We start from the raw sequence: 273,791 nt of genomic DNA, 5'->3' as shown, positions 1-273,791 counted from the left end.
ACAAAAACAAACCAAACTCTAAGCAGAGACTAAAACTCCAAAGCGATGCCATGTTCCGTTTTGAATTCCAATTCAGCTGTGAACGCTTATACCTAGCTGAATTCAAATTCCAAACATGGCGGAACATGGCGACTCTTTGTTATGCTAGTCTCTACCAAATTTAGGGTTTGACCCGGAGACTCCGGTTTTCGAGAGCAATCTCCGGGCCTCCGGGTTTTACATCAATTTCTCTGGGCTTGGTGGGAAGAAGCATAATTTCATTTTTGGAATTAACTGATTCTTTACAAAATATTTAAAAAGTCTAAGTTTACTATGACTCTGGTTCAGATTTATTTTTCCCGACTAACCCTTGGTTTCAAGGTGACGAAAATGAGTTCCCCAAATATTACTGATTTATTTCACAAAGCAATGAAAATGAAAAATAAATCAAATTTACTACAAATTAAGGAAAGTAATATTTCACTATATGTTACAATTGAAATGGCACCGCCGATTTCAGGTAAAAATCGTAATAAACTTATTTTGCTGCAATTTTACCAAATTACTTCACTGTTAGTGGTGCTTATCACCAACTGCCCCAAGGTATGGCAGATTTGTTCTAATCTAGCTGGCTAGATCAACATTAAACGAGTTCTTCCGGTGTTGTTGCTACTCCTGCAGCGACCCTTAACTGTTGGCCAGGGAGGTGAGTTTTGTTGCGCCCTCTGGTGATGAATAACCGACACCACAGAGTGCTTCCCATGTGATGCCACGCCCTGCCTCCTTCGCTCTCCTTTTCCTGATAGTTGTGGAGGAGAGCAATGCTCGTTCGACTTATACTCCACAGCGAGAGTAGCTGGTGCTTTTGTTTTCTTGGCACTTAGTCGGGGAAGTGAAATACTACACCAGATTAAACCGATAGAACCTCAAACGTGAAAAATTTACAGCTTTATTTTAACGTAGTAATAAAAAGCGATTATAGTGCTCTAAAATTCCGATCAATCGCTTTGATTCCAATTTCGGTCTAGTTCCACTCAAAATCCACCATCTCCCAGGTCAGTGAAAACCTCCGGGTCAAAGCTTCTCAAGAGGTGGCAACCCTAACCAAATTCCTTTGACTTGACAAAACATTACATCATCGTGCCAGCCAAAGGACTTGTACCTCGAGGTTCTTGCTTTAGATTGTTTAGCAAATGTATCACTGTATGAAGGAATGTTGACAAAAGCGGTCAATTAGTTTCTCTCCGCGGAAATTTGATTCGTTTTTTAAATTTGTTCATTTTTGTTTTCTAAAACAAATGAAACATGTAGCAGAAAAAGTAATTAGCTATTTACGCTTGTGTGCATTCCAACCAATACTGTCAACGGTGTCGAAGTGGCTGAAACAGCGAAATGATTGTTATGAGTTCTTTTTTATCTGTTTCCGGCATAATTTAATTCTATGATTTGAAATCATATGCAGAATAATATTTTCATGATTTCGTTAGTCTATAAAACAATATTAGTGTAATTTGCAATGCGTCGCCACAAATGAACTGAGTGTTCATTTTTGACAGTTCGCCTGTACCGTTGACATGCGCTTAGAAAAATTCGTCCACAAATATATCTAAGTCCATGTAAACAGTACAAGCGAACTGTCAAGAAAAGTAAGGTTAACTGTTTCAGTAAAGAACCTAATAGGACTGAACCGATCATTTGGCAGCACTGTGTTGCTCTGTCAGTTGGATCATTTCAGTGTTTACAGGTAACCAAACAGTGCGCGTCGCGATTTATAAATAATACCATGTTTATCTAAAAATATCCACGGCCATCAACTAGCAAAATGATTTAAAAAGAATTCCGTGTGTAGTAGACAATGTGGTAAGTGGTCTCAGAGCTGCATCGAAAACGACTGTTTTCTACAGAACATCCGCGAGTCACTCCACTAATAGTCGAGAAAAATTGTGTTCAAGAGCTACTCAAAGAATTAAAGTGGTTGAAACTTTTAGCATCCGCATCTTCTACTTGTGAATTTGAATTTTGACTGTAATTCGAATGCTCAATCAACCGGATTATGGAGTCCATCCGGTAAAACAAATGTCTACACGTCACACACGGTACGAGCTTATTTGCGCTCAGGTACTATGTGTCCCAGCGGGCAGTTTTGGAAATGATGTGAAATGCGACGAAAGTAGTTCTCTGCAATAACGGAGAAATTCAACAATGGATGCAAAATCCGTTTTCGGAAGAAGACGAATCTCAACAGAAAATGATATTCGAATGATAGTATCACCCGAGCACACCAAGCCAGATATAACAGTAGGCTTTGCAGTGCAAAAATTGCAGTGACAGTTGCACTTCATCAGTACATCAACACGGAGAAATCCGGGAAAAGGGAGTTTGGCAAACGGTTCGTACTTCTACGGTAATAACTACGTTCTTTGTGAATTTGATATTATAATGAGAATATTAGCTATATGCAATGATTCGAACGAGAATTATGGACTTATAACGACTATAATTGAGATTCCACCATTGGAACCTGGGCAATTTGTCTATCTAACGCTGGGCTGCAATTGCGCAGGGCGTGGAAAATGCAGTGCTCACAACAAAAAAAGTCAATTTAACGCTGAACAATTCTGATGACCAATGAAGATAGTGCATATTCATGATTTTATTAAAGATAATGTGCCAGTGAAAATACGTAAATCACTCAATGTTATTAAATCGATCGGCCGCTAGAAAAAAAATACGAAAAGGTGTGTTTAAATTATGAACTTGAATATATAAAACACGAAAATTAATTATTTCAGAGTTTGTGACTATGACCACTACATGAAATGGTTATTGCTCACGCAGGCGTCTCATTTTGTGAACTGTTGTGGATTACTGTGTCCATGCAATGAAAACATGAAATCTATGGAAACCACGGTCTGGCTTCCCGTATAAATAAATACCATTCCAGAAATCTTTGGATCCATTTCCAAACTATTCATATAATACTAACCGTATTACGAGTACTACTGATATATTCCACCATTATAATTCAACTATTATACTACCATACTCATTTTAGTTACTATTTCCAATACCGTAAAACGGGGTATCTTTGACCACCGGGGTAAGTTTGATCAAATGAGACTTTTTTCAGTAACGTACGATAAGATGATTCCGTCTACCAAAATAATCGAAACAAAATACAAACCAAATTCTAAACATGGGTGTCTGTATCTAAATATGGGTACCAGTACTTATATTAAAAATGCCAACAGTTACATCAACCTGAGTTGAAGAAAGTTATTCGAAAAACTGTAGAAAAATTGATCAATGTTCCCCCGTTTTACGGTACGGTTGAGATCGGTCGCATGAAACGCCACTGGTGGGCCAACGGAGCGCCAGCGAGCTGGAAGCTACGCTCCATCCGGAATCATCATACCGATCTAGACACCTACTGGTTGACCGGTTGAGTAGGATAGGTCTACGGCCGAGAAAAGTTATCCGAGTAGGGCGTGGATGAAAAAGGTGTCATCACAAACAATATGCCTGCATATTTACTTACTATGACATATTTGGAATAACTGTTGGACGTTTGTTATTCTTGATTCAACGAACTTAGTTTTGAAGACATGCGATAGATTTTAACAAATAATCTAAACCGATTTAGTTTTGAAGACATTCTATAGATTTGGCTCTAGCAAATGCGTTCAATAGCTAGGTGACGCAAACTGTTATTCGGATGCACAATCCAGTTTATGAAGACAAAATAGATTTACAGAAGCCTTCGAATACATCCTAATCCTAAAGAAACAGAACACGCACATCTTTCCTGAATAATCGTAGCTTTTAGATGGAGTTAAGCACCGTTTCAACAATGCGCTACTATAGTATCCAATAACTTCAAACCAACTTTTTTCTTGGTACTACTCATACCTATTAAGGATGTGATGTCCCGTATGAAAACCTTCACGCGCTATTTCAGACAATATCCAATCATATCTGCTTTGTCCAGTAAGATGAACTTAAAATGTAATAAATGACTTTTATGCATTCTTTGCATCAATAAATAAGTAGCGTAGCAAATGTTGGGATACACTTGTATAACCAAAGTAAAACTAGTTTTTTAGATTTTTGATTATCTTTATTTCGCAAAATAATTTGATCGGAAAAAGAAGTTTCATGGCAAAATGTGGTGATTGCATACATTTTGGCGATTTTATCACACAGTTTCGGGACATCCCGAAATAAAGTAAAATTGCATGGTAAAGGTACAAAAGATTTTCATCGCATTTTTTCAGCAAAATAATGTTAGAATAAATATTCAAGTAAAACGAATGTAGTGTTATCTCGCGTGTCTGTTCAGTGTTAAACAAAATAGGTATGATCTCCTCTATCTCTAAAATGGTCCAGATGATTTTGATATATCCAGCCGAATAAAAATTTGACGCATTACTATCATTTCTTTTATTTTGTAGACATTAGACCATTACATAGAGTGGAAAAAATCGATTTGAATTTTAGAGCGTTCGCACCAATCTACATTGTTGTTTCATTTCCAGATAATTGTACAGATTTTGTTTAAAGACGTCAGAAAATAGTGCACTGAAATCGCCTGTAATTATGTTATTAACATGTTACGGAACGTTATTGTGCTCGTAAAGCTGCTAGCAGAGAGAATTAAAAATACATCGATTCACAAAAATACTATATTCTGATTAAAAAGGAATTAAACAGCTTGAAATTATTGTTATCACAGATTTTAGGATGCTTCACCAAAATAATTGAGTACCCGTAAGGGACCATTCATAAATTATGTAACCGCTTTAATGGGGAGAAGGTACAACAGATTGGGACATATGGGGAAAAGGGAAACGCTAGAACGTTACGTAACATCTTTCACCGAAAAAACATAAAATTTCAATAAATTGGTGCTTAACAGGGGAGTGGGAAATAGAAAAAATGGTGTCAATTTGTTGCATGGGGGGTCAATTTATGCGTTACGTAATTTATTAATGGTCCCTAATTGCAGAACAATATATCCATATCAACATTTGAATAGGGCTAATAAGATTTGTAAACAAACTATTGTTTTGCTGATTTCTCCTAATTTGTTATCATTTCAACACAGAAAACATTTGAAATTGATTCTACCAAGGATAAAGATGTTGATTCATGTGTATTTTTCATGAAACTCAACTCGGTAGCGGAATAATGAGCAAAATAAGTTTGTTTACAAAAGTCTCATTAGCCCTTTTGAAGAATTACTATTGATATTAAATTAAATCCGTAACAAATGTGGGCAATAATAGTTCATTTACCCATTCTTTATTAAAAAATGTTGATTGCATAATTTTAGGCGATTTCAATACACAACATTGGATAATCATCTTAGCTTAGAGACAAGAGGCCAGGTCAGTTTTTGTAGTTTTTTTTTCCAAAATGACGTATTTTGGCCTAAAACCGCCGAATCTCCGCTCTCGCATACTACTTATTCAATCCAAAATACATGATTTTGAGAATAAACCATATTAAGCTGGCCTCTCTCCCTCTCTAAACAAGAATTGCTCTACATTGTGCAGTTGCGAACAAAACAAAATTTTCCAGTAAACTACGACTTTTGATGTATTTCATCAACAAAGTAACGTCGAAATAGTATTTATTAAAATAAATTACTTTTGATCAATGTGGTTCCGATTATTAAAGTTACCCCGTTTTACGGTATATGTACAGGAGAAGGTCAAAGTGGATAAATGACCTAGTTTTGAAGACATGTTATAAATTTTCGCAAATAATCTAAAACGACCTAGTTTTGAAGACATGCAATAGATTTCAGCAAATAATCTAAAACGACCTAGTTTTGAAGACATGTTATAAATTTTGTAGTGTCGTCGAAACCAAATTTATTTTAAGTTAAAAACTGTCAGGTTCTACTATCCAGTTTTAAATAGAACCTATAAATTTAGCAAAGAAAACAAGCTATATACATTTAGCATACTAGAGATTTTCATGCAGGTAAACATCCTAATTGCACTTCACGAACTGGATTAATTTGCACATCTCCATAGTAGTCAAAACCTATCTGTTGTGAACTAAAATTATTTACATTTACATATGTCGTAGCAGATCAATCTGACCAAAAAACAACTTTTCTCGTGGGATAGCTCACCTCCGTCAAAAATGTGATGTCCCGTTGGTGAAAGAAATACGAACCAGCTATGCACGAAAGCAGGGGTGGCATTACGCATCTCGATTCGATGAAAATTCTATCGACTCGACCTTGTTTCGCATTATATATTTCGAACCGAGCTCGAAAGCAAATTTTCGTTCGAGTTAGCTCGAAGAAGTACTAGATTATCGAGAATTGTTGGCATTATGGAACCATAACAATCGAACTCGAGTCGAACGTATTTGCTCGATAGTTTTATTGCTGTCGACTGTCGTTCGAAATTATGATTTGTGTTTTTATTTCGGAATACTTAGAGGATATAAAATTACCAAAAGGTGTAAAAAGCTCCCACGTACTTTGAGTTACTTTATGTTATATCTATTTTCACCATCAGGAACATACTTTTTTTGGAAAAAGTAATACTAAATATTGATAATAAATTATCTTACACCAAGTAATAATAAAAAGTGTTGAAACAAATCGATGGAACAAAGTGAAGACACCTTGACTTGTCTAATCGCTATTTAATAGATGTATAGAATCACAATTATTCTTGATTTCAAAGTGGTGATTTAAACAATTTTATATTCTAAATGATGCGTTTGTTCCCGACTATACCTCAATTTTTTTCAATATCACAATATAGCCTTGAATTCAATGCCATAATGTACGTTTTATACACCGACAGAATTAGGTGTTATATCGTCATTTGCATTAAATGCATAAAAATACAGAATATTATCTTATATAGCAAAGAAATTTAATCAAATTGAATTACTAACAAATTTGGATGCATCAACCGATTGAAAATTATGCCATCTACAATTTCTGGAAACACTTCATTTTGATTGTGTTCTCCCTATCTCTAGTTGTGTGCTATAACAGAATAATTAACTAACAAGTACACGGACAACCCCGCAAACACGAAAACGCATTTTTGTCTTGACTACAATCGTGATTCGCTGGTTGGGCCACACCTCTGTCCAACTAACGAATTTTATTCGTTAGTTGGACCGACCGACAGATGCCAAAAACTCTCCAAAGGAGACGTTAGAGGTCTAAATGCATCAATTCACATCTCTAATAATTGTCAGATTAATTGTCAAAGTAAATTTGACATAAGATTTTGACATTCAGATGCTTTTTAGTTGGACAATGGTCCAACGAGCGGAGGTCCAATTAAAAAGCGGTCCAGTTAAAAAATGTCCAACCAGCGAATCACGACTGTATTTCAACTAAAAATGGCTATTTTACGAACTAGCTTTTAAATTTTTGCGTCATCAATTGCTGAAAAAATGTTGCTTTTGGAAGCTATCAGTTTCCTGAAAAAACCCTGAAAACCAAAATTTCAATGCAAAATTAGGCATTTTTATTGAAAAGGGCAGTGCTCGCTATGATTATTTTCCAAAAGATTTGAGAAAAACGGTTTCGAAGTTGTGTTGTTTCAAACAATTATTTAGATATTAAATATGTTATTTAATCTAAGAATAATTCTGAATAACTCATTCTGCAGCTAGGCATTTTGATGTTTCGGTGCATCAACTTAAACAGCGAGATATATTAAAATTTTGTGGTAAGAAGTTCAAGAATACAGTTATATCAAACTAAAATAATGCCCAAGCATTGAAAAAGGTGGTGAGGGAGAGTGACGTGAACAAATTATGAACATGCTTGGGTCAATTTATTTACCACTATCACTATTTATATTCTGTGAATTTGACGCTCATCAAAAAAAACAAAACAAACTGCAATTTTGTTTACACTGAAAAAAATTCTTAGGCGGAATTAAAATTATACGATGAATAAAATCATTGCGCGTTTTCTGCAACGAAGCATTTTCGTGCATTGTAAATAGTTCGTTTCGTCTAATGGCATCTTGATGAACGAAAAGTTGAGTAGTTTTACATATTTAATGTACGGGTTATTCCATGTCAAATTTACAACCACAATTTTAATTCCTACCAAAAAAATTTCTTGTATTCTTAGCACAAAATAATTTACATCTATTTTTTGTTTTGGCTGAATTCGATAGATTTTTTTCAAGTTATGAGTTTTTGAATTTTATGAATTGGACCATTTTTCAACCACTGATAACTCGGAAACTCTTAGTTGTACGAAAAATTTATTAATAATAAATGCGTTTTCGATAGAACTCACCAATATAAATCTGATAGTTTTTTTTTGTTATTTATGTTATGAATTCTGCAAATGATGGAAACATATCGAAAAAACAAGCTCGGACTAATAAGTTTTTTATTCAATGAAAATATTTATAATTATATTGAGAACTTTATTACTTTACGACATATTTCAATTAAAACTGGCCCATAACATAGCGTTTAATGTAAAATTGCCCTTCTTAATGTTATAATTATAATATCTTGCAAAACATTTTGAGATCCACTGCAAAATTTTTACACAATATTTTTAACATGATTTTTATTATTTGAAGAAAAAATAAGCAAACAAATTGATCCAACCTTAAAAAAATCACAATTTTTGCGGCAGGCTCATGCGAAAATGCAACTTATTAAATTTAATATTTTGCCATGCATCGAATACTTTCCGAGCTATAAGCGATTGAAAAATATTCAAGTTTTCTAACTTCAAAAGTTTAAAGCTCATACCTTGAAGTAAACATTATATTCAGCCATAACAAAAATACCTGTCAAATATTTTTAGCTAAAGAATGCAAAAAAAAGGAATGAACTAAAATTTTATTTGTAAATCTGACGTTGATTGGCCCGTACGGTGCATAAAAGTTATAATCGATGTCTATACTATTTTTCGTGAATGAAACAAAATAATTCGTTCTTTTATCAATTGTTTTATATAGTATAAATATTTTTGGAAAGGATAAATTTATTTTTCGTACATGAAAGGAAAAAAAATCGTATTTCTATATTACACGGTGTCTTTGTCAAACAACTTTATTAAAAAAAAATCGGCATCTGTGAAACTTCGGGATATGAAAGAATGGACTTTTCCCTTTCATTTGCAAGTAAAATTAAAATATTCTGTCGGGGGGTCTATAACAACTTTTTTTTTTAATTTTTTCATTGAAAATTTAAGCTTTTCAATTAAATTAATTCGCATTTTTCTGCTAATTGGTACTATAGACATTCAAAAAATACTAAAAGCGAGAATATGATGAACAATCCCATTGTCTACAACTTCGTAGAATGCTATAAATCGATATAAAATCATCCGAGAAAGTTATTAAAATTTTATCAGTTTTAAGGTGTGCGCGGGGCCTATGGAGTTAGAAGTCGATTAACAATGACTTACAAAAAATGTTGGGTTTAAATGAAGAGAAAATTCAGATAAATTTCAATGTATACAAAGTCCCATTCTCAGCAACAAAATATATTTTCAGATTTCATCGGGTCCTGGGCGAAAATGACACTTTATGAACAAACAAGTGTGGAAAGGTCTTAACCAAATTTATTCGATAATCTTATACCTTTGCAAGATGTTGATTAATGTAATAACGGATTTTATCATGCCTTTTTCATTTCTTTTCTCGCTCTAGGGGATAGCTAATGTAAATTAGAATGACCCTTCTTCCTGATCCTATCCTGCCTGGTAAAATACAATTGGCTTAAATTCAAAGCTTTTTATTTGAATGAACTAAGTAGACAGTTCGAGTCCTTGTAATAAACAACGGATTTTGTTGCAATTTTGGGTTGAGAATCCTGTTTGTCTTCATCAACATTAAAAGAAAGATGATTGTAAATCAAAAAAAAAGCTCTCGAGTTTTGGATCCATGTTTGTTATCTTTTGGGCTAGATTCATTTCATCAGAATTTATAGATGCAGATTTTTGCTAGTCCTGAAATTTTATTTCCAAATCGAGCACACGTCACATAATCTTATAAAAAAGAACAAAACCATGTTTCATAATTTCCTTTAAGAAGAAATTCCGGAGTCGTTATTCGTTGTATACGGATCACAACAAAAAACGAACAAGAAAATATCAGGCTGGACCATACACTCAGTAAATTCTCAAAGTAATACAAGTCTGTTTATTGAAGATTTCCCTCATAATATGGGATAAGAGTAAAGACAACATATCAAGAAGACAGAGTTGCCGGTTCAGTTCAGAATCTGAAGGCATTAATAACAACACGTCTTTCGGGTAAAGGTGGTACTTTCTATATCTACTTTTATATTGAGATCGCTATCTTCGTACAATAGACAAAACCTTTATTTCTCATTTACTATTGTTTTCTATCCTTCATGAAACTGTCAATCAGGATTCTCAATCGAAATCAAATCAAATGACTGAATATCTAATCGAGTGTGATCAAATATAAAGTTGAAATTTAGGCCAAATATATCCCACAAGATGCTAACGAGCAAAAAAGTTGATTTAAGATTACATCAAGCGTACTCCAGAATGAGTGAAGAAAAAAAAGAAGAAAAAAATATATCTGTGGCAGAAAAAAACTGTTTCATTTTGCTGCATTGCCCAGCATCTTTCAACAGAGTCTTAATTTCGTTCAAATTTTATCTACTCTTCTCTATATCTCCATGCTTCTAAAATATCATTGGTGCGAAAAAACGGCGGAATCTGGAATTATGTTTTACGCTTAAAGGTGGGACTTTGCTAGCATTCAGGTTCTTCTGAGCACAGTGTTAAAATAAGGCAATCCATTTTTTTACAAATAAAAATGTTTTTGGAATAAAGCTTTCTAACCAATAGGCCCCTTGCGAATCTAGAAACTTACTTTGGTAAAAATTTAATAGCTTTCTCTGGCGATTTTAGATCGCGATGTAGTTTTCTACAAAGTTGTTCTACCAAACACACCGTGATTACATCGGACCTTTTTGGATCGATGTTTGACAACATCGATTTTATTTCAAAGTGCTCACCCCTATTGTGTACTAGAAAAAAATGTTATATTTGCAAAACTTATCCATATATATTTCGATAACAATCAACTATAAACTAAATAAATTATAACAATTTCTATATTTTACCAAAGTTGGTTTTTATGAAACTTATTCGTAGCAGAATTAAAAATATTTTTTCTCAGTGTATACTCCTATTTGGCAGTTTGCGCTCGAACAGGCAGTCGAAATCTAGTACCGCAATCTAACAAGCTCGAACGCTTGGTCGAATGCGATACGTAATGCCGCAATTTAGTCGAAACTTCAAAACGTTTCGATTCGAGTCAGTCGAATCGAGATGCGGAATGTCACCCCAGTGTTTCAAATAAACCACACATTTCACACCAAGGAGCCTGTTTCCAAAGGAGCGGTGGAAACCAATCATTGTTATGCATGTTTCTGGGAGTGAGTAAAAAATCAAAGCAATCCAAGTTGGTTTTGACTCTTATGCTGATTTCATTTTTAGATCAGAGTTGCTCTAGGTTCGCTCTGAGCTGTCACTTTTGTATGGAAACTGTAAACATTAGAGCGAACCTAGGGCGACTCGAATCTAAACCGAAAACAGCATTAGGTTTTCACTCCTGATTTTGGCTCCTCTTGTCCATTCTAGTTTGTGATTCTTGCTCTGGCGCCGCTTATAGACCGAATTTGATTTCAAACTTTGCTAGTAGGGCTTCAAGATTTGTATGTTTAATTTCTCAATTATCCCAGCAGATTGTACAGGGTGCTCCAGCTGGATGTATCCTTTTTCAACATTGAACAACTCCGCCATTTTTAGCCGTTTTCACAAGTAAACAAGTTTTTTAGGATATTTTATCCCATTTATTATAAACCAGGTTTAGAATACAACGACGATTAAATGACCACCCCCATTTGACACACAAAAAGCAGCTCTTTTGCGGGCATTTTGCATGACATTGGACAGCGTTTCGGGCTCAATCGCCGCAATTTCATATTAGCTTTGAGTTCGTCAAGATACTTTGGTTAGCTAGAATACACTTTACTTTTCAAATAACCTAAGCCAGAACGTTACGCAATGCTTCGCCGAAAAAAAATGCAATGAATTTGTTACAAAATAGGGGAGTGGGGAATAGAAAAAATTGTGAAAATTTGTTACCTGGGGGTGAGGGAGAAGTCAATTTTGGGCGTTACGTAATTTATGAATGGTTCCTAATTGCAGATCAATGTATAAAAATTTTATCTGTTCTTCTAAACAAATGTGGGCAAGTATATCATTTAACCTTATCAAATAAAAAATCGGTCTGAAGATAACGTCGATTACGTAATTTTAGACGATTTCAATGCACCAGATGGGATCATTGTCTAGCATGACTAGTGGAAGAGGCCATGTCAGTTTTTGTAGTCGATAAATGACCTAGTTTTGAAGACATTTTCGCAAATAATCTAAAACGACCTAGATTTGAAGACATGCAATAGATTTAAGCAAATAATCGAAACTATCATTATTTAAAGAGAAACTAAAAATTTAGCAAAGAAGACAAGCTATATATATTTAGCACACTACATTTCCCTGCAGGAAATCATCCTATTTCACTCCGTGAACTGGATTAATTTAATTCAGCGGGCACACATATCCATATTATTCAAACCTAGCTGCTACGATCTAGAATTATTTCCATTTCCATCCATTCTATCGTAGCGGCATCCATCCGACTATGAAACAACTTTTTTCTTAGGATAGCTCACCTCTATCAAGAATGTGATGTCCCGTTGGTGAAAAAAATACGAAGCAGCTACGCACGAAAGCAGATTCAAACCATTTGAAATAGATCGTCGAGTTTTCGTCACACATCAAGCAGTAAATGAAATTTTCAAAATTTTGATGGGGAAATAGTGCAGTTAAAAAACTGGCTACCAGGTTATGTACATATTTTCAAAGACTAATTTCAAATAAACAAATTAATAATGAATTCAATATTAATTCGTCAAAAGGGCGAAAGTGTTTTTTGTAAACAAACTTGTTTCGCTCATTAGTCTGCTGCAGAGTGGAATTTCATGCAAAATATGAGTTAAAATAAATTTTTACCCTTCGTAGAAGTAATTTCAATTGTTTTCTGCTTCGAAATTATAGCAAATTAAGAGAAACCATCAAAATCAAAGTTTGTTTACAAATCTTATTCGTCCTTTTGCAAATTTAATATGGAATTAAATTGTTATATTTGTTGTTATGAAATGAATTTCACCAAATATGAAATAACAAGAAACCCATAATGGTAGGCTTCTCGTTTTTTCATATTTGGTGAAATTTATTTCATAAGAAAACAAATTATAACAATATAATTCATTATTAATTTGTTTATTTGAAATTAGTCTTTGAAAAAATGCGCACAACCTCGTAGCCAGTTTTCTAAACGCAGTATTTTCTCGTTAAGATTTCGAAAATTTCATTCCGAGAATTCTCAGAACATATTCATGATTCACCTGGTACTATCAATTATCAGTAAGCTATCAATTACACCTTCACACTACTACATTTTGCCAGTAACCAGTACTGTACAGCTTTCAATTCAAATACCAACCGTGCGTTCCAACAGCCAACCAAGTTAATCGAAGTAACCAGAGGTGACTATGGTAAACCGATTAGTTTCATGCTCAAACAAAAACATCCCCGAATCCGTTGCAGACATGTCTTCCACTGGCGGTAGCCTGTCACCACATACACCGACTAGCATATTTCACGAAGTCGCACCTGTACTAAAAAACCGATCGCTTATCTTATCTGACCGCAAATCGGCCCAATTGCAGTAGAACAGTAGTACGCCCGGAATATCTGCAGGTTCGAGTAGTCAGTCTACGATCAGACAACGCCCCGACCGGACCGAATTGAAACGGAACTCCGCCGCTCCGATGGCCGGAATATTAGTGATAAGATAAGCAAATTTTTGGTGATTTAGAAGAAAAAGATTTGGAAATATAAGCCCCAGATTAAGTGAAAAACCAGAAAAGTACAAGTGTAAAACCATGCGCTGGAAACTACTCCTGCTGCTGGCATGTTCCGTAGCCGTGCTGGAAAGGACGGTTCCGGTGAAAGCGGACGATGACGGTGACGTCATCGTTGAAGATAGTAGTGACATAGTTCTCTCGGGCGAGGGTGAAAATGTTGTGACTGAAGCAGAAACCGCGCTTCCTGAGAGTGCTGACAATGAAGATACGGAAGATGTGAGTAATGACGATGAGGACACCAAGGTGGACGAAGATGCCGTTGAGGTTGATCCGGCAGGTTCCGAGAAGCCGGAGGGAAGGAAAGGAAAATACTACAACTATGATGATTTCCTGTCTAACTTGGATAACTACGATTCGACGTATGACTGGAGCGGTAAGAATTTTATTTGGCGATAGTTGAAATAACTGCAATTGCGATTCGCAAGCAAGCTAGCCTCTGATTCAACGACACGTTAGGTGTTATCTTATCGAGAAAAAAAAATATATGAGCATAAGATACGTTCCCACTTTGCCCTGAATATTCACCTGTCGCCATCGAGCATGGTTGGTTGGTTTATTTCGTATATAGGTGTAGTGATAAGATTACGTGTTGGAGGGAACCGGGTGAGGCTTGCTTTATTTGTATCGTGATATCATGCCGAATGAGTAGGAACTGATATGTTTACCCCGAAGTGTTTGGCAATGTTTGATAAGTGATACCGTACAGATACAGACGAGTGAATAGTGTTCAAATATGGTATGGTGGTCGATTGATAAACGAGTCATGCGAACTACCGACGAGTCAATATTTAATATGGCGCAATTTATTTAACCATAGCTTTGGAAAATCTGCGGGAATTGACCAATCAGATTATACATATTCATTCGAATTTTAGAAGAAACCCTTTTATTTTTTGTTCACTTTCAACCTCTATCAAATTTATTCAATGGAACTTCTATTCAGATCAGGTCATTGCGTGTCCCTATTGTTGACGAATTCGTACTAAAGATAATATATTTTCATAGAGCGTATAATTCTATGAGACAAGGTATAAATCACAAAAAAAGCTAAAAGTATAAAAATATCATTCTTATATAATCTTTTTGTATCCCCTTCAAAAAATATATTTACTATAGCGAAAAAAGCATACATTCAAACAAATATTAAGAGACAAATTATAATGAATAATTATTCACGCGAAAACGGTAAAGTGTTCAACAATGATGCCTCCTGAGATATTTTAGTATGAACGAAGATTTTCATTTTGGTAGTATAGCTGTAGTAAATAATCACCTTTGAAGTGAGATATTTGCAACACCTTATTTGTATTTTTTTTTGCGAACATCTTAACTGGAAACAAAAAATCTTTGATTGTAATACTCCCGGAGTTATAAGCGATTGTTTTTGAATGGCTTCTTAAATACATTTTATAAAAAAAATCCTAAATCTGATAGATAAAGCACAGACTAACAGACATAACACTCAAAAACAAAGCTTCGCCCGCTTTAACGGTCAATTTAAATATATTTGTAGTTGGGACTGTGGCCACATTTGAAATTATGGCGCCACTGACATGAACAAGCATATGGGGGATAGACCACTAGTGAAAAATTGTTCCCAAACCTGAGGGGAAACCCACCAGTAATTGAGTGTTTGGGACCGTGAATAAAAGGTGGACCTAGTGTTCTGCGAAAATTGTAGAATCGATGTTTTTTGAGGAAATTCCCTCATAGTGTTATGTCTGTTAGTCTGTGGATAAAGGTTCAGTATATTCTCTGAAGTTCTTCGCCTTGCCAAGCTACATATCATTCCAGAGAAGATCGTCGATGCATCTCTTGTGACTTTAAAGTGTTTGTGTATCTTTTATAAAAGTTCGGAAGTTTCATTAGTAGTAACGGACAAAAACGGGCTGCCAAATCTAGTTTGAATGAGCAGCGCATTTTATTTCATCGCGCATTACAACAAAAAAACTGCACCCTCTCCATTTAAAGATGCATGTGTGTAGCACAGGCATTGCATTTATCGCTCATATGAGTAAATGCGCCCGGATAGTTTGCTACCGCTACAATAAAAACTCACATTTTCACACGAAAAGTTATTGGCACTCACATAACCTCTCCGGATAAATACAACGTGTTATTTCTCCGGATAAATAAAACAGCCGGAGAATGAGTGAATGAGTTTAACACGGTATCCTTTTTTCGCTCGCTGCTTTCCTGCCGTTATTCCAAAACACGAAAAAACAAGTCTATCATACAGTACACTGTAGCATTATGCCTATTGTTTGATTTTGACATTTGCTCATCAGCTGTAAAAATGGCATCGAAGCAAGAGGAGCAACGGAGCAAAATTTTGCTCGTGCATCACGAAAATCCAAACTACTCGCACACCTAAAACTAGCTTCGGTACGGGAGGGGTTGATTTCGAAATATTGTAAAGCAGTCAGTGTCCAATTAAGGCTCAGGGGGGAAGGTAGGTGGAAGCAATGCGAATGTCTTTGCCATTAATTCTAATTTGACAAGCGACAACTTTTATACCTGGGTTTCGAGGAGAGGTCGATTCGATTGAAAGAATTTTGATCCCCAAAAGTATTCCTCCGTAAAACTCATCTCGGTACAAACGAATGATAATGAAATTGTGAAAGTTGAGATCTATTTCTGATGTAAGCCATGTTTCGTATAAGACAAATGCAGCGCTTTTCAAGTTATTTAGTATCATTTTAAAAGAATCGATTTCCGGGATAATGCTTCTCCAATTCCACTGTATAGCAGTGATGAAATCCGTGACCTCGTTCGATGTACTAGCCATCGAAGGAAACAATCGTTGAAAGGAGGGGCCATTTTGCAGTCATTTGCATCTAGAATGTTTTTATTGTGGGGAGAAAGCATTTCTGGATGTTTTTAAGAGGATCAGTTAAAGCTTTAAAAACACTGTCAACAATATCAAAGAATTTTATTAAGCCAGCGCTGGTTCCTTTCTCTGGCTAAAATATGGGAACACTTGGGGTTTTTGATGTCCCAGGAAATGCTAGGAACCCCTTTTCTGAGCTCAGTTTTCCGAGAGGTTAGAGCATTTCTAAAAAGAACGCTTCAGTTTCTTCTCGCGCTATTTGTACACGGAGGATGTCGGGAGATCATGTGAATTTACCCACAGTAGAGACACTTTACAATAGCCCTTCCACAGGAATCATCCACATGATTTCCGGCGCATTTCCCACAATGAACCTTATTGCTACAATGGGAGGCTGAGTATCCCAATTGTTTGTAATTATTACAGTTCATGACCCGTGGCACAAAAAGGCGAATAAATAGACGAACCTTTTCAAAGTAGAGGTAGTTGGGTAGAGCATATCCGGCAAAAGTCACCCGTTATGAGTCCGAATAACATACGTTCCTTTCCCGTCAGCTGCAACTGATGCTAAATACAAACGTTTAGCAGTTCAGTATCTTCACTAGTTGAAGCAGGGGGTCCTTAAAACAATCAACCCAGTGTGACAACCCCGTAAATTTCAACCCGACTAGCTGGTACATACACTCTGTACTCCTTTGTAAAATACCCGTTGCCAGCAGTTTCACTTGCCTGCTTCAAACTATTTATCACCACCCTAAGCTTATCAGGGCAATTTTTTGATATTTTATTTTGAATGTCGCTCCGACAGAACTCGAGAAATGTTCTATAAATTCAAAAAAAAATTGTCATTGGTCCGTAAAAAGATCACAAAGGGTTTAGTTGAGGAGCATGGATTTCTACATCCATCTTACCTTGAGGATAACCATCTTCAGTGGAAGATGGATCTATTTTTATTCCGAGAGAACGTTTAATCTGACCCATGTCCGACCTCTCGAACTCCCCGGATAAAGTCTTATTAATCTCCAGGGCAATGTTGTACGAAAAACTCACCACTACAACATCGTCAACATACAGTACCAGTATCACTTGTTTCTTTTCTGTTCCTCTAACGTACTGGCCAAGATTGTTTGAATTGAGTTTGAAAGCAAATCTTCCTCTTCTTCTAGTAAAAGTCTGGACAGAAGAATTGGCTGGTTGGAGATGTTTCTGAAAGAGGGACTACATATACCAAACATTTTTTTACCTAGCCAATAAATATAGTATATGAAAAATTACATTACACACTACATTGTTTTATCGACACACACCCCTAATAAGGTGTGCCATCTATTGGCTGTAAAATTTCAGCTTCTGACTTCTGAATTCACCGAAGACTGCTCTATTATTGACTTTCCAGCAAAGATATGAAGAGCGAGGAAGAGCTACTGAAAATGCCTATTCTACAACTTCTTCAGCAAATTTGTGAAAATTGAATGTTTTTTGCAGATTTACGAAGTTTTTAATAGGTACTAGTAAAATACACAAAACAAATTTGATAACAATACTTCACTAACAATTGTTTGAATCGATTGGTGTTCGAATCATGAAAATGCATTAACAATTAACAAAACGACAGCGAGAACATTTTGTGTATTCATACATTTTCACAATGTTTTTACAATAATACGGTTTTTAAAGAGTGTACAGTTGAAATATCAAATTGATGTTGCAATCAAGTTGGAAGTTGGACATTTCTGAACTGTTATGCCGCATTCTCGTAATGCGGATACAAATTTCCAATTTTAGTTTTACATATAACCCCACCTCCATATAATCGAGCAAAGCATTTTCAATACTTAAAGAATTCGACTACCAACAAAAAATTCCAAAAATTCGACTACTAACCTACCAAACGTTCCGACCAGATTCCTCCCTTGGGAGAGAATAAAGTGACTACTGACCCACCACCATGTACTGTTAGGTTCTGTGGCCTGCACGACGTCGCTACGAAACCGTCTGCTATAGCATTTTCCCGGAGCATCAAACAAGACTTAGTGACTTAAGCGCCACCTCTTACTTATCACGTTCCAGGTTTCCCGATCAGAAACCCAGAAACCTAACCCCAGTGCGGGGCGTATAACATTGGCGTATGGAAAACACCATCTAACTTTAAACATTTTATTTCATAAAACTAATAAAATTAACTGATAATTCCCCACATTGCTACACCATTTTAGGGCTATAAGATTCGCGAGTCAAGACAACTATTACTTGCTATAATTTTCTAAGATTTGGTTCGAACTTTTGTTTACCTTGCGCAGGGAATTTAGGCGTTTACTTACTCGACCATTTCATGCACGCTGCTGCTTCTTTCGATGCTCACTCACACCATCAAACATCAACGGCAGCCGGTGTCGCGCGGCGCCTCTTCAACGAAATGCGATTGCTGCTATTCACAGGGCTGCCATTATGCCAGATTTATCTGGCACAGCCAGAGTTTTTTGCAGCTTCCAAACAAAAAGACAAACCTCTCATTCTGTCAGATTTTTGAATTATAGAAGTGTTTTGGAAATTTGGACATATTTTCCCAAATTAATTGAAAATCTTTTGATAAATTGTGATGACTTTGAGGTCGCTGTTAAGATTTTACCAGACATTTTTAGTTGATCGGCCAGATATTCTTTGAAAAATAGTGGCAACCCTGGCTATTCAGGAAAAATCTTGAGCGTTTTTTCAAAACGTCATATCTGCAATGAGTTACTCTCTGTTTATACTTTCTCTTTCGATTTTTACGGCGTCACTATAACACTTTTCACTTATTTTACAGTACAGATCGAAAGACGGTGGTTTTAACTAGCATATTATGCAAAGAGCTGAGGGATAAATTTTAAAGTGACCGAATTATTAACAGAAGAGAAAGTAAACAAAGAGAGTAACTCATTGCAGATATGACGTTTTGAAAAAACGCTCAAGAAATGTTGACAGGTCTGTGTTTTCGTTTAGTTTAGGTGCCTGAAACCACCGTGTAGGGGTGTCGCCACCATAGACTACCGTCCACTAATTGACTAATCCATGTGCAGTTGTGTTAGTGCGAGATTGAGGTTAAATCGTGTGGAATTTTTGCCAAATGAGTTACCTTTTTTGAGCATGTGTTAGAATTGAACGCTGGATAGTATGGGTAGGAAAAATTGTGTTCAGATTTTAAATCTTTTCAAAACTCTAAAAGAAGAATATCAGCCGATTTATTAGATCACCACGATTCAAATCATACAATATAGCTGCTGTAAAAACTATCGGCTTAGCTAAATGGTGCTTTTGAAAAAGTGGATGTGAATGTCACACTACCACACCGTGCTAGGGTACGCAACACAACTGCGCAATGAAAAAACCACAGCCACTTTTTCAAAATCACCTTTCAGCTAAGCCGATGGTTTTTCCAGCAGGTGTGTTACATGCATTGAATCGTGATGATCTAATAAACCAGCTGATATTCTTCTTTTAGAGTTTTGAATAGGTTTAAATAGACAATCTGATGGCAAAGCAGATCTCAACATTGCCTACGCATACTACCAAGCGTTCAATTCTAACACATGCTCAAAAAAGGTAACTTGAGCCTCAGATGCCGAATTGCAAACATCACGTTATACGTATGTTGTCTATACACATTACAACTGTGTTGGTGTCCTAAACGTCAAATAAGCCAATTGTCATGCGCTACATTACTATGCGAAAAAATAATTTTGTGACGTCTTTTACGAGCTTTGATTCTTTACATTCGGACGAGATAGTCAAGATTATCATTTCAAAACAGCGTAATAATTTGATCTGAACACAATCAAGTTAATTCGTCATTGAAGTTTCTTCATAAAATGCTTAAAAATAGCTCCGAATGTAAAACACAAAACGCATGCGTTGATTTGAGTTCACTTCTGGTGTGATCCATTTCTTCTCCAGTCGCCCTTGGAACATAGTGTGACAAATTTCGCATATAACAATTCTCGAGTACTTTTACAAATGGACGTAAGTAACATTGAGAGCCTCTCTTTGTTTACTTTCTCTTTCGTTTATTACGACGTCATTACAACACTTTGTACTAATTTTCCAGTACATATCGAAAGCCGACGGTTTTTGCTACAATATTATGCAAAGAGTAGAGTAGTAAATGTTGAAATGGCCGAGTAATGAACAGAAGAGAAAGACCTCAAAGAGAATCTCTCATTGTTACTTACGTCCATTTGAAAAAGTACTCGAGAATTCTCGAAAATTTGTTGTGAAGCACATGGTAAGAGTCAGGTTAATCCTAGGGGCAGATCCCTTGTGATGCATTTTTAAAAATCAGCGAAATTTAATGCATTTATTAACATCAAAATAGAACTTCATAATGTATTTTGCGTTGCGTGCTATGTTGTTTGCGTCGCGTGTAAGACGTCAAAACCCTACAGAAAAACTAGCCCTACATTTAACAAAACGTCGAATGTATGAACTGACAGCGGTTGGGGTTAGAACCTGACTCAGTTTCAGGTTCAAGCGCCATTAGAGTGATCTACCCCTAGGGTTAATCCTTAAATTCATTTAGCTTAATGATTGTCATTTTTACTTAGCATTTACAAATGCGGGATTGGAGTCGTTTCTTTATTTCTGACAGCATATCATCGAACTGATAGACACTGACATTTGCGGTGCAAACCACGAATTTCCTGCAGTGATAACAGTTCGTTTTTTATCGGAGAGGGAGAAAGTTTAGTTACATAGTGTGCTTTGTTTACATTACAATACAAATATTACTACCATAGGTTTGCGCACCACTTGTTTGCATGGCAATGATTTCAAAAATTTAATGGGATTCATTATTTGTATAACAACAATCTTTAAAAATCGCTCGTAAGCGGGGTAGCAGGAGTTGAGATGAACTCTGCTGGCGGTGCACAGCGGTCCCAAAGTGCAAAAAGGGGATTTTTGATGGCCGCAACACTATTGATTTTTGCAAATGTCATGTCTTCTGTCTATCGCATTGGATCGATGATTAATCCCCTTAACCCTTTCATGCCCAACTTTTTTCTAGTGCATGTAGGGTTTCAAAACTATTTTTCCTTGAAAACGGTGGGGTCAAGAAACACGAAAAGCCTAATTTTATAAAGATGGGTGCTTCTATGGCAGTGCTAGAAGCTGGTCAATTTTTACCTTGTAATGCTCAATACAATTCTCCTAGAATAATTACAATAGTCCAATTACGTGGAAAACGTAGCCAACGACGGTCTAAATTGATAAGTTTTATCAGTTTTCAATAATATTGCACCATAACGAAGATATATGAAAAAATCATTTTCGGTCGTCAACCTAAACTGTCCCTGGCAGTGCTCCATCGGAATGCAATCAGACTAATTGCAATAACTTCAGTTCTAGAGCTGATCCTTGTGACTTTTAATACTCAAATTAAAGACAATAATCACATTAATGAGCCTTACTTGTTTTTGTGAGCAAATCTCGCCTCAATCAAAAGTTATAGCTGTTTAAAAACGTTGTTGTCCACAAACAACATGGGCATGAATGGGTTAATAATGAGTTACAAAATTTATTTTCTTCAATAATTCAGATAGAAAAATATACACTTCAACAAAGTTGTAAAGCAATTTACACAAATATTTATTTCAAAAGCACTAACATTGTAGCTGTTACGGTTTTCGAGATATAGAGAGTTATTTGCGAAAGATCCCTTAAAACAGCTTTTTTATCATAAGTTATTTTATGATGCTTTGAACACTTTCTGATGTTCTAGAATCTTTTGTAGACTACTGAAATAGACAACTTTGACTTACTAGCACTTGTATTTATAGAGCTGATTTTCGATTGAAAATAGCTCATTTTCCAAGGTCAACAACTCTAAAACGAACCAAAACGGGCGGTGAAGTGGTAGTTTCGCCAGGTGCCAATTCTGAAATTAAGAGCCGTCGTACAACCATCGACCGTAAAGGGTGTTTTTCATGTTTTTAAATGAATAACACAAACAATCGTTTACAACAATTGTTTTTGTTCATTTTTGTAGCGTATGGCAATTTAATGTTTTAAAATAATTTACGTTTTGCAAAACCCATTCCATTGGTCTAATTTTATGAATAACGCACTCAATGTTGGCCTCTAGCTCATCAGTTGTTTGCTGCACAGTCTATAGAGAACAGTTGCGCAAAGAGTGCAGTCAAAATAGCCTACCTATCGAGCACAATTGGATCCATCTCTGATACCTCTGCTCCAAAGTTGGATTCTAATTTTGCTCGATTGGTAGGCTTTTTTCGGCTTCACTTTCTGTGTACCTTTATACTAAGGCCTTTGGTTTGCAGGTTTGCGTTGTAGACGATAGACTTGACGTACCACCATAAAACAATTCCAAACACAACTCATCACGCAAGAATGAGGTAGCCAACAGATATTACCGTTATTCGATAGTACTCAATCCCAAGAAAATTGTTTCGAATCCTTCTCGAACGAGGGCCATAGACATGTCACGTGCTCGATTGGAATGACACTGACAGATAAATGGTAAACAAACGATAGAGATGGTGAGTCTTTATCCAGAGGTATCGAGCGTCGTAAATACCCATTCAACCAATCATGGGTCACGTCTGAAAATATAATGCTTTGGAAGCTACCTGGGCAAAGTTTGCTTGATCGAACGGTCATGTTTGATTATAAATTCCAAAATTTGGAAACGTTGTTCATGCATATATTTTTGCATGATGAAATTGCCACGAAAACTGAAGTAATTTAAAAAAGAATTAGGTATGTCAACTCAGTTGTCAGAAAATCTTACTTTTAAAATATGTTCAAAGACACCCTTTATATGTCCAAGCCTAAAAATGTCATAACTATTTTAAAGTAAATTTCTATGAAAATGTTAATTTCTTCCTTGACAATGAATTTATCATTTTTGACAGTTCACCTAGTAAAAGGATAGGGGTCACGTGATTGAATGATATATGTGACACAATTTACTACTAAATTTACGTACCAAAAAACGGAACAAAAGTTCGACTCCGCATCTTTAGCGTCAGCTGCTTCGGAAAAGACCGAAACAGTATATGAACAATTATGAACGCTGGGCATGGAAAACGCGGTAATTTCAAAAACCCTGCAAATAAAACACATAAAAACCCACATCATAAAACCGTGTAAAATCCAGAAGATAACGTCGTTTGTCTTTAAACGAATTACGGAATAAACGCGTTTTCTTACGCATTGTACATCTTATGTGGTTTTTGTTTGAAGCGAAACTGAGTCAGTTTCTAACCCCAACTACTGTCAAAATGTACGTGCTTCAAAAGGGATCTCCTACTGAACTTTCAATAGACGGGTGCGGTTAGTTAAAGAGAACAATTTGCACAAAGCATATTTTTATAGTCTCATGTTTTTGAACTCCAGCAATCTGAACTGTAACATTAAAAAAGATACATGTCTTACGTTACAAGGTGTTCAACAAAAAAAAATGTATGAACTGACAGCGGTTGGGGTTAGAACCTGACTCAGTTTCAGGTTCAAGCGAAATTGTCATTAGTGTAGTCAGTTCATGCAGCCTTCCACTTAAAAGATACAAACGCCTTTTCCACTGCTTTGAGTCATCTGCGATGCCAACATACACATGTAGGATCTATTTATGATAGTTCCGTTTGATTGCACACCAAATCTTCGTATCGCATCTACGAACGCTCAAGTAAAATAATAGCCTCTGCTAGTGACACGTAACGACATAAATTAATTCATCTACTAACCATGTACAGCTCACAAATGTTTCCTTCTCGGTTTTGTACAGCTCTCCGGGGAGGTGCTCCGATCGCTCCAAACAGCTCAATACGAATGATAATATAGACACCAATCTGTAAAGAACCTATATTTGAAACTTTTCATCATCTAAGTGTTCGGTTGGTGCACCATATTGACGGCTCGAACCGAGAAGAGCTGGAAATTTTCATCTTTTCCCATTGGGGGTCCGAACCCTTCCCGAAAATTTTCAACTTGTTGAGAAATTTTAAATAAGTTTTTATTTTATATTAGTTTCAAACTCAAAATCTTTTCAAACCAAATTTGACCACCAATACTGATTTTCATACAATGAACATTGTACAATATGTAATACAATACGTATTACAAATTGTACAATGTTCATTTTAAAATCGAAATTTCGAACCCCTCCCGAATTTCGATTTTGGATCCGCACCAGCCTTTTCCGTATAGTTTTCGAAATCTATGTATGTATATGATTTATGGACTCATAAGCGGCTTAACCGATTGCCGTCAAATTTCATAAATAGTTGTCATTTGTTATGGAGCGTGTTTGTGCGCAATTGGTTGGAGATTATCTGCCAACCAGATGGCGCTTCGGAACAAATTGTGTATTTCGTTGAAACTCGCAGCAACTAGTATTTTATAAAACACAAAATTTAATACAACATAGCTAAACATATTTTCAACAAAATGGCGAAGAAATTGTTTAATTTCAAGCAGTACAACAAAAGATATAAACGTTCCAAACCATACATGACATTTCTTCCGAAAGTTTGAAATGAGACACCTGTATTGAAAGACAAGTCGTTAGTCGCAAAAAGCGCATCAATTCATCTAAATTCGGATGTCTCACCAGATATTCTGACGCTTGATTTTGACCCATCCAGCGTCTTACGACTCAGCTTAATCAGTTTAATCGTAAAACCATTATCAACAACAGTTCGTTTCGTTTTGCTAAATCGTACGCTGTCTTTAAATCCACAGACAGATCCTGAGCTCGCGAGTTGTATTCCCGAAATGAATCTTGAATTTGTCGCTTGAAAAACATTTGATCCCTCGTTTATCATCCTTTTTGTAACACGATCTAGCATTCACCGACAAAGGATTCAGCCTACGGACGCAGTATGCTAAACGGACCACGGGAGAGAACCCTATAGGCGCTATTGAGCATCGTTATGCTGCGATAGTTACTACACTGTAGTTTATGAACCTTCTTGTATACATGGCATATGAGGTCATTCAATCAATTTGGAGACACTTCTTCTTCCATCCAGATCTTCCTGATCACGAAGTTGATGGCTTCGGTCACTCCCGACTATTAAAAATTCGGTTGATATTCTGTTCTTTACAACAACCTTACCGTTCTTCAGCTATCGTTCACAGCTTGTCCATCATTTTCGAAACTAATTCTATTTGTGCTTTCTCTACCTGATGATCCGGTTTAATAATAACTCTTCATGTTATTGGTCGTTTTGTAAAACATTCGCACATCGTTCCTAGTGAAGCTTCCGCCTACAAGACTTGAGTCAATTTTTGTCAAACTTCCTCCACGAAACCTTGGTAGTTTAAGCGGAAAGGAGGAAAGATTTTTTTTGTTAATAGACTGGCACTATCGATTTAATTACGTCGAAGCCGGGACACAAATCTGCAACAATTTGTTGACTTCATCTTTTCCGCCTTTCCCCTACATGTAATACTCAAATTGCGCCATGTGATTGCCTGTGAGTATCGTTATTCTGAGAAACACTTGAATCACATAGATGATTCACACCGTTTATCGCTGCTGATAAGCTTCTATGAATGCATCCAGTACATTCAACATTATATATTCATCGTAATTTCCTCTTTAACCAGATCCCCAGAACCGCGTCCAACCGAAGGATCCACCCAACTTCCAGACCGATGGATCCGCGTATACGATCACCGCCGCCCGTCTTGCCGAAATTCGCCGACAATTCCTCTACCCATTCTACGACCGGGGCGGTCCGGAAAATCTTGGCGATTGGCAGAGTGACATCCACGCATCGATGCCCCAGGTGCACAAAAACTTCAACTTCCAGCTTCCGTTCTATGGTTTCCGCTTCAACTACACCCGCATATCGATGAACGGTTTCCTGGAATTTTCCGACCCACCGCCACACTACACCTACCCGCTGTCGTTTCCGATCAAGGATTGGCCCCGCCGTAACGATCCGTCCTTCATTGGTATCTTCTTCTCCAAGTGTCGAATCGGTTTGATCTACGATACGGACGTTGATCAGCGTTCACCGGGAGTCTACTTCCGTATGGAGCGTGATCTACAGACCAGAACCGATCGGCCCGGAGTGGAGATGCGGGAACGTGTAATGTGGGATATCCGTGAGGGTGTGGTTGGTTCGGATACGTTCATTCCGAAGCATGTGATTATAACGACGTGGAAGAATATGAGTTTCGCCGGTGGTATCGATAACTCGCTTTACAAGGTTTGTTCAAGTTTGTTGATGTCTGGTGAAAGTTAAAAATATTTTATTACGTTTACAGACGAATAGTTTTCAAATGGTTCTGGCTACTGACGAGGTCTACACCTACGCTATTTTCAATTACGCGATCATCAATTGGTCATCACATACCGAAGCAGGCGGTGATACAACTGGTGGAGAAGGAGGTGTTCCAGCTTTTGTAAGTGCTTCAAAGATTTGTTACCTAGTTTGACACTAATATTTCGTCTACAACAGATCGGATTCAATGCAGGAAACGGAACTCAGGCCTACGAGTACAAACCGTACAGTCAAGCTTCGGTACTGCGCGATTTGACTGGTCGAGGTTGGGCGAACGGTTTCCCTGGACGGCACATATTCCGTCTTGACGAACGGATTATGCTTGGGACGTGTAACAAGGATATAGACGCTGCCCATCTACCACTTGTGTTTGCTCCGGAGTCCGGTAATATGCTTGGCGGAACGGTTGTTAACATTACCGGACCATGCTTTATGCCGAATGATCGTGTTGCCTGCCGTTTCGATACGGATGAAGTCATCGGGAAAGTGATAGACACAAATCGGGCAATCTGTGTGCAACCATTCCTGAAGGCTCAAGGTTACATTCGTTTCGAAATATCGGTTGGTACGGATCGGTTCAAGTGGAGAGGACGTTACTTCGTGGAAACTCCGGCTACCGCGACAGACAGGATTTTCTTCGAATCGGATGATGTTCATCGAAGGAGCCCTTCCGAGATTCGGATTTCCTGGAATCGATTCAATTTGACAACTAACTTGAATGCAAACGTGCAAATTTCTCTTTGGGGGTACCGGGAGGCGACTATTCGGTAAGTAGTTGAAGGTTAATTGCTCGAAATTGTTTGATGCAATCTTTATCCTCAGTCCGGAGCTAGAATACATCGACATGATTGAACCGCAGTTAACCAACACGGGAGCATACACAATTTCGCCAGCTAACTATCGACTTCGGGACAACCCTCGGCAGGTAGACATGCAGTTTGGATTTATTCAGATCAATCTCACCAATCCGGAACAGTTCAACGGACTCGCCATTTCACCGTGAGTTAATCCGTCAAAACGTACGAATCATCTACTAAATATATCTTATTCAACCGCAGAATACTTTGGTCGAAACCAATTCCTCTCGGTTGGTACTTCGGTGCACAGTGGGAGCGCATCCATGGAAGAAACTGGCCAAGGGCCCTATGCGATAACTGGCTTATGACAGATCGGTTCCTGCGAAATTTTGCTCACGAGCTTCCTATTTGTCCATGTACGCTGGAGCATGCAATGTACGACAAGGGACGCTATCTTCCAGATCAGGATTGTGACCGCGACACCAATCCAACGTGTCTCCATCATCGAGGAGGAATCCATTGCGTACGATCAGGTCAACCCTCGCCTCAAGGTTCCGAACAACAGTGCTGCTATGATCGTAACGGCTACCTGATGCTTTCGTACGATCAGATGTGGGGATCACGGCCACGTCGCAATCACAACATCGGTCAGATGCCGTGGAACGAAGCGAACAAAGTTCCCACACTCTCAACCTGGTTCCACGACGTGCGGCCATACTATTCCTGTTGTATGTGGCAGGATGAACAGGCCGTTGGTTGTGAAACTTTCCGTTTCGAGCGTCGTCCTTCGCAGGACTGTATCGCTTACCAGTCGCCAGCGGTGGGTGCCATCTTTGGAGATCCTCACGTTGTGACCTTCGACGGTCTACAGTACACTTTCAACGGTATGGGTGAGTTCGTTCTACTGCGCGGTAACAACGGTCGTGAACGCGTTGACGTTCAGGGTCGTTTCGAGCAAGTAGCTCGCAACATCCACGGACCGGTTATGGCCACCCAGCTGACATCGGTAGCTGCCCGCGGTAATACCTCCACGATAATTGAAGTTCGTCTACGACCCCGGGAAGCTCAGTGGAGATATCGTTTGGACGTGTTCGCTGATCAGCGTAGAATCTACTTCGATCGGCAGAGTTTGAAGTATCAGCATTTCCATGGCGTTACCGTCTATACTCCGACGTATATTTTGAACCAATCGGAGGTCGTCATCATGTTCTCATCCGGTGTGGGGGTTGAGGTGGTTGAAAATAATGGCTTTATGACGGCAAGAGTTTACACACCGTGGAGTTTCATAGTAAGTCAATTCATCTCTGTTTCTTCATGAACGAGTAATATTCTGGAATTAATTTTCAGAACAAAACACGTGGTCTTTTCGGCAACTGGAGTTGGAACATGGCAGACGATTTAACCCGACCCGATGGTACCGTTATAGCACCCAATTTGAACCATTTCGGAGATATTCACAATAACTTCGCGATGCACTGTAAGTTAGGGAAACTTCAACAACTTCCGTAGATAACAGAGTAACATTCTATCAATCTTTTACAGGGATGCTATCCGATCGCGAGGTAGAAGGCGTTGGCCAAGCTCTGTTCACACGCGAATTCGGACGAACGTCCAGTTACTATGCGAACGCCTCATTCCTTCCGGAGTTCCGTCGGGAGCCGAGAGACTTCCTACCGCCGAACCGAACACACGATATAGAACGAGCTACGGAACTTTGCGGCGAGAGCTATCAGTGTCGATATGACTACGGAATGACGTTGAATCGGGAAATGGCTCACTTTACCAAAAATTACCATGCTAGTGCCATAAACATACAGACTATTAATAATGAGTGAGTTGAGAACTGATTTCTTCTCCAATTTTGAAGTGAATGCAAACATATTTTTCACAGGCGGACAATATCATGCGGTATCCTGGAAACTCCTCGATTCGGGCGAAAATCAAACTTCATGTTCACGCCAGGTGCCCGCGTCTCGTTCGAGTGCAACGAAGGATTCTTCCTGATAGGGGACGCCCGACGCGTCTGTCGCGAAAACGGCCAATGGGATGTTCCGGAGTACGGTTTTACCGAATGTCTCCGTAAGTATTCACTATCCTAGGATTGATGGTAGGGCCTGCCCATCTAACATGAGGTTTCTTCGCCCATCTAGGCAAAGTATTCTATACCCGCCGTACTGCTTGGATCACAATGGGCATTGTTCTAGCTGTAATGTTACCGTTGATTATGTGTATCATTTGTGGAGTATATTGCTTCCGCAAACGTAAGCTCAAGGACGATCCGGACTGGCGTATGCCACTTCCATCTAGATCGGGTTCGCGAGCTACCTTGCGCAATCTGAACAGCGACGGCAGTGAGTACGATGACAACACGATCAAGAAGGTGCGCCGGTACGATGCTACGTACAACACACACGAACCGCTACCCGGCAAACCGGACATTCAATTTGAACCGAAGAAGATGGACCTGGATGAAGAAGACATCACATCCTCGGAAGGAGGTGAATATAGAGATAAAGTTGTAAATGAATTCCAATATTTGAACATGGCTGATCAAAAACAACTAGGTCGTCGGAGACTGACAACCGGCAATGAGAACGGAACTGCAGCCGGACCGTCAATGTTCAGCGAGGATGAAGAAAACAACTATCCGCCACCACCGACCGAGTCTCCTACGCAAGCCTACGGTGCCTACAGTCCAACGTTCAGTGGAATCGATCGGAACAGCAGTTTCGCTACTGAGGAAGCTTCTCCGATCAATCAGAGACGACCGGGAGCGTTCCCGGTAACGACACAACCCAATACCAGCACATTCTACGGCGGAGAACACAGTGGTCAACCGCTGGTTCAAAACGTGGGACTGCCGGTCAGGTTGGACAGTCGATCAACCGAAGTCTAAAGTAATCATTTCCTTGACAAAAACTAACCTATTTCACAACCTCCGAGAACAGTCAGGTATTTTATGACATCACAAATTCCGTCGTCGTCGTCGTCGTATTATTTTTACAGTTAGTGTGGTACTCCTACGAAGAGCTCAAGTAGATAACAGGCATTTTTTCTAATGATAAGGTTAAATGTGTACTTAGCGATAAGCAAAATAAAAATGAAATCAATAAAGCTAACACTATGTTTTAGACACTTTACTAACACACGGTTGAGGTTACAAGGTCTCATTTTCAGCATGGACAATGCCCGTTGGCCAGGCGCAAAGAAAATGAAATAATTGTATCATTGTAACGCATTTCTTTCCCTTTCTATAAACTTTTTTTTTTTTCAATAATACATAGGTGAGCAGGAGTACACAGCTCGTACGGCAGGTGTGGCGATAACGTTTACCGTCGTGCTGATAATTCCGCTGGCATTGCTCGGCCTGCTTATCTGTCGCGGGTTGCTGAAAAACAAAATGGAACAGGAAAACAACTTGAACGCCGCCTCGGATCAATATTGAGTAATGTGATAGTTCACGGTTGTCATAGTAGGTAGCTCATAATGCTGTAAATAAACACAAGCGTTTAAATTTTTAGGAACTTTATTTTTTAATATTTTGTTTTATTTTATTCACTGCTTTGTAGCAGACGAATTTCGTACTAAATCGTATCCAGAGTTGTCAGCACCCTCTCAGAATTTTATGAAACTTTTTGTACATGAAGATTTTGTCACAAAAAGTATACTTTGTTTTTTCCAAAAATGATCTAGACTGTCTTTTGGAAAGGGTCAAACTTTTTTATACCATTTTTTAAATGGCTATAGTCCAAAAATGACAAATCCTACAAAAACATGTTGTAGGAGTGATTTTTACAAAATTAGTAAAATTTTTGAATAAAAATATTGAAAAATTCTTCTTCGACTCCTACACTTAAAAAAATCGATTTTAAAAATTTAAAGTAACAAATAAAAACATCTTAGATTTGTATGAAATTTTGTTGCAAGATAGTACATTAGGATAGGTGGGGAACAACCTACCGTCAAAAAATCTAGGTGGGCATATTCAAGAAAAAAAGTTATTTGAAAAAAACTTCTCTTTCTCCAAACTGATTTTTTTCAGTGCATTTTTATTCATGGTCTATAGCCCAGAGACCAGAACCCAGAATCCCGAGGAGAGAGCCCAGACTCCAGATTCCAGTCCCGAGAAGAAAGACCAGAGTCGCGAGTGCTTAACCCAAAATACTTAGGCGAGTCTAGAGTCCAGAATCCAGAGTTCAGTGTCGAGAACGCAATGTCCAGAGTCCTTAGCGCAGCGATCGGAATCCAGAGTTCAAAAGACAGAGCTCAGAGTCCAGAATCCAGAGTTTCGAGTGCAGAATTCAAAGTCCAGAGCGCTGAGTTCAGAGACCAAAATTCAGAATTCAGATGCCAGAGTCCAAAACCTAGATTCCAGAGCTCAGAAACCAAAAAACCAGAGTCCAGAGTCCGCAGACCAGAGTCCTCAACCCAAAACACTGAGCCCAGTGTCACGAGTTCAGAGTCCAGAGCACAGAGCCCAGAATCCAGAGTCCAGAGCCCAGAGTCCTCAACCCAAAATACTGAGCCCAGTGTCCTGAGTTCACAGCCCAGAGCCAAGAGTCCAGAGCACTGAGCCCAGAGACCAGAATCCTGAGTCCCGAGGAGAGAGCCCACAGTCCAGAATCCAGAGAGCCGAGCGCAGAGCCTAAAGTTCAGTCTCTGACTCTGGAGTTCAGATTCCCGAGTGAAGGAACAAGACCCCAGATACCAGAGCCCATGGTTCAGAGTCCAGAGTGCATAGTACATACATTCGAGGCCAGCGCCAAGAGTCAACCATCTAGCGATGAGAGTGAAGAGTCCAGAATCTAAAGTTCAGTGTCCATAGTCTAGAACCCAGAGGGGAGAGCAAAGAGTCCAGAATCCAGAGTCCCGAATACAGATTCCAGAGTTCAAAGTCCAGGCTTCAGAGTCTAGAGTCTAGAGTTCGGATTCCAGAGTCCAGAATCAAGACCTCAGAAACCATAGTTCACAGTCCACAGTCTATAGCACAGAATATTGAGGCCTGGTGTCCAGAACCCAGCGTGAAGAATACAGAATCCAAAGTTCACAGCCTAGAATCCAGGCTGACTGGGTATTTTCGGAATGGTCTTGACGAGTACACACTTAATTTTTTCTGCCGAATATCAAGAAACAGTACCGCTGGCGTTTTTCGTAACAATGCCGAGGAAACTGGAGCCGAGAAACTGCCTGCGTCCGGTATATTGGTGGAACGAATGGCTCACCGTGCTGCCTGCCAAAAATCCAGAAGACGTGTTCAGAGAGCAAGATATGAGGCAATATCACATCATCATCGGGAAGTCGGCTTTGCAGATGACGTTTTACTAACGATAACCGGCTTGACTCTCGAGGTAGTGGAGATGTTGACGGCAGAGACAATGGGTATCGTGCAGATCTGGAAATGCAGCTAGCTCACCACAAGACAGAAGTAAGGTCAACAACACTCAATTCCATCGATGCGTGCGCTGAGACATGTGTCTTATCCTCAATACTAAGGTATGGCGTTTCAGCATGGGCTGCTCTAGTGAACTTAAAGCGGAACCGGACGAAGCTGACGAGCAGGTTTCGCCTAATGGCTGTTCGTGTCACGAGTGCGTACAGAACGATATTGTCGGAGGCGGTATGCGTAATTGCCGAGTTGATGCCCATCTGCATCACTCTCGTTGAGGACATGGAATGCTACCAGCGGAGAAATGCACGAAATGCAAGGAGACTGGTCAGAGCGGACTAGTTGGCTAGGTGGTAGCAGGACTTGGACAACGCGAAGAAAGGAAGGTGGACCCATCGACTCGGCTTGGGTGCATGGGAAGCATGGAGAGAAACTTCTATTTGACACAGTTTTTGTCCGGGAACGGATGCTTCTGGAAGTACCTGTTCCGGTTTGGACCTACTTCGCCACCTCTTTGTCCGGAGTGTGTGAGTGTGCAAGAGCCATCGGAACACGTGGTCATCGAATGCCCTAGGCTCGAAGGGATATATCCGTCGTAGTAATCGACAATACAGTTGAAGAGCAGTTCTAAGACGAACATACCTGGGAAGCTGTCAAGAGAGTAATGACACGTTTACTCTCCGTGCCGGAGAGGAACTGGCGAATAGACCAAGAAAGTAGCGCCGATAGCTTGTAAGCCTCCGTGAAGCAAAAAATCAAACTTTCCGTCGGAGTAGATCAAACGCTGGTGACCAGTTGAGTTGCACGCGACGTAGCATAGGGCACGGATCATCTGACTCCACCGGAACGACCTTAGTACTCTGCCGGTCCACAAAGACTGAAAAAGAATCAGAGAGCAGAAGAATCGGTTTCTAGAGAACATAAACCGCCAAGGAACTCTCCATTGGTGCAATCTAGATTCATCACCGCAGACTAGATGAGTGGTATGAGACGAAGTACTAGTTTCGTTTGTTTGGGGGAGGGGCAGCGTACCGGAAGTCATGCTCCACTCAGAATCGCCGTACCGACCTCTTCATCATACCGGTTTGCTCGCAGAAGAAGGGATATCTAGGATATCAGCTAACATCGTGCTACAGTAGTTACTTCTCTGAAGTCAATGGCGAGACTACCCTCGATACATTTCCTTTAACGTTCTTTTTATTTTCACAGTCGTTGGAATTGCTTCGGTCTTCATAGGAGTATACTATACGACCGCCGGAAACCAGTTGTGTAATACACGATGTAGCACCAGGTTCGGTTCATCGGGGCACCAGCGAATCGGATGCCAAGCTATATCGGAATCGCCGGACTAAATTCTGTACCCCACCGATTGACCCGCAGATTGGAGAGTAGCAGAAGAATCGGTTTTGGGACGACTTCCGCCACCGGGGAACTTTTCGTCGGTGTAATCTAAGTCCGTCACTGGCGACTAGATGAATGGTGTTAGACGAACTATTGGTTTCGGATTTTAGGGTCGTGTCTGAAGTCACGCTCCACCCGGAATCATCGGACCGACCTCGACATCCTACCGGTTTGCCTACGAAAGAGGGGGTAGCCAGGGTAACAACTGACGTGCTACAAGGACAAATGCGCTGGAGTAGTAGCAGGGACGAATAGAGCGGCCGGCCTCAAGTGGCGCAATGAGATGCCGTCAGGATACTGTCCCCATCGAAGCGAGTACAGTGAACGAACGGCAATCGCTGTAGACCAGCATGGGCCCAGCACAGTTACGAGCGAGAAAGAAATCAGTGAACTAGCAGCGACAGTAAGAGGCTGAGAGTTGTCACGTCTGCTTCAGGAAGTATCTTTATCGGTTCGGTCACGAACCTTCACCCGTACTGCCTGGAGTGATATAGTATGTAAGAAAAACCAAGTATCTTCGACTGCTCCAGATTAGAGGAGGTGTGAAAAGAGTTGCCTGCTCTAAACGCAGAGAATGTTGTAAAGAAGAAAGGACGTGGAATACCGTCAGTAGAGCTGATGCGTAGATACTAGCGGTACTGCAGAGAAAATGGAATAGAGTTAACGAACTAATGACGAGAGCTAACAGTTCGAATAATGGCACCTTATCGGGCGCCGTGGAGTATGCTAGATAGACCGTCGGGAACTAGAGCGGGGTAGGTCGCGCCGAACAGCCAGCGGGTCGTTGAGGCGACGGTGAACTGGAAGCCACGCTTGACCTGGAATCGCCGGACAGACCTAGGCACGTATCGGATAGCCCGTTGAGATTTTTAGCATCTTTTGCCGAAATCTCGACAGCTGAGATTCAGTAAACATTATTTTTCGCTGAGATCTCAGTAAAGGTGACGTTTGAGTGTTGAGACTCGGAAAACATTTCATCGAAAATCAGCAAACTAATCTCACTTTACTGAGATTTCAGTTTCTAAATTTGACTGACTACACAGCTGTTGGGAAATTACCGAACCGAATTGAGTGTGTAGGTGCCAGAAATTTATGTCTGACGCCATGTTGAAATCCAAGATGGCGACTTCCGGACGTAAATTATTACGATTAAACTTCGGATTGTTTATCTTTGCACAGCATTTGATGCTGTTTAACTTTGATTTATACAATTGATCCATAATGATAATTTTACTAGAACTCTTCACAACTGTTGTTACTAGATTGCTTTAAAGCCTTAGTTTTGTAGTACTGTTATTTAAAATGAGTATTGATGCAGATAAGGTACTGATAACCATGGTAATATGCCAAACAAATGCCATATTCGATACTAATACTTTTTACATATGTCAGGCAACCAGCAGTTGGGAAATTGGATTCTGAGATGATCATGATGAAATTCATGGTTTTGTTTTCGATAAAAATTGACTAAAAATAAAAATTCAGTTTGGACAAGGAAAAGTTTTCTTCTAATAACTTTTTTTCCTTGAAAGTGCCCAACTTAAATTTTTGACGGTAGGTAGGGAACATGATTTCCGATCTTGGAACAAAATTTCATTAAAATCAAACATAGGGTTTTTTTGTAAATCGATTTTAAATTTTTAAAATCTATTTTTTCCAGTGTAGGAGTCGCTGAAGAATTTTTTCAATATTTTTATCCAAAAATTTGACTAATTTTGTGAAAATCACACCTACAGCATTTTTTGTAAGATTTGTCATTTTTAGACTAAAACTATATTAAAACAATTGGTAGAAAAAGTTTGACCCTTTTCAAAAGACAGTGTAAATCATTTTTGGAAAAACAAAATATGCAAAGTGGCTTTTTGTGACAAAGCCCTCATGTACAGAAAGTTTAATTAAAATCTGAGAAGGTACTGCCAACATTTGTTCGAGTTGGCGCGAAATTCGTCAGCAACAATGCGTGATAAAAGCTCGACTATCTATTTCAAGGGGCTCGGATCTGCTCCAGTACGTAGCTGCTTCGTATTCGTTTTTTCTAACGAGACATCACATTCTTGACGGTGGTGAGCTATCCCTAAAGAAAAGTTGTTTTATAATCAGTTGGATGTTGTTATCACGTCCTATATAAATAATATAAATAATTGTAGCTCGCACCAGGTGGTTCTTGGATTGAAAGCTTTACAGAGAGCAATTGGATATTTACCTACATGGAAACCCCTAGCCGGTTAATGTTTGCCTTCTTTTCTAAATCTATGATTTCTCATTAAAACTGGATAGTCGAAACAGATATAGTCTTTAACTTTTAATAAATTTCTTTTCGATAATATTTCACAAAATGTATAACATGTCTTCAAAACTAGGTCGTTTTAGATTATTTACGAAAATCTATTACATGTCTTCAAAACAAGGGTATTTATCCACCTTGACTTTTTCCTACATATCGTAAAACCTTTAATCATCGGGATAACTTCGCTCAAATGTAATTCATTTTAGTTAATATACTATTTCGACGATACTTTCATGAAGAAATGCACCGAAATTCGTGTATTTTACGAGTCAACTTTGTTTTCATTCGCAACTGCACAATGTTGAGTAATTCTGGTTTAATTTTAATTTTATTTATTTCGTCAATCGATGTAGACTACAGTTTTTCCTTAATTACTAATGTATATATTCCGTAAATTTAATATAAATGAAGCAATTTGGCTTTAACGGAATCATCCTCTTATGCGTTAGAATTTCTTTTTTTGTATAAAATATTATTTTAGTTTCAGTTTAGACATTGTAAAATCAGTTGAGTCGCTATAGTGATTATAAATAAACATCATTCGATCTATGGGGCTATATTTTGCATAGTTTGTGCGAAATGTTATTGACAATATACTTCGATTTCGTAGCTGTCGTGAGGGCGCATAACGGTTCAATTTGGATAAAATTTCAGCTGAATCGATATTATTAATGAACGAAAGCATTGCAAATTCGCGACGCTCCTTTAATGTTTGTATATTGATAAGCAAGCATCGTGCTTCATAAGATGGCAGAGGGAATGCTGTCCATCCTAGCTAACGAAGGGCAAATAATTCGTTCTTCATGTCTGCTTGAAAAAGGGCACCAAATAATACTGCAATATTCCAATATCGACCTAACATATGCAATATATATAATGTTTTTATTGTATAAAGATCTTCAAAATGATAGCTAAAGCGGTTTATAAAACTGAGCCTGTTGGTAGCTTTGTGTATAATTGTGTTATATGGTATTTTGTCAACACGAAGCGAAAAGAAACTGGACTTCCATCAAGGATGCTTTACGACGGCGAAGAAGCTACGACAACTGTGGCGAAATGTACGCTGTTTGCAAGATTCTTCTCGAGTGTTTTTTCAACTGACTCACCAACCGCAAACGAACTCGAAAATGCCTCTCGCGACGTTCCTGCTTGTGCAGTTGATTTGGATGTGTTTACTGTCTCTGAACAAATGGTTATATCTGCGATTCGGAAAACCAAGTCATCTTATGCACCCGGCCTCAGTGCTATACCTTCAACTGTATTGAAAAAATGTTCGGACTTACTTGTAACACCACTTGCATATATTTTTAACCTATCGCTTCAGCAGCAAACGTTTCCTGAGGATTGGAAGTTATGTTCCCGGTATTCAAGAAAGGTGACAAACGCAACATAGCGAACTATCGCGGAATCACTTCGCTAGAATTCGAACCTAAAGTTTTTGAATCAATTATCAACGGGGTGACCATCGACAGAGCCAATCGTTTGCTGGAATTTATTTTCAAAATATCCAACGAATTTCGCGATCCTCTATGCTTCAAGGCTCTTTATTGCTCATTGGTGCGCCCGCAGTTGGAATTTGCAAACGTCGTTTGGTGCCCGTATCGAGCTACGTGGAGCCTTAGGATCGAAGCAGTCCACGTAAATTCATACGATATGCGTTACGTGAATTGCCGTGGAACGATCCATTAAACCTGCCACCGACCACCGTACGAGGACCGTTGTCGTCTTTTAGGACTTAATACTTTAACACGCCGGAGACATGCAGCGCAAGCTACCTTCGTGTCAAAGATTCTGCTGGCTGAATATGATTATCCGGAGTTACTAGCGCAAATCAACCTCTACGCGCCTACCCGTTCTCTTCGCACTCGAGCCCTGCTGCATTCTGAAATGCGCAGCACTAACTACGCTACCAATAGTCCAATTTTAGCAATGAGTCGTCGCTTCAACGAGTTTGCTGAAATTTTTGACTTCGTCATGAACTCTTCGCAGTTTCGTCGTCGTGTATTGTCACTATTTTAATTATGTTTAGTTTACCTTAGTTTAGTATAGTTCATTAAGACAAATTGTCAGTTGGACTTTTTTTATACAAATACAAATACAAATAATGATCAATAAAATTTAACTTAAAATCTAATATAACTCCTAAATCCCTAATTCTTTCACATTTTACTACAATCTGATTTCCTAAGGTAATCTCACCATTCGGTGTTGGTCGTTTTCGACAAAAGTTTATTGAATAGGGGAGACTGAGGAGGATCCCCTTTTTTAGCCCTCCGTGGAATGATACAAAAACTATGTATTTTTTGTAGTTTTATATTGCTTCTAGGGTTGACTGATAATTATAAAAAAATTACACGGAAATATTATACTGGACATGAGCTATGAGCATTTTTGGAAAACAACAAAAAACTGGAAAATTCTTTGACTAGTGGAGACTCGATCCCTTATTTGGGGACACTTGATTATTTTTTGAAAACGTGTTTAAAAGAGCATGTAGAGTAAAAGCCTATTTTTACCCTATTTTCTATTATCATCCGACCCATCTGAAGCCTTTGGTTAGAGCAGCGTCTGCCATCTTTGCTCAACGCAATGGCTCAAATGGTGTTGCGATGATTGGGGTACTCGATTAGAGTTTTTGCTGCGCTCAAACAGAAGATTTTCACCATTCTCAAGACAATTTTGTTATTATATTGGCTCTTAATAAGAGGCGAATGACCTTAAGGCTAAAACCTCTATAATCGAAATAAAAAATGGTTCCTAATAACAAAGTAAAGAAACTGAAATGATAAAGTTAATAATGAAATAATGTGGTACCCTCCCCAATAGGACAAAAATAGGTACCTAACCCCATTCAATGTTATAAATGTATTGTGGTATTGATTCAATTGTTGTGATTACATATTACTATTTTGTTACTACATATTACGCATCTCTCCCAAGATTTTTTTTACGAATTCTCCAAATCTCTGTGCAATTATTTGAAAGCTGTCGTTATTATGATTGAGGAACGTCAAATATGGGATGCATGGTTGCTACGTATACTGTAGTAAACAATTGCAGTTAAGTTTCTGTACGATGAAGCGTTCATTTTTGACAGTATTTTTTGTTATTATATGGCAACAATGACTTCAATTGTTCTGGTGTGAATTTGGTTATTTTCAGTGGTGTGTATGAAGCATGGCGAAGGGGATCAAATCTCCACAAATTTGAAGGGATCAAGTGAACCCATAGCATCTATTTCAGCAAACTTTAGTACAAGTATAGTTGAACAAAAAATCAGCTCAATCATAACGTATTTATATGAATGTCAATTATATCCTGTAATTCTGTGCGCAAAAGTATAGTATGTAGTGGGTGACTTTATCAATTGTATAAAAGTTTGAAAATTTAGAACATAAATCTTCTTCGGTTCTTCTGAGATTTTTTTCATTGAATCGGTAAAAATTCGGTAACACATGTCCAATTTATTTTTTTGTGTTAAAGAAACTTATGTTTAGATAAAACTGCGCAACTTTCTAGTATATTCGATTAATGTATTCTGATCCGCCTTTGAGTTACAATGATGGGATCAAGTCTCCCCGGGGATCAAGTCTCCTCAGTCTCCCCTAACATTTTTTCACATTCAGTTGTAAGAGGCTTTTTTGACACCACGTGTGGAAAATTTGTATTTCAATTCTTTGGACAAGATTTGATCTGTTGTTCCGTTTTTGAGTTATAATCCGCAAGTGCAGAATGTATGGCCATTTTTAGTTCATGAGAGAGGTCAATTTTTAGTGTGGTTTATTCTCAAAATCATGTTGGGGAATTGAGCAGTTCTTGTCGTTTCTACTCACCTAATATGATAGGATGCGCTTTTCCATATTTTGAACATCTTGCGGCAATATACATGAAACAAGAGCTGCTTCTTTATGACGACACATGGGTGTCCACACCATAAAATAACCTCATCCCGGCAAATCACAGCCGGAATGAGATTGGGAATGTGAACTGATTTATAATGGAATTCCAACCGGCTGCAACAACCCATTTTGAACTGAGCGGTTTTCGAATCAGTTGTTACATTTTCGCTGAAATTCTAAGGAAAAATATTCCGATTGCGATGAGTGGGGAATGTGCTGTCAATACGAGTGAAACAGAGAGTTGTGAGAGAAAGAGTTTCAACTTTTCTCTTGGTGGAAACTAATGGGTAGAATGTATGGGCACAATCAGTTTTTGACTTCATTTGAAATATTTTAAATAAGTGTCTAAATAAACTTCTACAAACTTCCCATATTTTTTCTACATCAAATATTAAATCTATTTCACAACTACAATATTGTAGTTCCTCCCAAAAATCCTAAGTTTTAATATCTTTCTCATTCATTTTAATTCACGTCAGCCATCACCGAAGCAGCGCCATCTTTTAAATATTTTCATGAAAGTATTACCTAATTGGTGGTAAAATGAATACGTTGAGAAGGATCATTATTCTATTACTAGGGTTACTGTGCTTTAATTCATCTTAGCTCCTATATTCATCCCACCCATTTAAATACATTAGTTAGAGCAGTATCTGCTATCTCTATTCAACGCATTAGGTCAAATGGTAGGATGAATAAGGGTGCGTTGTACTCGAGTTTTTGTTCCGCTCAAACGCGAGTATTTTACATTTTTCAAACCAGATTTGCTACGGCTTCTTAAAACCGAAGTAAGGCTGCTGATACCTATTTTAGCGCAATCCAATCACTGCAAGCCCAATTACAATCAAAATAGTGTGACATCCTGACTGATGAGATGAATAAGGGCTCGTCTATCCTAATTAGTAATTGACATGCTGCAATCAGCTTCTTTGCTTCTTTTTAGATATGTTTTGTGCATAATTGGTTGTAATACTTCGACATAAACACATGTTTTGAAACATTATTATTGACTTCAAAACATGTCCAAAAATGTTTTGTTGCTTTGCATTTTGCGAACAATGCTGATTCCCAGCGGGACATGAGCATTGCATATACACAGGGCATTTTGTGATAAAAAAAAACTTGTCACGGAAAAATAAATTTTCTTGTAATATTAACCGATTTGTAATCTAGTGGTATAAAACACATCCACAAGCTTGGGGTTATCCTTTTTAGGATCTATTGGATAACAGTGAAGATAGAGCAACTTGAAGTTAGCATCCAATTCTTAGGCTTGGTAGTTGGAGTGTTGATATTCATCATATTGTTCCCACTACAAGCTGTTCATTTTTCTCTATAAGACATTTTATTTTAACCCATTATAACCCAGGGGTTTCAAAAAGTGAGCCAAATGCAGTGATATCTTCAATTCCACCAAAAATTATATCAAGGATTATGGGAAAAATAAAATCACCGCTTAAAATGCTTTTGAGAATGAAAATATCTCGTGCAAAAAAAATCGTACGCTTAAATAAAAACAACAAATTTTAAGTTGTTTGACATATTTCTTCGGATTTTCTGATAGACAACACTTCTTTTACACCTGTAGGAACGTTTTGTCACATAATGGAATTATTAGCACGTATTCCAACAATAAAATTCAATTAAATGTATTGCTTACTTTTCAGCCGTCATTTGCCCCAACTATACATGGTTCTTGTTTCACAATGAAAAATGAGGTGCAATGATCCCATTAGTGCAATAATAAAGCAGTTAGATGCCAAAATTCTGTAGTAAATACGCGTAAAACGATGGATAGTTCTGCGTATGAAATTTCATACGCTAGGATATAATGGGTTAAAACAGCCGTGCCGGTTGAGCCATTTTGTCATGACGCCTACTTATTGCGGTGAAATATCTGCAATGGGTTCAATGACTATGCTGTAACACCATTTTCAGAATAAAATTAAAATTTCACCTCAAAACACCTTATATTCCACATGCCGTATTTTTTTATTCATTTCGTTTATTTGATAGGCACAAATGCGTTAGCTTAGCGGTGCCAAATTCTTTTGTTTTTACATTTTCGATATCTTAAAACTAGGAGGTTACAATGGTGAAATATTTTTTTACAAAAGAAAACAAAGTTTACAGCTATCTTAAGACTAGAAGTAAAATTCAACATACAAAAGAGAGCTAAATGATTTTTTTACGAAATATTTTAAAACAAGGGATTCAGTTTGATATACAAGAGGTGGAGTAATATCCCAGATATCTTAAAACTAGAGATACAATTCTATTTACAAGATGGAGGACCAGAGTTTCAATAAAGAGTAAAAATTACAGCTATCTTAAAAGTAGGAATACAGAATACAAATTTGATTTTTTTAACGAAGATATTCAGAGGGTGGCTTATATCCACATCACTGTAGCAACAGTTGTATCAAGGGCAGGGGAGAGAAGGCGTATGGTGACAGGGAAAGAAGAGCAAAACTTGCAACTTTCGCTCAAACGGGAGATCAGTGAAACAAATTTGCGCCTCGGTCTAGTAAGTCGTCGAGTACCAGATTGGCGGATCTTCGGACCCGCGGGGAATCCTTCAAAAGTCATCGGACATCGAGTCGCTCTCGCTTCAGTTTCCTTCTGTGCAGGCGTAGTGGTAAGGGCGACGCACAGTGGCGGTTCTTCAAACAAAAGTCGGACAAAACCTCAAATATTATCTAATTTGGCTGAAAATCACAATTTAAGCTAATTTTGAGGTGCTGAGCTCATTTTTGATGTCAAAAGTCGTAAAATATTAAATGCGTTTTTCCATACAGTGTCATTGAACCTTTCTTATAACTATGATCCCGTTTTCATGATAGATTTTCCGCTACTGTTCACCAATGTCAGCAATATCATAAAAAATGAAGAACACTACTTTAAATCCATTGTATAACGAGTTGGTTTACTGTAGATTGTCTAACTATTTTACACAAAACACCATGCGCCTCCATATCACCAACAAAGCTTCAAAATCTCCTTAAAAATGTTGCGCACCTAGGCGCAGAACGAGACCATGATATTCGAAAAGTAGAGGTTATTTCCCATAGAATGTATACTATGTGACCATTCCGAAATGATTCCGAAATTTGTGCAGAATAGTGAAAAAAGTATTTTTGATCTGACCCCCTCAAACATATTTAAACTAAAAAGTCATAGTTCCAAGTAAATTTACCAAATGTATTTTATTCACTAACCAAGTTTTTTTGCTCGCCTACACAATGAAACTAGTTGTGCTAAAATCGGACCAAAATCAAAAGAGCAACACGCATTTTAAGTGAACAGAGCAATGGTGGTTTCGGAAATGAAAATCATTAAAAATTCCGGACTTTGCTACGTTTAAACTCATGTTAAAAATCGTGTTCTTATCCGATGATCATAAAATTTTGAATATACATCATTCAATACATGAGAATTTAGGAAAAATATAAAATATCAATATTTCAAAAATAAATGTTTGAGGTTTTGGCCAGCCTCCAGCCACTGTGCGAAGGCGGTTACATAGTGGCACTCTGGAGCTGATCGGTTCCACAAGGCAGGAGGAAACTTCTAAAAACGAGAAATAAAAGAGAGGGGCTAAATTGGGATATTTATCGTTTTTATGAATGTATAAATAAGGGATATATGGGGGAAATCACGAGTTGCCAGCATATCTCGGACATTGGGTGGTTAACCTCGGGCCCGAAGGGAATTCTTTAACTGAGACCTGGCGTCCAAATACCCGGCGCATACCCAGACAACGTGCTCGATGTCGTGGTATCCCTCGTCACAAGCGCACAAACAACTCTCCGCAAGCCCAATACGCCGCAAATGCGCATCCAAGGTGTAGTGATTGGACATAAGTCGGGACATTACTCGAACAAAATCCCGACCCACATCCATCCCCCTGAACCAAGGCTTACACATGCTGTATTTAACATCAGCAACAAACATGAATGCCGAGTTTAATTTTTACTATATTTATATCATATTCGACAGTTTTTTATCAAAATAAATGGCTTCAATATCCTTTGAATTCTTGACAGGTCATGCATCTGTGAAGTTTGTTCAAACTTGATTTGACTACATGGTTCATTTTACCATCCCTGTTCATTTTATCCACAATTTCACTACATTTTGGCCTGAATAAGCAGAATGCGAGAGCGGAAATTCCGCTTATTTAGACCATAATGTATCTTTATGGAAAAAAAAACGCCCAAAGCATTGACCTGACCTCTCACTAGTCTCTAAGATTTTCCAATGTTATGTATTGCAATCGCCTAAGATTATGCAATTAACGTTTTCTTCGGAACGAAATTATTGTTTTTTAGCAAGCTAGCTAAACGCGCGTTGCTGTGACTTGTAGTGAAATTGAGATATCTGACGTTTGTATTTTGTATTTGCAAAAATTTATTAAAAAAATTATTCATGATAGTTGGTGACGGAAGAGTAGGCTTTGACCAACGACACGACAAGCAACTACATGAAATTTTGTGAAGAAAAAGTGTCCGGGTAATTTGCGGCCAGTCACTCGCACATTGACTAACCCCTCGGTACTGATTAAAAGTTTATTTCTCGAGCAACACTGGTTTGTTTCCTTCGATACCATTGTACAAACATAAACAAACAAATGGAAAAAATTGCAGAGGCTGTTCTTCGAAACGACTGAGCTGAATAATTCGTACAATTTCTTATTGCGCTAGCTATTTTTTCCACTGCTAGTAATTCTATTGATGATCGCGATTTTTTCATTACTGTCATTTCGCTGGTCGAGTTCACTGAGTGCTACGTAGGATCCGGTATACAGTATTCAATTCCGGTATTTCTGGTGCGACGAGCAAGACGAACCTGCAGCAGCATGATCGGTTCATAAACAAAACTCGCCGACCGTTCATGTGAAATCTTTTACTGGACCGTGACTTATCTGGTGCTGGTGATAATCGTTGCTTTGACCAAAGGTGGTCACGATTTCTTAATCTGTCACGTTTGTATGTATGTAGGTAGCCACCATCCTAGCTTGAGTCTTGCTCTGCATGCGGCTCCACTTAAACAGTACGCTTAAAGTTCGTTACCATTCTGAATTCAGCATATATATGAAGGGCCAAAAGGGAGGTGGCGGACCCGTAGGCAATTACACCTACTCAGTATCCGCGGGAATCAAAGAGTCTCCTTCCAACAATATGATCCAACAGATTGAATAACGAAATTCGCGATACTTGTCAAGCTTTCCACGGGATGGTTTGTTTGAAGAAGAACGCGTCAAATTGTTTACAACTGTTGGAGAGAACTGTGGCCGTCGCGTGCGACAACCACCTTTCCTCCTTGACTCCGATTGGCTGCCACTTCATTGTCCAGTTGTAACTTCAATGATGTCCTGATGCACCCTCCTCGTCCCGTAAATGATATACATATATAATACCAAAATTATATGGATAAATTAAATAAACAGTTCAATAAATAATTAGTAATCATTAAACAAATAATAATTATATGAATCAATAAATAAATAAATGAAAAATAGAGAAAACAATAAAAAAGAAAAAAAAATGAATAAATAAATAAATAGTTGAATTAATAATTAAATTATTCAATAATTAAATAGCTAATCAACGAATTGTTATAAGGATAATTAGCAAAATTCAAGATGTCTTACAGGAATAGGGAATTCGGAATTTAGTTGCTGTTCTGATGTCCTGATGTACCCTCCTCACCCTGTAAACGATACACATATGATGTCAATATTATAATATTATATGGATAGATTAAATAAACTATTATATGAGTAAATAGTAGGGTAAGGTGGGGCAAATCCGAACTAGTAAATGGTTTTGGCTGTAAAATGTTCATTTTACATCGGATCAAGTCATTTTATATACCAAATTAAAGGTTAGACTTCTAAGCAACTTTCTATGTATAGTTTTTTATTTGCATCCAGAGAAAACTTTGAGATTCAAGCGTTTTACGAAAACGTTCATTTTTGCTGTTTTCAAAAATGGTGGGGAAAACCCGACCGCCTATATTTTTGGTTGATTTAGAGCAGATATTATCCAAATTTTATGATTTTTCAATCATAAAACAATGAATGTTATGTTATTGAATTGTAACATGAAAATGGAATTCAGTGTCAATTTTTGAATGTTAAAATCCTGAGCAGTAGCACGTAAAGATATTCCCATTGGCATCGGAGCAATTGCTCGACAAATACTATATTCATCACGTCTTTGTGTCTTTCATTTGTAATTATGAACCACGGTCGGATTTGCCCCACCTTACCCTATTGAAACTAATAAATAATTAGATAATTCAAAAATTATGTGAATAAATATATAAATAAATACATGAATAATAACGAAAAAAATACATAGGTGGATTGAAAAATAAATACATAAATAGTAAAATAAATAAATGTCTGAATAAATAAATAATTAAATGATTAAATAAATAAATAATTAACGGATTGTTAAGATATCACAACGGGCATACAGGAATATGGAATTCGGAATTTATTTGCTTTTATGATGTCCTCATGTACCCTCCTCATCCTGTAAATGATATACATATGATATCAATATTATAATATTATATGGATATATTATATAAACTATTAAATAAGTAAATAATATAATAAACTAACAAATGATTAAATAGTTAAATAAATATGTGAATAAAAAATAGATAACTATATGAATAATTAAAAAATACATAGAAAGATTGAAAAATAAACAAATGATAAACAGTTAGATGAATAAATGACTAAATAAATGAATAATTAAGTAATTAAATACATGAATAATCACCTAATTGTTATATGGATAATTCACAGATATCAATACGGTCATACTCGAATAGATAATTCAAAATTTAATTACTTTTATGATGTCCTGATGCACCCTCCTCATTATCTTATTGGGTTAAGCCAATAATTAACTAAATAAGCGATAAATGAATAAATAATGAAATAAATATATAATTGATGTGATGTGATATGAAGCCACCGTCAGCTCAAGGTTTTTCCCGTGAATGCGGGTAGACTTACGGTAGCTCCGAAATAGTTTATCATGAAACCTTCATATTATTACTGTTACTGAATGGAAGTCGAAAGGTTTTGCGAGCCCGTAAGCAGAGACACTTACGCGCATCCCGTGGGGAAAAAGAATCCCTTCCAGCAATAACATCCACTCAAAGGATAAAAGATTTCGCTATACTTGCTTTACCCACCTGATGGTTTGTTTTGAGATGGGTGCGTCAAACTCATATAAGACCTTTTGAAGGAAACAAGTTTCCTTCGAATGACTCGGGCTGGCTACCCACGTTCCTTCGTCCAGTCCTAAATTCATATTATACCCAAGTGCTCCCATCCCCTCCCAGTTTTCAATCGTTTTACATATAGTGTATTTAGTGCATTCCATTTAGCAGATGTAATATAATATGGTATATTGAACAATCTTATATAGAATACCCATTGTGTATAATGGTCTGCAACCTAAAAGGAATTATTTTAACTAATTATGTAATGTAACCGATGAAATTCCACGTGCCTGCAGTTGATATCAGCAATATTACGAAAATCACGTCGATAAGACTAGTTTGCTCACAAAATTAAAAAAGACTGCTTGGCATGATGAATAAATGTAAATAATATATTGAGTTCAATATACACACTAGAATTGATGAATAGACGCACCTACTGAAATAAATATCGAGTAAAAAGATTGTACGAAATGCGATAAATGAATTGTGATATAATAGGATAATATGATTTTATGAAAAAATGATGTGACACTGTAAATTTATCTTTTGCTATGGTAATATGTAAATATTATTTGATAATACAATAATACTATAATATGATGGATACAATAGTACCATAATATGATAGTCTTATACAATGATACAAGGATATGATAGTATTATAGTGCAATGTATGATAAAAGATATGATACTATTATATGCTAATGCAATATGGTAGTACGACACGATAATATTATTAAATACGTTATTTGACATTATATTATACTATGATTTTGACATGATACGGTAGAAAAATAATTGGGTAATATGGTACGGTCGTGATTCTCTGGTTGGGCCACAGCCTCTGCCCAGCTAACGAATTTGATTCGCTAGTTGAACCGACTTACAAATGTCAAAAACTCTCCAAATAAGACAGATTGGTAGATAGATTATCAAAGTAAATTTGACATGAGATTTTGGTGTTCAGATGCTTTTTAGTTGGACAATGGTCCAACTAGCAGAAGTCCAACTAAAAAGCGGCCCAGTTAAAGAGTGTCCAACCAGCGAATCACGACTGTATACGACAATCTTATATAGTATATTTATTGCATCCAATCTGGCGTCATATCAAAAAAATTAACGAATTAATTAATAAACTTAATATAATGTATACAATCATATTATACAGGTACAACAACCATGGTGTGCACGATGTAAACCGACGATCAATATGAAACTAACAAACATAACATTAACCACAGGGAACAAAACCAAAACAACCTCTACAATCAATGAATAAAAATGTAATAATTACTGTGAATTCATTGATATATTGGATTAAACACCGTTACGAAAATATAACACATCTACACCGCAATACCTTCCTGGAACATTCCATGTTGATGACATCAGAGAGCACAAAATTACTACTCTGCAAGTCTGCCTACAAGATTTCAACGCGAGTCGTGCCAAACCGAAATTGTGTGCGCCAAAAACTCTTAATATATGTATTGTTATATATACCTGTTATATATTATTCTAGCATGCTTAAAAACGAAAACTGCCTCTGTGCACGTATGCGTAACAGTTTCTTCAGCGTTTGGTATCGTCTACGTCATCAATACCACGTTTTATAGGTCTTCTGCTCACCATCACTAACTATCTGGACGCAAGCTAGGACCGTGCTAAGAGAGACTTTGTTCCGAACCCATCTAAAGAAGCTCTCCGATCTGTCAACAAATTGAAACTAAACACCTTCATATAATGCTCCATCATGTGCCGTGAAAGACAAGGCAACACACACAATCACAAAGACTATACCAGGATGTATTGATGCAAGCGTGATCCTGGTACAGTCTCCATGACTGTGCATGTATTGCCTTGTCTTTCAACATTCAACATTCGTGCGGGATTTGCTGGCTGATGTTCAATCTAATAGAGTTATAGAAAATGTTTGTTAGCATTATTCAAGAAGATGAAGCAACCATCCAACACCATCAATTCAAAATTCTTCTGTTCTTTCTCACGCAACACACTGTGTACTCCAAAGTGAACAGCAGAACACAACTTGAATTCCAATAAGAATATATACAATAATCTAATCGGGCAAATAATATTGAAGGCGAAGTGGTGTGCGTGACACGGAGAGATGTGTTCGAAAGCTAGATAGGAGGCGTGCGTTTTATTACAGAAAACCCCATCACCTGCCCGGCCGTGGCCTTATATTATGTGTATAAATAATGAATAAAGAATAATTAGAACTCTCTCACCCATTTTGTCAGAATCCATTTGAAGTCATCATTCAATCAAGGTCGTATAATCCATATTCACTCTACGACAGTCCTATACAATTGCACAAATTTTCATGTGTAGATTTTTAAAACTCCCCACACTACCGATTCACAACTACCATCACGTATTGTTTCATTCTCGCCATGTTCGTTTCTTCTCATTTTAATCATCGATTAATGACGAGGCACACCCCCACACATAAACAAGAGTGGCTTTTTTCAGGCATCACAAACCTTCTCCGACAGTCCACTATCGGATACTTAATGCAACCATCATTCATAACGAACTACATGTGCAATGAACAATATCACTAGAAAATCACATAACTGAGCGAAACCCTTAGAACGACTCCTGCACGCTGTCGAAGAGCGATTGCAAATGTTTACGCGGTTTTAATCAAGTGGCGAAAAAACAGTTTTTACTTAAATTTTTCTTCACTAAGGAGAAATATTGCAGAGTATAAACAGAGCATCTCCTAAAAAATATTTTAGTGATTGATCCTTCTACAAATAATTACGGAACATGTATGCTTCAAACAAATATAGTTTGACTTGGTGCCTTCAGCAAAGTTATTGGTAGTTATGAACAACGTTGGTGTAAAATATGAGAGTTACCCGGTCAACGTGCTTGAAGCTTGTAAGGAATTTTACGTCATTTTACATCGGGAGCTTACATTTTCGCTACTAGGTGGCACTGTATTCATAATTTTAGAACTACGAGTGCCTACAACTTTGTCTAAGGCTACAAACTAATCCAACTTTGTTAGGAGAAGGTACTAAACTTTTAACAAAGTGATGTGTGAATCAGTTTTGCATGGGGCCTAACAACGCGTGATGGTGTATCCGTATTCGATTCCCACGAGCTTCGTTTTGGCGGGAATAATGGTTGGGTTTAGCTGAACAGTATGTTTAGATTGATTTTGCTGCATAATATCAGTCATGCTTTGTACTGAACTTTTACTTCCACCTTTCTCCGCATAGAGGGCGCCAAAACTAACTCTGCAACGGAGAAAGATAAAGCTTAAGTATCTTCTAGAAAGTTATACGACATGTATTTCCTCTGAACATATCCACAGTCTATCTATCTTTTTTACAAAGTTAGCGTTGGCGCCATCTATTCGGTGAAGTATGAAACTAAAACATTGAACCCAAACGATGACTCATGTTATTTTTATTTTGAGTTGTCCTACTGGAGCTATAGATCTGGGTTTTCGAAATGGCTCTCTGTCAGAATCACTCGCTACAATAGCAGACGAGACGAGAAATATGACCCATTAAAAACCTGCCTGAGGCCAATTGCAGGCGGGTCGTTATTCTAATTGTGAAATTGCGAGTACGGCTGAGATGTGCGGGCGTAGGAGCTTTACGATGAGAGTGAGAATAAGAGTTTGTTTGCCTTTGAGACCGTGTGAATCGGATTATAAGTGCTATAACGTCCAATAAATGATAGGGGCGGTATATGACTGACCTGGTTGGACGTAGTTGTGCGTGGATGATAGCGATTGCATGTTCGTCTTAGTGTATCATCGCGAAAGGTTTGAGTGTTTGTATATTAACGTGTTCGATCGCGTGTGCGTTTGTACGTCGCGTGTGCAAGCGTATGCGTAACTTCGCGTGCATAAATTCAATTTTGAATGGTCGCGCGGACCGTGAATCTGATACATAATTTTCAGTCTACTGTTCAAATGCTAGAAGAAAGTGAGTTCACATCACTCCCGCTCGTGTCGTCCTGAAACCTGTTGTCTGCTGTATATGACCAAGTTTTTTAGAATAGTCCTATTGAAAGCATGGATTTAGGCTGCTAGCACCGAATTTAGGGACTTCTGGATGTTACAGATTCATGATTGCGTCGCGTTTGTATACTCGTACTTGAGATCGCGTTTATAAATTCGTAGGTGTTAAAAAGTTGATCTAATCACAGGAGCGTTTTCATGTTTGCGAGATCACGGGTGTTAGTTTGTTTGGATGATCGCAATTGCATGTTCGCGTTTGTAACCAATTTTGTAATATCGCATCGAGCTCGAGCGATTGTATGTAAACGAGTTAGATCGCGTGGGGGCGTGTGTTGCATGCATATAAGTTCGCCTGTACAAATTCGTTTGTATAACCGTGGGATTAGTGAAGATGTTTGCAATACAGTAAATCTAATCAGCATAGGAGCAGTTATCAAACTTTTAACAAAGCGGTTTTTGAGTCAGTTTGACATGGTACCTAACAGCGTATGATGGCCAATTAGTATTCGACTTCCAAGAACTTACCATTTTTGGCAAAAAATGGGTGAGATCAGCATATTTGGTTATAAAATTGTAGTTCCACGTTTTCCGCATATAGGACGCCAGCTAGACTTGTCCGATTCGCTTCAAACTTGGAAAAAGTACTCCTGGTGAGACTAGGAATCGAATCAAGGGTGGGCCGATAGGGGTCATTTTTTCCTGTCACTCTACTACCCAGGCTTGTGTGTAACTATCAAAGGTACAAAGAGTGGCTTGTCTAGCAATCACAGGGGTAATGACATCTTTGATCTTCCATTCGCGGTTGTACTACCTGACTGGACTGAATGTATGAGCGGGGGCCCTCTGGAGTGCGCTCTACAATACTATACTGATGACTCAATGAGACCGGCCTATAGTGTATTGGTACTGCGTGGGACTCACGACACACTTTCGTGCCTACCCACTAAAAACACTCCTTACTCTTTTTTTCGCACTTCTATCTCACAGAACTACATCAAGATATTATATCATGGGGGGGGGGCTCGTTGTGCTTTCGTCGCACCTCTTTCTTCTGCTTTATCTTGCAGCCTCACTTGGTCCATGAAATGGCTCAACATCTGAGCTTTAATTTAACTCTCGACTCTTGCTTCGTGTCTCCATCTTTTAGGTCTCCATTTAGCTCTCATCCCAATGAGCCATTTAGATGCTGATTCCACGATCCATAGCTCCTGTTTCTGTGAGTCGTTCAACTCCCAACCTTATCACTATCATCCATTCGGTTAGACCCCTGGCGTTGCACTCACCCTACTCCGACTGAGAATTCCCCGACGAAAGAATTTCTCCCGACACAGATAAGCGCTTCATTGAGCCATTTAGCTCCCAAGTTTATCGGGATCTACTCGGATATTATCCGGCGGTGAACTACCCTACCCCGACTGAGAGTTCCCTGGCAGCGGAATTTCTCTCGATACCGATGTCTGTTTCTGTTTTGGGATATCTACCCTACTATGAATTCCTCGACGGTAGATTTCTCCCGATACCGACGTTCTTTTCTGTAAGCCGTTTAGCTCCCCTCGTTGTCCCGATCTACACGATCAAGTCCCCGGTGCTGGACCTAGCTTACTCAACGGGCCAACCAGTAGGTGCCGAAGTTTGTCAAGTGATTCCGAGTGGAACGTAGCTTCCGGTTCACTGGCGCCCCAACTACTAGCTATTCGATACGCTCTACTCGCTCCAATCCCTGGCGGTGGATCTAGCCCACTCACGAGCTACCCCGATAGGGTTTCGAGGTCGGTCTGGTGATTCCGGTGGAGTCTGATTCACTGGCGTCCCGACAACGCAAGCAGGCGTCTGTAGTCCTTACCGTCAGTCTTCCAAGCGGAGGTATACGCAATTGAGACCCGTACCAGAAAGTGTCTGCTTAGACGTGACCTTTGTCTGGTAGCCAGGTTGGGTTATGAACTCAAGCTTCATATAACATCGAGTCCAAACTCGTTAACAGCTGTCGGCATATTCAGATGGACCTGGCAACCTTTAATCTGTCACGTTTTTTCACAAAAAAAGTTCTTGGTGCTGCAATTTTTGGCTTTTTTTTTTCTCGCAAGGAAATTCGAAAAGTGCGATATTTTCTAGCCCATTCGAATCTGTTGTGCACAATAATATACTCAGCTTAGTGAAAACGTCAGCATCGGTATCGGTCTGTTAGTGGTTTGCAGTTAGACCAGCCACCCGAATCATCATCGATGCCTTCTTCGTCAACTACATCTCAGATTTTTTATGAATGCGGTAACTAATCGAAGCGGAATGCTCGAAGAAAGTAAAAAAACGTTTGTTTCTGAAGCCTATACCTAATGCGAACCAGCCAAGTAAATTTGGTGAGATCAATCTAATTTATAATTAATTTTTATTATCCATTTAGTTGAATTTTATATAAATCATTCCAAACCCACATCCCGTTTTCCTTCCCTACTAACCAATTCGAACATCCGTGATACCTATGGAGATTGCGTGGGTTCCCCGCATCTTCTTAAGTAGCTATTCAGCTAACATATCCTTCCGTTTGGTGATCGTAAGAACATGGCCAGGTATGTACTATTGCATAAAAAGATTCCAATGTATCAGCCATCCATGATGAGTGCGGTCGTTTTTGCTATGCTATGCTATGTATTTGTAAAAAAAAAATTCATCTAACATTTGATGTCTTAATGAAATTTCCTAAAATTAGTGTGATTGAATTCGTCTTCGAAATCCTTATGCGGTGAGATTAAAATCAAATAGTTCGGAGAACTCGTTGAACCTCGGAACCATTGCGATGACAGGACTGTTGGCAACATAGTCAGTTGGTCTCATTTCAGGAACAAGCATAACTTTTTGGCGAATGGAGGTTTCTTTGTGCTAGTATCTCAGGAACATCGTATTTACCCAGCAGTATTTTGACCACAAAAACTGCATGCGATGTCATTCTCCTTTCAGCAAGGGTGTGTAAGCCTAACAAACCACAGCGGTCTTCATACGGCGGCAGGTTTTGCGGATCCGTGGCCAGAAACGTAGTGCGTACCTGACAAACCGGCTCTGAACGCTTTTGATCCTATTGATCCAAACAGCATGGTAAGCATTTCAAACGACATTGCCAAATTCTAGCATCGAACGCACTAATGAACAGTAATTCTATTCTATTCTATTCTATTCTAACCCTTACACAGCCAGTATTGAAAAGCATCCTGGAAAACACTGTAGTTAGTCTGTAGTGTTTTTCTTGTCAATATTAATATTTGAAACATATTTTCATATATCACCAATGTTAAAACGGCCAGGCCTACTGTGCAGAGTTGGGTTTTGAAGTTGTTTCAAAATTAGACGGCAATTAAATTATTCATTTAATGAATAATTTAATTGACGAATTATTTTGAATCTTAAAGGAGGAAGAAACGAGGACAACCGTACCGACCGTTTCAGTTTAAAGGGGATATAATAAATCGTTGGGAGTGACTTGGCTAAGAAGGTTAATGTCACTCCGTTGGTCTGTTGGGATGGGACAGAGGTATTTACACCTTGCCCTGGCTAATAATCCTAGGTCCTTGCCCTGGCTAATAAGCCTAGGACACGGCACGATAAGTTTGAGAGCGAGTAAGCCTAGCGCCTTTACTCGCTCTCAAACTTATCGTGCCGTGTCAGATAATAATATTAACAATAACTTCAAAATTCCGAAGAACTAGGAAGCAAGTGCAGATATTATTTTCTTTGGACTAGAGACAGGCGATCCACGAAGCTTATATATACTTAGATATACTTCAGATAATGAAAATAAAAAGCAATGAAATACTTAGAAGGAATAAATCACCAGCCACTATACTGCCCATGACCGCAAATCAGTCCCATAAAGATAGGAAATCTCATAGAAAACGGAACAACTATGCGATCATGAGCAGCATAGAAAAAATGACAACAATTTGAAAGTAGAAACAATATAATCAGAAGGATCTCACCGGTAATTGCAGATACATCACACTGCGTTGTGGCCCTGTCGTAATAGATTCGGACGTCGGCAGTCTTTGTTTTGCTGCTGGAACTTGCTAGCCGCAAAGTATAGTGCAGCCACAGCTGGGGTCTCCATCCGTACCACGCACCAGCACGCTCAATCTGCTCAAAAGCCTTTCTAGTCTCCTGTACGAAGACCGCTGAGGTCACTTCTGAACACAGCCAGCAGCAGTAGACCGGCGAACGTTCCGCTCACAAGAGTAGCACAATGACGCCAAAATCGTTCCGGGAACTCTGAACTAGCTATTAACTGTATAGTACTCCGTGTTCCCCAACCGAGAATTCGTCTGAATTCGTCATATTCCGCACACACCAGTCGTTGAGAGTATCCATCACGGCTTGCAGTACCAGGCAGTCGGACTGATTACGAATTACGTAACATATTTTGACATCGTCAGTGAAAAATAGTTTCTCACCAGGATTCAAAATACAAGCAATGTCATTAATAAATAGCGAAAATAGCAGCGGTTCAAGTGTACTACCTTGAGGAACTCCAGAGCTGTTTGAAAAGCAATCAGACCGAGCAGTGCCAATACAAGCAGCAGCTTGACGACAACCAAGTTTTTTTTCAGTTTGGCAATCAGGATATCCTGATTCATTTTTTCCAGTGTCGTAGCCAGGGTCGGGGGTTAAACTCCCCCAAACCAAAATTAATTGGATTGAAAAAATCTCACTACATTGAGAACCGTCTTGAAAGCGTCATGAGGACTTTTGGAAAATTGTGGGAAGGGGATCTAGTAACTTATCTCTTAGCCGAAATCCCATAGAATTGCGCTGTCGTAAAATAGGCTGACGAGGGAGTTTTACTCGTCCAATAGTGACATCATTGCAGTAGACTCAATTGTTCTTGCTACTGTTTCCGCATATTTCTTACAGTCGATATTACGTGTAAGATCAAACGAGATATCTACTGGCTCCACTGGACTAGGTCCATTGGTATTAAAAACGCACAGGTCGGAGGTGAAAGGGGCCCGATTGTCGTTGTAAGACTCACCCCAAGTGAGACCGTGTGAGATGAAGTCCCCTAAGATCAAGCTGGCCGCAGAGACCCTCAGCTATACATTTGAGCTGCTTGAACTTTAACGGAGCTCTTGGTGGGATATAAACTTATGCAACGCATAGGTCTCTTCCTTTGTTCTGTATTTTCCCAAAAGTACTCCTCCATAATGATCGTCTCTGTCTAGTCTAACAATATTAAAGTCACGAAAACTCAAAGTATGATCGGACCGAAGCCATGTTTCAGAAATTGCGAAAATGTCACAATGCCTGCAATGATGCAGAAGTTGTTTGAATGTGTCTAATTTTGACATGAGGCTCATACTGTTCCACTGTATAATGACGGTATCCTTAATACTGTTCGACGTATTAGCCATCGAAACTGATTAGTGAAGATAGGAGGGGCCATTCAGCGACTAGTTGCTTAGCTAATTCGCCAATAATTGGGATCCATGCAGAGATAATACTCTTAAATTGCGCCAGAACAGAAACATTGAAAATCTATTCCACAATCAGTTTTAAAGAAGATCAGAACTGTTCTAGCCTTGTTCTTCTGCTGTGGTCCAGTGCTGCGGTCTTTCTTTTGAATTGGGAGACAGGGACAGTCCTTGCCTTGAATTTGAAAACTAGGGCCTACTAGTTTCTTAGTCGATGGTTTCTTTAAGGTAGATGACTTGGTCAGTACCGTCCCTTTTACGTGGAAGTTTCTGGGACGAGGCAGCACTTCCTTTCCTTTTGGCTCCAAGAGTAAGTACATAATCAGTGTCCCCTTCCGAGCTACTACCATCATCTTCAGAGAAACCTGAAAAAGTGGTTTTCAAAGGTATGTGATTCGGATTCGATGCTTTCAGGATTTCCGCAAAAGTGCGTTTGGATCGCTCCTACGTGGAACGCTTAAGCTTATCTGATCGCAGTTTGTATGTCGGATATTCACGTGCAGGGTGAGGATCACCTCCACAAAGAATGCATTTTTCAGCATCCGTTGTACATGTGTCATCGTTGTGTGCTTCTCCGCACTTTGAACACTTCACCTTATTGCAGCAGTAGGCACTTGTGTGTCCTTGCTGTGTGCACTTAGTGTAGCTCATGATTTTTGGGACGTACATGCGGACCGGGAATGGAAGCTTGTCCAAAAGTACGTAGTTCGATAGGGCAGAACCTTCGAATGTCAATCGAAGTGATTTGGAAAGGGTAAAAATCACCTGTGTCTGATACTGAGTTCAGCTGTTTGAGCTCCGAAAGAGCGGGAAAAACACTACTACTACACCATAGAGCACTCTAGTTAGAGTGTGGCCAAGAGGCCATGACGTATCCAAACGAACATGAAATTTGACGTATTTCTATTGTGTATACGTCAAATTCCATGTTCGTTTGGATACGTCATGGCCTCTTGGCCACACTCTAACTAGAGTGCTCTACTACACCACGTCGCCATCCAAGTCGCACTCGACGTTCGATGACCGCTACAAACACTGCTGGGCGCGAGCCCTCGTTACCGCCTTCCGCACACTCGCCTGAGCGGCGAGCTAAACGAATCACCAGCACACGAAAGCACGAAAAAAAAAATTAAAGGGTTGTGTACAGGACACGACCACGGTGACATTAAAAATATAGCTTTTTTATCTATCACACATATCGACACACGTTCTTGTTCACTCGCCTGTTTTCATATGTTACAATTTGCTATATACCCTCCTCATTAAAACATAATTTATTGAAGGTCTTTTAACGGTAATCTATTAATTAATCAAGTATCTCACTAGGTGATTGGCATTATTTGGCTGATCCATCTAGTAAATAGGCTGGTCTGTCCAGAAAATATATTCAAAAGAAAAGTTCCATATTGAGAGCTGTGATGAGGAAACCCACGCCCGCCAACGGAAATATACAGATTCTCCATAAAATATGAAATTTCATTTTCCATTTAAATTTTCAATAATGTACTAATGAACTTAAGTAAACAATCTTAAGTGTAAGTATTTCTTGATCGATTAGTGGTGGAAAAATGAAATTATTTGATAAATTACATTGTTATGCAACGTTCGCACTACCAGTTAAAACGGGTTTTTATGCTATCTTGGTGACATTTTTCTTGTTGCTAATTATTAAAACGTGTTATAACTCTGTAGTGTAAACATTGTATTATTAAACCAATTCTGCAGCGTTTTATGTTATATAGGTGTTTTATGTGGTAATAGGACTGACATAATTATATCTTCAGTACAGCGGTTTGTTTCATAATTTAAAACAGATTTATTTTAAAATTTAAATTAGTATACCCAACCGTATTTGTTGTATACCTTGAAACGCAATTAGAACTGTGTTTTAAATACATAGGGTAGGACAGATATTCTGACTGGTTAAACTGGGAAAACAATTTTAAGTCCAGTAACGCTTAAGACATGGCTTGAATTTGAATCGAAAAAGAACACCCGCTTCAACTGCTGCTGGGACGGTAAGTTCTGTTTTAAAATTTTCCGTTGTGTGCAGTACGAAATAAAAGTGTTTGAAATTAGAAAACAAAAAGTTCTGCTAGGAATGTGATTGTTTCCGATGCAATTACACTCAGATTTTTCACGCAGGGGATACAGGCCGTGTAAATGAAAACCGCGTAAATTAAAAAAAAACGCGTTAATGAAAACCGCGTAAATTTCAAAATCCGCGTAAAAAACCTGAGTGTACTCTCCTATATAAAATACTACGCTGCTGAACAGTGCAATAACTACAGAAGCACGTTGTCAGATGCCTTACTGATAAAAAACATATAACCGAAATATGAAACATGAAAACCAATTGGCTCTTTACCCTACGCAGCTACAAAGCGCCGTAAACATGGATTAACAAGTTACAACGCACACGCATGCACAAAAATAAATATATTTTTTTCAAACGCAACACTCTTAAGGCTCAAGTTACCTCAAGGCTTGGTAGTATGCGTAAGAAAAATTGTGTTCAGCTTTGCCACCAGATTATCCATTTAAACCTGTTCAAAACTCTAAAAGAAGAATATCAGTCGATTTATTAGGTCATCACGATTCAATTCATGCAAAATACCTGCTGGAAAAACCATCGGCTTAGCTGGATGGTGCTTTTGAAAAGTGGCTGTGATTTTTTTTCACTCTACCACATCGAGCTGGGGTACGCAACACAACTGCGCAATGAAAAAACCACAGCCACTTTTTCAAAAGCACCATTTAGCTAAGCCGATGGTTTTTCCAGCAGGTATTTTGCATGAATTGAATCGTGATGATCTAATAAATCGACTGATATTCTTCTTTTAGAGTTTTAAAAAGGTTTAAATGGATAATCCGGTGGGAAAGCTGAACACAAATTTTCCTACGCACACTACCAAGCGTTCAATTCTAACACATGCTTAAAAAATGTAACTTGAACCTTAAGGTTCAAGTTACCTTTTTTAAGCATGTGTTAGAATTGAACGCTTGGTAGTGTGCGTAGGAAAATTTGTGTTCAGCTTTCCCACCGGATTATCCATTTAAACCTTTTTAAAACTCTAAAAGAAGAATATCAGTCGATTTATTAGATCATCACGATTCAATTCATGCAAAATACCTGCTGGAAAAACCATCGGCTTAGCTAAATGGTGCTTTTGAAAAAGTGGCTGTGGTTTTTTCATTGCGCAGTTGTGTTGCGTACCCCAGCTCGATGTGGTAGAGTGAAAAAAAATCACAGCCACTTTTCAAAAGCACCATCCAGCTAAGCCGATGGTTTTTCCAGCAGGTATTTTGCATGAATTGAATCGTGATGACCTAATAAATCGACTGATATTCTTCTTTTAGAGTTTTGAACAGGTTTAAATGGATAATCTGGTGGCAAAGCTGAACACAATTTTTCTTACGCATACTACCAAGCCTTGAGGTAACTTGAGCCTTAAGCAGCACACACCGTATTGAATTAAATCCAAACCACCCCGCCCACCCACTTTGCAAATCATTCTGTGACACCATGCTGGTACCCGACAAATCCGCACACGGCCACCGCTGCCGAAAATGCATAGCGTCTACCGCTTATTATAGTGCCCAGACGCTGCAGCCATGATCTTACCCGTTCGACATAAGAACAAAAACTGATTCAAACGGGTACGCGTCACCTCTATTTATAAACTAACCGTATATGGTTAGTCACTTAGGTGCGAGTGTGTGCAAATGCCAACGTTACCGAAAATCGATAGCGCTTATTGCATCACCCGGAGACGACGTTGCTCGTGTGGGATAAGAGCAACAACTGATTTAAACGGACATGCGTTGCTTCTATTTATGACTTTTCGTGTTTCATTGAGCAACTAAGCTGCCCTCTTTTGACGGCTGTGTCTGAGAAATCTGCCTCACGAATGGTATTTTTCCCGTTTTTTGTGAACTTTTTAATTTTACCAATTTCCAAAAGTCTACTTTTATTGGGGAGATATTCAATTATTACCAATATTTAAGTTAGGTGTTTCTGAATCGGTTGGTGTATGAATGATTAAAATCCATCTAGTAATATCGGAGTTATAAGCGTGCAAACCTTACATAGTTTCGTTACATGGGAGATAGTTTAGATTTTAGAATGACACCTAGCCCCAGATAGTGGAGTAAGACATTTTAATGTAGAATACATTTAAGGTTTCAATATAGGGGTCCCGTTTCAAAATATCGGCTGCGGCGCCGCGTCAGATTTTGAACGTTAATAACTTTTATCATACTTAACAGAATGATTTGATTTTTAGACCAATTTGTTGCAAATATGTTCCTCTATGCTGTATTAAAATTTGAAGTATGTATATCATGTACTAATAACAAAAAAAATGTGTTTTGAAAAATCTTTCGAAAACGACTCGGAAAAGTGAAAATTTTCAGCCCATCCCGCACAGAGCCGTCGTTATGGTAGACCTACCGAACAATAAAATAATGAAAAGTTTATATATAGGTCCATTACATGTTTGTTCGTATGGTTATTCGCATTGGGTTGCTTGACGAGAGCACTTGGTGGGGGAAAGACGGCATATTCCTTTGGTTAGGCCATTAGAAGCCGGACGGAAAGGAAAGGCTCATGCACGGCACGAGAACGAGCGAGAAAGCGATAGTAGTGCATATTAGCGCGATTATATAAATATCTGTCGGTCGGTTTTTCTCATCATTCGTATTCGTTCAAGCACTAGCAAGCAGCCAGTCCACCGAAGAAAAGCAGTCGGCGATGACGACGGCGGAAAAAGTGCCCCAGCTACTGGTGACTCATCGCAACCCGATCAGGAACTGTCGCCCTGCAAGAATTTCGCCCCAACTAAAGGGCAACAGAGTAGGCTATCGTTCCAGCGTCTGGGTCGTGAGATTGTGCAGGACTGCAAAGTCGAGCTACGCTTACAAAGCTCAGTCGTAATGATGCCCCGAGAAGCCAACGATGCCTACTTGGTCGGTTTGTTCGAGAATGCAAAATAGTGCTTTCTAGCTCACCGTGTCCGCGGGGAGTGCGTCTGAATTATGCTCCCGCAATAAAACAATAAACGGTTCTTTACAGGACCAATTAATTGTGTTCTAATAAGAGTTAAACTGAAATTTACATTTTATGGTGTATAACAAATAATTTTCAGAAAGCAATATAAGAAATACGATGTGTGGAAAGAAAGAAAGAGAATTTAAATTATCTTCTCTCGCTCGTTTTCGTGCACTGCTTTTCCATTCCTTTCTGCTGCTACTACCATCATAACTAAAACGAATGTGCGTGTTCCCCCACCATCTCATGGCCAGTGTTGCCACAATTGCATGTCGCTATAACAATTTGAATTATTTTATTGATCCTCTCTAGTATTGATAAAATATAGAACATGCAAAGTACACTAGTCGCATGCTTTTATTCGAACTTTTTGGCAGCCTCCGTTGATTAACTGCATAAATCGATTTGTTTGTGCAGCTCCTTGCTAGTAGCAAACTAAATAGCCTTTATCAGCGCTAACAAATAAAACAAAAGAATTTAAATTTGTGAAAATCTTCTCTTTCCTTCTTTTCAAATCTGCAACATTCTTTGAAAATATTGTTGGAATGTTGTTATTGAAAAACTGAACATGCAAGTTTGCTAGCACTGGCCACTAGATTGAAGGCGATGGAAAGACAGAATATTCGTTTTGGCTATGCTAGTATTGGTAGCCGAACGGAAAGGAAAGGCACAGGAATGGCACGAAAACGAGCGGGAGAGCGATAGTAGTGCTTTCTTGTGTTTTCATATATGAATATTGGTCGGTCGGTTTTTCTCATCATTCGTATTCGTTCAAGCACTAGCAAGCAGCCAGTCCACCGGAGGAAAGCAGTTGGCGATGATGACGGTCCGCAAAAGTGCCCCAGCTACTGGTGGCCCATCGCAACCAACTACCGATCAGGAACTGTCGCCATGCTAGTATTTCGCCCCAACTAAAGGGCAACGGAGCAACTAATCCGCTGGCTAACATTCCAGCGTCTGGTTCGTAAGGTTGTGTATTACTTCAAAGTCGAGCTACGCTTACAAAACTCAGCCATAATGAAGCCACTGATGCCTACTTGGTCGGTTTGTGGGAGTGGGCGTAAATTACAATAAAAGCAACGGTTCTTTTCAGGACCAATCAATTGTGTTCTAGTGAGAGTTAAACTGAAACTTTTATTTTAAGGTGTGTAGCAAATTTTCAACAAGCAACATAATACGTTGGGTGGAAAGAAGTAGCTTGCACACGGAACAAAAATTTAAATTATCCTCTCGCTCGTTTCGTGCACTGCTTTTCCATTCCTTTCTACTGTTATTATCAGTATTACCAAAACGAATGTGTTGTTGCATGTGTTTAAGAGAAACGTTGAAGTCGCATGCTTCTATTCAAGCTTTTTGGCAGCCCCCGTGAACTAACTGCATTAAATGATTTTTTGTGCAGCTCCGTGCTAGTAGCAAACAAAATGGCCCTACCAGTGTCTGATTCGTGAGATTGTGCAGGATTTCAAAGTCGAGCTAAGCTTATAAAGTTCAGCCGTAATGGTACCCGAAGAAGCCAGTCTTGTCGTTTTGTTCGAGGCTACAAAACAGTTCGCCAGGCACGTAACTATCATGCCAAAAATATCCAACGATCCAGCGCATCACCATCAACACCAACGCCGATACCAAAGGTTCTTTTCAGAACCACCATTATTACCATAGAGAATTATTTGAAAATTTCCCATTCAAACGTGATTCTGTTGAATATTATTAGATTTAAATTAACGTCTCGAATTGAAATCACGACGCTCCGGTTATGTGACAGACATTACCCACCCATCTTTTTTTATTGTGACCACGACACCCCATTTCAATATTTCTGAATGAACAGAAGGTCGAGTTTGGAAAGTTTGTAACTTTCATTGTATTTAACCAAATTACACAATGTTCGCACTAATGATTCAGAAATATGATCAGGAATCTTCTGTTAGATTTGTAAGTATGTATAATTTACATGAATAAAGAAAAATTGATTTTCAGGAATCAATTATTATCTGTTCTTCCATTGGCCAGTACTACGCGACTTCCTCATGCTAACAATTAATTTCATCGTTAGCCATCTCCCTCACCAAGGCCAACAACGCCAACAAAACCGGTCCTTTTCAGGACCACCATCATTTTTGTAAAGAATAATTTGAAATATTCCTCGCCCAAATCACCTTTTGTCCGAAAATTCCAATGAGTATCAACATATTTGAAGAACGTGTTCCTTATGTATTCTACATCTCTCCGGTTATGTCGCAGACATTACCCACCCATCTTTTTTTATTGTGACCACGACACCCCATTTCAATATTTCTGAATGAACAGAAGGTCGAGTTTGGAAAGTTTGTAACTTTCATTGTATTTAACCAAATTACACAATGTTCGCACTAATGATTCAGAAATATGATCAGGAATCTTCTGTTAGATTTGTAAGTATGTATAATTTACATGAATAAAGAAAAATTGATTTTCAGGAATCAATTATTATCTGTTCTTCCATTGGCCAGTACTACGCGACTTCCTCATGCTAACAATTAATTTCATCGTTAGCCATCTCCCTCACCAAGGCCAACAACGCCAACAAAACCGGTCCTTTTCAGGACCACCATCATTTTTGTAAAGAATAATTTGAAATATTCCTCGCCCAAATCACCTTTTGTCCGAAAATTCCAATGAGTATCAACATATTTGAAGAACGTGTTCCTTATGTATTCTACATCTCTCCGGTTATGTCGCAGACATTACCCACCCATCTTTTTTTTAATGTCAAAAACCACCACCACTGGAACCGTTCCAACAGCGCGTAGATAAAAAAACAGCAGAGCTTGCCTTGTGTTTGACGATGTTTGCTTCATCTGAACTTGTTCGAAAATTGAAAAAAGGCGAACAAGGCACGAAGCTCGCATTTGCCGAAGCAAGATGAGTTTACCCCTAAATGTTCGCTGAAATTGGGTCAAACTGGTCAAACTCATCGCTTGAATGTGGTATATTTGAGAATGTATCTCGTGAAGCTTTGATCAGTAATCCATTCATGTTGCGAACTTTTCCCCTCCAGGGCCGAATAACAAGTACCTCGGCGAAATTCGAAATCTCTATCATATCTACTATACATTTCAATTCCAAAGCCTCCTAGATCCATTACCAAAACCGGACCGTGCCTAAATGGACTATTCCAAAATCGTATTCATTTTGGTCATTTTATGGATTTGATCGTTTTTTTTATTTTGTTGCAAATTTCTTCTTTCTTTGTTTTATTCATTTTTGTAGTTATTTGTTCATTTCTCAGTTATTTAATTCTATTCATGTTGTTCACCTTGTTAATTTTATTTAATTATTTAATTTCATTCATTTTATTGAATTTGTATAATCGATTAATGTTAGTGGTTTTTTTCGTGGTTTTATTCATGCAGTCGCGTGTTGCCGGTATATGTCGCATGAATTCAAATGAATTAGCAAATCGTTATATGTATAAGAAATGCAAGGTGGAATTAACCGATTTTTATTTACATTTCACAATAATGGATTGCCATGGTAGCAACAACGTTTTCCAATCCTGTTTCACTGGAAGGCAGACTTGACTACTTGCTCGGCTTCTTTTGCGTGCCATGTGCTCACTCCAACGGCAATTGTTGCTCCTTCATAACGCCCCCTATAATTGATCTGCGGAATAAAGTATATTATTTGTTTGAACTGCGTTTCTTAACATGATTCGAATATCTTACCCTCTTCCCGCACATATTTTCAAACCTTGGATGAACAAAGTTCCACGCTCCCATATTGCGGTGTTCTTCCTGGCTCCAAATGAACTCTCGAGCATTGCTGTATTTTGCTAGTTCATCTTGGATTCCCAGCACTGGAAAGGGGCAGAGTGATTCCAATCGTACAATCGCCACTTCTTTGTTCTTGGTCGCCAACCGTTCGTTGTAAAGATTGTAGTAGTGTTTGCCACTGCAGAGGATAACTCGTTTCACTTTTTTAGGATCCGACACCAGATAATCCCCAATCACGGGTTGGAAGTATGTCCCGGGAGCAATATCTGCATGAGTGGAGACACACTCCGACAGACGAAGCAATGTTTTCGGTGCTACCACTACCAGTGGTTTTCGGAAGTTGCGAATCATTTGACGGCGCAATGCGTGGAAATACTGAGCAGGTGTTGATGGGTTAATGACCTGAAAATTAACGTCATCCCCATCCGGGACACATTCTTTGGAATCAGTCATCTGAAGAAATCGTTCCATACGACAGGAACTGTGCTCGGATGCAGCACCATCGAAGCCATGAGGTAATAGCATCACTAATCCGTTACAGACCATCCATTTCGCTGTCGAAAATAAAAAAAACCCGGTTTAAAATATTCCAAATTTATCAAATTAGAAAGGCACTTACTTTCACCACTCACCAAGTACGTATCGATTATAATTTGAGCTCCATTGAAGAAATCACCGAATTGGGATTCCCATATGATCAAATTGTTCGGATTATCGATAGCCATTCCATACTCGAACCCCAGTACCGCCTCTTCGGACAGTATGCTATTGGCAAGTTCAAGTTTTCCTCCCGATCCGCCCTCCAGATCATTCAACGGAACGTAAATTTCGTTTGTGCTTTGATCCACAAACATTGCGTGCCGCTGAGAAAACGTACCCCTACCGATATCTTCGCCACTAATGCGCACATTAAAGCCCTGATACATAAGACTTCCGATGGCCATAGCTTCTGCGGTAGCCCAATCGATACGCGTTCCTTCCGAAATCCTTTTCAATCGAGCTTCTACGTGATGCTTCCGGAGATGCGGATGTAATGCAAAACCCGCCGGACATGTTACACTGGTTCTTCCAATCAGGCTGAGCAAACTGTAGTCTACACCAGTATCCCAGGTAGTGATCTCGTTACTTGCCTGCTGTATTTCTTTCCATTGTTGCTCGAAATAATTCTTTTCCGGCTGATACTCGCTCAAACTTTGTAACTCTGCGTTCAGATATTCCATGTGATTTTTAACGACACTTTCAACATCACTCTGACTCATTTCTCCCGATTCCAACAATTTACGAGCGTACAGGTCCGGTACTGAGCTTCGATTGTGGATAACGTTGTACAGGAGCGGGTTGGTAAACGTTGGATCATCCAGCTCGTTATGACCCCACCGTCGATAGCAGTTCAAATCGATGAAAATATCTTTACCGAACTTTTGCTGATAACCGAAAGCCAACTGGGTAACTTTGGACAATGCTTCCGGATCATCCCCGTTAACGTGAAGTACAGGCGCCATGATGCTTTTTGCAAGGTCCGAAGCGTAACGCGTACCCCGTCCTCGATCACCTGGAGTCGTGAAGCCGACCTGGTTGTTCACGATCATATGGATTGAACCACCGACATCGAAGTGTGGCACGGCTGCCATCATCAAACATTCCTGGTTGATGCCCTGACCAACGAAGGCGGCATCCCCGTGCAGTTGGATGTTTAATACCGTGGAGGTAGTAGGCGTTTCCTGGTCGTTATATGGACCATCTCGCAAAGCAAGCTGTTTTGCTCGCGTTTTTCCCATCGACACTGGGTTGACAGCTTCTAGGTGGGATGGGTTTTGAAGCACGTTGAGGTGTATCATTTTATCGCGGATCTGCAGGTTTGTTGCAACTTCTAAAATGGACAATTATTGAGTGAAAATCTTCCATGACATATTAGCAAAACTTACGAAAGTGGCTTGCGATATCACACATCGCTTTTGCATCTGGTGGAAACTCCGGAAGGCCCTTGAATTTCCGAAATATCTTCGCAGGACGCGTCTGAAACAGTAAGGTTAACGCGTTCAACTTTCCTCGGTGTGGCATGCCAACGACGATGTTCTTCAGATCGGATTCTGCTGCACAGATGAACAACTGTCGATAGAAGGCCATTATGGATTCCGCTCCTTCACCGCCGTATCGTTTAACCGAGGGAAACTTGGTCGCTAGAAAGTTATCGAAGGCTTGCGATTTGAGAAGCAGTTCGGCAATTTCTTTTCTATCCGAAGTTTCCAAGCTTGAGTGAAACAATCGTTCGTAATTTTCAATCAACCATTCTCGTTCGTGTTCGTCTTCAATGAATGCCAATTCGATGCTGGACGTTCCGCAGTAAATCTCTTTCAGCCAGTCTTCTAATCGATCCATGGTAATCGCTGAAGAACCATTCGAATGGACAATACCGAACGGGTCAATTTGATCGCTGGCAAATAGACCATAGCGGGCAGGATTGAGTATGGAAATATCGGTTTCAACCGGTTGGCGGAATCGCACCGGATCGATAAATGCTGTCCGGTGGCCATGGTTGCGGTAGGCCTCTACCCAGCGGAACACATTACTATTTTTCACCCGAGCGTCAACAATTTGCTTGTCCACTGGAATATTGAGATACATGTTAAAATTAAGGATCACTTTATGATCGATCAGTTCAAAAATAAACGCGAAATGCTAGACGATATCATCTGCTCGAAGATAAGAAACGAACGTACTTAACAAATAAGACTCTACAAACAAGCTACTTTATTTGCGTGAACATGTGAGCAACGTAGTCTGTACTTACGCTGAAATTCTTTTTGTGGTTTTGGTTTAAATCCAAATATTCCTTTTGTGCTATGGTACTTCCTGCTGATCGTTCTATACATGGTTAATCATATGAGTCCCGTTGCTCCGAATCTTCCGTCGTTCTTTGGAATCGCAGTTCCACGTAGCACGTTCGGTACCAATTGAGACAAACTTTTACCGGTCGTCAAGTGGCAAGAGATAAAAATATGATTGTTTTGAATCTTGCTTTTCTTGCCTATCTCTCTGCCTTCACGGTGCGATAGATGCGGCCGTGCAGAACGGCTCGAGAGTCAAAATGAAACTGAGAGTGATATGGAATGTTGTTGATCCCTTGTTTTAAAATGAGCTTCATTAATGTGTGTTTGCTTATTCTGTCTCATATGCGTCTGATATTCGCGCACCGAATCGGCCTATGATCAAACATACGCGTGTTTGTGTTTCCGAATTTATATGAGCTGGGAAATTGATCGACATGGACACTCGAACCCAACACCTCAACGCTGCAAAACGTGTGATGAGACCAACTCAGCCCCCTGTCAAGAATGGCGTCTCTGTACAGCCAGCATCACTGCCATGAAAATCAAAACAATAATTTTGGATCGAATCATTAAAAGCTGTATTTGGTTACTAAGTGCCAATTTTCTGAATGATATGGTATCTAATCATCCCGAAAGATGCAAAACGTCGTGTGGAATGCTTCAATATTGCGCATAGCGCCGAACAAAATTCTTTGTTTGGGGCTTTATAGCTATAACGCCCCATATATGTAGGTCGCTGTCAAACTCCATATGTTGGTATAGGGTTGCCAGGGGGCTGGACCAACTGAATACTGATTCTTTCTTTGATAGCGCACACACCCTCATTCAAACATTATCTTTGCAGTTCTGCCTTTCGATTGAGAACAACGATGAGTAGCACAATGTTTGTGCTTTTACTGATAACTTTCAGCAAGTGCGCGCGAGAGGTTGTGTTTGTCACGTTTTGACCTCTGTGTGGGGGCTCGATTTAGCAGAGTGCTTAACCGGTTTGTTATTTCAAGAGTTTGGTTTTGAGTTTTTTTAAACTGATTTCTTGGTAGGCTTAAATTAATTATGGAGATGCGTTTCTAGTTCCTCTCATCAGCATCCGACATTAACTATAGGACTAAGCTAGCGCCGGATTGAAGCAATCAACAAAAATGGAGACACTATACTTCAATATTAATTCTTCAAAATGGCTAAAGAGGTTTTTGCAAACAAACTTTTTTCGCACATTATTCCGCTACTGAGGGGAATTTCATGAAAATTACACATTGATCCACTATTTACCCTTCGTAGAAGCAATTTCAGGTTTTTTCTGTGTCGAAATTATAGCAAACTAAGAGAAATCACCAAAACAAAAGTTTGTTTACGAATCTTATAACCTCCGTTTAAGGACATTATACAAGCGAGCCACAACATAGCTCCTACGCCGCACACACCCTTCTCCCCTGCCTAACTATGTATCTGACATGACAAACATAAAAATACGTTTTTCAATACACTAACCATGCCGGTGTACCACGAAACTGGTACTTGAGGAAGCTAGAACATTTTCCTATACACTCAATCCGAGTTTTTGACGAAATTCCATTTGTAGCTCTTATTTTGTGCGCTAATATCACCTCTCTTCACTTGGGGTTTCTTTTCGAAACACTCTTTTTTTCTTCATCTCATTTTCAGTGCACTTTTTCAAATACACTTTAATCGCACACCACTGCAAAAAACACCCGCGAAACTTTAATCGTTTACTAACAAAGCTTCAAATTTTTTGCCAATGTGCAGATGACCGAAGGAAAATGTACGAAAACTCTCATTTGTGCGTTTGAATTTTCACTTCGAATTCCATTTTTTCTCAATGTAAACAAGCGCGTTGGTGCCTAGCAACAAGCGCGCCTTGCTGGCTTCCACATATCTTCACCTTAAAATTAATATAGACGTGTCTAGGAAATCCCGCCAACTTCAAAGTGAATGAGAGCGGGAGGCTTTGTACTTGAATCTTGGTTGCCGTAGATTAAACTGAAAGTAGGCATTGAAAATGAAAATTCGCATTACTGCTTTAATCACACAAACCAAGAGCTTGTGTTCGACGTAAATTACGCATACATTTACGAAAAATCAAAGAAGCGAACAAGAAGCTTTACTATTGTCCTCACCGAAGAGCATTTTGAAGTAACGCCTAAATATCCGCAATCACGATGTATACGATTGTGATGCGAAGCTTGTTTACAGGTGGTCTCCGAATAGGTGTCCACTAGCTTTACTATAGACTTATCCAGCTGCGTTGGTATTGTGCCGTTTTGACGTTTGAATTGGGAGGAAAACAAATCGATTGCACGGTGAATTGAGAGGAAAACAAACCGCTTCTGGGCTTGAGGGGAGGGCGGTAGTATAAAAATGTAAGATATCAGTGTGAGTATTTTAAACGTCAGATATCTCAATATATTCAGAGTTAGGCGGACACAAAAGCTGGAAAACTACACACCAAAAAATATGAATTTTATCATTGACGTAATTGCAAACATGACACAATTTTACAACCCGAAATTCACAAAATGACGAAACATTACCGTGTTCCGTTTAATTTTACATGAAACATAGGGTAACGAGGGTATTTTGGACCAGTACTATATTTTGGACCAACTGACGGTGATTTGTACATTTTTCCATTTAAAGCTCATAACAAATTGAATTATTGCTAATGTAACACTTAAATTATCATGTTAAAAAGCACCTCCCGTTATATTCTGAGTGAAATGGTTTAATTGGAAGCAATGAATTGAAAATTTTTAATCGTGTTTTCACATTTCAGCTCAACTGGTACAAAAGCAGGAGGAGGTAGCATTGTTGTAACCAACATCGAAGAGTTATTATTTCTAAAGTGTAAACATTTCATTCATGCAAATATCGTTATTATGCTTATAAAATTCATAAGAAATTGATTTTAGGTTGAAAAAAGCAATAAGATGTATGGAAATTGTTATTTTGGGTATGTCCAAAATATGTTAGCTATTTCCAAACGATAACATATTATCGGCATGCTCCCAATCAACTCTAACAGCTCTTTGCATATCTACTCTGCATTTAAAAAAAAGTTCACTTTTTGTTCTTAGAAAAGCACTTCTTAGTCAATCATGTACAAATTCATCATACAAAGTAAGATATGCGAACATTTAGATGGTCCAAAATCTGCTGGTGTCATTTTTTGGATTTAGTGTCATTTTTTATTGTTGCGGTATCCCATCTAAGTGGAATGCTCGGGAAAAGTGCCATAACGGTGGTTTCGGAAGCCTGCACCTGTTACAGACCAGCCAAGTGAATTTGGTGAGATAAATCTAATTTATAATTAATTTTTACTATCCATATAGTTGAATGTTATATAAATCACTCCAAACCCACATCTCAATTCCCTTCCCTACTAACCAATTCTAACATCCGTAATGCCTATGGTGATTGTGTGAGTTTCCCACATCGTCTTAAAGCAGGTATTCAATTAACATTTCCTTCCCTTTGGCGATCGTAAGGACATGGCCAAGTGTGTAGTGAACTATACTATTGTATACAAAGATGTCACTGTACCAGCCACCCATGATGATTGCGGTCGTTTTTGTTATGCTATGTTATTTAGATGGTCCAAAATCTGTTTCGAGATTTATCCAAAATATGTTGGCAGCAATGACACAAAGGATTATCGATGGTCCAAAATATGCTTTGTTTACGGTTCAAAATAAAGTTGAGTGGTCCAAAATAAGAAAAATGCGCGTTAACGATTTTTCATTTTTCCCAAGTATTTACGTTTATTTCACTATTTAGAACACTACTTATCCAAAAAATGATAAGCCCGTACATATTAGCCCTGTTAAATGATCCAAATTACGTAGCCAAACCGTATTTATTCAGATTTTTTTCTCATGACTTCCTAAAGCGGTCCAAAATACCCCTGTTACCCTATACTTCAATGCGCAATGACATAAAATTACACTTACTGAACATTCAAAACAAACGCCATATATGGAGTAAAATTACATGATTTAAATCTAAGTCATTTTTGATGCTCGTGTAGGTCAGGGTCAGGAGACGTAAATTTAAACGATTTTTTCAAGGTGTGTAGCAGCTCTTATTTCAGTAAGAAAACACTGGCATTCCATGCAAATATTCAAGCTCTAGCTTAATACTTTCATTGTCGTCGTGAGTAAGAACTTTACATGTACGAATAGAAAAACCAATTCGAAGATATGGTGATATGATTTCATACTTGTGCGAATATCCCTTGGTGTTACAGAAAAAAAGTTCTTTTCGTTTCTCTGCACTCGACAAAACAAAGAAAGAGTAAAATAATTATGACCATACACACCTAGAAAAAATAGTGTAAATTTACGTCTCCTGACCCTGACATATACGAGCGTCAAAAATGACTTAGTTTTACGTTTGATTTTAATTTTACATGACGTTTAATTTCGTAAATCATGTAATTTTACTCCACATACAGCGTTTGTTCTGAATGGTAGGAAGTGTAATTTTATGTTATTGCGCATGTAAAGTATATGTTTCATGTAAAATTGAACGGAACGCGGCAATGCTCCGTCATTTCGTAAATTACGGTTTGTTGAATTGTGTCATATTTGCAATTAAGTCAACGATAAAATTCAGATTTGTTTGGTGTGTAGTCACAATACCTTTTCCATATACATCCAAAAAGAACATGTTATGTGACGTCATGCTCGATAGGCTTCAGCACGAGGGGCAAGCACTAGCAGGTTTGAGTGCGTCGTGTTGAAAATACCAACGTATTTTGAATATAATTAAAGTAAATAATGAAAGTACTTTAAATTACTTCTGTTGAACACAATAATGTACTTAATGTAATTAATGTTGATGTGTACGTACTTAAAGTACCCAGTATCAATAAGCATGCAGAATGCGTCTAAACGGCTACCTGATAAACATTTAAGTCGTTTTAAATGCTATTTAAAAGTCGCTTTTGGCAAAATATACGGCTGCATTACAGCTGTGCCATAAAAATGCTACTTAACTGCTGTTGTGCATTCAGAATGCTGCTTACTGGCAAGAAGTTTTTAAGCAGTTTTTCGAATGCTGATTAACAACAACTATGCATAAACAATGCTAATATACTGAAAGTAGCATCTGAAATGCAAATTATATGCTATTTTACTGCATACATTAATGCTTGTTGGTTACCTGGGTAGTTAAAGTACATCTTGACAGTAATTAAAATATTTTACGTATTTAAAGTACTACGGCGCTGTAACTAAAATAGTTTCAGTAATTAAATTTCAATGAATATAACGCGTACTTCATTAAATCTTTGCGGTACTTAATGTACTTTATGGTATTTAATGGTACTTGAAGTAACTAATTATGTAAGACGCGGCGCTGCGTCGTATTGAAGATTTAGTGCTTTCCCCTCGCTTCGGCATTTGATATGTTCAATTGGCTCCGCTCAGTGTCTCCCCGAACAGAAAGCAATATCGAAATTGATCGTAGAAACGTTGAATTTACAACAGTTTTATTTGTTAACAACAACTTTTCTTGGAATGCCAATGTACTTATGATGCAATCCTTCATGCTTCCAAAATCTACAACGAAAAAACAATTTTCTTTATTAGGGCCCCTTTTTCCATGTAAAAATCGGGTTTACAATAAAATTGGATGTAGAAACAACAAATGTGATTATATTTCCATTCTAAATTTTCCAAAATAACATTGTTTTTAGTTGTAATGTAACAATAAAAAATGCTGTAATACTGTCGTGCATTTCTATTCGGGTCCGCCTAAATGTAGTTATAGAGGCCTGGAAAATTAGAAGGGAGGCGCAAAAAGTGCATTTCGGAATGTGTTCGTTCATGTGGTTTGGCGATTGGGGTGTACACGACTCGTTCAGTAGAGCTACTGATGTTAGTGGCAAAACTCGTAGCTCGACGACGCTGAATCCCTCTGGATAAAGACTCGCCATCTCTTTCGTTTGTTTGCCATTTATCTGCCAGTGTCGTTCCAGTTGAGCACAATAATTGTCAAAAGCACTCAATCCGAAGAAAATCGCTTCGAATCCTCCTCGAATGAGGGCCATTGACAGGTCACGTAGTCGATTGGGATGACACTGACAGATAAATGGTTAACAAACGATAGAGATAGCGATTCTTTATCCAGAGGGATTCAGCCTCTTTACCGTAACTTTGCGGAATCACACATCAAAATTAATTGGAACCAGAGAGGAGTTTTCATGTGCAAGTGCCGTGCGGTAGCTGAAATTTTGTGATTTGTTAGAAAGCGGATAGACAGACACGAGACAGCGAAGCACAGAGTCGTGCGAAAGTGACAAGATGAAGATGGCAACCCAGTAGCAAGCTGGAGGATCTTCCGAAAGAGATATTCTCGAGCACAGAAGAGATGAGAGTTCGGAGTGTGGGTTCTCAGCCTGGAAATAATGGCACAAGAAATATCGTCTGACACAAATGAGACTCTTGCACACGTTGCTTCAAATGCCCGACGAAGAAGGCTTGGACGAACCTGTAGTAGGGGCCTCGAATGAACTTAAAAGTACCAGAAGGGATAAGTTAAGAAAAAGGCTGGATGAAAACCTCGAAGCATTGGATGAGTTTTTGTGATGGTAAACAATGATGTTTTAAATAAACTCATTGACTCATCAAGATTGACACGTTAAAGGCGCTATAATGGTTGTGCCGAATCAACAACTGCAAAATCGATCATAGACATCAAAGGCATTTTCACCGATGCTGAAGCCGTGGAAGATAAGAAGGTAGAGACGAAAAATGGTGCCTTGGTCTTCAAAGTTTAAGCCAAACAAAGGTTACCCGATGCTCCGGTTGCAACGAAACTGTGCATTTTAAGAGCTAATGGCCGCCGAAGAAAAAGATTAACGCGATGGAAAAGAAGGAATTCTCGAAGCATCAACGAAAATCCAGATAAACCTTTGCGATGATGACCAAAGCTGATCGCGGCAAGAGACTCGGCTGCAAACGGCAAGAAGCTGCCGGAAGACGTTCAAGAATTGAAAAGCCCAATCACTCGACGGCGAACGCAGGCCATAATCTACGCTCTGCGAAGGTTGAAAAATGCGATAAAAAGTGTGGTAGGTAACAATGCAATAAATTATGCCGATGATCGAGAACACTAGGATCACCGACCTACCGGCAACTTACACGCCTCCGAGGTAAGAGAAGAAGTCAGAGGGAATATAATAACACCGGAAAAGTGAAATTAAAATTAATGTACGGAGCAGCAAGAACTGCTCTCTACGAAGCAATCAAGCTAAGTAAGAAAGTCTGCATTAAAGAGCTTTACCACAAAGCCGCTTGAAGAGACATTCTGGCGAAGATTGAAGGCCCGATTATAGTATTTGAAACGCACCCAAAGAAAGATGATGGTCTTCATCAAGGGGCTTTTCCTCACAGGCAGAGAAACAGAATCCGGAACATGGTTCTGAAAATAGCGATGTGGAAAAACCCGGATACGTTCAGGATTGCGTTGCAGAAATGCAGTGGGTAGTTTCCCCAATAACTGGAATTGACTGGAGCTGGTGCTACTGGCGAATCCTGACACACCTCATGGAGATCCTCCAGCACATAGGGCAGTATGTCTATTGGGTTCGGTCGGAAAACTGAGAAAGAGCGAGTCATCTTGAACAGGCTTATCAAATACACGGAGAACGAGATCGTCCTGTCCAATATGTTGTGCGGTTTTCATCTACAGTGGATGCCATCCGAATGGTTGTGGAAGCTTAGGAGGCAGCACATAAAAACAGAGAAGGGATATCACTATGGTGCCGTCACAGAGAACAGACGTCCATCTTCAGCATTCAACTTGTGTAAAATCTCTAACGGTTTCGAAGGCAGTTGGGATATCCAAACCAGGTGCGCTACTGTCGTCATGTTTTTTGTGGCTGAGTTCGACAGAATTGACAGCGGTTATTCCTCTGCCCAGTCAAACTAGTCCGGAACCGGTTCGGAGTTCCAGCATGAATTCCAGCTCAAAGGCATCATAGAGTCGGAATCGGTTGTTTTCTGTGAGCAAGATTCCATACTGAATCCATTCAAGATTTCGAACCGGTTCCGGAATGGATTTGACGGATAGTTGGGATAGGTTGGTGTGGCGGCGCTAGTGTTTATCGTATATTAATTCAAATGTTTACACACGTTTTTTAAATATTTTTGTTCGATCATGGATGTCTGTTCTCTGTGGTGCCGTGGTCAGCTTAGACGTAAAGAATGCTTTCAACAGAACGCCATGTAGCATTAAAGCTGAACCTTTCCAGGGGCATGCCGATTGTCGTTTTCGCGGATGATGTAGTGCTCTAAGTAGTCATGGAATCACTAGAAGAGTTTTGCGGTACTCGCTACGGAGGCGATAGATATAGTGAACGACTGGATGTGGAAGTAAAAACTGACGATAGCCCATCATAAAAGGAGGTTATAGAATACTCAAATCGGACGTGCGAAGACGTCTCTGTCCGGAGAGCGCTGACATCGAAGAATACCAGCACAGATATCATCTTCCATGAAATGTATCGCGATGAAAATACGTGGGTCGCCTTCAACGGAGCCATTGTAAAAAAATGGATTTGTAGCGAAAATAACAGCATGATCCAGCGAGTAATTTAATGGAACAGTAATAACCCTGCGGAGTAGACCAGATGCACCGCCGAGGACTAGTTCGAGTAGTACGTGTCGATGCACCGGAAGCGGGTTGTCGAGTCTGCAATGTATCGCACGCCACGCTCAAGTCACAGTCACCGGGCAGACCTCAGTTCTACCGCCGGGGACTAGATCACATGAAGCGCAAGTGGTGAATCGTCGTGGCACCAGCGAACCGGAATCTATACTCCATCCGGAATCACCTGATCGATTTCGACAGCTAATGATTGGCCCCTTGTGTAGAATAGGTTGGCTGACTCAGGTTTATAGAAGCTGATAAACCACTACTACGGAAATTCATTGCATTGTCGCAGCATATATTATCAGGTTTGTCACGGCGAGAGACGAATCTCTGAACAGGAGGACGATCGTGCTCAGATTCATCACATCCTCCAAGGACAGTGCTTTGGTAACAAGACAGACGACCACTGCAACGTAAACTTTACGTTTGAACTCGGCGGTTTCCGAACTTGATATACGTTAATCCATCAAAATCTATTGTCGCGTTTTCAAAAACCAAGATGTTCGTGGTACGATCACCCGGAAGCGGCATGCGACTTCTAGTTATAATCTCTTTTGTCGGGAAATATCTCGACTACCTAGTGGACAGAATGGCTGATGGATTGTGGACAGCAAAAGTTGAGAACCTCCATGAATAGTCTTGAGATGTCCTGACCTGATGATTAGCTTCGTTAGGTGGTCTTTCTCAGCCAATACTAAGGGATGTCTGGCGTCGATTGCAATCTTGCCATGTTGGAAATGACCACCGACGCACATGGGACCGTCAACATGTCTTGGTTTCAGAAATCGTAGTCTCGATTGTCTAGAAACAGGTTTCTTGCGAATTCCGGTGAGAAGTGTGCCTTTCGTACACGACGCACTAGTGTGATAAGTGCCTCTTATTTGTCTTTGAGTTTTCAAGGTCCTCATGGACGTTGAATTGACGTAATACGATAGTTGAAAGCAAATCTCAATCCACAGGCAGAAAAAATAATAGACCACTAAATCTCGAAAGTCTGGAGACAGGATCAATAGCCTTCTGAACTGCAATTGTCGGGAAAGCAACTGATTTTCGAGCATCGAATTCCGGGGAGAGAAACTTCGTTGGCCACGACCCGTCAGTGTTAATTAACCAAAGCGGAGCATTCCATCAAAGCACTCACATGCATGCCGCGAAAAACGAAATGTATCTTCGCTGGGCATTTGATTCCAAGATGCGTGCGGTATCAATTGGGTCATTAAGCTATGTATAGTTTTCCGTTCCATTCGATAAATTTTAGGTCCAATATACATAATATAAAATTATTTTTAAAAAATCGTTATAATACTTAAAAACGATTTTTTTTATTTAAAAAAAACTTATGTAAACTTGGCAACCATGCATAGAAAAACTGCGATTGTTTACATCTGGCCAATTGGGTTTTACATCAACCAACCTAACCTCAAAAAATGAACCGAATGAACTTCATTTGACAATTCTCGGTGGTTTGTTTACATGGGAGTTACGTGAGCTCGAATGTAACAGATGAGCACTCGTTGCATTCGCACTCACGCAACTGACAAAGTAAACAAACCACCGAAAATTGTCAAACATGAACTTAATTCATCATTAGTTCATTCGTGTCGTCATCTTGTAGAACTCAATCTAGATAACACCCAAAATGAAAAAAACTATATGCTTTGGTTGGTGTTTATGTCAAATAAAAATAACCCTGCGGTAAAACCGGAAAAACGACAAATGATGCCCTGTCGGAAAAAATGAATAATCATTTTTTCTGACAGGGCATCATTTGTCGTGAAATTCGATATGTCAAATGCTTCTGATAGTGTCAAATCCAGACTGTCAACATATTTCTTTATATTAAATTTAAATTTTATTTTCACGTTTCCTGAGGTGGGAAAAACATTGTTGCAATCACGAAAATCAGCTTTATCGATGTATGTAATAAAACAAGATTTTTTTTCTAATTCAATCACCCAATTGTTGAATATCTGGAAGTCGATTGTCCATAAATGTTTTCCAGATTAATGGAGTGCTTGCGAGCCAGCTCAGTACTACTAAAGAATCTGTTCAATTAGATTTAGTTCCAATGCTTTTGGTGGTCTTTTCCAGAAGATGTGCAAACAGAAGAGCATAGTGATAACGCGGGATGGATTTAGCATTGAGTGGAGCAACGCGACTTCGAATTTAATAGACAAATTGTGCAATATCCATTGGACGTATTGGATCAAAAATATAACATTCAATCGCCTGCTTCTGACGCATCACTAAAACTGTACAAATTTATTTGTCAAGAAATAACAACACATTCTGTTCTGAACTATTTGCATTTTTTTGGCGAACACTTCTATAATACATTCAACGATTGAGTAGACCGAATATATTCAATGTTTAAAATTTTCAGCAGAACAAAAGAGAGGCACATAAAGAACTATATTATCGAAGACTAATACAGAACATTTCCTTCACTAAACAGGTACACACATACGCTATGTATGGTCTTATAAATACATTTAATTCCAAGTTTGATTAAAAAATATCAAACATTACTAATGAAATTATTTCCCGACGCGTGCCATTTACCCTATAAAAACGCCCGCTTTTACGACAACAAATTTGAGTTATTGGGAATGAGCGTGCATAGATCTGGTTAATAATTTTCATATTTTTATACATAATTGTGTAACTTCAACTAAGACTGTAGCTGTCATGAATGTCAACAACATCAACAAATAATATCTCCAGTTTTCATTGATAACGTTAGCAATTTCTAAAAAAGGGCGTTTTGAACTGTTAATTTTAAACATATTGCCTTGCTTATCCTGTTCGCGGTGATGCGTGTAACAGCCTTCCCAGGCGATCAGCAGCACGAACAGAACCGTAGCAGCAGTGTCTTCTCCCGTGGTAACTCACTGGTCATGGCACCGGCCAAGCTGAACTATCGTATATCTGTGTCGACGTTTTTCGCCAAATCACACCCCAGCGATGAGTGCTGCGGTAGCAATGGACTTCCGTTGACACCGAATTCGATTGGAATCTACGGCCGGGCGCAGCTGTTGAAAGGGGAAACGCTCAAGCACGAGAATTTGTGTGAATATTTGGATGTTGTCCGGGGAAAACACGAGAGGACTATTATTGTGCAGGAATACGCGGGTAGTCCTCTGACGGAGACGTTCATCGGGGAGAATAATAAACCGGAAACTTTGATGCGAATTGGGTACCAGATTCTGAGGGCAGTTGCCCACCTGAATGAGAGGAATATTATGTGTCGGAATTTGGAGCCGGTTAATGTGCTCATTAGCAGAGATTTCAGTGTCAAACTGTACAATTATGGACTGTATTATATGACTGATAGTGGGAAATATGTCTCATTTCCGATTGGTAATTTGAAATATCATGCACCAGAAGTCTTGCTAGGTTCCAAAGGAAACTTTAAAAGCGATGTCTGGGCACTTGGAATGATTTTAGCAGAGTTGGCTCTTGGTTGCAAACTATGGGACATACTCAAATTGTCACAGATTGTGCGAAAAATACTCAGCCTGACTGCGGTTTCAAACGTTTTTGAAAAGTTAGCTCGCGAGCACGGTCAGCTCGAATTGTATCAAATGTTAGATCCGGCCCTGCGGCGTATCATCGAGGAATGCCTAACTGTATCAGTTCGGAAACGTCCTCAGGCTCAGGAACTTGTAGAAGATGAAGCTTTCGATTTTCTGCGAGGCGAAACATTCTGCTCGCTTGATCCAGCGGGATTAACCTTACTAGAGAAACATTGTGGCAATTTATCTGAAATATACTATCTCTGGCAGCTGGCCGGTGGAGATGTGCAGCAAGAACTGAAGAAAGAGGGACTGGTCAGAAGCGAAGCTCCTATACTGTCCATTCCAAAGTAGGTCCATTCTCTTCAAACTTATAGTCAAACTTTATTTGTTTCCATACGTGAAAACAATCTGTTTATATTTCAGCTTGGTACTTCTGAACGGAAAATCGATTTCTCCACCCAAAAGCCAGAGCTTCCTCCATGACTGCCGCATAATATATCTTAACTTCAACATTCTACTGGAACGACTATCAAAAATCCCCGAGGAGGACTACCTACCATTGATTTACACCACCAACGCCTATCTGGAGTCTCCAATCTTCAAAACCGATCTACCGTTGGTGATCCGTGAGCGTGATACCGTTTACCAGTTTTATCGTATCATGTTGCTGAAAACGCTACTCCAAGGATACCCGTACACTCAGGATCTACTGAAGAGTTTTGCCAGCAAGGACATTCCTCCTCCGTTCCGTGGTCACGTATGGGCCTGTCTGCTTGGAGTAGTGGAAAATGGTCTCTACGAACAGTTGGACAAGTGTACCCCCACCCATACGGATCGGCAAATTGAAGTTGATATTCCTCGTTGTCATCAGTACAACGAGTTACTTTCGTCTCAGGAGGGACACACGAAGCTGAAAAGGCTTCTCAAGGCTTGGGTTACCGCCCATCCGCAGTATGTCTACTGGCAGGGTTTGGACTCACTAACGGCTCCGTTTCTGTATCTGAACTTCAACAATGAAGAGCGAGCGTTTCTCAGTCTTTACAAGTTTATTCCAAAGTATCTGCACTTGTTTTTCTTGAAGGACAACTCTTCGATTATCAAGGAGTATTTGGTGAAATTTTTCCAGTTGATATTTTTCCACGAACCTGTTTTGGCGAAGCACCTTCATGGGATCAATTTTATTCCGGAGCTGTACGCTATTCCATGGTTTCTAACCATGTTCAGTCGTAAGGTTTAATAGTTAGTTTAGGCGATATCTATGATAATTTTCGTTTGTATTATTTCAGATGTTTTCCCGCTTCATAAGATTTTTCATCTTTGGGATAAGCTTATACTAGGAGACAATTCGTACCCGTTGTTTATCGGTATCGCAATCCTAAAGCAACTTAAAAACACGCTCCTAAAATCAGGGTTTAACGAATGCATACTACTGTTCAGCGATTTACCAGATATCGTAATGGAAACGTGCGTGAATGATTCGGAATCTATGTATCAATTTACACCTAGAAGCATAACGTACCGCAAATTTGCAATGCACGAAGAGGAACCAACGGAATTTGTAAACTGCGCCTGCTTCATCAACTTTATTTGATAATTTCATGCTCTTTTTACTTTAGGATCTCAAATACTCGGATGAAGACCACGGTGAGGTACAAACTGAGCTTTACCCCCGCATCAGCGTTTACGATTTGATTAGATTGCTGAGAGATCGTCCGAGCAACGTGGCAGTTTTGGATCTGCGAAGCAACCTGGAACATAAGAAGGTGGCAATCGAAAACAGTGTAAACATTCCGTTCAGTTCGGTTGCGCTAAAAGAAACACGGCTAGAAGTGTTGAATGTGCCGAAACTGGAACAATATCTACGGAACAAGATTCCCGTCATCTTGAGTACGTCGCACGAAAGTGCAATATTGTTTGCTAAATTTTTGGTCGATTGTCATGTTCCGTATGTGTGCATTCTGCATCGAGGCTTTGAGGCAATATATCGAATAGACGATAAATTGATTCTCCAAACATTTGACTACATTAATACACTAGCTAAAAGTGTACCGAGCATCTCTAATTTTGTTGAATCTTAATGTTGATTATCGCAATGCTAGCATTTTTAGGAGTATATTAAATATTATTTATTCGGCATTTGCATTTTATTCAGTTCAAAACCACTTTCGAAATAGTTCGATACAATGCCCGGTCAACCATTCGGACATCGGCTTGGAGTCCTGAATGATGGACGAAACGTTTTCTGTCAGAACTACAACTCCGGCTCACATGCATCATCCGATTCCAGATACACAACCCCCGTGAGCCTAATTACAGGCGGAACTCAGGCATCACGACGAAATCACATTGCGATCCTACTACAATCCGGTAGCTGGTGGTAGTATACAGCCAGGGTTCATTTTCATTCCAGTCGGAAGCTTCCGACTTATCGTTTTCGACTTAGCCGACTCAAGTGCGAAGGATGCGGAAGGCTGAAAATTGGATGATTGGAGTACTAAAATCAATCTGAATTGAACAATGTGACCAAGTTTCAGCTGAGCTGGGTTTAGACGACACTCAACCAAAATCGGTTAACCAGAATTCTATTTCAAATGATGCCAGAAAATGTTTCCCTATCCCTCCCCAAACAACTCGATCAAGCTGCAACAGAACAGAATTCCGAATGGACAAAACATTTTCTTCAGAAGTTCGAATTAAACTAAATTGATTGATCAAAAAATGTATTTTACCCTAAATCAGTTGCGCCTAAATGCAGGCAATTCTAGATAGATGATTTACTCGAGTTTCAGCTAGACTCCTGCAGGTGGTGCGAGTGTTGAAGCAGCCCTCTAAGAACGGTTGGTTTCAAAATCGTCCAATGAAGGACATTCGTTGGACCAATTTTGACATCGTCCAAATAACCGTTCAACGAACGTCCATCGTTGGACCCGTGTTGAACGATTTTGAAACAATTTTTTGGACGTCTCAGTGGGAGTGCTCCCTAGCTATGAGGGATGCCAGATGTGAAGATGTGATTTCTTTTTGAAAACAGGTCAAAAAGAACGCGTCCAACATCCAACCAGTAAAATTCAGCCGGAAATGAGTCGGAATTCCGGCTGGTTCCAGTTAGTGTTCCGGCTTCTGTGACACAACAGATTCTATCTGGAATCGGTTGTGTCACTACCCTCTAAGAACGGTTGGTTTCAAAATCGTCCAATGAAGGACGTTCGTTGGACCAATTTGGACAACGTCCAAATAACCGTTCAACGAACGTCCATCGTTGGACCCGTGTTGAACGATTTTGAAACAATTTTTTGGACGTCTCAGTGGGTAGAGCTGGAATCAGGGTGGCCAGATAGAATTCCTTAATATCGGTAGGGTCACTAAAAGTTTATCGGTAGTTATCGGTATGCCAGGTTGTCCCAAAAACGTAGTATTGACATAGAATTGTAAAATGCTGACAACAAAGATCTCAGACCAAATCCAACCCAAAAAATGAATGTTGAGTAGGATGTGTCCAAAATCAATAAAAATCGGTAGTTTTCGGTAGGAATAACAAAATATCGGTAGTTTTGCCTTGGTCGTCTGTGAATCGGTAGGGAAGACCAAAATCGGTAGGACTACCGATAAATCGGTAGGTCTGGCCACCCAGGCTGGAATACCAACTGAAATCAGCTTGAATTCCGGCTCATTTCCGACTGCACTTTACTGAGCAATAGCGCCGTTCGGTAGTTCTACATTATTTCCCTCTAAGAACGGTTGGTTTCAAAATCGTCCAATGAAGGACGTTCGTTGGACCAATTTGGACATCGTCCAAATAACCGTTCAACGAACGTCCATCGTTGGACCCGTGTTGAACGATTTTGAAACAATTTTTTGGACTTCTCAGTGGGTTATATATACAGTAGTGACACTTTTTAACTGGACCGCTTTTTAGTTGGACCTCCGCTAGTTGGACCCTGGGACGGGACCTGCGGATTCGTGTTTTCTTATTCTTTATTTTTGTTTATTATATCTTACTTCTTCGATTCACACACTACTACTTGGTGTAGTTCAAGAAATAACATGGCTTTTTTTTAAACAAACATTGTTGATTTTCGATGAGTGCAAGGTAAAAAATTGCGGTCGTAGAAAAGCGAAAAATCCGGAGATAACTTTTAATCATTTTCCGGTGAATACCGATTTGAAAGAACAGTGGGCGAAGTTCACAAGAATTGACGATCTCGAAATTAATGAAAGCACGAGAATTTGTAGCGTATGTATTTTAAAAGCATTGATATAAGTATTTATTAAATTGTCTGAATAGATCTTTAGGCTCATTTTACGGATGAAGATTAATGCATAGATCCGTCAATATACTCGTGCTTAGATCTTGATTCAGATGATGACGAACTGTATGGAGACAAATTGCGTAGATCTTCCGTTGTACTCGTCGCCAGTCTTGAAGGAACATAATTACGCTAATCTGATTCCTCGTGATTCAAATCGTTCGATCCTCCAGACAGCGAAGACGATTGCAACTCGGTGTTTGATCCACTAACTTCACCTCCAATTTACGAAACAGAGCAGAAATTCCAGCCGCCGAAACGCATCAAAAGTCACAGTAGATGTTTCAGGTAGATACAATATTTGAATCATTAATTTCATTATACTTTATTAATGTAACGTTATTAAAGAATGTGGAAACAGAAGGCAAGGCAATGGAAAAAGGAAACTTTGTCGTGGAAATATAAGTACCTGGAAAGAGAAAACAAAGCCCCAATATCTAATTCCCTGGAGAAGCTGTTTCGTAAAGATCAACTTGACGTACCAACGGGACGCGTCAAGACGGTCCAATGGTCCAATGAAACATTCATTGAAGGACTGAAAATACGCTTTGCTAGTGGTAATGGGTACGACGCTGTTAGACAACTGCCTTACGTTGCTCTTCCTAGCTATCGAACACTGCTGGAGAAATTAATGTACTGCATTTCGATACAGGTATGTCCTTTCAGTGTAATGACGGTTACATCTTATTTTTTGGATTGAATTTTGTTCAAATAACAAATATTTTGGTTACATAACGCTACCTCCTAGCAATGAACTTGCCACCCATGGGCTGGTATTCATGCTGGTTGGAATTGCAGTGCGCTGGAAACAGGTGATAGCTTATGAATTTTACGGTAACTCGATTCCCAAAGGTTGCCAAATCACAAGAGTTAACGAAATCATTGGTATCAAGGTATCGGTTTACAAGTACATTTTGTAACCTGCGATTGTGGCCCCTGCAGTAAGACTATGGTGCATGACTACGGTATTAGTACCAAAAAAGAAAATATCCACGAGAATCATGCAGTTGTGCACCCGTTCGATCCAGATCGGTATTTGGAATTCATACCAGATCCGATACATGTTTTTAAAAGCTGTGTCAACGGTTGGTTTGCTAATTGTGTCATAACTGTACCAGAATGGTATAAACAACGGCAAGGATTGAAATCATCATTGGTAGATAGGGATCATCTGACGCTTCTTGTAGCTACAGAGGACAATCAAGATCTTAAGTTAGCACATCGTTTGCGGCCTGCTGATGTAGATTTTGAGAATCTTAAGACGTCGAATGTCGATAAGATGAAGGTCAGCAATTCTACGAAGTACTGCAGCTATCACGTTGACACTGCGCTCTATGTTCTGGCCGATCAAACAAATAATCATACATTGAACACCACTGTTGCTTTTATTAATGATCTGTCGAAATGGTATGAGCTCATGACGATAAAATCCACAGAAACCCCTCTCAAACAATCGAGTACAGATGCATTACAATATCTTGAAATAATGATCAAACTATTTGGGGACATCAAAGTATGTTCGAAACTGTACTGATTATATTTACCATATTTAATATTATTGTTGATTGTAATTTCTACAGGTTGGAAAAGATGGAAACCATGGCAAGCCTCACTTGTCATGTCCATCAGTGCTGTCATTTGACTGCAGAATTCATTGTTTAGCAATTACCCAGTAAAGTTCAGCCGGAAATGAACTGGAATTCTGGCTGGTTCCAGTTCGCATTTCGGCTCCAGTGACACAACCGATTCTAACTAGAATCGGTTGTGTCACTGGAGCCGGAATACGAACTGGAACCAGCCGGAATTCCGATTCATTTCTGGCTGAGCTTAACTGGGTATGATTTTACAGAGCTGTATATTGTCTCGAAAACTTATTTTCTATTATGCGTATGAAACTGCGAAGACCTACACCAATTCAGTTTCGGGGCCACTTACGAACAATAACTGTTGCACAATGTATGCAAACAATCAAAGGGAGTTCATACGATAAGGATGTGGCGTCTTTCTGACCGCATTCATTGAGCAAATTGACGAAAAAACCATAGAAGACCGTAAACATCGAGCTGCTCAGCAACAAGAGTTCAGCGTAAAGAGTTCTATCGTTGTTGATATCTCAGAACGCGCCGATCAACTGCTCTTGATGGATAAGTCTGAAGCAAACGCATTGTTTCACATTTTCGGATACATCATAGGCAGCACACAGAGAACAAACATCCATGATCGAACAAAAATATTTAAAAAAAAGTGTGTAAACATTTGAATTAATATACGATAAACAATAGCGCCGCCAAACTAACTTATCCCAACTATCCGTCAAATCCATTCCGGAACCGGTTCGAAATCCTGAATGGATTCAGTATGGAATCTTGCTCAAAGAAAACAACCGATTCCGACTCTTTCGATTCATGCATTTGAGCTGGAATTCATACTGGAAGTCCGAACCGGTTCCGGACTAGTTTGACTGGGTAGAGGAATAACCGCTGTCAATTCAGTCGAACTCAGCCACGAAAAAAAAACATAACGACAGTAGCGCACCTGGTTTGGATATCCCAACTACCTTCGAAACCGTTAGATTTTTACACCAGTTGAATGCTGAAGACGGACGTCTGAGATGCAAATAATCGATTATCCGTTAATCGAATAATTTTGGCCCAGTGAGCAAATTTTCTGGCAGAGGCCGCTCTGCTAGATTTCTGTAAGTCTTGGTTTGGCAGCCCTGTCAGATTTCTGCGCGTATCCTGTCGGGTTAGTTGAGCTAGGGTGAACTCGATTTCGCTTGCGTTTTCTGGCAAATTTTGACAGGAACCGAGCAAAACCCTGGCATTACTCTGACATAAACTGTGCCGATGTGAAGATCCTGGCAATTCCTACCTGGTACAATTTAGCACGAATCGAGCAAAACATCTGACAAAGATGTGACAGGAACCGTACAGAGATCTTGGCCATACATTCCTGGCTGGATACGGGATAAAACTGAGCAGCATCGGTTGGTTTAACCGCTTCTGTCAGAAACGGTGGTTGCATTTGAGCGAATTCGTTGCCAGAATTATCGCACAAATCGCGCAAAATGCTCGCAGAAACTCAGCCAGCATCAATTTCGCTATGTTCAACTTTTGCTAACATTCTGCTTGCCACGCTGACCGGGAAGCGGTTAAACCAACCGATCCCGGTCAGCGTGGCAAGCAGAAAGTTAGCAAAAGTTGAGCAAAGCGAAATTAATGTTGGCTGAGTTTCTGTGAGCATTTTGCGCGATTTGTGCGATAATTCTGGCAACGAATTCGCTCAAATGCAACCACCGTTTCTGACAGAAGCAGTTAAACCAACCGATGCTGCTCACTTTTATCCAGAATCCAGTCAGAAATGTACGGCCAAGATCTCTGCACGCTTCCTGCCACATCTTTGCCAGATGTTTTGCTCGATTCGTGCTAAATTGTACCAGGTAGGAATTGCCAGGATCTTTGCACAGTTTATGTCCGAGTTATGCCAGGGTTTTGCTCGGTTCATGTCAAAATTTGTCAGAAAACGCGAGCGAAACCGAGTTCGACCTAGCTCAACTAACCCAACAGGAAACGCGCAGAAATCTGACAGGGCTGCCAAACCAAGACTGACAGAAATCTAGCAGAGCGGTCTCTGCCAGAAAATTTGGTGAAAAGTGAATAAGTTCGCCTCCCACTAAGAAAAGTTGGTTTCAAAATCGTCCAATAAAGGACATTCGTTGGACCAACCTTGAAAGACGTCCAAATAACCGTTCAATAGAAGTTGAACCCGTGTTGAACGATTTTGAAACACTTTTTTGGGATTCTCAACTCAATAGAGATTTCAAACTGGCCGGCATAATTATACCCTCCTGGTTCGAGTTAGTATTCCGGCTCCCCTCTAAGAACGGTTGGTTTCAAAATCGTCCAATGAAGGATGTTCGTTGGACCAATTTGGACAACGTCCAAATAACCGTTCAACGAACGTCCATCGTTGGACCCGTGTTGAACGATTTTGAAACAATTTTTTGGACGTCTCATTGGGTCGTATGATATAACAGATTCTAATTGCTAACTACAAGCAGCCAGAATTCCGACTAATTTTCCGGCTGAACTTTACTGGCTCTACCCAGTCAAACCATTCCGGAACCAGTTCAGAAATCTGAATGGATCCAGTATGGCTGAGTCACCGTGCCCTGGCAGAAAGTTAGCAGCAGTTGAGTATAAAGCGAAACTGATACTGACAGAATATCTGCTAGCCTTTTGCGCGATTTGTGTGAGAATTCTGGCAGAAAATTCGCTTAAATGCAACAACGGCTGCTTTTACTCAGAATCCAGCCAGAAATGTACGGTCATTTCTGTACGCTTCCTGTCATAACTTCGTCTGATGGATTGCTCGATTCGTGCTGAAATTCGAACAGGTAGGAATTGCCAGGATCTTTGCACGGTTTATTTCCGAGTTGTGCAAGGGTTTTGCTCGGTTCCTGTCAGAATTTTCCAGAAAACGCGAGCGAAACCGAGTTCGCCCTAGTTCAGCAAACCCGACAGGATGCGCGCAGAAATCTGACAAGGCTGCTAAGCCAAGCCTTACAAAAATCTGGCAGAACGTTCTCTGCCAAAAAAATTGGTGACTGGGTAGCCCCCTAAGAACGGTTGGTTTCAAAATCGTCAAATAAAGGACGTTCGTTGGACCACGGCTTACATATACTAAGCTAGCTCGTTAGAGTGTAAACATTTGACGAGAGCGCGTCATAGAAATCGTCGGCGAAAACAATTACATGAAATTCATATATTGTTTGCTGCTAACGAATGATCGGCACCTGGTAAATCACAAGGAAGCTATGCGGATGTCCAAAACCTTTGCTATGATCAGAAAATTACGGTGGGATATGTTTTCTATGGCATGCATCCAAATTCCCGATTTACGCTAATAATCACATAGATGCACTGATTATCCACTGTGTCTAGTGTAATTATGGCGTAATTTACGTCAAAAATCCATTGCACACTATTTTTCCCACCGTAAGAGCTCAAATATTGTCAATTAACAACTTTCGAGAAATCCGTTTGTTTATTTAAACGATTTCTCTGACGTCACCGAAAACTGTCAATTCGCGGAATAACAAGCCTCCTTTCTTTGAGCCGTGCGTTGGACGACGTCCGAATAACCGTTCAACAGACGTCCATCGTTGGATCCGTATTGAACGATTTTGAAACAATTTTTTGGACCGATTTCATCAATCGATTTCAAAACGGATTAAGTCGGAATTACAGACACTTTATACACAGACTAGCGAAGTGTCAAAAATTGCAGCCAAACGGACTGGCAAAAAGTGCAGCCAAACGAGCATGAGGGTTTTGAGAGGGGAAGTACAAGAGGAAAGCCAATGCAAACCCACTGAGACGTCCAAAAAATTGTTTCAAAATCGTTCAACACGGGTCCAACGATGGGCGTTTGTTGAACGGTTATTTGGACGTTGTCCAAATTGGTCCAACGAATGTCCTTCATTGGACGATTTTGAAACCAACCGTTCTTAGAGGGCGGAATCGATCGATTGCATTTGAGCTGTATTCTATTCGGAATCGAACCGGTTCTGGATTGGTTTTTACCTGCGGGACGGGACGTGCAAAGTGAAAAACGTAACTGTCACCGCGAACCAGCAATGGCCTGTCATTGCGAACTAGACCTTTCTTAACAATATTCATTTTATTGAAATGGGGTGGGTAGTATCGTAATATCCTGTAACATGTTGCCACAGAGAACAGACATCCATGATCGAACAAAAATATTTAAAAAACGTGTGTAAACATTTGAATTAATATACGATAAACACTAGCGCCGCCACACCAACCTATCCCAACTATCTGTCAAATCGATTCCGGAACCGGTTCGAAATCCTGGATGGATTCAGCATGGAATCTAGCTCAAAGAAAACAACCGATTCCGACTCTATCGGTTGACGCATTTGAGCTGGAATTCATGCTGGAAGTCCGAATCGGTTCCGGATTAGTTTGACTGGGTAGAGGAATAACCGCTGTCAATTCTGTCGCACTCAGCCACGAAAAAAATCCAAACTACCTTCGAAACCGTTAGAGATTTTACACAAGTTGAATGCTGAAGATGGACGTCTGTTCTCTGTGATTTTAGAGTGATTTTTTTCTAGGTTTTAAATACAGGTTCAGACCATATCTTTCCGATGCTTACAATACCATTTGTTTTGATTTATTTGCATGCACCAAGGCCTGCGTTGATGTTTTTCTTTTTCTCAGACACTCTCAAAAGGAACTTCAAACTGGAGCGCCATCAAGCGGTGAGTGTGGTCAAATCTGAAGGGACCGGAATCAAATTGTAAAATGAGCCACAATTTTTTAAAACTTTCTTCATACGATTTACGTCTTTATTATTTGTCTTTGGTAGTACTACCCATACTACCCACGCTATCCGCCGGCCCTGAGAAGTGGGCATAGATGCTATTGGAGGCTTTCTTACAAGTACACCTGCCCGCTGCCCGTACCGGTTCTCCCGAGCGTTACGCTTTTCACACGAGCAAATTGCATACCAAATCTTCTATTTTTGGCAAACTTTGACATCCCCTATTTTATAACTTCGTCAAGCGCGTCGAATTTACGACGAGCAATGAAAAAAGACGCCCAGAGAAAGCTGCCGGAGTTCTGCATTCACACGAGTCTCATTATCCATGATAGGACAATTGAAATTTGCCAAGCCCAATGAGATGTGCTGGGTGCTAAACCAAGAACTGACAGAAACCTGGTAAAACGGCTTCTACCAGAGGGTTCGGTAACTGGGTAGTGTTTTGCCAGCTTTTGCAAACAATCTACAGCTGTGTGCAGATCGAAGATGGAAAAAGGAGCCGGCGTATGAACCATAAATTGCTTAAGGGGACTTTCTCCTGGATTCGGCAGAAAATCAAGCAATATTTGACAATTTTTTGTGGAAAAACGAAGACATACGAATTTCTGCTTCTGATTTTTTATTCATTATTTGTCAATAATCAGATAATGATAAATTTGTTGATGCTCTACGAGTTCAATAGTTGGAAGCCACGATCATACTGCAAAAGTTCAAGGTGTTATGGCTTCATAAAATGTAAAAGAATCTTGCAAAAGTGATCGATCAATTAATGCAAGAAATTTCGTTTCTGGGTTCCGACTCGATTGCTAAATGGCAGCGCATTTCACTAAAATACAAAAATGATGCAGGCTCGATACCAGTGCATTGGTGATTTGTTCTCTACATTTAATCTCATAGTCATTTTCAATCTATTTTGCGTCGAACAAAATACTTGTAATCAGAGAAAAACGACTAGAGCTTAAAAATTAAAAGAGCTTGCCAATCTACACAAAACTCTGTCGTAGCACAACAATGTCCACTGTTCCATTTCATTTCTGCTAAGGAATATATAAGTTCATGTTTTAAACTCCAACAGGAAAAGGGTCATTTTTTGAACCGCCTTCAACCTTCAGCATGACCCTGCACTAGCTCATCAACAGCTTGTTCAAGTGCTTAGATCTACTACTATATTGAATGTGACTGACCCACGTGGATGAATCTCGAGTTACACCATTCTATTTAGCAGCTACCATCGTTGGAATTTGTTTCCACTGTTTCGCTCCAGTTTTCGGATTTAGTCGGTTTAGCTATTGATTTTCGAAACCATTTCACGTAACTAACTGAAAGTCTAAGCTTAACAATGCGAACAACGGACCGTGCAAAAATGTATTAATTGTTAACATGTCGGAATTGATGATTTGAATAAAAGAGCTCACTACTCTAGAATATGTTATGTCACAAGCTTAGTTTATCGTGGTTTAGTTTATCATTCGCTACGCACGCATTAGATATGAGCTATAAACCAGAAGTGCTCTAATACTTTACGCTGCTCGACACCCGACTGCGCATTTCTTGTACATGCATCGTCTTCTATTAATTAATTACCGGATCATATAGGTCAAAACTAATTTATTTACAACTTTTCTTCCAATTTATATCCATACTGAATCGCAAATTGGGCGCATGTGTGGAATGGCGATATGGTCTATGTTCTGCTTCTGTAGTTCTGTATAACTACACTCTGAACAGACAGATCGAATTACACAAGCCGTACAACTATAGTGTAAGGAAAAAAAGAAGTCCCGACACTACGCAACTTGTTGGACTTCCGTCGGAGAAAAATTTTAATCCAGACACACCACAACCAATCCATTCGGGAATCGACCGACAGCGTATGTACCTACCGTAATTTGTACCATCATCTGCACAAAACCTGACGACACGATGAGAACTGCCATACACAACATATGCGATACGACGCACGACGGGGAGACCTCAGTCCACCGTAAGACAGTGCGACAGAAAAATGTCCACCAAAGCGAGTCTGTCAACAACGGTCTGAACGGAATGTACATAGGGGAGATAATTAGATTAGAGGCCCTTCTGCTACCTAGACCAGGCACCGTTCGCCCCAAACTGGAGCAGCTTATTTGATGGTCATTGCTGGAAATCCAACTTATTAGTCCGCCGAGTGTCGATCCGTGCGGTAACGGTTCTCGAGGATCTGGCGTTCCTTCCTGTGGTGGTGGTGGTGGTGTCCGAAACTCCTGTTGAGAGTTTTTTTTAAAGTGGCGTGAGTCGTGCCGGTTGCGCAATCAGTGCGCGGTGAATGTGCGAAAGTGCAAAACTTAGTCCCCCTGATCAGTGATATTTGGTGGTTGTGTGGCAGGTGAAAGGAAGACTACCCCGGAAGTGATCCGGTGCGTTTCATCAAGGACGCTCAAGCGTAAAACGCGATCAAAATGACACGGGTTTGTTGATTACTATTGGTGTTCTAGTTCATCGTATTGAGACCAGTGAATAGCTGCAAGGATTTTTTTCGGATAAGTAAAATATCTATCATTGATTTGTGTGTAAAAGTATGTATTGTAACGCACGAAACATGTAGAATTATCGATGTCAGCTGATGTAATTCAATTATGGCATGCTAATTAAATTGTAACTTCATTGAATGGGGTTCCCTTCATGTTATAAGGATTGCGTAATTTATGAATTGGGTTGCTCAGAGGAATCGACACAAATTCTTATATACGCCTTTTTAAACAATTTGAAAGTGAATCTTGATACCATTTTAGTCTAGAACCTACTTTTATCGAATCAAATTTCTCTAACAATCACTATTACCTCACAAAACGAAATAAGTCTTTTACTGACAATAAATAATGACACCACATTGCCGACTTCCTCTAATAAATTTTCATATGAGATACTTTTTAAGCTGATCTTTGAGAAAAATCTGATTCGCATGTAGTTTCAAGTTCTGTCATAACCTTGAACAAGTTACTAAATTACGCATCAATTATAAACTCATTATTGATTCTATACTGCGCGGAGTGGGCGTTCACTTGTGGCCGCACATCAGCTCTCAATAGATTACCCAGCTCGGCGAACTTCTCCGGCTGCGGCTCTTGAGACTGGTCTACTAAAATGTACGCTTCCAGTAACCTCCTATGGATGAAGAGCAATTATAAATTGGACAGGGGTGAGCTTGAATAATTGTCAATGATGAACTCGTTAAACTGTTTTTTTCTTCTTCTGAGTCAACGACGATATACTTGATTTTTTAACATTTGTTTAAAGCATTGAAAACTTTACTATTCTGTCTATGACTGGGTGTCATTTTGAACTTCTGAAGTGTATCAGCCACACGAAATTGTAGGATGTATTTAAACGAGTTCCGGTCAAAGTATTTGAAATTTGTAATTCTGAATAATTTCTTTTTGAGTTCCAGCTCAGACGCAACAATTGATTTTGATGTGGTCGGTGTTAAGTCAGACCGGACTAAGTCGCAAAACATCAAAAAATGAGATAATAATAGCACTGGATAAAAAATATCGTCAGCTACATTCGACTTTTGCCAGATTTGAAATATGTAACAATAAACAAGAATTATGGCAAAAATTAATTTACAATCAAAATGTAAAAGATGCTGTGATTCAAACTTTAAACTCGTTTTTCTCGAAATCAATATTTTGTTACTTAGTCCGGTCTGACAACACCGACCATGTGTTGTCTTTTCTGTAGTTCTGTTCACCAGTTTTCCATTTTTTTTATTTTCGAGCAGAAGTGAAAGAAACTGCCCCCTAAAAACTGTTGGTTTCAGAATCGTCCAATGACGGACGTTCGTTGAGCCTGCGTTGGACGACGTCCAAATAACTGTTAAACAGATGTCCATCGTTGAACCCGTTGTTGAACGAGTTTGCAACAATTGTGTGGTCTTCCCCAGTTAAACTCATTCCGGAACCGGTTTCGATTTCTGAATGGAGTCACCCACTGAGACGTCCAAAAAATTGTTTCAAAATCGTTCAAAACGGGTCGGGTCCAAGGCATCTGTTCTAAATTTTGTTTATTTGTTTTTTTTTATTGTTTGTCACTTATGTTACACATATTGTTTTTTCTGCTGTCAGTCGTCACACATACTAATGAAAAAATCTCGATCGATCTGTTTTAGTCGGTGATGTAAAATAGAACAGCCCCCCAGTTACGCTCAGCCAGAAATGAACCGGATTTCTGGCTAGTTCCAGTTCGTATTCCGGCTCCAGTGACACAACCGATTCAAGTTAGAATCGGTTGTGTCACTGGAGCCGGATTACGAACTGGAACCAGCCAGAATTCCAGTTCATTTCCGGCTGAACTTTACTGGGCCATACAGAATACATCGGCGTTGCGAACACCCGGTCAGCGTGGCAAGCAGAAAATTTCGCAAAAGTTGAGCAAAGCGAAATTGATGCTGGCAAAGTTTCTGCGAGCATTTTGCGCGATTTGTGCAAGAATTCTGGCAACGAATTCGCTCAAATGCAACAACCGTTTCTGACAGAAGCGGTTAAACCAACCGATGCTGCTCATTATTATCCAGAATCGAGCCAGAAATGTAAGGCCAAGATCTCTGCACGCTTCCTGCCACATCTTTGTCAGATGTTTTGCTCGATTCGTGCTAAATTCTACCATGTAGGAATTGCCAGGATCTTTGCACAGTTTATGTCCGAGTTATGCCAGGGTTTAGCTCGGTTCCTATCAAAATTTGCCAGAAAACGCCAGCGAAACCGAGTTCGCCCTAGCTCAACTAACCGAACAGGATACGCGCAGAAATCTGACAGGGCTGCCAAACCAAGACTTACAGAAATCTAGCAGAGCGGTCTCTGCCAGAAAATTTGCTCACTGGGCAGCCTCAGTGGACATTCAGAAATTCGAACCGGTTCCGGAATGGGTTTAACAGGGTGGCTTCAGGAATTAGGCGTTGACGTTTCTGAGACGTTTCTGATCAGCTGATTATTTCTTGTTTACTTATTCTGACGTTACTCCGAGGGGTGCGACGTCCGACAATATCGTTGATTCGATCCAACATCAAACGCATCGGACTAACGAAAGTTGTTTGTCGGACGAGTTTTTCTGTTCGCAGGAGTAGACTTGTTGACAGAACCCACCGCTGAATTGTCAAACAAACGTCTCATGGATTGCCTAATTCCTGAAGCATACACCCTGTTAAACCCATTCCGGAACCGGTTCGAATTTCTGAATGTCCACTGAGGCTGCCCAGTGAGCAAATTTTCTGGCAGAGACCGCTCTGCTAGATTTCTGTAAGTCTTGGTTTGGCAGCCCTGTCAGATTTCTGCGCGCATGCTGTTTCTGGCAAATATTGACGCGTTTTCTGGAAAATATTGAGAGGGACCGAACAAAACCCCGGCATAACTCGGAAATAAATCGTGCAAAGATCCTGGCAATTTCTACCTGGTAGAATTTAGCACGAATCGAGCAAAACATCTGACAAAGATGTGACAGGAAGCGTACAGAGATCTTGACCGTACACCCAGTGAGCAAATTTTCTGGCAGAAACCACTCTGCTAGATTTCTGTAAGTCTTGGTTTGGCAGCCCTGTCAGATTTCTGCGCGTATCCTGTCGGGTTAGTTGAGCTAGCCCACTGAGACGTCCAAAAAATTGTTTCAAAATCGTTCAACACGGGTCCAATGATGGACGTTCGTTGAACGGTTTTTTGGACGTTGTCCAAATTGGTCCAACGAATCGAGCAAAACATCTGACAAAGATGTGGCCGTACATTTCTTGCTCGATTCTGGATAAAAGTCAGCAGCATCGGTTAAGATGGATGTCTGTTCTCTGTGGTTAAAGGCACGGGAATGTTCTGGCATCACTGGCCCACAGAGAACAGACGTCCATCTTAAGCATTCAACTTGTGTAAAATCTCTAACGGTTTCGAAGGTAGTTAGGATATCCAAACCAGGTGCGCTACTGTCGTCATGTTTTTTTTTTGTGGCTGAGTTTGACAGAATTAACAGCGATTATTCCTCTACCCAGTCAAACTAGTCCGGAACCGGTTCGGACTTCCAGCTTGAATTCCAGCTCATATGCATCAAACGATAGAGACGGAATCGGTTGTTTTCTTTGAGCAAGATTCCCTTCTGAATCCATTCAGGATTTCGAACCGGTTCCGGAATGGATTTGACGGATAGTTGGGATAGGTTGGTGTGGCGGCGCTAGTGTTTATCGTATATTAATTCAAATGTTTACACACGTTTTATTAATATATTTATTCGTTTATGGATGTCTGTTCTCTGTGGAAATACCTTCATGAAAATATTTAAGAGATGGTGCTGCTCTGGTGGTAGCTAACATGAATTAAAATGAATGGGAAAGACGTTAAAAGTTGGGGTTTTGGAGAAACTATAATACAGTTGTAAACTATATACACATTTGAAGCAGAAAAAATCATGGGGACAGTTTATATTTATATTATATTTCGTGATTCTACATCATATTATCATGATTTAATCCGTTCCACAATATTCCGCCACGTCACTCGGTCAGTTGCTGCTTGCCTCCAACCTCTCAGGTGCCCGATACTCGCCAGGTTTTGCTCCACTTGGTCCACAGCCAGGTCATAGGCGGCTTTAAAGTCGATGAACAGGTGATGTGTCGGGATCTGGTATTCACGGCATTTTTGGAGGATTTGCCGTATAGTAAAGATTTGGTCGTTTGTTGATCTGCCTTTGATGAAACCGGCCTGATAACTCCCGACAAATCCATTTACCAGGGGTGATAGGCGCCGGAACAGAATCTGGGATAGCACTTTGTAAGCGGCATTTGTCACTGTGATCGCACTGTAGCTTTCACAGTCCAATTTGTCGCCTTTCTTGTATATCGGGGTGATGACCCCTTCCTTCCACTCCTCCGGTAGCTTTTCCTTGTCCCAGATTCTTTCGATTATTCGGTGCATACATTCCGTCAGTTTCTCCGGATCCACCTTGAAGTGTTCCGCTCCTAGACCATCCTTACCAGCTGCCTTGTTGTTCTTGAGCTGTTGAATAGCCTCATTAACTTCATTCATAGTGGGCGCTGGTACATCCCCGTCAGCTGCGACACTGACATAATCGTCCTCCTCGAACGCCCGATTGTCCGCCTGCGCACCATTCAGATGTTCATTGTAGTACTGCCTCCACCTTTCGACCACCTCACGTTCGTCCGTCAAGATGCCACCTTCCTTGTTTCTACACATTTCAGCCCGCGGCACAAAACCGTTGCGAGAGTCATTCAGCTTGTTGAAGAATGAATCCTGAGAGCGATACAGCAGCTCCATCTCCTCTCTCTCAGACTCTTCCAGGCGGCGCTTTTTGTCCTGAAAAAGACGAGTCTGCTGTTTTCGCTTCCGTCGGTATGACTCCACGTTCTGACGAGTGGCTTGAAGCAACATCGCTGCGCGTGCTACATTCTGCTTGGCCAATATCTCTTGGCGCTCGCCATCGAACCAATCGTTCCGTCAACTCCTCTGTACGTATCCCAGGACGCTCTCCGCAGTGCTGCTTATGGCTGGGAACAGTTTGAAGAAGTTTATTTAGATACTTATTCATATTTTTTCTAATAAAATCTAAAAAAAACTATTTGCACCCATATATTCTACCGATTAGTTCCCACTAAGAGGAAAGTTGAAACTATCTCTCGCAGCTCTCTGTCTCTGTCGTTTTGACAGTTGTTTCTTTGAATTTCACCGCAATTGTAACAACCGGTTCATCCAGTATGGGTTGTTGCATTCGTACTGGAATTCCAACATAAATCAGCTCAAATTCCGAATCTTATTCTGGATGTGTTGTAGCGGGAAGAGCGTATTTTATAGTGCGGACATCTAAGCACAGAGAACAGACGTCCATCTTCAGTATTCAACTTGTGTAAAAACTCTAACGGTTTCGAAGGCAGTTGGGATATCCAAACCAGGTGCGCGACTGTCATGTTTTTTTGCCTTTCTTAATAGAAAGGTATTGCAATTGCTCTGAAAACCGACTTTTTAACGGAGGCCCGGAGGGCCGAGTGACATGTACCATTCGATTCAGTTCGTCGAGTTCGGCAAATGTCTGTGTGTATGTATGTATGTGTGTGTATGTACGTCTGTGTGTGTATGTGACCAAAAATGTCACTCATTTTTCTCAGAGATGGCTGAACCGATTTCGACAAACTTAGCACAGAGAACAGACATCCATGACCGAACAAAAATATTTATAAAACGTGTGTAAACATTTGAATTAATATACGATAAACACTAGCGCCGCCGCACCAACCTATCCCAACTATCCGTCAAATCCATTCCGGAGCCGGTTCGAAATCCTGAATGGATTCAGTATGGAATCTTACTCAAAGAAAACAACCGATTCCGACTCTATCGGTTGATGCATTTGAGCTGGAATTCATGCTGGAAGACCGAACCGGTTCCGAACTAGTTTGACTGCCCTCTAAGAACGGTTGGTTTCAAAATTGTCCAATGAAGGACGTTCGTTGGACCAATTCGAACAACGTCCAAATAACCGTTCAACAAACGTCCACCGTTGGACCCGTGTTGAACGATTTTGAAACAATTTTTTGGACGTCTCAGTGGGTGGGTAGAGGTATAATTGCTGTCAATTCTGTCGAACTCAGCCACAAAAAAACATGACGACAGTAGCGCACCTGGTTTGGATATCCCAACTACCTTCGAAACCGTTAGAGATTTTATACAAGTTGAATGCTTAAGATGGATGTCTGTTCTCTGTGAACTTAGTCTCAAATGAAAGATACAACCACAGAGAACAGACGATCTTCAGCATTCAACTTGTGTAAAATCTCTAACGGTTTCGAAGGTGGTTGGGATAACCAAATCAGGTGCGCTACTGTCGTCATGTTTTTTTGTGGCTGAGTTCGACAGAATTGACAGCGGTTATTCCTCTACCCAGTCAAACTAGTCCGGAACCGGTTCAGACTTCCAGCATGAATTCCAGCTCAAATGCATCAACCGATAGAGTCGGAATCGGTTGTTTTCTTTGAGCAAGATTCCATACTGAATCCATTCAGGATTTCGAACCGGTTCCGGAATGGATTTGACGGATAGTTGGGATAGGTTGGTATGGCGGCGCTAGTATTTATCGTATATTAAATCAAATGTTTACACACGTTTTTTAAATATTTTTGTTCGATCATGGATGTCTGTTCTCTGTGCCGATAGTTTTTCCAGCAGCTATTTTGTATGATTTGAATCATTGTGGTCAAATCGGTTGATATTCTTTTTTTAGAGTTTTGAAAAGGTTTAAATGGATAATCCGGTGGCAAAGCTAAACACAATTTTTCCTACCCATACTACCCAGCGTTCAAATCTAACACATGCTCAAAAAAGGTAACTTGAACCTTAAGGCAATAAATTTTTGACTAGATACGCTAAAACAGACACTGGGCAAGTACGAACGGTACAGTTGAAATTAGAAATTCCATGATAAAAACGAAGTAAACGATACAAATTAGTTACTAGGGCAGCTTAAATGAAAATATGCATACTGATACGTAGATCAATTGTAAAAACAGCGCTAGAGGAAGAAAAGGAGAAAACTGTAAAGTAAAGAGAACAAACAATTGTAAGTAAGACAAAGAATTGATTATTTACGGTTAAATAAAATAAAATATTTAGTTTGATCTGCACGGTAAACAAAAGCGGATTTTCAAATTATCGTTTTCAATATTAGGTTTGTTCCAGTACCAGGAGAAACTGGAATTACTCCGGAGAAAGTCGTTCCTGTACTCTCATCTTCTCTTTTCTTCTTCTGGTAGCAAACCGGAGTAAAAGGGAGCAAGAATTTGTTGCTCCTGTTTACTCCGGAGTGACTTCCGTGTACTGGAACAAACCTATTGTTCGGAATCCTGAATGGAGTCAGCTGAAATGCAATCAAGATGGAGAGAAAGGTGGGAACATTTGACACTTTTGAGTATATTAGTATTATACTTGCAAAATTAAGCATGGCGGTCGGGGCCCTTGAATTAAACATCAACATCCGAACGAGCATTCTGATTCTTTGGCGCACGATGAAAAGTGAGAAAAGGGCGAGCTTCACTTCGGATCTATCGATTAGAAGAAATATGGACACTTTTTACCTCAAAAAAACCGATTAAATTAACTATGACCGAACCGAAACAAAACTTATGGCAACAGAAGGGCCAACTGTTTGTGCTTTTCTTCTTCATATCCTCTTGTTTTTTCGGCTTCATCAAAGAAAAATGACAACCGCACTCACACACAGAAAAAAAATGTTCGCACCTGTATCCGTCTTGAAATGCAACAGCCGATTCCGAAACCGATTGAGTCGGAATCACTTCGCACTGAGAAACCCAAAAAATGTTGCTAAATCGTCCAACACGGCTCCCACGATGAACGTCTGTTGAACGGTTATTTGGACGTCGTCCAACGTTGGTCCAACGAACGTCCTTCATTGGACGATTTTGAAACCAATCGTTCTTAGAGGGAATGAACATTCGGAATTATTTCGATTCCAGCAAATCTGCAGTCGAAATCTAGTGAAACCAAGTCGGAATTTCAGTCAGAATTCTGGTTTATTGTCGCAGTTAAAAATAAAAGTAATTTATCGTATCCATATGCACCATCCTATTTGCCTGTATTTAGAAAAAATACGGTACTATATGATGCAAATCAAATTACTGTTAGAAATCATAAATTACGCCACATATTAAAAAAAAATTGATTGCGTATTGGAAATGTTCTGTCCACAAACACAAGTTATAAAATTGTCTAGTTCCTCATGTAGTGAAATATAGTTTTTTTAATGTGTATACATAATAGGGTGTCCCAAAATGACATCATGTTGAAAAAGTCATCGGGCTCACTTCTTAAATGAAAGGTTAGGGTATTAGGAGCACTTTCTTCTTCGGAGTGAATTTGCTAAAATGCTCCCTACTGGTGGCGAATTTTGATTTTTTGAAAAATGGGCCGATTTTGGGTAAAATTTCACATGCGTACCTCTTAAAGTGCTCCTGAACGAGCTTAGATTTTTTTCACCATTTTTTTTATTTTTTGAATGTCCTAATGGAGAAGTTTGGTTAGTTAGTTTGTACAAATTTTGAATTATAAGAGCGGCAGAGCCAATAAAACTTAGTAAAAAGTGAAATTTTTGTTGTTTTTCAGTAATTTTTCTTCAAAACTGGGTATCTACAAAATTTTAAAAGTGAAGAAAACACTTTGTATAGTTGAGCCGAATACTGGGGCGTAGTTTTGCTGAAGAAAGTGTATAGCTGCGGCCAATGGGGTATGAGTTATTTAAGTTTTTGTGAAATAACCTTTTGACATTTTATGATATTCATCAAAAATAACTCTGTTCTACAAAATAAAACAACTGAAGTGTGCTTAGTCCGCATATTATTTTTCGGAAAATGGAAGGAAAATGATGAAAAATGGCGTTTTTTGCTTGTCTCTAGCACATTAGAATTGGTTTTTATGACGATTTTTTAAAATTATACTTGTATACTAATAGCAACCTAGCGGGTTTGAAAATCACTAAAATTAAACAAATATATCGAGTTAATGGCAAGTTATGGCGTATATTTGAAGGCTGAATTGATTGGCGTATTCACATTTTGTATATAAGGTCTTATTTCTATGTTAGGAACTTTAAAGTGGAGAAAAAAACAGAAGAGTGAGGTGAGTGTTGAAAAACTGATATTTACTGTCACAGATCATATAATTCCGAAATAGTCGAATTTGGGGCAAATATCCTCGAAAAAGTTTTACAACAGAATACAGCGCATCTTCTGACACAATTATTTTGTTGAAGATGCCTTCTAGAAGTAATTATGGAGAACTAACTCTTCAAAAAATAATTAGAGACTTGGCGTCATTAACAAAGTTAACATTATTTTTATAATTTAAGTTACAAAAAAATCATCAGATGCTCATTAAACCTCGTCCTGGCATGCTAAAGACATACAAAAAACGTCATTTTTCATCATTTTCCTTCTATTTTCCGAAAAACAATGTGTGGTCAAAGAACATTTGAACTGATTTATTTTTTGGAACAGCATTATTTTTGATGAATTGCTAAAAATGTCAAAAGGTTATCTAAAAAAAACTTAAATAACTCATACCCCATTAGCCGTAGCTATACACTTTCTTCAGCAAAATTACGCCCCTGTATTTGGCTCAACTATATAAAGTGTTTTCTATACTCTTAAAATTTTGTAGATACCCAGTTTTGAAGAAAAAATACTGAAAAGCGCCAAAATTTCACTTTTTACTAAGTTTTAATGGCTCTGCCGCTCTTATAATTCAAGATTTGTACAAACTAACTAACCAAACTTCCAAATCCATTTGGATCTCCAGAAAAAATAAAAAATGCTGAAAAAAATCTAAGACAGTTCGGGACCACTTCAACAGGCATAAATTTGAAATTTTATCCAAAATCGGCCCATTTTTCAAAAAATTAAAATTCGCCACTAGTAGGAAGCGTTTTATCAGATTCACTCCGAAGAAGAAAGGGGTCCTAATACCCTAACCTTTCATTTAAGAAGTGAGCCCGATGACTTTTTTAACATGATGTCATTTTGGGACACCCTAATACATAACCAATCTTGAAACATATAAGTTACTTTATGATTCTTCGGCGCACGGTACCCTAATAGTTGAGACTGGAGTTCTACATTATGTTCCCATCAAAAGTTATACTGCTCGAAAGCCGAAAATTCTTCCCGCTTGCCGGTATCTTATTTCTGATGTTCATTTCCCGTTGCATCTATAAAGTACGGTTAAGTTATAGGTACAGGCGACAGGGCACAATGTACACTCGAAGAACTTACGATTCTCTGGAAGGGGGAGCTACAAATCTACGTGACTCAGATGATGAATACTGATTACATCACATGTACAGTGAGAATTGTTTTGCGGTCCTCCCGTCCCGGCTCTCGTTCTACAACAATGTAAGGGAATTACGTATATGGAGGCAGCCAGATGCAACGTTTCTGATCCACCTACACCTACACATTACCTTTGCCGGCTTCAAATAGAGTGACTCCACTCATTCTGCTGATGTCGTCGCGCCGTACGGCGCTTTGCTATATACGAAGCGCGCGGTTTTTGGTGCGGTTTGATGATAAATGACCGGATTGTTACACGGGGGCATTTGGTTTGGCAGCCAGGTGTGTAGCAAAACACACGTACCTTCGCAGTGAAGTAACACACCGACACGTGACACTGGTATAAGCTAATGCACCTTGTGTCGTTACAAAAGGTTTCCAGGAATGCTGGTTGGCCTTCATTAGTTTCTGTTGCGTTTGGAACAGAAGGTTTAGTTATTAGATTTTTTTGCTGTGAAACGTCTAACATATCAAACATTGTTACTGATTGCCTGACACCATTGACCGAGAAGACTAGTTTTAGGGCTGCTAACCGGATTTGTTCAGGTAGTAACTCATTAACTATCCTGCTCAGCTCGTAATGTCGCAGCTTGTGTTTCTAAAATACGAAGAACACAGTTTGAAAAAATACATGCAATTTTCGAATAAACGGAGTAAGCTAACATCCATGCCACCTAATTGATTTTCCTATTGCTAAACGCGTTCTACCGAGCACTCACTAGTATTCAAAGAAAAATGACTCATCTAGACTCATTATCATTTAGACAATACCCGGTTGAAAAAAATTAAACAGTACTGACCGACAGTCCAGAGAATAAGTTGCACATTTTAATTGTCGGAGTATCGATCTCGAACAAATTACGTGTGTTGTATAACGGCAATGAAATTACAAAATTACAAAAATCACAAATAACGATTGCTGGACTGTCATTTCTTCACTAGGCCAATGTAAGTAACGTTGGTGGAAAAGAGCACAATGAACCAATGGGAGAGAAAAAGCCAAACATTTGGTCCAAATGTATGTTTTATGTCATTCCCTGAAGCAAGCACGGTTTTGAAACTACAATTTTGTAACATACCCATACTGGTCATTTCGGAGAATGTTTGCCAAGAAATTTGTGATCTGGCAAGCGATTTGCGTTTCATGCTTAATTTTCCGAACGATTCCTGCATAAATTCCTAAAGAATGATAGGTGATCACTAGATGCAAGAGGAGATTGAGAAATGAGTTGTCATTTCGAAGTAACCATACACTACTTTGGCCGGTTCGCCAATATTTTTCGGACTTTGGCCGAATTGGAAAAAATCGGTGACTTTTCAACTAGGTATGCGTATTGTTGGATCAAACACTTTTATCAGAATGCTTACAAAGCTGATTATTATGTGTGCTTTGAAAGCATTGGCAAGGTTGTTGCAGTAATTAAGCATATGTTTATGTATATGTTGTGGAGTGTATACACCGAGGAAGATCCATGAAGCACCACTAAATAAAATCAATCAATGCATTAATCAAATTTATCAATACCATTTTATATTTATTTTCAATCGTCAAAACGACCCCATACCAACGCAGCTCGTTAAAACTGTATCTTCCATTATTTTTTGTACGGACGAGCTGGATATCAACATTTCAAGCACCCGCTTTGTCATATGCTGCGTTCAACCTCTCCATTGAATTCTATTCAGAAGTGGAATCCGCTCCCACAATCGACATCGTATAGTGTTATTTGGATACGAATTCAGTACATATATTATTATTCAATAGTGTTCACATCAGGGGGGGGGGAGGTTTGGGACAATGGCAATATGTTGCTGTTGTTGCCGATGCAGTAATAGTTCAGGCTTATACATTGGCAGGAAGTTGAGGTTATGTAATACAACTTATTGTTTCTGTTACTGGTGACGTCCAACAGATTCGAGGTGAATTGCATAACACGTCACTGTAGGAGTGGGGATTGTGATCAACTTAAAGCGATTTTATGATATTCGCCACAATCATTATGTCTTTTTGCAATTGTGCGCTCAATATTGATGAATCGACCCATCGAAAGATTAGAAAAAAAAGAACTGAATATTACGTTAATTGAATTAAAAGTTTTTGGTAATCGTCAAGCAGGAAAAGCGGGAAGGTAGAAAATAATGAATAATTACATAATGGTCAAAACAAATTGGTCCTGATGACAGTTTTTTATGGTACTCTCTTCGTTCAATTATAATACTATACTTTCAATTTGGTATCTATAAACCATTGGCCCCAAACAAACTTTACTTCTATTTATAGTCACCCGTGTTGCACATTTTTGTCAATAGAGATCTTTGGGGGTATGTGGGTTATTCTATTTTCTATAGAAGTATGTGGGTTATTAATATCCTTATTTTCGGCGATTTTGAGAGGCGTGCTTTATTTTACCTCAAATGTCTTATTTTAATTTCAAACCTAGACATATTTGAAAATTTCTCAGCTCAAGTTAATTTCTAGAGAAAGAAACTTTTCAACCATCATAAAAATTGGTTGCTTCTTTCCATCGCTTTGTCATTAAAGTTACTTACAAGCGTACCCTTCGCGACTCATTGCAACTAAAACTTTGTTTACTCAACAATTAATAAAATGTGCCTCACTTAAAATTTGGACAAATTTTTGTTCCGTAGCAGCGCATCAAGTGTTCAGATTTAAAATATTGTGACAGAGAAAATGGAATATGCACGTGATTCATTTCCAAAACCCGATACTAGCCTGTCAACCTCTGCGGCATTTTGTTCCAACATCGAGCTATTTGTGCAGTGTCGTTATGTGGAATTGCGGGCAGCTTATTGTAATGGTACTTATGTACCACCTCCCCGCTGTAGCGGCAACGTACCATTCATTGAACCTTTATAAGCCTTAATGAAAGGTAGTATACATTTCTCCAGGTAAGCATGAGTTATGGAGCTTCGAGTCGCAGCTACAAATTCCTTGCCTGATAATCAGTTTCAGAGCATATTATCGGCACAAAGCCTGCAGAAAAGGGTGTTCGACGTGGGCGTGCGCAGGATCAATTCGCGTTTTCCATCTAGCACAACTTTCAACAGATCTTATCAACAAAGACTAACAGACATAACACTATGAGAAAAATCCTCCAAAAATATCGATCCGCCATTTTGACCAGGACACGGTCCCAAACACTCATTTGTTAGTGTTATCCCTCAGGCTTGAGAAAAACATTTCACTAGTTGTCTATCTGTCGCATGCTTGTGTATGTCTGTGGCGCCATCATCGCGGTCTGTATTCTAAGTGCAATATGCTTTGATATTTGTTTCAAAGTGTCCTTAATTTATTCTCAGCCAATATAGTAACCCTAGCTTAAGACCATTCGTTCGAAAACTGTTTATATAACGATTAATTCAAATTATATTTGTGTAACATTGCCGCATCGAAAAATTAAAAAAATGCTGTCTCGTAATCTGGCCACGATCTTGCTTTTTTCTATTTTTGCTAAATTCCAGTAATAATCGCAATACATCTTGATTGAAAACGATCCCGCAGATTTGAACAGGAATCAAGATAAATTTTAACACTACACTAGCTCTGCCAGTCGGAGTAAAGCTGGAACTTAAATGCGCCAACCGATTCCGAAACCGCCCGCATTCCCTTCCAAATTGATTCAGGAATGAAATCTTACTCGAATGCTCGATTTTTCCAGTGCTCGATTGGTATTGACGTTTACAATACGTTTATTCTTCGCCCGTGCTAAGAATGTGTGAGTACACGAAGAATGAAATACGCGCCTTTTTGGCATTTTTCGGTTAAATTTTTCCCATCGTCGCATTTCGTTTGCAAGATGGTTAATGATTGTCTTTCGATGCGATTTTTTGAAACTTTTTAGATCAATGTCGAACAGCGATAAAGATAAGATTTAAAAATATTTATGGCACCGTGGTCAAACCATTCGGAATCTTGAATGGAGTCAGTATGGATTCTAGCTGCCAGTCACCAAATTTTCTGGCAGAGACCGCTCTGCTAGATTTCTGTCAGTCGTGGTTTGGCAGCCCTGTCAGGACAGGAACCGAGCAAAACCCTGGCATAACTCGGACATAAACTGTGCAAAGATCCTGGTAATTCCTACCTGGTAGAATTTAGCACGAATCGAGCAAAACATCTGACAAAGATGTGGCAGGAAGCGTACAGATATCTTGGCCGTACATTTCTGGCTGGATTCTGGATAAAAGTGAGCAGCATCGGTTGGTTTAACCGCTTCTGTCAGAAACGGTTGTTGCATTTGAGCAAATTCTTTGCCAGAATTCTCGAAAAAATCGCGCAAAATGCTCGCAGAAATTCTGCCAGCATCAATTTCGCTTTGCTCAACTTTTGGTAACTTTCTGCTTGCCACGGTGACTGGGTTGGACCAACGTTCAACGACGTATAAATAACCGTTTAACATACGTATACTGTAGGACCCGCGTTGAACGATTTTGAAACAGTTTTTTGTGCTTCTCCGTGGGAGCTTTAACTGGGTGCACCTTACCCACCCCACTGAGATGTCCAAAAAATTATTCTGGGAACCGTACACAAACTTTCCCAGTTAAGCTCAGCCGGAAATGAACTGGAATTCCGGCTGGTTCCAGTTCGCATTCCGGTTCCAGTAACACAACCGATTCTAGTTAGAATCGGTTGTGTCACTGGAGCTGGAATACGAACGGGAACCAGCCAGAATTCCAGTTCAGTTCCGGCTGAACTTTACTGGGTTGGCGTTACTCTCCCCGCAGAATTACAGCAGCAATCGAGGAAAATATTGGCAAAATTTTGGAAGGAACCTAGCTTAAAGCCTAGACCAACATTCATGGAAACTTTTTTTGGACGTAGTGAATCGTCGTAACAACGAACGTCCTTCATAGGACTATTTTGAAACCAACCATTCTTGACTACAAAGATATTCCGAAACCGAATCGGCTGGTGTATTTGCGCAAAAAGTCCAATAAAGGACATTCGTTGAACCAACGTTGGATGACGTGCAAATAACCGTTCAACAGACGTCCATCGTTGGACCCATGTTGAATGATTTTGAAACAATTTTCGGGTTTCTCAGTGGGAATTCATTCTGAATTCATTCAGGATTCCGTATCAATTTCTGAATGCGTTTTTAGGGCGATGAATGATTGTCATTTTAGTGCTTACACACTTAAAATCCATTACCTACCAGTAGGTAATTTTAATTTGCTGTCCTTTTTTCACTGCCGGAAAACAAGGAAGAGGGAATGATTTTTTTACTCAAAATTAATGGGATGAAGTTTAGTCGGCTTTGGGGAATATCTCATTATTTTTGGGTACATTTGGACTCCCTCTCTTTCGTTTTTCGTTGGAGGAAGTAGGATGCACAGATTTAAAATTACCTACTGCTAGGTAATGCAAGTTTTCTGTGTACAGAGTGGTGACGAGAACCCGGTCAAACTATTCGGAATTTGATTCGGAATCCTGAATGGAGTCATTATGGATTCCAAATCCAATGCAACAACCGATTCTGAGTCGGAATCAGTTGTTGCATTTGATTTCGAATCCATAATGACTCCGTTCAGAAATCCGAACCGGTTCCGGAATGAGTTTAACTGGGAAGCTGTGCTGGAACAGGTACTGACACTACACGCAACCGTAAAATAACCTACAGAATAAGTTCTTTTAGGTACTTTTGAGCTGTGCGTCGCTTTCGCACTTATTAGTGTTGTCAAAAACAAAACGAGAGATTCGACTCAGTCGAGGACTTCCGTGCAGTAAGGCACTTTTAAGTTGTTTGGGGTATACTCAAAATTAGGTAAATTCAACTTAAATTTAAGTAAATTAAACTCAAAGTTGAGTTATTATTTTTGCCGTAGTTAAATGGAAACTACCTTCAACACGGTTTACCTTATTTTACCTTCCTGCACGATACCACGAGATTGAGTCAAAAGTACTGAATTTTAGGTAGTTTTTCGGTGGCGTGTAGGATGCGAGAAACCTGCTTGCAGCATACCAAATGGAGCCTGGCAGAGTAAAAGCAGGCAGTCGGCGCAGATCCGCTCGGCTTTCATCCCTTTTGTTTGCACCAAGCAAATTTCTCGCATCCTAATGTCAGTCTCCGCCCAGCTCAGCTTCTCGTCGCCACTCTCTAAGCGGCCTACAGGCTACTGTACACCTCGGGAATTTGATCACGGGGTTTGTTCCCCAGCCATTTCAAATGGGAGATGGATTTTTGATTTTCCGTCACGGAAAAAAGTCTACACGGAAAAATCAACATTCCCGAAGTGTAAGCCCAATTCTGGAAAATGTCACGGGTTTTCAAAATTCTCCAAACCAAAAAACCGGGCGGAAGCAATACAACATGAATTGTTTCCGTCGGGAAAAATGATGTTCCACAAAGAACAGACATCCATGATCGAACAAAACTATTCAAAAAACGTGTGTAAACATTTGAATTAATATACGATAAACACTAGCGCCGCCACACCAACCTATGCCAACTATCCGTCAAATCCATTCCGGTACCGGTTCGAAATCCTGAATGGATTCAGTATGGAATCTTGCTCAAAGAAAACAACCGATTCCGACTCTATCGGTTGATGCATTTGAGCTGGAATTGATGCATGCTGGAAGTCCGAACCGGTTCCAGACTAGTTTGACTGCCCACTGAGACGTCCAAAAAATTGTTTCAAAATCGTTCAACACGGGTCCAACGATGGACGTCCGTTGAACGGTTATTTGGACGATGCCCAAATTGGTCCAACGAACGTCCTTCATTGGACAATTTTGAAACCAACCGTTCTTAGAGGGTGGGTAGAGGAATAACCGCTGTCAATTCTGTCGAACTCAGCCACAAAAACATGACGACAGTAGCGCACCTGGTTTGGATATCCCAACTACCTTCGAAACCGTTCGAGATTTTACACAAGTTGAATGCTGAAGATGGACGTCAGTTCTCTGTGATAGTAGTTTTATCTCTTCAAAAATGTGTACTTATAGCACAGACTAACAGACATAACACTCGAAAACAATGCTTCGTCCGCTTTAACGGTCATTTTAAATATATTTGTAGTTGGGACTGTGACCAACTTTGAAATTATGGCGCCACTGACATATGAACAAGCATATGGGGGATAGACCACTAGTGATAAATTGTTCCCAAACCTGAGGGGTAAGCCATCAGCAAATGAGTGTTTGGGACTGTGAAGAAAAGGTGGAGCTAGTGCTCTGGGAAAATTACCGGATCGATGTTTTTTGTGGGAATTCCCTCATAGTGTTATGTCTGTTAGTTTGTGCTTATAGGTTATAGTTCCTATTCGCCCTAGGGGCAGATCACTTAAAAATCAGCGAAATTAAATGCATTTATTTCCATCAAAATAGAAATTCATAATGTATTTTGCGTTGCGTGCAATGTGGTTTGCGTTGCGTGTAAGACGTCAAAACCCGCTACAGAAAAACTAGCCCTACATTTAACAAAACGTCGAACAAAGTGGATCAGCGTAGGACGTTTGTTTTCTGTGAGGGAGTGCAAAGCTGATGCAAAAATGGAAATTAAATGCATTTTTTCTAAATTGATGCAAATTTGTTATAAATTCTTAGCACAGAGAACAGACGTCCATCTTTAGCATTCAACTTGTGTAAAATCTCCAACGGTTTCGAAGGTAGTTTGGATATCTAAACCAGGTGCGCTACCGTCGTCATGTTTTTTTGTGGCTGAGTTTGACAGAATTGACAGCGGTTATTCCTCTACCCAGTCAAACTAGTCCGGAACCGATTCGGACTTCCAGCATGAATTCCAGCTCAAATGCGTCAACCGATAGAGTCGGAATCGGTTGTTTTCTTTGAGCTAGATTCCATGCTGAATCCATCCAGGATTTCGAACCGGTTCCGGAATCGATTTGACGGATAGTTGGGATAGGTTAGTGTGGCGGCGCTAGTGTTTCGTATATTAATTCAAATGTTTACACACGTTTTTTAAATATTTTTGTTCGATCATGGATGTCTGTTCTCTGTGTTCTTAGAGTGATCTGCCCCTAGTATTCGCCCGTCTTAACAATATTTAAAACACCTATTGAAACTTAACAAATATAGATTCACTTTTGACAAAAATTAGCTCTCATTGATAGAATACGCAATTCTCTATAATGTTCTTATTTTGCAGTTTTGACAGTAATTTGCGTTAGATTTTATGATTACCGTTTTTTATTACAAGACATCGACATTTTATATAAAATTATTGAACATTTTTCTAACTAAACAATGCAAAATCTTATTATTGCTATTCAGCCCAACAAAAGTTATAAACTTTCGAAATCAAAAAGAACTTTAAGAAGCATTTTACTAATTTAATATTGTATGAAAATTCTTGAATTATGGGGCCATAAAACATGCCGCGCATAAGCAGAACATTCTTCTGCTACTGAAACAAAATAATTAGAATATTAAAATAAAAAAAAGGCTAACTATGGGTCACTGCCTGACACATTTGATCCAAATACATACCCTTTACGATTGGTTTGTAAATAAGTTGCATCGCCAATATTTATAGATTCAAGTCATGATGTTGGGAAATAGTTTTAGACAAAATGAACGTAGCAGTAGGCCATTAATTTTGCTTTCGATTAGTAAAAATGTCACATTGTTGAGCATGGAGATTTATTTTTGAAATGTACAAGCTCTTTTCATATATTTTTCTGAAAAGGCTGCGTATCGTCTCTCACAATATAACAAAGAACCGCTAACAAGACGATCAACATGATGGATGATGAACGGATGATCACTTCTCAAAAACATGTCAATATTATGCCAAACGGCCTTTTGTAAAATAATTTTATGTCGAATGGTTCCCTTTCGTTGCAGCATATGAAGAGGTAGACAGCATCCATATAATGAAATTTGTTGATTTTTGTACAGGAACAGTTGAGTTTTTCTTCAATTAATAACCCGAACCAAAATTTTAAAATTGAAAACCCGAACTCAATCATGAATATTCCGTTAGTGCGATTATGTTTGAACAAAATCGCCTAGACTTAGACACAAATAATTCTCGAACAAGCATCATATCTGACACGTTTACATTTCATCCCTGATTTTGAGATTGATTGTTGAACTTTCAATGTTCAATTCTTGTGGGTCCACTAAACCACACCATCGCCTACCGAACGGGGCACCAATTTCCCCAACGATCCACTCAATATTACCATTACAAGTTGTATTCATACAGCATCATGAAGAACGATGTCACCGACATACAGAATTATTTCATTGCTTTCCTCCTACCTCCTCATCCTTCTCCGGGCAACAGTTAGTCAGTAGTTACACAAAATGCTCTTTGTTGGCTCTGATGCCCCGACCGAACCCGTGTCTCCACAACTACGTCGAGCCCACCACAGAAAACAACAATGATGTCGAATGATGATAATCTGGGAAACAAATAGTCGTTCATTTTTATTGTTCTGTGTTCGCGGTTCGCCCCCCATTTCACCACCACTGAAGGGCCGTCGTCCTGGTCTGGTCAGACCAACGAAAGTGAGTTTGTGTCTTTTCACATCTTTCCATATATGTATATATGGTAGGACGAGAGCCGCTGTGCAAACACTCAAAAACTTTTCTTTCCATTCGATTCCACTCGGCGAAAACGAAGCTTTCGGAAAGTCATGTCTGACCGAGGATGACGAAGATGGTAACTAGAAAAGGAGGGATTGAAACGAAAGCTAGAGGAAAACTTCGAAAAAAAATCGAGTGGTCGCAATATGGTGGCCTTAGATATAAAACGGACAGTCGATCTAGGTTCAAGTGACCAGACGTCCCATTGGGCGGGTCAGTTCCAAATTCGAAGGATTTGACGTCCCGGAAAGTGTCCCGCATTTTCCAATATCTCGACAAACATATGATTACGGCCTAAAAGCCAACTGTCAAAATCCACTTTGAATGGAAATTCCGGACAAACCGTTACACGCCAATTACAAATGTTGGTAGTAAACGAAAGAGAAAAGTTTTCTCTTTCATAAACTCTTGTGAACTGTGTTCGACTAGTAACGGTTTGTCCGGAATTTCCATTCAAAGTGGATTTTGACAGTTGGCTTTTAGGCCGTAATCATATGTTTGTCGAGATATGTTGTGTTGTTTTCCAAAATACCCAAAAGCGCGTTAAAGTACTCGTAGAGGGTTTTGAGATGTGCTATCCAATCTCCAACATGCGTAGGAAAACATGTTAATTGAGCCAATTTATTCTGATTTCAATGGTACCCTTTTCGACGACTAATTTGAGCAATTGAAGCTTTGTGATAAAAATCCCGGTCTAAGGAAATTTAAGTTATAAGTTTCTTGTGCGTGTCCCGCATTCATTTCAAAAACATCTGGTCGCTTTAATCTAGGTTATTGCTTCGCGAATTTCTGGTTCTCACCGATTTAGGGGGTACTGTACACATTTTCGGTTTCCTAGAATATATGTTTATTAGAAGCATTCTCTAGTCACCCCCTCGATCGTGCAACGCCTAATTTTTTGACTATGACACACATCATAGCGAGACTCTGCTCCAACCAAGCCGCATGTATCATAAGCACAGTCGAATGTGAAGCTGCTGCGAGCTGCAATGGTGTTTAGGGGGAGGATTTGTATTACACGCAGCTGGCTTGGTTCCATTGATCGTTGCGGTTGAATTTGTTGGCCGCCTGGAGTGCATGTTTATTTATATTTACTCTTGGATAACAAAGAGCTAATTAGAAAAGCCATTTAGTATGTAGTTCAGTCGCCGCCCGGGTCCCACTGGCGAATGATGTATCGACTCGTATTTGGCTACAATCATCGACTGTTTGTTGGCGTCCGACTCGGTCGTTGGTTGGTTCATTCGTACATATAGCATGCATATTGGATTATTTGGATAAGTTCGAAAGGATACGTAGTTAGCGTCATTCTGGCCTACTTAAAAGGGATTTGTTGTCTGGACCGTGTCAGAACTGGTTTCCTTTCATAAAAGAATTGAAGTCAACTTTAACACAGAGAACAGACATCCATGATCGAACAAAAATCTTCAAAAAACTTGTGTAAACATTTCAATTAATATACGATAAACACTAGCGCCGCCACACCAACCTATCCCAACTATCCGTCAAATCCATTCCGGAACCGGTTCGAATGGATTCAGTATGGAATCTTGCTCAAAGAAAACAACCGATTCCGACTATCGGTTCATGCATTTGAGCTGGAATTCATGCTGGGAGTTCGAACCGGTTCCGGACTAGTTTGACTGGGTAGAGAAATAACTGCTGTGAATTCTGTCGAACTCAGCCACAAAAAACATGACGACAGTAGCGCACCTGGTTTGGATATCCCAACTGCCTTCGAAACCGTTAGAGATTTTACACAAGTTGAATGCTGAAGATGGACGTCTGTTCTCTGTGACTGTAATGCCATCAGTTGGATGGAGATCAATGATAAATACAGTCGTGATTCGCTGGTTGGTCACTTTTTAACTGGACCGCCTTTTAGTTGGACCTCCGCTAGTCGGTCCATTGTCCAGCTAAAAAGCATCTGAATGTCAAAATCTCATGGCAAATTCACTTTGACAATTAAATTACAGAGAACAGACGTTAATCTTCAGCACTCGTGTAAAAATACCAAACGTTTTCGAAGGTAGTTGGGATATCCCTATCACCCGGTCAAACCATTCGGACTTTGATTCGGAATCCTGAATGAAACCAGTGTGGATTCTAGCTCAAAAGCAACAACCGATTCTGAAACCGATTGAGTCGGAATCGGTTGTTGCATTTGAGTTGGAAACTACCCACTGAGACGTCCAAAAAATTGTTTCAAAATCGTTCTACACGGGTCCAACGATGGACGTTCGTTAAACGGTTATTTGGACGTTGTCCTAATTGGTCACTGCACAGTGACGTCATGCATTAAATGTGACAGGTGGTGGTCCTGTTGATTACATTTTGAACTTAGAGATTATTCGTATTCTCAAAATGAAGCATTTGAAATATATTGGGAATCATGTTTTTAGAAGAATAAATGTTTCCTAGGACGCCATACAATTAAATTGTACTATTCCCTACTATGAAAGATCTAATAAGTGAACTAATTATTTGTTTACCAATTAATTCTAGTATTCTCTGAATCGGTAAGTAGTTTTGCGGTAAAATTTCTTGGGAATTAATTATTAGCACTAAGCTTATTTTAATGGAAATCAAATTTCTTAAGTCCAAACTGTAAACAAAAGGACCAGCACTTGTCAAATTTGTGAGGTTAAGGCATTTCATACAATGGTCAATTGGTCCAACGAAAGTCCTTCATTGGACGATTTTGAAACCAACCGTACTTAGAGGGTATACTGACTCCATTTAGAAATCCGAACCGGTTCCGGAATCAGTTTAACTGGGCAGGTGCGCTACTGTCGTCATGTTTTTAGTGGCTGAGTTCGACTGAATTGACAGCGGTTCCCCAGTGAGCAAATTTTCTGGCAGAGACCGCTCTGCTAGATTTTTGTAAGTCTTGGTTTGGCAGCCCTGTCAGATTTCTGCGCGTATACCAGAGATGCCAGATTTGCAGACAAGTCTGCAAATTCGCAGACTTTTAATTTAAGCTGCAGATTTTTTCGATGACGCAGATATTTGCAGACTTTAGTTTGGTTGCAGATATTTGCAGATTTTTGAATATAAAGGCTTTTGGTTACACTAGCTTTCCTGACATTTTTGTTCTTCCCAGACTTTTAAAATTATTATTGCAGACATTTGAAAAAAGTACCTGGCATCTCTGGCGTATCCTGTCAGGTTAGTTGAGCTAGGGCGAACTCGGTTTCGCTCGCGTTTTCTGGCAAATGTTGACAGGAACCGAGCAAAACCCTAGCATAACTCGGACATAATCCCGCTCGGACGTGCCTGGCAGGATTCCCCCCAGATAGCCGGCAGCGAAATAAAAACTCTGGCAGAATTTCTGGGGGTCTGGCTGGCAGAGCGCTGCCCAGCCGGCCGGCTCAAATGCAACAACCGTTTCTGGCAGAATTTTTCGCCTTACGGTTATTAACGGTTTTTTCTGTCGGATTTCTGCCAGGCATGCACCGGCAGGACCGGTTTTGTACCGCTTCAGGTTTTGCTTGCATTTTTTCTTAATTTTGTGTAAATTTATAATAAAACATGTCTGGAGACATGAAATACATATTACTTACCTTGTTTGAAACCAAAATTTTTGTTTCTTCTTATTTTTTCATCTGCCAAAACCATCTTTCTAGGAAAAATATAAATATGGCGAAAACGAAACAACGATAAACAAAACAGAACCGGTGAGGCGAATCTGCCTGCCATAACTGGAAGGAGTATAGCTGAATTCTGGCAGCGCCATTTTGATCATTTTGACAGCTGCCGGAATCCTGACGGATTTTTGCTGGCTGCCCGTTTTTATTCCAAGCGGGAAACTGTGCAAAGATCCTGGCAATTCCTACCTGGTAGAATTTAGCACGAACCGAGCAAAACATCTGACAAATATGTGGCAGGAAGCGTGCAGGCCATGACGTATCCAAACGAACAGGAAATCTGACGTATTCACAATAGAAATACGTCAGATTTCTGCTCGTTTGGATAAGTCAAACGCGTCTTGGCCGCACTCTAACTAGAGTGCTCTATCCCACTGAGACGTCCAAAAAATTGTTTCAAAATCGTTCAACACGGATCCAACGATGGACGTTCGTTGAACGGTTATTTGGACGTTGTCCAAATTGGTCCTACAAACGTCCTTCATTGGACGATTTTGAAACCAACCGTTCTTAGAGGGAAGTCAAACCATTCTGGAACCGGTTCGGACTTCTGAGTGGATTCAGTATGGATTCCAGCTCAAATGCATCAATCGATTGAATCGGAATCGGTTATTTCCTTTGATCCAGAACCCAGTCAGCGTGGCAAGCAGAAAGTTAGCAAAAGTTGATCAAAGCGAAATGGATGCTGGCAGTTTCTGCGAGCATTTTGCGCGATTTTCTGCGAGAATTCCGGCAACGAATTCGCTCAAATGCAACAACCTTTTCTGACAGAAGCGGTTAAACCAACCGATACTGCTCACTTTTATCTAGAATCCAGTCAGAAATGTACGGCCAAGATCTCTGTACGCTTCCTGCCTCATCTTTGTCAGATGTTTTGCTCGATTCGTGCTAAATTCTACCAGGTAGGAATTGCCAGGATCTTTCACAGTTTATGTCCGAGTTATGCCAGGGTTTAGCTCGGTCCCTATCAAAGTTTGCCAGAAAACGCCAGCGAAACCGAGTTCGCCCTAGCTCAACTAACCCGACAGGATACGCGCAGAAATCTGACAGGGCCGCCAAACCAAAACTTACAGAAATCTAGCAGAGCGGTCTCTGCCAGCAAATTTGCTCACTGGGAATATCCATACTGAATCAATTCAGCATTTCGAACCGGTTCCGGAATGGATTTGACGGATAGTTGGGATAAGTTGGTGTGGCGGCGCTAGTGTTTTATCGTATATTAATTCAAATGTTTACACACGTTTTATTAATATATTTGTTCGATCATGGATGTCTGTTGAGTTACAAATAAAAATTTTGGAGTACAATTGCACTAAATGTCCATCGAAGATCGAACGATCAGTCTTGTTTCGCGTGACTTCCGCCGAATTTGCACTTTCGAATAACGTTGAAGTGGGGGGGGGGGGGGGGGTCATCTACCTGTATGTCTGATTGTACCGCGGGTCATGAATTGTTCCAATTGCATGCGACTATTTCATACCTACTGTAGCAACAAGCAGCGGTGCTGCAAATGTGGGACAGCCCATGCGGATGATACATGCATGCAGGAGGCCCGTTGAGAAATGTAGTTACTGTGGAGAGAATCTGCAGGCACTTTTGACATGTCCAACGTACAAACTTCGCGCGGTTAAACTGAAGCGATCCGCCAATTATCGCTCCAGATGCTCTTACGCAGAAATGCTTGAAACAGCTATTCCTCTTATCTCCGAAAACCCTCTCTTGCCAACTGATAACTTTTCTACTCGATTGTCCTGGGTTTATACTCGCCTGATATGGTCACCATAGGCAGAGCCCAGTCACCGTGGCAAGCAGAAAGCAAAAGTTGAGCAAAACGAAATTGATACTGGCAGAGTTTCTGCCAGCATTTTGCGCGATTTGTGCGAGAATTCTGGCAAAGAATTCGCTCAAATGCAACAACCGTTTCTGACAGAAGCGGTTAAACTAACCGATGCTGCTTACTTTTATCCAGAATCCAGCCAGGAATATACGGCCAAGATTTCTGTATGCTTCCTGCCACATCTTTGTCAGATATTTTGCTCGATTCGTGCTAAATTCTACCAGGTAGGAATTGCCAGGATCTTTGCACGGTTTATTTCCGATTTATGCCAGGGTTTTGCTCTGTTCCTTTCAAAATTTGCCAGAAAACACAAGCGAAACCGAGTTCGTCCTAGTTCAACTAACCCGACAGGATGCGCGCAGAAATCTTACAGGGCTGCCAAACCAAGACTGACAGAAATCTAGCAGAACGGTCTCTGTCAGAAAATTTGGTGACTGGGAGGGTGTGGCTCAACCAGTGAATCACGACTGTATGCCAATTCACAGTAATTTTGAAAGCGTCATTCAAAAAGTTATGAGCTAACAATATGGCTTTTCGAATGATAGCGTAACAATTGGATCATTCAGCTTTATTATGGTTCTATCCGGTGCAGCTGACGTTAAAAATACATTTGCACGCAAAATTATAAACAAAAAACTGATAAACTTATGCTGATTTCGTTTTTAGATCAGAGTTGCTCTAGGTTCGCTCGGAACTGTCACTTTTGCATGGATATTGTAAACATTAGAGCGAACCTAGGGCGACTCGATTCTAAAACCGAAAACAGCATTATATTAACAAGGTAACGCCTTCCATTCGACTACTTTGATCCCTATCGTTTTTTCTGGGGTAACTGTCAAAGAAGCTAACCCCTCTGGTGGAAATCATTATCAAGTAAGACGATAGTGTCGAACAAAGATCTGTTTACATTTTCGTACTAAATCAACTAAAAATCATTCCGTAGATTTAGGAGTGAAAATAAATATTGTTTCACTTAGAAAGTAGAGCTCTATCAATAAATGTATTAAAAGAAATTTTTCTACATATAATGACCCAATCCCGCATCAATATTCTGGTTTCAAGGCTTTGATTTTATGGCCAATATTCACCGCTAATAGTTTTTATTTTTAAATTTCGATATGCATAATAACTTACTTTCCGCCAATCATGTATAGATTGGCCGAATTATAGTTGTAGCGCTACTTGTGTTCCTTGCTTTGGGCTTCCGATTAATGTGTTGCCTATCGATAAAGAGTAAAGTAAATCAAATGTATTTGTCTAACAGACCGAAAAAAAAGATTCATATTCCTTATGCATATATAGAAAGACTACTAAACAAAAATATTCAAGCATACCGATCCGATGCAACCGCGTTCTGTTTATTTATACCCTACTTAAGTTCACTGTTTAGTCATCCACGAAACCACCTGGTCATCACACATTTTATTTACACACACGCACAGCACTGCACAGCAAACCCAACTGAATATCACATTTGTGGTCGAATTTCTCGCCACAGGGCCCTTCCCCCACAACAGGAAACCAAGCCCCGATCGCAGCTGCCCCCTCGCCCCTTCCATCGCGGTTCAATCGGGGAACTTGTTGCACGTGATTGCTCTCCGACACACCTGAAAATTTGCTCACCTTGATACCAAAATGGGACCGAAACGACACAGGTTTAGCAAACTTCAGGCTGGCCAGAGACAATCTATTCCATTTATTGGGGGATGGTACTTCAACTGCGGTTTCGGCTTTGGCATCGGCATCGACTTCGGCACATCCCACGCTGCATTTGTCCTTTGTTTGCGGCGTTGAAGTGCGAACAGTGGAGCCTCAAAATGGTTCACGTTGCCTTGCATCTTAAATGCCGCTGTTGGTAGCATAAAGCAACGCTCGCTCCAGCAGCTGCCCGACTTCGATCGGTCCGAGTGCAAAACGCGCAAACAAAAAACATGTGTTATCTCACTTTGGAAGCGCGCTTTTCAACACGTTCGAAGCGCTCCGGTATCGGGGTCCCGGCTCCGGCTACGGCTACAGCATCAACCCGCAGTCTCCCCCTCCCCCCGGTTCGGATGTTTCTATTCATGCTGGCTGGCTGGCCTCCCTCCCATAGAGAGAATGGGAAAAGGGGCACTTGTGCGCTTCGAGATGGTTCCGTGCGGACTTTGTGGGTGATGATGCACTTGAAACTGCTGCGGATTCAGCGAAAAATCGCACTGGTATTATAATTAACCGAAGTTCTTTTTACGGAACCTTCTTCGCTGAGTGTGTTCCTTTGTCGCCATCTCTAGTCGGTTCGGTTACGCGGTTAGCCGGTGCAGGTCGGTGTTTGCAGGGTATTTAGCAGCGTTCGAGACAAGTGCTGGTTGGGATTTTCGGTTTTTCTCAATTTGTACTTTCACACGTCCACAGGGAGTACATTATTTCTTAGTAGTAATACCAATCGATCATCATAGACAACCGGGGGTGAATTAGACTATTGTGGGGGGTGAATTTTGCGAGGTAAATTTCAACTTGCCTTCCTAACATTCTCGTCGGATGTTTGTCTGTATATATTGTTTCAGTATGTCAAGAACCAAGATGTTGGCTGAGTATTCAGGAATAGGTCTCTAACTGAAAAAAATCATTCATCTAATTGAAAATCATTTTTCTTTTCTGACAGGGCAATTTTGGTAAGCAATTTTTAGAAAGAGGTGCATGATGGGGTGCATGGAATGAAAAGGTTGAAAACCACTGTCATATTTCCACTGTTTAAAATGTTCTGTCTGATGTAACTTCCCTCTAAGAACGGTTGGTTTCAAAATCGTCCAATGAAGGACGTTCGTTGGCCCAATTTGGACATCGTCCAAATAACCGTTCAACGAACGTCCATCGTTGGACCCGTGTTGAACGATTTTGAAACAATCTTTTGGACTTCTCAGTGGGTTCCCTCTAGGAACGGTTGGTATCAAAATCGTCCAATGAAGGACGTTCGTTGGACCAATTTGGACAACGTACAAATAACCGTTCAACAAACGACCATCGTTGGACCCGCGTTGAACGATTTTGACGTCTCAGTGGGTTGCAACTCGGAATACACTGCCTCGTAACAAAGTGTGACAAATTACCCAACAAACAATTTAGCTGAGTAAAGGCTATACACACCAAAATTCGGTTGCCGATTTCAGCAAAATGTTGCTGAATTTTCATCAGCTGAAAGTTTCAGCAATACAAGATGCCAAAAAATCGGCAATTTGAATTGAACCTGTTTGACAGATTCGCTTTGCTGAAAAATCAGCAATTCAAATTGTCAAATTGACACCGCAATCACAGAGAACAGACATCCATGATCGAACAAAAATATTTAAAAAACGTGTGTAAACATTTGAACATTAGCGCCGCCACACCAACCTATCCCAACTATCCGTCAAATCCATTCCTGAACCGGTTCGAAATCTTGAATTGATTCAGTATGGAACGAGGGATTGCCCTTCCTATGATCATTCTCAGGGATAGACCGTTAAAACATCAAATTATGGTCTTGTCAAATTTTGGTCTTGTCAATCTGCAAATGACATGAAAACCCAAGATGGTACCAGATAAGGTATAGGCATACGTAAAGCGAGAGTTTTGGTTTTACGATTGGCAAGTTCGACATTGCGTAAATACTGATTCATTTCCCAAAAAAGAGGTTAATAAAAACGAAATTAATTGAAGCAATGTTTTGAATATAGAAACTAGTGCTTTCAGCCTCTCAAAGCGTTTGCCACCAAAATATTATTGTTCACACATGCATACACCTTATACAGATTATCTTGAATCTGTTTTGCGTTTGTCAAATCGGTCAAATCTGCCACTCTTCTTATTCTTATACGGACACGCTCTTTTTCCCTTTGGGGCAGACCCTCGGTATGGAATCTTGCTCAAAGAAAACAACCGATTCCGACTCTATCGGTTGATGCATTTGAGCTGGAATTTATGCTGGAGGTCCGAACCGGTTCCGGACTAGTTTGACTGGATAGAGGAATAACCGCTGTCAATTCTATTGAACTCAGCCACAAAAAAAAACATGACGATAATAGCGCACCTGGTTTGGATATCCCAACTACCTTCGAAACGAAACTTCAAAATCGAATTTTACACAAGTTGAATGCTGAAGATGGACGTCTGTTCTCTGTGCTAGAAGTATATGCATGAAAATGCATAAAAATCACAGCAGAAGAAAAGAGACGGGAATAGAAATAATGCTAACTATGCATATTTTTGTTTCTCAGAGTGTCATTGGAACATATCCAGTATTTATTTTCTGGCAAAGATCGTTCTGCCAGATTTCTGTTATTCCTTGGTTTAGCATCTTTGGCAGATTACTGCGCGCATCCCGTCAGGTCATTTAAACTGGGGCGATATCGATGTTGCTCGAATTTCTAGGCCAATGCTGACAAAAACTGAGCAAAATACTGCCTATATTCTAAAAGGAACCGTGCAAATACCCTGAAAATATCTTCAAGGCAGGGTCACAGCAAAAAACGATTAAAAATCTGACGAAACGCTGGCAGGAATCGAGCAATAATCTTGGCGATACATTCCTGGCAAAATTCTTGTTAAACCCGAGCGGTTAATTTCATTGCTTTTTCCATAATCGGTTGTTGCATTTAAGCTAATTTTTACCAGAATTTTAGTAAAACGCGCACAGAAGTCCTACAAAATTTTGCTAGAAAAATTACACTTTGAACAACTGGGAACTTTCTAACAGAGTATGGTGACCCCATAAGAACGTTTGGTTTTAAAATCGTTCAATGAAGGACGTCCGTTGGACCAACGTTGGACGACATCGAAATTAGACTCTGCACACAGGCGAAGTCGACCAGCAAGTCGACATAAATTGACTTTTACTGTGAGACGTGTTTACAAACATTGCTTCACAGCTTAATGGAAGTGTTGGTAAACACGGCTCACAGTCATTTTTATGTCGACTTCGTCAGCGTGCACAGCCCACAAACCGTTCACTAGACGTCCTTCGTTGAACCGGTGTGGAACGATTTTGAAACAACCCTCTAAGAACGGTTGGTTTCAAAATCGTCCAATGAAGGACGTTCGTTGGACCAATACTGGACGACTTCCAAATAACCGTTCAACAGACATCCTTTGTTGGACCTGTGTTGAACGATTTTGAAACAATTTTTTGGACGTCTCAGTGGGAATGTTTTGGGCTTCTCAGTGAGACCCGCTTGGAAGAAAATCGGGCTGCCAGCAAGAATCCGTCAGGGTTCCGGCAGCTGTCAAAAATCAAAATTTATCAAAACGGTGCTGCTAGAATTCAGCTATAGAGATTTATACAAATCATTTCACTCACACTTCTTGAGGGTTTGTTTTCCTCCAGCCGTCATATGTAAAACTATCAGTCAGTTTAAACGTTTGAAATAGCTTGCCTAAAGTATTTATGATGGTGTTTACATGCGCTGTGTCACTGTAAAACTTATTTAGGAGACGTACAATACCGGTTGGTCAGGATTATAATCATGCAAATTATCCGAGCGAAAAGCTATTTTCGCTTTGTTTTCCTCCTATCAGACAGAACCTTATGACAGGTGGAATAAAACAAACCGGTGAACACACTAATACAGCTGCAGATTGTCGAGTACTCTATACTCCTGCCATAGCTGGCAGATTCGCTTCACCAGTTCTCTTTTGTTAATCTTTGTTTAATTTTCGCATTTATTAGGGTTAATGTGCTAGTAATGGACCCCGCAGTAGACGGTGCTAACAATTTCAAAGAATTTGGATAAATCCAGTTGTACTTTTAATGTAATATTCTATCAATTGGTGATACCAGGTCTTTCGAACAATATAATGCAAATTTAAAGCATTTCAACTTGATTCCTTTAGTAAAATTCGATATTTCGAACTGGTATCCCTATCCCTATAATGGGCCCGTTTTCCTATTATGGACCCAGGGTCGAATATGCGCATTATGGACTCGGGTCCATTATACGCATATCCAACAATTAATACATAAAATTGTATTTTTTTTCAGTTTTCTGGTAATATCAAGAGTCATTATAAGAAAAATATAAAATATGAGAAATAAAAAAATTTGTTATTCTTTCCTTTCATTAAATATTTCAATGACACTCGAAACCTTTGACTAATGAATGAAATTTTTAATTGATCTGATGACTTTTATATCAAGCGATGTGATTTATATGACGCTCATGAGTAAGGTGATGAGGTCTGCATTATAGAAAGTCTTACACAAGTTTGCGAAAATTGTAATTGGAAATTGTCTGCATTGATTGGTGGTCGAAATATGACAATCCATCAACAATGCAGTGGAGTAAAGCATTTGCAATATTAACAAATCGGCTCTAAACATGTTCAGAGTCTAACAAAAAACAAGTAAGGCTAATAAATGTGACTATTGCCTTTCATTTGAGTATTTGAGCTGACAGTGCCCATGATTTACATGATTTAATCCCCAACTATTTAATTTCTACTATTTTCCTGAAAAAGTTCGAAAAAAGTACTTTGTATCTTTAGTTTTGTTTTATTTTGGGACGTAACAGTAATGGACATGAAATTGCCTGAATATATGCAATTTATACAAGATTTCGAACTATATTATCTTACTTTAAAAATGAAATGAATTACAGCTCGTTGATTTCAAGAAAGTTATTCGAAACAGTAATCAATGCTAAGTTTTACGGTATTTATTTTAATATTCCGTATAATCAAATTTTAGTAAAGCTTCATGAACGTTTAGCACCACCTTTTTTCTAAATTAATATATTTATTCTATTACTTTTCAATAGAAGGATATTAGTGAATAAATTGCAATCATTCTGCAACCCTGTACACGACGAACTTGCTAAAGTATTACTCCAAAATTTAATTTGTCGTGGTTATTAAGTAATCTTTTTGGGCTATCCATGTCACTATTTTATTTTCTTCTATGGTGGGAAGCGTGGACCTGTCCTTGCCAGGCCAGTTTTTCCATATACTCCGCGATACTTCACAGTAGAGCGCGATACATCAAATTGCCTGTACGCTTTTTTGACAGAACATGGTTCTAGTCGCTCGAATGAACTTTTGCATGGCGGCCTTCATGTATTTGTACCTACTGTTATTAGTTTTTGTCTATTGATTGGTGTAGGAACCACAATTTTTGTTGATCCAATACTTAGAAGCTGCAAAATTTTCAATATGATGGCTTCAATCAATCTTATCTTATCAAACCCTGTGTCATGCTGCACTGGATTGAAATTGAGTGGAAATATCAATTTTGAAATGAATTATGGTGAAAAAACACATTCTAATTTCTATCTAAGTCTTAAAGCTGTCCTGTAACCAACAGTATACGTTAAACACAGTTATTAATGAGGAATAATTGACAAAAAGCGTCAGGGTGTCCATTATACGCAAAGGGTCCATTATAGGCATACAAACCCTAGTTTTGGCAGAAGAAAAAGATCCAACCCACTGAGACGTCCAAAAATTGTTTCAAAATCGTTCAACACGGGTCCAACGTTGGACGTTTGTTGAACGGTTATTTGGAAGTTGTCCAAGTTGGTCCAACGAACGTCCTTCATTGGACAATTCTGAAACCAACCGTTCTTAGAGGGAAGCAGAAATCGAAGCGGTGCAAAACCAGACCTGCCATTGCCTGCCCGGCAGAAATACGGCAGGAAAAAGCGGTTTTACCCAGTCACCGTGGCCAGTAGAAAGTTAGCAAAAGTTGAGCAAAGCGAAATTGACAGAGTTTTTGCGCGATTTGTGAGAGAATTCTGGCAACGAATTCGCTCAAATGCAACAACCGTTTCTGCCAGAAGCGGTTAAACCAACCCATGCTGCTCATTTTTATCCAGAATCCAGCCAGAAATGTACGGCCAAGATCTCTGCACGCTTCCTGCCACATCTTTGTTAGATGTTTTGCTCGATTCGTGCTAAATTCTACCAAGTAGGAATTGCCAGGATCTTTGCACAGTTTATGTCCGAGTTATGACAGGGTTTAGCTCGGTTCCTGTCAAAATTTGCCAGAAAACGCGAGCGAAACCGAGTTCGCCCTAGCTCAACTAACCCGACAGGATACGCGCAGAAATCTGACAGGGCTGCCAAACCATGACTTACAGGAATCTAGCAGAGCGGTCTCGGTCAGAAAATTTGCCCACTGGGCAGCCTCGTGAAAACTGTTGGTTGGTTGTTTTTTACGGGCTTTAACCTACTTGGTCATTCACCCGAGAAGATAATAAAGTGCATACATACTATTACATTTCATTGTGAATTTCATTGGCGATATTCTAAAGGCTGACTGATAGGTTGTTCGTTCTGGGTCGCTGGCGTGCTTTGGATTTTGGAATACTGCAGAGCGGATGAGGCGAACAGTCCGTGGAAGTACCTACAATTTCTCGAGCAGCTCGGCGTCTCTCAAGAACGAGATAGTTGTCTCCTCACTTGACTGGTCGTTGGCCAGAATGTCTCAGATTGAAGACGGTAGTTGATGAAGGTTTCGGAGGTTTTGAAATTCTAGGCAATCTACCAGAAGATGTTCCACGGTGAGTCTGGTTTGGCATACCTGGCAGACGGGGGGGTCAGTTCAAGTGATCGTATGTGCGTGAGTTATTTTGGTGTGCCCCACTCGTAGGCGGGAGAGGGCTCTCTGTTCGAGTCTGTTGCTCCGGTCGATCCATCGTTCCAGTCCTCCCTTGATTTTTTGGAGGTGGCCGGGTTGGCTCATCCAGTGGTTAATAAAGTGAGCCATGATTTCTGCTTTGAAGTAGGAGATGATATCCGTCGATGGGACCAATTTGGTCAGCAATCTTCGGGCCTGTCTCCCACAAGCTGCCAATGAGTCGGCTTCCTCATTCCCGCTGATCCCGCAGTGACCGGGTACCCAGCATATAGTAGTCAATGAATCGCAGGTGGCCTCTATGGCCTGTATGTAAGGGTGGCGTGATGTTCCCGTTTCCAGGGCGGATATGACCGACATAGAGTCCGTCAGAATGATAGTCGGTATTCCCTCTGGTCTCCTTGGAATCGCGAGACTGATGGCAGCTTCTGCCGAGAAAACGGAGCAGCTGGTGGGGAGGCGGTAGGCCAGACCAGTTCCTATTCCGCAGACGCCAGCTCCAACTTTTCCTTGCATCTTAGAAGCGTCAGTGTAGATCCGGACGTGGTTCGGGAATCGTTGGTTCATCAGCTCTAGGAATTTGGCCTGAGCGACCTCGGGGGGAGGGCCTGCTCCCAGTGACCTGGATTGGTTGGTGTTCGGATTTTTGTGTACCAGGGACGGTCCCGGGTCCTGTGGAGACGAGCTATTTCTGGGAGGTCTGTGCCGGTGTATTCCAGGAATATATTTTGAGCCGTTTTCAGGAGGGCACAAGAGCCACCGGAGGTCCTTTCGAGAAATCCTAGAGCGCGCCTGAGTATGATGCTAGCGGCCGCCCACCGAAAGGGGGAATGCCAGCTTCGACACAGGCTGCTTCGGCGGGAGTGCTCGGCAGTAGGTTAGAGGCCAACCGAGTCGTTCCGTTGTACAGGGGAGCAAGGATCCTCATAAGCCCATCCATATTGTGGCTGGTTATTTCAATACCGTAGAATATTTTGCTGTTGATGAGCGCACTGCTGACGTTCAGAGCAGTTCTCCTGTTCCTGCTTGTTGCCTGAAGCTACCACCAAGTGCCAGTAGCGCTAGCAACGCTTCAAATGTTCAAGGTCTGTTCACATGAACTGTACGACACTGTTTAAAAGTTGGATTCAAAACAAGTAATTAATAATAATATATGAGAAATCACGCTTTCTCTTTCATCGTTGTTCCTCCACAAAATCCGAATGCTTTTATCACCTCAGTACCAATTAAGCACATCAAAATGAAGTTTGTTTGTATTCGATAAGTTTCATTTCGAGTTAACAATATTGGCTCCTAGTGATGTGAACGTTGCTTAAAGCGCGTTCGCTGTCATTTTTGGCAACTATCCGAGCCAGGAAGCCAGCTTTTGTTGGCTTTTTCAAAGAAACGTCAAAACATTCACCCTCTTGGTTGAAATATATCAGAATGTATTGAGATGATTCAGCTGGTGGTGATGAAGAAATTTATCGGATTGCCAATTTAAAGTTAAATACTTATGAATTCATCACGCTAAAATATACATAAAATTCAAAAAAAATTCTTTTCGCTGCCGAAGAGGTGGATTCTGTGAAGTCGTGTTTTTTGTATTTTAGGATTTTCAATTGATGTGCACCGGTGCAGTGGAATGCACTGGTTTTGCACTTTCTAGCAGAAGTGCCAATGGAACATACCCAGTTTTCTGGACTTCTGGTAGAAGGTGCAAAAATTGTGCAGTTCCAGTGCACTCTACTACACCGGTGTCAATCAATCGAAAATCCCATTTGTTTTAATTTGAGTCATCAAAACCATAGTCTATAGAGAACAGTTGCGCAAAGAGTGAAGTCAAAAAAGCCTACCTATCGAGCACAATTGGAATCCGTCTCTGATACCTCTGCAGCAAAGTTGGATTCTAATTTTGCTCAATAGCTAGACTTTTTTCGGCTTCACTTTCTGCACACTCTTTGCGTACCTTTATACTAAGGCCTTTGATCAAAACATGAGATGAGTAGAGGGGTTGATATGAATGCCCACTGAGACGTCCAAAAAAGTGTTTCAAAATCGTTCAACACGAGTCCAACGATGGGCGTTTGTTGAACGGTTATTTGGACGTTGTCCAAATTGGTCCAACGAACGTCCTTCATTGGACGATTTTGAATCCAAAGGTTCTTAGAGGGACGGCATTGTTTGCACTGATCAAAAAGATGCTGAACATGCCTAGAAGTGACTTGTAACAATCAGACCACACTTTGAAGGAGACGCATTGTATTTTATTTTCTGTACGTCTGTTACTTTACCCAGGAACAATATTGTTTTAAAAGTTGAATTGCTTACATGCCGTTTATGAGATTCTTCAATTCAGCAGCTACTACGGTTTGAAGGACCCAACCATATTATCGCATCAGACTAGTAGATTATTGCAACAATACTCAACGTCAAAGTTCGATACTCTTGATAAACATAATATTAAATAAAACCACCAGACAGTCGGATAAACAATTGCGCAAAAATAAAGGACCGTGGACAAGATGCAAAATTTTCCATTTTATAGTTACTCCGAGCCGGCCTTTCCCATTTGCCTATATTGTTCGTTTTGGGAGATGCAATCCTCCACACCACTCACTCAGCCGGATTCCGTGGGCCGAGTATTTGAAGTGCGTCTTCAAGATGATTGACGGTCGAACCACACCGTACCGACGGAGGAAGGAGGGCCGGGGCTACTGAAACGGGCTTGCCCGAAGGTGATGATGCTGCAGCTGCATTCGATATTATGGTACCGTGAAAAAGTTCAGCAGCGACTATGGCTGAGAATAGCAACAACCTCCTCCTCCTCCTCCTCCGAGAGTACAGGTAAAGACGAATTGCGCTGCTCCGGGGCGGGTGTGGGAGGTTCCTGTGGAATGAGAAACAGAAATTTTGCTTAGATCAGGTAAACTGGTTAGAGATGGAAACGTTTGTGTGTGTATGTGTCGGATTAACTCTCCCAGTAGTGTAAACAAAAAAAAAATTGATCTCGTTAGATTTTTAGCTGGAGATGGGAACATTCGTAGAAGTAGGTACACTGATGGCAATAACTAGGAAGGTGGGTGGATATAAATGACCGAGAAACAACGATGAGCGAAGATTGCTGCGCTATAGATCAGCCAAATATGGACACGTCATACTCGGTTGAGCAATGCAATAGGATAGAGATTAGTTGCTGTAGCTGGAAAATGCCCATATAAGAACAAAGCTCCTATTAATTCATTTTATCACAGGGCTTGAACTGGATGGTGGTTAGAGCTAGTAAAGTTTTAAAAAAATTGCATTCAGAGTGTCTTGTGGAGGTGGGAAATGATTTTGTAGCTCGGTATTTTAGAAATGAAGCTATTAAAAGTGTTATTATAGGGGTGGCTAAACCACAGACTAACAGACATAACACTATGAGGGAATTCCCTCAAAAAACATCGATCTGACAATTTTCCCAGAACACTAGCTCCACCTTTTATTCACAGTCCCAAACACTCATTTACTGGTGGGTTACCCCTCAGGTTTGCGAACAATTTTTCACTAGTGGTCTGTCCCCCATATGCTTGTTCATATATCAGTGGCGCCATAATTTCAAATGTGGCCACAATCCCAACTACAAATATATTTAAAATGGCCGTTAAAGCGGGCGAAGCTTTATTTTTGAGTGTTATGTCTGTTAGTCTGTGGCTAAACTACGACTGTGACCTTAATGTGAGCGAAAGAAACCCAATAAATGATCGAGCTTATACCCAATTAAGCTCAGCCACCAATAAACCGGAATTCTGGCTGGTTCCAGTTTGTATTCTGACTCCAGTGACACAACCGATTCTAGTTAGAATCGGTTGTGTCACTGGAGCCCGTGGACGAACTGGAACAACCAGCCAGAATTCCAGTTCATTTCCGGATGAACTTTACTGGGTAAGAATGGTATGATTAAATGCAATGGGAGGGTGTTCTGGCAGCACTGGCAGTTGCAACGTTGCACCCGTGTCGAATTTACAGATGCAACAAATTAGCATACATGCTGACAGATGAAAAAGTGCATCGCAAAGGTAGAAAGAGAACAATAGAAGAGGACTGAAACATAGGTAAATAAACAGAATAAGAGGGAAAGCAGAATAAAAACCATTTTGAAAGTGATAGTAGCTGATAGAAAAATACGTTGAATTAGAAAAAAAAAGAATTTGTGAGCAAGGAGATAAATTATTCGGATAGTGAATAGATTGCAGATTTAGCTGCACAGTAAAAAAAACGCGGATTTTGTGTGCAGGATGGCTTCTTCTTCGAAGCACGAAAAGTGTTTGTATTGCAAGCTAGCGGAATCCGATGACATTGATTGGGTTCATTGGGAAGAATGTCAGTATTGGGCCGATTTTTCGGGCGAAGGTGTCAACTAAGAGGTGGCGAACGTTACTTGGCGTTGTCCGCGATGGTCTCTACAAAGTGCTCGACGTCTTAAAGTTCCAGAGACTGCGGCTAAGAAGCGCGGGAAGAAGTCCGCCCCGAATAGCGATGCAGGGTCCGATCGTGGAGCTGATACCGTTTTAGACCTGACTGAGCGCAGCAGTTGGAAGAGAAAAAGCTAGCAATGGAGATGGCCTTTGCAAAGCAGATCGAGTTGCGGAAGCAGCGTCTTGCTTAGTAGCATGCTTAGAACGAGAGGCGGTTGAAGCTAGAGTAGGAGATGCGCGAGCAGGAGCTACAAGCGCAGCGTGAAATGGAGTAGCTAGAGGATGAGCAGAAAATGCTTGACTGCCAATTGGCCGCAGAACAGGAATTCTCGAAGAAGCGGGATGCTATTCGGAAACAGTTCGACGACAGCATTAATAAGGTCAATTCGTTGAAGGGCCAATAAGGTGCTATCGGCGGTGCTTTTGCCTCCAAACCGGAGATGGAAGACTGGATGCTGGATTATCACGGAACCTATCTAAAGCAAGGATATTAGCAAACGGCTGATAACCTCCTACGTCCGAAGAAGGTCGACAATCAGGTGCCGTTAGATAAGTCGTTCGCTGTCAAAGCCGGCCAATTCGAGCGAAGCGACAAAGATGTGAGTGACAGAGGTCCCGTCGAGTAGATGCAGTCGCAACAGTCTTCAAATGTGCGGAGAAGGATTCGGGCTGGGGTGTATCGTTGGGCGAATAACAAGAAATCAGCTAGCTGCTCGCACAGCGGTCTCTCAGAACCTTCCCAAGTTTAAAAGGGAAGCAGAAGTTTGGCCGTTGTTTATCAACAGCTTCGAGTACACCACGGCAGCCTGCGGGTTCTCAAACCTCAAGAATTTGAAGCGTTTGCAAGACTGTTTACAGGGTGACGCACTTGAGGCGGATTCTGTTCCAGAAGTGATCAGGGATCTCCAAAATCGGTTCGGAAAACCGGAGAAGCTGCTCAGAACGTTGCTGTCGAAGGTGGGGAACGCTCCGTCACCGAGAGCTGATCGATTGGAGACGTTCATCAGCTACGGTATAATGGTGAAGCAGTTATGCAACCTTCAAGCGTCGGGACTCTGCGACCACCTAATCAATCAGATGCTGCCGCAGGAGTTAGTTGATCAGTTGCCACCGAGCTACAAACTGGATTAGGTCCGGTATAAGCGCGGGAAGGTGGACGGTCCGTTGCGCATGTTCACAAATTTCACAAATGACATCGTTTCAGATGTGTCGGAGGTAATGGAGTTCTCGACGTTGTCGCTAGCCTTCGCGAATGGGGAAAGGAAATTCCCAAAAGAAGGAGTTCGTCCATTTTCATGACACGAACCAGATGAATTGTGATGAAATTCGAAGAGAGACAGTAACTAAGCCGTGCTGGATCTGTAAATGAACGGATCATCTCTTCAGGTACTGTGAGGAGCTTAAGCGGACGAACAGTTCCGCCAGGTTGAGAGAGATTGAGCGACAAAACCTGTGTGGTCTTTGTTTGAACAAGCACGGAAACAGTAGATGCACCTCGAAAATTCGATGCTTGATGCAAAACTGTCGTGGAGGCCTTTATCCCCTTTTGCATCGGGTGAAGGAATCGGTGCAGCTGCAGAAGGTAGAGTGCAATGCTACCGAAAAGGCAGATAGTGCGGTGATTTTCCGCATGATGCCGGTGATACAAAAGCTTCACTTCTATCAATAATAAATAGTACTGTCTCCAAAAAAATAGTGACATTACTAACCTATTATAGACATCATGGGTTTAAAGTTTGATCCGTTCCTAAAATCAACAGAAGCTCGTCTTAGATCATAAAAAAATCAGTATGCTATTCGCCATCCTAGCCAGTACCTAAAAGGTGAAACTGCTTTGCCAACATTTCAATTTTCCCACAACTGAAAAATGTTTAAACCGGGCAGAGTGTGTGTTACACTACTAATAGGTAGGTATAGATTAAATATAAAACGTGATGGATATTGAACAGCACACCCGGCTGTGCCAGACGAGCTCATTTCGGTCGGGTAAAAACCCGAAGGGGTAATGTGGCCGACCGGAATGGATTTTCTTCGGGCCACGCATGGGGTATGCGTTTTTTCGGCGTAGCAAGGTGTGTGAAAATTGATTTGCTTTTATAATTTTAGAATTGTGGAGTAGGTACCGACTGCTGATGAGCTGGAGTCGCGTTACACCACTCTGGCACCGGAGGCTGACGAGTGGCGTTGAAATGAATCGAACTTACCTCCGGGTTGCGCTAGACGTCGGAACGTACGGGACTGATTTATTTAAATTTTCACTCCTTGGATTTTTGGTAAGATGAAAGGGGAGAATTTATTTTATGTTGTTCCGGGTGAGCTGAGATATAATTTGATATCGTTTTACTCGAATATAGCATACGATTTCGTACACCGATTTTCAAACTAGATAATTTTCCTTAAAAATACTCGCTTTCTACGGAATAAATCACTGAATTAGTTGAAGGCAAAATCCATAGGCTTTCCGAACCAGGCAGATATGGATTGAAGGTGTTCCTTTTCCCAGCTTAATTGCTTCTTTCTTCCACCCACTAGCATGTGCCCTTAATCATGTCCATGTAAAGAGAACGGTAAATAATCCGTACTTATCGTGCCTGGCGCGTTTCTTTCTTCCGTCACATGCCTACACACACACAAACTGGGTGTGAGTGTGTATCCAGCACTCAGCACACATATCGCTGCTGCTGCTGCTGCTCACAAGACGGACAGACGACCGGAAACGTGAAAAACTTTGCCCTTGGCAACGGCTCCAACCGAAAGCGACGAGGCTTTATGGCGTCCTGCTGATGGCATCAGTATTCACGACCACTGAGTGGACTTTCCCCAAAAAAATAAAATGTGTGCAAATATATGTCTTTTCCACGTAAGTATGTCGCTGCTAGTAGTCCAGCTACTGTTGCTCGGCGAAGTGCTACGCACTGGCACTAGCTTACATTACGGCGAGAGAAGAGGATTTAGCGGTGAGTTATGGCACGGGTATCGTGAATTTAGATCATTTCGAGTTCTAAGTGGAAAATTATCAGAACTATTCTTGTTGGCATTCGTCGAAAGTTTATCTCATTTGGGGGTCTCTGCGAAAGCTTTAATAATGTTCATTTGAAGATTAGTACTAGAAAGTGTACCAGCGTGGAGAGGCGGTGAAAATTAGGTCATGAATAAACTCAGTTCTAGATCGAATGTAGCATCATTTTTCGTTAAAATTTTTAAGGTCAAGAAACACACTTTATTGCTGCTTAAATTTTGCCTTCTGATACCTATTACAATTAATTCTCCTAGTCATTATTAAAAGTTTGTCTACCATGAAACTGATTAAAGCAGCACTGTTTCAACGATAGCCAACCAAATTAAACACAATAACTTAACTTACAGTTAAACACGTTATATCATTAGCCCCTTCATGTTTATGTTGTTTTTCTAAAATAGTATTCACTCTTGGTTAAAGCAAGTGTTGCTCACAAAACTCAGGTTGATAGCTGAAGTCTTTTGTCGGTCTGTCGATTGAGCACTAACATTTATATTACCCGGAGAATTAAAGTTATTGCAATTTATCTATCTAAAGGTGAAAATGGAGCTTATGCTTACGGAAGTTCCTTACAAAGAATTCCACCAAGATCCGTTCGAGAACTTTTAAAATCGTTACCATCTCGATTCCGATGAAAGTTTATACGTTTCACTGACACGGAAGACTAAATGTTTTCCATGGTCAATCAGACCGTTTTATTTCAAGATCATTTTTTTCAAATGGCGTAGAAGTTTTCGTATGCAGCATTTTCCGAAAAAAAAAACGATTACCGTCGTACAGCAAAACTATCCGAAATAGAGTTGAAGTGAATAAAAAATTCTGCGCGAAAAAAAACTGAAAAAAAGTTTTAAGATATTTTTTACAAAAACAAAAAAAGTTGCAAAAAAATTAAATTACAAAATAACCATTTTTTAATTTCATTGTCTTTTGTCAACAAAGCCCAATGAGAAAAAAACATTTAAATGTAATTGCATCATTAAGAACATATCAATAAAAAAGTTTTCCTGACGATAACTTTAAGCATGCCTTTAAAGTTCATACAAATTGACATACAGAACTACAATTTTATTATAAAATATGATTCCAAATGCCATTACAAATCAAAATGCTTTTAGCTGCAACCTTTCAACATGTCATATTTTTCGAGATATTTGGAATTTTGTGTCAGAAAAAAAAACAATTAACGAAAATATACTCATTGTAAGCTGGTCGCGCTTCTCCATCCAGGGTTGCCAGATGTTTGTTTAAAAAAATCTGCGATATCTTTTTTTAAAAAAAGTGTGGAATTGTCTGAATGGCCAAGTTATTTTTTGAGGAAGCTTCATCTTTGAGCTGAATTTGTACATTTCACTAACGGAGTATACTTGATTCGTTAACAATAATATCTCGGCATACTGAAAATTTGTTAACTGTGCCAATTCAGATTTCATATGCTTAATTTTCAGCGTAAAAATCCCTCAAATGGATTAAATTTGAATCTTTGAGGTTGTAGCATTTTGGATTGCCGGAACTGCTAGCTGATGAAAATTTGGTCGACTTTCAGCAAAGACATTTTGATATCTTGTGTTTTCAGCTATTTTCAAATAATAATGGTTCTAGGATCAACGAAGGATTCTTGTAACCTACTTTGTTATTTTTCATATTGTCTGTATTGGTCAGGACAAATTTTCTGATATCTGGTTCAGACAAAAATAAATCTGTATGTCTGGATAACTCCGAAAAAATTGGAAGAATTCTAATAAATCTTGACCGTCCTCATCCTCCATCAACAGCTAATAACTAAAAAAAGTTTATCGTTTTAAACACGAACAAGATTTTTTTGGTTTATATGCATCATGGAGCTTTGAACATATACTTCTAATACCACTTGCTGTCAAAAATACAATTTTCTTATAGAAATGCCATTTCAAATCAAAATGCTCGCAACAAAAATTTTCCAAAATGTAGTCGATTTCAAGATATTTCAAATTTAGTTTTAACAAATGTTTCGTTTGATTACGACCTTTTCATAAGTTATTCACGTTTCTCCATCAAAAACAATGGTTTTTCAAAAAAAAATTCTTTCAAGATGCACTTGAAATTTTCGGCAACTTTCCTTTGGTATGAATAAGATATTGTGAACCATTTGAAAGCTATATTTTTCGCGCGGAATTTCTTTATTCCCATTAACTTATTCTCGAAGAGTTTGGCTATACAAAAAATGGAACTTTTTTTTAAAGTAATGCATGCAAAGACCTTGTTGAAAAATTTCTTTGGTGTCAAAATGTTGTGATTTCCAGAGGAAAGCTTGGACAACTGTAAAGCTTCGACGATGATCTTGTTTTATGGCCGGCCGCTTTCTCATGGAATCTAGCTTATATTCAATATCATCACCTACGCATCTCAGTACCGGCAACATTCAACATGTTGGGCCAAACATGAAGTTTCGTTTGGCGGAACACGCGGTTGAAAGCGACAACATTGGAATTTTAAAATACATGTAGCAATCTGAAGAAGAATTCGTTACACTTGATATTGGGCGAATCTTCGGCCCGGGTAGTTTTAACGAAGTTTTTGTAGTAAGGATGCGGGTCGATAGACCTATTCCCTCATACTTGACTATATTATTCATAACTCACGGAATTAAAGTTAACTAAACAACACCCATGAAGGGTAAATTTCTACGTGGAATCACACGGCGGACCATGAAAAACCTTACGCGGAAGATTGAGGCTAACGAACTCTAAGGAGAATGTGTCATACGCAAGGATGCAAAATGCCTACCTTTTATGCGGCTGTAATTTTTCTGCCTACATTCTCATTTCTCTCTCGATGCTGCTGTCATTCGCTAGTGCAGGACGCCCAGCGCTGTACGGCTGCCTGTGTGCAAAGCAGTAACATGACAAAAAACTACTGTGCCCAGTACAGCCACCAGACGCGAGCGGTACAGCTTTTCTTTCCTTATTTTACATTTTTTTAATATTTTCAATATTTTTAATATTTTTATTCAAAAATGACTACAATGAATGCGGCTCATTTACGCCACGGCCGGCATCAACGCTTTCATGTGCGGGCCTCTCCCTTTGACTATGCAGAGAAAAATGTACAAAGCGAGAGAACAAACTTTACTACGCCACACTCTCACCGAGCAGTCGGAGTACAGCAGCAAAACGAAAATGTATTCTACTGCTGTACGGGAAAATGTACTCGGTTTGACTACCGTTCTGGCAAGAGCTTTAGTGATGCGTCGCTGTAGCGGGCTGTACGGCTTGTGCAAATGTAAATATACCGAAAAAAATTTAGTTTATCGGTACCGTTGGCATCCCTGGTCATACGTACCCCTAATCATGATTACCCATGAACTACAAAATAAAAGGCTGGCAGACAAATATACCCCAATAGGTTCTCTACTCTTCATCCTGTATGTGAATGATATGGACTTCGTTCTGTGGTGCGGTGGAAAATTGTTAAGCAACGAATGCCTCGTTATACGGAAAGAAGAAGAAAGAAGTCAATAGAGTTAACCTCAAGAAATTTAGTAAACGCTACACATATATTTAGAGCATAGACTGGAACGACCACTTTATTGCGGAGATTTAAAGATGGCCTTTTGGTCTCGGATTACAATCACAAAACATTTAAATGTTTTGTGATTGTAATCCGCGACCAAAAAGCCGCCCTTAAATCTATATTTAGAGCATCACATTTTTTTTGCCAAAGAAGACGTCCGTGACGAATGAAAAATAACCCGCACATTGTACCATTTTGCAGAGTCGGGCAGATTCTCCAAAGATAATTTAAGGTGTGTATCATAGAAAACTCCACAAATATCTATAAAAAAAAACCAACAGATAGACACATAGTCTTTTCAGCATAGTTCTTACAACTTTATAAATGACCAAACAAAAATTTGCTGCTCAACTTCAGGGCGATTATTCACTGAAGTAATACTTCTTTAAAATGTCTATTCTTCACACAACCTTCGTTGAAGTAACTGTTTTTACGCGGTCAAAACAACTTCGGCCACGTTTTTGCCTTTTTGGAAACACTGTGCGCCGTCTATCTCAACGTCACGAGCGGAGTCGTAACCATGCTATACTTTGTCGTAATGCAACCATCACAAGTAAATGCGTTTGCTTGCTTCAAGTTACTAACCGAAACGCACAGGCAGCTAGGCTGTGTGACCATGCTGATGTTGGTCACAGCCGAATAATATGACGTCAAGTCCTGAGAAACGCTTATGATGTTCAAAACTGAAAGCACACTCTCCATGGTTAGTAGAGTGGGACACGGTTACATGAGAAAAATAAAATTTTGCTCCGAGTAACTTTTTGGGTCCCATTTAGCTCCCAGAAGAGCTTTGCCAATTTTTAGCTCGATCGGTGAACTATATTTGTGCGCCCACGGTTTAAAGTTTACATGGGATTTCGTATGGGGAAATTGTATTTTGCAAATTAATTCTTCCAAGAGTCGCACGTTTCCCCCTAAAAATAAACAGATGTCTGATTTTTATAGGAAATTTGTCAAGGAAACAAAGTCTAGAACACCGCGAAACGATCTGATGCTTGTGGAAAAAGTTATTAAGACAAAACCAATTGATGCACTGAAGATTGATGGAAATTTCACTTTTCATAGCAACACTGCTTCTGACGGTCGAATTATATACAAACTTTTTAACTTTCTCTTATTATGTACAAAAGAAGTCTCAATTTATCCCACAAAACTCTTGCGAAGTGGCCAAACAGCATAGATAAATGATTTAGACACATTAAGAGAAGATTAAAACAAAATTGCGTAGAATTGGACAACCAATAGCAGTGTTGCTAGAAAAAATGAATATTTTATCAATCGTCAGAGCATCAATCGATTTCTGCTTAATAACTTTTTTCTCAAGCATCAGATCGTTTCTTTGTTAAATTTTCTAGAAAAGCCTCATAACGATTTATTTTTAGGAAGCAATGGGTGACTCCTGAAGGAATTATTTTGTGAAAGTAAATTTTCCCATGCAAAATCCCATGTAAACTTTAAACAGTGGGCGCAAAAATATATTTACAGGGATCGAGCAAAGATTTTGCACACTTGTTCTAGGACCCAAATGGTACCTAAAAAGTTGCTCGGAGCTGGAATCTAATTTTTGTCCTACCCTAATGGTCAGGGTTGGCAGTATTGGTTTTACCATTAAACTAGTAAAACCGCTCCAATATTTTAATTCATAAGTAATGTTAACAAACAGTTTTTAGGGATCATTCACAAACGATGGTCTTTAACTGAGAGTGTATTTAATATAAAATGAGATTGTTGGTCATCAGTAAAGATAGTTGCAAAAATAAGTTTTTCAACATTTCCCGGTATTCGTTGGAACTTTGAACGTAACACCTAGTAGATTTAAAGATGCCTATGATCGCAAATCAGTCCCATAAAGACCCATAGAAAACGGGACAAATATGCGATCATGGGCAGTAGACTATTTTCAAAATTCGAAAGTACCCAATACTAAGTTAAAAAAATCTGAACTTTGGGTTGTTTTATCCTTCATTACACAAGCTTACTGAACCTTTACAGTACCAGGTTAAAATTTTTCTGAAAACTTTGTTTTAATGTTGCTCTCATTTCGTCAATTTTTGACCGAATCGGATGGAACCGGCTTTAAAAGATCTGGAATTTAGTCCAGTTTCTGTGTAAATGGTGTTTGACACCATTTTCAAAACCAAGATGGCGGCTTCCGGTTATCACAGTGCAGTGCAAACCATCACCAATAATGGCGTAATTGTAAAACGCTAGCGATCAGCAAAAGCCGGAAATTGGTTTTTTGACGCCCATTCGAAAACCAAAATGGCGGGTTCCTGTTCCAAAGAAACAGTAAAACCGTCATCAATATGGGTGTCCTTAGAAAGGAGATGGTCACTTGAAAACCAAGATGGCGGTTTCCGGTTACTACTAAACAGTCAAAAGTATTGTCAATATGGGTGTCATTTGAAGGGGGGGGGGGTCAATAGAAGACAGAAATTGATTTTTTCGTCATTTTCAAAGCAAAGGTAGCGGCTTCCGGTTACCACAAAGCAGTGAAAAACACCGTCAATAATGGTGTCATTGTAAAGCGGGTGGTCAGCAAAAGCCGAAAATTTGAAAATGGTGTTTGCGCCATTTTGAATACCAAGATGGTGGCTTCCTGTTTCAAGAAAACAATGAAAACCATTGTCAGTTTGGGTGGGATTTGAAAAGGGGTGATCAGTAGAAGACGGAAATTGATGCTTGACGCTATTTTGAAAACCAAGATGGCGGCTTCCGGTTTCCACAAAACAGTGAAGACTATCATCAATATGGAAGTCATTTGCGAGTGGATGGTCGGCAGATACGGATATTGATTGACACCATTTTGGAAAGCAAGATGGCGGTACCACAAAATAGTAAAAATCATCATCGGTATGAGTTTTATTTAGAAATGAACAGTCACCCGAGTAGCAATTTTTATTTCAACAACTATTTCACACCAACAATAAATATGTGCTGTTGTGACAGGCAACTAAGTCACCTTACTCATTCCTTGCTAGGCTTACTTTTGTGCTCGCCTCTCCCATACTATGTGGGACTGACTTGGATGCTCACCCTTTCGCTCCTCTGCCACGCCACGAGGCATCGATAGCTAAATCTCAACATACTACGCTACGACCCTCCCATCTTGGCATGAGGCAGTCCACATATACGCCTATACACTCGCTCTTCTGCCTTGCTTCGGGGTGGCTGGGTTTACCCTTTAAGCGGTTGCCAGTCGCTGCGCCAAACCTGTCTCTGCATGAACAGACCATTCACTCACTTTTTCGCGCTCGGCCCTTTCCGCTCCAACTAACCAATCACTAGTTAGTCGTGCCCGCCGTCTGTTGCTCGGTGCGCCAAATTCCCTGTAGCCTACGGGCAATCTGGGTGGTTGCAGTCGAGACTGCGTTCCACTTCTCCACCGATTGATACATCCGCTAAATAAGGGTATCAGGGGTTGTGTCCCAGCCGCAGACGTCAAGCATTGCTCATCTTCAGTTTTTGTAGGTAACTGGTCACCCTCAGTGCTCTTGACCATGACGGGCCGCCTCACCTGAGGATAGATACGGAAACGCCTTCCAGTAGCCTGCGTCTACTGGCGCACACATTTGAGCTGTTGGACATCATCCTCGATAGTGCCGCAATAGCAGTCGACGCTCTCTTGCATGTATAGTCGACGTGGCTGCCGAAGGTCAGCTTGTCGTCTATAATGACTCCGAGAGACTTCAGACTCCGCTGTTAGGTGATCACGACTTCTCCCACATGGATAACTGCATGTTGTGCCGACTTACGGTTGTTGATGATAACTACCTCCGTCTTATGCTGAGCGAGCTCCAGGCCTCTCACGCTTATCCATTCCTCCACCGTGTTGATCGCGTGTTCTGCAGTTAGTTCTACCCCAGGGATTGACTCCCCATAGACCTCCAAGGTTACGTCGTCGGCAAAGCCGACTATCTTGACCCCAGGAGGGATCTTCAGTCTCAGAACCCCGTCATACATGAGGTTCCATAGCACAGGGCCTAGGATTGGGCCCTGCGGGACTCCGGCGGTGATAGGAACCCTTTTCTGACCGGCATCGGTCTCGTATAGCAGTAAAAATTGACCCTGATCTGCTAAAAAGAAACCAAAAACGTGGTTTTTCATCATTTCTCGTCTACTTTACGATAAATTATGTGTGAACTCAGAATACTCAAGTTGGTTTTTTCTTGTTGTGCCTTTGTGATTTTATGTGGGAAATAGCGTTTTTTGCTTCAAAATATCGCTGATTTGCTATTTTGCTGAAAAAATCGGATAGTCAGCAGCACTGCTGCCAAAAACTAATATTTTTCCTAAACTCCTTGAACAATTTTCTTCAAAGTCCATCTTACGGTTTGGTTCTAGAGTAAATAGAATCGGAGATATGTTCAAAAGGAAATCAAGCGTATTGACAATTTGTCAAAACGGGGGGCGGGGGGGTTGTATGCTCCCATGACCCGAGGGGTGATTCAATTGACACAAAAATTTCGGTTTTTATATATTGGCGCTAGATGAACAATTACGCCAAATTTGGTTCAAATCCATGAAGGTCGATTACGATTGCCTTGATCACTGCGCGTTGAATGACCCATGCATAGAATACATGGGAATTGAGAGGGACCATCAAGCCATCAGAATGAAACGATTTGGACAGGAAGAGTGGAGTAGCCAGATTCTTGTTGCCAACATTTCGTGAACATTGCGCGGGATTTTCTCCCCACCTATTGAGACTACTTTTTATAACAATGGCGACAATGTGATTGGCGTATATGGTCTTGTTATTAGTAGCAAAATCTTCCGTAGTACATGTAAGCGAAGTATCTTTCCGACCACGCAACTCCTTTTTGGCCCTTTATACAGTAGCATGCTGAGTATGGTCAGAGAGTAATACTTGAACACATCATGCTTGTCGTGTAAAGATTGCTCAGTGCTATGAAGAGTACTTCTGTTACAAAGGTGGTAGTACCACCGCCACCACTACATCTACTGACCATCCACTTACAAATGACACCCATACTTAGTATGGTTTTCACTGTTTTGTAGTAACCGGAAGCCACCATATTGGTTTTCGAAAATGGCGTCAAAATCACTTTATGACTACCCTTTTCATGATACCCATAATGATAATAGTTTTCGCTGTTTTGCAGTAACAGAAAATCGCAAACTTTGTTTTCGAAACTGCATAAATACTCAATTTCGGACTTCTTCTCACCAATCCCTTTCAAATGACACCTATATTGATGGTAGTTTTCATTGTTTTTTCGAAACCGGAAAACCAAAATGGCGGGTTCCTGTTCTTTGGAACAGGAACCCGCCATTTTGGTTTTCGAATTGGCGTCAAAAAACCAATTTCCGGCTTTTGCTGACCACTAGCGCTTTACAATTACGCCATTATTGGTGATGGTTTGCACTGCACTGTGATAACCGGAAGCCGCCATCTTGGTTTTGAAAATGGCGTCAAAAATCAATTTCTGTCTTCTATTGACCACTCTTTTTCGAATGACACCCATATTGATGATGCTTTTCAAGGTTTTGTGGTAACCGGAAATCGCCATCTTGGTTTTAAAAATGGCGTCAATTATCAATTTCCGGTTTATGCTGACCATCCTCTTTCTAATGACACCCATATTGATGGTGGTTTTCACTGTTTTGTGGTAACCGGAAGCCGCCATCTTGGTTTTCAAAATGGCGTCAAATGTCCCTCCGTCCGGAACCGGTGCCGGAATGGCCATAGCTTAACGGAACTGTAGAACCGTATGATTGGAAGAACTTCCCATTTCGTATAAAGCTATGAACCCAAATCGCTGGAATGATAGAAGAATATATACATTTTCTTAGGTTCTCCCGGAACAGTTCTCCGGTGGCCAAGATTGGTCCGATTCATGTCTATTGTGAAGGATCAATGGAAAATAGTCATATGTAGCACATTTCAAAACACAATTACTTAAATTTATGGGATGTTTCTTCAAAACTCGCCCGTCACCCCACTGGAATGCCGGCTATACCCCACGGGAATTCGGATTAATTCCGGAACCGGTCTACGGATTTGAACGCTACTTGGTACATAGAAACTGGAATTCCAGATCTTTTAAAGCCGGTTCCATCCAATTCGGTCAAAAATTGACGAAATGAGAGCAACATTAAAACAAAGTTTACAGAAAAATTTTAACCTGGTACTGTAAAGGTTAATTTGAGTAAGGTCATTTTTTCATTTACATCGTAAATCTACATTCTTCTGAACACCAACCCTCTCTTCCACTTAAACACTCTGTACACACAAAAGATTGAAATTTCAAAATATTCCACCCGCTAATATATAACTATATAGATAAACATTTCCCTTAACTCATAGTTCAGTAACGATTCATCTTTCACGAACGCTTAGAAACAGTAGCAAGAAAAGCGCAGAAAACATCAATCGCGCCCGGTCAAACTCGCGGGGTTTTTCTTTATCGCTTCGTAGAGTATCGCTGCTTCTCTTTTTCACGAGTATAAGCAAACAAACTGTTCTCTATAGTAGCGAAGGTTTCCCCACGTATTCCAACAGCGCGCAGCGCTAATAAATCTCCTGTCCGGCGCGTGTAATTTTCAACCCGCAGTTAAACGAAAGTCCAAAGCCGATAACCTACTTTCTGTTTACTTATCTCACATATTCTATCTTCATCGTGACATGACGTTCGTGGGGTGAGGGGGACTGCATTTTATAAGAATTCGATGCGGCTGGAAGAGGGGCGCGAATATAGTGTACAAAGAAAAGAAGAAGAAGAAGAAGACGCTGCCGTAGCAGAGCGATCCGAGCACATATCTTTCTAGATTCTGGGCGTGCTCGCGGTGGCGATAAAACTCCAAACTCAGCAAGAAACATGTTGCCTTTGCCATTACCCATCATCTGGTTCCTACCGAACGAGTACATACCGAACGTGATGCCAAAGTGCGATGGTTGGTCTCCTGTACGGAACGTGCACCTACCACCTACCTACGTGCAGTACCCAGTATACACGGTGGATAGAACAGAACAGGAAGAAACCGTGCACCACCGCAACATTTCACCTCAATTGTGCTCCGGCGGACTCGCAATTCTTGGATGTCGGATAGGAAGTGCAGTTTGCATGTTGGTAGGGAATTTTCACCGATGCAGAACTTTTCCTGGTGCTAGTCCGGTCAGGGACCGGTGAAGTCTGAGCTTACATAGATGGGAAAGTATAAATTATGCTGCAAAGTAAGTACCACGTGTCTCCATAGGTTCTTCAGATCGTTTTACACAAATTGGTGCAGCTATTACTAGCTGTCGAACAAATATTGATGATATTTTTTAGCGTTCGATGAAACGCATATGCATACAATGTAGCGACGAATGAAAACAAATATTATTCAATAATGAAATGAGGCGGAAACAATCGAATTACAGGTCTAGTTTTACGTTTCTTTTCAGTGATCATGTTTTCGTTCGAAATTGGAAAAACACGACCATAAATATTTTCTGGTTGTGGCTTACACTTTCATGTTTAGCTCTCTTCAAGGTGGTTTCATCAAATTCAATCAATAGCAAGCTTGTTTTGGAACAGGTACCTTAATTTTTCTTAAGGTACAGTTACACTCTTGAATATTAGAAATTGTAATATTTTCAAATATTTCACCATCCTCGAAATATCAGATACACATCACACGATTCTCCCTATACCAACTTGGCAAACTTTGGAACCCAGTCCCAGTTAGCGAAGCTCTGATTCTTATTAAAATGACATCAGCCCCCATATGGGCGAACGAGATGAAAAACAGCTGTTTGGCACAGTCGTGTAAATTAAAACTGATGCTGGCCGACCTCGCTGCATGCTGGTGGTGCCGGTGATGTATGTATATGTATGTGGACCGCCCCGGACGATGCTGCCCGATGTTCAGATGCTTTGTTAGCGATGATGACGATCTCGTCGCGGCCGGCATGCAGTCGCCATTGCGGAAGGACGGAATAAGCAAATACAATGGACTGCATTGGCGAATCGGCTGACTGACTGACTGACTGAGTGACTGAGTGAGTGACTGCGGACTACTAGACTGGCGGCATTGCAGATAGTATAAATACCTACCTACATACTACTGATTATGGAATGGACCACATGAGCGATGCCGTGATGGAATCAAGGGTTGCATCATCGTCATCGACTGCCCTGAACGGCATTTAGTGTTTTTCGGTCAGGATGGATAGATTCGCTATTCTAGAAGCAAGCGCGTGTCCAGAAAAAAATTGTACCTCGTAATAAAAAACATAAAAAAACCGCGTTAATTCGAAAATCCGCCTAAAAAACCCTCAGCAAAAGACTTAAAATATTCTTGAAAGTTTTTTTTGCGCAGATTTCGCAATTAACACGGTTTGTGCAAAAAATATTCTAAGCCTTTTTGAATGCAAAAGACTTAGTATATTTTCGGAAAGATGGAAGAGACGGGTCTGGACTCCTCAACAATATGAGTATTTTCGAAATGGTCTTGTAGAGTAGGTGCCGGAAATTGATTTTTCACTCCATTTTGAAATCGAAAATGGCGACTTCCGGTTTAGCGAAATTTGCTATAACCCAATCAATATTGGTATTTTCGGAATGATCTTGACGAGTAAGTGCTAGAAATTTATGTTTGACGCCATTTTGAAAACCAAGATGGCGCCTTCCGATTTAGCGGAAATTCTCTACAACCAGGGATGCGATCGGTACCGGTAAACTACATTTTTTCAGGTACATTTACATTTGCACAAGCCGTACAGCCCGCTACAGCGACGCATCACTACTGCTCTTGTCAGAACAGTAGCGAAACCGAGTACACTTTTCCGTACAGCAGTAAAATACATTTTTGTTTTGCTGCTGTATTCCGACTGCTCGGTGAGAGTGTGGCGTAGTAAAGTTTGTTCTCTCGCTTTGTACACTTTTCTCTGCATAGTCAAAGGGAGACGCCAGCACATGAAAGCGTTGTTACCGGTCGTGGCGTAAATGAACCGCATTCAGTGTCGTCGTTTGTGATTAAAAATATTGAACAAATTAAAAATATTAAAAAGTGTAAAATGAGGAAAGAGAAGCTGTACCGCTCGCGTATGTTGGCTGTACTGGGGGCAGTATTTTTGGTCATGTTACTGCTTTGCTTACAGGTTGCCGTACAGCGCTGAGTGTCCTGCACTAGCGAACGACAGTAGCGTCGTATGAGAAAGGAGAATGTAGGCAGAAAAATTACGTAGTAGTAGGTAGGCATTTTGCATTCATGGTCGGAATGGTCTTGACGAGTAGGTGCCAGAAATTTATGTTTAATGCCACGTTGAAATCCAAGATGGCGACTTCCGGTTTAGCGAAAATACCCACATTGAATGGGTTACAGCTAATTTTGCTAAACCGGAAGTCGCCATCTTGGATTTCAAAATGGCGCCAAACATAAATTTCTGGCACCTTCTCGTCAAGACCATTCCGACAATACCCATATTGCATGGGTTTTAGAGATTTTTCGCTAAACCGGAAGTCGCCATCTTAGATTTCAAAATGGCGTCAAAATCAATTTCTGGCACCTACTCTTCAAGACCATTCCGAAAATATCCATATTGATTGGGTTATAGCAAATTTAGCTAAACCAGAAGTCGCCATCTTGGATTTCAAAATGGTGTCAAAAATCAATTTCTGGCACCTACTCGTCATGACCACTCCGAAAATACCCATATTGTTGAGGTGCGGGCCATAAGGAGTCTTCCAGACCCGTCTCTTCCATCTTTCCGAAAATCTTCGAAGTCTTTTGCATTCAAAAGGACTTAGAATATTCTTGCAAAAACCGCGTTATTGGAAAATTCGCGTAAAAAAACCACGTCAATTGGAAAATCCGAGTAAAACACTTTGTAAAATATACCGCGCAAAACAACCGCATAAAAAACCTGAGTATACTCAATTTAAGTATTTTTCATACAGAAGTCAAATAAACAGAAGGAAAAACATAAAATAATTTCGAAAAATGCAATTCAAAATATCGTATCGATTGTATTCGTGACGAGAATATGAAATAATTTTGAGCGGCCTTGAAACCCTTACTTTTCATAACGGACATACTAGCAATTTCACGCGCGCGTCGTTTATTATTATTCTGACTACTAAAAAGAAGAAAAGAATTCAGTTTTATTCGCTTTTTTCGACATAAGAGCATGAACCCAGTAGATAAATTCTTGGCTTCTGCCGCCGGATACCACACGGTTTGTCTGGAGCAAGATGATGATGATATCAACCTCCTAATGGAAGCCAACCCTCTTTACGAGTATCGGATTCCAATAAACGACAAATAATTATCCCAGTATTTATTGTAATCTGGGAAAATGATATCAAAATATAATTGTTTGATGAAAACCCGATACAAACCACAAGCGAATAGATAGAACAAAAAAGTAACCGATTTTTCTTCATTTGTTGTTGCAGTTTTGGCTTGAGTGTATTTTCCACGCCAGCTTGCTTTGTTTTATTTTCAATGCAAACAGAATACTTCATAGAAGAAAAATCTTTCTCAAAAATGGCGGAAAAATTGTTCAAGATGCGATTTTTCCTATGCTTGCGAACCATGATATTGTTCCGTCCAGTAAGCATGAGAAGAATTGACTTGATTACTCTAAGAGAAGTCGAGTGATTGAAAAATAAAAAAAGAAATTCCGAAAGTTCTACGAATGTTATCGCGAAAATAGACAACCAAACCGAAACCCCAAACAGCGGTCAAAATCTGCATGCTGTACGACCAGGTGCTGATGAAGCTTAATAAATTTGTCTAAATCGACGATGTGAAAGCCGATTTTAATCAACTCTTTCTCGCGGCAAGTTTCCTAGAAAATTCAAGTTTGTTTTCACGAAAAAAAAAGTTATGCTTTGGCAAGGGATCTGTTCCTGTCGCAAGAAAATCAATGTTTTTTGTGACGGATAAGACTAAAAATTTGAAAGTGTTTAAACTGGAGCACGGATCACCCTTCAAGCTAAATCCACCAAAGTATTCCCCGATTCGTTCAATAGACAAGCAATGAGTAATAATGAAGATTAAGGTAGCAGTCACCTGTGTCACGATAATCGGATTAAGAATTAGTTTGATAAATTTGATAAAACTAAATAGAATTGTTGAAGCTGAGTAATATACATAAATCGGTTAAATTTCACTAGTTTCCGAAACATTAAGTTGCGAGGAAAAGCATTTTCGAGGCACATTTTAGGTCGCTTAGCATAAAAAAAAACAATATTCATTCCTTTTTGAAAGATGCGTTATGGAGATTTTTTACGAAAAACAATGTTTTTCTTCTCTTAGTCATTGGTGAATGAATCGCGTGAAAATCTTCCGACAATGCAATCAATAACCAGTTCAAAAATTGTTGGTATGCCCGTTCTATAAATACATATTTTCAAAGTTGTTTATAAACAAACAACGTTTTGAATCATCTATATCCGTTGATGTAGGCAAGACTTGCTCATAAAAACAAGTAAAACTAATAACTGTGACTGTTATCTTCCATTTGAGCACTAACAGTTGTAAGTATGATCCGTGGAACTAAAGTTATCGCAATTATTGTGATTTGATTTCTCTGGAGCAGTGCTGCCAGGAGCAGTTGAAATCAGCGGTGAAAAATGACAGTTTGATATATCTTCGTTGTCTTGAAACATAATTGAAAACTGAGGAAATCTATCAATTTCGACTCTTCTCGTCTACATTTTTCGAACAATTGAACTATTGTAAAAATTCTAGAAGAATTGTATTGAACATCGGAAGGTAAAAATGGAGCAACTTCTACCACTGCAAGAAAAGCGCCTTTGCTGATCAAAGCAAGTTTTACGTGTTGCTTGACTCCAACAGTTTTAGGAAAGAATAACTTTGGAACACTACATACGCTAGAAAAAAGTTGGGCATGAAAGGGTTAACAATATCACAGAGAACAGACATCCGTGATCGAACAAAAATATTTAAAAAACGTGTGTAAACATTTGAATTAATATATGATAAACACCAGCGCCGCCACACCAACCTATCCCAACTATTCGTCAAATCCGTTCCGGAACCCATTCGAAATCCTGAATGGATTCAGTATGGAATCTTGCTCAAAGAAAACAATCGATTCCGACTCTATCGGTTGATGCATTTGAGCTGGAATTCATACTGGAAGTCCGAACCGGTTCCGGACTAGTTTGACTGGGTAGAGGAATAACCGTTTTCAATTCTGTCGAACTCAGCCTCAAAAAACATGACGACAGTAGCGCACCTGGTTTGGATATCCCAACTACCTTCGAAACCGTTAGAGCTTTTACACAAGTTGAATGCTGAAGATGGACGTCTGTTCTCTGTGACAATATAGTCGACTCTTGTGAATCCCATTCGTATCACAAAGGACATAAATGTAACGCCATCTTTAGGTGAGAAAGGATTTTCATCTCTATAAACATTCTGCGTTTAGCGTGTGGCGTAGAATGAAATGTCAAAAGTGAGGTAGAAAAGAAAAGTGGGCAAAATAGTCATTTCCTAATGTGTTGGTACTTTGTCTGAAACATTAAGTGGTAGGCAGGTGGAACGTAAGAATTAATAGATCGACAAATACCGTTGAAGCCAACCCTCCCGCAACTTGACGTTTAGCCTAAGTTGCTTGAAACCACCGTGTTTCGAATGATGTCGCCACCATAGAACGCCGTCCACTAATTGCGATACTGTAAATTTCTATGCGAGAAAATAATTTCGTGACGTCTTTTACGAACTTGTTTTCTTTATTTACATTCGGAAGAGATAATCAAGATGATCATTTCAAAACAGCGTAATAATTTAAGATAAATACAAACAAGTTAAGGATTACAAATTGTGCCGAATGTAAAATATAAAATGCATGATTTGATTTGAGTGCGCTTCTAGTGTGAACTTTTTCCTCTCCAATTGCCCTTGAAATATCTTTCGCATATGACAATTCTCGAAAGTTTGTCGTTAATCTTTAAATACATTTAGCTTTGTGATTATCATTTTTCACTTCGCATTTAACAAAGACAGGATTGACTGCGACTGTTTTTTTCTGACAGTATAGCATCTAACTGATAGGTGCTGCGACAAGTACGGTGCAAAGGTTTCCACGAAATTCAGAAGTGATGACAGTTCATTTTTTATCGGAGAGGGAGCAAAACAGTCCAGTATCATTGTGCGTGTTTTTTACATTGCAATATAAACATTACTACCTAATATCTTAAGACTAAATAAAGGTGCTCACTAAATAGTATAAGCGCCGCTTGTTTGTATGCTGATGATTCAAAAAAATCATGAATCATTTAAAAATAATGCATCGGAACAAAGATGCATTTTTATAACAAAACAACACCAAACGCCCAAAAAGTCTTCAAAAATGAATTATCGAAAGTAAAAAAAAATTGAACAAGAAAATTTTCACTGTGAACAAGTTTACGCTTTTTTTAGAAATTGTTCTTGAATAAAAATTGATCCGCCATTTTAGACCCACAGACCCAAATAAAGTGGTTTCAACGATTTGTATAGGAGCTGTCAAGTTGTTCCCCCTCTGGTTGAAGCTCAGTGTTTACCGTGCAGAATATTTCGGGAGTTGTTTGGTGTAATTTGTTTCTGCATCATCCATACTCCAAACTAGCACAAGTTTCTCCAACTTTGTTATTCCAAATACACGAATGAAAGGAGTTACAATCACTTTCATTTCTCTACTAAAACATTTTTGTTAGCGGAATAATATTTTGTTTGTTTATTCCTGTGAACAATGTCTCTCAATGAGCTGGTCAGACAACGCAATGATTTTTATCTCTCGTGAGTCTAATATTAAGACATTCACCGAAACGTACACGCCGCACCAACTGCTTACTAAACGTCGCTCTAAGGTTGCCAGCAAGTTTTTTGTGTAACTAGTACTTGTTTTTGCTATTTGCATTAGTAATAAGCCTCCCATTTTGGTTTAAATACAATGACAATTTTATAACAGAATTCGATTGATAAGTATAGCTCATTAAACCTATTTTATTAATTCTGTAATCTAAAAAGAATTTTTGAATTTTACTGAACGTGATAAATTTGGCACCACTTGCATCTGGTATACTCAACCTTCACAAAACGATGCATAACGCAGGGCTGATTTTCGGAACAACTTGTTTGTCCATTCAGCCCTTCGTTATGCAAATTTGTAACACTATGACAGATTGGCTAAGCGCGGTGTTTCACGAAGTGCGGTCGTTCCTTTCGATCAGGAAAAGCCGCGTGGAATTTTAGGGAAATGCGCTAATAATACATTCATTAAAATAACATCATGTAGGTTTCCCCTACTGAAAAAAATAATTGCAAAATATTGTACCCACACAGCGAGAAATGCTGGCACCTGTTCTGATGCAATATATTGTAATGTAAAGGGCACTGTCATTACGTACAGCCAAATTTACAGTGTACTAGTAGCTCTTTGTACCACGGCGCTAGTGTGGTGTCTTTTATGAAATGCATAAGTGGACTTTATTGTTATTTTATAATATTTGATGTTACGTCTTTGGCGAAAAAATGGACATTGTTTTCGTTTTTGGCGACGCAAAATTGATTTAGAAGGCACCTTTTTTCTTAGCTTAACGTAATTACCCCAAAATTTGTAAAGTGTTTTCGAAGAAAATATGATTAAAAACACAAAATCAAAGATAAAATCATCAAATTAAAAAAAAGTTTTATTATTAAAGCCAGTGAAATTAATAAAATTAATTGTCGGTTCACATGGCACAGTGGGACGACTTAGAACAAAAGGTGGACTTAAGTCAAAACTATGCCGTATGTGTTCAAATAGGACGGTTTTATGTAGTTTTGGTATGCTCAATTCGATTTTGATATTAAAACATATTAAAAATAAACATTAGGGTGTCTCAAAATATCTATTTTATCGAAATGTTCTTAAAATTTCTGCATATTAATTTTCGTGCGCTAAATCGGTTTTGATATTAACATTTGTTTAAAAAAAACCTTCATTGTACATTAGGGTGGCTCAAAAATAATTATTTTGCTGTGGAGGTTCAAATTTTTTTTAAAGAAATTTTTGACGCTGAATTGCTAACTATTAAGAATGATAATTTCAATAGTAATTATGGTAAGCTGAATTTATTCTCCATGTTGAAACTAGTTGAATTACATATCATTATGGTGTTTCAGAAATAACTATTTAGTTTTTAAGGATCAAATACTATGTATTCGACTAATTTTGAAACGTTCAATTCATTATTGGATTACTTGATGTGAAAACGACATTTTCTTTAATTTTTGACACAAAACTAGACCTCGACTTTGTTCACTAAACTTGACCGTTACTGTGTAAGTTATCAAGAAATAGTTTCAGAAACATTTAATGACATATTTCAATAGATTGACAATATTTACTGAATTTTAAGCACCTTGAATACCTTCACCATCTAAAGAACCATATTATCCTTTCTCTTGATCACTAGTAAAACCTTCGTAGATCATGTTTCCAATGGTATCTGAAAGTTGTGCATGTATTCGTGTCATTATTCCAGCTATAAAGTGGTTATTCAAATTTAATATCAGTAATAACCATGCGTCTCCATGCATAGTTTTTTTTAACATTTTGACTGCTTATCGCAAGTTTTCGCAAAGCTAGCATAGACTCATTTTAAAGAGAAAATTAAAAGTTTTCGAATGAGTATAGTGTGATCGCGGGCATTCACGGGCGTCATTGTTGTTATCGCATTAGAAGTTCGAATTCAATATTAGTTAATGACAAACAGTTATCTTAACAATAACTAAACCAACTAGTGTCTTATTTTTAGTGATTTTACGGTGTAATTTAATCACTTGAATAATTTTGGTAAAGTAATGCAATGCATAAAATGAACCGCTTCTTTGAAAAATGAACATAACCGGTTGTAGTTCCTATGATCAAATTATGCAAAAATCACTTGAGTTAAGCCCTTTAAAAAGCTGTGAAAAATTCATTTACCGTTCAAATTACCTAAAAAAATGTCGCAAAAATGTCTCTGATAACTCTGCTGATACGAGAAAAATACTAGTGAGAATATCGCACAACCTTCATATCGTCGCTGTTGTGCTATCGTATGACAAACGCCATTTGGGGTAAACTGAGTTAGATATGCCACATTCCTAATCTGAAAATTCTCTAAAAAATGGCGTTTTCAGAATTTTGAAGTTTTGCTTGGTTATTGAGATATAGCGAAAAAAATGATGAGAAATTGTCAGTTTTTTGCTTTAAATCACTGTATCTTGGGATTCGCTTAAGTAATGTAGAAGTTTTAGATGTTTTTATATGCAAAAATATCTGAGGAACACAATGGCATAATAATTTTTAAAATAAAAATACACGTATTGCGAGAAATATGCAGTTTTACTTTTAAATTGGCAATATTTCATGTTTGGCAACACTGTAATTAAAAATTACTATTTTTACTAGATTGCTTGCTCAATTTCCTTCAAAATGCATCTCACCGATTGTTTCTAGGCCGAAAAAAGCCGAAGATATTAATAAAAGTTAATAATTGATGCTTTTAGCCTATGGAAAATTTTCCATGCACAATTATGACACGCCATACAAATTTTGTCATCAATACACACCTACGACACGTGTGAGTGCGACTTTTGTTGACATTTATAGTGAAAACTCGCAACATAATCAACCGAACTTCGTTATATTTGAGAGTTTAATACGGAATAGATAAAAGCACGTCTTCTTTGACTTGTTTTTACCATTTATAAGTTTCAAGATATTCAAACTCAAACTTTAAAAATCGTTTTTCGCGAAATTTGATAAATGGCGCTTGTCATAAGATAGCACAACAGCGACGATATATGGACTTAAGTCCGGGCCCGATCTATATATTTTAAATCCTTGCTCTCACTTGAGTACTAAGGTTCAAAACTTTTTTCAACGCATCCTATTACTTACTAATCTCTAGCCAATTGAATGTAGTTAGAACAAAAATAAAGAAAATCAAATTATTTAAATTTAAAGAGTTGATAAAGTGAACAAAACTACGAGGATCCCCATGATCGCATTTGGGTGAAAAGATTCTTATATTCGCATTTAAAAATACCAAAACATCCTGACTCCTGCGGTAGAAGACAAAGGGTTAAATCATCGGGAAGCTCTAAGGTTGCTCATATGAGTCTATTCCATGCTTTTATAAACTTTTGTCAACTCTTTGTTCTTCCTTGAGTATCTACTAGGCTTTTTTCCATTGAACGGTTAAACTCAAAACGGACAGATCCTATTTCGTAGATTTTAACGCCACTACGGGAGTATAAAATTGAGAAATTTTTTTTAGTAAATTGGGATCAAATAGGTATGGAGGTACAATAGGTATAGGACTTTATCTTTACTATGTTATGGCAGAGGTCGCTGGTGTTCCGTGAATAAGATACACGGTAGAGAACATCGTTGACGACCGTCATTTCGGCTGTTACCGTGGATCAGCTTTATTAGTTATGGCGTTGTTGATGTTTTCGCGTGTTGTTCTGAGAAAACGCATTGTCTTTCGTCCTCAGTACAGTACATTTAATCAATGTAAAAAAAAATGTCAGGTAAGTTTTTTCTTACGTAAAAATTAATGCTGAACATGAGTATTGTGTTGATTTTTAGATATTTTTGTTTTTGAAAAAAATCAGACATCAACATGAAACATACGCTTGGGGGCACGATAGATCAGCCGTTTGGGGGCACTATAAGTCATTACTATAATGTAAATTTGAATTATTTTGACAGGAAAATTATGCGTAATTTCGTGTGCAAAACGCCAAAACGAAGTGAAGAGGACATAAAGAACGCGATTGCATCTGCTCAAGATGGCGCCAGTATTCGATCAGCCTCTAAACAATTCAAGGTTCCGTTCGAAACATTACGTGCTCGTGTGAAAGAAAATTGCTCGTCATCAATGAAACCGCGTCAGATATCTCGCGTGAGCTAACAATATAATAATTGAAGGTATTGTTGAAGTAGATAATCGAAAAAAACATGATCGAAAAAGAGAAGGTAAAGGAATCCAAAAAAATGCTCCGAAGAGCAAACGCGATCGTCGCATAGCTAAGCAACCACGTGAGCCGGAATGCACAACTTCAATTCCACACTCTGGCGATGACAAGTACACCGAAAATAGTCATTTGCAAGTACAAAACCATTCGCAGCTTTTTTACATTTGCCACTTCCTAATTTTCCTACCTGAATGACGTCAATGGATTCCAGTTATTATTTGTGTTATTACATTTCAAATAATATGCATTATTCATACTCTTCAAATAAAAGTTGAATTGCTGATTTTTTAGGCATGTACAATTGTTTTGTTTACCCGCGAAACAAACCTTCTTAGAGTCACTGAAATTGAAACATATTTTTACACTGAAACCTTATACAGTTCCTTGAAGTTTTTACTCATTCTCATGACCAACAAACAAAAGACTGTTCACCATCCAAATTATGGAGAACATAAACACAAAATAAATTTTAAAGAGATAATGGTTCCGTCTCGGTATGCAATCATCATTCAACTAACGCTGTTTATAATATCTTTTTTTATGTTTTGATTTCTTCGAAAGCGCTATATCCGCACCACTATGGCTTTATCTCTATTCAAATCAGACAATTCAAATTACAATGGAGGTGTGCAGGATTGCAATTGCTGTTTGTTGGATTACTTCCATTCAGTCTCGTAGGCATAGGGCATTTTTTGGAGAGTCTTTGTGATTGTTACCGGCTGACCGCCCCCCTCCCCCCCCCTCTTCATCGGTTCGGTTTCCCAATTCAAATGGGCAATAAACACTAACTATAAAAGTTTAACTATATTTTCGATCCAAACGCCTGCACACTCAAACAAAGACCTTCCGCTGGTGGAGATAGTGCAGCTAAGGGAGAGGGGGAGGGGAACGGTTTGACCCAAATTCTGATATATTTTTCTTTCCGTCCTATACTCCTCTCTATAATCTGTCTATAGTTGGATCGGCGACTGACTGGTTGGGAAGCGGATGGCGTGGTTGGCAGTAAAAGTTAACCACCCGTGACGCGCCTCTTTTTCATGTGTTTAGCGCTTGTACAAGCCGAAAAAGTTTTCCTCTGGTAGATTTTTCTCTCTCCGACTTGTTTCGCTGCTGTGCGTTAATGATAAAACAGTGCTTGCTAATCAAATGCTGGTGAGTTCTGTTTTGAATTTACGGACACCGACAAAGACTATTATGCCGGTCTCATAAAGATTTGCTTATAGGTAGGACGGTTTGGGAAAGCATTGAAAATATGTTAAAGAGGCCAAGTTTCAAAATTAGAAATTATTTGTATTTATTCTAGTTCCATTCAATTAATTAAAGGATGTTACGGTCAAAAATTGGTCAACTTCAATTCGACGGTTTTTTTAAATCATGCAATAAAAAAACCTGCACACATTTCGTTCTAAAGATTATAAAGGGCGAACACGAAATTATTGCGACACCGAAAATGTCATGCCAATTTTCTTATAATGTTTAAAATCAAACTAAAATTTTAGGGTAGTTTTATACATATATTTACTTCAAAAATCGAAAGAAAAGTTAATCGATGGAGCCTTGAGTGTAAAATTGAACGCATTTTTGCTTGATGTCCTCCATCAAAGTCTTTACAGTGTCATCCGGTATCAGTTTCTCAGTTTTTTTTTCCATTTTCTTAACATGTCCTTCTCGTCTTTGACTGTCTTCTTGCTCTTCCGAAGTTCCCGCTTCATCATTGTCCAGTACTGCTCCACCGGGCGCAGCTCCGGACAGTTTGGCGGATTCATGTCCTTTGGAACAAAATGGACAGAATTGGCCTCATGCCACTCCAGGACACTCTGGCCAAAATAGCGGAGCTTCGTCGTGCTGCTGCAAGAACGGCAAAAGGCGCTTCTCGAGGCACTCAGATTTGTAGATCTCGCCATTCACTGTGCCCTTTGTCACGAAAGGCTCACTCCTCAGTCCGCAAGAGCAGATGGCCTGTCAAATGAGATATTTGGAGGCGAACTTCGACATTTTCTTCTTCTTAAATTTGTCGTCCACATAGAACTTGCTCTTGCCGGTGAAAAACTCCAACCCCGGAATTTGCTTAAAATCGGCTTTTATATACGTTTCGTCGTCCCTCACACAGCAGCCATATTTTGTCAGCATCTTCTCGTAGAGCTTCCGTGCCCGAGTTTTAACCGTCGATTGTTGCCGCTCATCGATTGTTGCCGCTCATCGCGGTTTGGGAAGTTCTGTACCTTGTATGTATGTAGTCCAGCTCTCTTCTTTGCATTCTGGACGTAGCTCTGCGACATGCCGATCCTTTTAGCCAAATCACGGCTTGAGACGTTGGGGTTTGCTTTAATCATCCGCTTCACCTTTCTCTCCGTCTTTTTGTTCTCCGGTCCCGGTTTTCTTCCAGCTCCTTTGCCGTGGTCCAACGTCAACCGCTCCTGGAACCGCTTCAACACTCTGGAGACGGTTGAATGGTGAATGTTCAACATTTTTCCCAACAGCCGGGGCGACAGGTCAGGAAATTCCAGGTGTTTGGAAAGAATTTGTTCTCCCGACTCGCGTTGATTCACCTCCATTTTAGTTGAATCGAAAAACACGACTTCGAGTTTGACAGCATGTAAACAATACACATCAATGAGAAAGTGTGCAAAATTTGGTTGATTTTTACCCAATGGTAAAAAGTTATGCCCTGTTGAATGTGTCGCAATAATTGCGTGTTCGCCCTTTATGTGTCAGTGTGGCATCATGCCTATTGATTTCTCGCGTGATTTTTGAGAAGGGTCAATAAGCATGCTGTCAAAATTCTCTTTGAGCGGAAATTCTGGACAAACCATCAATCGCCGATTACAAATCACAACAACAGACGAAAAAGAAAACTTTTCTCTTTCATAAAATGTTAACATCCATTCTCGCCAAGTTACGGTTTGTCCGGAATTTTTTCTCAAAGTTATTTTGACAGCATGCTTATTGGCCCTTCTCAAAAAAACACGCGAGTTTTTGACATTTGTTCTTCAGCTGTGAAAATGGCATTTAAGAAAGAGGAGCAACGGAGCATCGCGAAAATCCGAACTACTCGCACGCCAAGTTGGCGAAATAGTTGAATGTGGCCAAACCATTTGTCAACAACGTAATTAAAGTGTTCGAAAAACGTTTGTCGACAAGCTGGAAAACTGGAGCGAGGAAAATATCAAAAGCCAGAAGCCGCAAAAACGACAAAAAGAGTGCCCAGTTGTTTCAAGTAGAACCCCAATCTCTCCATCAGAGATGTCGCAAATAAGCTGAGAGTGTCGTCTACAACCGTAAAAGAGATTAAAACGAACTGGACTGTCCGGCTAAAACAAAGCGGTGGCTCCAAATCGTGACGATAAGCAAAACAAGTCGGCCAGAAAACGATCGCGGAAGCTGTACATGAAGATGCTGTCGAAGTTTAATTGCGTGATAAAGGATGACGAAACCTATGTTACCTGTTGAAGTTCGCAAGAAAATATTGTGTAGTTAGCAGAGCAACTGTTTTTGTGGGCTTGAAGAGCGATATTTACATTCCACCAGGGACCATCAGACAGGAAATTTATATGAAGCAGTAGTTTGAAAAACGTCTTTTGGCTTTCCTCAAGCAACACAATTTTTACCGTTCTGCTTTGGCCGGATTAGGCATCTTGCCATTACGGAAAAAAGGACATGGAGTGGGATACCGCGAATAACAACTAGGTGGTACCAAAGGACATGAACTTTTCCAACACACCAGAGCTCTGCGCAATAGAAAAATACTTAGCAATCGTCAAGCAAATCCTCTAGAACAGTGATTCTCAACCTGGGGTCCGCGAAGTCATTGCTGGGGGTCCGCGAAGAAAAATATATTTTCCGAGTGCATATTGAAATTTAAAGTCTTGTTTCCTAACAAACTGAAAATAACATCTTACATACAAAATCGATGTTTATCCGTAGGCGTCCGCTGCAACCCAGGGCAATTTCTAAGGGGTCCATGGTACAAAAAAGGTTGAGAACCGCTGCTCTAGAAAACGCAAAAGACGTTTATCAGTGAGATGCAGTTCAAGACAAACTAGCGTTCTGCGGCGAGGAAAGTAACCAAGAAGGCAGTGCAAAATTTGATGAAATACCGCCTCCTACGATATCGTTTCTTTTAGGCGAATAGTCATTAGTAGAAACGTGCTCGTCAGCTTCGTCCGGTTCCGATATGACCGTTCATGGCAGCTGTCCAGACCGAAACGCTATACCTCGATATTGAGGATGCGATACCCGTCAGAAAAAGTCTCCCAAAACCAGGGAAGCCGCCATGAGATTCAGCATCATATCGGCCTATATGCTTGCTGGATACTCTTGGTAAACTTCTGGAAAGGGTCATCCTCAACAGACTGACGCACTACGCTGAAAGTGAGAAAGGACTATCGCAGAGGCAGTTCAGGTTCCGAAAAGGGATATCGACGGTGGAAGCCATCTGCACAGTCATAACGAGGGCGGAGAAAGCGTAATCGCTACTGCGCCGTAGTTACGACCGACGCGTTCAACAGTGCCAGCTGAGTGGCGATCTCCATTGCGCTGCATAGAATGCGGGTTCCGGACTATCTTTGCAAGGTTCTGAAAAGCTATTCTACGAAATGAACAAACGGCAAGTTCGATAAGGGTTACGGCGGGAGTATCTTAGAACACCGTACTTGGCCCACGATAATGTACAACGGAGTGTTAACAATAGAACTGCTCAGGGGAGTTGGGGCTTTCCAGATGATGATAACCTGCAAGACCCTTGAGGAGGTGGAGATGTTGACGGCAGAGAAAACAGGCATCGCGGAAACCTGGATGGCTGAACGTCAAGTTGCAGCTGACTCACCGCAAGACTGAGGTAGTGCTGATCAGCAACCGTAAAAAAATCCAGCGCGTCGTGATCAATGTCGGTGGACATTGCGCTGAAGCACCTGGGTGTGATGGTCGACTATCGCTTAAATTACAGCATCAATGTCGACTATCTGTGTGAGAAGGCTTTGAGGACAACTGCACGTTGGTAAGGTTCATGCCGTACAATGGAGGAGCAAGATGCAGCACGAGACATCTTTTGGCAGGTGCCTCATCCTCAATACTGAAGTATGGCATACCGGCCTAGGTTGCTGCGCTGCACTCCAAGCGGAACCAGGCGAAATTAACAAGCACGTTTCGTCTAATGGCTGTTCGAGTCGCATATTCGTACAGAACGATATCGTCGGAGGCGGCTGAAGACGTGGAATGCTATCAGCGGAGAAATGCACGAAATTCAAGGAGACTGGTCAGAGCGGACTTGTTGGTTAAGTGCCAGTGAGAGTGGGACAACGCGAAGAAAGGAAGGTGGACCTACCGACTCATCCAAATGTGTCGGCTTGGGTGCATAGGAAGCATAGAGAGGTGAACTTCCATTTGACGCAGTTTTTATCCGGGCACGGATGCTTTCGCAAGTTCTTGCATCGGCTAGGATATGCTTCGTCATCCTTTTGCCCGGAGTGTGTGACCGTGCAAGAGACACCAGAACACGTGGTCTTCGAATGCACTACGCTCAAGGAAGTTCGAAGGGGTATGCCTGGTGTGACAGTTGACAATATCGTCGAAGAGATGTGCCGCGATGAGTGTATCTGGGATACTGTCAACAGAACAGAGTGGTTACGAGTATACTCTCCGAGCTGCCGAGAAACTGGAAAAGGGGCCAACAAAGTAGTGCCGTCGGCTAGAGCTACCTAGAAACTCGAAACGGGTTTCGAGAGAAATTCCGCCGCCGGGGGACTCTCCGTCGGTGTGGACTAGGTTCACCGCCAGGGAACAGTTGAGTAGTACGCGACGTAGCACAGGGTGCGGGTCGTCGGGGTACCAATGAACCGGACGTCAGGATTCACCAGAATCGCCGGTCCGACCTCGGCACCCTACCGGGTAGCTCGTGAGCAGGCTAGATCCACCGCCGAGGTTAGTAGACCGTGACGAATAGCTAGCAGTCGGTCGTTGGGGCGCCAACGAACCGGAAGCTACGCTCCACCCGGAATCGCTTGACAGACCTCAGCACTGACACTGGCCCGTTGAGTGGGCTAAGTTTACCGCTATGGACTAGATCGAGTAGATCGAGACGAAGCGGGGTGCTAAATGGCTAACGGAAACGAACATCGGTATCGGTAGTAATCTACCGCCGGGGAATTCACAGTAGAGTGGATTGGACTATCCGACTATATCGTGACAAAATTAGGATCTAATTGGCACACAAAACAGATATCGGTACCGACAGAAATTCCGCTACCAGGGAACTCTCATTTTGAGTAGGGTAGTTCACCAGATCTCGATAAATCTGGGATCTAAATGGCTCAAGGAAGCGGCTATCAGTGTTGGGAGAAATTCCTCCGTCTGGGAACTCTCAGTCGGAGTAGGGTGAGTTCACCGTCGGGGGCTATCCGAGTAGATCGTTATAAAGCTGGGTGCTGAATGACTCACGAAAACAGGTGCTAAATACCTCATGGAAACGCATCTAAACGGCTCACTGGGACGAGAGCTAAAATGGCGACATAATAGATAGAGACAAAAAGCAAGAGAAGAGTCGAGAGTTAAATCAAAGCTTAAAGGTCGAGTCATTGCATGAACTAAGTGAGGCTCCGAGATAGAGCAGAAGAAGGAGGTGCGACGAATGCACGACGAGACACCCTCCCCCGGAGTAATAATACCTTGATGTAGTTCCGTGGGAAAGAAGGGCGAAAGATGAGTAAAAAGTGTTTTAGTGGTTTAGTACGAAAGTGAGTCGTGAGTCCCACATAGTGCCAATACACTACAGGCCAGGCTTTTGAATATTTTTAAGCCTTACTACAAAATTAGAAAATCGTAGACACTTGTCGCAGGATACTCTTTCGTCGGGTGCCCGACGTTAGGCTGAACCACGTTAGGCATAAGTGAGCTAAAAAAATGGAATCGAAAATAAATATCAAAAGACCAAATGTATCTGAATTTTTTCGATTGCAAATCTACTTCTATTTTGTTTCTTGCAACGTTTCACGTTCAACAAGGTACATTTTATTAAATTTGATTGGTGAATAGTACAGATATATGCACGAAAGAATGATAAAATTTAATATGAATGACCAAATTCTCTAGAAGTCCACCTTCTCGTAATCCGATAAAGATCGCAAAGATTCCGTTCGATTCCTGAGTTTTTTTCGCATTGGAAAAACGGCAAAATATGCATGATTTGTAGCATAGAGCAGAATAGCTATTAGGAATAGAATCCAACTTTTCGTATTCTTCGAGGAAAGAAAATATTTTCGTTGACTTGCTAGGAATGTTTCCTTTAAAATGATAAACTGTAATTTTCCGGGTTCTACTTCAAAAGTTATAGCATTTAATATATTTTCCCCTCATAGTACTAATGTCAAAAACTTCCGAAGAAAAACCGACGGTAGTTCAGATAACTGGTTGTAGACTGACTTTCCTTATACTTGTATTTAAGTATATATGAAATCTCGGTTATTTCTTGGAGGAAGTTTTCGTTTCACATGGTATATTTGAAGTAGTTTGAACTCGATCCGAAATCGAGTATCCGTCCATGCCCCTAACAGTGATGATACTAATGTCACTAGCATAGCCTGTTTCGTCGAGTTCCTGCTCTTCCAGTTCGTTGAGGAGTCAAGAGACCACAGAAGTGGTGACAGCATTGCGCTTTGAGAAGAGCCTTCAACTAGCTAAGTTAAGAAAAATCAATTATGTGAAAAAATCGCCCCAGTACTGAATGGGAAAGACAAAAAACGACGTAAAAGTAATTCCAAAAACGACAGCCAATCGAAGCTGTCTAAAAGCATGAGTAGTGCCAATAACAGGCTTTACGTTTTGAATTTTTAATTTATTTTATGGTTATTTATGAATGACCATTGACCACTTTAAAACATATTTTTTAGCATAACTTTTGAAATACAACCTGCTTAATATGTTGTTCGGAAATGATGATTGTGTAGTTGATTCAAATAATTGGGCATATAAAATTATGTCTATTGACAGCGATATCTTGCGCACAAACCCTCTTAAACAAAAATGTTTGGTTAATTTGTTCAATGGAAAGTGCTTGCTATATTCTCAATAGATAGATTCGGCTTCAAACTACACTGGAGCTTTGATCTCGGGAACAAAAACCATCTGATTTGGAAGTGCCCCTTCACACACTGCCGATGGAACTGGTAATGATAATGAAATACTTACCACGGAAAAGTTCAAAATTGTAGTCTTCAGTTACGAAGTGTCTACCAATTATACGTTCCGGAGTAGAATCACAAACGAATCAACATCGTTTGAAGATTGCAACCACCGTGCACTATCAAACTACCATTTGAACACTCATTTGCCCGAGCGAGAAAATATGTGTTGTAACGCCATAATTTGTACCACATCCACCAAAAACCCCACTGGAAACGGCATGCCAGTCACAGTGCGGACAAACAAAAGCTTGACAGATGCGTTTTCCATGAACCACCCGAAAATGAATCAGCCAACAGTACCCAGTGTCGATGATGCCGCCATCCATGGAACAAGTGGGTGGTTTGTGTGTGTGTGGAGACACATGTGTGTAGGGTACTCGATCCCATCTGACTGAACTACAATGCGCGCATATCATCTCTAGGAGGAGAGGAAATGGGAAGGGAAAGGGGGGCAAATAGGGAGATAGATGTCATCAGTTCGTGAAGTTGTCGAAAATGGGGGGGGGAGTACAGGCGAAAGAGCGAACTTACACAAGCCGCGCTCCGACATGGTGGAGGCGGGTTAGCCCAGTCATGTGTATGTTTACGCTATATAGGAAACATCTGGTATACACCATTCAACGAAATATTACGCAGAAAAGTACAGAACCGAAAGCGGAAAATGAAAAGTACAAAATCGGGTACTAAAAATATCACGCTTTTGTATTTTGCCTTTCGATCTTCTTCTTCCCACCGATCGGAGCATGGCCTGGCCATCTTCTTGATTTTCAATTTTGTTTGGGGTAATCCGGCATCACTAGAGCGCGTTCATGTTCTCTGGAATCGTTTATGCAGTCACGCGTACTACCACCACCACCACCACCACCACCAGTGTGGGACGGGAGGACGCGACGCAGCGCACAATGGAGGGAAATTGGGGATTGATTGGTTTTGATCGATCCCAATCGAGGGCGAAGCGAAAACAGAATGGTCCAACCATGGACCAAACGGACCGAGCGAACCAAACGGAGATTGAACTAAATGAGGAAATATGTGTTTTGGCCTTCGCCTGATTTGAGCCGACTTTGCATTTCTCACCAGTTTAGTGCATTATTGGGTATCGTTTGGCGAAATTTGAGAAGAATAAAGCAACGCGGGGATACTGAGTAGAGATTATTTGTATGTTAACACTTACCAAAAAAAAGTTGAGCTATCATGTTTCTACTATTGAAGCTAAATTTTTTTTGAATGTCTCCTGGTTATTTTTAAAACATTTACGGTTTTAGTCTTTTAGACGCAATAATAAAAGTTACATGCTATCACAGCATACATTACGCCAAATAATATTGGTTTTACAGACCTTATTTAAATTTGCATTCAATTTTACTTTAGAAAGGAACAGATTTCCATGTTCGAACAAATATGTTTATAATACTTGAATAAACATTAAATTAATGGAAATTTCGTTCTTTTTCCTACTTTCAGCATAACAGGAGACAAAGATCTCCGCCTTCAGTAGTAAACTGCAAATTCACTTCTGCTGAAAAATCCGATAGTAAGATTAAGAATTGAACCGTTCATGACCAAATTTTTTCTAGCGCATACAGGGTTCCAAAACTGTTTATCCTTAACCCATTCATGCCCCATGTTGTTTGTGGACAACGTGTTTAAGCAGCTATAACTTTTGATTGAGGCAAGATTTGCTCACAAAAACAAGTAAGGCTAATAAATGTGACTATTGGCTTTCATTTGAGTGTGAACAGTTACAAGGATCAGCTCTAGAACTGAAGTCATTGCAATTAGTCTGATTGAACTCCGATGGAGCAGTGCTGCCAGGGACAGTTGACGCTGACGACGGAAAATGAATTTTTCATATAACTTTGTTAAGTTGCAATATTAGTGAAAACTGATAAAACTTGTCAATTTAGATTATTTTTGGCTACGTTTTCCACGCAGTTGGACTATTGCAAATATTCTAGGAGAATTGTAGTGAGCATTGGAAGGTAAAAATTAAGCCGCTTCTAGCACTGCCATGGAAGAATCTACCTTTATGAAAAAAAGTTTTTTGAGTTTCTTGACCTCACCGTTCTCAGGAAAAAATAGTTTTGAAACCCTACATGCACTAGAAAAAAGTTGGGCATGAAAGGGTTAAGAATGTTGGGGTAAAGAAACACACAAAACCTGTTTTTATCACTATAGGTTATTATCTCGCAGTGCTAGAAGCTGATCATTTTTTACCTTCCGATGCTCAATAAGATTCTACTAGAATATTTACAATAGTTTAACTACGTGAAAAAGATAGCTGAAGACTGTTTAAATTGATATAAATCCTATCCTAGTTTTCAATAATAATGCAAGATAACGAAGATATATGAAAATATCATGATCCACTGCTAACTAAAAGTGTCCCTGGCAGCACTGCTCCAGCAGAATCGTTACAGACAACTAGCAATAACTTCAGTAATAATAGAGAAGAGTGGGGCCAAGTAGGTCGGTTTTTTGGCGAGCTCGTACGATGGTATTTTTGCACTGACTTTGACAAACAAACATTTGTTGGAAAGGTTATACATCTAGCAGCGTTTAAGCTATAATGATTTTATGCCTGGCTAAATATTTTTCTAGCTGAATCGGCGAAGATACTTTTTTCGATATTTTTAAAATCTGAGGGTACGATAGGTCACTGTATTCTAGGTTAAATGAAACAATGTACACGACTATAAAATCAGGGTTTGAACTTTTATTTGAAGAGTACGAATACTGCAAATTATTTATAAAACACAAATAATACATGCCATTGACCTCATTCAGGTAAGGAAATGAGTAAGTGGCAAATGATGTGAAAAATTATCAAACCGCAGAAGGAAATATTCAAAAAACATGTTTCTTCAGCAGCTGCGTTTGGCTTTGTACTTGTGAATGACTTCCCGAGCAAACGAAAAGCCCATGATACCCACATGGTCATGATCCAATTCTACCCCCACAGCATTGGGTTTTTAAAGTGTTTTAAATGGGTTCAACCCATGAAAACACCATCACCATGGTCCGGTAAATCCCATATAAAAACCATATTTTGGTGTATTTATGGGTTATCGAGACCGTTTGATGGTGTTTTGATGGTGGTGCAATTCGACACGGACCATATTCATGGTCTTTTCAAGGGGTTGTATGGTATCTGAACCCATGATAATTGGCTCGGGTTATTCGGTGTTCTCGTCGTCGCCAGAACGTGGAATTGAAGTTGTGCATTTTGATCAGAATGGGATTTGGGAGTAGCAATCCATTCTCAATGTGCACGTTTCAAGAGTTCTATACTTTGATATGCCAATAACGGTGCCGACCACGTCCTTACAGTCATCGAGGAAGGAAAGGAATGTTAGTGTAACAATCAAGTTATTATAGGGACCGTACATATCTTCATGTTTTCCACGGAAAGGAGTTTTATTAGTAAAATTGGGTAAAGAGTTACGTAAATTTGGAATCACCTTGATAAGTGATACGATCTATGCCACTCTCAGAAGTGTATCATGTGTTTATTGCTCTGGGTAGCCGGCTGCCGAGAATTGATGATAGATTTATCGTTTGCTAAATTAATTTGGAAATGTTCGGTGTGTAAAAAAGCAAATTAACATAAGTATCAAGCCCCGGACAGCCGACATCGCATGTGAACCTTTTTGTTTTTCTTTGTTTCTTTATTCCGACGAAACACGACATTCCAAGAATAATGCAATGTAATAAAAAGCTACTGTCTATGTAATTAAAGATCTCATAACAAAAGTATTATTCATCCTGTATTAACTTTACTATTATTATTATTATAACAAATGAAATGTCAATCATGTGTTGGTTTTTTTCTCCGCGAACGTTTAAATAATGTGGCGATTCTTATATTATCATTATTCGCGCACGGTTTTATGTTAACTGAAGCACATTTCATCCGGTTTTAAATAAACACTGCTGAAATATCCGAAACGACTAATTTTAAAAGTCAAATATATAACCGATGACATGCGTGCGGGTTTTTTGTGCTAATTACTAGAACAAGATTGGAGACAATAAGAACGAAAAGAAACTAATGAATTCAAAACAGCAATGTACCCATAACATGGAGCAAATGAAAAAAATAAGGAAGGGACTCCTGGTTTAGTCCACTTTCACGTCAATAATCAAGCTATAATATGTTTATACTCATGAAGAAGTATGTTTAACATGAGAATCGATAATAAACAATAATAAAGTGCACGTACTACTCCAGAGGATATGAAAGTACTCAATACAATGAGAACAGTTACTATGATTGGTGATTTAATGGGCTAAACTAAAACAAAGTATTTTAACAATAATACATTTGTTTTTCGTGCTGACATGACTGCCGCAAATTTGCAGTTGGTGTTCGACTCTTCTGGCGAATTGTCAATTTTCAATCCTTATACATGAATAAACAGCCATCATTCCGCTCAGACAAGACCTACTACGCACACTAAATGCCCATTAGTTTCCTAGTGGTTCAAATAAACACTAAACAAATGAAGAAATTAGTTTGCTCAGTCCAATGAAATGTCAGCTCTATTGACATCACCCGGCGGATACGTGTTCCCTTACGATGCCATCAAATCAAAGTACATTTAAAATTACTTACGACAAAATATGTGAAATTCTGAATATAACCAAGGTAGTTTGCATTCAAAGATAGCACTGTTGATGAATCGCCCAGTAAAAATATGTGATAAGGGATTAGGTCTAGGTTCTCGGAAGGGCTCCCCGTCAGAATCACATGCTAAAATTTGCAGACGAGACAGGCAATGGCGCCCACTTAAACACTGCTGTAGGCCAATTGTAGCGGGCCGTGATTCTGAATGTGATATTCATTGTACGGTTCAGGTATGTGCGGGCGTAGGGACTCGCGATCGCGTGTATCATCGCGAAGGGCTTGAGTATTTATACCTCAACGTGCTCGATCGTGTGTGCGCTTGTATGTCGAGTGTGCTAACGTGTATGTAACCTCGGGTGTATAAATTCTATTTTGTAACTGCGTGCCTTTCGCATATTCGTGTGTTCTTGCGTGTGTTTTTGGATAATCCTGCGCGGACCGTGAATCTAATACTTTATTTTTGGTGTACGGCTCAGATGCTAAAAGAAAGTGAGATCTTTCATATCATATATTCATATATCAGAGTTCCCGATGATGACGCCATGGAACGTGTTGTCTAGTGGATATGAGCTTTATTTTTTGATTGGTCCTACTTAATGTGTGGACCTAAGTTATTAGGACAGAGAGTAATGGTTTCCGGACGTGACCGTGAGCGCCCGAAAATAGGCGTTTGTAGGTTCGCGTTTGAGACAGCGTTTGAAACTTCGTAAGTGCTAAATCGTTCACCTTATTACCGGGGTGTTATTAAGTTTGCGTGATCGCAAACGTAGGTATGTGTTGTTAATCGCGAAGGGCTTAAGCGTTCGTATGTTAACGCGTTTGTCACGTGTGCTCGCATTCATGTGACTTCGCGTGTACAAAACTGTATTTTGTAACCGTGTGGCCATTCCTATATACGCTTGCGTTCTTGGATGCTCACGCGGACCTTCATTCTGATGGTTATTTTTCGGTGTACTATTCACATTCTGACAGGGAGTAAGTTACCCCATATCGCCAGAGTCCTCGGCATGTCGCCATGTATCGTGGTGTCCAGTGGATATGAGAGCTTTCTTTTTTTAATTGGTCCAATTGAAGGTATGGACCTAGTCCGCTGATATCAAGGATAGAAACATTCGGAAGTGACCGATTCATGATCGTGCGGCCGCGGGAGTTTTAAGGTTCATGCTTGAGACCGCGTTTGAAAATTTATAGGAGCTGAGACATTCACTTTATCACCGGGATGTTATCATGATTACGAGGTGTAGGTGCCGTGGATGGTCGCGAAGGGCTCAAGCATTTGTATATTAACGTGATCGACACGTGTATGTGACTTCGCGTGTATAATTTCGATTTTATTGATATAAATCCTATCCTAGTTTTCAATAATAATGCAAGATAACGAAGATATATGAAAATATCATGATCCACTGCTAACTAAAAGTGTCCCTGGCAGCACTGCTCCAGCAGAATCGTTACAGACAACTAGCAATAACTTCAGTAATAATAGAGAAGAGTGGGGCCAAGTAGGTCGGTTTTTTGGCGAGCTCGTACGATGGTATTTTTGCACTGACTTTGACAAACAAACATTTGTTGGAAAGGTTATACATCTAGCAGCGTTTAAGCTATAATGATTTTATGCCTGGCTAAATATTTTTCTAGCTGAATCGGCGAAGATACTTTTTTCGATATTTTTAAAATCTGAGGGTACGATAGGTCACTGTATTCTAGGTTAAATGAAACAATGTACACGACTATAAAATCAGGGTTTGAACTTTTATTTGAAGAGTACGAATACTGCAAATTATTTATAAAACACAAATAATACATGCCATTGACCTCATTCAGGTAAGGAAATGAGTAAGTGGCAAATGATGTGAAAAATTATCAAACCGCAGAAGGAAATATTCAAAAAACATGTTTCTTCAGCAGCTGCGTTTGGCTTTGTACTTGTGAATGACTTCCCGAGCAAACGAAAAGCCCATGATACCCACATGGTCATGATCCAATTCTACCCCCACAGCATTGGGTTTTTAAAGTGTTTTAAATGGGTTCAACCCATGAAAACACCATCACCATGGTCCGGTAAATCCCATATAAAAACCATATTTTGGTGTATTTATGGGTTATCGAGACCGTTTGATGGTGTTTTGATGGTGGTGCAATTCGACACGGACCATATTCATGGTCTTTTCAAGGGGTTGTATGGTATCTGAACCCATGATAATTGGCTCGGGTTATTCGGTGTTCTCGTCGTCGCCAGAACGTGGAATTGAAGTTGTGCATTTTGATCAGAATGGGATTTGGGAGTAGCAATCCATTCTCAATGTGCACGTTTCAAGAGTTCTATACTTTGATATGCCAATAACGGTGCCGACCACGTCCTTACAGTCATCGAGGAAGGAAAGGAATGTTAGTGTAACAATCAAGTTATTATAGGGACCGTACATATCTTCATGTTTTCCACGGAAAGGAGTTTTATTAGTAAAATTGGGTAAAGAGTTACGTAAATTTGGAATCACCTTGATAAGTGATACGATCTATGCCACTCTCAGAAGTGTATCATGTGTTTATTGCTCTGGGTAGCCGGCTGCCGAGAATTGATGATAGATTTATCGTTTGCTAAATTAATTTGGAAATGTTCGGTGTGTAAAAAAGCAAATTAACATAAGTATCAAGCCCCGGACAGCCGACATCGCATGTGAACCTTTTTGTTTTTCTTTGTTTCTTTATTCCGACGAAACACGACATTCCAAGAATAATGCAATGTAATAAAAAGCTACTGTCTATGTAATTAAAGATCTCATAACAAAAGTATTATTCATCCTGTATTAACTTTACTATTATTATTATTATAACAAATGAAATGTCAATCATGTGTTGGTTTTTTTCTCCGCGAACGTTTAAATAATGTGGCGATTCTTATATTATCATTATTCGCGCACGGTTTTATGTTAACTGAAGCACATTTCATCCGGTTTTAAATAAACACTGCTGAAATATCCGAAACGACTAATTTTAAAAGTCAAATATATAACCGATGACATGCGTGCGGGTTTTTTGTGCTAATTACTAGAACAAGATTGGAGACAATAAGAACGAAAAGAAACTAATGAATTCAAAACAGCAATGTACCCATAACATGGAGCAAATGAAAAAAATAAGGAAGGGACTCCTGGTTTAGTCCACTTTCACGTCAATAATCAAGCTATAATATGTTTATACTCATGAAGAAGTATGTTTAACATGAGAATCGATAATAAACAATAATAAAGTGCACGTACTACTCCAGAGGATATGAAAGTACTCAATACAATGAGAACAGTTACTATGATTGGTGATTTAATGGGCTAAACTAAAACAAAGTATTTTAACAATAATACATTTGTTTTTCGTGCTGACATGACTGCCGCAAATTTGCAGTTGGTGTTCGACTCTTCTGGCGAATTGTCAATTTTCAATCCTTATACATGAATAAACAGCCATCATTCCGCTCAGACAAGACCTACTACGCACACTAAATGCCCATTAGTTTCCTAGTGGTTCAAATAAACACTAAACAAATGAAGAAATTAGTTTGCTCAGTCCAATGAAATGTCAGCTCTATTGACATCACCCGGCGGATACGTGTTCCCTTACGATGCCATCAAATCAAAGTACATTTAAAATTACTTACGACAAAATATGTGAAATTCTGAATATAACCAAGGTAGTTTGCATTCAAAGATAGCACTGTTGATGAATCGCCCAGTAAAAATATGTGATAAGGGATTAGGTCTAGGTTCTCGGAAGGGCTCCCCGTCAGAATCACATGCTAAAATTTGCAGACGAGACAGGCAATGGCGCCCACTTAAACACTGCTGTAGGCCAATTGTAGCGGGCCGTGATTCTGAATGTGATATTCATTGTACGGTTCAGGTATGTGCGGGCGTAGGGACTCGCGATCGCGTGTATCATCGCGAAGGGCTTGAGTATTTATACCTCAACGTGCTCGATCGTGTGTGCGCTTGTATGTCGAGTGTGCTAACGTGTATGTAACCTCGGGTGTATAAATTCTATTTTGTAACTGCGTGCCTTTCGCATATTCGTGTGTTCTTGCGTGTGTTTTTGGATAATCCTGCGCGGACCGTGAATCTAATACTTTATTTTTGGTGTACGGCTCAGATGCTAAAAGAAAGTGAGATCTTTCATATCATATATTCATATATCAGAGTTCCCGATGATGACGCCATGGAACGTGTTGTCTAGTGGATATGAGCTTTATTTTTTGATTGGTCCTACTTAATGTGTGGACCTAAGTTATTAGGACAGAGAGTAATGGTTTCCGGACGTGACCGTGAGCGCCCGAAAATAGGCGTTTGTAGGTTCGCGTTTGAGACAGCGTTTGAAACTTCGTAAGTGCTAAATCGTTCACCTTATTACCGGGGTGTTATTAAGTTTGCGTGATCGCAAACGTAGGTATGTGTTGTTAATCGCGAAGGGCTTAAGCGTTCGTATGTTAACGCGTTTGTCACGTGTGCTCGCATTCATGTGACTTCGCGTGTACAAAACTGTATTTTGTAACCGTGTGGCCATTCCTATATACGCTTGCGTTCTTGGATGCTCACGCGGACCTTCATTCTGATGGTTATTTTTCGGTGTACTATTCACATTCTGACAGGGAGTAAGTTACCCCATATCGCCAGAGTCCTCGGCATGTCGCCATGTATCGTGGTGTCCAGTGGATATGAGAGCTTTCTTTTTTTAATTGGTCCAATTGAAGGTATGGACCTAGTCCGCTGATATCAAGGATAGAAACATTCGGAAGTGACCGATTCATGATCGTGCGGCCGCGGGAGTTTTAAGGTTCATGCTTGAGACCGCGTTTGAAAATTTATAGGAGCTGAGACATTCACTTTATCACCGGGATGTTATCATGATTACGAGGTGTAGGTGCCGTGGATGGTCGCGAAGGGCTCAAGCATTTGTATATTAACGTGATCGACACGTGTATGTGACTTCGCGTGTATAATTTCGATTTTATAATGATGTAGCATGTATTCTTGTTTGATCGCGCGCGAACCGTGAATCTGATGCTTAATTTTTAGTGTATGGTACAGATGGTAGAAGAGACTCCATTTCCCATATCACTAGAGTTCCAGGTCATGGCACCATGGAACGTGTTGTTTAGTGAATATGAGCGACACTTTTTTGATTGGTTCAACTGAAGACATTAGTCCAGACTGCTAGGACCGAGGTAAGACTTCCGGACGTAACCGTTTCATGATCGCGCGAGTGGTGGGTTAATGTTTGAGACCGCGTTAGGAAGTTTACTGAACTACGGGTTTTTTCATGTAGGCGAAATCGCGGGCGTAAGTATGTGTGGATTCTTGTAATTGCATGGTCGCGTTTGTGGCCAGGTTTGTGTTATCGCGAAGGCCACAAGCGTTTGTACCTATATGAGTATAGATAGCTTGAGCTTGAGTAGAAGTGTATAAATTGACCAATACTATTTTGGTATACATCAGTAATGGAAAAGCAAACTAATAGTTGTACAAAAGTACAGACTAATGAAATAGAATAGAAAAACACATGCAACAGAACCAAATGCACAAATTGATCATCAGAAGTATTAGCAACTATTCTATCATATACGCCAGTTCTGCATCCATTCCATGTAAACATTAGAGTGGGACATGGTTATATGAAAAAAATGAAATTTGGCTCCGAGTAACTTTTTGAGTCCCATTTAGCTCCCAAAACAACTCTGCAAATTTTTAGCTCGATCGGTGAAACTATATTTTTGCGCCCACGGTTTAAAGTTTACATGGGATTTCGTATGGGAAAATTGTCTTTTGAAAATTAATTCTCCCAAGAGTCACCCGTTATCTCCTAAAAATAAACAGATGTCTGATTTTTATAGGAAATTTGTCAAGGAAACAAAGTCTAGAAGACTGCAAAACGATCTGATGCTTGTGAAAAAAGTTATTAAGCAAAAACCGATTGATGCCCTGAAGATTGATGAAAATTTCACTTTTCATAGCATCACTGCTTCTGACGGTTTTATTATATACAAAATGTTCAACTTTCTCTTATTATGTACAAAATAAGCCTCAATTTATCCATCCAAACCTTGCGAAGTGGCCAAATAATATAGATAAGCGATTTAGATACGTTAAGAGAGGATTAAAACAAAATTGAGTATAATTGGACAACCAACAGCAGTGGTGCTAGAAAAAATGAATATTTTAGCAATCCTCAGACCATCAATCAGTTTCTGCTTAATAACTTTTTTCTCAAGCATCAGATCGTTTCGTGGTTTTCGAGACTTTTTTTCTTTGTTAAATTTCCTATACAAGCCACATAATGATTTATTTTTAGGAAGTAATGGGCGACTCCTGGAGGAATTATTTTGTAAAAGTTAATTTTCCCATACAAAATCCCATGTAATCTTTAAACAGTGGGCGCAAAAATATAGTTTCACCGATCGAGCTAAGAATTTGCACAGTTGTTCTAGGACCCAAATGGTACCTAAAAAGTTGCTCGGAGCTGGAATCTATTTTTTGTCCCACCCTAGTAAACATACAAAGATTCTATTCTATACTATTCTATTCTATTCTAACCCTTACACAGCCAGTATTGAAAAGCATCCTGGAAAACACTGCAGTTATTCTGTAGTGTTTTTCTTGTCAATATTAATATTTGAAGAATATTTTCATATATCGCAAATATTAAAGCGGCCAGGCCTACTGTGCAGAGTTGGGTTTGAAGATGTTTCAAAATTAGACGGCAATTAAATTATTCATTTAATGAATAATCAAATTAACGATTTGTTTTGAATCTTAAAGGAGGAAGAAACGAGGACAACCGTACCGACCGTTTCAGTTTAAAGGGGATATAATAAATCGTTGGGAGTCACTTGATTAAGAAGGTTAATGTCACTCCATTGGTTCTTCGGGATGAGACAGAGATATTTACACCTTGCCCTGGCTAATAAGCCTCGTCCACGAATACCGTCATAATATTGTGGAACAATATTTGCAAACACGGCACACAGCAAAAGCCACGACGACCCGCCAGTCGGCCACATCACTGCGCACAGACCAGTGGCTGAGCGGTTGTATGCGCTGGTGCAGAGTATGAAGAAATATAGAACCTAAAAAAGGTACATAAGCCCTCTCGGTCTCCTCGATGCACCACTACCGAGGCGTGATGCAATAACCATCTTAAAGCAGTTGTTCTTTGGCGCTGATGCACGCAATATGTCTGATGATGTTTGTAATACCGTCAAATCCCTCAACCTTGGGGAGGGCATTTAAGTGGGACACGAAATAAAAAAAATAAAATTTTGCTCCAAGCAACTTTTTGAGTTACATTTGGACCCCAAAAAAATGTGCAAATTCTTAGCTCGATCGGCGAAACTATATTTTTGCGCCCATGGTTTTCCCATTACCTTCTAAAAATATATCGATATGTGGTAGAAAATTGACCAGTGAAACAATGTCTCGAAGATTGCGAAAAGATCTGACGCTTGTGCAAAAAGTTATTCAACAGAAACCTATTGATGTTTTGCTCATGCTCATGCTCGCGATCGAACGAGGTGCACACGCTGTGTGGTTTACTTCACTAGTCGGGGAAAAATCGGTGGGTGTTTTGAATTTTGTTTCATTCCTTTACGCCGCAGTAGTGACGCGGTGTATGGTGTTGTCCATAGGTGCTCGATGGTTATCTCTCATAGTAGAACAATGATTAAATGCCGCTCTATGCCAGCTGGGCTGATGTATTTTTCAAAGAAAAGTCTTTCGATCGTGCTAAGTCGCAGATTTTCGACGAAACAGAGGAGTAAAATACATCAAGTTGAGGTAAAATTTTCTAAGGATACCGAAAAAGATAAGTTATTTGAATAGATTCAAAATAATAGAATTCTGAATGATAGATTGGTGGAAAAAGAGCCGCGAGCTAAAATATATTTCGAAAATATAAAGCTTTTGAAAGAAACGTAATAATTCGCAAAAAAAGTATATGTAATACCACAACATTCTGGCCCTAGATTTACCACATACATAACGTTTTTTCAATTACCATTTTTTCAATGTAAAATGAATTATTTTCAATGTATCGATTGCAAATCTAAAAGATGTTTTCTATCAACCCCTTATAAAGCGTTTTCTGATAAACCAAGCAAAATTTATTTTCATCAAATTAGAATAAAGTTATTTCAAATTAAAATTTTTAAAATTCCGGCCTATTTTCATATTTTCAGGGTCTGCTTAATCCTACCATCTTTTAAAGTAGGACGCTTATATTTACTTCAAGTCCATCCCCCAAATTGCATAAACAACCGCTGAAAGTTTCATCAAAATTGCAGCGCATCAATACGAGCAGGAACAATTTATTAAAAAAATGACTTTTAAGACTCAAGGAAACATTTTGTAATTTTTCAAATTGTCTTAATAAATCTGGACAAATACTCTGAAATCTGAAACAATCAAAAATATATCTATATGTCTCAATGATGCGTAAAAAGCGGGAAGAATTCATTTAAAGTTGGAAGGTTGGCACCACTGCTACTGCCTGTATTCAATGCAAAGTTCATTCGGAATAGGTTGCTGAATTTGAGCTAGAATTCTGGTTTAAAAAAGCTAAAAATTTTATTCGAATACTAGCAAAAAATATTTTTTCCTAATAGGCATCCAGTGCGTTACAGTTAGATTGGGATTGGTATTAACTGGGAAAGTGCTCACAGAAAGAACTTAATTTAGTCATCCTTAGCATATTTTTTTCTATCTGCCACTCTTTTCTGCCACCGTTAATGCTATGCATCAAGCGATCTATCCATTCATTGAATGGATACTAAAAATATATGCCAGAAAATGCATATAAATCGCTGCAGAATAAAAGAGACAGAAATAGAAAATAAAATATGCAAACTTTGCATAATTCGTTTCTTAGTGTACTGTACATAGTGCACAGTAATCTAGAATGCAATATTAGCGGGCATTTCCCCTTTTTTACAAAAACAAAATAAATTAGCCTTATAATCCGTTTGGGAAAGTTGTTGTACTTTTCAAGGCTCATCTTTTTGTTTAAATAGAAGCAAGGGTGGTTCTAATTTCAGCAAGATCTAACGTTGAGTTTTTTAAATGCGTATTAAAAACGTTACTTTAAAAAATTCAACTACGGCACTAAAAATGGCAAAGACGATATTGTTTTTATATCTTGCAAAATGTATTCAGAAAACCATTTTTTGAAAAAATTGTGTATAACGTTCTGACGATGGTATTTTGACAAAAACTATTCTCCTTAAAGATATCTATAAAAGTAAAGCCATCTTAACGAATAATCAAAACAAAGCAAAAGCGATAGATATAAACTTGTTTTTTAAAAAACCACCCAAATTTTTTTGGTGAATTTCTCGTAAGCTAAAAGTAATAGATATTGAGCTAAAGTGTCTTTGGCGAAGTTTAAAAAAAATGATTTTCTCCTATTTCCAGAAAGATTACGAAACTTTCAAAGTAAGTTTTCAGATATAAGTAAAAATAGTTCTACTTCACTCACTATTTGAAGTAATAGTATTTCAAAGTGCGCATACTTTTTTGTAAGAACGTAACTATATCTTTTATATGATCCATCGTAAAAGTAATTTGAACATATTACTAAGGGGCAGTACATGAAAAACAAAATTTATGATAAAGCAATTTTCATTTTTTGCTCACATGTTCTTTGGATGACTTTCAGAGTTTTCACAATCATTTTCTTTTGACACATTCAAAATTTAGATTATTTTATTGAAAATTTATTGATACTAGTACTTTCAATTTCAAAAACTGATTGCTTGAAATCAATTTTTAGAAATTTGAAAAATTCTCGCCATTGCAATTTTTTCTCATTATACTTCGAATAATGATCTGATATGTATATAAAAGATCTTTTCGGTTGCCCCAATCAATGATATTGGATTTTAAAAAAAAACCTTCATTTTTGACGAAAAAGTGCTCATAACTTTTCAACGATAATGGGTGGGTCGATCATTAGTGCGACACTTTCAAACTTGCGTAACATTTTTCATACTTAACCGAAATGAACCAAATTTTGACCAGTTTCTCTTTTGAGTGTACTGTTTACATCTGCTAAGTTTTGCAGATGTCAGATTCCGATCGAGATGGAAGAAAATTTATAAACCGTTCGCGAAAGGATTTTGTTCTGATGGATATACATCATTCGACCGTTCTAAGGTCATCCAAAGGTTCCAGGTACGGCATACGTTCTACCACACGTCAGCAGCTGTACGAAAATCGGGAACATCGCTTAAAAACCGATTGCTCAATTGCAAGGGAATGCTAACATTTTGTGGCCACAAAACTTGATATTTCGCAAACTTTCATCCAGAGGGTCGAGAAACGATCCTGATTGAAAACATATAAGGTAAAGAACTTCCCAAATCGGAACGAACCTCAGAAGAATGTTGCCAAATCACGCGACTGAAAACTCTAACTGACGTTGCCAACCAAATACCGGTACTGCGTCATTGATGATGAGACCTACATGAAAGTGGATTTGAAGCAGTTGCCGAGACAGGAATATTCTACGGGTAAGGAGATTTTTGCTGTGCATGGCCGTTCAAGCGGAAGAAGTTGTTAAAATTCTCTTCAAAGTGTCTGATTTCGCAGGCCATATGAAATTGTGGTAAAAGCAGCGAACCATTGGTAACCAAAGGCACCATGAACGGTGAGTTTTACACAACTGAATGCCTTTCAAAAACGGTTTTGGCAGTTATTTTAATGTAAAATAAACAAAATTCGACATGAAATTTAAACTAAAAATAAAGATTCATATTTTGTTTAAAATTATGTTGTTTCTTTCGAAACTCACATTAGGTGAAATCGTAGTATTTAATAACACTTCTAATAAAAGCGCGAAGTAACTTTAATTGGTTTCAACATTGTTGCAAGACCCTCAACTCCAACTCCAACTTTTCTCGTAATACTTCTCTGAAAGATTACCGACTATTTTACATAATAACCTACTACAGAATGTTACACAAAGTTAAACTTACCTTTCGATTGCGCCTCTCTTTTTCCTGATTGACCTTTAGCCCCGCGCCCGAAGCAATGGGCCAATTTCAATTGGCGAGACCCTCTAGCTTTTTAGTTGAAGTATCAACTGTTGGGAAAACGTGTTTGCTTCATGCTGCGAATAGTGCTGAGTGGGCGGAGCGGGGTTGGTGAGGCATGTTCGACCGAGAGAGCGGGAGCGAGGACTTTCGCAACCCAAACTTTCGCTTCCGTGCGATCTTCTTTGTGTTCTTCGGGTGACACTGACTGAATTTCGTCGAATTTTCATTTGCTTTCCTCGCGTCACTGACTGCCGCGTACTGTTGCGCTTCCAGCCGCTTCGCTATATTTTTTTTTCAAACAAAGGAAAATAAAAATGCACAAACACCACAAACTCTCGTTCTCGTTTCGCGCTACGCGGTTGTTTGGTTAACTCTTCCGTTCGTTGATGACGGGCTCTGTCAGCCTACCGCCTGTTGGCGACTATGACTTTGTTCCGAATACTTTGGGAATCACGGGAAATTTTAGCTCACAATTTGCTGACAAAGAAAAATACAAGTTTTCTGCTGACTTCATTGTTCTACTTGCGGTACCGTACCTATAACTCCCTGAAGGGGAAATCTGTAACCCTCTATATAGAGAAGTGAAGAATAGCACAAGTGGGGCACGGCGGAAGCTGCCGGGATAGGAAGAAAAACACAACCGGAACGGAACACGGATCACAACCGACTGCGACCAGTTGGCGGTGACACTCGACAAGACTGCTTCTGCTCCACTAGTCCCACAACTCCACGCTTCAAGACACCCCCGCGTGCCGAATGGTCACGTTCTGGCATGCTCGGCTTCGTACTGGCAATGCCTACTACTGCTCTCCCTCTGAAAATCATCAGACACACATTGGAAATACTCGCGATCGCTCCAATGCTCTCCAGAACAGAAGGGCCAACTATATATCGGTGCTAGAGACCACTTTGTGAGAGTGAATATGAGTCAGCGAGGGAGAGCCGCGATGAAACAAGACACTGCTGCTGCTGCTGCCAGGCAAACACTGCGCCGCAGCTTCTACATGGCACATCCACCCTCGCAAAGCGATTGCCGCCACCACCGCCAACCACCGATGCCGCTGTCGCCTTCCACCACACACAATATTCAACCAGTCAGTTATAGAAGTAAAACTGGAACCATGACGCGCACGTTGCCTTTCTTTCTCGGCTTCGATGTTGTTACTATACTGGTAACTGTAGTAGAAAACTCGGCTCACGAGAAGCAACCGCATCGCATCGCATCATCGCCGTGCCGGCCAAACTACCTAAATTGAAATCAGTTTTTTGCCATACCCGTTTGAGTCATCGATGGGTGCGTGCAGTACGTCGATATTCCTAGTCAGTTGTTTTTGTCTTTGAGCCGATTTGTCATTTGAATTTGATGAAATGTAATTCCAGGATTGTAAGCTTGTTACAGCTGCAAATAAATGTATATTAGTTGGAAATGAAATAACTTAGCTTTTGGCCAGGGGTGGATTCAGAATAAAAGCAGGGGGTGGGGTTTATTTCAATTTCAAAATATATCATGTAGTATGTGGTTATACTTTTTGCATTGTGCTCATTACAGATGGTACTAAACTATACAAAAATATGAACTGGAAACTAATTCAAGATTGAAACATTTAAATTTGGGAGGAGGGGTGAGCGTGGTATTGGATCCAGACACCCAGGATCCGCTATGCAATTGAACTATTGTAAATTTTATTGAACAATTGTAGTGCGAATCGAAAGGTTAAAATGGAGCAGCTTCTAGCACTTAGTCACTTGATCAACACAGGTTTATCGTGTTTTGCAATTCCATTAGTTCTAAGTAAAAATTGTTTTGGAACCCTTTACAATGTATACATATATGCTACATGTGATTTTCGACCATTTCTGAAATTCATTGTGTGATGTGTTATTAAAATGGTGCGTCACGGCAAGCTCCACAATTTCATTGGTGTCTGGAACTATAACGCCCTGGCGTTGGCGTTGTCTAGTGTATATAAGTTCCGTATTTTAGAACTCCCGAACGAGTACGATTCATGATCGTGCGAAAGCTGGTGTTTGTATGTTGACTGTTGACTTAATCGTCGGAATTTTATTATGATTGTGAAATCGTGGCCGGTTTTTCTTACCGCGAAAGCGTCGAGCGTTTGTTTATTATTGTGCCGTTTCTTTTATCGCGTGAGCAATAAATCGCAGTGGTACGGTGATAGGCAAGATGGAGAGAAAGGTGGGAACATTTGACACTTTTGAGTGTATTAGTATTATACTTGCAAAATTAAGCATGGCGGCCGGGGCCCTTGAAGTAAACATCAACATCCGAACGAGCATCCTGATTCTTTGGCGCACGATGAAAAGCCAGAAAAGGCCAAGCGTCACTTCGGATCTATCGATTAGAACACTTATGGACACTTTTTACCTCGAAAAAAAACCGATTAAATTAACTATGACCGAACCGAAACAAAACTTATGGCAACAGAAGGGCCCGCTACGTCAACTGTTTGTGCTTTTCTTCTTCATATCCTCTTGTTTTTTCGGCTTCATCAAAGAAAAATGACAACCGCACTCACACACAGAAAAAAATGTGCACACCTGTATCCGTCTTGGGTGATAGGCAACATATCAAATTGGATAGATGATGTTCACGTTGTAGGACCCGTGCAGTATCGAATGAGCGGCAAAGAATACGTCTGGAGTCCATCAACTGAAACCTAGCATCATAACACCCGGCGCATACCCAGACAACGTGCTCTATGCCGTTATACCCCTCGCTACAAACGTCAAACGTGATTGAATGTGGGCCGGAACATAACACGAATGCATTTCCCATCCACATCCATCCGACCGAATCAATGCTTCGAATACCTTCGGGACAATACAAAGTAGTCATGGTCTGAATTCCTCATTGCTAAATAAGGATTGCCAACTGTCGGCATAGTTTCGGCAGCACTGTTTAGTTATTTGTTTACCAATTGTGCTCCGCCAAACATTAAAGTTAACTAAGTATTAATTACACTGCTAGAAATCGCATAAATTGATGCATCCGTCAGCCGCTAAAGAGGTAGGTGGCAATTGTGTGAAAGCATCGATTTTCCGAAGTGATTTTTCGTTCAGTTCGTGATATTGTTTACATGGACGATGCTGAATCTTCAAGCAAATTCTCGCCATCTCAATCGTTTGTATTGTATTGAATTGTTTATTGAGGCTTTACCAATGTCATTCCAATTGAGCACGAGACCTGTCAAAAGGATTCAAACCGCGGAAAATCTCTTCGAATCCTTCTCGAACGAGGATCATTGACAGGTCTTGTAATCGATTGGAACGACACTGACAGATTAATGGTAATCAAACGATGGAGATGGCGAAACGGCCCCGGTGGTAAGCATGATCGCCACTCACAGGTAAACAGCCCAGCTATATTGAATATATTCCCCAGAATCCCATCTCTCCGGTCACCGACATACATACTTGCCACCTGTCGTGAGGATGCTCTTAGCCAACGACCAGTAGCCAGTTGAGTTGAGACTTGGTGTCTTCCGCAGGCAAGTACAATGCATCTCTGAGTTCTTCTTGCTTCAAAGCTCTTTAAATTCTAGCTTTTATTGACTTCGCTGAAACGAGGCTAAACAATGACATGCTTTCCAGCGAGGTGTTCGATGCTGGATATGGGGTATTTCATTATGAGAATTATCTGAAAATGTACAGCAGGTGCCGTATTAGTAGTACGTTTCACCCGCCACCACTTCTTCCTGTTTTTAGTACGTATTTTGTTATGTTGGAAATGATTGAAATGCCTAATAACTATTCCCAGTTTTTTATCTTCTTTGCCGATGAAACGCAGATAATCGTATAAAGTGTTCCGGAATCGTACACGAGTTATGGATATCGTATATAATGTGAGATTGTGTCGCTTTTGCAATCGTAAATACCGAAACCGCAACAATGGAGACTTTCGAAATAAACAGGAATTTTTTACCATGGCTTCAATCCTACCTCATAGTCCGAGAAACAACCACCGTCATAGAAAATTACTAGGAAACCGCCTGGGATTGTTAATATTTCTGCTGTACTTCAATTATGTAGAGTAGTCGTGCCCTTATTCATCTCATTAGTCACGATTTCACACTATTTCGCTCATAACTCGGCTTACACTGATTGGATTGCGCTTAAATAGGTATCAACATCTTTACTTCGTCCTTAAGAAGCAGATCAATACAAAATCTGCCGTGGAAAATGTAAAATCCTCCCGCTTGAGCGAAGCAAAAAATCGAGTGCAACGCATCGTTATTCATCCCACCATTTGAGCTAATCCGTAGAATAGAGATAGTAGACACTGCTCTAACTAATGTGTTCAAATGGGTGGGATGAATAGAGGTGCTAGGATGAATTAGGGGACAGTAACCCTACATATACGACCCTATTCTGCCCGGCGACTATGAGTGTCGACGCTCATAATAGGGTGAGAAAAGTCACATAAAGTCAGGTGAGATTAGTCGTCGCACGTCACATGCCGCGCAGAATAGTACCGCTAGTGTTGAAGATTCCACGACAATCCGTGGTGGTTGATATCAAGAGATTTCGTCTGATTCGCTCAATTGAAGATTGCAGATTTCTGAAAAATTAGTCTCAAGTCTTTGCTGATTGGTGTAGCAGGAACGTGTGTTTTTGAACTCTAAGAAGTGCTCATTTTCACGAAGAAAGGATTTGTTTTAACTACCATTTACTTGAAACAGACGGCCCTATTCTTCGCGGCGTGTAACGTGAGACGACTAATCTCACTTCCCTCTACGTGACTTTTCTCACTCAATTCAAAAGAGTCACTTCGGGTGACGTGAAACGCCCATTTAACCGCAATGGAGAATCTCACCTCACCCGAGTCCTTTCAGACGACATAAATATCGAAAAATCTTTTAAAATCAGTGAAAGACCGTACTGGTGCCGCTTATCAAAAATTACGTTGACATAAACTGAATCAAAAGCCGTTTTAATATCCATGAACACTGATGCCATCTGTTTTTTAGGTAGGGGTAAGGTTCTTTGAGTTGAGGGTAAGCCAATTTGTGTATTTGACAGCAAGCTATCTGTGTAGACCCAAATATAAAAGTGGAATAAGATCAATTTCTTCCAAAGGATCTTCCAACCGATAAGAGTTGTTATCGAGGGCTGGTTTTGAAATGGTGATGACCCTCGCTAGCATCCAATAATGACGAACAGGATTATCCTCAAAGGGTTGGTTGATTGCTTTTTAAAAGCGCAGGCAGGAAGAATCTTGTTGATGCATGACAAGAGAGCAAGTGTAACTCCACCGCCGAGAACGGTGAATCGTTCACGATATCATGAGGGAACGCGACAGGGCAGTTCCTCTATGCCGGCACATACATTCTTGGCGGAATCGAATAACCAGCAGTTGAAACATTTCACGCACTCCCTGGTACTGTTTCGGTTGCGCATTCGACGAGTCGTACTCCATAGAGTAATAAATAAAATTGAAATGTTTCGAGAAAATTTCGATGGTTTCCGATGACCCGAACCATTAGAAATTGTAACTAGGATCCACAGATTGTTGCTGGTGTGCAAATCCAGTATTACATTCCACGAGCCATATAACTGAACCAAGATCAAGATGAGGAATAAATCTAACGCCCTCGGGAGTGCTGGAATGTTCAAATCAATGTAATTTTATCTGGAAACGGAGCAGACTTTTGCGATTCACAAAACTTCCGATGCACAACCGAGGCTTTAGAGGGAATATAGGTGGACGCAATGCTAAGATCTTTGAGTTAAGTTTGAAAAGCGGGAATAAGCTTTAAGTCGAGTAAAAGTACAGTATTTTTAATCCTCAAAAGTGCTTTCCCGTTAGCGTATTATTGATTCAAGCAAAAAATATTAAAATCGTAGAAGTCGAAGTCTATTTCTAAAGTAGATCGGTTTCTTTTAATGCTAATGCTGCACATCTCAAATCATTTTCTAAACTTTTGAAATAATCGATATTAGTGACGATACTCCTTGAATTCCAATACAGAACAGTGTTGCAATCCGTGACTATGTTCAATGAATTAGCCATCAAATAATACGATCGCTGCAAGGAGGTGCTAATTTGCAGTCATTTTGAAATATTGGAAGCTGTAAAGATCAACGATTTCAGAAAAGGATTGTTTATTTGGCTGAAACATAGAAAAACTTAGCATTTGAAATGTCCCATGTAGTACAGAGAACTCCTTATATGATCTAAAATTCTTGAAGAACAACTTATGGCCTTAGCAAGGATGCTTAGGAGATGTTCTTCGTCTTTCTATAGTTTTTAAGGAACAGCGACAGATGTCACATAGTGAGAATGATCGCCTTCGATAGTAGGCAAAAGAGTAAAGATAGGAAGATGGTGGGCTTAGTGATCCATGGAGCAGCTCTCTTTAGCATTTATACAAATCATCCCTGAAGGAAACGCTTCTATTTCTCCTCGTGTTGTTGGTGCGCGGAGCATGTTCGGAGATCATGTGAAATTTCCCTAAAGTAGAGATATTTTTCAGCATTCCTTAGTTCCGTCGACTACGGCTAATACTAAATGTAATCGTTTACAGTCCACTACTACGTTGACCTAAGAAAATTATCCTTTAAACAGCCATGCAATCAAACTCGAATCAGTGACCACACCGACAAGCTAAACTTTGCGCGCAGTCACATACACGCGATAATCCTTCATGGCAAGCAGTATCACTTGCCAGTTTTACACTCTTTAGCGACAAACCAAGCTCATCTAGACGAATGTTTGATATCTCCATCAAAGCCAAATATCGTTCCGTCAGAGTTTTGAAATCTTTAAAAGATTTAATACCTGTTTGGTTTCGGCTGGAAAAAAATCACAAAAGGTTCGATTGAGATACATGAATAACTTTTCAATCGAGTCAGTTGAGATTTTATTTCAACATCTATTTCACCTCGAGGAAAATCTTTCACGAGGACGGTCATTTTCGCGTGGGCCTAGAACCCGATGTAGATTAGTAACACAGTGGAAGAATTGAGAATGAGAAAAGGTACCGATTATAAGTAATATAGTGGTGGAACCTATCTTTATTCTAGGCACTCCATGCCGGTCACATGCGAGTTTCAAAGTGAATGCGAAAACCTTGACCAGGAAAAAAATCGCACAATACGAAATGCGATAATTTGCACGATCAAAACGTCACACAGAGGAGTAACTGGAACAAATTCCTGACCAAAAAAAAAATAATTTTTCGATATTTTGTTTCGTTATATTTTTTTTACATATCTAAAAACCTACCGTATAATGTAGCAAAATTAGGAGCATTTCAAAAATTGTTAAAGAAGGGGTTGTTTAATCATTTTCATTATATATCCAGCAATATTGCTTTCTAGTGCTGATGACCGGATTAAATAAGACAACATTATTACAAACGTAGTTGCATAACTTCAGCTTAAAACTAACTGAAAATATTAGTGTTGCTGTGCATTGCAACAACTTTAAAAAATACTTTTTATTCCAAACTTGAATGACAAAAATAGTTACATTAAACGGCGAGATCCGACAAAGTTACTGAAGCAGTATTACAAAACAAGATCCATAAATTTCAAGCGATTTGAAAATACTGAAATTTTTACTAATTTGAGGTACACCGAAATGCTGTAGAGCCTAACACTATGTTTGGAAAAATGTATCTCTATGAATACGTGCACAGGCGTCCCTTCCCCTCTCCCTTTTCCACTGATCATCTGTTTATGCAACTAGAAAAATAAATGTATTCACAAAGATCTCCTCGAGATTACTAGTATTCGAAAGGATGTAGAAAATTGACCTCTGCACTGGTAGATGTTTAGATGCCAAATCGTTCCAGAAACTAGTTAATCTTTTTTTAGTCATATTAAGACATAATAACAGCAATAGCAGCATTAAATAGTTTTGGCCAGGATTCGACCCCAGTTACTCCTCTGTGCGTCACCGGAAGAAAGATGTATAAGATAAACCAAGAATGTCATATTCCCGTTACAGTTTCGACCCGTTTTTATAAACTCCCGGTTTTATGCACCTCCGTTTTTATGCACCCCCGATTTTATGAACCTTTTATACCCGATTTTATCAACCTCCCGTTAATTCATCATTTTATGCCAGCAATTCAGACCTACAATCTTACAATTTATACAATTAAGGTAATGAGTCTTGCATTCTTAAGTAGCAGGGTAGTTTACAAAATTTTGGACCTATTTAAGGTAATTGAAAACTACAATCACATTTTGCTTGAATTCTCAAAAAAACAATGCTGTGGGTTTTCATGGTAAAATAACACACTTTCACATATCCTCCGTGGAAAACATAACAATTGGAAGAGACACCGTATGTAGTAAAAATTGTATATTTAGCAATATTATATCTTAAATATGTCGCAGTTCATGACTAACTGCAACAAAATTTAAACCGAAGTCTATGTTTTGCGGACTATCTGTAAACACTGGTCCCGAGGATACAATTTAGCGCATGTTTGTCTTAGGGACTGTGATGTCTGTTCTCTAGTTTATCTACTCCTTTAAAACGGTCTCCTGCCAGCGCACTTGAGTCATCACTAAACAAACTTCGAATTGAATCAATAGCTGATTCTTGTTCCAGTTTTCTATTGTTATCTCCTATGTCATCCAAGCGAATTGGTCTATTCACTTGTAAGTAGGAACAAACCAACCAGTCCGAACCAACGAGAATGGGTCATGCCAGTCAAAAGCCACCGATCTAGGCTCAAACCGCCCATCTCCATAATAAATACGTGTGCCGGTTCCAAATTCTTGGATATCCGTTACGGAATATTGTTTGATGATGAAAACCCTTAAGTTATAACAAGCCTGTTTTTCTCCCTGTTGAAATTCTACGCATAACTGTCCCACAAATAAAATAATCAGAAAAGTAAATATTAAATGTGTCAACTAAGAGATGGGTACGATATTACAAACTGCAATAGTGAGATCGATTTAGTACAGCTATTCATCTCTGTCGTCGCTTCCAAAAACTTAAAACATGGCGAACTCATCCATTTTAGTAAAACTTGAAGTCGCTTAACAAGGAAGCTCTCAGCGCAAACTTGGACCAATATCCTCAGAATTATCCGATTTTTGTAAGATTTTCCCACTGAGCATTTTTCGTAAAATCTTCCGTAAATTAAATTTTTCTAATGAAAAACTGGACTAATTACACTAGAAACATTGATTATGAACGTAATTTTAGACTGTAAATCTTCATTTGATCCACCGTTTCTCTCCAGATCACTAATTTAATTTTCATTGTCCATCGCGTTTTTCTTAGTTATCAGTTTTAGAACATAGGAATAGAATGACAGTAAACTACCAACGCTCTGTGTCTAATTAATCAAAGAATAATTTCTGCTTCTCACTTTTAAGGAGATTAACTGTTAAACTTCGTTGACAGAAAGCATTGTCATTCATAATGAGTTTAATTTCAGATCGATCCTTTGCTTGGAAGTTGGATTAGACAACTGACGAGCGGTTCGGTTGAATACGATTTTTTGCACTGATACGGCATTAGGGTTATTTTTTCTGCAAACTAACAACTTGAGACAATTCTCAAGTTGCTTCTAATTATGTAGGATGGAAAAAGGAAGTTAAAAAAATTCCCGATTTTATCAACTTACCCGTTTTATCAACCAAAATTTTTCGGTTGGTTGATAAAAACGGGTCATTACTGTATTTGAGGATAAAAAACTTATAATCGGTTGTGGAATGGAGGTAACGAAACAAATCGCAAGGACAGAACTTGCTTCATAGAACTCACTTTAAATATATTTATTAGGACGTAAAAATCTGGTATAAACTGCAACCGTAGAAATCAGAATGGGATCCTTCAGCATAAGAATCGCTTAAAAGTCTCTCACGCGGAAAAGTTAGTAAAGATGAACCTCCAACGTGCAAACCGGTTAAAAACTAATCATTTGGTCGTGGAAAAATACGTACAAATATTGTTACATTCAAGATTAAAAGTCGACTTAAAAATTACTTTGCACTGAAGGTTTTTTGGCCGATTCTCACAGAAGTCCCAATCCGACTGTAGCGCTTGAAGCTTATACGATTTTTACCTGCTAACAAATTTAAGATGGATTCATGGCGCATGTTCTGTTCATCCGAATTTTATTTTCGGTCGGTCAATTGTAGCAAACACATTCAACGTGCAACGTTTCTCTATGTCAATAGAATATTCACGTTTATTTTGTATCGAGCCATATAAATGAATTTGTCTTACATTGTATATTTTTTCCCTAAAACCTACAAACATCGTAAGCGATTATTTTTCAACCTTCATGGTGACCAAACCCATCAATCATCCTTATCAAAAACTTTCAAACGAATGCATTGAAATATCCCACTACTAAACGCACCCATCTCAAAGTGCGGTATTAGTTCAGCTGCGACCCGCGGGAATCGTGAGCTGTATGGAGTGTGTCAGCAGAGCACCAACAGCCGAAAAAGCAATCGCACACACACACACCGAACGAGAGTGAGAGCAGCTAGATGCACATTATTTGTGTAAATACCTACATATGAATGGTTACAATGAGCATTTTGTTTGTCGAGAAGAGAATCCAAGAGCGCATCGGCCATCAGCTCTTCTCGGCTATTCGATTGACTCCACACACTCGATGGAGCTGGCATAGCAGGGCTAAAGTAGATTGTTTTTCGTTGTGCGGTTTTCCTCCCCCTCGACACACAACGCGTTCGTGCTCTGCTGTTGCTGCTGCTGCTGGATGCCGGTGGGTGGGTTTGAATGAGGCGCCGAGTAGATGCGGTGGAGAGCGATCGTGAGACCTAACCTAATACAGCGTGAGTGGGTGGCGCTGGTTTTGGAGACTGACACTGAAATGGGAGGGGGGGTGGGCGGTATTGGTTGGGAAGGCACCGGTATACAGACACGGGGCGACATTTATTACCACAAAAGTGCGAGAGCCGCTCTGCTGGTATCTGTGACTGTGTGCCGTGGAACGGGTCAGAAAAGCGTAAAATAGTATTAAGTGAAGAAGAAAAATCGGAGTAGACATGAACGGAAGATTTTTCAGGGCGAAAGGAGCTGCCGGACCTGGTTTGGGACTTCAAGGCATGTAGTGAAACAGATTGACGAATCTGGTGGAGGAGTAAAGGGAAGGATTGAGTCCACTGGAGAGAGTTAGAGCGAATTACGATGTAATGTTACATGGTGATGGGGGAGCAATAGAGGCCGGCGTCAATGAGGAACCTTTGGATTCCCGTAATTTGGTTGATTAGAGGGCAACGGGTACGGTTTGCCAACAAAGATGATTGTTTGGATTGTTCAAGTATTTTTTCAATACATTTTTCAGAACTGTAGCCAAGCAATATTTTTCACTAACGTTGCCTCCATTAAGTCACTCTACGTTCCGGCAGTGCAAAGTTCGTAACCGGTTCGCGCGTACCCTACAATGCTATCTACTTCCAGTCATCGCTCTACCTAGTTTTCCGTATAGGGGAAAAAACTGATGCTCGGTTCGTTTTGTATACCATTAGAGTTAGTGCCCAATCATTCTGTCTTGCGAATAGCGAATAGGTTCGGCCAAATCGTTACCAACTGCTCCAGCTTAGGGGAGCCGGCCAAGCCCGTTGTCGTCGTTGTGCCCTTTGCAGTGGTGCGCTTTAGGGTGGGTGCTGGTAAGTTATGGAGTAGCTCTGCACACTAGTTTATTACAATTTGAAACAAACTGGTTACAGTATTGAAGATTTTTTCTAAAGCAGTCGGTTTTAAAACCCAAAATCTCAATATTACATCCATAAATTATTTGAATTTCTAACACTGAGCTAAACATTTTTCTGCGGTCATAGAAGGTCATGGAATCATTCCGGCCAACACTTCCTATCGTTATTGCACATCCAACATTTTTTGCTCCTTCCTTCCTTCGGAAAAACTACTGTCGAAAGGCTACCCGGAATAAGTTTAATGAGGTGAAAGATAGCCATCAGTTGTCACCGTTTTTGCTATTGTTTTGCTATTGTTGTTGTTGTCCTTGTTGCCACTAGTTGCCATCCGCGGAGCCTCTGGTAAAACCTTGAGTTTTGTGGTTTTTAAAATTGTGAATTTTGTGAATTATTAAATCTAGTTTAATAGTGTAAAACTATGTATCATGATATTCATGCAATGAATCTAAAGGGTGGAACGACCCAAAATTTGTCGATCATGGTTGAGTGCACACTAATTATATTGTGACTGCGTAATACAAAAAACATCATGTGATTAGGCTCTGGATGCGAAAGTTTCGAAAAACTGCGCTTAAAGTTTCACACCTTCCATTAGACTTTGTACCACTGTTGTGTCTACTTCATTGGATTCGGAGCACCAATTTAATCGTGTCTGATTTCAACTGTTTTCTGAATTTTCGATACTACCAATAGTTTTTCGTTTCTCCAAAAATGTTCATATGATCGGAAGCTACGTCTATCAAAACAGCACCGCACCACTACGTTCCTTCAAAATATTTTTACCAACAAATTTTCACCCTAGCGAGAAATTTTGGTTTTTACCAAATTTTCCTCCTTAGGGTGAAATATAGCATAGTGCCTTCAAAATAGATATCAAGCCTTTGGTAAATATTCCTTGATATAAATATCTTGATTGACAGTGAGAAATTCACGAAAACTCCGCTTTCCAGTACACATGTGTAAATCGCTTGCGAAACCAAGAGTTTTTCGGAATGTTTGGTAGTTTTCTTTACTTAAACCAAAACTTCTACCTTTCCTTTTCCTGTATCTAAGTAAAACTTGCTTGAAACCCTTCTTGACGTATGTTTCATCGTTCATTACGATGCAATAAACTTGGTCAATAATGTTTTGTACAATGAAAAACTGGGACTCCGCCAAAGGTGCCAGAAGACCATAGTACGGTTCTGAATACAATTCAATAGCCGTGGGGGATCAATTATATTTCTATTTAAACTAGAAAGATAGGGATTACAGCTGGTATTTTTTGTGATTTACGAGCACTTAAATTACTGAAATGAAAAAAAAAATAGGATTCTCATCCAAAATTGCTTGACTCCATCATCGGAGTAACATTAATATCAGTGATCTCTGCACAACGGACAAGAGATTACTGAGGCAGAGATAAAAAAAAGACCATCAGTATTGCAGATCTATGGCAAATGGAAAATAAATACTATTGAAGTCAGCCTCGTACTACCAATAAATTACGCACCGGGACGTCGTGTGGTTCTTTTCGGGTCCGCAGGCAACTCTTCTAAACCTAACCCTTTGGATATTCTCATTTCAAATTTAGATACTGCAGGCATAGTGTTCAGAATGAAGACGATCACACAAATGAAGGCAGTAGACGGGACAATTAACGCAGTATAGGGTACCTCTGGGACAGATAAATAAAAATAAAGGAGGCTGAAATTGGATATGTATCGCTTTTAAAGCTGTAAATGAGGGCCAGGGGAGATCGTGACATGTTTGTCATTTTATCCAGAACTGGAACGTTAGGTGATTTTCTTCAGGATCGAAGCGAATCGAATAGCTGAATCCTGGCGCCATAATATTCGGCACATGTCCAAACAATGCACTCGATGTCGTGATAACCATCACCACAAGCGCAAAAACCGCTCACTATAAGTTCAATACCCTGAATATATATTTCTAACATGTAGTGATTTGACATGATTCGAGATATTACACGAATGAAATCCCGATCCACTGCTATCCCAAAATACAAGGTTTCGTCAATATATTCATGATAACAGAACATTGTTACCGACCAAGCCCGCCATTGTTCCACGAGATTTGTCTACTTTTGAGTGACTAATGTGCCCACTAGACAATAATGACAATAAACAATAATGACTAATGTGCCCAGGAAAAGAATGAATTTTTGAAAACTCTATCGGCCCAGCCCTGAATCGATTTCTAGTCCCACCAGGAGTACTTGCACCGAATTTGAATCAAATCGGACAAGTCTAGCTACCGGGCCAACGTGCCTGAAGTTTGTATGGGATTTTTCGACAATTTACATGGAGAAACCCAACTAGCTCGCATTTTCGCTGCTAGGTGGCACTGTATGCATCATATTATCACTGTAAGTGAAATTAAGAAAGATAATTTAATTGTCTACAACTTTGTCGAAGACTGCTAGTCAATCCGGCTTTGTTAAAATAAGTTATTGAACTTTTAACGAAGTAACGTCTGAGTCAGTTTTGCATGGGGCCAAACACCGCATGGTTGTGTACCAGTACTCGATTCTCCCGAACTATACATTTTTGTGAAATAATCGTTAGGTTTATAGTATGGTCATAAGAATTATAGTACATAATGCGAGTTATGTTTTGGTTAGAAAATTTTAATGAAAAACTAACTGCAAAATACCTGTTCTACAACTTTGTGGAAGACACCGAATTTCTATCTCTTTCCGTTGCAAAGTTAGTGTTAGTGCCCTCTATGTGGTCACAGTTGGAACTAAAATTTTCTAACCAAAACATACCCCATATTTTTTACTATAATTCTTCTGAACATACTATTGAGCTAAACCTAACGATTATTTCACAAAAATGTCTAGTTCGTGCGAATCGAGTACTAATACACTCCATGCGGTGTTAGGCCCCATTCAAAACTGACTCAGACATCACTTGGTTAAAAGTTTAATAACTTCTTTAAACGCAGCCGGATTGACTAGCAGTCTTCGACAAAGTTGTAGACAATTAAATTATCTTTCTTATTTTCACTTACAGTGATAATATGATGCATACAGTGCCACCTAGCAGCGAAAATGCGAGCTAGTTGGGTTTCTCCATGTAAATTGTCGAAAAATCCCATACAAACTTCAGGCATGTTGTTCCGGTAGTTAAACTTGTCCGATTTGCTTCAAATTTGGTGCAAGTACTCCTGGTTGGACTAAGAAACGACTCAGGGGTGGGCCGATAGGGGTCATTTTTTTCCTGTCACTCTAGTGCCCACCTTAGCTAATTGTTCATCTCTTCATTGTTCGGGATGGCGAAATGAGAAGGGATCCAAACTAAGGGAAATGAGGACTCCCGTATTTTCTGTGAAAAATAAGTTTCACCGATCGGATAGCCTTAACAGTTCTGAGGGTGTCCGAAACCACGCAGTAACGATCTGTGGGCATGGTGTCAATGATCCCAAGACATTAACTAATAGCAGTTTATTCTAATCCAATTATTCGAAGAAGAATTGATGTTCTGCGCCCTGTAGTCGAAATACAAGGATATGGGCCATGGTCTGAGATTTAGGCTCGACGAGCCCAAACGGAACGAATTCATTAAATCACATCGGATGAGCAATCGATATGAGAGGGCCTAGAATCAACTTTTCAATGGAAGAAAATGCTAAGGTTGATAGAAACTGAATCACCCGTTCCATCAATAACATGCAAGACTATTGAAGTCATCTTCTCTTTGTTAGTACAGACTACTAGAATTTCTGTTTAAAGCAGCGCAAGGCAGTCATTCGTCCCTTTGCGGAAGCCAAAATGAGACAAAAGGCTATTTGCTTGGATCCAATTTTTGAGATAGAATATAATCATTTTCTCAAGAATCTTCCGGATAAAGGGATGCAATGCAATCGACCTATACGAGTTGTGATCGGAGGCTGATATTATCGGTATTGGATTGTCGATCAACCTGACTTGCCTTCAAACTTAGAGGCAAGATTACCCACAAAGAACTTGTTGAATAAATTTAACAAGCACCCTTTCGCAGACTCCAGCAGATTCTTCAACAAGTTGAATTTGATTCTACTCCGGGGCGTTAGATCAAGTGAGAACTCCACTACCGAAAGTGAAGTATCGTTCGCAGTAACATGAGAGGACGCGACGGATTAGGTATTCAATCTTTAGGAACAATCAAATATACTGGAGTTGTAACAATACATACTTTCGTTAGTATTCATTCGGTAGCGCATTCGTCGCACAGAGCCCCAAAAAGTACTCATCGATGTTTCATTCGATGCCCCTCAACGAGTCGGTGCCAATAACCACGATTTTTGACTTTCATGTAATTCTTTCACTTCTAATGTAGCGTAATCTCTAATGCTCTGGGAAGCCCTTGTTTCGTCTCATATTTTGAAGACCAGAAGCTATTTGCTTCAGCTTTGTGGCAGCGATTTCTCGATACGATATATTGGAAGGACTCTTGAGTGACAGGCAATCTCCGGTGACGAAATATTCTTCCCCATCCAATAGATTCTAGGCAAAGTAAAAAATGTCCCATGTTCGACCTTCCTCGTCCTGATTCAAGAGAGTATAAAAGATTGTTGCAGTCAGTGGAGTAGCTGTCTTTAACATTTTCGCAAAAGACTGCTTAGAGCGTCCCTTAACAGAATGTTTCAGTTTCTCCTCGAGCTGTTTGTACGCGGAACATGTCGAAAGCTCACGTAAACTCTTCTTACACTTTTCAGAATTCCCACTATAAGAATCATCCCCATGATTCCATCCTCTCTTTTCACGCCGGATTGCTACAACGGGGTACTGTGTGGCCCAATTATTTCCATTTAATGCAATTCATGACCCGCGGTACAACACGGTGAACCTTGCCGAAGAGGACTTTATGGTTTTGAATTGACCTAAGTGGATTCCCATCCTCTGTGACTGATCCAGAATGCAATCGCTTGCAATCCAAAATCTTTACTGCTGTTGCAGCAGATCCACGCATGTCAAACTCAAATCGGTGACAACGCCGTCTATCTCTATCGTGTGGATGGGTAGGTATACACGGAACTTCGTAGTGAGAGTCTTGTCTCCAGAAATGTCATTTGCTTGCTTTAGATCGGAAACCAGAACCCTGCTCTCATCTGGGCGTAATTTCGTAATTTCGGTCACGGTGGAATAACGTTTCGTCGGAATTTAAATTTTTTTAAGATAGCGATTCTCAACATGGTGCTCGCGGACCCCTGAAAGTAATAAATTAATAGCATACCAAATCGGTGTTAAATTATAGGGCGTCCGTAACAATCTAGGTTGATTATAAAGTGAAACGTGGTTCGCAATAGGTTGAGAACCGTTGTTAATAAACATAATGTTTTATCTCTGGGTCGCCAAAAGATCCCACAAGGTCTAACTCAGTTCAACGGGCAATACTTCAAACGGAGACTCGAAGTGTTTGATGAGTAATCCTGTTCGACATCTATTTCACCATCAGGTGAGTCTTTTTCTGAAGAGGCCATTAATGCACGAGTCGAGATCCCGACACAATGTAAAATCTTAGAGAATACGGATGGAAGGATAAGAATTACGGGAGATGTGCGGTTTACGTTGAAAGCAAAAGCACAGCTGTGTTTCTATTGTTTTCCACGGGTGTACGGCACTTTACTAGAACCCGTCTGAATGATCCGAGTATCATAAAACGATTGTAACAAAAACTATTTAGGGTTATATAAATCCTGTAAAGATTGTCATCATTTAAAAACTGTTCATTTACAGATTTTGAAGAAGACGATTCTAAGCATATATAATAACTTCCACTAAACCATCTTAGATGGGCCTTCCAACGTGCTATATCGACTCTCTAATGCATCTCAAACAAATTTTAAATAGGGTTTCCATCTCAGGTGAAGCCTTGATCCGGAGATTTTTACTGACCTTGAGGTAGGCTACAAGAGAACCATAAGTAGACGCTGAAACCAGACACAAATTTGAATCAAAGCGAAGACTTCATTTTTAGCTAATTAATAAAAAAGTGACAAGTGTAAGCTCGTTTCTTCTCTTTGTAACTCGTCAGGGTATCAATTTAGCACTGGTTGGAAAATTACTCCAATTGACTCACATTCACGCGGTAATTTTTTTTTGCATTTTACAACTCCTTTTGTTGTGTGTCGAATGTCACTTCTTCTACTAATGGCAAAGAATCCAAAAGGCACCAGCCACTCTCGCTGTGGAGGATAACCCGAACGAGCATTGATTTCCTCTGACAGCTAACAGTGCCGCTAAAGTGCAGCAAAAAAAAAATAGCGGCATCGTCTGGGAAGAACACGAAGAGATCGATCTTCATCACCACAGTCGCTAGGACATCCAAGTCGTTTTACACACAGAATGACATCCAAGTTCAATTGTGAAACAAAATAAGGGTGTAGACATTTTTCCACCATTTTAAGGCGCTTAAAAGTACGTTGATAAATTCGTATGTGCTAACACGTTAACTCAATCACCTAGGCGTTTTTATGTTTATAAGATCGCAGATGTAGATAAGCGTGATTGATAGTGGCGTTCGCGTTTGTGGCCAGATTTACATTGTCGTGAAGGGCTCGGGCGTTTTTATGTTAACGTGTTCGATTGTATGGACGTTTGTATGTCGCATGCGCTACATGGGTGTTTAATTTAGAGAGTACGGTTCAGAGGTACGGTGTGCTTGTGTACGCTAGAGAGGTTCCGGACCCTCATATCACTGGACTCCCCGGCTATGGCGCCCAGAGACTTGTTTTTGGTGCTTATTTTCCAGCGGCCTCTTTCCGTAAGCAAGTAGCTATCACCGACACCAAAGAGATGATTCCACCATATTGATCCGGAAATATCGGAACACGGACGGGGGCCAATGGCATTACTTCCCTCCCGAATAAAGACGTGGTCAAAAAAATTTCACCTTAACGGTCACGGTCGGGATTAAATCCAGATCCACTGCTGTCAAAAACTCTTTGTTACTGTATATTAGCTTCAATATGTACCTGACGTTTCCCATGGATGATTCTTGTGATTTTTGTGATTGCGCAATGAATAGGTATATTATTTTTGTTGTCTATAAATCTTAGCACTTTAAAAAGAGTTTAATTATTGTATTTTTTGTTATTATGATTTACAATTGTCAACATTTTTTGCATACAATAATCTAAGTTGAGAATTTTAATGTTGAACTGTCTTCATCCCTTTTTCTGTACATAATATATGATAGATCAAGTTCTTCAGCTTTATTTTGAAATTTTGATATTGTATCAAATTATGCCTATAACTTTCACAGAACTCTCAATACTAAATGTGCAAAGCTTGATGGCGAGCCGTGTATGCGGTGGTCAATTATTGTCCGCGTCACTTATTACCTATTTTCATAAGTGGATTTATCAATGGAGATATTTAATATAAATAATTAATTCGTAGTAACACTGCCTAAGCTCGACTCCTGCCAGCAGAAGACAAAAGATTTTAAGCCTGTATCTAATGACCCTGCCAATTCTAGTTTTCCTATTTGTATATTTCACATCCTTGCTCTCACTTGAGTACTATGGCTCTATATTTTCATAACTTTCTCTATTATGTATTGTCTAGCTAATTGAATGTCGTTAAAATGTAAAAAAAATAAATAATTAAGTAGTCTTCATTTTACTAATTTTTTTTGTTTATTGATTTGATGCCATTGTAAGAGAACACGTATCAACCGATTGATGCCAATCGAGCTGACATTTCTTTGAATTGAGGAAACTAATTTCTTTGTTTATTTAGTGTTTATTGGACTAACTAGGAAACTACTGGGCTTTTAATGTACGTAGTGAATACGCATGGTCTTGTCTGAGTGGAATGATGACACACAATTATTTATCTGGGTTGAGAATTGACAATAAGTGAGACGAATCGAAAACCAATTTGTCGCAAGCGGTTTGATTCAATTATACATAAGCAACACTCCGGACTGTCAGCTGTCCTGAACTTCAGCTTTCCAACAAACCGAGCATTTCCAAATTAATTCAACAATTGATAAATCTATCATAAATTCTCGGCAGCCTGCTGCCCAAACCATTAAACACATGATGACAATTCTGAGAGTTGCATAGATCGTATCACTTATCAAGGTGAATTTCAGATTATCTCTTTACCCCACTCTGTTAACAAAAACTCCTTCCCGTGGCTAGCTTGGAGAGACAGATGTATACACGGTCTGCATAACAACGTTTGTTGCACTAACATTCGCTTCCTCCCCCGATGGCTGTAAGAACATGTCCGACACCGTTATTTCAAAGTGTAGAACTCTCAAAACGTACCGTAAACCAGGGTGACATTGATCACTTTTCGAAGTAATCATTACATATTTTTAGACGCAACACATTTTTTTCAAGTTTAATATTTTTAAACAATGTACTGATGTATGGAGAACAAGATTGGATGGTTTTACCTGAAATTGTCAGCATAATTTCAAGTTGAAGTCCGTTTTCGTATTCCGGGGTGACTTTGATAACCTGCATGTTCACTGCAAGTTGTTGATGTCAATGTTTTTCATTCAAATGTTTATTTAAACTAATTCTGGAAAGATACTTATTGTTAAATAGGTATTAATTGGTATTATAAAAAGTATTTCAATGTACTGTACAATTCGAGTAACCAAAATTCGTATAATTTATGTCCACTTAGAATAAAATATTCTGAAAATCTTTAAAACTGCTAAAATGGTTTTATTTCAGTGCTTTATCAATGTACAAAAAGTTTCATCCATTTCAACACGTTGGAATATTGAACAATTAAAAAATGTTGCAAATTTTAGCTTAAAATAATTTGAAATAATTGCCAACTAGTTTCACAAAAAATGTGTTTAAAATAAACAAACTCTTGAAACTAAATTTGGCACATCGCAATCTAAAAGAAAATAAAAACTCGCTCGTAATTTATTACTTTTGCTCAAATCTGAGATTTATTTGTTTTATAAAAAATAGACACTTTACGAAGCTTCGTAAAAATAAGGGAAAGTTAAATTTCGGTGTTTTGTAGTTTTTGTACCCAAAAACAGAACAATATACTCAAAAAGTATAACAAATCAGTATTTTATAAGTTTAGAGTAAAAATTATTTCAAATTAAAATGGTTCGGTAGACTATTCTGGTTTAATAAGCCATATACGAAAAAAGTTTCGAGTGATCAAAGTCACCCCGGTTTACGGTAACACACTAAAGAGTGCTCATCCATATTTCTTACGATAATCCGTCGACGAGCCGGCGCCAATAACTGCTTTTTTAGTTTATATCTCTTCATTTTCGCTTCTAATGTTGCGTACTTTAAATTGGTAGTTCATTCGTCACATAAAGTTGTCCTCGCTCGAACCTTCTGAAAGTCTTTGTATGCGGAATCCTAGTGGTATTTGCGCCTAGTATCCGTTTCAATCTGAGCTTGCATAGCGAAATCGAGAATTAAGCCTGCCCAAAACGAATACTCTTCCTTTAAGGAAAGCTCTTGTGCGCACTCAATTTCGTCGAATATCGCGCTCACGTTGCTGTTTCTATCAATGTTCGGAGTTTGCCATCGGAAGACACGATTACTCTAAGGACGGTCTATTTCACAGTCAAAGGTTTTCTCACTGCGGAGAGAAAAGTTAGCTAAAGTTATTTAATGGGGCCAGGAATGCTAAAAACTGCGAAAATCAAGTCCGCGATGTCAGAGAATTTCATCAGTTCAGTACTAGGTTGAATTTCTGGATGAATTGTTGAGACACTTGGGATTTGTGGTATCACTGAAAACTTCTTGTTTGATCTCAAATTTACGGACCAGAAACTGTTTGCTTCGGATTTGATGCAGCACTTCCTCATAAGAGTATATATTTGAAGAACTCTAAACGAAAACATTTATGGCTTTACAGGGAATCTCAGGTACGAAATATTCTTACTCATTCTATAACTATTATGCACAGTCCCATTCACACTCTTCCTTATCCTGACCGATGCGAGCATAATAGTTTGTCGTGGTCGGTGGAATAGCTGTCTTTAACATTTTTGCAAAAGAGAGTTTAGAGCGGAACATGTCGAGAGTTCATGTAAACTCCCCTTACAGTAGAGGCACTTTTCAACATTCCCACTGCAAGACTCATTTCCATGATTCCCTCCGCACTCGCCACACCAGATTACTAAAATTGATGGCTCTGTGGTCCAATTGCTTGCATTTATTGGAATGTATGACCCGCGCTACAAAAAAGCAAAGAGGTAGACAAACCTTGTCGAAGAGGACGTAATTTTGCAGCGGACACCCGGCAAAAGTCACTCGATACGAGCCTGTTTGGACAGAGGATTTTATCCTGTACTTTGTGACAAATCCTAAAAGCAATCTCTTGCAATTCTGTATCTTTAGTGGCTGGAGCACAGGTTCATTGAACCAGCCAACCCTGTGCTTTAGCATATCCACGCATATCAAACTGAAAACGGTAACGACACCATTAATCTCTACCTTGTGGGCAGGATGGTAGACTTGGTTGAGACTTTCGAATTTTATGATAAACATTGCGCTTTATCTCTGGGTCGGAAAAAGATCACATACAGTCCAGCCTAGTTCAATGGTTAAGACTTCAAACGCGGAATCGGAGTCTTCGCATAAAATATTAAGGCATTTTTCCACCATTTTAGGGCAAGCCACTCTGAGTAACTACGGAACGGTTTACTTGATATAAATAATAAAATAGTCTTAAACGACCGCTACCTTAAATCTAGATTCGCCATCTTGAATTTTAAAACTAAAACTGTACGCACTGGAATGTGCGTTGATAAATCCGTAAGTGCTAACACGTTAACGCAATCACCAGGGCGTTTTTATGTTTGCTAGATAGTGGGCGAACAAGTGCGTGAATGATGTGTTTGTATATTCGCGTTTGTGACCAGATTTACATTCTCGTGAAGAGCTCGAGCGTGTGTATGCTAACGTGTTCGATCGTTTGAGCGTTTGTATGTCGGGTGTGCTACCGTGTATTCATTTGTTTAAATAACCGAGAGGCTGTTTGCATATTCGCCTGAGTTTTCGAATGCTCTCGCTGGACATGGTTTAATTTTATGTGTACGGTTCAGAAGAAAGTGGAGTACTCCCATATCATTAGACTGGTTTTCCAGTGTCAATTATGTACAGGCAAGATTTTTTCGCAAACAAAAAACTTTGTTGAGAATTTCTTAAAGGGTCCCCTATTGTGCACCAAATAGATGAATCGAATAAGTTTTCAGTGTTATTTTGAAATTTTGATATTGTATAAAATCATGCCTATAATTTTCCTCAGCACTCTCAGTAGTAATTATGCAAAGTTAGATAATGAGCCGTGTAGAGCCGGCTCAGAGAGGATTGGAAGAACACTTTCACATTTATAGTACAGATGAGTATTTTAATTATCGAACATGGACCTAGGCTTCTTTTACTGAGGGTGGATATTTACGGGCGTAGACGGTCCATGATCGCGTGAGAATGGGCATGTGTATGATCGAGCTTGAGAGCGCGTCTAAAAATTCCAGCTAAAATGTAGGCGCGTCTTTATGTGTGCGAAATCGCGAACGTAAGTGTGCCCCGATGAACACATGTTCGCGTTTATACCCACGTTTGTATTATCGCGAAGGGCACAAGCGTTTCTATGTTAGCCTGTACGATTACGTGGGCGTTTAATGTCGCGTACACAACTAATTTATTGTACCGAATTTCAGCTTTATTCACATCTTTTGCCGAATTATGCATAGACACTGCGCAAACAGAGCTTTAGCCAAAATCTCAAGAAAAGTGACGTTTGTTTTGCTGAAAATCGGAAAATCAATAAATTAATTCTACTTTGCGGAGATAACAGTTTAAAAAAATGCTTACCATACTGCAGTGCGGAAAATGCCGAACTAAATTGAGTGTGTATGTATATATAACTTCGGCTTACGAATTCGATGATATAACTATGTAGACATTTGCATATTCGCGCGTACCGACATGTTGAGGTTTCATTTTGAGTGTACGGTTCACGTGAGACAAGCAAGTGAGTTCCCCCATCTCATTGGAGTCTCCCCTATGGCGCCCTGAAACTTGTTGACCAATGTATACAAGTTAAATTGGTTTTGAAGTTGGCGTTTCGACTTCGTCTCATCAGAGTCCGACACTAGCTTGGTTTCTACCAAAACTTTTCTCCTTGGGGAGAAATATAGAATAGTACTTAATTGCATTGGCTCCCTAAGTCAAACCAAGTTCGGACTTCATTTGTTCTCACAGTTTAAACAGAACATTTTTTCTCTTGCGGAACGGCACACTTGTAGGTGTTTGCTCAGGAACACAAATCGTGTCTCCGTCTTTGGAGCTAGCGTCAATCCGGCGCTTAGTCCTGTCCATAAGTTTGTGTCGCTTGTTACAGTGCGGTAAGTGCTAACAATTTGACTTAATCGCGTGAGCGAGATTGTGGACGTCGGTATGTATGAAACGGGCTTGTATTATCGCAACGGAATCGAGCGTTTTTTACAGTTCATATTAGAATCGTTTCTTAATTCATTAGAAAAAATCAAATTGGAAGTTACTCTGTTGAAAGCCCGCTGCAAACCGATGACGGCGCCGTTAGCTCCTTAGTTAATCCGGCGAATAGATAATCAGAGCAATACATTATTGCGGGGAACTCGAGGGCGAACATTTATATTTATGGCACTGAGAAGTGCGGGGCAGTCGATTCGTTTGTTCAAGTTATCCAGAATCGTCATAGCATAGGTCTCGTCTCACTTGCAATGTATCGAGTCCGACAAGCAATCCAAGACTTTCCTAGCTTAGCAGCTGGTGTGGGTTGTTCCAAGGCAATCTACGGAGGGCTAACCGAATAAATCTTCGATGTACTGTCTCAATTCAATGGACACCGTTGAGATAAAGAGGGTTCCGTTCCACACAACTGCTGCAATATTCCAGTGTTGAACGAACGAGTGAGCAGTGAGAAATATGAATCAGTAATTATCTGAAAAGTGCTTGGAAATTCTCATTACGAGCCCCAAACCGCAAGATGCTCTTGCGTCAGTTGATCATCGAGAAAAACTCCGAAATCTTTGACACAATTCGCTCTGTCAATCGTGGATTCAGCTAGACAGTATTCGAATCGAATTGGCGTTTTTTTAGGATTTAGAGTCATTCGGATGATTTCGCACTATTCCGCAAAGGTTTCCAGTTGGCGTTGAAGGAAAGCTGCGTCGTTAGTACATTCCGGTTTCTGTAATATAACTTGAGATCAACAGCGAATGACAACCGTGTTCCTGGTAAACAAAAGTTGACGTCGCTGAAATACAGGAGGAAAATCAAAGGATCGATATGGCTGCCTTGCGGAATACCAGATGAAGCTAGACGACGATTACTGGGATACGATTGCATCCAACGGAGAATATTAGTACCAAAGGCAAGTCTATCCAACTTTGCTACTTCGATCGCGTGACTAATCTTCTCAAAAGTCATGGGATCTGTCACAGAGGTTCTGAACGACAGAAGATTCGCAGATGTTGAACGTTTCGGCACAAACCCATCATGAGCCTCGGAGATGTATTGTTTGTAGAGACTGGAGTTCCAACACAACCATGTCAAACAGTTTAGGAACTGATGAGGGCTCAGGGTCAATTGCCTTAAGCGTTCTCATATGTTGTGTGTCTGGATTTATCGTCCGACTAGCGCAAATTTGGTGCTAGTTTGAAAATATCGTCTAACTGGCAGCACGTTGGTGTCAGTTACTGACGTCTGGATCACGAAACATTCTAATACAACTTTTCGATTTTTGGTAGCAAATTTCTTGCGCATTATATAATATTTATTCAAAACACAAGCCTCAATCAATGGTTATATGAAATATAAAGATGAAAATAATGTCTACAAAACAAAAAAAATAATACGAAAACCTGAACTTGTCCTATTCAATTTGCGCCTAATAAATAAACGAACTGAATAAAAAAAATGTCCTATTCAGTTCACTTCGCCAAGATGTTTTTTTTTGCTCTTGACTTAATAGCTCACTACTCAAAAGCCGATTCGATTCAATTAAAATTTATCGCAAATTTCTATGTTACGTTAAAATCTCCCCGCGTCCCGCCACCTTCCACCTAACCAATGTGAAAACATTCGCGCGCAGTTCTGGGTCCCGGTTAAATGGACTCAATTCAGTCAATCATTAGTGTATCGTATTAATTTAATGCCCTTTCATCCCGCTAAAACACCCGCCGCCTCCTCTTACTCCTCCTCCTCCGAACCTATTACCGACTGATTCACACATTCGTTTTTGTTGGTCGCACTGAACGCACGCTTTGCTGGCTACGGTTTTACCCCCACAGTAGGTGTATGTGTATGGGTATGGCATCAAAATTGAAGCTTCATATGGGCGAGAGGAATACAAAGGGTACCCTTAATTAGGTATCATAAAAATCGCAAATTGCAAACACATTTTCTAAACACTACCGAACTGAGTGGGATGGCTACGGCGCTGCCGCCGGCGTCGTCGAATGAATGAAGCTGGAATACAATATTGACTTATTGATTCCAAATTGCAATAAATTAATTTCAAAACCGAGAATCCGATTAGAATCACCATCACTGTGTAAATTTATATGACCTGTTTTATCCTAGTAGGCAGATGGTTTGTGAGGAGTTCATTGGAATGCTGGTGTATATTGATAATCCAACAGTCTCGGAACTGTTCAAATGGAGGCGCGGGATCCGTTACACGTTTTTAAAAAATAGTAAAAGTTAGGTCAAAAACATACGAGAACCATTTCACATCTAACATTTCTGTTTTTGAACCTAGATAAAACACATTTTGTCACGTTTCTTCGGATTTACTAACGAATGCGTTGATTTGTTTCGCCGTACCAGAAAAACACGAAAAACGTGTTTCCAACGAAAGGTACAATACTACGCTGAACATAAACTGTGAGTTCGGCTATGTAGGATGTTATTGTAAAAATCAACAAAACGAATTCTTGTTGTCAGTCAGGGGTAAAACATTTTGTAATCAGATTGCTTGCCCAACCGAATGTTTCATGTTATTCAAGTACATATCTATGTACAATGCAAAGCGAAGATGATGATCGATGCAGATGCAGTATTACCTGATTGCTGGTGTGTTTTGGTTGGCAGAACATGAAACGGCTAAGCGGGATGAACGCTAGGCGCACATTTCAGCTCATAATATAGTACGGACGGGCGCCGTGCCAAACGTGGGATTATGTGCTGGGTGAGGGAGAACACGGCATCTGAAGTGGGTCAACCGGTTTCTGATTGACCCCGCAGGAGCAGTTTCGAGTGGGTATCGAGAGTTGGGGTATGGGTAAATTATTCCAGTCTAGCTGCTTAAAAGCAAGAAGCTTGAGCGATTAAGCTTGGGTAATTGTAATATGAATTTATAAAGATGACGTAATCCCTAAGATGATGCAAATTAACATAACGTAATAAACGGATAATTGAAATTTATCTCATAAAATTTATATTATCACCACTATCGACACCCAAAACTCGACGAATAAATTTATATGTTTTTTTTCAGTAATAAATCATGTATTAGGACTTGAATAATAACCCCTCTTTTTATTATATATCATTGATTGAGATTATGCCCCTGTAAAAATAAATTTAAAGTCGACGGGGATAAATAGATAGAAATGCCAGTTTCACCATTTCATTGCTTGAATAAAAGACAACTCATGCAACTATCTGCAATGCGTAAATCGTCAACAATCAGTGCTAATGAAATAACAACGCATAAAACCAATGCGACTGTGAGAAATTCAGTCAAATTAAAAAGAGAAGATGGGGCTTCTTTAAAGATCTAGTATAGCAGTGGTGTAAAATAAATGAGAACACACAAATAAACAAATAAGCAATCATAATTTGTAATAAAATCCGCTTTCCACCAACAATTCCATTGCTATAGCTGTAGCATACGCCGGGAATCCAGCTGGCGACTGAAAGTACACATTATGTGCCCCCAGTGTTGCGATGGTCCATTGATCTGGTCGATCCATTGCTAAATAGTTTGGGTTCGTTTCTGTCACCCTAACCAATGTAATTGAAATGTATAGAAATATAAATAAATGTTCAAATATTTTGATGCTACAGTAATTCATAATTTCAAGAATTTTTGTCTTTCTCATGTAAAGAAAGGCTTTGTAATCACTCCAAACAATTTGCCAAGCGAGGCCCGCAGGGCCGAGTTTCATGTACCACTCGATTCAGTTCGTCGAAATCGCAAAATGTCGGTGTGTGTATGTTTGTGTGTCATTTAAACTCACACAATTTTCTCAGAGATGGCTGAATTAATTTTTATGAAAGGTTGATCCGACCTCCAGTTCCGGAGTTACGGGTTGAAGAGTGCGGTCACGCAGCAAATTCCCTTATAAACTGGTAACCTTATGATGTCCGAATGATGTAATACATATTCAAATGAGTTTGCGAGACTAGATCTTTTACTTTTTTTGTTTAGATTATAGAGGTTTTAACCTTAAGCTCATTCGCCTTTTCGGGTTAGTAAAATCTCTTATGAAAAAATTATAACTCTATGTGCGGGGTTGGGACTTTCACCCAGGTGCGCTGCATACAAGGCAATCGATTTACCAACTACGCTACGTCCACCCCCAGACTAGATCTCTAAATACCTATCAAAGTACCTTTGGCCACATTGGCCACCTGGCGGATCGTGATGCCCCGGGGATTCGCCAAATTCCTAAGCTTGTAGGACTTGATAGTAACTTGATTTCAAATGAAAGATATAAAACTCTCATTGACTGCTATTGGATTTCATTCATTTCTAACGTTTGTTTCCGGAGATACAGGTTGGTCATAGCAGGTCACATTTCTCATATAAACCGGTACAATTGTAATACCTCACAGGTTTAAAATCTATTGAAATCAACATCAAATTACTTCGATTCACTGGCTTAGATCACAGATGGCGTATCAATGCTTCTTGGAATATATTGTTCACTATCGATTTTCGGGTTTCGGTCATATTCCAGAACCAAAGCCACTTCGGTAATAACTGAACCAACTTTCACCAACCTAGTCTCAAATGGCAGGTAAAATATGCAGTTCAGTATTAGACCACCATCTACTCCTCTCCCTCCTTCCTCTCACTCCCCTACTCTCAACCTACCCCTTCTCAGACCAACCTCACACCTGTATTCCCTTCATCCATCCACTCGTATGCCAAAACAAGTTAGGTTATTCCCGACGCATCCTCCCCCTCTTACTAATTATACTCCTTCCCTTCCTTACCATCCACATTTCAAAATATGTTGATTTAATGACAACATTGAACTCACGCTGATTAAGCTAATTAAATATTATAGTTTTGTTTTTTTTTTCAAGTGTGTCAGCGTCGACATGTTGCTTATCAGGTTCGTGACAGTCGTGCACTTATATATGCTTACCAAGTATACTAAGAATGTAATTGGCATTTCCATAATGTTATATTGTACGAACCAGATATTAGATCATAGTTTGAATAAATGAGAAAGGCACAATCGCACCACTAGATGGATGAAAATAGTTTTTAAAATATTTTGTCATGTTCACAGCAAGCAAAATAATCAGCAAATGATTTCGAACCCATGAACACTATCGGTCGTTTTCTCAATTACACAAAGCTAAAAAATCATAATTTTGGGGTTAGTTTGCAAATCCAACGCGTTTCGAGTAAAGTTTTATCACAGCCTACCTTGCCACGGTCAAATAACTTTCAGGGTGTTCTACAGTGGTTCTATAGCATTCACCCAAAAGTCATTTACCCTATGACGTTTGCCCGAAAACCATTTACTCGAATGCCGTTAACCAGAATGGACCATTAACACGAATGCCATAAACCCGAATACCGCATTCGCTCAAACATAATATAAAATCAAATGCAACAAATGACTCTGGAAATTGAGCTATTTAAGGGTACATTCCTTTTTTCAAACATGAGCAGTTCTTTGAATTTGTATACCAAATATCCCTCGCAAGTAAACTGTTTATCCACTCGTTTGCCCTGTTTACTCTAACTTAGGAGTTGATTCCTGCATTCAAATATGAGCAGTTCTTTGAATCTGCATGCCAAATAAGTTGGCAAGAAAACTGTTGATCCATTCGCTTGGCAGGCTTACTCTAACTTGGGGGCTGATTCCTTCTTTCAAACATTTCTACAAATCTGTACTAAAATCGAAAGAATGTACGTTGTGACAAAAGCTCTTTTCATACCATAAACCCATTGAACCTTATTCAGAACGACCGTTATACCAAATGTCTTTCAAAGTATAGTTCAAGTTACGCCAATGGTCTTATACCAAACCATCAACATTATAATTGCGACGGGTTGAATGATATCAATACTGCATTGCGGAGATGATGATACTGAAGACAGGCGACTACCTTAATCATAAGTTCCATTTTCAGAAGGTGTTTCCCTTCGGGAGAATTCGATCATATTCATCAAAATTTAAAGTCAACGACCGGGGGGTTGGGTCGGAGTAGAGCTTTTTCGTCTACTTTACTAATGATGAGAAGAATAAATGCAATGTTTCCTTTATTTTCAAGACAATGCACACTAGATCGAGAGCTTGCTAGTTGTCGTTTGCTTGGTTCGATTGTAGGTCTGACTCAGGGAGAAAGAGGAAAATGAACTGCAACTTACCTTTGCCATTGCGCGTTGAGACCGTTTTTCTCGGCGGGAAACAATTGTTTCCTCGCCAACCGCGTCTTGGGAGTCATTCAATTCGCTCTTGTTGTCATATTACCATCGCGAATGCTGCCTTAATGCTTGTGATCAGATGTTGTTCCATACTTCTTACATTTACGGGTAACACGTGTGAACTCGTCTTCGTTGGTATAAGTTTCCTCATCGAAGGCGCTGACTGATTTTGCGATGGCTTTTGCCGTTGAATATTACTGCTTGAGCAGCAGCTTTTAGATTCAGCTAATGTAAGGTGTTATGGATCGCAAAATTTATTTGATTTCTATAGACGAGTTTTCTCTAGTGGCTTCAGAGCATGTTTTTCCGTAATGTGATATGTAAAAAAACTGCCTGTGTAATGGTACCGCCGTGTGTTTTGAATCGTTGGCTCAGATAGGAAAAAAATATCTGTCTAACTGCTTCGCGCCACGAAAACAACACTAGAAATACTTGAGAAGCAGTTTCTTCTAATAAATTCCGTAACGGAAGTACTTGGTGCCAGATCCTGTGGCCTACATTTTCCCAGCATCTTTGTATTAATTTCAATGCGGTCATACATAACCACGTGGATAAGGTTATTATGCTAAATGAATCATCGACAGATCATGTTTGGACGGAGCTCCACTGCTTGCTTCTGTGACTCACTCATCTCGATAGCTAACCAGGAACCAGTGAACGTGCACGAAGAGCACAATTCCTTAGTTTAAAAGGTGATGAACCTTCCTCTCATCAGTATCAGTAGCTCCAGATAATGTTAGGTATTGTGCCCCTCATGCAAAAAATGATCCAATCCAACTCTCGCCTCTTGGAGGAATATTGCATCAAGTCAAATAGTTACTGAAACGAGAAACCGTTTGTGGAGACCAAACTTGGGCTAAGCTTTTGATGGTCGTCAAACGGTGAGATAGCATAGTCTTTACTAAAGGGATTAGAATGACAAGGAGACGCCATGTTCCGTTTGAAGTTTCAATTCGGCTGTAGAAACTTATAACTGAGTTCGGATTCAGGACGGAGCATGTCGTTTCTTTGATTTTTTAATCTCTTTAGTTCTCACAAGTCACCTATCTCATGCCTCCACGCGAGTCTAAGTCTATTGATGACATTTGGTCCTTAGACGGCGACGACTGGGTGCTATCAGCCTTCTGCCGACAGTAGCATAATGATAGGGTGCGAACATATCTAATTAACACTACCGTAACAATGAATATCTGATCGGAAATCAGCCGCAACAAGACTTTAATCTGACTAGTATCGATGATCGCGGGTCAATCTGAATCTAATTTCAAGTTCCGTTATTGCTAACCAGCCCGTTTATCAGGTTAACAATTCCTTGTATTTCTCTTCAATGGTCGTTATTATCGCTTGTATACGTGTATTTTACAAATCATCCGCTACGTAAAATAGGAAATACTTACCTTGATTTATAACACTTCACGCTATCATAACTCTTTGTCTGTATAACGTATTATCACTCGGTAGTTTTCAATCAAATAAATATACCGTAGAGAAGAAGTAGCGAATTTTGTCTAAATACTATTACAATAGATAGTGATCCGGCCCATTACGCAGATAAGATTAGCTTTTCTAGGCAATACTCCCACGGTCGGCTGTGTGGAATTCAAATTGCTTTTGTTTAGGAAACATAGGACACTCTCAGTAGCCGGCTACCCAGAGTTTAAAAAGAACCAAAAACTGAACAAGATCTTTTCTCTTTCGAGTGATCGTGTACTCGAAGGCTAAACAACTACATTATAAAATATTCTTTACAGATCGCATCGCTTGCTTGGAGCGAATCCTAGAGCTTATACCCTTCCAAACCACCAACTCCGCGACAAGACAAGTGGAAGAGTCTGATGCATCGTCGTCCTTCCGTTAAGTAGGTGGAGCATCAACACTTCCAGTCTACCTTATCCTTTATCCTTCCCCGTGAACGATGGAGATGGGGCGGCCGGCAATGATGGCTATCATGCTGTTGAGGCTTTAATATGGGTCGGATTGGTATGTATTCCTACTTACCACTTCCTAAGCAACTCTTATTAGATAATCAGCAACCATACATGATGAAGTCAGTGTGAAATCCGCCAAAATCATCGTCACAACGCAACGCAACCAAATTTGGGCTAAACTTTTCATCAATTGATAAGAGTATACGTACTAAATTTACACCCCAAATCGCATTCAAATGAGCATCACACACATAGCAGAACTAATTTGTATTCTTTAAATAACAAGAATTCTTAGAATGCGCTCGTACCTATTACTAATACTAATTAGTTATATATCTGTTTTTATGTTTCTAAATAATCGAGATAATGGATAACTCTATTCATAGTTGCCGATTAATCGACTACCACAAAAAATGATTAAAATTGATGGTTGCGTTATTTTTAAATCCAAGATGGCGACTTCTGGTTGAATAATATGTTTGATGACCGTTAGCAGAGGGGTGTTTTTGAAAGAGCTAAGCGAGTAGATGGCAGAAATCGATGTGTGACACCAAATGAAATCTAAGATGACCAGTTCCGTTTCTCGATAACCTTAACTCTGAATATTTTTCTAATAGTCTTGGCGCATAGGTAATTAAGATCGATTGTCGGCGAGTCCACTAGGCTATCAGCTGACAATAGTGAAGTGAGTTTCGAACGCGCACCCAGAATTAGAAGAACTGTTACCGTTTACCGAGACGAGAAGGAGTAATAATGTGTATGCTGGTTGTAGTTAGCCAGAATTCTTTACAACAATATAATCTTGCTCATATTATCTTTATTACCTAAGAATTAATTAATCGTAGGTCGTGAAGTGGCCAATATAAACAAAACAATAATTATTAAATTCTAGTAGATTAGTCGCGATCTCACTGGATAGGAAGCATCGGATAAGAAGAGGGTAGCAATACTTATAAGTGGTGAAATTGGATTGTATAATCTAACATGCTGAATTACATTACAGCTTTGAAGCTGTGCAGTCAACTGCTATCAAATCGACGTTTCTTCCCACCGAAAAAATCCCGACCAACATCGATGGTTGGCGATATTTTACATTTTAAGATGGCAATAGTTTTCGATTACCCAAATGTTTGGATATTTATGAAATGGGTTGAGCGAGTAGATGATAACAATCGATATTTGACGCCATTTGAAAATCCAAAATGATGTGGCCGGTGTTAAGTCAGACCGGACTAAGTCGCAAAACATCAAAAAATGAGATAATTGTAGCACTGGATACAGAATTTCGTCAGCTACATTCGACTCTTGCCAGATTTGAAATATGTAACAATAAACAAGAATTACGGCAAAAATTAATTTCCAATCATAATGTAAAGGATGCTGCGATTCAAACTTTAAACTCGTTTTTCTCGAAATCAATATTTTGTCACTTAGTCCGGTCTGACTTAACACCGACCATGTAATCTGGTTGAATAACATTTTTGATTACACCACATTACTTTGTGCTAAATCGTGAGACACCATCTTGGGTTTTGAAATGGCTTCCGACATCGATTTTCGTCATCTGCTCGTCAACCCTATTTTGAATATACCTAACTTTTATTAGTAATAGTTAGATAACAAATATGTTAAATTGTATACTGTACTGTACGGGAACTACTTAAAATCCGCTTTGGTGTAGATCTCATCATCAATGACGCTGCACCGGTTAGCAACGTCGTGTAGAGTTTCCGGGCACCAATTTTAGTAATACTCTACCGGTATTCGTCCCGATTCGGGAAGTTCTGCTCCTTGTACGTTCTCAATCAGGATCCCTCTGGATGATTTTTGACCCTCTGGATGATACTTAGCGAAACATCAAGTGTTTTGACCAAGTCTCTACGTCGAAATGTTCGTATTTCGTTTAAAATGACCAATCGGCGCTCTCTCGGTCTTTATGGTTGGAAATTTAACTGTCTGTTCGATCAATTAAGGGGGTCCTCTACTCTCACGGTTTCAAAAAATCGATTTTTTGTTGTTTAATTTCAACTGAGAACACGCCACAGAAAGGACTTGGTGAAAATCATATTCCTTGGCATGTTTCTGGGAACCGAAAGGTACCCATCTCCGGCCGTTTCTGAGATACTAAGTGCAGCGCACCACGATAGAGCCTGCCTGAAAAATCATTGTTTAAAGAATTCACTGGTTCATTCTTGACTGTTTATGTATATGTGAGTGTCTATGAGTGATTTCTTGTTTTTTTTTCATTCATGTAGGGTTCTTGTCTGAGTTCAGTATTCAATCGGATTTCGTGCAGGTCGCACCTCAGTCGTTTTAAGTGGTAACCTCACTGTATCGGAGTCTTTCGATTAAAAATGGATAGAAAGGGTAGGCCTACAAAGGGCTATTCTCCTGTCGCTGGTCGTATTAAAAAGAGAAAGAATAGTAGCCCTTTATTGGCGAAGTACGATACCGAATTTTCAAGTGCGTCGGCGCGAAAATTAAGCGGTAGGCGATTGTTAGGAGCAGCGATTTCTGCGGCTTTTTCTTATTGCTTCATTGAGTTTTATTCCGTCTTCAGTGCTATTTCGGAAAAGGTTGTTTGCAAAACGTGCCAAGGAAAAGTGGAATTTCTCAGAAGTGACAATCGTGGGGCGGGATTTATCCTTATCATGCGCTGCGCCAAATGTAGAGAAAAATCTGTACCATGCTGTCCTAAAATTAATGGCGCTTACGAAGTGAACCAATGGTTGGTATTCGTGTTTCGTTTGCTTGGTGTGGGACATGAGGGATTGAATAAGTTTTGTGGTTTCATGGATATTTGTACTGGAATTGCAAACAAAACTTATTATCAATGTCTTAAAAACATCGAAATCTCCGCAGCTTCAGTCTACGACTCCGTGTTACGGATCGCTGTGAACGAGGAGAAAGCAATGAACACAGAACATGGGAATGTTACCGAAAATTTGACTGTTTCGGGAGATGGTACCTGCAAGAAGCGAGGCTTCTCTTCTTTATTCGGCGTCGCTACACTTATTGGGGGTTTCAGTGGGAAGGTCGTGGACACGGTGGTAAAGTCAAGCTTTTGTCAAACGTGTATCATAAAACAAATCGATAGATGTGAACGCCGAAGAATTCGCGGAATGGTATGAAAGCCATAAGAACGATTGCACCATTAATCATTCAGGCAGTGCTGGGAAGATGGAAATCGAAGCCATCGTAGAAATGTTCCTAAAGTCATTTGAAAAGCATGGTGTGAAATACGTACAGTATATCGGTGACGGCGACAGCAAGACGTTCAAAGGAATCGTGGATTCAAAACCATATGGGGACAAGATAATCGTACGGAAGAAAGAATGCTTCGGGCATGTGGAGAAGCGTATGGGAACGAGATTACGAAAACTGAAGAAAGAAAACAAAGGTATCGGTGGGAAAGGAAAGGGAAAATTGACGGACAAATTGATCGGTGAGCTAACAAAATTTTATGGGCTGGCGATTCGGAGAAACTCAAATTCTGTAGAACATATGCGAAATGCAATCTGGGCTTCCCTCGAACACTACTCGTCATCGAACGAAAATCCCCAAAACTCAAAGTGCCAGACCGAAGCAAAAGAAACTTTAGAATCTTTCGAACATGTCAGGATCCCCATCGCTCCTTCTCCGAAAGTCTGTCATCTAATGATTTATTAGAAAGATGCTTAGGAGCTCACACCCAAAACAACAATGAGTCTCTGAATAGTGGAATCTGGGCCTTAGCCTGTACTTTATCTTTAAACGCGTTTTCCCGACAGCAGTGTTTTTTAAGGGTTTAAGTAAGACTTTTCATTTTTATGGCCCCTAATAGGCCAAAAAATAACGTAAATATTGGAAATTTTCACAAATCGTTACATAACTTTTACAAATTATAAAAAACGAAATCCCTCTGGTCTAAACATAGCCAACGTGACTATGATTATAAAAAATATGAGTTTTTTGATTACAGATTACCCAATTTGCCAAAACTTTACTTAATGGGACTCATGCTGTTTCAACATCAATGTCATCATTGAATTTTCAAGTTCGCGAGAGGTTTTTCTTTTCGTCTTCAAATGTAAAATTGAAAAGTCAAAATATGTATCTTCAAAATAAAAAAAAGTTTCAAAATCCATTGAGTAGATGCTTTATAATTTATTCCCAAAAAAGTACTCAATTTTAGGCCTCGCGAGTAGAGCCCCCTTAATCTATTAGCGATCGATTCTACCCATTAGTTGTTACATATAATACCATAGTAGATATAGTAAGACTGGTATACAAAAATAACACCGGGAAATCATTCATTTTCAGGGATATGCGATGTCTAAGTGTCATTTTTCGAAAAACAAAACATTAAACTAGTTAGTAGCTTAAAATAAGAGTATTTTGTTACCTTCATCGATAGAAGTTGAAAACTAAATAGTTTCTATTCGTGATTAATTTCAGTACGATTTTCTTTTCTCCTAAAATTACAATTGTACCAGCACTAAACACAGAAACATACATAAACCATACCGCCGGAGTCGAGAAACAGTGACGCGACATTACCATTTCGCCGTTGTCGCCAAAATCGAGCTGTATTTCGTCTCGAACGGTCCCTATCATGGAGCCACATGTTTTCGTTGCTCTCGCATCTCATTCGTATCATTAAGTCCGGCAGCATCCCAGTAAAATACACATTTAAATATACGGAAACAGTAGGAACGTGTTGTTGTTGTCGGTAAGGGAAAACTGTTGATTGTGCATTGTTTTGGTTGGGTTGGCAGAATTCTGAAGTGAGTGATGGTAATAGCTTTTGCAACACTTTTATAGTTAAGGGGAGTAACGGACATAAGCACGTGGTGAAATGACTCTAAAGACACTCTAGGTACTACTTAACAACCGGGCTACAATTTGATCGGTTTGTGAGCTTAAAACTTATTTAAATTTTGATTTGCTGAGATAAGATGAATCGAATTCCCAAATATCATTTGATGTTGAGTACCAATACCTAATTTCATCGCATTCTATCCACTAGAACACATTTATTATCTACAGTTTCTTCGGCAATCTTCATTCTACCCATTGACTAGAATAATAAAATGAATCAGGGTATTTAACACAGTCCGGGTTTATATTTGGGAACGAAACTAAGAAATTAATATTTATTTAAAAGGGAATCTACTGATGTAGACCGTGTAATCAGTGGAACCCTGACTAATGAGTTGAAGAAGGGATCGTCTACCCTTAATATACCTTCCAAATCGCACAGAGTATTTAATTTCTTTCGTGTGTAATGTAATAAAATAAACAATCGTTTCAAATACGCCTCAAAATTAATTCATTCACTGAACACATGCCTGCTGCAATGCAACGGAATTGCCATCACTGCCGCACGTGCGATCGACCAATGGAACAGCACAGCTCTCAGCCACTCAGGCAGCCAGCCCGCGCAGCAGCAGCAACAGCCGCGGTTTAGCTGTTGCGCTCCCTTAGTTCTGTCTGACTGACTGACTGGTGCCGTAACGGTCACTGGCTCAGAAGAATGGCGCTCGCTGATTACTGACTTTTTTTTTCCTAGTAGGTATGTTTGCTTATTTTCCACAATACCGCACCAGCAGTCGCTCAGTGAGAAGCTCCATTGTGCTGGTCATAAATCACGACCGCTCGCGCCGAGTCGGGGAGAAAGAAAAAATAAGCCTCCTCCGAACGGGGCCCCGGGAGCGACCCGCGCGAATGATTCGCCGATTTAGCGGGTTAGGCAAATTTCATGCTAAATCAAGACGGTTGCCAACTGGCAGAGTACTTTTCGGGTGCTTGTTGCTTGCTTTGCTTCGGAACCAACCGCACCTTTTATAGGAATTAGGAGATTCTGATAAAAACTTTAGGTTTCGTGCGGCAGGCGACCAGCAAAAGTTCGGGAACCGACCTTTTGTGATCGTTGAAGTGTTACTTTGTTTCTGATTCCTACAGAAAGTTGCTAACCCAGTTAAATTCCCCATCGAAGCAGAATGAAATTTTGAAACATGTGTAATTAGATGGAAGAGGAAATGCAGATAACAAAATACAGGCTGGATACTCAGCAGATAAAGAGAAGATGTGTCCTTCCTTCTACACATTTTCTGATATCCCCTCACAGAGTCAAGTTTATTCTTTAGCTTCCTTTGTTCGAATCCCCCACTGTTTCATCCGAATATTTTTTATTGTCTGCGACTGTGTCGAAATCGATCGATCCAGTTCAGATTGAAGAGCCACTCGACAAGTATTTTATAACGGAAAACTCATCATAATAGATATGACTGTGTACACTCCTTCTCAAATAATCGATCGCTGTTCGTCCAACTTTCGCTTTTTGATATTTATAGGATGAATCTTTTGAATATATTGACTTTATCACGTTATGTTTTTTGTAAGCGCAATGTCAAAGCAATAATTATGAGCAGTGTAGTGTCTCTCGGTATTCTGCTTTATTTACACTTCCATTAATTTCGGCAATAACGGTAATGACGTATTCATGCAAGGGTTATGGGCGTCAACCACAATGGGTAAGTTTGTACCAGTTCTTGGTTTAGTTTTAACGTCATATCGGTTTTTGGATGTGGTAACTCACGGTAGTTTTTCCATAGGCCGGAACCGCAAAAATCGCTTGTCATTACATAATTTGAGTTGATTTTTATTAAGCTATTTATCATCTCTTCAGTATATAGCTGCCAACTTGACCACTAGATTGACGACAAGCCCAAAAATGAAAACGCTACTTGTGGTCATTCAAAACAACTAATAATTTATATTCAGTTCGTTCATTTGATATATGATGGCATAAATGCGTTAGCTTGGCGGTGCCAAATTTTTTTTTACATTTTGGATATCTTAAAACTAGGAGGTTACAATTTTGAAATATTTTTTTTTATAACAAGGGGGACTTTATAGCTATTTCAAAACTAGAAATGCAATGCTATATAAAGGGCGAACACGAAATTATTGCGACACATTCAACAGGGCATAAATTTTTTACCATTGGGTAAAAATCAACCAAATTTTGCACACTTTCTCATTGATGTGTATTGTTTACATGCTGTCAAACTCGAAGTCGTGTTTTTCGATTCAACGAAAATAGAGGTGAACCAACGCGAGTCGAGAGAACAAATTCTTTCCAAACACCTGGAATTTCCTGACCTGTCGCACCGGCAGTTGGGAAAAATGTTGAACATTCACCATTCAACCGTCTCCAGAGTATTGAAGCGGTTCCAGGAGCGGTTTACGTTGGACCACGGCAAAGGAGCTGGAAGAAAACCGGGACCGGAGAACAAAAAGACGGAGGGAAAGGTGAAGCGGATGATTAAAGCAAATCCCAACATCTCAAGCCGTGATTTGGCTAAAAAGATCGGCATGTCGTAGAGCTACGTCCAGAATGCAAAGAAGAGAGCTGGACTACATACATACAAGGTACAGAACTTCCCAAACCGCGATGAGTGGCAACAATCGACGGCTAAAACTCGGGCACGGAAGCTCTACGAGAAGATGCTGACAAAATATGGCTGCTGATGGACGACGAATCGTATATAAAAGCCGATTTTAAGCAAATTCCGGGGTTGGAGTTTTTCACCGGCAAGAGCAAGTTCTATGTGGACGACAAATTTAAGAAGAAGAAAATGTCGAAGTTCGCCTCCAAATATCTCATTTGGCAGGCCATCTGCTCTTGCGAACTGAGGAGTGAGCCTTTCGCGACAAAGGGCATAGTAAATGGCGAGATCTACCAATCTGAGTACCTCGAGAAGCGACTTTTGCCGTTCTAGCAGCAGCACGACGAAGCTCCGCTATTTTGGCCAGATTTGGCATCATGCCACTATTCTAAAAGTGTCCTGGAGTGGTATGAGGCCAATTCTGTCCATTTAGTTCCAAAGGGCATGAATCCGCCAAACTGCCCGGAACTGCGCCCGGTGGAGCAGTACTGGGCAATGATGAAGCGGGAACTTCGGAAGGGCAAGAAGACAGTCAATGACGAGGAGGACATGTTAAGAAAATGGAAAAAAAAACTGAGAAACTGGTATCGGATGACACTGTAAAGACTTTGATGGAGGACATCAAGCGAAAATGCGTTCAATTTTACACTCAAGGCTCCATCGATTAACTTTTCTTTTGATTTTTGAAGTAAATGTATGTATAAAACTACCCTAAAATTTTGGTTTGATTTTAAACATTATAAGAAAATTGACATGACATTTTCGGTGTCGCAATAATTTCGTGTTCGCCCTTTACAACAGTTAGTTTTTTAGATTTTTTTGCAATTATCTTAAAACTAGGAAACCAGTTTTATATACAAAAGGAGAAACACAAGTTTTATTTAAAAAAAATTACAGCTATCCTTAAACTAAGAATACAGTTTGATATACATGAAGGGAAACAAATTTTTTAACAGCTATCTTAAAACTAGGAATGCAAGAATAGTTTTTTATGACAAAAACACAGCTATCTTAAAACTAGGAATACAGAATACAAATGTGGTTTATTTTCAACATCGGTGTTGCAGCAGTTATATCAGGGACAGAAGAGAGTAGGCGGACATAGGGACTGGTAAGAAGACCAAACTTGCCATTTTCAGGCAAACGAAAGATCAACGACATGCGAGCCTCAGGCTGATGGGTGGGATTCATCGGACCTGCGGAGAATCGGGTCGCTATCGCTTCAAATTGCGTGGTAAGGGCGACGGCGGTCACACAGTGGCACTCTGGTGCTGATCAGCTCCACAAGGCAGGACAGGGAGCTTATAAAAACGATAAATAAAGAGGGGCTAAATTGGGATATTTATTGTTTTTAAGAAAATATAAATAAGGGACATATAGAGGGGATCCCGATTTGCCAGCATATCCCGAACTGGGACATTGGGTGTTCTACCTCGGGCCCGAAGGGAATCTTTTAACTGGCGCATACCCAGACAACGTGCTCGATGTTGTGATAGCCCTCGTCACAAGCGCATAGACTACTCTCCGCAAGCCCAATGCGCCGTAAATGCGCATCCAAAGTGTAGTGTTTGGACATAAGCCGGGACACTACACGAATGAAATCCCGACCCACATCCATCCTCCTGAACCAAGGCTTCGTTGATACCATTGGGATAATCGAATGTAGCCATCGTCCAAGTTCCCCATTGCTCCACGAGGTTTGCCGACTGTTGAGTGTCGTCTGACGATATATACTAAAAAATCATCGAAGTAGATTGGTCTTTCGTATATGTCACCATCTAATACGCCACCTTTGCTAAAGAGTCGGCCTTTTCATTACCCGGGATAGAGCAATGAGAGGGATCCCAATTAAAGTAAGTAAGTAATCTGGTAAGATTTTTCAGATAACGTACACAAGGACTTCCGTATCCTCTCCAGAAAATACGGGAATTGCTGTTTAGGGCTTCATCGCACGTAGAGCCTCGATAGAGCTGAGGCTGTCCGAAAAGATGAAGTAGTGATCTGTGGGCAGAGTGTCGATGATCCCAAGGGTGTACTGAATTGCAGCTAACTCTGCGACGTAAGCTGAAGCGGGATCATTGTGCTTGAATGAAGCGGTGATAGTATTATTGAAGATACCGAAGCCAGTGGACCCATCGAGATTTGATCCGTCAGTGTAGAACATTTTGTCACAGTCGACTTCTCGGAATTTATTTTAAAATATAATGGGGATCACTTGCGGGCGTATATGGTCCGGGATTCTACGAACCTCTTGTGTGGATGTGTCGAGGAATACAGTAGAGTTAGAAGTACCTAGGAGAAGGACGCGGTTAGGATTATACGAAGACGGATTGATGCTCTGTGCCTTGTAATCGAAGGAAAAGGACATAAATCGGGTTTGAGAATTAAGCTCGACGAGTCTCTAAGTTTTCAGTAACCAACGGGATCAGAATGTCGCATTGGATGAGCAATCGATGAGTGTTCCCAAAATCGATTTTTTAGCGGGAGAATTCCCGCCAGCACTTCGAGACTCAACGTATGGGTCGAGTGCATGCAACCCAAGGCAATGCGTAAGCAACGATACTGGATGATGAAGTGTATGTTCTCAGTGGAGCGGAAACAGAAACACTCGCACTCCATCACCGACAATATCGTTGTTTGGTATAAACTGATCAGGCCTCCTGGGTGGGCACCAGCCCCACCATATTCCAGTTATTCTCCGGAGAAAATTGATTCTTTGTAGGCATTTCTGTTTCAAATACCTAATGTGACATCCCCAGGTACCTTTAGAGTCGAACCAGACCCCGAGATATTTAAATGTGAAAACCTGGTTGATCGTTGCACCCATTAATAGAAGCTGGAGTTGCGCCGGCTCACGCTTCCTAGAAAAAACAACCAACTCAGTTTTCTCCGTGGAGAACTCAATACCCAGCTGAAGAGCCCAAGCAGACAAATTGTCCAAGGTATTTTGTAATGGTCCTTGCAAGTCGGCAGCTTTGGGCCCTGCAACAGAGACCACGCCGTCTGCAAGTTGCCTTAGCGTGCATGAATCGGCAAGACAATCGTCAATGTCATTCACGTAAAAATTGTAGAATAGGGGACATAGACATGAGCCCTGGGGAAGACCCATGTAGCTAAATCACGATGTTGTTAAATCGCCATACGAAAATTGCATGTGCTTTTCAGACAACAGGTTTAGCAAAAAGTTATTTGAAACCGGTGAAAGACCATGCTGGTACAGCTTCTCTGACAGAATATTGATAGAAACTGAGTCAAAACCCCCCTTAATATCCAAGAAGACTGAAGCCATCTGCTCTTTGTTAGCATTGGCCATTTGGATTTCTGTAGAAAGCAACGCAAGGGAATCGTTCGTCCCTTTGCCTTTGCGGAAGCCAAATTGTGTATCTGACAGTAAGTCATTTGCTTCAACCCAATTGTCGAGGCGAAACAAGATCATTTTCTCGAACAACTTCCGAATACAGGACAGCATTGCAATCGGTCGATACGAGTTGTGGTCGGAGGCTGGTTTTCCTGGTTTTTGGATGGCGATGACCTTCACTTGCCTCCAGTCATAAAGGACAATGTTACCCTCGAGGAACTTGTTAAATAAATTCAACAAGCGCTTTTCCGCAGGGTCAGGCAGATTTTTCAGCAAGTTGAATTTGATTCTGTCTAACCCCGGGGGCGTTATTGTTGCACGATAAGAGAGCGAGTGGGAACTCCACCATCGAAAACGGTGTTTCGTTCGCGGTATCGCGAGGAAACGCGGCGCAATACGTTTTCTGTACCGGGACAAAGTCCGGACAGATCTTTTTGGCGAATGCGAATATCCAGCGGTTTGAATATTCCACGTTCTCGTTGGTACTGTTTCGGTTACGCCTACGTCGAGCCGTACCCCAAACAGTGCTCATAGCTGTTTCTGTCGTTAACCCGTCGACGAACCGGCGCCAATAACTGCGTTTTTTGGCTTTCATTAGACTCTTCATTCGCCTTTCTAACGACGCGTACTGTTGATAGCTAGCGGGTAACCCGTCTTCCCGGAAGGCCTTATATGCAGTGGACTTCTCCGCGTACAACTCTGAGCACTCTTTATCCCACCACAGGGTGGGAGACCATCCATGGGTATTCGCGCCGGGTACCTGTTTAGGCTGAGCTTGATTCGCGCTGTCGAGAATCAAGCCAGCCAAAAACCTGTACTCTTCCTCCAGAGGAAGTTCTTGAGTGGATACGATTTTAGCGGATATCGCGGTCGCGTTTCTGATGGTCTTGAACCGTTAGCAATTGAAATCACGATAGACAAACTATCGCTACCGTGGGGATCAGGGATTATCTTCCACATGCAATCTAACTGTAGCGATGTCGGGTTTCTCAATCCAGACGAATTATATTAAAGTCGTGGAAGTTGAGATTAATGTTGGAACCAAGTTTCACATAATGCGAAAGCATCACATTTTAAACTATTTAGAAAAAAATAAAGGAATCGAATTTCGGGAGGATACTTCTGCTATTCCACTGTAGAACAGTGATCGAATCGGTGACCTCGTTCGATGACTTAGCCATCGAAGGATACGATCGCTGCAAGGAGGGGCCATTTGGTAGTCAACTGCTTCAAAAATGTTTGCACTATAGGGACGTATCAGAAGGCTTTTAAGAGGATCAGTAACATTGAAAGCTGTGAAAATTAAGTCCACTATGTCAGAAAATTTCATTAGTCCATTACTGGACTCAGTGTCTGTTTGAAAAATGTGGACACTTAGGGTTTCTGGTGTCCCTGGAAGTGGTGGGTACTCCTTGTTAGAATTAATGTTTTCAAGTCCTGGAGCAACTTGCTTCGGGTTTTAGGTAGCACTTCCGTTGGATTTATTAAATATTGTTGACGCACTCTCAGAGGAGAACATCTTGGGACCTCTACGAGGTAGTCTAGGGGAGGCTAGAGTTATCCTCTTCCTGAACTACCCCGGGTTAACGAAAAATGTTCCCTCTTGAAGATCGTTAGATGCTTGCACAACGCGAGTCGAACCAACAAAAGGATTTTCAGACAGGACAGATGGCGAAGCATTCTTTAGCATTTCTGCATAAGAGCGCTTCGAGCGTTTCTTAAGGGAGCGTTTAATTTTATCCCCGCGCTGTTTGTATGCAGGGCATGATTTAAGACCATGCGAAGGGCCCCCGCAGTAAATACACATTTCAGTTTCTTTGCCGCAAGAGTCATCCTCATGTTCTCCCTCAAATTTTCCGTATCGTTTTTTTATTTCCACAATAGGTGGCTGTGTGACCCAACTGCTTGCAATTGCTGCAGCTCATGACTCGCGGTACAAACAGGCGAAATTTGATAGAGAGGAGGTAGTCTTACCTCCCTCGGTGTTTGCGGTATACAATTGTTTGCATTCTAAGATCTTAATCTGTTGGAGTGAGGGGTCCTTAAAGCGGCCAACCCCGTGCTCCAATAGTTATTCGCACTTCAGGTCCGGTTTTGACACAACCCCATCGATTTCTACGGCCATACACGGCACGTACGCTTTAAATTCACGCGTAAAGCGCTCACAGCAAGCAAACGCGTTTGCCTGGCCAAGATCGTTCACTATAACACGTATCTTGTTTGCCGTAACATGTGTTATCTGAGATACTGCCGGGTAGTTAGCAGTCAGATCCCGAGAAAGTTTCAATACATTTACCGGTTTCTCCCCGGTCCGAAAGTACACTATCCATGGCCCAGAGGAATCTAGAGGGTACTGTTTTATACGGGGGGCAACGCGCGTGTTAGGGGCATCAGGGACTTCTATGAGAATATCAGATGGTATTTCGCCCTCGGCCATTTATGCACGAGGGCAGAGTGTTGTATATACGGGAATGTGTCTTATTATCAGATTACAAGGTAGAATAAAAAAAGAGAAAGGGAAAGAAAGCAAACGAGAGGAAAACAAAGAAAACTTATCTGCAGTAACGTCGATTGTTCCGCACTAGCGAAAACAATACACTGGATTTGCTCCCGGTACCAGTAGACCGGCGGCTAACAAACGAACAAAGACCAACCTTCACTCACTGTAACTTACACACCGAACACAACTGTAAAGTATATCGATCTGCTCCGTTGAAAGGCTCGGACACAACTAATTTTTAAAAGGATTGTTACATACCCGAGCAGAAGAAAATAACTTCAGAATACCAAATTCAAGTATACTAACCCAATACTTGAACACCACAATAAGATATTGAGGAACCTTGCATAAGAGGTAAAATACCTGAAATAATAGCTGAGACATGTACTACGAATAACTAGTTGATAAAGAAACCAGTTATTATAATTCCTGAATAATAATAAAACATTTTCAACATTCCAGTTACAAAATTCACTAAATGGAGGTATTCAATAAGGTATTGATTTCGTATCTATAAAAGTCACTGGAATACATAAATAATACTTAAGTAAAGTATTATACCTTATTGAGGTATTAAGAAGGTATTGAAGAATATTTCTTCAATACCGGCTTAATACCTTAATGAGGTATTAATAATTAATTAATATCAGGTTTTAGTATGATACCAGTAAACAGTATGCTCGGGTTACTGGCCAGCTATTTTCTCCTGGTCGGGTACTGCAACACACATGGGTTTCCATGCATAATCGGAAGGGATCACTAAATTTGGGGCAGCTCAGAAATAAATTTGAGTGGCATTAAACTGGCAAAATGCTTAAGCAGCAAAAAACTGCAAAACGAAATTTAGGATATCACTCAACATTTTCACAAGATGGTAGAGAATAGATGTTAGATGTAACCCTCTGCTCCGACGGTATTGCGCATAAGTTGGCGAATTTATTCATACCGAACGAGCTCTACGAACTAGGCGACTAGGTTTCACGGGTATTTTCCAACGAAGTTGAAACACTTCGAAATCGATGGACATTCATCTCAGTTCTATTACAACTGATAATGGTAAAAAATTGTGTGAACCGAATCGATCAAATTCTATTTGAAGAAGATATGAACACTTTAAGCATATTTTGTAGATATTTCTTACTTGTAGTCTTGTAACGGGATACATTACATTAGCGTGGCGAGAAATAATTGTAAAACTCATTCCCTAATCAGGAATCAGAATATACTGGCTCAAATGGCACGTTCCCCGTATGTACTCGGGGATTTGTACCTTCCCGTGTATTCTCATCATTTTCTGAGCGGAAGGATAGGAGAAGGAAGAGGGAGGAAGTAGAATTGGAAGGGTGGGAAAAATAACAATACACAAACAAACAGCAGGAAAGTTAAACTCACTAGTAGTTCAAATCGCCACGCTGACACCAGTTCCGAGATATTCTCATATCCTTCTTCGTTCATTCAAGCTCAGCCCTCCACCAAGGGGTTCTACTAGTCGATTTAACAGTACGAAGCGGACAAGCTTTTTCGTCGGATGCTACTATGAATGAGTTTGTCGTATCCACGACGTCATCCAAGTCGTCTAATTAATTAATTGTTGTAAATTGTCCATGAAATTTAGTCGCCAAGTTTTCCAAAAAGAGGCCCCAGTTTGTAGCTTTACGATTACGATATGTTACCATATTGCGGGTGACATCAAAATGATTGAAAAATATATATTCATTATCGGATAGAGTTTCATTAGGAACCTGCCAATTTCCCAGCTCATGTAAAATACTTTCAGAGCAAAGCGTTATTTCTAACATCTCCTCTCTCCCAGACCTCGCAAAACTTAACCGAAATACTATCCGCCGAAAGTCTCAGCAAACCCCCAGCCAACCAAAATCCGGTAAAATAATGCCGATCATCGGAGAAAAAATTTCGATGGATAGAACGAACGTTCCGCTGCTTCCACAGATGGCCGAAAAGCCGGTCGGGTTCTTTGGGTTGTTTTATTTTTCCTCGAAAAGTTTTTCAAAATTTCTACCTCCTTCAACCAAAATGTCCGATCTCAGTTGCTCTATGTATGCTATAAGAAACGAATGAAAACTTGGATTAGAGAAGCTTATACACATTTTACCGGGGAGTGGCACTCCACAGTGTGTTTTCCCATTTTTTCATATTCACAAGCTCTAACGGGACGAACGGAACGAGTGGACGCACGTGGTTACTTGGTGGAAATGTGGTTAAAATGATTACAACACGCGATTCCACCGTGACTCCCCTCGTGGTCATCGCGTACCTATCATATATGAGAGGCATAGCAAAACCAGGGCTGGGAGATTGTGTGTCTATTGTTGTTGGAATACAATGTGCCTCTACCATATATATAGGCATGAGGTAATCGGGCATCGGTTTGAGTCTTCGAAAAAAAAGTAACCCGCGGACCTGCTTCGTTTGGGACTCGGTGAGCCAAGGGCATGTCACACCGCTGCGTCCAGCTCGGAGTATTACGGGGCGTTAGGAACCAATATAGAGCAATTAAATTAATTAGTTGGCTCGAATCATAAAGATTCCCATAACCTCACAAATAATGACGTAATTTATCGCTGTAAATTGATACTTGTTGTCGGGATGGATGCCAGTGCATTATATTTAGATAGTGTGTTGTTTCGTTACCCTTTGCCGTTAGATTGCTGGGACGACCTGGAACAGAGGGTGTCGTATAACAGTTTATGGGTTTCCCTGACGGCTATAGTTTACCTACCACATTACATGTTGCTCGTCAAAGCAATGGGTGCAGCAATTTTCAAAAACTTTTACTTTAATGTAGGGTGTATGCAAAATGCTTATTGCTTATTAGCTTCTAGGATTTGCTTGGGGAGAGCGGTCAGACTATTAATATTGTTTAAATATTTTTTGCGCTGGCTTTAAACTTGGACGCACTAGGCTAAAACATTTTAGAGGACCATACTTGATTGGAAAATAGTCCTGTAAGTTAACTAATCCGTTCTTCAACGAATCTAAAAGTTTATGAGCATGAAGGTGTTAAATAAGCAATGCCATATTGAATCATTTTCTGAGATGAAAAAAATCTTTAAATTGTTCGCTGTTGTAATACACAAACAAAACAGCGCTTGTCAAATTTCCATCAAACCATTTGTATATCATTAATAACACAATCAACGGTTGGAAACTTTCCTTTCGCCACTATCGCGAGCCGTAAGTAGATGGAGGGAGCATGGTCACCAGTAGACAGCAATAATGATGACACTCGTCATGCATGCAAACACCCCCTTACCAACTGCCATAAAATCAACCGTGCAGTAATAACAGGATGACATTTATTTTCCAGTCCTCACCCCACACAGCGAACGAACGAAAGCTTTTTCTTTCGTCAATCAGTGTTGCTACAGGATGTTTTTATGGGCTTCCTCTCTTCCCATATTCCGGCGTATAATTTTCCCATTTTAACGCTTTCCGCTCTACAAATTTGATATTTCGAGAAAATGTTCGTCTTTGCTCGTTTCATTCGGCAATTTGCAGAACTTCAAAACTCATGGTGACATGGTTTCGAGCGTTTCCTTCAACCTAAAACTTTGGCCACTTTTGGAAGCATTTAATGAAATAAGCAAACGTGTCAATTTACAAGCCATTGCTTTAAGATACACTCCAGGTCGCTGATGATGAAGAGCACGATTACAAATTACTTGTAGCTTTTACAACCGAACGGCCCTTAAATGCAATCTTTCATCCATATCGACTCTGAAGGCAAAGTTCTGCTCGAAGGAAGGAAAGGCCTTGAAGTAAACGGATATAAAATATAAATTGCTCCATAACATGATGAACTGGTGATTTTTATATCCTTTTCCACCGTCAGTCAGCCCTTAGCAAGTCAGGTTAAACGAGTTCACCACTACCGATTCATCGACAAGGGATGAGCTACGAGCGATAGTCGTAGACAAAAAAAAACAGAGGTGAGACAACATTCTGTGGGTACCAACCAACGACAATCTACTCACTGCATTTCACACCCACGGGTAAACATACAACCAACGCGAAGAATTGGTGGTGGTTTTCGCTCCTTTATAACGATAATAGTCTCTATAACTAACAGCTCTTCGTTTGCACAACAAATTGATTGCCGTCAAATGTTAATGGGGGATGATTTGGCGCGTTGGCGGTATTTAGTTGCACTCCTGCCCTACCCAGGCTTCACGGGCAACAACAACAACGACAACGGCAGGAACCGATAGCACCCCACGGGGTGCTAGTTACTAAATTGAGTTCGCGTTTCCCAACCCCTCCAAACATACTCCGTTTAGTAAATCAACCACCAGCAGGCAAGCCTTCCTTGCGTTGGTTATCCTCCCCAAGCGCGCACGTTACGCCAATGTCAGACCAAGTCGATCGTAAGAATTTAATTGAAATAATGAACTAGGGGCTAGGCCCAACCTTTCTTTGGCCATCGCGTGGACGGATGGATTGCTGTTTGCTTTTCAGTCGATAAAATTGTCACATAAAAAAGCAACGGGGAGAACACCACGGAACAGACGCGTGCTAAAAGGTCGTCCTATCATTTGGATAGTTTCGGAACATTTGGAAAGGACGCTCGCATTAGGCGCGTGGAGTTAAACTGGAACGGTGTATTATCCTAACGCAGATTGGTGCAACGTTGGTTGAGTCGGTAGCTTATCGGAATGGTGTGAGTTACTTGACGGGTTTTATGATTTTCTAGCTTGAAAAGATGGAATGCTTTTTTGGCAGAAACAGTCACGGTGCTTCTCTCTGAAAGGAGTAAATCACGAATAGAACGATTTTTGTGAGAAATTCCCTGAATTTAATGTATTGGCGCCGACTTTAGAATATGTCTTTGCCGGCCCTTACCTGTTCAATATATTGACGGATTGATGCAACTTTCTTTAGTACCTCAATCCCATTTTGTAAGTAGGGGTTTCCTCAATATTTGGATTATTGTTTGCCCGTCGTACTCTTAGTGTCAGGGCGGGCTAAATGCTTTCGAACTTTCGTACATAAACAAAAAAGGCGAACAAACTAAATAAGTTTACCGACTTTTATTCCCCACGTCCATTCTCCCTTCACTGTTCTACACGCTAATATCCGATCTGCAGCTGACGAGCAGTATCTTCCGACCAGCCGCGTTCTCCCTCGTATCTTCGCTAGCTACTTTGGCAGCAGTCCTTGGCGTTTTACAAGGAATGAAAGCGCTAAGCTCATTTGTTGGAACCTCCAACCCTATATGTTAATTATACAGATTCATGCAACAAAAATTATCGAACATGATGCACAAACAAAACCGTTCACAAACGCGAAAATAAACAAAAAAATACTGCTAAACGTGAACGGTACAAAACAGCCCCAGTAAAGTTAAGCCGGAAATGAACCGGAATTCTGGTTAGTTTTAGTATTCGGTTGTGTCACTGGAGCCGGAATATAAACTAGAACCAGCCAGTATTCCGGCTCATTTTCCGGCTGAACTTTACTAGAGCGGTGAGCATAATCCCAGTTAAACCAATTCCGGAACCGGTTCCGACTCAATCGGTTTCGGGATCGGTTGTTGTATTTAGGTTAGAATCCATTCTGACTCCATTCAGGATTTCTAATCAAATTCCGGATGGTTTGACCTAGAGTCTGTGGTATTATACTGAGATGAAACATGCGAACAGCAAAAAATCGAACGTCAAATGCAACCAGGGGGAACTGTCAAATGCAGCCAGTCCATTCAAACTATGTGAGGCAGAAAGAGTCGGTGTGAGACGAACGATACAAGAAACAGAAAAAATGAAAAACGAAAACATCTATCGGGAAGTCCCGTCCCAGTTGCTCGATTCATGCCAAATTCTACCAGGTAGAGATTGCCAGGATCTTTGCACGGTTTATTTCCGAATTATACCAGGGTTTTGGTCGGTTCCTGTCAAAATTTGCCAGAAAACGCGAGCGAAACCGAGTTCGCCCTAGTTCAACTAGCCCAACAGCATGCGCAAAGAAATCTGACAGGGCTGCCAAACCAAGACTGACAGAAATCTAGCAGAGCGGATCGGTTAGTTCAACCGCCTCCGTCAGAAACGGTTGTTGCATTTGAGCGAATTCTCTACCAGAATTCTCACACAAATCGCGCAAAATGCAGGCAGAAACTCTTGCTCAACTTCTGCAAACTTTCTGCTGGGCACGGTGAGTGGGTCTCAGTGGGTACTTACTCCATTCAGGCATAGAGAAAAGACATCCATGATCGAACAAATATGTTAATAAAATTTGTGTACACTTTTGAACGAATATACGTTAAAACACTAGCGCCGCCAAACCAACTTATCCCAATTATCCGTCAAATCCATTCCGAAACCGGTTCGAAATCCTGAATGGATTCAGCATGAAATCTTGCTCAAAGAAAACAACCGATTCCGACTCAATCGGTTGATGCACTTGAGATGGAATTCATACTGAAGTCCGAACCGGTTCCAGAATGGTTTGACTGAGTAGAGGTATACCCAGTTAAACTCATTCCGGAATCGGTTCTGATTTCTGAATGGAGTCATTACCCACTGAGACGTCCAAAAAATTGTTTCAAAATCGTTCAACACGGGTCCAACGATGGACGTTCGTTGAACGGTTATTTGGGCGTTGTCCAAATTGGTCAAACGAACGTCCTTCATTGGACGATTTTGAAACCAACCGTTCTTAGAGGGTATGGATTCCAAATCGAATGCAACAACCGATTCCGACTCAGAATCGGTTGTTGCCTTTGATTTGGAATCCATACTGATTCCATTCCGGATTCCGAATCAAATTCCGAATGGTTTGACCGGGTAACAGCTGTCAATTCAGCAGGGATGCCAGGTGATATTTTGAAAAATCTGTGCGCGACCCATTTCAAAATCTGTGTCTATCTGTGTCACGGAAAACGCACAAATTTGCCTGAAAACAAGATGTGGCGACCTTTTTTTGGTTTTTGCGCGAGTCCAAAATGAAGCGCAAGGTAAAAAATTGAAAAATCTGTGCTAATCTGTGCATTCTAGAAGAAAGCTGTGGAAATCTGTGCACCTGGCATCCCTGCAATTCAGTCGAACTCAACCACTAAAAAACACGACGACAGTAGCGCACCTGTTGGAGTTATCCTAACTACCTTCGAAAACGTTAGGGATTTTTATACAAGTTGAATGCCGATGATGGACGTCCGTTCTCTTTAGTATCATGAAGGACCAGCCGAAGCAATTTTTGGCTTATTTGCGGAACAAAAAAATCCACCCGTGGATTTCCTGAAAACGTGAACTACCATGATAGGACTTCAACGACACCTGTGAAGTCAGCAAATCTATTCTCGTCTTTCCCACCAATAATAACCCACCACCTATGTCTGAATCGACATTCTCCTTGAACTTGCCTGTAACATCTTTCACCGAACGCAAAGTGTACACCAATCTACGTGGTGTTGACGGTTCAAAGGGACCAGGATCGGACGGAATACATCCGTGTTTCGTCAAGTAATGCTCTTCTGATATCCGTGCTTTTCGATCGCTCTCTCCGTGATAGTATTTTTCCCGCTAAGTGGAAGGAAGCTTTAATAACACCAATTCATAAAGCCGGTAACATCCACGGCGTCATAAATTACAGGGAAATTTTAATCCTGAGCTGCCTTCCAAAAGTTTTTGAAAGTGTGCTGCTAGATATTCTCTACCCTACAGTAAAACACGTCATCACTACAGACCAGCATGGGTTTGTTAGAAAGTGCTCAACAACGACGAATCCAATGAGCTATGTGTCATCGCTGATTGATAAATTTGAAAAAAGACAACAAATTGATGCATCGTATGTAGATTTCTCAAAAGCCTTCGATCGTCTTCCTCATCAGCTTGCTGTTGAAAAACTGAGACGAATCGGACTTTCGGACTGGTTGACCAATTGGATCTTCTCCTACCATACAAACCGCAGTGCATTTGTGAGACTTGGAACTGTACTTTCAGATCCCCTCAAGGGAGTCACCTTGGACTTCTTCTCTTCGCGCTCTTTGTGAATGACATTTGCAACGAATTGACATCGTGTAAAATAATGTACGCAGACGATCTGACAACTTATTGCATCATAACAATTGGTAGATTGTTATGCACTTCAGATGGACATCGATAGGATCATGGGTTGGTGTAACAGAAACGGAATGACTATAAACATTCAGAAATGCCACAACCCTTTCAGGATGTCGAATGGATTTTCCAAGTGGTTCCACCAGGATTTAGAAAGTTAACCTCTATCGATGAATTTATTAAAAGATTATTCTTCACTAAATGATCCACCCATGCAACTTTTCAAATCATCAACAAGTAACAATTACTACCTTCAGTCTATTATTGTAATTCGTTTACATAGTAAACAGTTTTCCACCATTATTGGCTTAGCCCGCTATTCAGTTCATTCTCTGCGGATAGATATCATGCGATAGAGCTCGCAGTTCCCCCCGGTAGACGCCCGAGAACCTGATACCCTCCTCTGAATAGGCATTGTTACTCGGCACTACCTATGCGTATAAAATATAGTCAACATCCGATTGCCGACCGTGCCCAGTTTTGCCCTGAAGCCATTAGCAAATTCAGAGGTGTGGCCGGTTTTCTCTTTCCGTGAACGCTGACGCGGAAAATGGTTGGAGCCCGTCTATCAGCGGCATTCATCGCCGTTAGCCGCTTGATTTGTGGTACCCCTCTGCTAATTATTTTAACGAAACATTATGAGCACATGCGGTAGCGGCTATAGTTGGAAGACTAAAGTTAAAGCTCTAACAGTACTTGCAAGTTGTATTTTGTTTACTGCACTGATTTGAACTATAAAATGAAGATTTTCGGTTTAAGATTTAACACCTTGAAACAATTACCTTGTCACATCAAACTATTTGAATCAGCAACTTTTAAACGAACTACAACAAAAGCATTGTCGTAAAAAACTACTGGCGTTCAACGAACCAATAAATGGCAAATATTTATGTTTTCCCCGATCAACACAACCTATTGGTTCTACGGAGCAATAACTCTCCCCTGTTAGACAAGATTTGCATTCTTCCTGTCATATATCAATACTTAGACTTAGGGTGACTTAGAAAACGTCTAGTGTTGTTCCCATCAGCTTGGCTTATCATCATTAGACTAATACCCACCCTATTAAAAAGTAGTTCCGAACAGTGTGCGGTTTGCCGTCCGAGAACGTAAAACTAATTTTATGAGCGAATTCATAGGAAATTTGCTAACCAATAGTAACGCGGGGTTCGGTGTAAATTGCGGACGCGAAATGGACTAACGCGAAGTCGTTTACTATGAATTTTTATGGCTAGCGGAGTTCGTTATCCCTGCTTTAGTGCGAGAATGACGACTTCATCATAACAGGCCAAAATTTTTCTGGTTGAAATTTATCAAAATTTAACCGCAGAAGAATTTGCTAGGTCGAGCTCGGTAATGTAAAGTTAAACTATTCCGAACTTTGTTTGACATCAACTAATCATGCCTCATAAAGGTTTATTAATTTTTTCGTCGGAAATATCCCTTTCCTACCAAAGGCAATAAACCAAAATTAAATTAGAGTTTCGTCTTCGTCAATCCTACACCCAAAACAACGCGGGAAAACTAGTTACATTTAGTCAAGAATCGAAGAAAGAGTTTTCAAATGGTCCTATTTGCTAATGAGGGCCTCTCTTTGTTGACTTTTCGATTATTACGACAGAAACATTAAATCTCCGATAAATATGCGGTGCATATTGAAAGAATATGACACAGAGAACAGACGTCCATCTTTAGCATTCAACTTGTGTAAAATCTCTAACGGTTTCGAAGGTAGTTTGGATATCCAAACCAGGGGTGACATTGCGCATCTCGAAACGAAAGGTTTATTGTATGCAAGCTTGTACGAAAAAGTCGATTCGAAATGGTTCCACAATGTCACCCCAGGTGCGCTATTGTCGTCATGTTTTTTGTGGCTGAGTTCGACTGAACTGACAACAGTTATTCCTCTACCCAGTCAAACTAGTCCGGAACCGGTTCGGACTTCCAGCATGAATTCCAGCTCAAATGCATCAACCGATAGAGTCGGAATCGGTTGTTTTCTTTGAGCAAGATTCCATACTGAATCCATTCAGGATTTCGAACCGGTTCCGGAATGGATTAGACGGATAGTTAGGATAGGTTTGGTGTGGCGGCGCTAGTGTTTATCGTATATTCCCAGTTAAGCTGAGCCGGAAATGAACCGGAATTCTGGCTGGTTCCAGTTCCTATTCCGGCTCCAGTGACACAACCAATTCTAGTTAGAATCGGTTGTTGCATTGGAGCCGGAATACGAACTGGAACCAGCCAGAATTCCAGTTCATTTCCGGCTGAACTTTACTGGGTTAATTCAAATGTTTACACACGTTTTTTAAATATTTTTGTTCGATCATGGATGTCGGTTCTCTGTGAATATTTCTACTGGAATATTATGCAAAGAGCTCATGAGTAAACGTTGAAGCGAACGAGTTATTAAAGGAAAAGGAAGTACATAAAGAGAAGCTGTCCTTTGCAGAAAAGATGATTTGAAATGTTTGTCTAGAACCTTTTGTTCAAACTGCAAGAATTCCAGCAATGTACTGAAGAAATAATACATAAAACGAAAAATAAAAGTTGATGGGGTGTACAATCGTATGAAATATCGGGAAAAAGTTTAAGGTGCAATAAAATCTATGTCAGTTCATTGTGAATAATACTTCACAAAACACCTGCTATTTCATTTAATGTAAGAAGCTGCTATTTTGGGTGCAAAATCATCCCTACCATACATAATCAGCACAGCGATAAAAATCGGCGCAGCACACAGCTAACAACTAGAACAGAATGGACACCTTGTTAAACAATCAAATTCACCATGATGGAACCGTGGATAGGAGGGCTCTTCTTCCAGGATCATTACCCATCGTTGGTGATATTTGAGCAGACGCCCGGTAACTGCAGGAAAATGTCAAACTGCCGATAAAACATAATAGAAAAAGATTCGCTCTAATGAATGGTGCCATTAAAGAGTGAGACGGGCACACACACATATAACGAAATGCAATATGTAGATGGCGACGAATCTAGCGTTGTTTAGTTATGCCCCGAAAATAATAGGCTACCTTCTCGGATTGAATTACTGAACCAAAAAAAAACGAAAAGGCGTTAGGGTTGTTTTTTCTCCTTTTTTATCCTGACCGATCTATTTGAAACGGGTAACTTAGTCACACAATCACAGTCGGTGATGGTGGTGCCATTTATCATTTCCAAATAAATAAACATGAAATCAAATAATTTTATCTCTGGTTTCCTATGACCTTCTTTTCAATTGCGGAAAAATATGTAAAATATGAGATAGATGGATTATGTAATACATTATATTGACGATGGAAAACAATCAATGCTTCCCAAGTGGAATGAAGCTACACATTTGTTGATTGAAGAAGATACGATTACAAAAATGTGAACGTACGCAATTAACATTGCAAAAGTATGGGATGCTATCGAATAACAGCCACCCGTTGTCGTTACGTTGATTCTTGTATACTACTGTTAATCAATCATTGATTTTCTCATTCTCTGAAGAGTTTATATTATGCTGAATTCTTATTATTATTTTGCATTACTTAACATTCTGAAACGGTTTAAATCAGCTTGTTTTTTTATGAGCTTTGATAAAATTTTAATAGAGGAAACTTTCGAAACAAACAACAGATTTCAAATGGAAGCAATAGAAGCTTCATATGTGTAAAATCTCAGTAAAATATGTTTTTACCATCGCATTATTTTTCTTTTAGTGCATTTAGGTCCGATTTCATCAACCTTGCTTAACGCTTAAGCCAGGTTTAAAAGGTGGTGAACCTGGCTTAGGGCCGATTTCTTGGCAATTGTTCCGAATCGCGGCTTTTTCAAAAAGAGGGTTAATTTCTATTGGAAATGGTTCCAAATGGCCTATTTTATAACAAGCAATGAAAAAAATTCGGGGGGAAAGCTTTAAAGTAGTTTAAACTGGAAAAAAAAGTTATTCCCACTTACCTTTCTAACAGTGGCATTGCTCATGAGAAAGTGACGTTAAGGGTGAAGGTAGTGCGATGGGGCTTTGCCGCATAGTCGAGTCCAAGGATTCGAAGCGGCGCAAAGCCGCTGAGAAACCGACGGACGAGGTGGTTTTGATCTTGCTACCGAAGGGTGCAATCAAACCTGTAATCCACTCGTTTGCCCGGTATACTCAAACATAGGGGCTATCCCTAGTTTAAGTCCGACTGAGCGGCAGCGAAGTCGGACAGCATGGCAAAAAGCGATGTGGCGTAGCCACATTAGGCATTAACAATGTTTTATTTAGTAACAATATGATAGTATTTATTTACAAAAATAAAATGTCAGTGCCGAATGTAGCCACATCGCTTCATTCAAGTGCTGTCCGACTTCGCTGCCGCTCAGTCGGACTTAAACTAGGGATAGCCCCTATGTTTGAGTATACCGGGCAAACGAGTGGATTACAGGTTTGATTGCACCCTTCGGTAGCAAGATCAAAACCACCTCGTCCGTCGGTTTCTCAGCGGCTTTGCGCCGCTTCGAATCCTTGAACTCAACTATGCGGCAAAGCCGAATCACACTACCTTCACCCTTAACGTCATTTTCTCATGCACAATGCCATTGTTAGTAAAGTAAGTGGGAACAACTTATTTTTCCAGTTTAAACTACTTTAAAGCTTTCCCCCCGAATTTTTTTCATTGCTTGTTATAAAATAGACTATTTAGAACCATTTCCAAAAGAAATTAATCCTCTTTTCGAAAAAGCCGCGATTCGAAACAATTACCGATTTCTTCACCCTCGCTTAGCGCTTAAGCCAGGTTTAAACGTACTGGTGAACCTGGTTTAAAAATTAAGCGAGGGTGAAGAAATCGGCCCATAATTTCTAGTTTTTTTTTCAATATTGCTGTAGGGTTATTCAAAGAACCAATTTTGATCAAAATATGTTTCCCGTGCAGTGCTAGAACCCTGTGAAACCATACAGAAATCAATTCGACATTCTTGAAAACTCAATCGGCCTATTCCTGAGTTGATTCCTAGTCCCACCAGGAGTACTTATTCCAAATTTGAAGTAAAACGGGCAAGTCTAGCTACCGGACCAACGCGTTGCCACTAAATATAGTTTCTTCACCTTCGCGCCAAATTTGCTCCTCCTGGTTCCAAGAATATGGGCTAAGGCTTCACTGCCAAACCAGCTTTCCATCCCACCACAGTTTATATAGGGCGCTTGCACAGCGCATATGTATTGGTGAGTCGTTGGGCAGGCAAAAGTGACAGCTGCATAGAATGGATACGGATCGGCAAGTGTAAGTTGTTTTAAAAGAAATTATTGATATTATTTAAAATAGAAATTTTGTTTTGCTTTATATCAATTACAAATAAATATCTCTGTTTAATGTATAACTTGTTTACCTCCAGCGTTAAAGCCCGGTATGCGGACAAAATCAAAAAATATTGCCAAGGTTATGATCCATACCAGTGGAAACAAAACGAATTTTCGAAAAGTTTCTTGCCGAAAAACGTTTCTTATTATGATGTTGTGGAATATTTAATAGATCGGGAGAGTTCCTATACACGAGAAAGTTTTAAGGCTTTTAAAAGTTTAGATGCATACAAAAATTTTAAGGCTGGATGGATCCAGTTCCTAGGATCTAAGAGCTTTGAATCTGGATTCCATATTGTTTTCGCTAGGGTAAATTCGTGCGCTTTTCCATACTCTAACATGAAATAGAAATTTCTTTACTTTTATAGGTAAAACACTCTCAGAAATTGAACCTGAAGCCTACTTCTTGCTGGGTATCAGTGCATTCTACCGGAACAATCCAAACCGCACATTGCGATTGCATGGCGGGATTGGGCGAAGCATGCTCGCACGTAGGAGCTGTGCTATTTGCATTAGAATGCTGGTCCCGTGAAGAAGTAGATGATAATGAGCCATCATGTACCGATATTCTTAATCAATGGCTGGCCCCACCGAAGAAGGCAGTTGATTATGCTGAAATTAAGGATATATTTAACCAAAAAGAACCACATACTTCCAGGTATGATTTTCATGTACCTGAATGTACTACGGAAGATTTAAACAATTTTGTAAAAAAATTGATCAATGATGGAGAAAACCCATCTATGGGCCAACTTATTGCACAATCGAAAAAGCATTCGAATTTCAACTCTAAATCGACATGGAGCGAGCTCCATCTTGATCCATATTTGCTTGAGCACTTTTTTTGTCAATTTTTTTATCCCAACCTGGTTGGAAAATCACTCAGCGAGCTTCATCAAATAAGTGCATCAAAATTATGCGAACTGCGTTACTCGAAATCATTGGTTGAACAAATAGCCGTAATAACCATTTCTCAAAGTTCCAGTTGGTATTGGGAGAAGTTTCGAGCTGGAAGAATCACAGCATCTGTATTCAAAGCAGCTACAAGGACCCCAATTGAGAATCCTTCTCTGTCACTACTAAGAAGAATCTGCTACCCTGAGAAATGCAAGTTTTCCACAACCGCCACGAGATTTGGATGCAATCACGAGAAAGATGCGTTAGAGGCATATGAATTAAAGATTGCTGGTAAACATAAAAATTTCCGAGCGAAAGAAAGTGGTTTGCACTTGGATGGAGAAAAACCCTTTTTCGGAGCTTCACCGGATGCAATTACAGAATGCGATTGCTGCGGCAAAGGGGTAGTGGAAATTAAATGTCCATACTGCTTGCGAAATGGAAATACAATTAAGCAGTAAGCTGACAAAAAAGGCAGTCCTCTTAAATCAACGGATACAGGATTTCTAATGGACCCCAATCATCAATATTTCTATCAAGTACAGATGCAGATGCATGTACTTGATACAATTTTTTGTGATTTCGTTGTGTGGACATGCAAGGATGTGTTAGTATTAAGAGTGCACCGTGACGATATATTTTTGAAGAAAGAGCTGTTGAAAGCAGAAAGTTTTTTTCAAGATGGTTGTTATGCCTGAGCTTTTGAGTCAGTACTACACAGGGGGTTAGAAGATCGAACGTCAAAACTTGTAAGCAACGAGAGAACAATAAAACTAAATATAAACGAATTTTTTTATTTAACAAATGTCACAGAAAACCGGCATCTATTTATGTATTTATATATAAAAATTAATCTTCAAGGACCACCGAAGGACACAGGTTAACTAGACTACAACATGCTGTAACAATTTGATACATGAAAGGCGTTTCACAAAAATTTGTAGTTTTTTTTACAGTACTTATCGGAAATTTGTTCTTATATAATATTTTATATTTATTACGCAATTGCGCAATGACTCGCTCAACGTGAATTCTCACATTTGCTAGCTTTCGCGTTCTTTCTATATCAAGCGGGTGCAGCTGGTCCTGGCCAACTGTAAAAGCAGGTAAAAGCAATTCAACTCCAGTATTTTCGAAAGCATTTTTTATCAAGAAGCCTCTATCAGCCATTATATAATCACCTCTTTTCATTTTACCTATCAATCCAGATTTCTCAGTTATAAATTTATCGCTTGCTCGACCACCAAATGCATTTGATATAAAAATAATTGTCCCGTTAGGAGCAATTCTGATTAAATATTTAGCTGTGTGAGAATGTTTATAATTGGACCACATTTGTGCTGCTTACAACGTCTCACTAGGTTTTTCGGTAAGTATTTCGAAACAATCGATGATAACTTGAGACTTTGTTACCAAAATGCCTTTGGAAGCTCACTGGCATCGAGCTCTGCACCGCTTCACGAGGTGGCCAACTAACGAGACCCTTAAGCCTTTGAAACATCACATATATGCATTTATGATAGTACCTTGATACTGTACTAATGTGCTCTCCACTCATGTACGCTATTAAAGTTAAATCTATATCCAACCGAAGTTTAGCCAATGTGAAGAGAAGTATCTGAAATTTCGTGCTTCCTAATGAAGCATTAGGTACAGGCAAATGAGGTTCCAAGAACTCATACAAAGACTTGAAAACACTGTAGTTGAGAGCGGTAAAATATCTGCACTTGTCATCGTTTTGCCCAAAATCGTCTAGACTTGTACAGAGAAACGGTTGGTGCTTGTCCTTCATAACTACCATTTTACGTTCCAACGTTTTCACCTCATCCTCGAGTTCCGCAACTCTATCGATAGGCACTGTGGACACATCTTGATCCGGAATCGTGACCAGAGCCATACAGTTGGTCTTCGCGTTCTCGTTTCGTCTGGTAGCACGTTCAAATCTTTTGGAAGCAGCTGGTGTCATTCGATTTACATACCCCAATTTCTGATTAGGTACCCAATCAGCACTCAGTTCCTCCATGAGATCAGCACTACGCCCTAGTTGGAAAAAAGTGGCACATTAACACAAACATTAAACTGAAAAAAGCTGTATTTACTTGAAATGAAATGCTGTGAGCATACAACCGTAGATGGCCATTTTTCCGGTACCAAATCGGACCGTTTTATTGCATTCAGCCACGCTATCTGCCGTTTTCGGGACAACTCCTTCCTCTTAGCGGAACGCTTATCCACCCGGGGAAAGCGGAACCAATTTTCCCCATCACGATCTCCACGTTTACTGCATCCAACAACTGCACACGTTCTAGGCACTGATTTACATGTCAAAAATACAAAATAACATTTTTCACATATTGACAACAATTCAAAGTATACTTACTGATAATTATTAATGTTTAATTGATGGAAATATTAAGGAAAAATATATATTTGCTTTTAAATCTACTATTGCGGCATCGAAACTGCTAATGACAACATGCAATGTGTGCCCAACAGATGCTTTGAATGTGTGTGTAGCAAGAGCCCTATAGAGTTTATCTAAGCAACCCAGATGGCAAACTGGTCCTCAGAAATGCGGCGGTTCAGTACTGGGACTGGATCTCATCAGATTTGAAGAAATATCGATCAACTAACAAATGTTACAATAAGACAGCTCACTGCCAGTACGAATTACATGCGGCGTTTCCCGTTGAACTTGCTGGGTACCCTCTAAGAACGGTTGGTTTCAAAATCGTCCAATGAAGGACGTCCGTTGAACCAACGTTGGACGACGTCCAAATAACCATGCAACAGACGTCTGTCGTTGACACGTGTTGAACGTTTTGATGCAATTTGTTGGGTTCCTCATAGGGAAAATTCATAAACAATCACCGCGTCCTGGTCGCAGAAACTTTGCAGAAGTATGGAAAAGCAAAATTAAGCACAGTGGGGTTCCTATTGACAGTCTGTGCGCCTCTTACAAGAATTCTAGCTCAAATGCCATAATCAATTCTAGCAGAAACGATGAAACTAACCGTTTGTGCTTGTCCAGTCACCACGCCCCCAGTTACTAGATACTCTAGCAGAGATCGTTCTGCATTGTTTCTGTCAATCGTTGGTGTAGCAGCCTTGCCAGATTTTTGCGCGTGCTATCGGGGCAGTCAAACTAGGGCGAAATAGATTACGCTCGCACCTCCACGAAAAATTCTATCAGAAACCGCCAAAATTCTGATAGGAACCCTCCAAATCCTTCGAATAGTAATCACAGAAATCGAGTAAAAAGTTTAACAAAAATCTGGCAACAATCGAACAAGAACCCGGATCGATCAATCCTGGCAGTTTTTTGGTTAAAACCAACCAGTACAGGTTAGATTCACCGTGTTTATCGTAATCGGTTGCATTTGAGCTAATTTCTGGCCACAATTATGGCATATGCGCACAGAATGCGGACTGAAGTATACAAGAAGTCTACTAAATCGCGGTATCTGGTCGCTGACAGAATATCACCAGAAGATGAGTAGGACAAAGTTTCTTCTAGCAGAAAATGTTACGGGATCGGAAAGGGGAAAGCCATAGCCGTAGATGGATGTTAGCGACCTTCACTTAAGCGCCAGGCAGGCTTTTACTTCGGCCGTGAAAGGGCCTGTTTTATGAATAATTCTGAAATTCCCGTGCCCGACTGGGACTCCTCAGGGCGGGTTTCAATCCACTAAGCCAAACTAATTCGCGACCCCCGAAACACTACAACCTGCGACCGAACTGTCTTACCAATACAGTCAAACTGTGGTACAATCCAACAAGGATAGGAAAGTGTCCTTTGTGGGTTTTCTTCCCCAAAGCCCTATACTACGTGAGCCGAAAAACCGAAAACTTGACTCAACTGTGACTCGTCGTTCAACCCAAAGGTCCTCATATCAGTATTCAGAACTATACACAATTTTCTATTTCTATTCATCGGATATTGATTTCTTATAGGCTATGGTTAGTAGGTTATCCTAGCTTACTTGAGCTCACAATAATCTTCATGTTCCGGAAACATCCCACGTAGTCCCGACAATGTCCAGCATGCTTTAATTGGGATCCCAATTGTTGACTTACCACGTCCCTAGTAACAATTAAGGTTTTATGGTACTCTTGAAGCTTTCCTTAAAACTTAGATTGCACTTGTAGTTTGCTATAAAACTAGAAATGCTACTTGGGGTGTCTGTGGATTTTTATGGCAACCCGGGAACGTGTATCGATACAGACCAACTAGTGATGACTGGCAAAAGTGCTCTCTTGTAAAACGGTGTACTCGTTCTCGGTATAACTAAAGACGCTGAATCCCTCTGGATAAAGACTCGACACGTCAATCGTTTGTTTACCATTTATCTATCAGTGTCATTCCAATCGAACACGAGACCTGTCAATGGCCCTCGTTCCAGAAGGATTCGAAGCGATTTTCTTCGGATTGAGGACTTCTGACAGGTCTCGTGCTCGACTGGAATGACATTTACAGATAAATAATAAGAATAAGATTGAGATGGCGAGTCTTTATCCAGAGGTATTCAGCGTCTTTAGGTGTAACGAAACCCATTCACTCGTAGCAGTGCAAGTGACGCTAGAAATTGCAGTGTGACTATCTGGATGTCGCCACGGGTTTATCATCACCGGTGCGCGTCTGAACTGATGCGTTAGCGCCGAAAAACGATGTTCTAGCGGGGTGAGTTTTTTTGCAGCGGGTTGTTTTTTCCGTCGCTGGCTCCTGTCCTCAGAGTGGACCTTCGTTTGAAAGTGAACAAGTTCTTGTGATTATTTCAATCGAGCTAAATGGTTTTCGAATTACTTGGAAATATAAAATTGCCACCATGCGCTCGATGAGACAATTGGCTGTAGTTTAGCGTTTTTCCGCTTAGATAATCGTTATCTGAATCCAGGTATTACTGCCTTCCTATTCGCACTGTATTTGTACAATTAATTTTGCAACGTTATTGTATTCTGTCGGTCCATCGACACATGGGTACCGATTAGGTCCTAGCTTCCTTTCGAGGTGTGTCCTGCCCGGTCAAACCATTCGGAATTTGATTCGGAATCCTGAATAGAGTCAGCATGGATTCCAAATCAAATGCAACAACCGATTCTGAGTCGGAGTCGGTTGTTGCATTTGATTTGGAATCCATAATGACTCCATTAAGAAATCCGAACCGGTTCCGGAATGAGTTTAACTGGGTGACTGGTGGTTGAACTATGAGCAGGGTGACCAGTAGAGCTTCCATTTCCCGACGGTTTTCAGCTTCCCGGGATTCGGGAAATAAATATGAAATTTCCCGGGAATATGGAAAAAATAAAAAAGCGGATCATTTTCTTGAAAACAAAAGGTTAAATTGATAAGTTTTCATACCCGTTTGATTGCTTGTATATCTGTCTTAAAAGCAGTTGTCAGAAGATGCCGATTGGGTGGAGTACACATCACTGAATCATTTGATAACTCGTCACTCAGTTTGCATAACATTAGCTTCTTTTAAAGATTTTTCTTGGATATATGTACAACTTAAATTTGGTGATTAGGACTATAACTGGGACGATATACTAAACGCAGCTACTGGAGCAACTGTCCAAAATTGGAATGAGTATCAGAACATTTCGGTGGAATGTTAACTTAATGCAAAGCACCTTTTTTAATAATCTTGAATGAAATGATTGAGCTGCTTCAGGGTAGTGTGCAATTATTTTCGATCAAATTTGAAAACATAATAAATGAAATCCATTTCCGTCACATTAGGATCAGCATCATTGCGAATTAAGTATGAATTAAAATCAAGCAGATAATGGACGAAATGTGCAGCGATGGGTGAAGTCTACCATCGATTTCCTGTTACGAGTGAGTATCTGTCAGAATCTGAATTTCTTGATCTTAAGGTCCTTCAAAAATCCAGCGTGCGTCTTTGAAAGCGACTTTCAAAGAGTTTGAATGCGAATGATATGACATGCCATGACAAATACAGCATTTTGTATTACTTTTTATACATCCAAAAATTTAAATATCCGGGCATGCTAAATTCACGATAAAGCAGATATTACAGTTCCGGTAAAACAAATTATACGAAGTATGCATTCGATGAACCGACCAAATATTTCTGTAGATGCTCTAAAAACATTTCTTATTTTAAAAGCGTTTGAGTTAAGCACAATACCTCTATAAACAATTTTTAAAACAAACAGTGATTGATTTTTTAAGAAAGTAACACTATTTCCATAGCTAATTTGTGTTTACAGGCCCTTTCATTTAAGATCTAACTATTAAAATGAACTGTTAAAAGAACTGTTGAAAAATCTGATCAATCGGCTCATCGATTGCAGAGATATCTTGCGCTCCGCTAACGCTACTGTAACGAAATGCTTCGGAACAACAGCCGGCAAATTCATCCATTTTTGCATGAAAATACGCACATTCTTTAGCAGTGACTTGAGCAAGACTATATACTTGAAAAAAAAATCCCAAAAAAATATCTGCGAGCTTAAGCTATATATTCCATTGATCTGAAAATCAGTTCAAAAAGCATAATTTGCAATCACTACGCACCCCAAATGTTTACCGGTCAAAATATTTCCTACAGAATTTCATTTGCAGAACCTAATCCTTTTGGAATAAATTAAAAATCTTTTTCCCGGGATTCCCGAATCCCGGGAATGAGAAAACATAATTTCCCGGGAATCGGGAATCCCGGGAAATCCAACAATCCCGGGATTCTCGGGAAATAAATTCCCGGGATGGATGCTCTAGTGGCCAGACCTACCGATTTATCGGTAGTCCTTCCGATTTTGGTCTTCGCTACCGATTCACAGACGACGAAGGCAAAACTACCGATATTTTCTTATCACTACCGAAACCTACCGATTTTTTTTTGATTTTGGACATATCCTACTCAACATTCATTTTTGAGTTGGATTTGGTATGAGATCTGTGTTTTCAGTATTTTACAATTCTATGTCAACACTACGTTTTTGGGACAACAACCCGGCCTACCGATAATTAACGATAAACTTTAAGTGACTTTACCGATACTAAGGAATTCTATCTGGCCACCCTGACCATGAGCGCGAGTCGAGCCAACCCTCTAAGAATGGTTGGTTTCAAAATCGTCCAATGACGGACGTTCGTTGGACCAACGTTCAAATAACTGTTCAACGAACGTCCATCGTTGGACCCGTGTTGAACGATTTTGAAACAAATTTTTGGACGTCTCAGTGGGAAGTTTATTAGCTTAAATAGCTTTGAGAACAGACATCCATGATCGAACAAAAATATTTAAAAACGTGTGTAAACATTTGAATTTATATACGATAAACACTAGCGCCGCCACACCAACCTATCCCAACTATTCATCAAATCCATACCGGAACCGGTTCGAAATCCTGAATGGATTCAGTATGGAATCTTGAAGAAAATCGATTCCGACTCCTGGTTTGGATATCCCAACTACCTTCGAAACCGTTAGAGATTTTACACAAGTTGAATGCTGAAGATGGACGTCTGTTCTCTGTGATACAGTAATATGCAGTAACGAAGTTAAAACAGGAAGGCGTCGAAGGGACAGTCCAGTGCATTGTACGTGTGTAGTACATATTATATACAAATCATATTCACGAATGTGTTTGCCTCTTTTGTCCTCAAACCAATTGATCAGCTATGTTGAAGCCTATACAATTTCACGCAAGTTTCTCGCTTATTATGTATCGATATTTCACTTATAAAAAAAGATATAATAAATTTTCCGTATTATATACACATGACAAAACACTATCGTAAACGTTTTTGTGGAGTACATTTGTACCCCTGACAAACTTTAAGCGGGCACTGTTAGGTTGGTCAAGTGAAACAAATAGGTTCCACCTGCTTTAATGGAAGTTTAATAATCAAATTGATTTATGATAAAGTTTGCCTGCAGTTAAAATAATACGTAACGGAATAACAGAGATGGTAAATAGCTTTGGGGTACAAATGTACCCCACAAAACCGTTCTAGGGTTAAAAACTGGGATGGAAGACATTTATCGTAGGTCTACTCGTTCTTGTAGAAGGGGAATTAAATGAATAAATAAACTAAGCTTTCAACACAACTTTCAAACAGCAACTACACAATGGCGGAGAAAAAAGTTATAACCTCGTGCACGTCATTTCGGGATTTAACATTCAATTGGAAACGTCAGCCTTTTTTCATGCAGCCTTCCTGGGGCGCAGGGTTCTGAGGGAGTAGTTTTGCTGGTCTGACCACACCTGGTCAAGTCTGTTTCGGAATTGGTTCGTAATCCTGCCCTCTTGGAGTAAACTCTGGCAGCCGGCAGAAATGCGTCAGTATTCCGTCAGTTTCCAAAATAGGGCTGCCAGAGCTGAGCTATACACTTACCAGCAGATTTGCTACAGTTACCTTCTTATTCTCGTTTGTTTGAATTTTGCCATGGTTTAGGTTTTAAAGGTTTCAAAGATAGAGTACCGTTTATGTACCGTATGCTTAAATTATATTCTGATTGCTTTCTTTTCTATTTCAGAATTTAGTGTCATACCCGTTCAGGTTGTGCTCTAAACAGTCGTGACGACTAATAGTACTCCACCAAAATATACAAATAATATTTGTATTGGAGCTAATTTATTTTACCTCCTTTTATTTATTTTTTTTTCATTTAACGATTTTGAAAGCAACCGTTCTTAGGGGGATTGGAACTCGAATAAACTTCCCCAGTTAAAACCATTCAAAAATCGGTTTGGAATTCTGATTAGTTTCCGCCTTAATTTCTACTCAAATAACATAAACCGATTTCGAATCGGAATCGGTTGTCATTGGAGATGGCATTGCGGCAAAAACCAAGCTGGACTCCGGTTCGCTTTTACCATTCGGAAATCGATTTGGAATCCTACATGGGTTATGCATAGATATGACCTCAAATGTAATCCAGTCACCGCATCACAGTTGCATAAGTGTCGCCAGGCAGGACAAAACCCAAAATTTTATTTTGGGTTTTACACTGAAAGATTTTTTCTGTGATTGTAAGCATGTTGAATAGTTTTCTCAAAAAACTAAGTCTAAAGGACAAAAGCTCGATTTTCTGCAGGTGAAATAGATGATGAATTCCAAAAATCTGCATTCAAACTACTAATATTTAAATGAATATATTTTTTTTAATTGTGGTATTCCGATTCTATAGGTTGATGCATTTGAGCTGGAATTCATGCTGGAAGTCCGAACCGGTTCCGGACTAGTTTGACTGGGTAGAGGAATAACCGCTGTCAATTCTGTCCAACTCAGCCACAAAAAAACATGACGACAGCAGCACACCTGGTTTGGATATCCCAACTACCTTCGAAACCGTTAGAGATTTTACACAAGTTGAATGCTGAAGATGGACGTCTGTTCTCTGTGGTATTACGTTGCGTTTGAGCAAATTTTCTGCCAGGATTCTCGCATAAAGCACGCAAAACGCTGAACAGTTCAAAAGTTTATTTGATGTTATTTTTTTATTTTTATAAATTACATTACGAGGGCGAGATAGATCTCCATAGGTCCTAGCCCTGTCAAAACTGACAAAGCAACAAAAAAAAAAAATACATTATGAACCCTATTAATTCTAGTTTTACATAAATCCGATCTTTCAATAATTAATTTACCCCTGTATCGGAGGACATCTGTTTGCGAAATAAAATAACCTATAGTTAAACTCATAACATTAGGCATTATGTATGTATCATGTTGATTTCTCTCGGCACCACAGCGATTGATAAGCTAATTGTCGCTAGCTATGACTGGTTTGAATCAACTAAATTCACAAAAAAATAAAACCTTCATATCATCAGTTCACACCAGGAGAGGGACATATTATCATCATTTTTTCTAGTTCATCAAAATAAAACACTAACAGTGAACGGTGCTATCCGATAGCTTCTCCAAGGCGCGCCCAATCGATAGGGTACCCCACGTGGCTAGCAGCGCAGTAAAGAAAAACAAAACTAATTTGATCGTGCGATGACATAAAATAGACTTCCTCTGGTAGGGCCGGATGATGGTTCGGCGTCCGGTACTAAACCAACCAACCAACATGGCAAACACAGCGATAGAACCAGCTTTTCCGTTCGATTATCCGCCCATAGCGTCGGTTATTGGTTACACCTTATCCTGCTGCGAAGAAAGATACGAATTCTATATTTTCCGCTTGGCTTTTCTTCTTCGTCCAATAGCGTCCGCTGTGACCGCATCCCCGTAATTAAATTAATACCAACGACGGACGGACGAAACACTAACGTGGTACTATATCATGAAGATTAGATGGTAGCATTTTTCTTCAACTTCAATTTAGCTAATCACTGGTCTTAATATGAGTGCATCGCTCAAGTAGATAAATTTCCATACTAATTTTATCCATTTAATCTATTCCAGGGCAATGCTGGTCTCGAGTATTTGATGACACTTGGATATACCTTGGTGCTGGTAACGGTTGGAATTATGATTTGGGCGTCACTGGCCGAAGCTCGAGAGATTGATGTGTCTCAGCATCCACCGTGTTTCTTCAATGCACTCTGCAGTTGTTCGAAAAGTGCGCCAGACCTTGGTGTGGTAGACTGTCGGAATGTACACTTCCCGGCAATACCGAAAGTGATCAACAGTTCGAAACTGTTCATGCTGCGTATGGAGAATACCGGTCTCCGTGAAATAGACCCTTACTTCTTCCAGGCTACCGGTTTGTACAAGCTACACATTTCGAGAAATCCTATCGCCAAAATCCACGATGAAACATTCTACGGTTTGGAACGGTCACTTTGGGAGCTGACACTCGAAGACAGCCATCTAGTGGAGGTTCCGTCCAGAGCTATACGGGATCTGAAGAAACTGCGCTTCCTCAATTTGCGAGGAAACGACATTACTGCCATTGAGACCGGTGCTTTTCGGGGGTTGGAGAAATCTCTACAAACGCTTATTCTCGCGGATAACTCAATATCTCTAGTGTTACCTGGCAGTGTCAGTGGTTTACCAAATTTGGATAGCATTGACCTTAGCGGGAATAACCTCGCCCACATAGATCCTACTGCGTTCAAGGACGGTCTTGGTAAATTATCGAAAGTGTTTCTTGGCAATAACCTGCTGAGTCATATACCATACGGAGCGTTGCAACCACTGCGCCTGCTACGTGTTCTAGATCTTTCGCACAACCTTATTCGAACGATGAGCCCCGACGAAGCTGACGCCAAAATAAGCTTCAAACTGACACTGGACGTGCTACAGTTGCAGTACAACTCGATCGAACAAATCCCGTCTATATCCTTCAGTTTCTTTGACACGATAAACTCCACTTTTCTGGATGGCAACCCAATCAACCACATTGAAGATAACGCATTTCGTCAAGCAAAAATACGGGAGTTGTACATTCGAAATTGTGGGTTGGATTTTATCTCACCCGAAGCCTTCTCCGGTTTGGAAAGCTCGCTTCAAGTTCTTGATCTGACCGGAAATAACTTGACTCACTTGGCCGACAATTTGTTTCAAGGTTTCGACAATTTGAGGTAAGATATTTAGTACTTGGCATAACAAATCCTACAATATTGCTTCATCCTGTACAGATTCCTCAGCATCAAGGATAACCTAATAAAGCAGCTTGACCAACGGAACGCTTCCCCGTTTGCCGGCGTTAATCTCTTTCGACTTGACACGACCGGAAACCAAAACAAACCCTTCACGCTGAAGCAACTGTCGGTGATGAAGAACTTGCGCTCTGTAGCCATATCGCATCTCCCAACCGTTTCTCTCAGTCCGGAAGATTTCGCTGGTTTTAGTCCGGATCTCGAAGAGCTGAAAATAACCCGCGCTGGTGTTCAATCTATCAAAAATCATGCTTTCACAAATCTTCACGGCATGAAACGCCTTGATCTGAGCGAAAACCGCATCGGTAGTATAGAGCCGATGGCCTTCGCCGAGATTGGGCATTCGTTGTGTTCGCTAAGGATGTCTCACGGTTTGGGTGCACAAATGGCACAGCTACCGCAGGAAGCGTTTCGACAGCTGGTGGCATTGGAAGCCTTGGATCTAAGCAATAACAAATTAAGAACTCTTAGCGACAGTAGTTTTCACTTTATGAAAAATATTGTGAGCTTGGAACTGCACGACAATCAGATCGAAAGTTTGCCGAAAGGAATCTTCCAATCCGATATCCATCGGAAGCTAGCCGTAGTTTCGTTGAGGTACAACAGTTTGAAACAGTTGCAAACGCATTCGTTTGTGGATTTGGAAGAGCTGGATTCTATCTATCTGGATGATAACCGGATAGAAACTATCGAGCGGCGAGCTTTCATGAACTTGGATAGTTTGAAGCTTCTCAATCTCCGGGGGAACAAGCTGAGCAAGATTTCGACGGAGGCATTTCAGGTGAGTGAACAAATTATATCTTGTACATAAGGGAAAAAAAATTAGATGCGGCAAAAGCGTTTTACCGTCGTGGTTCGCTGTCCAATCTTCTGTCCAACTAACGAATTTGATCCGCTAATTGAACCTACTGACAGATATCAAAAACTCTCCATAAAAGACGGTAATAGTCTAAATGCATCTATTCACATCTCTAAATATTGTCGAATTAATTGTCAAGTAAATTTGACATTAGATTTTGACATTTGGATGCTTTTTAGTTGGACAATGGTCCAATTAGCGAACGGCAAATTGAAAAGTGACCAATCAGCGAATCACGACTGTATTTAGATTGAATTCTTAAAATCATACTGACACTGGAGCCGGAATACAGTCGTGATTCGCTGGTTGGACACTTGTTAACTGAACCGCTTTTTAGTTGGACCTCCGCTAGTTGGACCATTGTCCAACTAAAAAGCATCTGAATGTCAAAATCTTATATCAAATTTACTTTGGCAATCAATCTGACAATTATTAGAGATGTGAACAGATGGAATTACACTACTAACGTCTCCTTTGGAGAGTTTTTGACAGAGGTGTGGCCCAACCAGCGAATCACGACTGTACCCAGTCAAACCATTCGGAATTTGATTCGGAATATTCGGAATCCAAATCAAATGCAACAACCGATTCTGAGTCGGAATCGGTTGTTGTATTCGATTTGGAATCCATAAAGACTCCATTCAGAAATCCGAACCGGTTCCGGAATGAGTTTAACTGGGTACTAGCGAGAACCAGCCACCCTCTAAGAACGGTTGGTTTCAAAATCGTCCAATGAAGGACGTTCGTTGGACCAATTTAGACAACGTCCAAATAACCGTTCAACAAATGCCCATCGTTGGACCCGTGTTGAACGATTTTGAAACAATTTTTGGACGTCTCAGTGGGTTGCTTTTGAATCGGAACCCACTGAGAAGCTCAAAAAAGTTTCAAAATCGTTCAACACGGGTCCAACGATGGAGGTCTGTTAAACGGTTATTAGGACGTCGTTGAACGCTGATCAAATGAAAGTCCTACATTGGACGATTTTGAAACCAACCGTTCTTAGAGGGTCAGAATTCCGAACCGATTACTGCATGGGTTGACAGCGCTCTCAATTTGTCCCAAAATAAATTCAAGCAGGAAGTTTGGTCACTTTCTGCTAGAAATCCGTTCAAAAGAATCAATCGCTTCCGAGTTGGAATAGGTTCCCAGTTAAACCGATTCTGGAACCGGTTCGGATTTCTGAATGTTAGGCCAGTATCAGACGAGATGCATTATAGTATAGGTGTTCACATTTGTCATGTTTGAATGTGTTGGTTTGTTGCTAGTGAAATTAATCATGACGGCCCAGGACCACGAAGCACATAATCAACAAACCGACCAATCGAAACGAAGCTTGTAAGCACGTGGTAAAAATAAGTATGGCGTCCGGGATCGCAAAAGAGCAAATGTTTACATCACTAACCAATCAGAATGAAGTATGGAACCACGTGCTTCTATTTTCTTCTTCATTTCTTCTTGTTTATCCGAAAAAAGTGACAGCTGATGCACACATAGAAAAAAATGTGTACACCTGTATACACCTCGAGTATCAGAGATGCCAGATTTGAAGATTTGTCTTCATTTTGAAGACATTTGAAATGCTGTGAAGACGTGTTTTTCATTTTGAAGACAAATTTGTTCGGATGTCTGACTGATTTCTGGCAGAATTCTGGCTCAAAATCAATAAAAATTTCAAATCAAAATAATTCAGAATCTTGGCCGTTGAAGACAACAGAAGACATTTTTTTATGAAATGTGAAGGCATTTGAAAAATATACCTGGTATCCCTGGCCAGTATAGATATTCCGTCTAAAGCCCTTAGGAAATCACAAAAGGTCCTGGATCCAGATCGTTTTCAAACAAAGTTCGTTAATTTTGAGTAAATGATCACGATGATCGATAAAGAACAGAGTTGAACGTTATCACTTGTCACTGCCAAATTTGATGGGTCAAATTCCTCGTCGTGGCAACTTCGTATTCAGGTGCTATTAGCGGACCTGCAGGAATGGGTTCCCGGTCAGCGTGGCAAGCAGAAAGTTAGCAAAAGTTGAGCAAAGCGAAATTGATGCTGGCAGAGTTTCTGCGAGCATTTTGCGCGGTTTGTGCGAGAATTCTGGCAAAGAATTCGCTTAAATGCAACAACCGTTTCTGACAAAAACTTGTAAACCAATCGATGCTGCTCACTTCTATCCAGAATCCAGCCAGGAATGTACGGCCAACATCTCTGTACGCTTCCTGCCACATCTTTGTCAGATGTTCTGCTCGATTCGTGCTAAATTCTACCAGGTAGGAATTGCCAGGATCTTTGCATAGTTTATTTCCGAGTTATGCTAGGGTTATGCTCGTTTCCTGTCAAAATTTGCCAGAAAACGCGAGCGAAACCGAGTTCGCCCTAGCTCAACTAACCCGACAGAATACGCGCAGAAATCTACCGGAGCTACCAAACCAAGACTGACAGAAATCTAGCAGAGCGGTCTCTGCCAGAAAATTTGGTGACCGGGTAAACACGCGGAGCCATGATAAACTGAATTCCAGCGATATGGTCACGGCTCGAGCTAACCGGTGCGAAAGTGGATAAAACTTTTTGTCGACAAAAAGAAAGAAGATGGTGCCATACACGCTCGAACAGAATGGCGTTGGCGAATCTTACTATTGTAGAGTGGGAAATGCTAGGAGATTCAAGAGTTGGTAAGCGGCTTTGGTCACCGGTTATACAGATGGAAACGTCCGTCTTGTGCGATTGATTATAGTGTGACTCCATAAGAGTTGTGGGATGGTACAAAACCGAATGTTTCGAAGCTACGGGTGTTCGGATGTATCGTCTTCGATCATGTGCTAAAGGAGTTTCGAAAGAAAATCGATGCAAGGTTTTGGAAAGATGTTGTCGTCGGATACGCTTATGATGGCTACCATAATTGGAACCAGAGGTCGAAAGATACTGTCAGCGATGCGAGCAGCGGTTGTGCTGAAAGATCAGACGGAACAGAATAAGAATTGTTTGACGAAGAGTTCAATAGCTTCAATTAAGAGGATGGATTTTGGGAGAACATCGTGCCGGTGGTTGATAAAGATTCTGTAAGACCACCGCGATACAGATACTCTCCAGTTTGACAACAGGATTGCAATGTAGACAATGCCGCGTGTGCCTTGAGAAGGCTGTCGAAGAGGAAATTGACTGTGAAAGAACCAGACTTGGAGACTATTACAGCTGCAAGCTAACCGAAAACTAGTAAATGGGTGTTATATATCAAGCAAGAGGTGAATAGGCAACTCGACCGATACAAGGCTCGATTGGTGGCCGAAGATTTCAGTTAAAGATACGGATATGGATACTGTGAAACGTATTCTATGGTTTATAATTACCGCCGGCTCCTCCCCGAAAAGAAGAATTCCGTCAACGTGGTGCACTTTTTGTCGGCCAGATACAGCCTAGAACTTATAAACAAGATCCTGGCGCTCCTGGAAAAAGGTAAGAGCATCGAGCACAAGCCAGGCTCCCACTATCCGACAGTTTTGCATGACCGGAAGGTGTAGCAAGCGCTGACGCGGAAGACGGAAGGCAAGGTTGCGAAATCCTTCCGCGTCTTGGGCCGGGAGGTCAGTGCGACCAGAAAGTATTTGACAAATATGGAAATCGTCATGAGGAAACGGATGTCGACCCCAGCCGTGTTGGAAGCGCAAGTAGGCACCTAAGAACAACAAGTGAAGATGCTCATCAAGGATGCCTTCCCTGTGGAGCGCAATGCGGTTGTGATCATAGACGATGAGGAGTACCTGACGGTCGACAACGACTGACAGGGAACCGGCAATTTCACATCCCCAGGAAGGAACTGAACAGTGTTGGTTTTCTTGTGGCTGACAATCAGTGAGAAGAGGATCCCAAAGCGGTCTTATTTTCTTCGCAACTTGCGGTTAACGGGGAGGTGTACAGTATGAAGTACTTAACGGAAGTCGCGACCTTTATTAACCTTCCGACACTCACGCTAGTGCACAGAGTTCACGTCGCTCTGAAAATACACCGGAATCGTTTTTAAGCACTTGCGGTTGTTGGTTCAGTGAGCCAATTATGCAACTTCCGGAGAGTTAAGAAACGCCACCCGAAGGACGATGTTGTGTTCTGCCCTCGGCACAATACGGTTAAGCGGTTGCTGGACAAGATGGAGCGTTTGAAGATCCCAGTCGTCTCCAAGAACGCACACCCTCCAACGTTCCCCACCTGCACCCAATTGAACATTTCTGAGCGAACCTGAAACGAAGGATCCATTTGAGCAATTTTGAAGCGAAAACCGAAAAGGAATTGAGCAATAAAGCCACTAGAGAGTTGAAGAATATGCAAGTCTTTTTGTTGAATATGCCTTTTTTCGACAGGTTCCGAACGTACTCCATGTTTCGGTTTCGTAACGGGGTTAACTCTACTGTAGAGTTTTGAAAAACTTTATGGCCAAAAACGTGCTTAACAGTCAAAGGCTTTCTTCAGCGTCTCGAGACTGATGTACTTTTCACTTCGGACCTTATTCTCCAGATTGAATTCGCGTCTGATGAATACGAAAGTCTTTGTGTGGTCGTAATAAAGCTCGTAGCGTTGGTTTTCAGCCATTCTTGTTCCACTCGTGTATTGTGAGACAATGCCGAGTCCTGTTGAAACGTCCAGGGTCCGCGACTGAAATGTTTGTCTATCCACAGCTTCAAAGTAGCCTCCAGAACACTTTCCCAATAATAGGTAACATTTAATTCGACGCGAGGTTCGATGAAGGCGATTGGAGAGCGCCTATCTGCTGTTACATCGGCTCAAACCACCCACTTAGACGTCCAAAAAATTGTTTCAAAATCGTTCAACACGGGTCCAACGATGGACGTTCGTTGAACGGTTATTTGGACGTTGTCCAAATTGGTACAACGAACGTCCTTCATTGGACGATTTTGAAACCAACCGTTCTTAGAGGGCATTATTTGTGGCTGGTGCTGTCTTCTAATGGCAAACCGATGGCTCAAATTGTCCTAAAAACGGTCGGTCAAGTAAACCCTATCGTTTTAATAGTATATGAATTGCTCAATTTTGAAATAATTTTCACCAGAAAAGACAATGTTCGGAATTTTTGCTTTCGGCCAAAATTACTAGCGAAGTAACTCCTTCGCTCTCTCAAGTCTAACTTGTTCCCTGTCACCGAATTTTCTGGCAGAGACTGTTCTGCTAGATTTCTGTAAGTCTTGGTTTGGCAGTCCTGTGCGCACATCCTATCGGGTTAGTTGAACTAGGGCGAACTCGGTTTCGCTCGCGTTTTCTGGCAAATTTTAACAGAAATCGAGCAGAACCCTGGCATAACTCGGGAATAAACCGTGCAAAGATCCTGGCAATTCCTACCTGGTAGAATTTAGCACGAATCGAGCAAAACATCTGACAAAGATGAGGCAGGAAGCGTACAGAGATCTTGGCCGTACATTTCTGACTGGACTCTAGATAAAAGTGAGCAGTATCGGTTGGTTTAACCGCTTCTGTCAGAAAAGGTTGTTGCATTTGAGCGAATTTTTTGTCAGAATTCTCGCACAAATCGCGCAAAATACTGGCAGAAAGGCTGCCAGAGTCAATTTCGTTTTGCTCAACTTTTGCTAACTTTCTGCTTGCCACGGTGACTGGGTTGCGCCTTCGGTGAAAGATCATGGATCTTTTAGAACTTTTAAGGCTTGACCTTGAGCTCATTTTTCAATATGCGCCGGATGCTGCGATCAGATATTTTCAGTTCTTTAGCTATTTGATTGGCACTACGAATTGATTTCACTCAAGTCGCTTCTTTGCTGTTACGTGACATGGCAGTCTTTTGATAATCACCTACATGGCGTTTTGCGATGTAACCAGTATTATTTTGACGAATTGGGTCATTATGCTATATGCTGTTTTCGCTTTTTTCTAATGCTTAAGAATTTTAATCAAACTTTTTTTCACTTTTTATACGCAAAATTACAAATAAAAATCATTTATGAAAATGAATTATCACGACCACACCTATCATTTAACCACAGACTAACAGACATAACACTATGAGGGAATTCCCTCAAAAAACATCGATCTGACCATTTTCCTAGAAAAACTCTAGAAAGAGATCTGCGGAGACTCCATTTTGGATCGATTGGATTCGCGTTTGGCTGTCAAAAAACGAATCCAATCGAACATTGCCTATCCTTATAACATTGGACGTGTTTAGATACAATGCCGGGGCATACGTTGCCAAAAATGCTGTTTTTCTCTCCGCAGTTCTCTTACTGGAGTTTTTCTACATTTTCCCAGAACACTAGCTCCACCTTTTATTCACGGTCCCAAACACTCATTTACTGGTGGGTTACCCCTCAGGTTTGGGAGCAATTTTTCACTAGTGGTCTATCCCCCATATGCTTGTTCATATGTCAGTGACGCCATAATTTCAAATGTGGCCACAGTCCCAACTACAAATATATTTAAAATGACCGTTAAAGCGGGCGAAGCTTTGTTTTTAAGTGTTATGTCTGTTAGTCTGTGATTTAACTGCCTTGATCCCTACCCTTTTGCTGGGATAACTGTCAAAAGTACTAACCCATCCCAGTTAAACTCATTCCGGAGCCGGTTCGGATTTCTGAATGGAGTCATTATGGATTCCAAATCAAATGCCACAACCGATTCCGACTCAGAATCGGTTGTTGCATTTGATTTGGAATCCATACCGAAGCAAATTCCGAATGGCTTGACCGGGATGTGGATAGATTCACTGTCAAGGAAGATCGATAGTGTCAAACGAGGACATGTTTACATTTTTCTAGAAAATCAAATCAAAATCATTCCGAAGTATTAAAGGTTGGAAATATATATTGTTACATTTAGAAAGATGAGCTCTATCGGTTAATGAAATAAAAGGAGAATTTTTTCCCTCATTTAATGATCTAGTGCGATATTCGCATTAAGGTGTTTGAGCTCACGAACAATCGGTTGTGATTTTTCCGCTAAATATAAAAATCACACTAAATTACGTTTGAAGTCCATCGCTGATCACTTTTTTTGCGTTTACTTTTGGCAAAACGCATACTCCGAACTCTCATTCAGCCAATTTATAGACAGCTGATGCCAGTGCAATAGCTGCGCGAACGGTTTGAAGTTGGATACACTTCGAGTGCCGGACCCTGTAATAACATTTACGATCTACACACAGAGAACAGACATCTATGATCGAATAAAAATATTTAAAAAACTTGTGTAAACATTTGAATTAATATACGATAAACACTAGCGCCGCCACATCTACTTATCCCAACTATCCGTCAAATCCATTCGGGAACCGGTTCCAAATCCTGAATGGATTCAGTATGGAATCTAGCTCAAAGAAAACAACCGATTCCGACTATATCGGTTGATGCATTTGAGCTGGAATTCATACTGGATCCACTCAGAAGTCCGAACCGGTTCCGGACTAGTTTGACTGGGTAGAGAAATAACCGCTGTCAATTCAGTCGAAGTCAGCCACAAAAAAACATGACGACAGCAGCGCACCTGGTCTAGATATCCCAACTACCTTGGAAACCGTTAGGGATTTTTACACAAGTTGAATGCTGAAGATGTGCTTTGTGTGTTCGCCGTGTAAATGATGTTTTCCTCTAAATTCTACTTTCAACGCCAACGCGCCTGAATAAATCTATATGCCTTTCCCCCGAAAACCAATCCCTAGAAACTTTTTTACCCAGAAAAAAAAATGTTCTCTAGAAAACCATTCCCTCGAAAGCAATTCCTAGAAAAAAATATTCCAGAATGTACTCTTTCCCAGAAAAGCATTTCCCAGAATGAATCAATGCCCAGAAGTTCATTCCTCAACTTTAACCCTTTCACAGAAATTTTTTGTAAGGTGGGGAAAGAACCCATATTGCTTTGAATTTGGAAAAATCTTGATGAAAATCTATCATCTTATCCAGAAAATTACATGTCAGACAAATTTCAGACTTAAGTACAGGTGTGTTTTCGAGATCCATTTGGAAACAAGCATAGGAAGCGGCGGTTCCCCCTTCCTAGGAAGAACAGCATAAAACAGTGGTATGCGTTGCGCTAATTGGTGGATTTTAAAATTTACAAAAGCAAAAACTTTGCGCATTGCCTAAGTTAAGGAACTTATGCGGAGTAAAGCTGCTGAACATGGGCCGTCGGAAGCGGCGGCCCCTCGCAAGCAAGCCTATTATTCATTCGTATACCCAAATCACTCGAACTTAGTGATTGATTTCTTCTTTCAAACATGAGCAGTTCTTTGAATCTGTATGTGAAATAACTCTTGCACGCAAAGTTTTGATCACCTTGTCTGCCCTGTTTACTCAAACATAGGGGTTGATTCATTCCTTCGAGTTTTCTTTAAATCTGTATTAAAATCGAAATGTATGCTTAATTCTACAAAGGGTTTAGTGGGTTTCTAGAGTATTTAGTCTTCTTTTGTATTGGAAACGTTCCGTACGTAACCGCCAACGTAAAATGAATGTAGGCTGTCCCCAAATCTAGTCCTAAAATTGCCCCAATCTAAAATGGTTCTTAAGAAGGAGGTAAAAAGAGGTACACTCACCTGAATGACGTTAGCCGTCGTCATCATACGATCCCGGGAATTGCTTGAGAGTTTCCTCTCCGTTGTGCCCTGCGACGTTGTTTTGTCTTCTTTTCCTGCTAGTCGACCCGGTGGTACTCATGCGGTTGGCTGAAGTTAGCAAGGTGCATTTAATTGGTTCTGCCAAATTGTATGGGAAAGTGCCGACTTTTCCCTTCCATTTGCCTCGCTCTTTACTCGACAGGATCACTACAAACTTGCACCGTAAAACCCGAAAACCGATTCACGCAATTCCGGCCGTATACACGCACAAAAAGCTAAGAAAAACACGACCGATCTTTCTCCCGAGGCAATCTCCTACACCCTTCTTCTCATTCCTTTTCTCGAACCGGTTCTTCTCATAGTGGCAGTTATGTGCGAATGTAACTCGACCGGGCCAAATGACGAGTTTTCCACTCCACAGAAGGTTATCATGCGCGGATTTCTATGTCAGCTTTGCACCACATCACCAATCTTCCACCTCAAAAGGGAGCTGCCTATTCTACACGCAGCGCTTTTCTTTTTCCTCCGGAGAAAACATGCTTTTCCGCTGGGGGAAATTTTCGGCCGATTTCTTCACTCCACACGCCGTTACCTAAAGCTGATAACACTTGTTTGACCACAAATTCCGATCCAGGCCTTCCTACTGCACCACTAAACGACCGAACCGGACCGAAAGAAAACGGGGATCTGCTGGTTGCTCATTTTGCACAAACATGAGGCCTACTTTCCAAAGTATTTTCATACTTATGCAAAGTTATGTTAAATGACCTGGACAACTACCTTATAATGTCTTACGTCAAGCGATATTGTAACAAATAGTTTACTCTTGTTGGGATTTTTTGAAGTGTAATGTTACACTGTTGGTACTGATTATTGAATACATTTTATAAAAGTTTCCCTTCTTTTGAGCATGTTCTTTCGAGTTTTAATTTTTGAAACATTTGTCTTGATATTCTTTTGAAGTTAAGCAATGATTATTTATGGATTGTGTGTCGTTTCCCGGAAAACCATTTTCCGGAATATCATTTACCGGAATGTCCCATTTCCCGGAATATCGTTTCCCGGAATGTACCATTTTCCGGAATACCATTTCCCGGAACGTACTTTTTCTCGGCAATTCGTTATACTATTGAAATCTGAAGTACTTTGAGAACATTTGCATTTAAAACTATGTTGCTACTCAAATATTTGTTTGGTTCTCTTCACAGCTTGTCTTTGCTCGCTGATCATATTAATAAATTTGAAAAACTAATTCTCATGCATATGTAATTTTATTTGAAATCGTTATCAATCAATCGAAGGTCCAGAAAATAGCTTATGCTAAAAAGAAGGCGATATCAAAGAAGGTCGTAATTTAATTTACAATTAATAGGATTTCAAAATATGCTACGAAAATTTTAAAGAAGGCAAATCCATTTCATTGTATTTATTGTATTTGAATCAATGAAATTCTAAAATTATTTCCATTGATTTGTTATTGTTCCAAAGAAGGCTAATTCACATAGAAATTTTTAATACGAAGTGAAATTTAAAATAACTGAGGGCATTTTCAACGCACTGTTAGTGCAAACAAATATTAGTGAGAATAAAAATCAATGAAAGTCCTAGAGAATTTTCAGAGAAACTTAATATAGATTAAAATAACATTCTACACAAAATTCCAAAAAAGAATGCATATTTATAAGAAGGTAGACATTCACAATCTATAAAATTTCAAAGGTTCCAGGAATATTCATGACTAAATTTTAGGAAATGTTTATATTTTTTCATTACCTTTTATCTAATCTTCATGAAAATCAATCAACGTATTCAGAGCATTTTAGAGTACTGTGATTGGTTATCATAAAAATGTTGCCAACGTTGTGGAAAACACTGCCTTTTCAATTTCAAATGTCCGCATGTCGAGGCGTTCTAAATTGATCGTTACGAATTAACACTATCTCCTGTAATGTTTGACCTAGTGTCAAAAACTAAAGTTTGTTTTCGATTCCTTAGAACGATAAGTGACTTACGTAAGATTTTTTTTCGCTATTTTAATTTTATGCGAAGCGCTGAAAATATCTTTGAATTTCATTGCTTTTGTTTCTCTTAGTCTTAAATTTGTTGAAAATGGTCAAGAAAATCGATACAGACATCATTTATTGACTAAAATCCTTCGTACGTCGCTGGAGAATATAATTTAGAATATGCTGTGAATATTTCAAATCTCGTGGTTTGAAGTGAATTTGAAAAAAAAACGCATTTGAAGTTTTAGTACGCTTGGAGTTTACCTAAAAACGATAGGACAGAATTAATAATATATACAATGAGGTATTCTGTTCGCCTTTCATTTTCTGTTAATTCATTTTATTTCAATAACAAAAATTCTAAATCTTAAAAATTCTACAGTGGTGTATTTAGGGTTGCCACCTCTGGAGAGGCTTTAACCCGGAGATTTTCACTGATCTGGAGGGGGGGGGGGGGGGGTGGATTTTGAGTGGAACGAGACAGAAATTGGAATCAAAGCGATTGCTAGGCATTTTAGAGCACTTTAATCGCTTTTTATTACCACGTTAAAGTAAAACTGTAAATTTTTCACGCTTGAGGACGGTTTTATCGGTTTAATGTGGTGTAGTATATCACTTACCTGACTAAGTGCCAAGAATACAAAAGTACCAGCTACTCTCACTGTGGAGGTCGAACGAGCATTGCTCTCCTCCACAACTAACAGAAGAAGGAGAGCAAAGGAGGCAGAGCTGCGACATCACACTATGTGGTGTCGGTTATTCGTCACCAACAAATTTTAATTTCGCAGCAAAGGGGCAAAACTCACCTCCCTAGCCCAGTTAAGGATCGCTGCTGGAGTAGCAACAACACCGCAAGAACTCGTTTGATGTTGACCTAGTCAGTTGGATTAGAACAAATCTTGCAGACCTTAGTGCAGCTGGCGATAAGCACCACTAAGAGTGAAATGATTTGGTAAAATTGCAGTAAAATAACTTTTTTACACCATTTTGAGCGACTTAGTGGAATGTAACATTTCAATTGTAGCACATAGCGAAATATTACTTTCCGTCGCGCATATGGCTTACCGAACGAGCAGCCGCTGGTCCCCTAAGACGATTTCGCTAGATTTTCAGAGCAGCGTACACTAGCGCGACTTCCGGAAGGTTAATTTGTAGTAAATTTTATTTGTTTTTCATTTTCATTGCTTTGTGAAAGAAATTAGCAATATTTGGTGAATTCTTCGCCACCTTGAAACGAAGGGTTAGTAGGGGAAAATAAATCTGAACCAGAGTATTAGTTTATTTAGACTTTTTAAATATTTTGTAAAGAATCAATTAATTCCAAAAAAAAATTGAGCCTATGCTTCTTCCCACCAAACCCGGAGAAATTGATGTAAAACCCGGAGACCCGTAGATCGCTCCCGAAAACCGGAGTCTCCGGGTCAAACCCGGAGGGGTGGCAACCCTAGGTGTATTATGCTTTTCACCAAAGTTTACCACGCGAAGAAATCGATCCCAAATAGTAAAAGAATTGAAAATATACCATTTCAACTGAATCCGCAAAATTTAGAGCAAATATGAGACAAAACAGGGCCTGTTAGTCAGGAATTAGACGATCATGAATTTATGTAATTTATTCACCCCTTCACTACCTGCGGTGGGAAAATTGGAAAGTATTTGTTTCTATTTTGGTACCCATTTCATTCATTTGGGGTTTTCAATTGATTGACACCGGTGTAGTGGAGTGCACCGTTTTTGCACTTTATAGCAGAAGTGCAGAAAACTGGGTATGCTCCATTGACACTTCTGCTATAAAGTGAAAAACCAGTGCAATCCACTACACCGGTGTCAATCAATCGAAAATCCCAATTGACATTCTATCCATTTGGGTGCTTTTTATTTCCCACTCGATTTTTTTAAAAATCCTCCCAAATTTCTTTTGGGACAAAACCAAAAGTCGTACGCTGTTCATATGATCAATTTAAATTAATTTTTCTAACATCGCGGAATCGAAAATATTAAATCTTTAAAATGACAGTTTTGCAATCTTGTCGCTATCTTGTTTTTTCCCACAATAACCACTCAAGATCATAAAAAATTTGAAAATATTTTCAAACAACTTTTCATGTTCTAAAGTAGGTAAAATCTCCTAGAACACAGCCTCATAGCAGGTCTTCTAAAAATAAGTTTGGTCGGTGAGGTACGATTTTTTTATTTTCTTGGAAATGGTATTCCGCGAAATGGTTTTTCCTGGAAATGATACATTCCGGGAAACGATATTCCGGGAAATAGTTTTCCGGGAAATGATGTATTTATTTATGGACTTCCAAGATAGTAACTAGGATCAAAGTTTGTTATTTGATGCGTTTCATTGAAAGTATTTAAATGACGGCCACAAAATGACGTTTCTGATTGACCGTCCCACTTACAATAAGATGTCCTCCTTCAAGGCACAGGTACAGAAAATGCCAAACCAGATATTTCACAAAGAACTCCACGAAATTCTCACCTTGTTTGTGACATCTTGGAGGGTCCGCTTTTTGTCGCCGTTGCAGCTTCCGGTTTTCGACTTCTGCCCAATCCTTTTTCCGATCAACAAGCATTCCTGGATCACTTGTGTTACATTGGTAACAATTGACACGGACACTATGAACGATCTAGCTAACTTCTGGTGCGAGTAGTTCGGATTTTCGTAAAACTCGAGAAAAATAGGTTACTCTTCTTGCTTGAAGAGCATTTTTTATAACTAAAGAGCAGATGTTAAAATGATTCTATAAACACACACCTACATAATGAGGGATGCTCATTTTTTCCAAATACGCGCTTAAAAGAAAATGATCGTAACACTATCCCAGTGAGCAAATTTTCTGGCAGAGACCGCTCTGCTAGATTTCTGTAAGTCTTGGTTTGGCAGCCCTGTCAGATTTCTGCGTGTATCCTGTCGGGTTAGTTGAGCTAGGGCGAACTCGGTTTCACTCGCGTTTTCTGGCAAATTTTGACAGGAACCGAACAAAACCCTGGCATAACTCGGACATAAACTGTGCAAAGATCCTGGCAATTCCTACCTGGTAGAATTTAGCACGAATCGAGTAAAACATCTGACAAAAATGTGGCAGGAAGCGTGCAGAGATCTTGACCGTACATTTCTGGCTCGATTCTGGATAAAAGTGAGCAGCATCGGTTGGTTTAACCGCTTCTGTCAGAAACGGTTGTTGCATTTGAGCGAATTCGTTGCCAGAATTCTCGCACAAATCGCGCCAAATGCTCGCAGAAACTCTGCCAGCATCAATTTCGCTTTGCTCAACGTTTGCTAACTTTCTGCTTGCCACGCTGACCGGGTAATTGTTTGATGTGTTTCCATATTTTAAATTTAAAAATAAAATGCAAGAAAAAAAACCGGTCCCTTTGGTGCGTGCCTGGCGGGAATCCGACAGGAAAACCCGGTAATAACATATTCTGCTAGAAAAGGTTGCTGTATATCTGCGTACATTCTGTCAGAGTGCTGCCATCCACCCCATTAATTCACAGGCAGGCCCACTGAGACGTCCAAAAAATTGTTTCAAAATCGTTCAACACGGGTCCAACGTTCTTCATTGGACGATTTTGAAACGTTTGAAACCAACCGTTCTAAGAGGGATTTTTTACTGTTGGACTGGAACCATCTAGGCGCGATTGGTTTCAAAATCGTCCAAAAGTTGGACCCGTGTTAAACGATTTTGGAACAATTTTTTGGGTTCCTCGATAAGAAAATCGAGGGCACATTCGAGCGGGGGTCGGGCAGAATAATTTCCATAGGCGGATTTAGCTGAATTGCGCCTGAATACAGGCATAATTTAGTCATTTTATCACAGTTCGAAAGAATACCTGCTATTTCTCAACAGATGGTGCTGATGACAGTGAATTATTTCAATTGTGGAAACTTCTGGTCGGTAGATTTTGAATAATTAAGATCTATTTTTGAGGTAAAACGGGGCATATAGGTAGTCGATCCGACTGGCTCTTGTACAAACTGACAGCAGTTGGTTTAAATAGATGAAGAAGAAGAAGAGGTAAAACGAGACAGGTTTCTAAAAATGAATTGTTTAATTTAAATTGAAATCTCACAACAACCATCCGAAACCATTACATTTACAACCATCCGAAACCTCTGAAAAATGAACGAACAAGGTAGATAATTTTACAATTCTGGACACGTAGTCCTTCAATTTGATCGAATTACATCACTAGTTTTGCTAACCTATTGAATTAGGGATATTACTGGATTATCGAGCAGACGGCTGAATTTGTTGTAGACGCATATTTTATTAATCTTATTAAACATAATAGAAAAAACTAGCTTTTGCTCAGTTCCGCTTATTTTTCGCCTGTGCTCGTCTGCTCTTACCAAGGCGCATTTTTCCTCCAGCACCACCATTACCACCTCCCTTTTTACCACGACCCGGTCCATTCTTTTTCTTGCGGCTATCTCCAATAAACGACTCCTTGGTATTTCTCTTCGATCCCTTCTTCCGACCGCCAAACCCAAATTTAGCATTCTTCGCCTTTCGCTTGGCATTAACCTGTTTCTTAGCTGGAGCACCCCTACCCGGTGTCTTTTTCTTTTTCGCTCCTGCAGCAGCTTCATCATCATCATCCAAAAAGTCCAAATTGGACAGCTTACCCTTGCGGAATTTCTTAATGTCACTCAACATTTTGCGCCGGTCCTCATCACGCTTCTCGGTAGCTTGACGCTGTATCAACTTCCCGATACGACGCTGCTCGCGAAGTTGTCGCACCCGCTCGGATTTCGCGACACCTTCCTGCTTATCCAGCAGCACTTTCCGGACGCGTTGCATATGCTCGTCCGTTTTGGCCATTTCAGCAAAATAGTCATCCGGTCGTTTAGTGCTAATGCCAAGATCGTGCAGCCGTTTGATACCTTCGATGACGGCAGCTTGTGCCTGACGGTGGAAGAGGATTTCTCGCTTGAAATCGTTCAGTACCGGGTCCACACTCGGTGCCACGTAGGGGATTTTTTTGTTGCCTTTGAATTGATTCTCGCGTTTCTGTTCGTGTTTTTCGATTTGAATTGCAAGCTCTGGCGTTAGGGGAGCTAAATCGTTGACTAAATCCATCCGTTCGACCCATGGTGCTTTGAGGATGATCGATTCCAGGGCAGCTTTTAACTTGGCTGAATTATTGACGGGTTCTCTGCTTTCCTTTTCTATTACGTTCAGGCCCGGTTTGAGTAGTCCTTTGGCCAACGCTTCTCGCAGCTACAGGAGGGAGTGCAATTTTTACTTTTTGAACTGATGTTAGGAAAAATGTACTTACTTCCTCATCTTCATCGTATGATACGTAACTGGAGTCGGAGTCATCACCCCGGGAATCGAACTTTGCCATTTGGTAACTGTATTATTGGGAAAATCGCTGATTATCAGCTGAAATAACTATTTTGATCCAGGTAAACACAGTAAACACGTGCAGTCGTTGCTTTTAATTTTCGCTGCTGCCGAGCCGAACGAAATGTCAACGAGTAATGAATATGATGCCGCACAGCCCTATTCATTCGGGCGCAATTCAAAGCATTTGTAAGGTTTCGCGCAGACGGCATGACGCGCAGTGCTTTTTAACAAAAAAACGGTGCTGCATGTAATGTATAAGGATTGTAAGGTAGATGACCCTTTATTTATTTCATTAATGAGTTTGGCATCATTTTATTAATTATTCAGCTTATGGGCTGATAGTATTATAATACTCGTGTTTGAGCGATGCCAATGCGTTGAAGAGCAGTGACAGACGACGCACTAACTAATGTATTCAAACGAACAAGAGGAATATGCGGACTAAAATAAATGATCGATATTTTAAATATAAATAACATCACATTTTTCGAAAGTTACATTCGATTCTTTTTTGTCCATGAAATTATAGCGTTTGATAGTTTTATTTGAAAATTTGGATTTGAATAACTAATTTATCTTACGGATTGTCTATTAAAATTCCATAAGTGGCATTTCGACTTCGATGTTTCCTCAGAATCCGACACTAACTTAGTGACAGGATTAAACTAGCGCCGGATTGACGCTAGCTCCCAAAACGAAAATACCATTTGTGTATTTGGATTAATTCTCATCGGCTGAATCAGAGATCCTTTCCTGTCCTCCTGCCAAAAAGATAGTGTCAGGTTCTGATGAGACGAAGTCGAGCAAGTTCTCTAATAAATTTAGTTACAGCTTTTGTGCCCTTAACTCGAAAAGAAAATTTTCTCCTTAGTTGAGAAAAACAGTTTTTACCTAAATTTTGTCTCCACAAAGAGGGAATATAGCATAGAATCCTTAAGATACAGTATATTTTCCCATCTAGAATCAACCTATTTAAATAAATTGACTCCAAATAATTGACTTATAAATCATTTTACTCTTTCGTCACTCTGCAATCGTTCTTACATAGATACTGTAGCTGCTTCCAATTATACTAAGCCTTTTTCTTTCCATTTCAGAACCTGCCGGGATTAGAGAAGCTCGATTTGGCGTACAATTCACTGCAATCATTCGACTTTGAATATTTCGACCAGGTTGGACAATGAACTAAGCTACAATTTCAAACACAATAAAAAAATCAAATTCTGACATACTGCTCTATTTCCATTCTAGGTCGGTTCATTGGCATCGTTGGAAATCGATGTAAGCCATAATCGAATTAGAGCGCTCGGCGAGCTACCGGAGCTAAACATTAGCGATTTCTCAACGTTGCCCGTGGCAGCAGCAAACAACGCTCGCGATCATGGTTTTGCGCATACAAACATCAAATCGTTGAACCTGTCTAGCAACAACATTACGAAGATTGTAGATGGTTACTTCAAACCGACGGAGCTATCTCTAATGAGACTATCGTTGGCTAAAAATCGTCTGAACAGTACAACTCGTGAGCTGCTTGGAAATATGCCACACTTACAATGGCTGGACTTGGATGGAAATCTTATTAGCGAGATTGACTATGATACATTCAGGTACACGAAGAAACTGCAAGTCCTGAAAATGTCCAATAATATGATATCAGAAATTCCATCGGAACTGTTTCGAAACGTTCGGAGTCTTCGGATACTGGAGATGGCACGCAACAATCTAAAGTCCCTACCGGACAATCTCATTTTGGAAGAAGGATTGGAGTATCTGAATTTATCTCACAATCAGTTTAGCAAAATACCAATCACTTCACTTTCGAACCTAGCAGCGCTGACTCTATGCGAATTCGATTTGAGTCATAATCAGATTACAGCGATTCATAGTGTAGATTTGTCCAACAAATTCAGAGTAAGACAGTCTTTTAAACCTTTTAATAGTTAAACATCGATACATAAGCATGCTCTTTTTTAGTCACTTTCCATGTTAAACCTATCGCACAACCGGCTGGTTCGGTTGGAAGATGCTACTTTCGCTACCGTGCCCCGACTATCACTGCTCGATCTTTCGCATAACAGTGAAATGGAGTTTATGGGCAAAGCGTTCTTAGGGCTCGAAAACAGCCTTATCGAACTTCGTTTGGCAAACGTTTCGCTTGAATCCGTACCCGAGCTGGCAAATCCGTCTCTTCGTATACTGAAGGTTTCGCACAACAATCTACCATCAGTTCCACCAGAGCTGGCCGCTAACATGTCGTCGCTGCGAGAGCTTGATCTCTCGGATAACGATCTCTACCACGTTCCGCTAATCACACATGCACTGCCGAATCTGAGGTACTGCCGACATGAACCCCAACATTGTACTATTTAACACAATTTTATTTGATTTTAGATCCCTATCCTTAGCTGGAAACCCAATATCAACGCTGACTAATGCTAGCCTGCTCGGGACTGCGGAAACCTTGGAACATCTTAATATCGCAAACATAAATTTGGTCATCTTCGAGGTAGGTAAAGTTGGTGTCAAGGTATGAAATAAATAATCGTTTATATTTTAGAATGGCCTTTTGTACAAACTACGCTACTTGAGAACACTCCGCATATCAACTTACCAAAATATACAGAACTTCAACATACCTCGTATTCTCGAGAATTCCAACAATTTACGAGAACTGTGGATCGATGCACCCAAAGCACCGCCAGACCGTTCAGGTTCCATGGGTTCCACAGCACCGAAAAAACCACAATTACTAACAATACCCGCAAGCGACATGAGACGTGAAATGGAAGGACAGCTTCCTTTCAAATTGACACGCATTACCTTCAGTGGATCCGGCTTCAACAGCCTCGCAGACAATGTTCTCAGCGGAATTCGGTCATCCAGTTTACATCTATCGTTGTTCAACACATCACTGCCAAGTTTGCCGAACAACTTTTTCAAAAATATGGGCAAAAACGTGAGAAATATTTCGCTCAATCTAGAAAACAGTAATAAGCTGCTGAAATCGATGCCGAATCCTAACACAGCACACTATTTGCATCTACCGGATTACGTGTTTCTTGTAGATATGAAAATATCCGGACACGCACTGTCTTGCGATTGTGAAATCGGGTAAATATTAGCATAACTAACGACCACAATCGGTTATCATCGTTCCCTTTCAGATGGGTAGAATTTTGGCAACGAAAGCGACGACAATACATTTGCCTTGCGCAACCCTGGATCGAGAACAGTAGCTTCAACAGCTATTTCAAACACCACCTATCTCCGGCGGTATCGCACAGCAGCGACGATTGCGAAGAATCAGCGGACGATCTGCGCGAAACGACCTGCAGCAACAAAAAGGACGAAAGTCTGCTAGAAGTACTGAAAAAAGATCTGGAATGCGGTTGGGGCAGTACGGCTTCTCGGCTGGGAATCGTACCGGCGATAGCGTTCGTAGCCGTGTTCGTGGTGTTAATGATGTGACTTATGCGGTACCTGTTTAAGATGTACAGCGAATTTTACGACTATCTGGAACGGTTATATGGCGGTCCGGATGTGGTCAATGGGACAATGGCTGCCGGTTCGTACGTCAATGATACCAGCGACTACGGAAGTGATTTTGATCTTGAGTTGGAGGAGCTCGGAGAGCTCTGATTTTGTTGCTATTTTTTATGTTTTTGTTATGATTTTACATTACCCATTCCTCTATCATTTGTTGGTTTAACTGAGAATATTTTTATAGTGCTTAGCTTGTAAGACCATCGTTTCCACGTGTTCTTGTGAATTCAATGTGCCAAGTCATTATGGAGTAAACATTTTGTGAAAAAGAATTGCACTTGTTTTATTTGTAGTCTACTCACCTGCTCACAACTACGATGTTCGATTAAAGAAAAACTTAAATTGTTATGGAATTAACGTTTCGACTTCGTTTCACCAGAATCCGATACTAATTTATAGCCAGGACTAAGCTACCCAAGAAACCAATAAGCAGTTTAATTATAGGTTAGCGGACGACTGCTCACGATTGTTTCAGCCTCCACCATGAAGCCACTCCAGCCACTTCATCATCTAGCCTACGGTTGTTATTGTATGTCATCTTCACAGCAGTTTTGACGGAACGTGCCATCTTTTACTGTGCTCCGCTCATATGAGGAGTTTCCACTTCGTAG

At 39.9% G+C, this 273,791-nt stretch overlaps 5 protein-coding genes across 6 annotated transcripts; 3 read left to right on the top strand and 2 right to left on the bottom strand.

Moving 5' to 3' along the window:
- Positions 1–13,834: 13,834 nt before the first annotated feature.
- On the top strand, positions 13,835–31,012 carry LOC131683677 (protein mesh). 2 transcript variants are annotated; one of them, XM_058965879.1, is made up of 11 exons: positions 13,835–14,350; positions 26,414–27,021; positions 27,080–27,217; positions 27,274–27,863; positions 27,919–28,095; positions 28,155–29,181; positions 29,241–29,370; positions 29,436–29,724; positions 29,785–29,972; positions 30,044–30,391; positions 30,458–31,012. In XM_058965879.1, the coding sequence occupies exons 1-11, from the start codon at positions 13,996–13,998 to the stop codon at positions 30,787–30,789; spliced, it is 4,182 nt and encodes a 1,393-aa protein (XP_058821862.1). In that variant the 5' UTR covers positions 13,835–13,995; the 3' UTR covers positions 30,790–31,012. The 2 variants fall into 2 exon arrangements, with proteins under 2 accessions (XP_058821862.1, XP_058821853.1); XM_058965870.1 differs by having other exon boundaries at positions 30,044–31,012.
- Positions 31,013–66,085: 35,073 nt separating this feature from the next.
- LOC131683672 (probable 2-oxoglutarate dehydrogenase E1 component DHKTD1 homolog, mitochondrial) lies at positions 66,086–69,474 on the bottom strand. The gene is made up of 5 exons (XM_058965857.1): positions 69,164–69,474; positions 68,298–68,978; positions 66,992–68,242; positions 66,325–66,926; positions 66,086–66,262 (listed from the first exon to the last, which is right to left on the bottom strand). Exons 1-5 carry the CDS (start codon positions 69,243–69,245, stop codon positions 66,161–66,163), a joined length of 2,718 nt encoding a protein of 905 aa, XP_058821840.1. The 5' UTR covers positions 69,246–69,474; the 3' UTR covers positions 66,086–66,160.
- An 11,116-nt stretch (positions 69,475–80,590) lies between these two features.
- On the top strand, positions 80,591–83,528 carry LOC131683665 (TBC domain-containing protein kinase-like protein). The gene is made up of 4 exons (XM_058965847.1): positions 80,591–81,741; positions 81,818–82,620; positions 82,681–82,952; positions 83,011–83,528. The coding sequence occupies exons 1-4, from the start codon at positions 80,690–80,692 to the stop codon at positions 83,470–83,472; spliced, it is 2,589 nt and encodes an 862-aa protein (XP_058821830.1). The 5' UTR covers positions 80,591–80,689; the 3' UTR covers positions 83,473–83,528.
- A 10,638-nt stretch (positions 83,529–94,166) lies between these two features.
- On the top strand, positions 94,167–273,452 carry LOC131683655 (chaoptin). Its single transcript, XM_058965820.1, has 9 exons — positions 94,167–94,499; positions 251,647–252,767; positions 252,825–253,626; positions 270,735–270,809; positions 270,889–271,548; positions 271,612–271,970; positions 272,029–272,143; positions 272,195–272,748; positions 272,802–273,452. The coding sequence occupies exons 1-9, from the start codon at positions 94,491–94,493 to the stop codon at positions 273,103–273,105; spliced, it is 3,999 nt and encodes a 1,332-aa protein (XP_058821803.1). The 5' UTR covers positions 94,167–94,490; the 3' UTR covers positions 273,106–273,452.
- LOC131683660 (probable rRNA-processing protein EBP2 homolog) lies at positions 268,536–269,754 on the bottom strand. Its single transcript, XM_058965834.1, has 2 exons — positions 269,567–269,754; positions 268,536–269,508 (listed from the first exon to the last, which is right to left on the bottom strand). The coding sequence occupies exons 1-2, from the start codon at positions 269,633–269,635 to the stop codon at positions 268,597–268,599; spliced, it is 981 nt and encodes a 326-aa protein (XP_058821817.1). The 5' UTR covers positions 269,636–269,754; the 3' UTR covers positions 268,536–268,596.
- Positions 273,453–273,791: the final 339 nt, after the last annotated feature.

The sequence above is a fragment of the Topomyia yanbarensis genome, chromosome 1, assembly GCF_030247195.1.
Source record: "Topomyia yanbarensis strain Yona2022 chromosome 1, ASM3024719v1, whole genome shotgun sequence".
In the NCBI taxonomy this organism is placed as follows: Eukaryota; Metazoa; Arthropoda; class Insecta; order Diptera; family Culicidae; genus Topomyia; species Topomyia yanbarensis.
Note: the sequence above shows the minus strand (reverse complement) of the source record. Positions and strands in the feature narration are given on the sequence as shown.

Excerpts from the sequence above, each read along its gene's own strand:
- LOC131683672 (XM_058965857.1), bottom strand. The coding sequence starts at position 69,245 with ATGTATAGAACGATCAGCAGGAAGTACCATAGCACAAAAGGAATATTT. Across the intron at positions 68,979-69,163 it reads ACCACAAAAAGAATTTCAGC|TGGACAAGCAAATTGTTGAC; the intron begins GTAAGTACAGAC and ends TCAATATTCCAG. Across the intron at positions 68,243-68,297 it reads TGATATCGCAAGCCACTTTC|AAGTTGCAACAAACCTGCAG; the intron begins GTAAGTTTTGCT and ends TGTCCATTTTAG.
- LOC131683660 (XM_058965834.1), bottom strand. The coding sequence starts at position 269,635 with ATGGCAAAGTTCGATTCCCGGGGTGATGACTCCGACTCCAGTTACGTA. Across the intron at positions 269,509-269,566 it reads CATACGATGAAGATGAGGAA|CTGCGAGAAGCGTTGGCCAA; the intron begins GTAAGTACATTT and ends TCCCTCCTGTAG.
- LOC131683655 (XM_058965820.1), top strand. Across the intron at positions 253,627-270,734 it reads TTTCGACGGAGGCATTTCAG|AACCTGCCGGGATTAGAGAA; the intron begins GTGAGTGAACAA and ends TTTCCATTTCAG. Across the intron at positions 272,144-272,194 it reads TAAATTTGGTCATCTTCGAG|AATGGCCTTTTGTACAAACT; the intron begins GTAGGTAAAGTT and ends TTTATATTTTAG.
- LOC131683665 (XM_058965847.1), top strand. The coding sequence starts at position 80,690 with ATGCGTGTAACAGCCTTCCCAGGCGATCAGCAGCACGAACAGAACCGT. Across the intron at positions 82,621-82,680 it reads GTTTCTAACCATGTTCAGTC|ATGTTTTCCCGCTTCATAAG; the intron begins GTAAGGTTTAAT and ends GTATTATTTCAG. Across the intron at positions 82,953-83,010 it reads AAGAGGAACCAACGGAATTT|GATCTCAAATACTCGGATGA; the intron begins GTAAACTGCGCC and ends TTTTTACTTTAG.
- LOC131683677 (XM_058965870.1), top strand. The coding sequence starts at position 13,996 with ATGCGCTGGAAACTACTCCTGCTGCTGGCATGTTCCGTAGCCGTGCTG. Across the intron at positions 28,096-28,154 it reads AACGGACTCGCCATTTCACC|AATACTTTGGTCGAAACCAA; the intron begins GTGAGTTAATCC and ends ATTCAACCGCAG. Across the intron at positions 29,973-30,043 it reads CGGTTTTACCGAATGTCTCC|GCAAAGTATTCTATACCCGC; the intron begins GTAAGTATTCAC and ends TCGCCCATCTAG.